The 240,896-nt window shown below is 50.4% G+C and overlaps 1 protein-coding gene and 2 long non-coding RNA genes across 9 annotated transcripts; 2 read left to right on the plus strand and 1 right to left on the minus strand.

Annotated features, from left to right (window-relative positions):
* Positions 1–39,795: 39,795 nt before the first annotated feature.
* Positions 39,796–57,061, plus strand: LOC147368766 (uncharacterized). Its single transcript, XR_015166808.1, has 4 exons — positions 39,796–39,872; positions 51,988–52,114; positions 55,955–56,014; positions 56,845–57,061. It is a non-coding gene; the product is annotated as an uncharacterized LOC147368766 (long non-coding RNA).
* A 27,348-nt stretch (positions 57,062–84,409) lies between these two features.
* PTPRS (protein tyrosine phosphatase receptor type S) lies at positions 84,410–195,288 on the plus strand. Of its 6 annotated transcripts, XM_086410009.1 has the most exons (35): positions 121,180–121,340; positions 128,492–128,600; positions 129,200–129,401; positions 136,622–136,767; positions 137,312–137,453; positions 143,404–143,592; positions 150,205–150,315; positions 161,109–161,378; positions 162,245–162,826; positions 163,836–163,969; positions 164,245–164,389; positions 169,883–170,188; positions 171,443–171,636; positions 174,636–174,753; positions 176,492–177,100; positions 177,560–177,657; positions 178,226–178,479; positions 179,344–179,437; positions 179,528–179,743; positions 180,219–180,376; positions 180,844–180,855; positions 181,030–181,142; positions 182,691–182,738; positions 183,800–183,897; positions 183,979–184,102; positions 184,691–184,866; positions 184,946–185,065; positions 187,645–187,799; positions 187,902–188,187; positions 188,431–188,609; positions 189,508–189,634; positions 189,730–189,855; positions 192,493–192,647; positions 192,826–192,961; positions 193,959–195,288. In XM_086410009.1, exons 3-35 carry the CDS (start codon positions 129,311–129,313, stop codon positions 194,025–194,027), a joined length of 5,781 nt encoding a protein of 1,926 aa, XP_086266135.1. In that variant the 5' UTR covers positions 121,180–121,340; positions 128,492–128,600; positions 129,200–129,310; the 3' UTR covers positions 194,028–195,288. The 6 variants fall into 6 exon arrangements, with proteins under 6 accessions (XP_086266134.1, XP_086266135.1, XP_086266133.1 ...); XM_086410008.1 differs by lacking the exons at positions 121,180–121,340; positions 128,492–128,600 and adding an exon at positions 84,410–84,586; XM_086410007.1 differs by lacking the exon at positions 128,492–128,600 and having other exon boundaries at positions 121,198–121,340.
* Positions 189,784–228,909, minus strand: LOC147368768 (uncharacterized). 2 transcript variants are annotated; one of them, XR_015166810.1, is made up of 3 exons: positions 228,771–228,909; positions 192,806–192,925; positions 189,784–189,916 (listed from the first exon to the last, which is right to left on the minus strand). It is a non-coding gene; the product is annotated as an uncharacterized LOC147368768 (long non-coding RNA). The 2 variants fall into 2 exon arrangements; XR_015166809.1 differs by lacking the exon at positions 189,784–189,916 and adding an exon at positions 192,516–192,652.
* Between the last annotated feature and the right edge of the window lie 11,987 nt (positions 228,910–240,896).

The raw sequence follows: 240,896 nt of genomic DNA on the forward strand, positions 1-240,896 counted from the left end.
CTTGGGTTGGATCCCTGGATTGGAATCCCAACTCCAGTATTCATGCCTGGAGAATCCCATGGACAGGGGAGCCTGGCAGGCTGCAGTCCACGGGGTTGCAAAGAGTCAGACATGACTGAAGGGACTTAGCATGCACCAGTGTTTAAGAATCCACTTGCCAATGCAGGGGACATGGGTTCAATCTCTGGCCTGGGAAGATTCCACGCGCCTTGAGGCAACTAATCCCCTGCACCACAACTATTGAACCTGTGCTCTGGAGTCTGCAGGCCACAACAATTGAGTCCTCATGCCACAACTACTGAAACCCATGTGCCCTAGGGCCTGTGCTCTGCAACAAGAGAAGCCACCGCAATGAGAAGACTGCACACAGCAGCAAGAGAGTAGCCCCTGTGTGTAACAATGAAGGACCAGCACAGCCCAAAATTAATAGACAATTAAAAAAAAAAAAGAACGCTTGCCTAAGGAGGTGCTGTTTAGATAGAATAGAAAGAAGCTATCAGAAGATTGGGGGAAAGAGTTCCCTGGTGCTCCAGTGGTTAGGACTCGGTGCTTTCACTGCCGTGGCCTGGGTTCAATCCCTGGTCAGGGCAACTAATCCTGTAGGCCACATGATGCAGCAAAAAAAGAAAAAAAGATGGGGGAATAGCATTTCTGGCAGAGGGAATAGCCAGTGCAAAGGTCCTGGGGCAACAACCATGCATGACATATGGGAGGAATAGTGAAGAGGCTCAGGTGACTGGGCAGAGCGAGCAAAGGAGAGAGGGAGAAGGGGAGGGGGAGGTTGTACAGGCCCTTGAGGGCCACCAGAGGACTTGGGCTTTTACCCTAAGGAAGGTGGGAGCCCTCGAGTGTTGTGGGCAGAGAAGTGAGACCTGACTCAGGTGCTCACAGGTGCCCTCTGGCTGCTTTGGGAAGAACAGGCTGTGGGGGACCACGGCGGGAGCTGTGGGGCCAGGAAGGAGGAAATTGTGCTGATCCCGGTGAGTGATAATGGAGACAAACTAGGGAGAGAGTGAGAAGTGGATGAGTTTGAGGTATATTTTGAAGCCCGCAGATTTCATTCCAGAAGCGCTGAGTTTGGGGGAGGTGGAGTTTTGGTTCCTGCATACAGCTTGGCCTCCCACAGGCACTCAGTGAGCGGGAGTGGTGACTTGAAGCAGGGTGACTGAGTGGCCTTATCCTCCTCCACTCCCGTCAGACCTCCACGCTTCAGGCCAACTGAATGAGTGAGTCACCCTGGCTAAGCGTAGCAAGGCAGGGTGGGGTGGGGAGAGGAGCTATGTACTGGGTGCTGACTCAAGCCTCCCAGCCAGGCGTTTTTGACTCATCCACCGCCCCCACCACTGCATGTCCACGTGTGGCCCCAAGTGAGATTAGTTCCAAATCGAACCCCTCTCTGCAGGGCCCTCCTACTGAGGCAGGAGGTAGACGGGCCTCCCCAGGGTAAAGCAACTGGAGATTGAATCCGATGGACTGAAACGAGAATAACCCATATGGTCAACCCATTGACCAAGATGACAATAGCAGGACAATTAAGGCAAGCAGTCTGGGCCCTGCCCAGACCTCATACTGCTCATTCTCGAAGTCAGGAGAACTCCCTGACCACACATGCACAGAAAGGCTCCTTGGAGGCCAAAGGGGAGTTATGTCGAAAGTCCTTTGACACTCCAAGCCTTTGTGGTAGAATCCATCTTGGCTAAGAGATGAGTGTGCACAGATGGGAGGATCCTGAGATACATCAAATATGGACTGTGAACCAGGCAAATCAAAATGATTGGCCAAATGAAACCCAGAAGAAATGCCCCATAAAAGTAATTCAAACCACTATGAGGGCGCGACTCAATGACTCTCTCCCTGAGTTCGCCCGTATGTCTATGCACACGTACTGTACTCTTTTTGCTCTTCAGTTCAGTTCAGTTGCTGAGTCATGTTCAACTCTTTGCAACCCCATGGACTGCAGGCATTCCAGGCTTCCCTGTCCATCACCAACTCCTGGAGCCTACTCAAACTCATGTCCATTGAGTCAGTGATGTCATCCAACCATCTCATCCTCTATCATCCCCTTCTCCTCCCGCCTTCAATCTTTCCCAGCATCAGGGTCTTTTCCAATGAGTCAGTTCTTCACATCGGGTGGCCAAAGTATTGGAGTTTCAGCTTCAGCATCAGTCCTTCCAATGAATATTCAGGACTGGTTTCCTTTAGGATTGACTGGTTTGATCTCCTTACTGTCTAAGGGAGTCTCAAGAGTCTTCTCCAACATCACAGTTCAAAAGCATCAATTCTTCGGCGTTCAGCTTTCTTTATAGTCCAACTTTCACATTTATACATGACTACTGGAAAAACCATAGCTTTGACTAGATGGACCTTTGTTGGCAAAGTAATGTCTCTGCTCTTTAATATGCTGTCTAGGTTGGTCATAGTTTTTCTTCTAAGGAGCAAGCATATTCTTTTAAATTCATTTTTCCTCTTAATAAGTATTTAACTTGCTGCACTACTTTCTGTCTGTGTAGAGATTCTTTTCTGCAAAGCCAAAGGGGCAGGGCCCTTGTTACTGACCACTGATCTAGTGGCTAGGATTCAGTGCTTTTACCTCCTTGACCCAGCCCAATCTCCGGCTGGGAGCCCAAGCCCTACTCCAAGCCATTGCAGGTTGAGGCCACCTGAGATCACCACCCTCAGAGCTGAGGCCCCCAATTCTGAGATCCCAGCCTCGGCCTGATGCCAACATCCCGGTGCCACTAGTGGGGGCTTATCTTGCATACCTCGGGGTCAGGAAGCTCACTTTCTTTGTGCGAGTAAAAGATGTTATGAAAGTGAAAGCGTTAGTTTCTCAGTTGTTTCCAACTCTTTGTGACTCCCATGGACTGTAGCCCACCAGGCTCCTTGTCCATGGGACAGGCAAGAATACTGTCCATTCTCCAGGCAAGTAACTGCAATGGGTTGCCATTCCCTTCCCCAGGGAAATCTGCCTGACCCAGGGATCGAAGCTGAGCTGTTTGCATTGCAGACGGATTCTTTACCATCTGAGCCAGCAGGGAGACCCAAAGATGTTATGATTGATGCCCAAATTTGCCTCCATAGACAAGGATATCTTTTTAAAATTATAAATCTGGGGAATTCCCTGGTGGTCCGGTGGTTAGGACTCAGCACTTTAACTGCCATGAGCTCTTGTTTGTTCCCTGGGTCAGGGAACTAAGATCCCTCAAACAGTGCAGTGTGGCCAGAAAAAAATATAAGTAAATATATATAGTATAGTTTATATATACAAATGAATATATAGTATAATTTATATATATAATAGAAATCTGAACTTGTGTCCATCTACCACAAGCCCTCAGTGGCTCCCCATTACCCTCCGAACCACAAAATCTCAGTATTTTTATTTTTAACATTTTTTTCTTGTGACTGGAGCATGCTATGAATTTTATTACCACATTATCAGCAAGCCTTCTAGATAAATCAGTTGCTTTTGTCCAGTTAAAATCTTAGCTAATATTGATATTTTCATTGTACGATATTTCATCGTGCAGAACTCTGAACCAGGAGTTTTCAAACTGCAGGTAAATTTGTTTGGAAAAGAAATAGAATAAGGTAGAAAAGAAATCAGTATTTAAAAAAATTTTTTTCGAGGTACAGTTGATGTATGATATTATATGTTACAGGTGTACCATACAGTGATTCACAAAGGTTGTACTCCATTTAGTTATGGCTATATTCCAAGTGTTGTACAATATGTCCTTGTAGTTTATTTTGTTAAATTTTTTTTTAATTTAAGTAATTAACTGTGACCTCACTGGATCTTCAGTGCTGAGTGCCAGCGTTCTCTGAGGCGAGCAGGGCTTCTCTCTAGTTTCGGTATGCAAGCTTCTCATCGTGGCGGCTTCTCTCGTTGCAGAGTGTGGGCTCTAGGGTGCATTGGCTTCAGTATTTGTGACGCAGGGGTTTAGTTGCTCTGAGGCACGTGGGATCTTCCCAAAGCAGAGGTCAAATCCATGTCCCCTACGTTGGCAGGTAGATTCTTAACCCCTGGATCATCCAGGAAGCTCTCCTCGTGGTTTATTTTATACGTGACAGTTTTTATGCCTTCAACCCCGCCCCTATGCCATCCCTCCCCGCTCTCCTCTCCCTCAGCATGTTTTATAAGGTCCTGTTGTGGCCTGGTCTCTGCCGCCTCTCCAGCTCACCCCTCCAGTCACACTCAACGTTGCCCACATATTTCCTTCTTAACCTTTGCACAAGCTGTTCTCTCTACTTGGAAGGACCTTCTCCCTTTCTTTTTTTGCTTGCTGGGCTCATTATACACACTTAAGCCCTGTTTTAGAGAAGGAAATGGCAACCCACTCCTGTATTCTTGCAGATTAGAATTCCTGCTCACCAGCCAGTCCCTGACAGCCAGTCCCTGACTCCAGGCGAGCTGATAGCTGCTTGCAAGGCTCTGAACTTCACTAGCCAAGACATTTGCCGAAGTTTTGTTCTCCCCAGAACCACCCATCAGGCTCTCTCTAAGGGCATCATTAGTTTAAAGCCTTCTTCTCGGATCTGCTCCTGACAGGCCACCTCCTAGCAGTCAGAGTGAGTCCCTTTGAAGAGTGACTGACTAACAACCATTAGATTAATGGGAGGGGTGCAGCGCTTCCATTTCAGCATCTACAAACTAAATGTTCCCATGTAATTACAATTAAGGACATGTTCGTGTGTGACAGCTCCTGGCTTCCTGGCCTCCCTCCCCCTCTTGGGTCGTTTGCCTGTTTCCACACCCTTTTTTCTCCCTCTGCTTTGGCTTCCTTTCATTTTTCCCCCCTTCTCCCTTTCTCTCTCTTTTTTTTTTCTTGACGTCTGTCTCTCTCCATCTCTCCCCTCTGTCTATCTCTGTCTCAGTTTCTGTTTCCATCTCTTTCTGTCTTCATTTATCTTTCTGTCTTTGCCAATCTCTCAATCTTTCTCCCTGTGTCCAATGAACCTTCTGTAGTGTAATTGTCTTTTTATTTATTTATTTATTTTTGGCCTTACTGCACAATGTAGGGGATCTTAGTTCCCTGACCAGGGTTCGAACCTGTGCCCCCTACTGTGGAAGCACGGATTCTCAATCACTGGACCACCAGGGAAGTCCCACAGTATACTAACTAGTCTTAGGTGTGTGGTCTGTGGCATCGATACATGGGTATAAACTTACGTAGCCACCATAAGATCAAATTTAGAATAGTCTAATCCTCAGAAGCCCACATTTTTGCCCCCTCAACGGTAATTGTATTTTATCTTTTTCTTTCAATTTTCCTCCTCTGATCCTGAGATCAGTGTACCCTTTACATCTCCCACCCTCTTCAACAGCCCTTCCAGCACAGGGCCAGGCCAGGGGCCTTGTCTGAAATTCCAAGAGACCTCCCAGGGTTGAAGTGGCCTTTCCAAGGAGCCAAGTACAAGGCCCCCAATGGACAGGCCAGAACCCAAGAGGGGAGGTCCCTATGTAGCCAGGACACACGGTCCAAAAACTCTGGATTCTAATTCAAAGATCAGATTACTGCTGAGTAGGCTCTTAGGAAGACAAAGGTCCTCCCGGGGGGCAGTGGCGGGGGGTGGGGGGGTGTCCCAGCACCCTTTGACTAAACCTGCATGTTATCCTTTTAGCACAGCAGACCTTGAATGACCCAGAGGGGTCTCCCCTTCTTCCTCCTCCTGGACAGATGGCAAGACTGAGACTCCATGTGGATGCTTCTCCAAGGTCTGAAGGTGAGTCTGGACCCAACTGGGTTAGGACCCAGGCCTCCTGGGGACAGCTCTTGGTTCTGAGGATTCAGGATGGCCCTTCTCTTTGCTGAGCCTCTGTTTTCCCATCTGTGAAATGGGAAGCTGAAGGTTAAGCTAGGGGGTGTTGGTCTCATGGCTGTGAATTTGGGGGCATCTGCCCTACTCAGGTGGGCCACAGTGTGGGGAAAGGAGGTGTCTGTGAAGGCCAAGGCCAAATGTGGGCTTCTCGCGAGGCAACAGTGGTTTCTGCAGCTATGTCATCATAATCTAGAGCATCTTGGACTTGTCAGAGCTTTCCCTGATGAAGTGGGACACAGGACGGATACTTTAAAAATTTTTTATTATTGGCCTCACTGTGTCTTCATTGCTGTACATGGGCTCTCTTAGCTGTGGCAGGCAGGGGCTACTCATCCTGATGCACAGGCTTCTCATGCGGTGGCTTCTCCTGTGGTAGACACGGGCTCGAGGGCACAGAGCACGTGAACTTCAGTAGTTGCGGCAGACGGGCTTAGTTGCCTCATGGCGTGTGATATCTTCCTGGACCAAGGATCGAACTCATGTCCCCTGCATTGGCAGGCAAATTCCTAACCACTGGACCATGAGGGAAGTTCCAGAAGGATAAGTTTTGCTAGAGGGAAGGGTGGGGCTTCCAAAAACAAATCTAGTCATGTGTTCAGTTCAGTCGCTCAGTCGTGTCCGACTCTTTGTGACCCCATGAATCACAGCACGCCAGGCCTCCCTGTCCATCACCAACTCCCGGAGTTCACTCAGACTCATGTGCATGGAGTCGGTGATGCCATCTAGCCATCTCATCCTCTGTCGTCCCCTTCTCTTCCTGCCCCCAATCCCTCCCAGCATGAGGGTCTTTTCCAATGAGTCAACTTTTTGCATGAGGTAGCCAAAGTACTGGAGTTTCAGCCTCAGCATCAGTCCTTCCAATGAACACCCAGCACTGGTCTCCTTTAGGATGGACTGGTTGGATCTCCTTGCAGTCCAAGGGACTCACAAGAGTCTTCTCCAGCACCACAGTTCAAAAGCATCAATTCTTCGGTGCTCAGCTTTATTCACAGTCCAACTCTCACATCCATACATGACACTGGAAAAAACACAGCCTTGACTAGACAGACCTTTGTTGGCAAAGTAATATCTCTGCTTTTGAATATGCTATCTAGGTTGGTCATAACTTTCCTTCCAAGGAGTAAGCGGCTTTTAATTTCATGGCTGCAGTCACCATCTGCAGTGATTTTGGCGTCCAAAAAAATAGAGTCTGACACTGTTTCCACTGTTTCCCCATCTATTTCCCATGAAGTGGTGGGACCGGATGCCATGATCTTAGTTTTCTGAATGTTGAGCTTTAAGCCAACTTTTTCACTCTCCTCTCACTTTCATCAAGGGGCTTTTTAGTTCCTCTTCACTTTCTGCCATAAGGGTGGTGTCATCTGCATATCTGAGGCTATTGATATTTCTCCCGGCAATCTTGATTCCAGCTTGTGCTTCTTCCAGCCCAGCATTTCTCATGATGTACTCTGCATATAAGTTAAATAGGCAGGGTGACAATATACAGCCTTGACGTACTCCTTTTCCTATTTGGAACCAGTCTGTTGTTCCACGTCCAGTTCTAACTGTTGCTTCCTGACCTGCATATAGGTTTCTCAAGAGGCAGGTCAGGTGGTCTGGTATTCCCATCTCTTTCAGAATTTTCCACAGCTTATTGTGATCCACACAGTCAAAGGCTTTGGCATAGTCAATAAAGCAGAAATAGATGTTTTCCTGGAACTCTCTTGCTTTTTCCACGATCCAGCAGATGTTGGCAATTTGATCTCTGGTTCCTCTGCCTTTTCTAAAACCAGCTTGAACATCAGGAAGTTCACGGTTCACGTATTGCTGAAGCCTGGCTTGGAGAATTTTGAGTATTACTTTACTAGCATGTGAGATGAGTGCAATTGTGTGGTAGTTTGAGCATTCTTTGGCATTGCCTTTCTTTGGGATTGGAATGAAAACTGACGTTTTCCACTCCTGTGGCCACTGCTGAGTTTTCCAAATTTGCTGGCATATTGAGTGCAGCACTTTAATAGCATCATCTTCCAGGATTTGAAATAGCTCAACTGGAATTCCATCACCTCCACCAGCTTTGTTCGTAGTGATGCTTTCTAAGGCCCACTTGACTTCACATTCCAGGATGTCTGGCTCTAGGTCAGTGATCACACCATCGTGATTATCTGGGTCATGAATATCTTTTTTGTGCAGTTCTTCTGTGTATTCTTGCCACCCCTTCTTAGTATCTTCTGCTTCTGTTAGGTCCATGCCATCTCTGTCCTTTATCGAGCCCCTCTTTGCATGAAATGTTCCCTTCCTATCTCTAATTTTCTTGAAGAGATCTCTAGTCTTTCCCATTCTGTTGTTTTCCTCTATTTCCACGTTCAAGGTCAGGAGGGGCGGCAGTGGGGAGATACCCCTCGTCCAAGGTAAGGAGCAGCGGCTGCACTTTGCTGGAGCAGCTGTGAAGAGAGACCCCACGTCCAAGGTAAGAGAAACCCAAGTTAGACGGTAGGTGTTGCGAGAGGCATCAGAGGGCAGACACGCAAACCATAATCACAGAAAACTAGTCAATCTAATCACACGGACCACAGCCTTGTCTAACTCAATGAAACTAAGCCATGCCGTGTGGGGCCACCCAAGACGGGTGGATCATGGTGGAGAGATCTGACAGAATGTGGTCCACTGGAGAAGGGAATGGCAAACCACTTCAGTGTTCTTGCCTTGAGAACCCCATGAACAGTATGAAAAGGCAAAATGATAGGATACTGAAAGGGGAACTCCCCAGGTCGGCAGGTGCCCAATATGCTACAAGAGATCAGTGGAGAAAGAACTCCAGAAAGAATGAAGGGATGGAGCCAAAGCAAAAACAATACCCAGCTGTGGATGTGACTGGTGATAGAAGCAAGGTCCGATGCTGTAAAGAGCAATATTGCATAGGAACCTGGAATGTCAGGTCCATGCATCAAGGCAAATTGGAAGTGGTCAAACAAGAGATGGCAAGCGTGAACGTCAACATTCTAGGAATCAGCAAACTAAAATGGACTGGGATGGGTGAATTTAACTCAGATGACCATTATATCTACTATTGTGGGCAGGAATCCCTTAGAAGAAATGGAGTAGCCATCATGGTCAACAAAAGAGTCTGAAATGCAGTACTTGGATGCAATCTCAAAAACGACAGAATGATCTCTATTCATTTCCAAGGCAAACCATTCAGTATCACAGTGATCTAAGCCTATGCCCCAACCAGTAACGCTGAAGAAGCTGAAGTTGAACGGTTCTATGAAGACCTACAAGACCTTTTAGAACTAACACCCAAAAAAGATGTCCTTTTCATTATAGGGGACTGGAATGCAAAAGTAGGAAAGACTAGAGATCTCTTCAAGAAAATTAGAGATACCAAGGGAACATTTCATGCAAAGATGGGCTTGATAAAGGACAGAAATGGTATGGACCTAACAGAAGCAGAAGATATTAAGAAGAGGTGGCAAGAATACACAGAAGAACTGTACAAAAAAGATCTTCATGACCCAGATAATCACGATGGTGTGATCACTGACCTAGAGCCAGACATCCTGGAATGTGAAGTCAAATGGGCCTTAGAGAGCATCACTACGAACAAAGCTGGTGGAGGTGATGGAATTCCAGTTGAGCCATTTCAAATCCTGAAAGATAATGCTGTGAAAGTGCTGCACTCAATATGCCAGCAAATTTGGAAAACTCAGCAGTGGCCACAGGAGTGGAAAACGTCAGTTTTCATTCCAATCCCAAAGAAAGGCAATGCCAAAGAATGCTCAAACTACCACACAATTGCACTCATCTCACATGCTAGTAAAGTAATACTCAAAATTCTCCAAGCCAGGCTTCAGCAATACGTGAACCGTGAACTTCCTGATGTTCAAGCTGGTTTTAGAAAAGGCAGAGGAACCAGAGATCAAATTGCCAACATCTGCTGGATCGTGGAAAAAGCAAGAGAGTTCCAGGAAAACATCTATTTCTGCTTTATTGACTATGCCAAAGCCTTTGACTGTGTGGATCACAATAAGCTGTGGAAAATTCTGAAAGAGATGGGAATACCAGACCACCTGACCTGCCTCTTGAGAAACCTATATGCAGGTCAGGAAGCAACAGTTAGAACTGGACGTGGAACAACAGACTGGTTGCATATAGGAAAAGGAGTACGTCAAGGCTGTATATATTGTCACCCTGTTTATTTAACTTATATGCAGAGTACATCATGAGAAACGCTGGGCTGGAAGAAATACAAGCTGGAATCAAGATTGCCGGGAGAAATATCAATAACCTCAGATATGCAGATGACACCACCCTTATGGCAGAAAGTGAAGGGGAACTAAAAAGCCTCTTGATGAAAGTGAAAGTGGATAGTGAAAAAGTTGGCTTAAAGCTCAACATTCAGAAAACGAAGATCATGGCATCTGGTCCCATCACTTCATGGGAAATAGATGGGGAAACAGTGTCAGACTTTATTTTTTTGGGCTCCAAAATCACTGCAGATGGTGATTGCAGCCATGAAATTAAAAGCCGCTTACTCCTTGGAAGGAAAGTTATGACCAACCTAGATAGCAGAGACATTACTTTGCCAACAAAGGTCCGTCTAGTCAAGGCTATGGTTTTTCCTGTGGTCATGTATGGATGTGAGAGTTGGACTGTGAAGAAGGCTGAGTGCCGAAGAATTGATGGTTTTGAACTATGGTGTTGGAGAAGACTCTTGAGAGTCCCTTAGACTGCAAGGAGATCCAACCAGTCCATTCTGAAGGAGATCAGCCCTGGGATTTCTTTGGAATGAATGATGCTAAAGCTGAAACTCCAGTACTTTGGGCACCTCATGGGAAGAGTTGACTCATTGGAAAAGACTCTGATGCTGGGAGGGATTGGGGGCAGGAGGAGAAGGGGACGACAGAGGATGAGATGGCTGGATGGCATCACTGACTCAATGGACGTGAGTCTGGGCGAACTCCGGGAGTTGGTGATGGACAGGGAGGCCTGGCGTGCTGTGATTCATGGGGTCACAAAGAGTCGGACACGACTGAGCGACTGAACTGAACTGAACTGAACTGAACAGGCAAATTTGGCCTTGGAATACAGAATTGTGCAGGGCAAAAGCTAATAGAGTTTTGCCAAGAGAATGCACTGGTCATAGCAAATACCCTCTTCCAACAACACAAGAGAAGACTCTACACGTGGACATCACCAGATGGTCAACACTGAAATCAGACTGATTATATTCTTTGCAGCTAAAGATGGAGAAGCTCTATACAGTCAGCAAAAACAAGAGCAGGAGCTGACTGTGGCTCAGATCATGAACTCCTTATTGCTAAATTCAGACTGAAATTGAACAAAGTAGGGAAAACCACTAGACCATTCAGGTATGACCTAAATCAAATCCCTTATGATTATACAGTGGAAATGAGAAATAGATTTAAGGGACTAGATCTGATAGACAGAGTACCTGATGAACTATGGGCGGAGGTTCATGACATTGTACAGGAGACAGGGATCAAGACCATCCCCATGGAAAAGCAAAAAAGCAAAATGGCTGTCTGGGGAGGCCTTACAAATAGCTGTGAAAAGAAGAGAAGCGAAAAGCAAAGGAGAAAAGGAAAGATATTCCCATTTAGTCCTGTGTGGCAATGGCACCCCACTCCAGTACTCTTGCCTGGAAAATCCCATGGATGGAGGAGCCTGGTAGGCTCCAGTCCATGGGGTCACTAAGAGTCAGGCACGACTGAGCGACTTCACTTTCAGTTTTCACTTTCATGCATTGGAGAAGGAAATGGCAACCCATTCCAGTATTCTTGCCTGGAGAATCCCAGGAACAGAGGAGCCTAGTGGGCTGCCGTCTATGGGGTCGCACAGAGTTGGACACGACTGAAACGACTTAGCAGCAGTAGCAGCAGCAGATCCTGTCTATATCCAGGATTCTTGCCTCACCCGAATCCTCTCAGCTAATCATTGTTCCCCCATCTTTGGAGACAAGCACAGTCCCTGTCCCCATTTTACAGATGAGTACACTTGGACAGAAAGGAGATCAAACCAGTCAGTTGTAAAGGAAACCAACCCTGAATAGTCATTGGAAGGACTGATGCTGAAGCTGAAGCTCTAATACTTTGGCCACCTGATGTGAAGAGCTGACTCATTGGAAAAGATCCTGATGCTGGAAAGACTGAGGGCAGGAGGAGAAGGGGGCAGCAGGGGATGAGATGATTTTGGATGGCATTACCAACTCAGTGGACATGAATTTGAGCAAACTCTGGGAGATGGTGAAGGACACAGGAGCCTCTATCGTGCTGCAGTCCATGTGGTCGCAGAGAGTGGGACATGACTTAGCAACTGAACAGCAACACTAAGGCCCAGGGAGGATGCCATACTTGGTTCCAGGGCATATGGCCACCAGTGAGTGGCAAATCAGGGATTGGAACCTGGGTCTGGTTGACCCCAGATGCTCCACCACCCGCCCCGCCAGCTCCTCCCCACTGGGAGCAGATATCAGACCAGAAGCTGAGCCTCTCCTCATCCGTCCTCCTGGCTGAAACTGGGTTCCCAGACGCTGAACAAACGCCGGCTGTCAGCAGCTCCTCTGGCCTCTGATAAATCGAGAGAATTAAAATCCATTTAGAGGGAAATCTCTAAATAGGTCTGTGTTGTGTTTTGTGTGTGTTTTTTTTCTGTCTTTTTTTCTGCCCCCCTGCTGTCTCTGGCTGGGTAATGTATTCCAGGCGCAGAACTGAATCTGGCTTAATTGAATTTAAATGCAGGTATTACATCTGTACCTTGTAAGCGAAGGCGGGTGGAGGAATCGCCGAGGAGATGGAGTATTTTTACCCAGCTTTGCACCGAGGAGGTAGTGTTCATTCCCATCTGGGACTCCTTGCCTGGGGACTCTCCAGACTGGGCCATGAAAGGTGGAATTTGGAGGGAGAGAGGTCAGGAGTTTTGCAGGTAAAGTGGAGTACCTGGGCCTCTGGAGAATGGGTTTAATAAGCCCAGTTGCCTGCAAGGGCCATCCTTGGAGATGGGGCCAAAAGAAGCTGACATCTCCCCTCTCCCTAGCATCCTGTTAGTTCTGCCTCCAAACCACGCCCCCATCCTTCTCACATTCTCTTCTGCCTCCACCCTGGCCTGGACCCTTATCATTGTCTACCCAGACTCATTGCTTCATCCTACGTTTCCCACAGTGGCCCCAGTGATTTTTGTCTTCTTATATTGTTAACTGTTTATTTATTTATTTGACTGTGCTGGGTCTTAGTTATGACATCCGGAATCTAGTTCCCTGACGAGGGATGGAACCTGGGTTCCCTGCACTGGGGGCATGGAGTCTTAGCCACTGGACCACCAGGGAAGTCCTTATGTTGTTAACTTTTTAAAAATTGTGATCAAGTAGATGTAACATAAAATTGTTCATTTTCACTACTGTCCAATTCAGTGGCATTAAATATATTCACCATGTTGTATAATCATCACAAACATTTTATTATTTCCCCCAATTTTGTCACCCCAAGCAGAAACTGTATCCACTAAGTAATAACTCTCCATCCTTCCTTCCATAGCCCCTGGAAACATTTGTTTTTTGTTTTTAAATATTTATTTTTATTTCTTTGTTTTGACTGCACCAGGTCTAAGTTGCAGCAGGCAGGATCTTCAGTCTTCGTTGTGGCGTGTGAGTTCTTGACTTGCGGCATACAGGGTCTCTAGCTGTGACATCTGGGATCCTGTTCCCTAACCAGGGATGGAACCTGGGCTCCCTGCATTGGGAGCATGCAGTCTTAGCCACTGGGCCACCAGGGGAGTCCACGGTAACATTTAATCCACCTACTTATTGTTCAGTCATCAGGTCGTGTCCAAATCTTCATGAGCTTCTGTGGTGGCTCAGATGGTAAAGAATCTACCTACTGTCTGTATGAATTTGCCTGTTCTAAGTACCCAGAAGTAGAATCAGATAGTATTTGTCCTTTTGTGCAAAAAGGCCTATTTAACTGAGCGTACTGTTTTCAAGGTTCATCCACATTGAACCATGTATCAGGACTTCATACTTTTCTCAAGCCAAGTCATACTCCATCGTATGGACAGACCACATTTTGTTTTTCTGTCCATCTGCCAATGGAGACTTGGGTTGCTTTCACCTTTTGGCTGCTATGAACCATGTTGCTGTGAACATGGATGTGCAAATATTTATCTGAGGCCCTGCTTTCAAGTCCTTTGGGGATATGCCTAAGACCAGGATTGCTGGGTCATATGATAACTCTGTGCTAAAATAACTTATCAAATGTCACTCACTCCCTTGTTGTAAATTCGTCCATGGCTCCCTATTGTTCACAGGAAAGTTGAAACACTTTCCCATCATTCTCCAAGTACTGCTGTCTTTCTCGTCCTTTCCTCCTCCTCTCTCACTACTTTTCCATCCTTCTATGTCCAAAGCTTTCTCTATCTCTTTATGTTTTGATAAAACTTTGCTACACAAAAGCTCTGAGTGATCAAGCCTTGTCTCTGGCCCTGGATTGAATTCCTCTCCTCCGGAGGCCATGAATCCTGGCGTTGTTTACAGCTCGCAGCAGCAACCTTTTACTTTGGCCACACCAAATTACCTTCGCCTGCCCCCGGACCTTTGCATGTGCTGTTCCTCACTCCTGGTGCGCTCGTGCCTATTTTTATTCTGATTTGACATCTAACCCCTCCTCAGCCTTCAGCTCTCAGTTTTTTTGTGACTCCAGGAAGCCCTCCCTGATCCCAGGCTGGACCAGGCATCAACTCTGTGCACCCAGAGCTGCCTGAGCATCCATCCCTCTCATCGTGGGGCCACGAGCAGCCTATCTGGATCTGTCTTGGTCACTGCTGTGTCCTCAGCACCCAGCCTGGGATGCTGCACACAGCAGGTGCTCCATAAATGCTTGCTGACAGCTGCCATGATTCACTCTGTTCTCCCATAGACCTCTGCCCTTGGGAAACAAGGCAAAGCCACTTCCAGCTTCTCCCAGCTACTGGCAGATTTCAAGCAGTATCTTAGGCTGTCAATTAGAAATAGATCCAATCAATGTGGTTGTTTTTCATTCTGCGGTGCGTCCGTGATGGATGGGCGGGCGGGTGGGAGTGCTATTAAGCCAAGAGAATTTTCTATATGTTCCACGATCTGGGCAGACTTTCTTCAAAAAGCTATCTGGCCTGATCTCAAAATGAGAAAGTCATTAAACACGCACACACACATTGCAGGAGAGCATCTTGTTCTCAGGGAAAAAAAAAAACCACACACACAATTAATACACAACTGAAAATGTCGCAGTCTGTGCGTGGAGACAGCAAGCCTACGGCTGACAGAGCGCAAGAAGCGATGCATTTTTGTTGTTTTTTTTTTTCCTTCCTCCAAAGCACGTCAAAGTTCTCCTGGAAGTGTTGGCAACCGGGTTAGAGGGTTGAGAGATTTTTATTGCACTGTTTCAGGCTGGGCTGTCTGGAAGCAGCCTCTGAAATGAGAGTTTGGGGACAGGTAGTTTATGTAGGAGGTGATCCCAGGAAGCCCCTGGAGACACTTGGGGATATAAAGGAGGAAAGGGAAGGGGGCAGTGCTCAGAAACAGGTGACTGTCCAGGGTGACCAAGGCTCAGTCCCTCTGGGGACCCACTGGAAAGAGCATAGAGCTGTCCAAGGGGCAAGGAGCTGGGGTTATTTATGCATCAGCCCCTGTCCATCACTGGCCAAATGCTGCTTCTGGAAGCACCAACTCCCTGGCATTTCCCACCCGCCCCTCGCTTAGGTTGAGGAAGCTTCGACTAGGGAGACGTAGGTGACTGCTGAAGGATGGTGTTGGCTGGTACCAAAATGTGGATGGTGGGGGCATGTGGGTGGGGTACCCGCAGCATCTACTTTGCCGACTGGCATTCACAGTGTCTCTGTTTCCTCCTTCCATTCGGTCATTAAAAAAACTGTATTAAGCCCCTGCCAGATGCCGGGTTTTGTGTTAGGTGCTGGGGACAGTGACGGACAAGGCAGACTCAGCCCTTGTCCTCCTGGAATTTAAGGACAGATTAATCAGCAGTTACAGCACTGGGTGGTTAGACCTGTGATTGGGTAAGCTCAGACATTGGTTAAAACACAGAGGAGACTTCTCTCTCACTCCTGTGTAGGGATCAAGGGACGCTTTCTGGAGGGTTGACATCTAAAGACGAATAGGTGTTAGACGAATGGAGGAGGAGGAGGAGGAGTTAGGTGAGGAGAAGTAGGGATGAGGCAGGGAAGAATGGAGTGGCTAGACTAGGAGGAATTTTGAAAAATAATTTAGAATTTTTCCAGAGGGCACTGGGGAGCCATGGAGTGCTATGGAGGGAGAGAGGGGAAGGGTCAGATTTATACTTATGATCGATCTTTCTGGTTGCTGTGTGGATGTTAAGAGGCCATCAAGGAGGCTATTGCAGGAGTTGGAGTTTGTCTGAACAAGGTATGCGGGGATAGAGACAGGGTGAGCTGGAGACAATAATGGTAAAACCAATAAGACTTGGTGAGTGTGGAACTGGGGGCAGGGACAGGAAATTGAGGTGGTGAGTCTTGTTTCCAGCTTACCAGAAAAATACTGGGGCCTCTGGTGAGACGGGGCACAGAAAGAGGAACGGGTGAAGGGGGAGGAGTGATGTATTGGGTGTTGGGTAGGTTGTGCTCAGTGGACATCCAAACGGAGGCTTCAGAGGAACTGGCTAGAGCCCTGAAGGCAAATCTGGTTGGAGATGGAGGTCTGGGAATCATCAAAGTGGTTAAATCTGGGGAAACAAGTTTCTGAATTTGAACCATCCAGGAGAAAGGCCAGGACATTAAAAAAGAAAAACAATTATTTTTTTCTCTCCCAGGAGCAAATGTTAGAAGCTCAGCTCTCTGGTTTGGTTCACTGGGCCCAGTGGCCTCAGCAACTCCCAGTATGGTGGTCCCTAGAAACCCATCGGATCGCTCTATCTGCATCCTTTGACCATGTGACCATGGCTGATCCAATCAGGAGATTAGTCGGAAAAGGATTCAGCGATTGGCTGAAGTCACCTAAGCCCTACCCAGAGCTGGGTGGGGCCAATTAAACCACAGTATTGGGAAGTGGGAAAGGTGTGGGTTGGTCAAGATAATACTCCTTGCTGTAATAAACTGGTAAATCTCAGTGACTTGATGCAACAGGAATCGGTTGCTCGTGTAAAGTGCAAACAGGTGTTCCTGATTGGCAGGCAGCTTTTGTCCATCCGGTGACCATCAGGGACCAGCCAACCCTTTTTGTCTTGTGGCTCCTCCATCATCAGTGTGGAAAGAGCATGGCTAGGACTGAAAGTGAGGGGCACATCACTTTTGCCGACACTCCATTGACTAAATGCAATCATATGGCTATTGGCTAAATTCAATCACGTGGCTACCCCCAACTGCAAGGGATCCTGGGAAATGTAGTCTTGCTGTGTGCCCAGAATAAAGAGGACATGGGTTGGCAAAGGGTCTAACAGTTTCTAAATATGTGGTAGAGAGGCAACAGAGGATGAGATGGTTAGATAGCATCACTGACTCAGTGGACATCAATTTGAGCGAACTCCAAGAGATAGTGGAGGACAGAGGAGCTGCAGTCCACAGGGTCGCAAAGAGTCAGACATGACTTAGCAACTGAACAATGACCTCCCACTCCAGGCAGCAGCAAAGCCAGGGTACTGCTGCCTCATAAAAGTGGGAGTTGCGGGATGAATGCAGATTGAGAAAATCCACAAATGTCCATCCACCAGAATGACCCTAACCACTTTAAAAAAAGGGGGGGGGGCAGAGAAATTCTCCACTCTACTTCATGATGTTGCTCAAGAGATGGTTGAGAAGCTCCAAGAGGGTGGGGACCAGATGTGTCTTGGTCAAAACTGTGTCCCCATATCCTGGAATAGTGCGTGGCACATAGTAGGTGCTGGATATGTATTTACTGAATGGGTGAATGGATGGCTAGGTGGGATAAGGGGGTGAATGAATGGGTGGATAGATGATGGATGGATTGATGGATAGATAAGTGGATGATGGACTGATGAAGTGGAAAGTGGATATGGGGTGGGTAGTTATGGGGGGATGGATAGATGGATGGATGGATGGATGGGTGGTGGGTGGATGAGTGATTGAGTGATGGGTGGTGGGTGGATGGTAAATAGGTGAGAGGGTGGATGGGAGTGGGTGGATAGATGGATGAGTGGGTGGGTGGTTGGATGGATGGATAGATGAATAGGCGGGTGGGTATGGGGTGAGTAGGTGGTGGCTAGATGATGGATGGGTGGATGAATGGATCAGGAGACCTGGGTTCGATCCCTGGTTTGGGAAGATCTCCTGGAGAAGGGAATGGCAACTCACTCGAGTATTCATGCCTGGAGAATCCCACAGACAGGAGGCTGGCAGGCTACAGTCCATGGGGTCACAAAAAGTCGGATATGACTGAGTGACTTTCACTTTGGATGTATGAATGAGTGAGTGGATGTGGGGTAGGTGGATGGATAGATGGGTGAATGGATGGGGAGGTCATGGGTGGATGGGTGGCCCTATATATGAGTGAAACCATCCCTTCTCCATCTCTCTGTTACGCCAATATGACTGTGGATGCTGACAGTATGAATCCCCAAATGGATCCCTGGCCATAAATAAAGCCCTAGTGTACTGGGACAGTGTTCTTGCCTTTCAAGTAGGTGGACACCACTCTGGTGGCCAGGAGATGGTTTTAGGTGACACATAAAAACCTCAATAAGTACCACAGAATCTCATAATGAGAGAGCTCTTGTTTTCAGTTCTTTTTGAAGAAAAAAATCTTCATTGGATGCTAATCAGTCTTTAACACTTCTCTCACACCTGAGAATCTCCCTTCTGGATAAAGGGAGAAAGCTGGCCAGCTCGGAGCCTCAGAGACAATTGTCTCTGGTCAGAAATTAATAATATGATTTGGTTTTCATTGAGTTAGTTTCTACTTACAGTCAGTGATGCTGGCTTTTCATTTACGGTCATGACAAACAATTTCCTTTAAAGAGATCTCAGATTTTAAGAAGTTGAGTCCATTTAAAGGAAAATATCCAGGAAATAACAGCAGGTGTGGTAGGAAGGTGGTATTGGACGGACCTTGAGATTTGAGAAACCGAGGCTCCGGCAGCCTGACAGTTGCTATGTGACCCAGAACAAGTTACCTCGGCTCTCTGATGCTCGGTTTTCTCCCTCTGAAAATCCTGTAAATAGTTTTGGTGATTAGGTGAGAAGACACAGTTGCTTGACCCTGGGACTGGGTCTCTCCCTTGCCTCGCTCGTGTTTTGTCTTCCTGACTCAGAAAACAAGCTGGGGATGGAAACTGACTCCTAAAGTGAGGTAAGCTACACGTTGATTTGTTATGGGCAGCAAACATCTTTTGGGAGATCTGGGGGTGTTTTGTTGTGGAAGAGACTATTTGTTACCTATCCTCAGCAAAGATTCTGGGATCCATCACCTAGGCAGTGTCCTTCTCCTAGGGAGTCCTAAGCCTGAGCTCATTCGTGGGATGAAAGTCACTGTCACCCTAAGTTTTTCAAGCACTTGGCGGACAGACTTCGAGGGGATTCATAGAAAGCTCTGAGGGTCTTCTCAGGACAAGACGTGATCCACCCTGAAATAACGCATGTGTGTGGAGCCCCTTAAGAGTGGGGCTGAGCACCCTGACCTTCCCCCAGAGTCCGGGCTACGTCCTCTTCTCCCATCCCCCACCCTCCCAGCCCCAGACCGGTGTGTTTTCCCTCGATGACATTTGGAATCTTTTAATAGTTGTCACATTAGCATACATTTGCATACCTTATGCTAATCAGGCTATTTATTTTTGAAAAAGCACTTTGACTTGTGGGGCCCTTTCTTGGGGGGGATCTCGCATGCCGTCTTTGGGGTGGGGGGGGCACTGCGGCAGTCAAGATCCCAGGCTGGGGGCAACCAGTTCCCAGATGCAGCCCAGGGGAGAGAGGCTTGCAGCCAGCCCAGACCTCAGCTGGGCACCTTGACCACGCTGGGGCCAGCAACCCCAGAGGTGGCCTCTGTTCTGGTGCCCATTTTGCAGATGAGGCTGCTGAGGCTGCATGAGCCCCATGTGCGGTGGGCAGGGGTCCTCACTCCAGGACACGGCTCCAGAAATGGTCACTACCTCTTCCATCACATCATCTCATCCTACAGGAAAAATTCAACCCCCAACCCCTCTGGCTGCCTCTCATGTCTTTGCCTTTTCTTTCTTTCTAAGTGTGGACCATTTTTAAAGTATTGAATTTGTTACAATATTAGTTCTGTTTAATGAACTTTTTTTTTTTTTTTTTTTTGGCCTCGTGGCATGTGGAATCTTAGCTCCCTGTGTGTGCGAGCAACCGTGCTTAGTCACTCAGTCATGTTTGACTCTTTGTGACCCCATGGACTGTAGCCCACCTGGCTCCTCTGTCCGTGGGATTCTCCAGGCAAGAATACTGGAGTGGGAAGCCATTTCCTTCTCCAGGGAATCTTTCTGACCTAGGGATTGAACTCAGGTCTCCTGCATTGCCGGTGGAATCTTTACCATCTGAGTCACCAAGGAAGCCCCCTCAGCTCCCTGACTGGGGATCAAATTCTCACCTCCTGTATTGGAAGCTGAAGTCTTACCTACTGGATCACCAGAAAAGTCCAATCTTTGCCTCTTTGGACAGCAAAATCCCTTGAGAGAGTTGTCTACGCTGGCTGTCTCCACTTTTGTCTCTGTCTCCCCAGCCTTTTCCAATCAGTTTCTCACACTTTCCCTGTCCTCCACCACTGAGGCCACTGTCCTTATGGTCAGTGACAAGCTGCTTCATCCTCTTCATACCCATTCAGGCAGAGTCTGACCCTGGGACTTCTCAGGGACCACCCTCCAATTCCTCGGTCTCCCCTTCCCCAAATCACACTGCCTCCCCTGGAAGTCTTGTCCACTCTCAGGACTGGAAGCCTGACTATGCCTGCCCTGATGGTCCCCTGTCTTTAGCCCAGGTCTCCCCAGAGTGCCAGACACTGGGTTCAGCTGCCCCTCGAAGTCTCTACATGGGAGGCTCCTGGGGAGTCTTGCTCAACTGGACCATCCTGTATCCCCACCATCTCCCAAACCTGCTCCTCCCCCATCCCCCATCTTGGAAGAAGGTGGCCTCATCCTTGGAGCTGCTTAGCCAGGATTTTGGAGTCACCCTCTCACCCCACATCCTCAGCAAACCTTGGCTTTTCACCTTTAAGAATTACATAAAGTTCTTAGGACTTCCCAGGTGGTCGAATGGTTAAGACTCCATGCTCCCAAAGCAGGGGGAGCAGGTTTGATCCCTGGTTGGGAACTGAGATCCCACATGCCATGTGACATGGCCAAAAAATAAATATAAAAAAAATAAGAATAGTAAAGTAATTTTTTAAAAAAGAAATACTTAAAAAAAGAATTACATTGTTTTCCCTTTTCCCCTGAGCCTACTCTGCACGCTCTCTGCTGACCTTCTTGCCCTCATTTCTCACCCCCGCACCCCCGTGCCTGTGGCAGGAAGGGGATCCCCTTCCAGGGCCCAAGAGTGGGTTCTTGTCTAACACTCAGAAATGAATTGTCCAAGGAGACACACATGCTGACAAAGCAAGGGACTTTGTTGGGAAGCGGGCACCCTGGGCGGAGAGCAGAAGGGTAAGGGAGCCCAGGAGAACTTCTCTGCCACGTGGCTTGCAGCCTCGGGTTTTACGGTGATGGGATTAGTTTCAGCACTGTCTCTGGCCAGTCATCTTTCTTGGCCCATATTTGGTCTGACTCAGGGTCTGGGTGGTGCACGCGTCTCAGCCAGGATGGATTCCAGCACAAAGGATTTGGAGAGAATTGGTAGGGTATATTATGGGCTGGCATCTCCTCCCTCCTTTTGACCTCTCTGGAATTCTTCTGATTAGTTTTCAGGGGCAGCACCAAGTTTCTTATCGGGACCTCCTGTTGTGAGACGACTCAGGCAAGTGGTTACCATTGTGCCTGGCCAAGGTGGGCCGTTTCAGTCAATGGATCCCTAAACTTACTAGCTCCAGCCTCGCTGTTCCTCCAACATTCCAGGCATGGACCAGCCTCATGGCCTTTGCACGGATTGTTCCCTCTGCCCAGAATGGTCTTCATGGAAGTCTCTTTTGTTTCTTGTTGTATTCTCAGACCCCCAAACAGGGCCCAGCACACAATAAGAGTTCAAAAAACATTTGGTGTATGAGTGAATATTTGTGCATGAGTGAATATTAAGCATAGAAAATCATTCTGGAGGGACCTACCCTCTCAGCATTGGTGGTGGTTGTCCCTGAGATGACAGATCATCTCAGTGTTTCCTGGAGACTTACTTGTGTTCTAATTTTACCTCAAAGAATATAACTCCATTGAGCACTAGAAGAAGAAGAAAACCTCAGAGCACCTCCACTTTCTCATCTGGAAAATGGGGATGATCCCAGTCCTACTCCCAGAAGGTCCCCCGAGAGCCAAGCCACCAAGTCTTAAAGAAAGGGTTAAACTAAATCTAGAGCAGTGACATTTACAATGCATGAAGTTTAAACATTTTCAATAAAGAAAAACAAACCCAGGCCGTTGCGCTTTCTGATTTATAGTAGTTGCAAACCAGCAGCGGTTAATATAATTGTCCATCGGAGGGGGCGGTGGCGGGGGCTCCACACGGGGTCCAATCAGCCCCAGGTGGGATGCGGCCTCAGTCAGGTTAAGCAAACCCATTACTTTAATAACCTGGGGAGGCGGCTGGAGCCATTAATGAGAGGGGAGAATAAATATTATCCCAAGAAGCTCCAGAATCGGCGGTTTTATCACCGAGAATTGTCCCCGTGCTATTTACTTTCAATTTAGATTTTCGGGAAAGTGGCTCTTGGCACATTTTATGTATGAAGGAGAATGACTGGAATTGAAAAATGACCTGATTTTGCCATCCCGGCAGAAAGGAGCCACGGTCGTCTGGAATTCTGCCCCACTGAGTCACTTTCCCTTCAGGTGACTAACAATCTGAGCTCTGAGACCCATTTTCAGGCACACTCTGGAGGCCTGGGAAGTATAAGTCACATATCCAGCGATGTGGCCTCATTTAAATGACCACTGCCTTAGAGATGCTCGGGTTTGGTCCATTTGTTTACTGATGGGGGAAACCGATGCTCAGAGCAGGGCTGTCATGAGCTAAACGACTCTACTTGTCTAAGCTCTTTTTCCATCTATATCTCCTCTGACTCAAAACCCCTCACTGGTTTTTTAAGGTCCCCAGGATGTACAAAAACCCTTTCAGGCTATATATCACATGCATAACAGAATTCAAAATGGATTGTAGATCTACATGTAAAATGTAAACGTTGACACAAAAACAGGAGGAAATCGAGACCTGGCTTTAGGAAAAGACTACACATGACAGCAGAGGATGATCCATAAAAGAAAATACAGATAAACTGGACTTCATCAAAATTAATAACTTTTGCTCTGTAAAAGGCACTGTGGAAAAGACAAGCCACAGACCAGGAGAAGGCGCTTGCACATGTCACACAAAGGATGTGTGTCTAAAATGTATAAAGGACTCTGACAGCTCAGCAGTAAGGAAATAAACAACCAAGTTTTAAAAAATGGACAGAGACAGAAACAAACATTTCACTGAAGAGGATGTACAGATGGCAAAATAAGAACATGGAAAGATGTTCAGCATCAATTAGCCTCTGGGGAAATGCAAATTAAAAACACAGTTGGCATATCACTACACACCTGTCAAAATGGATAAAATAAAAAATAGTGATAACTCCAAATGCTGATGAAGATGCAGAGAAACTGAATCGTTCATACATTCTTGGTAGCAGTGTAAAATGATAATCACCCTGGAAAAGAGTTTGACAGAGTTTTGTGTGCTGAATTTTGTTTTTTAACAAAGCTAACGAGCAAAGCTAGTGGAGGTGATGGAATTCCAGTTGAGCTATTTCAAATTCTGAAAGATGATGCTGTGAAAGTGCTGCACTCAATATGTCAGCAAATTTGGAAAACTCAGCAGTGGCCACAGGACTAGAAAAGGTCAGTTTTCATTCCAATCCCAAAGAATGCTCAAACTACCGGACAATTGCACTCATCTCACATGCTAGTAAAGTAATGCTCAAAATTCTCCAAGCCAGGCTTCAGCAATATGTGAACCGTGAACTTCCAGATGTTCAAGCTGGTTTTAGAAGAGGCAGAGGAACCAGAGATCAAATTGCTAACATCTGCTGGATCATGGAAAAAGCAAGAGAGTTCCAGGAAAACATCTATTTCTGCTTTATTGACTATGCCAAAGCCTTTGACTGTGTGGATCACAATAAGCTGTGGAAAATTCTGAAAGAGATGGGAATACCAGACCACCTGACCTGCCTCTTGAGAAATCTGTATGCCGGTCAGGAAGCAACAGTTAGAACTGGACATGAAACAACAGACTGGTTCCAAATAGGTAAAGGTATATTGTCACCCTGCTTATTTAACTTATATGCAGAGTACATCATGAGAAACGCTGGGCTGGAAGAAATACAAGCTGGAATCAAGATTGCCAGGAGAAATATCAATAACCTCAGATATGCAGGTGACACCACCCTTATGGCAGAAAGTGAAGAGGAACTAAAAAGCCCCTTGATGAAAGTGAAAGAGGAGAGTGAAAAAGTTGGCTTAAAGCTCAACATTCAGAAAACTAAGATCATGGCATCTGGTCTCATCACTTCATGGGAAATAGATGGAGAAACAGTGGAAACAGTGTCAGACTATTTTTTTGGGCTCCAAAATCACTGCAGATGGTGACTACAGCCATGAAATTAAAAGATACTTACTCCTTGGAAGTAAAGTTATGACCAACCTAAATAACATATTAAAAAGCAGAGGTATTACTTTGCCAACAAAGGTCCGTCTAGTCAAGGCTATGGTTTTTCCAGTGGTCATGTATGGATGTGAGATTTGGACTGTGAAGAAAGCTGAGCGCCTAAGAATTGATGCTTTTGAACTGTGGTGCTGGAGAAGACTCTTGTGAGTCCCTTGGACTGCAAGGAGATCCAACCAGTCCATCCTAAAGGAGATCAGTCCTGGGTGTTCATTGGAAGGACTGATGCTGAGGCTGAAACTCCAATACTTTGGCTACCTCATGTGAAGAGTTGACTCATTGGAAAAGACTCTGATGCTGGGAGGGATTCGGGGCAGGAGGAGAAGGGGATGACAGAGGATGAGATGGCTGGATGGCATCACTAACTCAATGGACATGAGTTTGGGTAAACTCCAGGAGTTGGTGATGGACAGGGAGGCCTGGCATGCTGCGGTTCATGGGGTCACAAAGAGTCGGACACAACTGAGCGACTGAACTGAACTGAACAAAGCTAAACAGACACTTACTTTATGACCCAACAATTGAATATTTGGGGCATTTATCCCAGAGGAATGAAAATTTATGTTCATATAAGCACCTGTAGAGAAGGAAATGGCAACCCACTCCAGTATTCTTGCCTGGAGAATCCCGTGGACAGAGGAGCCTGATGGGTCCATAGAGTCCATAGAGTCACACAGAGGTGGACAGAACTGAAGCAACTTAGCATGCATGCAAGCACCTGTAGAGGTATCACATGCCCTGATATCAAACTATATTACAAAACTATAGTAATCAAAACAGTGTGGTATTGGCATAAAAACAGACACATAGCTCAATGGAGCAAATAAAACCCAGACATAAACCCATGCATATATGGTTAATTAAATTACAACAAAGGACCCAAGAATATACAATAAAGGAAGGATGGTCTCTTCAATAAATGGTGTTGAGAAAACTGGACAGCCACCTGTAAAAGAATGAAACTAGACCAATATTTTATACCATACAGAAAAATTAACTCAAAGTGGGTTAAGGGCTGGAACATAAAACCTGGAACCATAAAACTCCTAGAAGAAAACAGATGGTATGCTCCTTAACCTCGGTCATTGCGAAGACTTTTTGGATTTGACAACAAAAGCAAAAATCAACAAGTAGTACTACATCAAACTAAAATGTTTTTGCACAATAAAGGCAAGAAATAAAATGAAAAGGCAACCTCCTGAATGGGAGAAAATACTTACAAATCATATGTCATCCCTCAGTACTCATGAGGGATTGGCTCAGCCACTCTGGAAAACCACTTGACAGTTTCTTGTAAAGTTGAACAAACATTTACCACATGACCCAAAGATGACATTCCAAGTGAAACAAATTACCTACATGACATGAAAACTTATGTTCATACAAAAACCTGTGTGTGAATGCTTATAGCAGCTTTACTCAAAATCATACTGTTCATGGGGCTCTCTTGGCAAGAATATTGGAGTAGTTTGCCATTCCTTCCTCCAGTGGAGAAGATTCTTGAGAATCCCATGGATTACAAGATCAAACCAGTCAATCCTAAAGGAAATCAACCCTGAATATTCATTGGAAGGACTGATGCTGAAGCTCTGATACTTTGGCCACCTGATGCAAAGAGCTGACTTCTTTGGAAAAGACCCTGGATGTTGGGAAATATGGAAGGCAAAAGGAGAAGAGGGTGGAAAAGGATGAGATGGTTAGATAGCATCACTGACTCAATGGATATGAACTTGAGCAAACTCTGGGAGATGGTGAAGGACAGGGAAGCCTGGTGTCCTGCAGCTCATGGGGTCACAAAGAGTCAGACACAACTTAGTGACAGAGAAACAACTCAAAATTGCTTAAAAGTAGATACAACAAGAATGCCATTCAGATAATGAACAGATCAACAGACAGTGGTCCATCCATACAGTGGTATACCAGTCAGTGTTGCATTGACGTACTCAACAACTTGGATGGTTCCCAAAGGCGTTATGCTGAGTGCAAGAAGCCCGACATGGAAGACTGCATACTGTTTTATTCCATTTATATGACTGTGGGAGGATGAATAATGGTCCCCCCAAAAGACCCAGGTCCTAATCTCTGGAATCTGTGAATGTTGCCTACTCTGGTGCACCTGTACACATACACATGCACACAAATGCATATACACACACACACAAGTGGTCTTTGCAGGTGTGATTAAATTTAGGGTCCTGTGTTGAGATTATCCTGGACCATCCAGGTAGGCACTAAATGCAATCATGTCTGCCTTTGTAAGAGAGAAGTAGAGAGAGATTTGACCACCTATGGAAGAAGAGAAGGCAATGTGACCAGCAAGGCAGAGATTGGAGTGATGTAGCCACAAGTCAGGGAATGCTGGCAGCCACCAGATGCTGGAAGAGATAAAGAAACTGTGAGTTCGTTCAGCTGCTATAACAAAATGCCAGAGACCCCAGGGGCTCAAGCAACAGAAATGTATCTTCCCACACTCCTGGAGGCTGTAAGTCTAAGATCAAAGCGTCAGCAGGGTTGGTTCCCTCTGAGCCCTCTCTCCTTGGCTTGCAGATGGTCACCCCCTCCCTGTGTCCTCACATGGCCTTTACTCAGCGTGTGTCTGTGTCCCAATTTCCTCTTAAAAGGATACCAGTCATATTGGACTAGAGCCCACCTACGTGACCTCATTTGGCCTTAATTACCTCTTTAAAGACCCTGTCTCTAAGCATAGTCCCATTCTTTCTAGAATCAAAAAGACAGGCCAAAGAAAGTGTTGGAGAGCATGTAGAGAACTTGTGGTTCTCATGCTTTGCTGATGGGATTGTAACCTTCTTCTGTCCTGGGTCTCTGCCCTCTCCCAGGACTTCCGTGGCCACCTCTTCCAGCTCATAGATGGGAATGAGAGTATAGGCAAGAAATCCCTGCTTTAAAAAAAAAATTTATGGAGTATGGTTGATTTACAGTGTTAATTTCTGCTGTACAGCAATGTGATTCAGTTATATATATATTTTTCATATATATATAAAGAATATATATATATTCTTTTTCATATTCTTTTCCATTGTGGCTTATCACAGGATTTTAAATATAGGTCCCTTTGCTGTACAGTAACATCTTGTTTATCCATCCTGTTCACACTAGTTTGCATCTGTTTAATCCCAAACTGCCAATCATTCCCTCCCCACCCTCTTTCTACCCCCTTCCCACCCCTCTCCACCCCTTCAACCTTGTCAACAACAGATCTGTTATCTATGTCTGTGGATCTGTTTCTGTTTCATATATGCATTCATTTGTGCTGTATTTTATCTACTTCCAGCAGGATCTTAGTTCCCCTACCAGGGATTGAACCTTTGCCCCCTGCAATGGAAGTGCGGAGACTTAACCACTGGGTCACCAGGGAAGTGCTTTTTATTGTACTTTAGATTCCACATATATGTGCTAATAATCATACAGCCTTTGTCTTTGTCTTTCTGGCTTACTTAGCTTAATATAATAATCTCTACGTACATCCATGTTGCTGCAAATGGCATTAAGTAATACTTGCTTCTTAAAGACCCTATTGTAGGCTGAATAATGGGCCTTCAAAGGCCATGTCCTAATCCCTAGAACCTGTGAACATATTACTGGCAAAATGATCTTGTAGATGTAATTAAAGATCTTGAGATGAGGCGATGATCCTGGATTACCTGGGTGGGGCTACTGTAATCCCAAGGGTCCTTCTAAGAGTGAAACTGGAGGGTCAGAAAGCAAAGTCAGAAGAAGAGGTCAGAGTGGTGGAGGACCATGAGCACAGAATTGGAAGCAGCCCCCCGAAGCTGGAAAAAGGCAAGGAAACCTGTTGTTCCCTGGAGCTTCCAGAAAGAACACAGCCCTTCCGAAGCTTGTTACACTTCTAACTCCAGAATCCTGAAATAATAACTTTGTGTTATTTTAAGCCACTGGGTTTGTAATAATTTGCTACAGCAGCAATAGAAAACCAAGACTGACTGCCACTCAGGATCAATGCTCATCACTTCCACTAATGGTTCTTTGGTCAGATCACATGGCCACACCTACTGCAAGGGTGTTTGGGAATGATGTCCCCAGCTGGGCTGCCCTTTCCAGTGTGGGTAGGGGGTGGGAACAGAACTCCACACTATGGGAGGTGGGGGCATGGCTTTTTAGATGTATGCCAGCCCCTCTGTATCATGCTGTCCATTACCTGAGGTTGTTGTCATTCAGTTGCTCAGTTGTGTCTGACTCTTTGTGACCCCATAGTCTGCAGCACGCCAGGCTCCTCTGTCTTCCATGAGCAAACTTCCAGAGTTCGCTCAAATTCGTGTCCATTGAGTCAATGATGCTACAAGAACTATCTCATCCTCTGCCTGAGGATGTCATGGTAAAAAGTCTTCCAGAATTCCTTCCTTCTGGGGGCTCATTGTCCTGGATTTCTGTGGTTTAGTGTCCAGGCTATTAACCACACTGGAAATACCACCGCTTACGATTCTGTGGGACTGTCCCAAGGTTCCAGTTGTACCAGGGGCTTGTTGTTTGATAATGTTACCGAATGAAAACTTGGGTCTGCTTGCCCACATGCAGTAAAGCCAATCTACTGACACCGGGTAGCAGTGACAGAAAGTGCAGCATTTACTGCAGGGCGCCAAGCAAGGAGTCCAGGTGGCTAGTGCTTAAAAGACTCAAATTCCTCAAAGACTGTCAGGGAAAGGTTTTTAAAGACAGAGGGAAGGAAGGGGATTGTGGGGTGTATGATCAGCTGGTGGCCATTCTTCTGATTGGTTGCTGGTGAGCTAATCTGGAGTCAATATCATCAATCTCCTGGTTCCAACCAGTCTGGGGTCTACATGCTTGTGAGCAGCATGCAGTTAACTTCTTCCACCTGGTGGGGGTTTCAGTATCTGCAAAACAGCTCAAAAGACTTGACTAAGAATATTATCTATAGCCCTTGAGGGGGAACTAAAGGTTCTTGACTTTAATGGCTGAACCATTCATATTTCTGTCTTGTCTAACTATGTTCCCTTATTTCTGCATTTTCTCTGATTAAATGTATGCTTTGGAACTTGGGGAAGACCTAGGAGGCTAAGGCCCAAGTGGTGCTAATGGTAAAGAACCTGCTTGCCAATGCAGGAGACATAAGAGATGTGGGTTTGATCCCTGGGTCAGGAAGATCCCCTGGAGGAGGGCACGGCAGCCCATTCCAGTATTCTTGCCTGGAGAATCCCCATGGACAGATGAGCCTGGAGGGCTATAGTCCATAGGCTCATACAGAGTTTGACACGGCTGAAACGACTTAGCACTCACATCCTCATTTCTGTTTTGTTTAACTGTTTTCCTTTCTTTCTACATTTTCTCTTTTCTCATTAAATTTACGCTTTGGAACTTGGGGAAGGCCTAGGAAGCTAAAGTTTCTCTGCAGACAAGGGGCAGGTGGAGGACATGGTGTAGGAAGGATCTCTTCTAGGAAGGCCCATGGGGTCCTGCTTGTTTACAGTAACTTTATGGCTTGCCATATAAGGCTCTGCTGCTGCTGCTGCTGCTGCTGCTAAGTCGCTTCAGTCATGTCCGACTCTGTGCAACCCCATAGATGGCAGCCCAACAGGCTCTCCCAGAATCCCATCCCTGGGATTCTCCAGGCAAGAACACTGGAGTGGGTTGCCATTTCCTTCTCCAATGCATGAAAGTGAAAAGTGAAAGTGAAGTCGCTCAGTTGTGTCCGACTCTTTGCCACCCCATGGACTGCAGCCTACCAGGCTCCTCTGTCCATGGGATTTTCCAGGCAAGAGTACTGGAGAGGGATGCCATCGTCTTTGCTGATACAAGGCTCTAACCCTATAGAAAAGGACTCAGATGCTTAATGTCCCATAACTGAATCATTCACAGTCCTGGAGAAAATGGACAGACACTCAGTGTTGTTAAAGGAACAGTTAATAAAGGATTGTTTACAGAGGTGTAAGCAGGATGATGGGAAACCCTCAGGGCATAGTGCAGCATGGGGGCTGCAACCACAGAGAGCTGTTCTCACATCTAGGTCTGAGTACGTGAAGAAAAAATGTGATTCCTGGGATCCAGTGGGAGATAGGCTTGCAAGGAGCTCAGGTGCTCAGCAATAGTATAGCAAAACAGGAGCTGGGAGAACAAACACCCCAGTCTCTTTCTCTGATCACCTACATCTGCTTCCCATTGCTTAAACCCTACAGGATCTGGCCAATGGGAGATCATTGATTATGTCATGCAGATGAGCCTCTCCAGAGGCATGGGCAAGGATGAGAAAGAATTAAGAATGACTCTGGAGAGGAGGATGGGCAAACAGAATTTTTAGTGCAAACCCCAGGCTCCAGCCTTTATTTATTTGGTTGTGTTGGGTCTTAGTTACAATACATGGGTTCTAGAGTGAGAGGGCTCAGTAGTTGCAGCTCACAGGTTTAGTTGCCCAGCCAGGGATTGAACCTGTGTCCCCTGCACTGGAAGGCAGATTCTTAACCACTAGACTGCCAGGGAAGTCCCTAGTCTCCTCTTCTTAAAAGGGCACTAATCCTGTTATGCGGGCCCCACCCTTGGTACCTCATGTAACCCTAATTACTTCCCAGAGTCTCCACCTCCCAGTGCCATCCCATTGGAGGTCAGAGCTTCAACATATGAATTGGGGATGGGAAAAGATATAAATATTCAGTTCTGGCAGAGTTTGAATAAATGAGTGTTTGAGGGGATGAATGAATGAATGGAAAAAGCAGATGAGGCAGATCTGTAGCTGCAGTCTCAATACAGCTGAGCCCAGTAACCACTGGTGACACCTGATCTGCCTCAATATTCCTCAAGACTGCCTCCTTCCCCTAGCTTGGCTCCCCCACTATTTGCCCCACCATGGAGACAGGTCACCTTGGCTGATTTAGAGATGCTGCAGTGGCAGTGCCCATCACTGGCTCTGTCTTAATGACACCCAAACACATCCACAAAGCCAAACGGCTCATCACAATTATTATAAAATATTAAAATGACTCACAAAATAAATTATTCACACACCTCATGTTCTGCTTCCAGGTGTTTGGGGACTAATGAGATTTTTTTTTATGTGGGGATCAGGGAGTGGCCCTTGAGAGGTGCTGAGAGATCATCTACCAATCACATCACTGTATGGATGGATACTGAGGCACAAGGGTAACTGGAGGTGGTGTTGGGACTGGGACAGGATGGTGACTGTTCATGCCCCCATGCTCTGCAGCATATGTTGGCTGATACGCAGACAAGGAGAGAGGTGGGAGTCTTCACTTTGTTTCTTCCACATCCCCTCCCCAGGTAGCTGGAGAAAGTTGAGCCCATTGCAGGTAGCATGAAGGTCTTGGGGCTTCAAGAATGTGGGGATTTGTGGAGGAAGAGATAGAGCCAAAAAGAGACATGGGTAGACAGAGGAGATAGAGATAGAGAGACACAGCAACACAGAAAGAGACATAGAGACAGACATACAGAGAGACAGAAATGCATAGAGTCAGAAAGAGACTGAGAAGTTGAAGTTACTGCTATCAACTCAGGATCCCCTGGATTGTCACTTAGGTTGATAGAACCAAGGCTGGGGCCAGATGGGGCTTAGGAGATCGGGGTCCCCAGTGGGAGAGGCTCCTCACACAAAAGGTCACTGAGATAGCAGCTGGGGTGGGAGTTCCGTGAAAGAACCATGTGGTTCCTGACACCCCAGATTCTACACCCTGGACTATGTGCTGTGTAGACTCCTTTTCAAAGAGCTACACTAGGAGATGCCCACACCTGCACTGTTCAGCACCATGGATAGCGACATGCCTCTGTGACCCGGAGAGGACAGCTCTGGGGGTCTGTGACCCCACTGGGCATTCTCACTCACCTGTTCCCAGTGTCAGCAGTCATCTCTGTGGGGGAGGATGGTTGCCCGCTTTCATTGATAGGCAATTTGAATCTCAGACCTGTGAAGGCATGTACGCAAGGTCCCAGACCAGCCACCTGGTGGCTTACTCTAGCATTTACTGTGTGCTTGACCCTGTGCTGGGCATTGGGGGCACACCAGTGACTAAAGCAGACCAAAATTCCTGCCATGTGAAGCAGACAGCTGATAAACAGCAAAAACAATTACTTTTTTCTGAAATACTTTCTCATGAGAATTCTGTGGAAAAATAAAAGGAGCTAATATGCTAGAGAAAGATGAACAGGTGACTTTAGTTAGGGCAGGGGGGAATTGGGGAGGCTCTCTCTGAGGAGGTGACATTTGAGCTGTGACCTAAAGCTAGTCAGGGAGCAAGGCAAAGGGAGGAAGCTGTAGCAGAGGTCACAGCCAGTACACAGGCCCTGGGGTCAGAGAACACTTGGGTGAATTCAAGGAACAGAAAGAAAGCAAAAGAAGCAAGGGAATTTTCAAACAAATTGATCCTGAAACCATGCATTTTGGGGGGTGGGGGAGTCCAAAGTACAACTCACACAGCAAATCTAGGGGCCAGTTGGTCATTGTTGAGAGCAGGGGACTGGACATGTCTCTGTGCAGTCCTGGGTTCAAATTCTGCTGCTATTTCCTACTGTGTGACCTAAATAAAGGATTGTCTGTATTTGTTAGCTGTTGCTGCATAACAAATTATTCTCCAAAGCTTTGTGGCTTATAAAGACATTTACTATCTCAATTTCTGTGGATCAGAAATCTGGTCATGGCTGAACAGAGTTCTGTGCTTCAGGCTGTAACAAAGTATCACTTAGGGATAATGTCTCATCTGAATGTTCGACCGGGGCAGGATCCATTTCCAAGCTCCCATGGTTATTAGCATTATTCGGTTCCTTATACGTTGTTAGGAGGAGAGCCTCAGTTCCTTACTGGCTGTTGGCTGGAGGCCACTCTCAGTTACTTGCCACTGGTGTCTCCCTACCATGGCAGGTTGCTTCTTCAAAACAGAAAGAGTCAGTAGAGAGAGTCCAGGAAGATGGATGCCACAGTTTTTTTTTATAACCCAACCCTGAAAATGACATCCATTGTTTTTGTGATATTCTTGGCAGAAAGTGAAGAGGAACTAAAAAGCCTCTTGGTGAAAGTGAAAGTGGAGAGTGAAAAAGTTGGCTTAAAGCTCAACATTCAGAAAATGAAGATCATGGCATCCGGTCCCATCACTTCATGGGAAATAGATGGGGAAACAGTGGAAACAGTGTCAGACTTTATTTTTTGGGGCTCCAAAATCACTGCAGATGGTGACTGTGGCCATTAAATTAAAAGCCGCTTACTCCTTGGAAGGAAAGTTATGACCAACCTAGATAGCATATTCAAAAGCAGAGACATTACTTTGACAACAAAGGTTTGTCTAGTCAAGGCTATGGTTTTTCCTGTGGTCATGTATGGATGTGAGAGTTGGACTGTGAAGAAGGCTGAGCGCCGAAGAATTGACGCTTTTGAACTGTGGTGTTGGAGAAGACTCTTGAGAGTCCCTTGGACTGCAAGGAGATCCAACCAGTCCATTCTGAAGGAGATCAGCCCTGGGATTTCTTTGGAAGGAATGATGCTAAAGCTGAAACTCCAGTACTTTGGGCACCTCATGTGAAGAGTTGACTCGTTGGAAAAGACTCTGATGCTGGGAGGGATTGGGGGCAAGAGGAGAAGGGGACGACAGAGGATGAGATGGCTGGATGGCATCACTGACTCGATGGACGTGAGTCTCAGTGAACTCCGGGAGTTGGTGATGAACAGGGAGGCCTGGCGTGCTGCGATTCATGGAGTTGCAAAGAGTCGGACATGACTGAGCAACTGATCTGATGTGATCTGATTCATTCGAAGCAAGGGGAGAGAATTACACCAGGAGAGGAGTGAATGAGTGAGTGAAGTCGGTCAGTCATGGCCAATTCTTTGCAAGCCCATGGACGGTAGCTACCAGGCTCCTCCGTCCATGGGATTTTCCAGGCAAGAGTACCAGATTGGATTGCCATTTCCTTCTCCAGGGGATCTTTCCAACCCACGGAGAAGCAAAGGATACATTTTTTTTTAAAAGATCCCATCATTGTATTATCAAAAATATCAAATAGCAGAAGCAATGCAAAATCCCTACACAGAAAACAATTTTTTCAATAATGTTTTAAAGACTACTTAAAGGAATGAAGGGGTATGCCAGGAGAGGAGGACCAAGGCAAAAGTTCCTGGGAGCATATTTGTATTAATAAGTTGCCTACCACAGTGCCCTCTCTGAGCCTCAGTTTCCTCTTCTGTTAAAAAAGAAAAAAAGAGTTCCTACTTTGGGAAGGGGGTCCACGGGGAGGATGCTGTGCAATGAATCATAGAAAGGTTCTGAACAGGGACTTCCCTGGTGGTCCAGTGATTAGGAGTCAACCCTGCAATGCAGGGAATACTGGTTTGATCCCTGACCGGAGAACTAGGATCCCATATGCTGCAGAAAAACTAGTCCTGCGCACCACAACTAGAGAGTCTGTGTGTTGTGATGAAAGATCCCCCATGATGCAGCAAAGATCCTGCATGTTGCAACTAAGACCTGAACCAGCCACAAAAGTAAAGTTTTTTTTTTTTCTAAAAAAAAGAAAGGTTCTGGGCATAATAGGTCATCTTTAGACCTATCAACTCCTGGGGAAACAAGCTTGAGATTTGAACTCCTGAACTGGAAATTCCCTCCAATCTGAGTGAAGTTGACCAAGGCAGAATCAAGCTTTGCAGAACAGTCCCTGATTTTCCAAATGCAGTCATTTGTTAACTCACTGGCTCACCCAGAATACTAGTTTCCAGTGGCTGCTGTAACAAATTATCACAGACTGGGGGCTTAAACAGATGACAGGTCTTGTCACATTTCTGGGCACTTTAAGTCTGAGATTAAGGTGTTGGCTTGCCTGGTCCCTTGTGAGGGCCCTGAGGAAAGGATGTGTTCCATGCCTCTCTCCTTGGCTTGTAGGTGACTGTCTTCATCTTCACAAAGCTTTCTCCTTGTATGCATGACTGTCCAAACATCCCTCTTTTATAAGGACACCAATCATACTGACTTAGGGACCCACTCTTCACCAGTACGTTGTTATTGTTCCGTCACTAAGTCGTGTCCGACTCTTTGTGACCCCATGGACGCCAAACTTCCCTGTCCTTCACTATCACCTGGAGTTTGTTCAAATGCATCGCATTTAGTCAGTAATGTTATCTAACCACCTCACCCTCTGTCACCCTCTTCTCCTTTTACCTTCAATCATTTCCAGAATTAGGGTCTTTTCCAATAAGCTGACTCTTTGCATCAGGTGGCCAAAGGATTGGAGTTTCAGCTTCAGCATCAGTCCTTCCAATGAATCTTCAGGGTTGATTTCCTTTAGGATTGACTGGTTTGATCTTCTTGCTGCCCAAGGAATGCTCAAGAGTCTTCTCCAGCACCACAGTTTGAAAGCATCAGTTCTTCCATGCTCAGCCTTGTTTGTGGTCCAACTCTCACATCCATTCATGACTACTGGAAAAACCATTGCTTTGACTGTGTGGACCTTTGTCGGTAAAATGATGTCTTTGCTTTTTAATAGGGTGTCTAGATTTGTCATAGCTTTTAATTTCATGGTTGCAGTTACCATCCACAATGATTTTGGAGCCCAAGAAAATAAAATCTGCCATTGCTTCCACCTTTTCCCCATCTATTTGCCAGGAAGAGACAGGACCAGATGCCATGATCTTAGTTTTTTGAATGTTGAGTTTTAAACCAGCTTTTTCACTCTCCTCTTTCACTGTCATCAAGAGGCTTTTTAGTTCTCTTCACTTTTTACCATTAGAGTGGTATCATCTGCATATCTGATGCTGTTGATATTTCTCACGGCAATCCAATTCACCAGCGTAATCCTGAATATTCACTAGATTCACCAGATTCACCTTAATCTATTTTCAAATAAGATTACATTGTGAGGTCTTGGGGTTATGGGCTTCAACATATGAACTTTTGAAGAATGAAATCCAACCCAACACCTATCAACGGAAGACCCCACTGCCTGTCTCTGTCTCAGTTTCTCCATCTGTCTTTCTGTTTCACAGTCTCTCTGTCTCTGCTTATAAGTGTTTGTGTGTCCTTTTCTTTCTCTCTCTCTCTTTGAGCTCATTCACTTCCCAGGACCCTTGCATATGCTGTCCTCTGTATTTGGAAAGCCCCTGTTTTTTTTTTTTTTTTCTGTAGCTATAAAACTGCTTTCTGTTGAGTGGTACATGATCTTCATTATAACTCAGTGAGGTAAGTCTTCCCATCCCACTAAAGAGATGGAAACTGAGGCTTAGAGACCCATACACCAAGGGTCTGCAGCCAGGAGGTGACAGGGCTAGGGTTGGGAGTTTGGTCTTTCTGACTCCAAAAAGTCCTAGTTTTTTTTTTTTTTTTTGCAGACTATTTTAGGATTGACCATGGATGGTATCTACATATTTTAGGCACAAATATTATAAATCATATATCTAATAAGGGATTTTTTTTTTTTTTAGATGAGCTCACACTTTATTGGTTGCATCAACAATAAATCCAATAGTATGTCTAGAAGTGGGAAACCATGCTTATTTCCATTCTCAGAAAATGCACAACATGTCTAAGGATTTAAGGGTTCTTTGCAACAATTCCATGCCCTATTCCTCCCACACTGGGTCCTCAAGCTGAAAGTACAAGTTCGGGAAATGGTACCCATAGAGTTTCTCCTCTCTTATTTTCATTTTTTTTTTTTTTTTTATGTCTATCACAGGGCTACCATTAGGATTAAATAAGACAAAGTATGTGAAATTGCCCTGCATATCACCTGCTCAATATGGGATTTCAGTGGTGATTTTTTTTTTTTTTTTATTGCCATACCTCATTTTACTGTGCTTTGCTTTGTGAGCTTTATAGATACATGTTGTTTTTTTTTTTTTCCTTGTTAATTTTCTGTTTAGTTGATCTATCCATAAGTGTGAGTGGGGTATTAAAGTCTCCCACTATTATTGTGTTATTGTTAATTTCTCCTTTCATACTTGTTAGGATTTGTCTTACATACTGCGGTGCTCCCATGTTGGGTGGATATATATTTATAATTGTTATATCTTCTACTTGGATTGATCCTTTGATCATTATGTAGTGACCTTCTTTGTCTCTTTTCACAGCCTTTGTTTTAAAGTCTAATTTATCTGATACGAGTATTGTGACTCCTGCTTTCTTTTGGTCCCAATTTGCATGGAAAATCTTTTTCCAGCCCTTCACTTTCAGTCTGTATGTGTCCCCTGTTTTGAGGTGGGTCTCTTGTAGACAACATATGTAGGGGTCTTGTTTTTGTATCCATTCAGCCAGTCTTTGTCTTTTGGTTGGGGCATTCAACCCATTTACGTTTAAGGTAATTACTAATAAGTATGATCCCGTTGCCATTTACTTTATTGTTTTGGATTCGAGTTTATACACCATTTTTGTGTTTCCTGTCTAGAGAATATCCTTTAGTATTTGTTGGAGAGCTGGTTTGGTGGTGCAAAATTCTCTCAGCTTTTGCTTGTCTGAAAAGCTTTTGATTTCTCCTTCATACTTGAATGAGATCCTTGCTGGGTACAATAATCTGGGCTGTAGGTTATTTTCTTTCATCATTTTAAGTATGTCTTGCCATTCCCTCCTGGCTTGAAGAGTTTCTATTGAAAGATCAGCTGTTATCCTTATGGGAATTCCCTTGTGTGTTATTTGTTGTTTTTCCCTTGCTACTTTTAATATTTGTTCTTTGTGTTTGATCTTTGTTAATTTGATTAATATGTGTCTTGGGGTGTTTCTCCTTGGGTTTATCCTGTTTGGGACTCTCTGGGTTTCTTGGACTTGGGTGATTATTTCCTTCCCCATTTTAGGGAAATTTTCAACTATTATCTCCTCAAGTATTTTCTCATGGTCTTTCTTTTTGTCTTCTTCTTCTGGAACCCCTATGATTCGAATGTTGTAGCGTTTAATATTGTCCTGGAGGTCTCTGAGATTGTCCTCATTTCTTTTAATTCGTTTTTCTTTTATCCTCTCTGATTCATTTATTTCTACCATTCTATCTTCTAATTCACTAATCCTATCTTCTGCCTCTGTTATTCTACTATTTGTTGGCTCCAGAGTGTTTTTAATTTCATTTATTGCATTATTCATTATATATTGACTCTTTTTTATTTCTTCTAGGTCCTTGTTAAACTTTTCTTGCATCTTCTCAATCCTTGTCTCCAGGCTATTTATCTGTGATTCCATTTTAATTTCAAGATTTTGGATCAATTTCACTATCATTATTTGGAATTCTTTATCAGATAGATTCCCTATCTCTTCCTCTTTTGTTTGGTTTGGTGGGCATTTATCCTGTTCCTTTATCTGCTGGGTATTCCTCTGTCTCTTCATCTTGTTTAAATTGCTGAGTTTGGGAGTCCTTTCTGTATTCTGGCAGTTTGTGGAGTTCCCTTTATTGTGGCGTTTCCTCGCTGTGTGTGGGTATGTAGAGGTGGCTTGTCAAGGTTTCCTGGTTAGGGAAGCTTGTGTCGGTGTTCTGGTGGGTGGAGCTGTATTTCTTCTCTTTGTTCAGTCGCGCTATGGGGAGGGAGGGAGGGATGCTGCAAACAAATGACACTGGCGTGCGCTCGCAGTGCCTCAGCCACACTGGGTCTGCCCCCGCTCACGGCGCGTGTAGCCTCCCTGCCCACACTGCTCAGGCTCTAGGTTGTTCCGCCGGGAACAATCCGAGGCTGGCCCTGGGTTGCATGCACCTCCCAGGTCCAAGCCGCTCAGGTTCAGGCACTCAGGTAGTCCTCAGAGGCGCAGACTCAGTTGGGGCTGCGTTTTGTGCTCTTCCCAGGTCCGAGCAGCTCAGGTGATGAGGTGTTTGGCGAGCGCCAATGCTGCGACTTATCGCCTCCCCGCCACTTGGTTATCTGGGTGTAAAACCGGCGCACCTTCTCAGGCAGATGTTAACCGTCCAGACCCCCAATAAGTTTTAGTTAGCAAAGAAGCCAGTTTTATAGATAATGTCTCTCTGGGGCTGCAATTGCCCCCTTCCGGCTCTGGCTGCCTGTCACCGGAGGGGGAAGGTTTGCAGCCGGCTACCTCTGTTTAGTCCTTTGTTCCGTGCGTGGGCTGGCGGTGTCTTAGGTTAGGGCTGGCTTTTCGCATGGTAGATATCCCACAGTCTGGTTTGCTAGCCCAAATTATTTCGCTCAGATAGTGCTCAAGGTATTCAGGCCAGATTCTTACTCTCAGCGATGCAGCCCGCGCCGCGCCTCCCTGCCCAACCCCCGCTTGCTAATGGCGGATGCAGGCGTCTGCGCTGCTTCTCCGCTGGAGGAGTTACCGTAGGGCTCGCAATCTGTGAGTTTTAATTGTTTATTTATTTTTTCTCCCTGTTATGTTGTCCTCTGTGCTTCCAAAGCTCGGCACGGATTCGGCAGTGAGAAAGTTTCCTGGTGTTTGGAAACTTCTCTCTTTTTAAGACTCCCTTCCCGGGACGGAACTCCGTCCCTCCCTCTTTTGTCTCTTTTATTGTCTTTAATATTTTTTCCTACCTCCTTTCGAGGAGTTGGGTTGCTTTTCTGGGTGCCTGATGTCCTCTGCCGGCATTCAGAAGTTGTTTTGTGGAATTTACTCGACGTTTAAATGCTCTTTTGATGAATTTGTGGGGGAGAAAGTGTTTTCCCCATCCTACTCCTCCGCCATCTTGGCGCCTTCCCCCAGCCCCTGGTTTTTGGAGGCATAGCTTCTTTTCAGCTCAGATGGCACCTCCTCAGGTGTGTTTACCTCACTTCCAACTCTCCTCCATCATTTCCTTGTTGTTTTTCAAACACGCTGAGCATGTTCGTGCCTCAGGTTCTTTGTCCCGGCTGTTTCTTCTGTTTGGAACACCCTTTGTTCACATGAAGGCTCTTTCCTTCATTTTTTTCAGGTCTCAGCTCAAGTGTCACCATCACCGTATTAGCTAGTATTTCCCTCCACCGGTTACTTCCAGAGCCCCTCCTCCCTGATCTATTTTTCTCCCACTGAGAATTTATTGGCTAGATAGATTATAATCCATTGGTTTAACTGTTTCTTGCCTGTCTGCACCCAAGACTGTCAGGTATTGACTGTTTTTGGTCCCTGCTCTGTCCCCAGCTCCTAGAACAAGGCCTGGCTCACAGCATGTGGCCAGTTGTTTGTGGAATCAATGAATTGTATGGTGAATCAGAAGATTCCAGAATGACCGCTCAGACCTCTATCATTGTGGAAACTTGGGGTTTGCTGCTGAATCTTAGGCACAGAATCTTAGAACTGTCACCAAATCTTAGAATAAAAAACAGCATTCTTGGAATCTTCTGCCTCTGATTCCCTCTGTTTCTTCCTAAGCATGGTTCTCTAGCCCACCTTCATTACCTCCTGTGATGGGGACCTCATTACTGCTTAAGGCAACCCATCCAGGTTTTGGATAGTTCCACTGGTATGAAAATCCTTCCTTAAGAACTAAGCCCACATTTTTCACCTTATGATACCTTTTGTTGTTTGATTTTTCTTCCAATTGTAAAGACAGTGGTGGTGTTTGGTCATTAAGTCATGTCCAACTCTTTGCAGCCCCATGGACTGTAGTCCACCAGGCTACTCTGTATATGGGATTTCCCAGACAAGAATACTGGAATAGAAGCTTTGGTTTCAGAACTTCCCTTCCCCAGCTTCCTTCAAAACCAGTCAACTCTCTCTCCCTGCTGGGAATTGGTGGGGAGGGGTGGAAGGGATTTGAGGGAAAAAACAAACAAACCTGTTTTCTGAGGCTCAGTTGCCCATTCTTTAGCCTTCCCTGAATATTTCTGACACAGATAATACCTGAGGTGTTAGCTGATAACTAAGGCGTGAGCTGATAACTAAAAGGTTAACTGATAAGAGAAGTGCTGGCTGATAGGAAAAAATCCTGGAAGAAATCTAGACTGTTAGGTAAGAACTTAAGAGCTCTGGCCAACAATCCCCTTCCTCTGTTTCTCCTTCCTTTCCTTCTCAAGCATTTCTTGAGCACCTACTGTGTGCCAGGCTCAGTGCCAGGAGTAGGAGTTACAAAGATGGATCAGATGCAATCTCCCCAGGGTGCTCGACCCTGCACACCTGAGATCTGAGCTCTCTCTGAAGCCCCAGGGCCACCAAAGTGTTTAAGACACCAAGGCACGGATCTGTGATGGTGGAATGGTGGGCTGCGGACAGGTTTGTTCCCCCAGCTGCAGTCTGCTGGTAGGTGAAGTGGACCTCTGAGTCCGTCCCTGCTCTTGGCACTTCTGGGCCAGCTCCTATCTCTCCTGTGTGGGTGGCGAGTGACTTCATCTGGCCCAATGCTGTCATTCAGCCCCAGTCAGATGGGAGACAACACGGTTGCCATGGAGACGAATATGCTTCCCCCTGGGGGTGGGACGGGTGAGCCAAAGGAGCCAGAAACGTGTGTGGATGTGTGAATTCGGCACAAAGTGACCCAGGCCTGGTGACTGAAGTTGGGGGGATGGGTGGTGGTGGAGGTTTAACTCCTTCACTGTCGCTCTCCCCTCCTCTCAACTCATGGTCTGGGGTCCTTGGGGAACACCAGGGTTTCAGCATCAGAGCTGAGAGTTGTTAGTTCGAAGTGTCTCAAGTCTGATTCTACCTCCAGGCAAACTCACCTCTCCATGCCTCAGCTTCCTCATCCAGAGAATGGGCATGAGATGATGGACTCATTTAAACATTCACTGAATGAATTCATTTATTGAAGACTGCGTGTGCTATTGTAGGGCTCCTGGGATTACACAACAAAGAATTAACAGAATTAAAGAAAAATCAGAAAGCCTTATCAGATTTATCAGAAAGCCTAATCAGAAAGAGAAGATAAGCAAAGTGAGGGATGTGATAGGGAGTGAAAGAGGGAGGCTGGGGAGCATTTAACTGAAGGTCAAGGAGGTGGTGAAAAAAAGTGACGTTTGAGCTGAGACTTCAGGGGTGAGGAGAAATCAGACATATGAATGTCTGGGAGAAAAGCTGGCCAGGTTGATGGCACAGCCTGTGCAAAGGCCCTGGGGCAGGACTGGGCCTGGTGTGTTGGTGGGACAATGAGGAAGCCCACATGGCTGGAGCAGAGTGAGCGAGGCGGGGAGAGGGAGGAGGGCAGAGCAGGGAGGTGACAGGGCAGAGCCACAGTTTTGGAAGTTCAGAGGAGGCCTTGGGCTTTTACCCCAAGGAAGGTGGGAGCCCTGGAGGGCTGTAGGCAGAGGAGATGGGGAGGTGCCTGACTCAGGTGCTCACAGGGCTCCTCTGGTGGCCACAGGGAAGACTGTGGGGAGCCAAGGAGGGAGCCTGGGGACCAAGGTGGAGGTAACTGCCCTGGTGCAGAGAAGCAATGATGGGGGCCCATCAGGTGGAGGCTTCTGCTGGCTTTGTTGAATCTTTTATCATGGTTGTGCTGGAACATTTACATATTGAAATACACAGAATTTTATGGAAAAGAACTTTCTTTTTATTTCTCCTTTATATTATAACCAGCAAGTTATGATTTTTGAAATTACATGTGTTGGTCAGTTATGTTGTCTATGAATTTTACTCTTGGATGGGCTGAGACTGGGGGGGCCCTTGCTGTGGATCCATGTTATCAGGCCTGGCTTATAGGAAGGATTCAGCAATCCTTGGAGTCCCAGGAGAGAGGTGGGAGGGAGGGAGAGTCCTCTCCAGGCTCCTGGGTATTCCAGACACCTTGCAGCCCCACAACTCAAGGACTCAATCATGGCTTCCCCATAGGTTTCTTTTTATGGATGGGAAACAGATCAGAGAGACACAGCCTATTATAGTGAAAGTAATTTATTTATTAAGATTAATTTTTGGCTGCACTGGGTTTTTGTGGCGGCACGCAGGCTTTCTCTAGTTGTGGTAACCGGGGGCTGGTTTTTGTTGCCGTGCACAGGCTTCTCAGCACAGTGGCTTCTCTTGTGGAGCACAGGCTCTAGGGCTCTCAGGCCCTAGTAGTTGTGGCTTCTCGGGCTCAGCAGTCATGGTGCACAGGCTTAGTTGTCCCATGGCATGTGGAATCTTCCCAAACCAGGGATCGAACCCATATCCCCTGCATTGGCTAGTGACAAATTCTGGCTCTGCTTTGGGAGTGGGGGAGCCTGCTCCTCACTCCCAGTCTGAACCCACCCCAACATATTTCCTGGTCTACGGTGACCCTGAGCTGGTTAGTGGGACTGTCACATCCTTCAGCTACAGTGATTGGTTCAGAGGTGGCCATGTGACCTGAGTCAAGCCAGTCAGAATTAGCCATGGTCTTCACTGGAACCCCTAGGCAGGACGGTTTTCATTTCTGCTTGCCAGGCTGCCTGGGAAGAGAAATAAGCCTGGAGTTTGGGGAATCTTTTGACTCTATGAATGGGGGCCTGTGAATGAAGCTCACCCAGAGGAAAGTCAAACTGAGACACTGAAATAGACCTCCAATAACATCAGCTCAACTCCTGGATCCAGCTATGCCTGAAGCTGCACCCTGGAATTTTTCAGTTGCTGCAATCTGTTTATATGGTCTTCCCCTCACCTCCCTCCTGCCAAAAGTGAAAGTGAAAATTGCTGTCATGTCCAACTCTTTGCAACCCCATGGACTATACATGCCATGGAATTCTCTAGGCCAGAATACTGGAGTGGGCAGCCTTTCCCCTTCTCCTGGGGATCTTCCCAACCCAGTGAATGAACCCAGGTCTCCAGCATTGAGTGTGGATTCTTTACCAACTGAGCCACAAGGGAAGCCCAAGAATACTGGAGTGGGTAGCCTATCCCCTGTCCAGCAGATCTTTCTGACCCAGGAATTGAACCAGGGTCTCCTGCATTGCAGATTCTTTACCAACTGAACCATCAGGAAAGCCCTGTTTTTCCCCCAGAACTGTTTAATTTCCATTGCTCACAACCAAAACAGAGCCAAGGCAACAGGTTTCATCTCTGAAACTCCATGCCCTATCCCAGTGCCAGCCTTTCCTCTTGTGTTGGGCCAACATTATAAAAGGATACAAGGAAACTTTGGGGGATGAAATTTATTATTTTGATTGTGGTAATCATTTCATGAACATATACATATGTTATAACCCATCACAAATGTGTTTGTGTTGGCCAAATTGCATGTCAATTATGCCTCAAAGGAGTATGTTTTAAAAATAGCATCAGTATCATTGTCTCAGTGCCTGGATCTAGCCATACCTGAAAGAAGAGAACTTTGGACTTTTCAGATACAGAAGGCAGTACATGTTCTCTTGGGGAAAGAATAATAATTGTATTGATTTTATTTTATTGTCTGTCTTACATCACAACCTAGATATAAGAGTAGGCCAAGAGAGACTTCCCTGGTGGTCCAGTAGTTAACAATCTGTCTTCCAGTGCAGAGGACATGGGTTCGATCCCTGACTGGAGAATAAAGATCCCAGGGGCAGTGGGGCAACTAAAACTGCATGCCACAACTAGAGAGCTGGCACACCGCACCTACTGAGCCTGCATGCTCTGGAGCCCATGTGCTGTAACTGGAGAAGCCTGTGCATGCCACAACTGTGGAAAGTCAGTGCACTTCAAGGAAGAGTTCATGCGGCCAAAAAAAAAAAGAGAGAGAGAGAGGCCAGAGAAGGCAGAGGTATGATTGATGCCTCGAAAAATGTGTCCAGAAAACTGCTGTGGATAAAAAGTTGATATCCAGGCTCAACTGGGAAACCGTTCAACAGGTGTCTCTTTTGCAGGCCTTGTCAGAGCCTTTAATGTACAAATGGAACCACTCTGAGGATTTCTCTATGCGATATTCCAGCTGTCCCAGCAAGATTGGGTCCCAGATGCTCACAGTAGTCACTGCTCATCGATGCCCCCATATTGCCCCTTCTCTTACCGGTCTCCCTCTCCCCTCCCTTTCTGCTGCTTCCAGGAATCATCACCCACATGACACTTCCTCCTCCCAGACAGCCCCTTGCAGTGCTCTCTCAGAACCCAGAGCCCCAAGCCCCCTCCCTCTTGGACCAAAGATTCATTTGCTCTCCTACCCACCTCCATTGGAAAACACTAGAAAGGCCAGAAGACACTGTTCCTTCGAGCCCAGGGAGAAATTCTCTCACAATGGCACCCTCTCAAGAATCCTTCCTCCGAGCCTTTGCCTATGCTGCGCACCCCTGCCTCGGATGCCCTTCCTTTCTACCTAACCAAATCCTCAGTCAGCACGGCAGGATTCCCCTCAGTGACACAGCCCAGAGCAATTCTGGATCATTCCATCAATATCATTAATTTGCATGGGGAAAAATGAGTTGTTTCCCTATCTTTCATTACCTCTGATGATGCAAAGGAGAGAGTGCTGAGAGCCCTGGGGTTTTCTTGGTTGGTTGTTTTTAACCCTTTTCTCTCATACACCCTCTTGTAAACAAAGTGAGAGCAGGCTGCGGGCTCCCAGCCTCGAGCAGGCAGCGACTCCTCCTCACTAGACGGAATGACTGTGTTTTGTTTCCATCCAGTGTGTTCTGCCACCCACCTTGTATTTGGGCAGGTGCAATCAGCTTTCCATTTGCAGGAGGGAAGCAGAGACTGTTTTTAAGTACACTTACTTGAGAAGATGTGAGTCAGTGGAAGGCAGATATCAAGTCAATTGTGGAATAGGTGTGTGCTGATGTGGCAACAACCATTACCAGTAATGCTTGGGAAATGCTCACCTCTTTCAGAAAGCCTTCCCAGATTGCCCCTGGCCAAGCTGGCAGGGTCTCTGCTCTGCCTCCCAAAGCCCCGCCCCCCCCCCAACTTTGCTATGAGGCCCCTCATGGTGATACAGGCAGGGTGCAATTTCCATCCCCAAAAGGCACCCTAAAGTGGGCGACAGGTGTCTCTGGGCCTCAGTGTCCCTGCTCGTGCCAGGAGGAGGGCCCTGGGGGCGGTGGCAGCACTGGGATCCAGCGGGCAGGCGCCTCCGTGCCAGCTGGGCCTGCCTCCCGCAGCTGCTGGCGTTGCCATGGTTATCTGCAAGCATTCCTCCCCCCGCCTTGCACCCCTACCCGGCAGCCCCTCACCCTCGGACCAGGCCCTTCCAGGGACCGCGGCTCCTGGGTGTCATGGAAACGGTTTCCAGGCACCCGTAGCGGGCTTTCTCATTGGTTGGATGAGCCTGCAGGCAAAGGTCACCCCCAGGGTCACTGCCAGGGCCTGGAGCTGCATTTCTTCGAGGTCCCCAGGCTCGCAAAGCGGCTGTCCCCTGTGAGATGTTGATTTATAACTCACTCATCCCTGGGGCTGCTCAGAATATCAGGAGCCACCTGGGTGGGGCAGGGACCTTTAGCCCCTCCCTGCTAAACCCCCAAAGTCCCCAAGAAAAACCTCTGTTCAAAGTCAGCACGCACTGAGCTCGCTCTGCAAACGTGAGAGGAGAAGAGCCACCAGGCAGCCCCTCCCCCTTCTTCTAGAATCTTCTCTCGGCACAGGTGGCTGCTCTGCACAGAGTAGGGGCTGAGAGCCAGGACCCTGTACTCAGGAGCAGAGGAGAGCGTGGCTGGCACTGGGCCCTGGGGGATTTGAGAAATAAATTTTTTTAAAAAAGAAATAAAACAACACTAATAACAACAGCAACTAGCACTTCTTAGGACAATTCCCATGTGCCCAGCTCTGTCTTAGAATAAACAGCACAGAGACTTCGCTGGGGGTCCAGTGGTTAAGACTCCATGCTTCCACTGCAGGGGGCTCAGATTCAGTCCCTGGTTGGGGAACTAAGACCCGAGAAATAAACAGCATAGAAACTCAGTTAATCCTTCTAACAGATTAAGTGGTAGATGTCATTACCCCCATTTTAGAGATGGGGAAACTGAGGCTCAGAGAGGGCAAATACTTTTCCCAATGTCACACAGAATGAGTACAAGTGGAAATCTGGGTTTTGAACTCAGGCCACCTGGCTCCAGAGTCAAGTTTTCACCACTAGGCTCTTTAGTGCCTCTGATAATGTGATTGGATGTCCCGAGGTGCCATCTACCATTGATGATGGGGCAGGGGTCTAAGACTAAGAGAGAGATGCCAAGAGAGGTTTGGGACATTGGGTAGCCAGAGGGGAAGATGGGCACTGCCAAAGGGTGGTTTGTGGGGCTTCAGACCCTTCTAAAATCTCCATCAGGGACCATGGAGCCACCCCCAAGGAAACTGAAAACCCACATTTAAGAAGTGGATATGCTGGGCAAACCCACACTCAAGACAGTCCCCGACCCCCAGCCATTGCATCCCTTTCAAACAGACTCTGTAGCTGGACTCCTGATCCATGGAAATTCTAGAAGGACACCCAGGCCAAGAGGGGTCTGAGGAAGAAAAGCAACAGGGCAGCAGATGCTTTATGATAGCTCCTGTGTGTCCAGCCCTGTGCTGAGATGTCCCCAAGGGACCCCAGGACGGCAGGGATGCAGAGCTGGACACAGACTCACCCAGCCCCTCAGGGTCAAGGTCAGGGAACCCAGGGGGCTGGGAGACTGGAAGGAACTAGGGCTCAGAGCATTAGCAGAAGTTTGCCAAGCAAAGAGAGGCGAGTACTGGGTGGAAGGCAGGCAAACCCATGGGATGAGAGGAGCGTGGAAGAGATAGGGGTCAGGGAGGATGGGCAGATTGCTATAGGCTGTATGTTTGTGTCCTGTCCAAACTCATATGTTGAAACCTAATCCCTAATGTGATGGTACGAGGAGGTGGGGCCTCTGGGAGGTGCTTAGGTCATAAGGGTGGAGTCCTTATTAATGAGATTAGTGCCCTTATACTGGGCTTCCCAGGTGGCAAAGAACCTGCCTGCCAGTGCAGGAGACATAGGAGACAAGAGTTCGATCCCTGGGTCAGGAAGATCCCCTGGAGAAGGAAATGGCAACCCACTCCAGTATTCTTGCCTGGAGAATCCCATGAGCAGAGGAGCCTGGTGGGCTGCAGTCCATAAGGTCACAAAGAGTCGGACACCGCTGAAGCGACTTAACATGCACGCACGCCCTTATACATGAGACCCCAGCGTGCCCCCTTACCCTTTCTGCCATGTGAGGACACAGTGAGAAGATGACTGTTTTTATGGAACAGGAAGCACATCCTCAGCAGGCACCAAATCTGCCAGTGTCTTTTTCTAAAAAAAATATTTATTTATTTGGCTGCACCGGGTCTTGGTTGTGGCACAGCGTATCTTCAATCCTCATTGTGGCATGCAGATTCCTTGGTTGCAGCACACAGAAGCTTTAGTTGTGGCATGCGAACTCTTAGTTGCAGCATGTGCGATCTAGTTCCCTGACCAGGGATTGAACCCGGACCCCCTACATTGGCAGCACAGGGTCTTAGCCACTGGACCACCAGTGAAGTCTCTCTTCCTGCATCTTGATCTTGGACTGCCAGCTTCCAGAACTATGAGAAGTAAATGTCTTGTTTATGAGCACCCAGTCTATGGCATTCTGTTGTAGCAGCCTAACCTTAGATTGACTAGGCAAGGGAAATCGGGAGGGCTTCTTGGAGGAGGTGATATTTGAGCAGAGACTTGGAGGATGAGGAGGAGCTGGCCATGGGGAGATCTGAGAAGACTGTTCCAGGCAGAGGGAACAGCATGGGCAAAGACTTTGAGGCCAGACCATGCCTGGTGTGTTCTGAGTCCAGCAGGGAGGTCGGTGTGGCTGGCACAGTAAGAGGGGACAGGGGCAGGGAGATAGCTGGGACTAAACCACAGGGATGCTACTGCACTGGTCCCAACAAGCGATGATGGTGGCTGGGCCTTGGCAGAGGCAGGAGTGGGATGGAGTCATGTGCGTGGATTCAGGTTATCATTTGGAGATAATGCCCCAGACTTAAGATTCCCTGGTAGCTCAGATGGTAAAGAATCTGCCTGCAATGCAGGAGACCCGGGTTCAATCCCTGAGTCAGAAAGATCCCCTGGAGAAGGGAATGGCTCCCCGCTCCAGTATTCTTGGTTGGAGAATTCCATGGACAGAAGAGCCTGGGAGGCTACAGTCCATGGGGTCGCAAAGAGTTGGACGTGACTGAGCGACTATCATTCACTGATGGAAGGAAATGAGGAGGGAGGGGATGAAAGAATTAGGGAAGGCAGTCAGCTCTGGGACCCTTTCCTCCCTAGCCCAGAGAAATCATCAGACAGGTTTTGGCTGCAGACAGATGGTGAGACCCGGAGGCGACTCAGGGCCACCTAGCCTCCCAGAGATGTCATTGTGCCTGGTGGTGTCCCAGCTCCTGCCAGCTGCTGCAATATGCGGCCCAGATGTTCCATCCTGGGGACATCTGTGCTGGGCCTTCCCCGGCATCAAGCGGGTTTCATCTGCAGCAGTGACGACATCTAGGATGCCTCAGATGGGGGAGGACGTGTGTTAGTGTTAGTTGCTCAGTTGTATCTGGCTCTTTGTGACCCCATGGACTGTAGCCCACCAGGCTCTTCTGTCCATGGGATTCTCCAGCCAAGAATACTGGATTGGGTTGCCATTCCCTCCTCCAGGGGATCTTCCTGACCCAGGGATTGAACCTATGTCTGCTGAATTGCGGGCAGAGGTTTTATCACCCGAGTCACCAGGGGAGGTGGTGGGGGGGAGCCCAAGAGGAGGACCCTTGTTTGACCAGGATGGTGTCGCCAGCACTCATGGTGGGGGGTTGTGAGCAGCAGAACCCAGAGTGGTTGGCATGGTGCTGGGTTTGGGGTTTTGGGGCTGCACCAGGTCTTAGTTGTGGCACACGAGATCTTTGATCTTCCTTGCAGCATGCAAGATCTAGTTTTCCTGACTAGGGATGAAAACCAGGCCCCCTGCATTAGAAGCTTGGAGTTTTAGCCACTGGACTACCAGGGAAGTCCCTGGACTTGCGGTCTTAAACTGTCAGATATGAACCACTTCCCAGAAGAAGGGAAGGCTGGGGTCCCATTCCAGGTGCTTGGGGCTCACAACCTCCGATGGCAAATTCTACCTCCAAGGCGTTGCTGCACCATTCCCAACCCAGAGTGGTCTATTCACTCCCCGCTTCACTCAATCCCTCAACAAGTGTGTATTGAGCACCTACTGTATACCAAGCCCTGTTCCAAGCACCAGGAAGATATCAGTAGCTGAAACAGACCAACAAAATAAACCAAACAACCAACCGATTGACCCCTGACCTCAAGGAGTTCAGTCTGGTGTAGGAGACAGGCAATAAACTAATGAATGAGCAAATAAATTATTTTCAAGGAATGTAAGTCCTAGGAGGAGACAGAACATGATCTGATGTGAAAGAAAGGACGAGGAAGCTCCTTTAGCTGGGGGTAGTCAGGGAGAGCTGCTGGGAGGAGGTGGCATTAAACCAAAGCAGGAAGAAGAGCCAGCCATGGGAAGAATGAGGAGAGGTCCTTCAGGATGGAGGGAACAAGTGCAAAGGCTGTGGGGCAGGATCGTGCCTGGCAGGTAGGCAAAAGAGCAAGGGGACCTTTGTAATAGGTACTAGTGAACCGGGGGAGAGAAGGAGATGAGAGATAGGAGGTGAGTAGCAACTGTAGTGGTGGAGGTGATGGTGATGGTAAGTGTGGATTTATCCAGGTGTGGGGAGGAGGAGCAGGTATGTGCAGGATCTTTGCCAACAGACCTCAGAGAAGGTAAGGCATTTGCCTGCAGACACACAGCAACAAAGGCACCAGCTTGGCCTTTCCCCACAACCCTGAAACTCTGAGGCCCTAGAATCCTCGATAGGAACTTTTCTCCAAGTAAAAAAAAAAGTTTTGTTTTTTTTTTTTCAATTTGAAAAAGCTCTGCTAGCCCAGCTCTGTCAGATCTCTCAGCTGTTCCAGGAGGCGGTGGAGGAAGAAGAGGGGAAGGAAGAAAGGAGAAAAAAAAAAGCGCAATATTTCTATTGTCCTTATCTAAATAAATTGAGATGTATTTGTGAAAGTGTCAAGGAAACCTCCAGGAGCGAAACTATAAAATCACACAGCTGCTCAGAGGGCCCGTGACAGACAGCTCAGATTAATGTAGCTGTATTTTTATGGTCTGTTAACAGTTGATATGGGTTTTAAATATATTATCTTCCATTGTATTGTCTGTCATTTTAAAAACTGCTCATGTCTCCTGTGTTTGCTTTTAAAAGGTTCTTATAGAACATTCCACCACTGAGCTCCCAAATCTTTTTTTTTCTCCTCCTGTAGATATATCATCACAGATCTTCTTCTCGCCCTCCACCCCCCCGAGTGAGGTTTTCCCTGGTACTTTCATGGGTAATTTACCACAGAACCTATTGGAACCCCTTGAGTTTCTTAATTCAGGGAGCAGCTGCAGGAGGCTGGATTCTTGTCTGGCTGGGGATTTCTGAGATACATACATGGAGCGGCTCCAGATGGGCTATGTTTCCACATCTAACAAAAGGGGCCTGACCTTGGAGGGCTCCAGAATCTGTTTCTGGAGACTTGTAGCAGTTGGCTAATGCTGTGAGAGTGCCACATAACAAACATTCCCCACCCTGCAGTCTCAGGGGCTTATAACAGCAATCGCTGATTTCTGGCTTCCAGATCTCCACTCTCCCTCTTGGTGAACTCATCCGCTGCCACAGCTTTGGAGGTTCCTGCCAAATCAGATCCCAAACCCTGAACAGCTTTCTGTGCTCCAGTCCAGGATGGCCAGTACGTCCGTCCTCAGGTAGGACTCAAATGGAGCTTAGAATCTTCATTACAGACCTTCTTATTCTCTACTTGGGAATGGCCCCATCAACCTCCCTTGCATACCCTTTGATCAAAGACCTGGGCATCCACTGCCCTTCCTCCCACATCCTCACCCATCACCTGTCAGTTTCCACATCTGGCTCATCCTGTCCTGTAAATCTCTCTCTTATCCATCCACTCCCTTCCATCCCCATAACCTCTGATCCACTCAATTCCACCTTAATTTTATCTCTGGACAACAGAAAGGCTTCCCTGGTAGCTCAGATGGTAAAGCATCTGCCTACAATGCGGGAGACCCAGGTTCAATCCCTGGGTTGGGAAGATCCCTTGGAGAAGGAAATGGCAACCCACTCCAGTATTCATACATGGAAAATCCCATGGACTGAGGAGCCAGGTGGGCAACAGTCCATGCCACCTGTTTCCTGGTCTCATGGCCTCCATTTCTCTTCCCTTCCAATTTATTCTCCCTACAGTAACTAGAACACTTAAAAAAATTAAACCTGACCAAACCTCTCTTCAGCCCAAACCCTTTCATAGATCCCCAGGGGATAAAATCTAAGTCCTCAACCTGCTCTTTAATATCTCCATATAGGACCCCTGTTAAGTCTTTCTTGTTCTTTCTAAATTCTCTCCTGCCATAATTCCACAATCAAGCCAGCCTGTTTTACTAATTCTCACCGGCTCCCTCCCCTAATTCCCAGCTCTTTCAACATCTAAACCTTTGCACATGCTGTTCCTTCTGCTTGGAATTCCCTTCCATCTCACAAACTCCTATGCATCCTGCATGACCCAATCTCCATTGCCCTTCCTCCATCAGAGGGAACCTTTGATCTATTTACCACTCTACAACCAGGATTTGTAGCTCCCACAAGCGGAAAGCAAATTCTGCATTTGCTTGTTGCCTTTCCAAATAGACAATGACTTTCCTGTGGGCAGGGGCTGCATTTTTCTCTTATGAGCACTACCAACCCTCACCCCAGAAATGAGAATGGCTCTAACTACACAGAGAAGAGAAGACGGTCTAGAATAGGGCATTAATTACAGAGTTCAGATGATTAGCAGCAAGGCTGGTAGACTGCAGAAATGCAGGCGACCACAGAACCATATATAACGAGGTACTAATTGTGCAGGAAAGACAATTAGGGAGGGAGGTTTTGAGTCACTGGTTCCATGGCCTGGACAATTAGACATTGGGCCATATATAAAAGATGTGGTAATCGCTTTGTTCAGACGATTAACGGGGCACTCGGGAAATCATAAAGCAAAATGCCACCACGCAGCCAGGAACAAAGCCAGGTGGTACAGTCTTGGGGACCAGAGTCTGACTGTCCAGACTCAAATCTTCCTGCAGGACCTGGAGCAAGAGACTTCCCCTTGCTAAGCCTCATTCTTCTCATCTGTAAAATGGGGATATCCATGATGCCTGCCCCAGTGGGTTGACTGAGTCCATGTGGATGATGTCACACAAAAGCATCATTGTTACAAACAGCAGCAAGGCATCCTGCTAGGAGATGCTCTTTACCAAGTCCTGGATGGAGCAAGATATTAACCACCCGGGGACTTCCCTGGTCGTCCGAGTGGCTACAACTCCACACTTTCAATGCAGGGGGCCCAAGTTCAATCCCTGGTCAGGGAACTAGATCCCACATATCACAACTAAGAGTTCGTATGCTGCAACTAAAAATTCCACATGTGGACTTCCCTGGTGGCTCAGTGGTAAGGAATCTACCTGCCAATGCAGAAGACACGGGTTCAACCCCTGGTCCAGGAAGATCCCACATGCCCTGGAGCAACTATACCCATGTGCACACTATTCAACCTGCTCTTTAGAGCCCGCTAGCTGCAACTACTGAAGTCCATCTGCCTAGAGCCCATGCTCCGCAAGAAAAGCCACTGCAACGAGAAGCCCGTGCAAGGCAACTGGAAAGTAGCCCACACTCATCGGAACTAGAGAAAAATCCCCAGTCAAAAGATCCCATATGCCACAACTAACACCCAGCACAGCCAAATAAATAAGTAAAAAATTTTTAAAGATATTAACCACCCAGCCCAGACAGTTCAATGGCACTGTGATGAAGAGAAAAATCAAATGATGGATACAGAAGCTGGGAGATCTAATGGGGTGAAAGTTACTCACTGAAGACGATACAGAGGTGGCCAGAGTGACTGTCACCCTCTCCCAGGCCTTATAACCCACCACATGTGGATCTGCCCTGAATTTTATGTTCCTTGGGGACCATGAAGCTGGGCTCAATGGAGCAAACAGACCTGAGTTTGGGTCCTGGTAATGTCATTTTGGGCAAGTGTTTTCCCCTGGCTGAGTCTCAGTTTCCTCATCTGTAAAATGGGTGCAATTACTATATCCATCTCTCCAGATTCAATAAGATGTCACACACAAAGCTCTTAGCCACCTGCCCAGCACAAAGTAGAATGTGATACCCAACGACTGTTCTATAATTGTTAATTAACATCGTGTATTATTGTTCTCATGACTGTCATCCACTGAAATGTTTCTCATGTTTTCCCCATGACTGTGTCTGGGCTCCAAAGCAGAGATGTGGTAGGATTCAAACATGTACACAGAGAAGCTTGATAAAATAGGAGTCGTTCCATTCAGAGCAAGATTTCTCTGGGTGGAGAGCAGTGGAGGTTTCTCTGAGCAGCCAGGTTGCCAGTGTCCTCATGGTGAGTGATGGCTGGGTCAGCCTGAGGCTGCCAGAGTTAGATGAGAAGGAGTCAGACATGGAAAGATCTGGGAGAGGTCACTCCAGGCAGAGGGCACAGCCAGTGCAAAGGTCCTGAGGTAGGATTGTTCCTGGTATGTTCAAAAAACAGTGAGGGGCTTCCCTGGTGGCTCAGTTGAATCCTCCTGCCAATGCAGGAGACGCAGGTTCAATCCCTGATTCAGGAAGATCCCACACGCCGTGGAGCGACTAAGCCTGTGCGTCACAGCTGTTGAGCCTGTGCTCTAGAGCCCACGAGCTGCAACTGCTGAAGTCCGCGCACCCCAGAGCCCATGCTCCACATTAAGAGAAACCACCGCAATGAGGAGTCCAAGCACAGCTAGAAGGTAGCCCATACTTGCTGCAACTAGAGAAAAGCACACACAGCAACCAAGACCCAGCACAGCCAAAAAAATAAGTAAAATTTTATATAAAGAAAAAAAAAAGGAACAGTGAGGATATATACCCCAAATAATTGAAAGCAGGAACTCAAACAAATACTTTTCCACCCATGTTTATAGCATGATTCACAGTAGCCAAAAGGTGGGGACAACCCAAGTGTCCCCAGACAGATGATGAATAAATGAATTATGGTCTATCCATCCAGTGAAATATTTTCAGCCTTAAAAAGGAAGGAGATTCTGACACCTGCTACAGCATGGATGAACCTTGAGAACATTATATTCAATAAAATAAGCCGGACACAGAAGGACACACAGTGTCTGATTTCACTCACAGGAGGTCCCTACAGGACTCAGATCCACAGAGACAGGAAGTAGATGGTGGAGCCAGGGGCCGTGGCAGAGGGGTGGGGAGTGCGTGTTTCATGGGGACAGAGTTCTGTTTGGGAAGATGAGAAAGTTCTGGAGATGATGGTGGGGATGGTTGCCCAACAATGTGAATGTGCTTAATGCCACTGAAAGTGGTTACAATGGTAAATTTTATGTTATGTATATTTTACCACAATAAAATAAATAGATGAGTTTTTAACAATGACAATGATAATAAACATTGAGGAGGCTGGGTGGCTGGAGGGGAAGTGAGGGCAGGGAGGGGCCATTATTAAATACCATCTCTCCCTCCCTCTCTCCCAGCCCCAAGCCTCCACCATCTACTTCCGGTCTCTGTGGATCTGACTCCTCCAGGGACCTCCTGTGAGTAGAACCAGTGTTTGTCCTTCTGTGTCCGGCTGATTTCACCAAGCATCATGTCCTAAGGCTTCATGCGTGTTGCAGTGGGTGTCAGAATCGCCTTCCTTTTTAAAGATTGAATAACATTCCATTGTATGGATGGACCCTAATTTGTTTATCTGTCAACTGTGGACAGATACCTGATTTGTCTCCTGTGAATAATGCTGCTGTGAGCACAGGTGTGCAACTAGGTCTCTGAGTCCCTGCTTTCAAATATTTGTTTGTTTGTTTGTTTGTTTTGGCCATGCCACCTGGCATATGGGATGTGGGATCTTAGTACCCCAACCAGGGATCAAAGCCACGGCCCCTGCAGTGAAAGCACAGTCTTAACCACTGCACCTCCAGCTTCTTGTTCAGTCACTAAGTCATGTCTATCTCTTTGCAACCCCATGGACTGCAGCACGCCAGGCTTCCCTGTCCTTCACTATCTCCCAGAGCTTGTTCAAACTCGTGTCCATTGAGTCGGTGATGCCATCCAACCATCTCATCCTCTGTCACCCTATTCTCCTCCTGCCCTCAATCTTTCCCAGCATCAGGGTCTTTTCCAATGAGCTGGCTCTTTGCATCAAGTGACCAGAGTACTGGAGCTTCAGCTTCAGCATCAGTCCTTCCAGGGAAGTCCCTCAAATTTTTTGTTTCTACCCACAGGTGGAATTGCTAAATCAAATGGTAATTCTGTGTTTAATTTTTGACAGACCACTGTACTGTTTTGTCACTTCCTTTTAATTTGGTTTTGGTGTCTTTTTATGTATAGAAGTTTCCAGTTATAATCCTGTATATCACTCTGAATCCAGGCAGGCTGGGAAGGACGGTGAGGTCGATTGTGTAGGCTGATGAACAGCTAAGGACTGCATTGGGTGTGCCCCTCCCTGGCCCTGGAGAAGACCCAGGGAGGGAGTATGGCTTCAGCGATTGCACACCCCAAAGAAGAACTGATACTAGAAGAAGCAGGAGGGGGTTCCTAAATCAGAAATTAAAATGAATTATGGAAAATAAAGCATGTGGACATGTGTTTTGTGTCCACCTGATTTGTGTGAAGGAGATCAGCCCTGGTTTTTCTTTGGAAGGAATGATGCTAAAGCTGAAACTCCAGTACTTTGGCCACCTCATGGGAAGAGTTGACTCATTGGAAAAGACTCTGATGCTGGGAGGGATTGGGGGCAAGAGGAGAAGGGGACGACAGAGGATGAGATGGCTGGATGGCATCACTGATTCGATGGACCTCAGTCTGAGTGAACTCCGGGAGTTGGTGATGGACAGGGAGGCCTGGCATGCTGCGATTCATGGGGTCACAAAGAGTCGGGCATGACTGAGCGACTGAACTGAACTGAACTGATTTGTGGATTAACTTCAGAATCTGCGATTTTTATTTGTCATCAGGCAGGAATCAGATCCATAGAGACAAGAAGTAGATGGTGGGGCCATATAGTTTAGAAGGAGCTGACATATCCTCTCCCCCAAATAGGTTCCCTTAGGAGAAACCCTGATTCCTTCACCAGCCCTTTAAGAGCCAGAGTTTTATTGAGTGTTTGCTATGTACTAGGACTTTTTTTTTTAAGGAAAAAAAATTGTTTCTGGGGAATTCTCTGATAGTCCAAGGGTTAGGATTTCACACTTTCACTACTGGGACCCGGGTTCGATCCCTGATTGGGGAGCGAAGGTCCTGCAAGCTATACAATATGCTCCCCCCACAAAAAAATTATGTTTCTCCTTTCCCTTTTGCCATTAGGAAGCTCAGATCCAAGTGGAAGATTCAATTGTAACTACAGGACAATGCCTTATTACAGAGCCCCAAACAAAACCAGGATGCTTATTGTCAAACCACCCCTCACAAAAGCTAATGAGACAGGAACCGTCATCAACCCCATTTGAGGAGCCCCCACCCCAGCTAACCATAACGTGTGTGTGTTTCAAATGCTTTTCCGATCAGACTAAGATGATTGATCATCCTGGTTTCAGTGTTAAAACCAGGGAAGTTTTGGGCAAATCAGGACAAGCTGGTCACCCTGTATGACAGCTTAGGAAAAAAAAAATTGAAAAAGATCAAACTGCAAGCTTTTAGCACCCAGTGGCCCGCACAACTAGGATCGCTTAAATGAATCATTTAGATATCATGGAAGCAGCCGAGCCAAGTGTGTCTTTTTTGCTGAGCACTTGTTTAAAAATCAATAAAAAATAATACCGGTAAACAAACTCCTAATCTTTGCCCCTGGAAGAGGCAGGCAGAGCACAGCTGAGCCAGCAGAGAGGTGGCACTGGGGGCCTGAGGTCTGGCCCTGCATCTCGCCTGTGGTATGGCCTGGGGAGTATGCTGTGTGTCTCTGGTCCCCAGAGGGCACTGCTGGCTGGGAGGGTCTGGCAGCTGCAGCTGATCATGGGCGTTCTCTAAAGCGGATGGTAATGGGGAGAAGGCTCTCAGGGGTAAACAATGTGCCTGCCAATGCAGGAGACACGGATTCAATCCTTGGGTTGGGAAGAAATGGTAACCACGCCAATATTCTTGCTTAAAGAATCCCGTGGACAGGGGAGCTGGTGGGCTACAGTCCATGGGGCTGCAAAAGAGTTGAACACAACTGAACAACTAAACAGTCAAATCGATGGGGAGAAACGTGCCATCTGTCCTTGAGGATAAACCACTCAAGGTAGTGGTGGGTGACGCTGGAATGTTATTAACTAATTTTGCATCTTCTGCATCCACTTGGGTCCAGCCCCTGCATCACCCACCTGAACCAGTAAGTCTGGCTCCTGCTCACCATGCCCCCTATGGTCTCTCCTCCCTGCAGCAACCAGAGGGCACCCGTGAGCACCTGAATCAGCTCCTCTCTACCCTACCCACAGCCCTCCAGGGCTCCCACCTCCCTGGGGTAAAAGCCCAAGTCCTTCCCAAGGCCCACAAGACCCTGCATGACCTGTCCTGTTCCCTCCTTTCCCTCTCCTCCTCCCTTTCTCCCCCTCACTCACTCCACAGGGACCTCTTCACTGTTCCTGCAACATATCAGGCACCATCCTGCCTCAGGACCTTTGCACAGGCTATATATACCCTCTGTTTGGGACCCCCTTCTTTCACATGTCCCCATAGTTTTCTCTCTCTCATCATTCAGGTCTCAACTCAAATTTCACCTTCTCAGAGGGACTCCCCTTGATCATCCCAGCTAAAGTTGCATCCCCTTACGTCATCACTTTTTCCCCATATCACCCTGTTTCAGTACTGCCTGTCATTTACCGCTATTTGAAATGATCACTTTTTGTTCACTGGCTTGCATATTCTCTCTCCAGCTTCCAGCAGCTCCAAGAAAGTGGGAGATATTGTCACTCCTGTTCTCTGCTGGGTCTCTGGTGTTTAGAACAGGGCCAGGCACACAGTGATCATCAGTGTTTGTGGAATGAATGAATGACGCAAGGAGCAGGGTAAGGACACAGAGGTGGGCATCACAGAACTCGTGTTTAATTCCCAGCTCTCCTATGCACTGGCTGTGCGACCTTGGATCAGTTGCTTAATCTCTCTGGCCCTCTGTTTCCCATCTGTAAAATGGGAGTGACTAATGAAATAATTCAGAGACTGTGGCTTGCACAGTGCCAGACAGCTAATTAGCACTCTCTAAATGAATCACTATTCCCAGGACAGACAGTATCCCAATAGTAGGACCAAATGACCTTCATCTCAGAGACCTCACCAGATCAGGACACATGGATCAGCCTCTCTCTTTTTTAATGGCTGCATGCATTTCCATAAGATGCATGTTTCATGGTTTATCTACCACATCCCCACCTGCTAGACATATGTCACCAACTCCACAGGGCATGCTTTTGTTTTTAATTTTTGGCTGTGCTGGCTGGGTCTTCGTTACTGAGTGCAGGCTTTCTCTAGTTGCGGCAAGCAGGGGCTACTCTCTAGTTGCAGCGCGCAGGCTTCTCGTTGCGGTGGCTTCTCTTGTGGTGGAGCTTGGGCTCCAGTTCTGCAGGCTTCAATGGTTGTAGCACTTGGGCTCCGTAGTTGCAGTGCATGGGCTTAGTTGCTCCACAGCATGTGGGATCTTGCCAGACCAGGGATCCAGCCCATGTCCCCCGCATTGGTAACTGGACTGCCCAGGAAGCCCCAGGGCACACCTTTGAACACGAGTCTTTGCACACACGTGCAGCTGGTTCTCTGGGTTAATGGCCGAGGGCTGGAGCTGCTGCTCTGGGGTTTTCCTTAATACAGTCAGGCTGCACATCTGCGGTATATGAGTCCTGTTCTCCTCACCCCCATCAATACTTGATTTCATCCAATATTTTCCAACTCTCTCCCAATCCGATCAGTGCAAAGTAGAATCTCATTCTGGTTTGATTTTCCTGAGGCAGGACAGGATGTGCCATGTTGGGGAAATGGTGGCCTGTGTGGCTGGAGTAGAGTGAGCGAGGGGGAGAGGGGAGGAGGGGAGGGCAGGAAGGGGATGAAGACAAGTTGTGTGGTGCAGTGGTTAGGCACATAGCCTTGAGAGCTAGACCATCCTGGGTTCAAGTCCTGGATATGCTTCTCAACAGTTGGGTGGCCTTGGGATCAGAGAGCCCAGAAAGGAGCATAGCATCCTCAAGCCTCGGTTTCCTCATTTGCCAGATGGAATTGATGATACTGTATCTGCTTCATAGAATAGAGGAGGGTCTCTGAACAGGGAAGGGAAGAGGTTTCATCTATGACTTCTTTTAAAAAAAAACTCTCTTGGGCTGCCAGGGGCCAGAGAGGGAAGCCAGGAAGCCAGAGGGGGCTGGGGTGGTCTGAAGACAAGAGATGACAGTTTCTGATGAGGGTCAATAATGCCATCCTTGGCTGGGCTTGTCAGGTCCTCGTCCTGAAACCCCTGTGGTCGTGTAGACCTCATTATTTCCATTCTACAGGCAAGAAAACCAAGATCATGGCGTATTAGTGATACAGCAGATAATGATGGAGTCAGGACCATCCCCCACTCCCCAGCTTTACCCAGGCTTCCTTTCTCCCTCTACTTTCTTTAAGAACAAGGATGTACTGATGTTGTTTATCCTCGCTCTGACCACAGAAGGAACATCATTCACTGTAGGAAATTTAGAAAATCTCAATACACTAAAAAGAAGATATAAAGCCTGGCTGTTATCTTGCCCAGGGTGCCAACTTCTAAGTGTGCTTCCTTTTAGTCTTTTTTTCTATGCAATTATACAATTGTAATTTGTTTCATGGCAACATAGTGTTTTTTTTTTTCAAATTCATCCTCTATTGTTAAGCATTTAGGTTGTATCTAATGTGTTGCTATTATAGACTAGGAAATAACACCCTGGTAGCTACTTGTAAGTTCCCATCCACAACTATTTTCTTGGGAAAATTGTCCTGGAACAACTAATAAGAGCTCGGATATATAAATTCTTTCTTTTCTTCCTCTCTCGCTCCCTCTTTTTCTTTTCCCTTCCTTCTTTTTATTTTCCTTCTCTTTTACAAATTAAAAACAACTTTATTGGAAATATTGGTATAAGCCTCTTTATATAAGTACATTTTTACATGCAAAAAGAAAAACGGAAAGAAATGGACACATCCTTTTAGCAAAATGTCATGGTGGAGATTCTTGATACAAAATGCTGGGTGATTAAATCCTTCCTGGTAGTGACTCCACTGAATGAGATGACCCTATTTCTTTCCTGTCCTTAGAAATGTATTGTTCACTTGTTGATTATGGATCCTCAGATGTACCCAGGATTTCCTTCTGTGAAGTTCCTAGTCTGAGATTTTTATCTAGACAATTTCACATCATCCGTTAACTCCAGGGCTGCGCTCTCTTTGCTTTTCTTCTTTCAATTTTTATTAAGGTGAAATTCACATAAGCGTCCTGAGATTTGGGAAGTACCCTTTCGATGCAGATTACCCCGTCCTTAGATATCCTAGCCCTCCTCCCCCCATAACCACTGTTACTATTTTGATGGTTTTCCTGTCAGTCTTTTTTCCCCCATGCACATGGGCACATGGTCTGGCTACACCTGGTTTGCTTCGGCCCTCATTACAAAATCAATTGGTTAATTGCTGAAGCCAGGGCAGGGTATTTCGTCTGTGATGTCTGTGTCTCTGCAGTGTCTCTGGTGCCCTGGACAGCCCGCCACACAGTAGGGGCTTGGTAAATACTTATTGGATTATTTTCAACCCAGCATGCTGCCATTTATGGTACCTTCTCTATGTGACTGAATATACGTGTGAAATAACCAGTCCAGGTGAGGAAACTGAGGTTTGGTCTGGGAAATTGACCGAACCAAGTGGAGAACTTGAGGCCTGGAGAGGGGAGCAAAGGGAGAGTTTCCAGGGGAGGAGGCCCATGACACCCCTCTGCCTGGCCAGGAGGAAGGTTCTGTGACTCAGTGTTAACTCTGCAGAAAGGCGAGAGGAGATAATGGTAAATCTTCCTGTGCTGAAAATTAATAGGGAGGAACTTTATTTCAGTGGCCCGTACCTCTCCCCATACTCCCCCTCCCCCAGACCACAAACAGGATGGAGTGGGAGGAGGGAATTTGAAGACAGCATCGGAGGTGGGGACAGAATGTGGGGTCCAGACTCAACGGTATCAGGGATGTTCTCCCTAGAGGGGCAGCGAGAAAACAGAGTCCCATACCTGTGTGGAGGGAGGAGAAACCCAGGCTCAGAGCAGAGGGCACAAGACGCCCCCACCCCCGCCGCCAGCCCCATATCAACCACTAGGGTCCTCCATGTGGGGGCCACTCATTTGGGTGAAACCTCTGATCCCAGCCCCCCATCTCCAGGCAGAGTGCCTGACCTCAGTTTAGCACTCGGTCATCATCAACTGGAGCTGCCTGGGATCAGGTGTGCGTGTGTGTGTGTGTGTGTGTGTGTGCACGCGCACACACATTCATGCACCAGGTTATGAGCAAAGACACTCACTCAGTGATGGGTAGTTGGTGCTCAGGTGGACTTGAGACCAGAGCCTGTAATTTTTCAACTTGCAGGTATTTCTCCCTTTCTCTCTCTCTCTTTCCTTCCCTCAGAACCATTTAAACGATTACAAAGATGCTATTTTTATCTGGGGGGGAAAATTCAATTATAGACATTGACCTTTACATATTCTTTCCAGGCTCACATGCTGCTGGCCCAGAGTGCGAGAGGCTTCCGTGAATGTACTCATAAAAGAAAACGTCCTCCAAGTCAGAAACTCAAGATGTGAGGGGAAGCGCAGAGGCCAAAGGTGGAGGGCCAAGCTCGTGGGATGGCAGGCTCAGCATCACAGCCCCCAGGGAGACCTGGGAGGAAGGTATTCCCTTTTATTTTGCTGTTGCCACACTTTGGGGCTGAGTCAGAAAAGTCTGGCCTGCACTGCTTATGGACGCGGTCTTTTCATGGGTTACCTGGTCGCTCAATCATGTCCTACTCTTTGTGACCCCATGGACTGTAGCTTGCCAGGCTGCTCTGTCCATGCAAGAATACTGGAGTGGGTTGCCATTTCCTCCTCCAGGGGATCTTCGTGATCCAGGGATTAAGCCCATGTCTCCTGAATCTCTTGCATTGGCAGGCAGATTCTTTACCACTGAGCCACCTGGGAACCCCCACGGGTTACCCACCTGTCCTTAACAGGCAAGAGTACTGGAGTGGGTTGCCATCGCCTTCTCCGCCAAGAGCTGATACTGTACATTAAAAAACAAACTGGTAAAATGTATGGTGGGTGAGCAAAGGAAAACAAAATCAACCCACAAAAGGATGAAGATGTGTGGGAAAGTCAATCTTAAACAAGGTGTTCATGGCAGGGCTCAGGCAGAGGTTGGCATCTGAGTAGAGACCAAAGGCATTTGAAGCAGTCACAGAGGGCACAGCCTATGAAAATGTCCTGGGGCAGCTCCATGCCCTGACCTGGAGGAACAGCGAGGAGGCCTGTGTGGCTGGAGCAGGGGGAGAGAGGGACGAAGCAAGGGTAGGGACGGGACTGGAGCAGGTCATGCAGGACAGATTTGGGGCTATTACCCCAAGGGAGGTGGGAGCTGGAGGGCTGTGGGCAGACAAGGGGCGGGGCCCGACTCGGGCACTCACGGGCGCTCTCTCGTGGCTGATGTGGGGAGGACTGGGCAGCAAGGATGGAAAGGAGAGGAACTAGGGTGGAGGCAGCCGCACTGGTCCAAGGTGCCAGTGACGGAGCTGGACCGGAGGATATAGGAGATGGAGAAGTGGACACTCTCTGGGTAGATTGTGGATACAGAACCAAGGCAGTTTGCTAACGGATGGGCTGTGAGGGGTGGGGGAAAGAGGAAAGCTGAGGATGATGCTAGCGTGTCTGAATTGAGCACCTGTATGGTTGGAGCTGCCATCAGCTGAGATGGAAGGATGAGGGAGGAACAAGTTTGTGTGTGGGGGGGTGAGCATCAAGATTTGACTTTGATGTGTTATTAGGTTCCCACATGGAGATGTAGGAGTTAGGGGCAGAGATGCCTTTTGAAGATGTAAATCTGGTGGTCAGTGACTGGAAGACCATATCTGAGTCCATGGGGTAGAACGTGGGATTGGGGAGAGAGAAGAATGCATGTCGTTGTTCATTCGCTAAGTTGTGTCTGACTCTTTGCAACCCTGTGGACTGCAGCACGCCAAGCCTTCCCTGTCCTTCACTATCTCCCAGAGTTTGCTCAGATTCATGTCCAGTGAGTCAGTGATGCCATCCAACCATCTTATCCTGCACCCCCTCTTCTCCTTTCACCCTCAATCTTTCCCAGCATCAGGGTCTTTTCCAATGAGTTGGCTCTTCGCATCAGGTGGCCAATGCATTGGAACAGGTTGGGGACCCCTGGCTAAAGCACTTAGCATATGCTTAATAAGTACCAGCTATTATTATTTATATTACAGTCCCCACACATAACCACTGCTGACATTTTTCTATGCATAGAAACGGTCTGGGGATCCTAAGTGGGATCATATTGAAAATCATTTTCTCCCAAGGATATAAGAATAATCGTGAGATCTCCTAACCCGGAGCTGGGCATTTTGCATCCTGTTAAATTCCCCCAACAGCCCAAGACTGGAGTTTTGTTTTTTTAGTAGTCTTAATTCACAGAAGAGGAACAGGTCACAGGGTGTGAAGAAAGGCTGGATGCAGATCCACACCGGCCTGAGTCTAGAGCCTGAGGGTGAGCCAGGTCAGCCCCTGGGGAAGGAATGAGGTCCCTCCTGGGGCACCTGGCCAGGCTCCACCCCAGCCAGAGACTTCCTCCCGAAGTCATGGCAACTGGCTCCTTCGAGATGCTATTTAAGTCAAATAGGAGCCCGTTCTCACCCTCCACCCTCCCCTGAGAACTAAATGCCAGGAGGGTCCTCCCTCCCCACACCCCCCCACCCCCTGCCTTCATGCAAGCAAGGTGTTGTGGGAATACCTGTGGCCCAAGGGACTCAGTTTCCCCAGGTTGCGTCACTTGCTATGAGGCTGAGTCCATGGGGGATGTGGATGGGGGAGGGGAGGAGAAGGAAAGGGTGAGCTCACCAGCTCATGGATTGCAGATGCCAAGCACGGGCTGGGTGCCAGGTGCTCAGCACTCTCCACGCACCATCCATTCAATGTTTTAAAAATTTAGTCTTAGATATTTGTTTGTTTAGATAAAGATGAAATAGGGTATAGAAGTCAAGATGTGCTGCTAAGTTGCTTCAGTCATGTCTGACTCTTTGCCACCCCATGGACTGTAGCCTGCCATGCTCCTCTGTCCATGGGATTCTCCAGGCAAGAATACTGGAGCAGGTTGCCATTTCTTCCTCCACGGGATCTTCCCAATCCATGGGTTGAACCCGTGGTTTTTAGTCTCCTGTATTGGCAGGCAGATTCTTTACCATTAGTGCCACCTAGGAAGCCCTCAAGAAGTCGAGAGCATTGCTTAAATGGCACCTGCCTCATGCGAAGGCCTATTTTCAGCACCTGATGGGTTTTAATTTGTCATGAAAAAGTGAAAGTGTTAGTTGCTCAGTCGTGTCCGACTCTGTGACTCTACGGACTGTAGCCTGCCAGGCTTCTCTGTCTGTGGGATTTTCCTGGCACAAATACTGAAGTGGGTTGCCATTCCCTTCTCCAGGGGATCTTCCCGACCCAGGGATCGAACCCAGGTCTCCCACATTGCAGGCAGATCCTTTACCATTTGAGCCACCACGGAAACACGTCTTTGCCCAAACAGCCCTCTAAGGTTGATGTCATCTTTCCTGTTTTGTAGATAAGGCCACTGAGGCACAGAGAGTTTAAGTGATTTGCCCAAGGTCACACAGCCGGACTGAGATAGAGCTGGGTTTTTAGCCATCATGCTTTTCTGCCTTTCGAAGTACAAAAGAGTTCACAGAGGGAAAAATCTCCCTCCAGGATAGGTCATCCAGGGTCCATCCTGAGGCAGCCAGCTTTGTGCCTGTATTCCTTCCAGGGATGTTATGTGTACACAAAAGCACCTGTGGGTATATTTTTCTTCCCTTCTCGATTTTTTTTCACACACAAGTGTATGTACTCAAACGATATCCTGCACTTTCTTTGCTAATGCTTAGCCATATACCTTTGAGATCATTTCTTATGGGCACATGGATTCTCACTATTTATACACCTGCCGACCACTCCACTGAGAGAATAAACCAGGCTGGATTTTTTTTTTTTCTTTCTTTTATTGGGGTAAAATAGACGTAGTATAAAATTTACCATTTTAAACACTTAAGTGTGCATTTTAAAATGCACAGTTCAGTGATAGTGAGTATATTCATAAGGTTGTACAACCATCTCCCATGCTTACTTCCAGAACCTTCCTATCACCCCAAAAAGCAACCCCATCCCCATTAGTGATCACTCTCGCTTCCCCTCCCCCAGCCCCTGGCAACCACAAATCCATTCTCTGACTCTCTGGATTTGCCTGGATTCATATAAATGGAATCCTACAACATGTGGTCTTTTATGTCTGGCTTCTTTCAATGAACATAAGGTTTTCAAGGTTTATCCACATTGTACAATGTATCCATGCTTCATTTCTTCTGAAATTAAAAAATATACATTACAAAATATGTATAACAAAATTTATAGTTTTAACCATTTTTAAGTGTGTAATTCAGTGGCATTAAGTACATTCACACTGCCATGCAACCATGCCCACCATCCATCTCCAGAACCTTCTCATCTTTCCCAAACTGAAACTGTCCCCATTAAGCACTGACTCACCATCCCTTCCCCCAGCCCTTGGCCTGCACCATCTACTTCCCATCTCTATGGATCAGAAACTCTTTTAGGGACCTCCTGCAAGTGGAAACAGACAGTATTTATCTTTTTGCGTCTGGCTTATTTTATTTATAGTATTTTCGTGGTTCATCCGTATCGTAGCATGTGTCAGAATCTCCTTTTTTTTTTTTAAAGATGAATAATATTCCACTGTATGGATGGACCACATTTTGTTTATCCTTCACCTGTCGACGGACAATTGGGTTGTTTCTGCCTTTTGGCTTACCATGAATCATACTGCTATGAATACACGTGTACAAGTTTTTGTTGGAACGCCTGTTTGCAATTCTTTGGAATATGAAACAGACTGTTGTAACTGGTCCCTGTGGAGAGACACATAGGATGCTTTCCATGTTCTTTCTGCTCCTGGAGACACTGATGCGATCAAACATGCTTCCCAGCTCTGTGCCTTTGGCCAGTCACATTGTGTCTTGGTGTATCGGTTTTCCCACCTATAATTTGGGGCTAATAATACAGACTTTCTACTTCATAGGATTGTGAACAAATTAGATGTGCAAACTTCAACAAAGACCTTGGAACAGGGCCAAGGACATAGTAACTGCTCAATTAACATGAGTCCTCCTGGGATGTTCCGAGGCACCTCACTCTCCTTCCTCCCTACCTCCAATGTGTCAGCTTTTGAAACTCACAGTAAAGCGGTGGCTGGCTGATTGGATGTAGAGTGGCAGGAGGAGAAATGTGGCAAGGCGGGTGAGGGTTGGTATTTTGCAGGGGTGACGCCAGGCCAGGTGGCCACGCGGTCCTGGCCACACACAAGGGAGCTGTGCACACACTCCCACGCAGGTCCTCTGATGAGTGGGCGGGGCACGCGTCCAGATGGAGATGTCATGGCTGAGAATCAGTAGACGTTATGAGCCCATCTGCCTGCCTTTACAGGCAGGAGCAGGGACACACATAGGGGACACGAAGGCCCCCGTAATATCTGTACCCTGCACCCTTTCACTTAAACCCAGTTCGTTGGCCTCACAGAGGCAGCCAGAGAGGGACCGAGCAGGATGAAACTGGGCCCTGAGAGAGTGAATGAATGTGTGCATTGTTTGTTCATCCATCCATTCATTTTTTTGGCACTGTTCTAGGTGCTGGCACACATCAGGGAACAAGATCACCAACTCTGGGCTTACCACCTGGGTGGCTCATACACCGGTTTCACAGATGAACAAACTGAGGCTCAGAGGAAAACAGGGACTTGCCCAGGGTGACACGGCTGTAGCAGGAGAGGTGGACGTTGAACAGGTAAGTCATCCCTGACAAGTGCAGGAATTTTTCCATATGAGGATTGGAGCCAGGAAGAGAATGAATAGAGGTGAAGAATGTGCTCAAAAAGGGTGATCAGGGAAGGCTTCTAGTGGGGAGGTGACACTTAGGTTGAGGGCTCAGTAATGACAAGAGTTTGGGGAATAGTGTGTCAGGCAATACGCACAGCATGTACAAAGGCCCTGGGGCAGGACTGCACCTGGTGTGTTGGAGGACCAGTGAGGAGGCCTGAGTGCCTGGATCAGATTGAGGGAGAGGGAGAGAGGCAGGAGGCAGGGGAGGAATGTGGACTTTATTGAGAAGGCACTGGACCTGCCGAAGGGTTTGGTACAGGGGTGATCAAATCTGCTGATTGAGGTTTGTTTGTTTCTTTGCTTTGGGCTGCACTGGGTCTTCGCTGTGATGCACGGGCTTCTCGTTGCAGTGGCTTCTCTCACTGTGGAGCACAGCTCAGTAGTTGTGGTGCATGCATGTGGGATCTTAGTTCCCCGAGCAGGGATCAAACCTGTTGTCATGGTCTGTCCATGGGTTGCAAAAGAATTTCCAGATGTGAGGCAGAATGAGAAGAGAGTAAAATTTACTAAAGTGGGAGATGCTGTTAGAACCATGGGCTGGCTCAAGGGAGAGCTGAACCCTTTTGCAGGCTAGTAGCCAATTTTTATAGCCTCAAGACAGAGAATATTCCTACTGGAATGGTGATCATTTAGGATGCATAGGGTGGGTGAGTATTTTACCTAATATGGGGTCAGAGGACTGGCCAGTTTGGATCTGGAAGCTCATGGCAACAGTTGCGATGGGGCTTGGTCAGTTCCAGAGATCTTTGCCCTGTGACCTTGCTACAGGGCTCCACACCCATGTGCCCTGGCAAGTGGGATTCTTAACCACTGGACCACCAGGGAAGTTCCTGATTCAGATTTTAAAGGGACTCCTTTGACTGCTGTGTGTGTGAAATAGGCTGACAGGTGCAATTCACTCATTCATTCATTCTTGAGTCTCTCACTGAACAAGCACCATCTGCAGCCATGATCTGCAGACGAGTGAGCAGGATCCAAGACAAGCGGGGTCACTGATCCAAAGTCACACCGTACATGGGTGGCGCAGATGTGTTTTGAGCCTAAGCTAGGCGGGCAGGCCGGTGTTCTGGTACGTGAGTGACTGGAATGCTCATGGAGGTCACTCCCTGGACAGGTGGGAATTTCATTATGATGCATGGAAGGAGCCACAGGTGGCTCCAACAGGTGACTGGAGCTTCGATGGTAGATGCACAGGGAGGGGCGTATAAGTCAGCCTAGGTGAGGGGATGTCATCAAAGGGGGCTTCCTTGAAGGGATGACTTTGAAGCTGAGACTTGAAGGTGAACGAGTCCACCAGGTGAAGGGAGGGGAAACGCATCTGGGGCAAAAGAAACAGCATGTGCAAAGACCTGGAGGTGAGACCAAGGATGGTCTGTGTTGAGACATGAAGCAGGTCCAGGGGCTCTGAGTTTAGCCTAGACAGCGGGTCAGACGGGGAGGGGAATGAAGAGGAAGAGAATAGCTCAGGCGCTCCTGGGTGGTGCAGTTGGATTTAATCTGAGGGCAAAAGCAGCCACAGAAGGATATAAGCAGAGGAGGGAGAGGAGCGGGTGTGTTTTGTGTGTGTGTGTGTGTCTTTATAATTAATTAGCTAATCTATCTGGGGCGGTGCTGGGTCTTTGTTGCTGCACTTTCTCTAGCTGCAGTGCTTGGGCTTCTCCTTGCAGTGACTTCTCTTGTTGTGGAGCACGGGCCCTAAGGCACCTGGGCTTCAGTGGTTGTGGCGCACGGGCTTAGTTGCCTCAAGGCATGTGGGATCTTCCTGGACCAGGGATTGAACCTGTGTCCCCTACATTGACAGGAGGATTCTCAACCACTGACCACCAAGGAAGCGTGAGGGTTTGTGTTTTTAAATGTCCCTCTGCCTGCTGAGTGGGGGACGGAGTGCTGGGGTGGGAGTCAAGGGGCCAGGATGGGAGTGGGGAGGGAGCCAGGAGGGGCTGCGTCCTGGTCCCTAGGTTGGTGGAACTGTCTCCCTCACAGTTATCACCTTCCACAGCCACCCCTGGGCCAGGCCCCAGCATATGCATTTGTGATGCCCCTCCCCCGCACCGCATCACAGTATCCCAAGATCCCTCCAGTCTGTGCCAAGTAACAGAGCAGGCAGTCCCAGCCACCTGCAGACATAAATGCTGATGGCAGGACACCAGGCCAAGAGCTGGGAGGCAGCCAGACATAGGGATGGACCCCCCTCCAGTTGGCAAGAAGCACCCTCCCTGGTGGGCCCAGGTTGGGGGGAAGCCAGTGAAGACCAGGTGTGGGAACCTCTCTCCCCACTCCCCCAGCCCTGCCTCCATGAGAGTCCCGGGCCATCTGTCCTTGTGCCCACTTTGTCTCATGCGCGCCATCACCAGGTGGGGGCATGTCTGTGGGTGGTGGATGCCAAGGCTTTGGTAGTTCTGGGGACAGAACCCAGGTGCAAGACACAGCTGAGGGTATCCGCCAAGGTCTGGAGGATAGAGTTGGAACCCACCCTGGGGCCGAGACTGGAAATAAAACGGATTTGGCTTCAGAACCTGAGCAACAGCAAGGGGGTCCTGGAGAGGCCGACGTCCACCACGGCCAAGTCCTACTGCACAGCAGGCATGTCACACGTGGCCCCTCATACAATCCACAGAATAAATCCATAGGGCAAGACTTCTGTTCCTTCTTTGCAGAGGATCAATGAAGCTCAGTAAGAAAGAAACTTGCCCAAAGTCACACTGGGAGGAAGTAGTCTGGCCAAAATTTGAATCCTGTCTGTCTTGGTTCAGGATCTTCCCTACTGTCCTTTCCAGGAGGGTGTGGAGAATTTTCTTTGAGCAGAAACAGCCTCTTAACCCTGGACAGCAAATATGTAACATACAAACCACCATAGCCTATTCAGTTGCCTATGACAGACATCCCTAACCAATAACAGAACTCTATCACAAGGGGAGGCAAGACCCAGGCATCACCAACAGATTGCAGTACTCCTTTCCCTGCAGAACTGGGACTCGGGCTCAGAATCCTTCTTAACACAGACCCCAGGCAGAAACCCCCCACCCATGAGCAGATATGCAGTCGGGGTTGTGGGATAAACACAGGTTGGCTTTTTTCAGGAAATGTTGCTTCTTCATCTGCCAGATTGACATTCTTAAGCCACAAGTGGAATCCCTTTCCAGCTAAAAATCCCTTCAGTTTCTTCTCAGTGCCCCAAGGATGAAATCCAAACTCCTTGCCCTGCCTTTCCCCTTGCTATTCCTGCTTTTATGTCTTTGTAGCAACTGTCAGATCTGCAATGATCATCTTTATTCCGCAGTTTGCTTGTCCCTCCCCTAAGGCAGAGGTATGTTCTATGTGCTTTGGGACTCTCACTCCAAACTCCCAGAGGAAAGAATCTGATAGATTCAGCCTACCTCCATGGTCCAATCTTTTAAAACAGGAGGGTGGGGTAACACTGTGAATGAGGCAGAATGTGTGAGTGGGATGAGCTTGCCTACATGCAATGCTATGGATTGTAGCCCACCAGGCTCCTCTGTCCAGGGGATTTCCCCAGGCAAGAATACTGGGTTGCCATTTCCTCCTCCAGGGCATCTTCCTGACCCAGGGAATGAACCTGGGTCTCTTGCATTGACAGGCAGATTTTTTACTGCTGAGCTACCAGGGAAGCCTCAAGTGGTAAGAATGGGTAGGAGCAATTCTCAGGAAAAGCCCGTGGGCTGGGCAGATTCCTCAGATAGGTATTACAAAACAACAACAAAAACAGTAAGAAGAGCTACTGATAGCAGCAAATAATCACAGCCAATATTAAATGTTTAACAGTAAAATATGACCTGTACTTGGCAGAGAGGGTAACTGAGGCACAAAGAGGGTGAGCAATGTACCCAAGGTCACATAGTGGGCACTTGGGTGTGCACTACAAACCTCCCTCCCCAGGAGGGTTAACATCTGTGCAAGACCCCACATGTAACAGGCAACAGGGCGTGAGAATCCCTTCTCCTGAGGGCTGAGCCCCTCTCCTTCTTATGTCCTGGGAGGGTTCCAAGGACAGTTCCTTCCCCACAGCATCTCACATCCTCTGTGACCTTCACTCAATCTTGGCATGGCTCCGGGAACACGTAGGGCTTCAACTCCGGAGCAATTACAGTCTCTTTGTGGCCGCCCTGCCCCAGCAGTTCTGGAGGGCCCGGCACCCACAGCTGTGGGTAAAGTTTGTGTGTTGAGGACAGGAAGTGTCTATCTTTACATTCCAGCATTAACAAGCCTTGATCTTATTGAAATGGCATTTTCTTTCTCCTCCTAATACGCAAGAATGTATTTTTTTTAGCTCTTCCGCCATCACTTGATTCTCAAGTCTGAATTGTCTGAAGGCTTAAAACACTTCTGACTGCATCAACACATTTTAACATTTTCCACTCCTGAATGAGAAAAGCTGAAAAAGGAAGGGGAAAAAAAAAGGGTGCAAACATTTTTTATTGTATTAAGAGGAGTACGAAGTGTAAAAGCAGGGAGGTGATGGTGCTGTTTATCTGTTTGCAGCCTCACTAACAGGAATGTATTCAATTAAAAAAAACCCAACCCTCTGGTAAACTGGAACATAGGGAAGAAACAGGCGAAATGGTGTATAACACAAGTCCTTCATTGTTTTCATTCACAAGCATTTATCAAGCACTTAGTATGTGTCAGGTGCTGTCCAAGGTGCTGTGGCTACAAGTATGAAAAAGCAGTTGAAAAGTCCTGCTGTCGTGGCAGGATGTGTGGGAAGACAGATGTTAAGCAGTTAATTACATAATTAACCATCACAGTTAATGATTTAAATGCAAACTGAGAAGGGAGGGAGTTGAGCGGAGGACTTCTCAGCTGCCATAGAGAGGATGATAAACCAAGCACAGGGAAGGGCATGCTTGACAGAGGGAACAACATATGCAAAGGCCATGAGTCAGGAAGGATCTCCTTGTGGTGGAGAGGGAGTGGACAGAGCAGACAGAGGTTGGCTGGGTCCTGGGGAGGGGCTTACTCTGGGGAGTCCAGGGATGTTCTTAAGGAGGGTCAGATTTGGAGCATGCAAGTAGTAAGTAGTGGACCAACAGTTGAAAAGAACAGCATTTATTTGACAAATGTTTATTGAACATACGCTCTTTGCCACACTCTGAGCTGGGCATGGGGACCATAGGGTTAACCAGGATAGGGTATGTTGCCTTCTTTTTTTTTTTACAAATGAGGAAACAGAGGCTCCAAGGTATATCATGACTTGCCCAGGGCCACAGAACTGCCAAGAGGCAGGTGTGTCTGACTCCAAACCCTGGGACCCACCTATTCTCCAATTCTGCTCCTTAGAGTGAAAGTTGAAAGGCTACCTGGAGGTGGAGGAGAGGAAGTGGGGAAGGTGGGAGGACGGAGGAGAAGGAGGGGGAAGAGGGACACATATTCTGAGCAGTCCCCAGAGAGCAGGACCAGGGCCAAAGGAGGGAGGTTAAAGGCAGAGGACGGAGACCAGACGGATTAAAGGGAAAAACTCACTCTTGGCCACCCCAAGAGTGCTTGGCGCCACCCCAAAGCAAGGCAGCTCTCTCATACAGGAAGTGAGGGTCCCATCGCTGAGAGTATGCAAGGCTGGCCTGTGTCAGGGGGAGTTTCTGCTCTGGGAAATCTACTGACCTTCCAAGCTACTCAAGAGGCTGAATGCAAGGGCAGAGGGGACCCTTAACCCAAGACATCAGGGCAGCCTTGGTTCAACTTGACTCAGTGAAGCCTGGCTGTGTTCAGCCTCTGTATGCTTCAGCCATAAACTGGGAGCAGTATCAGCACACTCCTTCCAGGGCTTCAAAGGATCACCAGAAAGGGTAGGGAATGGAGTCTGGAACAGAATGTACACAGGAAATGCCATTTCTGGTGAGATCTCCAGCCCCGGTCACTGGGGGCACTGTGTTATCACCGGGCGCTCCGCATGCACCGAGAGTGGCTGGGAGCAGGCGGTGGGCCTCTAGGAGTGATGTCGTTGATGTCTCTGGTTTAGCCCTCTGGGGATTCTTGTTCGAGAGCTCATGGTGGAGCAGGTGCTTGGTTACTGAGGCTGCCCTGCCTGGGGCCGGGCACACCTCCACAGCACCTGGGGCAGCAGCCACAGGAGCCTTACCCTAACCCTAGTCCTCTATTATCTGGGTTGATAATACAAATGTGTCCCCATCCAGTCCCTGCAGGTTCCCTAGGCCCCAGAAAGACTGCAAGGGAAACATGGCCAAGGGTCACTCTGTTTCCTAAGTCTGTCCTCTATCTGGTTATTTCTCCTCCTAAGCTGCCTGCACCCTGACCTGCCCCCACTTCCGCCCCCCACCCCGACCCCTACCCCCAGCATCATCACTCACCTGGACTGGCACAATCACCTTCCCTTTCCTTGGTCCCCCAGCTCCCTCCCACCCTCACCCTTTACAGTCTTTTCTCCCTACAACAGCCAGAGGGAGCCCGTGAGCACATGAGTCAGGCCCCGCCCCTTTCTCTGCTAACAGCCCTCCTGGCCCCCGCCTCGCTTCAGGTAAAGCCTGAGTCCTCCACGACCCCTTCCCTGGACCTGCCCCTTCCCCTCCCTGCCCTCCTCCTCCTTCTCTCCCCCTCACTCCAGGCCCAGTCCTGCCCCAGGGCCTTTGCACTGACTGTTCCCTTTGCTCAGGATGTTCTTCATCCGAGGCCTTCAGACCTTTGTTCATCACAGCATGGCCTTCCTTCAGCACCTGATTTAAAATTGCACCCCAGCCCTTCTCCTCTCCTGCTTACTTTTCCATCCTTACTGCTTCCCACCATGCATTTATTTATCTGGTTTTACGTTCATCTCCTGTTAAAAAGTCAGCCCAAGATTGTCACTTATTTTGTTCCCTCTCTGGCACAGTAGGTGCCCAATACGTACGTTTCAGATGCATGAATAAACTATGACCCTGAGTCAAATCTGGGGCCTTGGGACTTCCCTGGTTGTCCAGTGGTTAAGATTCCATGTTTCCACTGCAGGGGGTGAGGGTTCGATCCCTGGTCAGGGAACTAAGATCCTTCATGCCATCCAGTGTGGCCCAAAATTTAATCATACACTTGGGACCCTTAACCCAGCCCTTCCTGTCTCAAGTTATGTGAATGCTAGGACATCCCTTCCCTCTCTGAGCCTCAATATGCTCCCCTGTGAAATGGGCAGAAGTCATTCATCTTACTCCAGGATGATAATGATTCCTGGTACTTGGTGACACAGGAAGCTCTCAGCAACAGCCTAGCACATAGTAGGTGCTCATCAGATGGACTCTCATCCTGTGTCAGCGACTCTCCCCTATCCCTCAGCAGGCAGCCTGCTTCCAGCTCAGAAATGCCCCCGTCTTTCAGTTTCTTTCAGTTCAGCAAAGTCACAACAGTATTGGAGGGCAAGGGCGGTGACCATATCCTGGGGACCTGTGAGCAGTGTCTGAAATGCTATAGCCCCCCTGAGTTTCATGAGCACAGGAAAAGCGCCCCTCCCCTCCAGAGTCCCAGAGTGCCAGGCACCAGGAGAGGCGCTCCACGGGTAAGTGGGACGCCAGGCAAGAGGATTTATTTAGCACTTCCCATTTTATCCTGCGCCACATCTCTGCTGCCAGGACGATCCCACTCGTGGTCGGGTGGGAGCCAGCGAGGGTGGGGTGAGAGGGCTAGGCTCCAGCCCTGCCGGGACATCTATGTCCCCTGTGTGTCCTCCCCGCTGTGTGTCCTGGCTAAGCCACGTACCCTCTCCAAGGCCTGGTTTCCTTGAGAGGTGTGAACAGCCAACACTATGACATCTGTTAAGTGCCTACTATGCACAGGATTAAAGTTACATGGTGGTTAACCCAGGCTGGGTTGAATTTCTGCACCACTTCAATTTTTGGAAGACGGTACCATATGCCCAACCTGCAGTTCGGTAAACTGAGGACAGCTCCTGTGGTTGCAGGGGTGGGTGGGGGAGCGGAATCCCATCTCCGGTTGCCTGCACCTCTCTGGTTAGTTCATTATGGGAAGAAGGAATGTCCCTCTGACTGCCTGTCCCCAGCAGTTAGGGTGATCTGTGCCTCACTCCCGCCCATATACCCCCTCCCCGCCCCCTCCCCTGCTCAGACCCTGCTAGCTCTGCCCAGAAGAAGCCTTTCATTCACCTCACCCCCTCCCCACCCTCCCCCCATCAAGCCCAGGCAGCAAGGCTGTAGTCTGTTCCCGAAATGCATCTGGGCATGGTATGCAAATGAAGTAAGTTAACCCTTTTCACACACAGGGATGGTCCCACACAGTCCACAGGTATTCAGCAAGCCCCAGAGTGTATGTGGCATCATGACATGGCTTAATGAGCACTCAGCTTTCAGAGTGATTTGGGGCTGTAAGAATCAGGAGGGCCTCCTGCAGGTGGAGGGCAGAAGTTGGCAAAACTGCGGGGTGCCAGGAAGGCACGCCAGGAGGTGGGATCAGCCTGGGAAACATCCGGAGGGAGGATCATTGGGAAAAGGAAAGAACATAGCCTTTGCAGTCAGGCTGATCTTGGTTCCATACTTGCCCCTAAGCTGGTGATATCACCTCCTGGAGCCTCAGTTTCCTCATTTGTAAAATAGGTGTCAGGGAGGCACATGCTGCTTGGGCATCACTGAATTTCATGGAGATAATCCAATCTGCACTGGACTTTACTGTTGTTTGTTTTAGTTACTAAGTCGTGTCTGTCTCTTTTGCAACCCCGTGGACTGTTGCTTGCCAGGCTCCTCTGTCCATGGGATTTTCCAGGCAAGAATACTGGAGCAGGTTGCCATTTCCTTCTCTAGGGGATCTTCCCAACCCAGGGATCAAACCTGCATCTCCTGCATTGACAGGTAGGTTCTTTACCACTGAGCCACTTGGGAAGCCCTGGACTTCAATCCTCTTCAAACATCGCTAGTGAGTAGTGCTTGACCTTTGATTACTTCATGTTTTCTTTCTTCCTTCCTTCCTTTCTTTTGTTTTGCCCTGTGGCATGTGGGATCTTAGTTCCCTGACTGGGGACCAAAACCATGCAGTGAAGATTCTTTACGGCCACTTGTTTGCTTCTAGGTAACCAAACTTTAGGCCTTCTCTGGTGGCTCAGTGGTAAAGAACCCACCTGCCAAGCCGGAGACGTGCATTCAATCCCTGGGTCAGGAAGATCCCGTGGAGAAGGAAATGGCAACCCACTCCAGTATTCTTGCCTGGGAAATCCATGGACTGAGGAGGCTGGCGGGCTACAGTCCATGGTGTCTCAAAGAGTTGAGCACGACTTAGCAACTAAAACAACAAAACCAAATTTCTTTTTAAAAAAGAAACATTAGACCACACCTCTCAAACATTAGACCTGGATGCAAGTGAAATGTATACACAAAGGCAAATCAAAGTAATAAGTCCAGTGAATAAGTAAGGCCAGAATACACAAAGAAAAAAGATGAAGACCCAGCCATGAAATTAACAAAATCCAGAGCAATGATCCGATCTGAACTGTGACCACCATTCTCAGACCCCCAGTTGGGCCAACTCTTTCCTTTTTGGAAAAAGTGTTGAGAGGATGTGAGCAGGCAGGCGTTTATGACTCAACTAGCACCACCCAAGACTTTCTCCTGGAAAAGAAAACCGAGATGTGAACAGCTTTGACCGGCCGGATTCCGTGGTGTTTCATGCTGTGAGTGTAGAACTTAAAATCCCCCTGGGGCCTCCCAGACGTCTGGATGCCACACCTGGGGACCCATGGTGATGGTGGTAGGAAGCCCCTGGCTTGGGGAGCTGAGGCAGGGGGTCTGGATGGCGAATCTATGTGTGTCCCAAGGTCCCTGACTCAGCAGAGCCCCCATCTGGTGGAACATCCTCTGTCCCTTAAAATCAGTAAGTCAAGAGGCCCCATCTGTATCAGGTAGGAGGTAACAGATGCCAGATTTGCAGACCGTCATTGAGTCCCCAGGTGTGTGCATGCGTGTGTGCTGAGTGTAGCCCTACCAGACTCCTCTGTCCATGGCGTTTTCCAGGAAAGAATACTGGAGTGGGTTGCCATGCCCTCCTCCAGGGGATCTTCCTGACCCAGGGACCAAACCCGAGTCTCCTGCTTGGCAGGCAGCTTCTTTACCATCAAGCCACCTGAGAAGCCCATCTATAAGAGCTTAAATAGAGAATGGCTGGGTTTGCAGAGTTAGGGAAAGCAGCTTGTGTGGATAGATGACAGTCGAACTCTAGCATAGCATTGTCTGTGGGCACCCAAAATAAAAAGCAACGTCCACATCCAGCCAGGGGGAACAGACAGGACAGACATACCACACCTCAGCCTCCCAACATGCTCCTTGAAAAGAATTTTATTTTGAAATGGTTATATATTCCCAGGGAGTTGCAAAGAGTACAAATAGGTCCATGTACCCTTTCCCCAGCTTCCCTAAGTGATCACATCTTCCATAATTATAGAATGTTTTCAGAATCAGGAAACGGAAATTCTACAATCCACTGATCTCTTCCATACTTTTCAGGTTTATATGTGTGTGTGTGTATGTGGTGTGTGCATAGTCTTTACCATTTTATCACACGTTCAGTTTTGTATAACCACAACCACCATCAATATTCAGAACTTGTCACCACAAAGAGAAAAATGCCATTTTAAGAGAATTATCTGAATAGCCCATCCATCCCACCGCTTGTTTCTTTTGGATGGTTGTGGTGACCTGGGTTTATAGATGTGCAAATATATGCATTTGCTCGTTTTAAATGAGCTCATTTCAGTTTATTTCCTTATAAGCTGAAAACATAGAAGGTGGAACATGATAATCAAACCTCTCCACAGGCATTTATCAAGAACAAATTATCCTATAGAGCCTCCCTCATGGGTCCATGCTACCTATCCTTTTTCATTGCTGTATACTACTCCCAGTTGGGTCGTACCTGGTTAGTTCATGCTTGTTCCCTTCTCTTGGATACTTGGATTCATTTCTTTATACTTCCCAAAATAATTACCTGTGACATGGCTTATTTGACCCTCACAGAAAGCCTGAGAGGGGTTGGTCTAATTATACCTGATTTCAGAGCAAAGAAACTGAGAATAACAAAGAGACCCATGGTTTGCTTAGAGTCGTGTAAGGCAGGGGTAGCATAGCCAAGAGTTTGTTTAATGTCTTTTAAATTTTATTTTAATTAATTATTTATTTTGGTTGTGCCCGGTGGCATGTGGGATCTTAGTTCCCCGACCTGGAATCAAGCCTACGTCCCCTGAAGTTGAACTGCAGAGTCTTAACCACTGGACCACCAGGGAAGTCCCTAATGTTTTATTATTTTTATTTTTTAATATTTTTAAATTGTCATTTATTCCATCTATGGTGAGTCTTGATTGTGGCACATGGGATCTTCAGTCTTTGTTGTAGCACGTGGGCTCTTCGGCTATGGTACATGGGACCTTTACTTGCAGCATGTGAACTCTTAGCTGTGGCATGTGGGATCTAGTTCCCAGATCTGGGATCAAACGCATGCCCCCTGCATTGGAAGTGCAGAGTCTTAACCCCAAGACCACACTGTCTTGATGCCTATAACTTGGCAATAAGTTTTGAAACTGGGAAGTGTAAGCCCCTCAACTTTGTTCTTTTTCAGGATTGTTTTGGCTATCCTGGGTCCCTCTAACTCCCATAAGAATTTTAGAATCTGCTTGTCAATTTCTGCAAAGAAGTCAAATGGGATTTTGATAAGGATTGGGTTGAACCTATAGGACAATTTGGGGAATATTGCCATCTTAGCAGTATCAAGTCTTCCAATCCATGAACATGGGATGTCTTTTCATTTGTTTGGGTCGTATGTAATTTCTTCCAGCACCACCTTGCTGTTTTCATAGTGTAAGTTTTGCATTTCTCAGTCAATGTATCTCTAAGTATTTTATTCTTTTTGATATGTTGCAAATGGAATTGGTTTCTTGATTTCATTTTTCTTGTTTATTGCCACTGCTTAGGAAATACAATGGATTTAGTGTATTGATCATGTATACGGCAGCCTTGCTGAACTTGTTTACTAGTTTTAATAGTTTTTTTTTTAAAGTGGATTCCTTAGGATTTTCTATCTACAAAATAATGTGCAAATAGAGATTGTTTTAAATCTTCATTTCCCATCTGGATGCCTGTCCTCTTGCCTAACTATCTGGCTATAACCTCTGGTACAGTGTTGAATAGGACTCGTGAGCAGGGACATCACTATCTCGTTCTTGATCTTAGAGGGATTAGAGAGACATCATTCAGTCTTTCATCATTAAGTATGATATTGCCGGTTGACATCCTTTATCAGGTCAAAGAAGTACCCTCTACACCTAGTTTGCTGAGTATTTTATCATGAAGGGATGTTGAATTTTAAATGTCGCAGCCAGGATTTGAAGCCATGTCTCTCTGACTCCAGACTCCTAATGATTACCTGATAAGCTAACTCAGAGGGACCCCCAAGGGAGCCCCACATTGAATGCAGAAAAGTGCAAGCTGTCAGCCAATGAGGTGTTTCCATCTGCCCCTTTTCTCTTTGGCATTTGAAGTGAACTTGGGTAGAGACAGAGAGGGAAATGTTTAACTTGAAGGAATGTACAAAGACAGTGGACTCTGGCACAGGGCAGAGTTGTGGGGGAGATGTTTTGGAAGTGGCTTTCAAGAATTCAAGGCTGGATTCTGCGAACTTGGCAGGAGGAGTCCTATACATGCTGTGATGGGCAGTTGATGGTTCCTCTGGAGTTGTCTCAATAAAAACAAAACAAAGCTAATTATCAGGTTCTGGGAGGTGCTGGATTGGAGACTGTGTTGGCAGAGTGGGAGGAGGAGGGAAAAATGGAGGAAGCCCACCACTCCCCTGCACAAGGTGGCAATGCCCAATGACTGAACGATTCACCCCACAAACCATGAGTCACCTCCACAGCTTGCCATTCCCTGTGGTTGGCAGACACAAGAGACTCAGAACCTACCACGCCCTACCTCCCAATTCTAGTATTTTCCACCTTGTGGAGCTTTGAGGCTTAAGCTATGCCCCAAGGGAGAATATTCTCTCCTATTTTCTCTTCAAGCTTTGGCTTGCAGGAAGTCTTGGTTACTGGATCTTTAATGCCCTCTGACACTTGTCTATATTCCAGGGCTGGCAATAATATCAGACTAGAATGTTCTGTTCCCCTTGTATGGATTTTTATGATCACCTGGCTAGTCATCCTGGCTTTCCCATTTACAGTAGTCACATTTATCAAGCAATCCCTTCTAGAATCTAGATGAAGTAACTCATTTCACCCTCCCACAACCCAAGGAGATAAGAGATTCTTACTATCCTGCATTGGCAGATGGGCAAACTGAGGCACAGATAAAGTGGGGAGACAGAAAACAAACTGCCCCCAAATAGTAATCACTCCAAATCATAATAATCTGGTACCGAGATGAAGATAAACTCTGGGAGGATGGTCAGGGAGGGTGTCTCAAGAGTTTTGAAGGATGAGGAGCCAGCCTTGGGAACAGCATTCTAGGAAAAGGGAACAGCCAGTGCAAAGGCCCTGAGGCTGGACTGTGCCTGATGTTTGCAAGGAACAGTGAGGCGGCTGGCACGGGTGGACTGGAGTGAGCAAGGGTGGGGGGAGCAGATGGAGGAGGAGGTGAGAGCAGGCAGGTGATGGGGGGTAGGCAGTGGAGTACCTTGTGGGCTGCAAGGAAGGCTTGTGTTTTCACCCCAACTGAGATATTGTCTATTTCCTCCCCTGGAATCAACTCCTAGAGGACAGGAATTTTTTAGCCTATTTTGTTTCTTTCTGTGCCCCAGCCCTAGAAACAGCCTGGCACACAGATTGATGGCTTGAATGGTTTGGTGTCCTGAGCATGCACTGTACCACGTTTTGCAACTGTTTTCCTTGCCTGCTCACAAGAACTCCCAGAAGTAGATGAGGTTGTACCCTTTCCGAAGATGGTAGCAGTGAGGCTCAGAGGGGCATTTTCAGTCCTTCACCTAATAGGTGGCAGGGCTAAGTGTGGCTCATGCCATGTCCAGCCCCTCCAGAGCCAGAAGTCTACCTCCATCGAGTATACAGGGCTTGAGCACCTACTGTGTATTTCAGATCAGCTAAGCATTTGTGCACAGACCATCCCATTTGATTCTTTAAGATGCAGTTGTGTCTCCATTGCTTGGATGAGAAAACCAAGGTCAGATTGTCAATGGCTAGGTCAGGGTCACACTGGCAGGAAGGAGGACAAATAAGTTCTGCAAACCTGCACTGGCCGCTGGGAAACTCCAGGCTTAATTTAGGTTCCTTGTTTAATTATTCATCCTCTCCTCTCTTGTCTCCTATTTATGACTTCCGCCTTCTTGTTTTGTTCCCTGGGTTAATGCCTTTTGTTTATATCTGCATCTTTGGCCAGGAATGAATGAATCAATGATTTGGGAGGAAAAAAAACCCAAATTCTAAACTGGAGTCCTTTTATGGGCACGAGGCCCTCTTCAAACACATACCTTGATGAAATAAAATGCTTCCAACGGGTTCAGAACACAGTCATTTGATGTGCAATCTTGTTTGGCGTCTTTGAGCCCTCCAGCCCTCCATGGTAATCTTTCCCTTTTTTCTTTCTGTCTTTTTCCCCTCACTGTCCCATTTTCAAGTTTCAACTGTGGACCAGGTAGGCACCCTATCACACTTCATCTTTACAGTCTCTTGTGAGCAATGGCCACCTTGCTCCATTTCATAGATGGGAAACTGAGACCCAGGGAGATGGGGCAAACACATTTTGCAGGTGGAAAAGCTGAGATAGGGTCCCACACAGCAAGCCAGTGTTTGAGCTGGGGTTCCGATTGTGGTTTGCCCTGCCTCAAGGCCAGCAGGTGATGGTAATTAGGTGAGAGGTTTGGAAAGTGCTTACTCTGCAGGAAATGTTCCCTCATTCATGCAATCAATAAGCTAGGATCTCCAGGCCCCACGGACGCACACCCTAGCATGATCAGAATAAAATCAGGATGATGGCATAGATAATGGAGCTTAGGGTGGCGGATGGCCATAGTCAAGGAGGGCTTCTTCCAGGTGCTGCCGGTTGAACAGAGACAGGAGAGAAGAAAGGGGAAGATGTGCTAAGTTGCTTCAGTCCTGTCTGATGCTTTGCCACCTTATGCAGTGTAGCCCACCAGACTCCTTTATCCAAGGGATTCTCCAGGCAAGAATACTGGAGTGGGTTGCCATGTCCTCCTCCAGGGAATCTTCCCAACCCAGGAATCTAACCCTCATCCGTTTACATCTCCTGCATTGGCAGGCGGCTTTTTTTTTTTTTTTTTTACCACTAGCGCCACCTTGGAACCCCCAGAAAGATCCCCGGGCGGGGGTCGGAGGTGGGGCGTTGGGGCGGGGTGTGCCGCCGGGAAGACTGTGCCAGGTGAAGGAACAGCAGGAGCAAGATCTTGTCAGGAGTGAGTAGACTGGAAGAACTGTAAGATGCTGGTTTGGCTTAAGCATGTACACCTGGAATAAGATGGTGGGTGCCGGGGCGGTGAAGTGAGTCTCACAGAAGAGGTTGGAATTTATACAGAAGGCACTGGGAAGCCAGGGCAGAGTCTAGAGCAGGGGATGGCAAGCACCGTGACCTCTGTGCCAAGTGCCCTGGGACTAACGAGGGGACCAGCGGCCAGAGGGGTCCCTGGTGCTGACGCCGCCACCCACGTGTCCCTCGAAGCCCCACACCCCCACGTGCTCCTGCAGCCCTTTAAACGCCCCGGGCCACGTGCCCCCGCCAAGCCGCCTCATTGGCCGAGGGGCGTGGCGGCTGCGCGGCTGCGCAGTGACGCGCCATAGCGGGCCCCGCCTCCGGCCGGCGGCGGCGGTGGCGGAAGGGATGACGTCACCGGCTGGGGGGGCGCGCGAGCCGGCGCGAGGGGAGCGCGAGCCGCAGTGAGTGTCCTCGCGCCGCCCGCCCGGCAGCCCGGCCGGCGCGCGCACGCCGCGAGCCGCTGGCGCTCGAGCTCCGCTCGAATCCCATGCAACAGCCAGGATGTGAAGCGGGGCAGAGCCGGGGGAGCCCAGCCCAGCCAGCCTCCAGGTAAAGGGGGAAAAATAATCATGAATTCGATTCAAAGAAATGCAGGCGCTCCAGTGGGGGTCTTGGAGACGGCAGAGTGGGCAGCGCGCCGGCTTTGTGCCGGGGAAGACTGTACGGCCATTGTGCTCGGAGGATGCTCCGCTGCAGCCGGCTGCACGCCTAGCCGCTGCGCCGGGCAGGCTGCGTCCGAACAATGCCCCTGAGGGGCTGGGCCGGGGTGGGAAGGGGCTGCGGGGTAGGGGGCTCGGCGGGCGGGGCTGGGGGGTTCGCGGCGGGGAGGGGGCTGGGCTGGACTCGCCCGGAGCGCGGCGTTGGAAGCTGCCCAGCGCCGCCGGCTGCACCACCCCGGGCTGCGGGCGGGGCAAAGGCGCGGAGGGAGGACGCGCGTGTGTGCGGAGGGGGTGCTGGCCCCGGCGGCGCCCAGCCAGGCTCCCCGGGCGGGTCCCGGAGGCAGGGGGCGCTGTTCTGGGGCTGGGGGGCGCGCGGGCACCCCGGAGTGGAGACAAGCCCGGGACAGGTGCCTCCAGGTGAGAGCAAGGAGGGCACCGACTGGACGGTGCGCCCAGGGCGGCTGCTGTGCCCGCCGCCTTCGCTCTTTGATCCCCCTCCCCTAGAGACCCCCTACTCAATGCTGTCTCCCCCTAGCGCCCTCTCGGTCTCATCTATCCTTTGGTGGGGGGTGGCCCTCCGCTACCTTGTCTTGCCCCACCCTTTTGCGGACCCAGCGCCCCCTCTCAGATCTCCCAAGTGGGGCAAGACTCAGCCCCCAGCCCCAGGGACCCTGGCGGACAGGCGGGCGCGCGTGCCGGGCGCCCGACCTCCCCTAGGAGCTGGGGGCCCCGTGGGGATCCCGGGAGAGGGGAAGCCGCCCCTTCAGTTGCCAGCCTCGCGGGTTCTGCACGCCCTGGGAGCCCCCTTGGGGGCTGGGAGGAGGGGCGGTGACGTCATCCCTGGGGGCGGAGCCGTCGGAACCTGGTTGAGGGGGGCGCGGGGGGTCCCTTACCCAGAGGGAAGCCCTCCCCCACGAGTTAGAGCGCCGGTACTCTGGGCGCGAGGGTTTCAACCGAGTTACGGCCAAGTTCACCGCTCCTTATGGAAACACTGCCACATTTAGGATTCCACCTGTCCACAAATCCTGGATACTTACCCCACGAAACTCCCCGTAAATCAGAGAACCCCCCCCTTCAACTGCTTTCTCTCTGAAATTCTCAGAGAATCCCCCCCAACCCCAAGTGGAATCTTTTTTTTTTTTTTTTGTCAGCCACACTCCCCCCCGCCCCGACCCTGAGTCTGGAATCTCCTCTTATGTGATCCTTCCCCCGATTTCAGACCTTCCTCTAGTAGCTTCGTGAATATACAGCTTTTCGGAATGTCCTTTCTTCTGCAGTCCTTCCTTAAATTTAGTCACCCCCTTGGGTCCTCATCCCCCAAACGTACGAACCACCCCAGCGCTTCCATCTGGGGGGTGGTGCCTCCCTTCCCCTTCTCGGGCTCAGCTGGGATTCCCCTGTTCCCCCCATCTCCATCTGCTGGAGTCCTCATTCTGAGCCTGGGGCCCTTCTGTCTCCCGCCAGACCCCTGAAAAACCAGCCTGGGCAACAGCTTGTGAATTGGGGAGGAAGGTGTCTGAGGCGTCCAGGCTGGGCATGAGGACTCTGAGAAACAGGGACAAAGCCGAAGGGTCCTCGAGGGTGTTGAGGTCGGGGTCCCACCCGCTCTGGGCCCCCGGTGGTTTCCCCCGCTGGACTTTGGCGGTTGGGGTTCTGGTCTTCCATCAGTGTTCCCCACTGTTGCTGTTCCGGGGTGCAGGGGGGCGAGGGTCCCTTTTGTTTGGGGCGCCCTGCTTCCCCCTCTTCCACCGGTGAGAAGAGCCAGCCAGCCTGCGACTCTACTCCTGCCGATAGCAGCTGCTGCTGCTGCTGCTGGAGCTTTTATTAATGGCCGAGGGATTGGGTCGATTCTGCCATTTGCATAACGCCCCTCCCCCACCCAGGGTCCCCTTCCTTTGTGCCCCCCTCCCCCTGCCAATCTCGCTTGCCTTCTGTCCCTCAGCTCTCTTCTTCCTTTGCCAGCTGATACTTTGGCTACGGAAGGAAGGCAGCTGGGGCTGGGGGCGGCTGCTTTCCGCCCCCCGTCAATCCCAGAGCCCACCAACTTGGGCCTGGGTCTCCAGCTGGATCCCCATCCCCACTCCCCTGCAATGCCCTCCGAGGGGACATCGCCGGATGCCTGCTGTCCTGTCTCCCTTCTTCCTCCTGCTCCAGAAAGCTTCCTCTTGCCCCATTCCCTGGGCCCGGGGTGACACCTTCAACATGACGGTGCACTTCTGCGTGGGGCCCTGGCCCCCCCAGCCCCCTGGGGGCAGCCACCCGCGATTGTCCTGAGAGTTGGTATAATTGGGCTCAGGCAAACAAAACGTCGAGGGAGACCCGGCCTGCCTGGTGAGCTCATGCGCTTTTCTATTCCTGCCACCCAGTCGATGACATCGGCCCCCCAGGGGGTGAAGAGGGCTGGTGCTGTCATGTCAGTACCCGTCCTGCCAGGAGAGGCCAGGCCTGGCCCACTCCCCATTCTCTGCAGAGGTGGGGAGAGGGGCGGAGACATGGGTCATTCTGATGTGGCCAGGGTATGGCATTGGAGGGTGCTGCTGGGGTGCAGGCCAGCATCCTTGGGGTGAACCCTCTTCCCCCATGGTCCCATGCCTTGAGGTGGGCACAGAGGGAGGGCACTGCCAGCCAGGTGCCCGCTTGCCGCCCGCACAGGAATGGTCACCCACTGATGGTGCCTCTGTTTCTAGCTCCTTGGATCATTACTAGCGCCTTTCTTTTTCCCCTGTTTCCCTGGGGGATCCCGGGCATCTTTGCCTGTCTGGAGGCCCCATTCAGAGACCTGAGGCATTTTTGTCCCAGCACCGGAGCGGTGGCTCTGGGCTGAGTTGTCAGAGCAGGTGGAAGGGGAGAAGCTCCTGGATGTCAGGAGTTTAGCAGTGGCATCTGCGGGGGACAGTTCTGGAACCATGACTGTGTGTCCATTTTCTTTGGGCCACTGAGAGTGTGGGGGTCTGCCTGGCCTCCCCTAGATCGGGATCGGTCTAGGGGACAGCTCCACCTCTCCTCAGCAGACGGCTTTCCATGGATGACTCAGTTTCCCCTTCTACCGTCTGGGTGGGCAAGGAACAGCCCGTCACAGGTGTTGGAGCACCATGCATCTCCAACTGCCGCTCCCAGGAGCCAGGAGCCAGGCACCAGGAGACCTGTGGCTGTGCTGATTACTCCAGCCTGAAGGATGGTCAGAGAGGTGGCCGGGCAGGGAAGTATTGGGTAGGGCCTATATGGCTCCGAGACACAGCCCCCCACAGCCCCAAGTTTCGCCTGCTTCCTGTGACTTCAGTGCAGCCGCTGCTTGGAGGGGGCGGGCAGGGGGCGCACCACCGATAGAGTTCAGGATGGAGAGGAAAACCCTAAAAATAAAGACGGATATTTATAAACCTGGCGGGTTTGGGGGATAATTGACAAAGCTTAACGTTTTCAGCTGAAAGCAATTCCCACCCCCCACCCCCCTTTACAACCCTGACTGCATTAGATTCCATTTGTTAGAGGCATCCGGAGCCAGAGGAAGGTTCTTGGGAAGTGCAGCGGCCTGGCAGGCTCCTTGTGGGCCGTGGCGTCCTCTCTGGGGGCGGTGGGGGCTTGCGCTTCTGGAGAGACGCAGGGGGCCTGGCCAGGGGCTCTGAGACGCCACCCCGCTTTCCTCTGCACCCAGAACAGCCTTCTGGCACACCCTCCGTGGGCGGGCGTCCCGTTTCCCAGAATTTACAAGGAGGAGGTGCCCCTGTCTTGCCCTTGCTCTGTCCTTCCCCGCCGCAAAAGATGCCCTGCGGGCAGCGGTGGGGGGGATGTGGAGAGACCCCAGCTGCCCACCAGGCAGGGGGCTCACAGTGGGGACAGGTGACAAGGTCCAGGTGCCAAGCCAACAAAACCCTCTGTGGGGCTGTGGACAGAAGAAAAGTCACACCACTGCGCTGGGGAGAACAAGGGCTTTTTAGATGGTTTTAAAAATTTGGTCTGACTTCTGTCTGGAACCAGAAAGCTCCTGGCTTGTGGCTGGAGAAGATGGAGTGCTGGTTGGGGCAGGGCATGATTTTAAGTGCGTGTCACCCCATCACAAGGACAAATAGCCTGGACCCAGGCAGATCATAGCTTGAGATGTACAGGAAATGATGACACGTGGGTCTTTGAACCCTGTGGTCCAATTTGCCATCCCCTCTGGGCTTCTCAGAGAAGGCAATGGCCCCCCACTCCAGTGCTCTTGCCTGGAAAATCCCATGGATGGAGGAGCCTGGTGGGCTGCAGTCCATGGGGTCGCTAAGAGTCAGACACGACTGAGCAACTTCACTTTCACTTTTCACTTTCCTGCATTGGAGAAGGAAATGGCAACCCACTCCAGTGTTCTTGCCTGGAGAATCCCAGGGACGGGGGAGCCTGGTGAGCTGCCGTCTATGGGGTCGCACAGAGTCGGACACGACTGAAGTGACTTAGCAGCTGGGCTTCTAGACGCTTACGGGTTTTGGGTTTTGAGTATAGTATTTGGATACCCCCCCACCCCCCACCCCCACCCCACTCCCTTCTCTCCTTTTTCTTTAAGGAAAGAAAAGGCACACACACACACAAAGGAAGAAAAAACAAAGAACCCCGCCGTACCATTTCTGTCTTGTTGCTGGCTGATATTTCAGAAGTGTTGGGGTGGGGGGTTGTGCGTGGGGAACATGAAAAAACCAATTGGCTTACACTTCTGCAAAGGCGAAAATTAAGGAGTGGTGGGAGTGACTCACGGACAGGCCCTGACTTTCTATGTTGCTTTATTTTTGTCTCTTCCCTGCTCTGGGGAACTACCCTACCTCTCCCCCCACCCCTCCCCCGGGTCTGGCCGGGGTGGACCTAGGGATTGGTGCTATTCTGGGCTGGCTATGGAATCCCATTTTGGTTCCCCTGGTCCTGTGGAGGCCCAAAGGATTCTATACCTGAAAACACACCCAGGTCTTTTTTTTTTTTTTTTTAGGATCCCTGCACTCTCATGTTCCCATGGATTCTCCCCTGATCCAGGGGCTTGGAACTCAGGTTTCTGGGTCACACTGACCCTGCTCCCATAAATATCCTGATTTTGAAGGAGCAGATTTTGTCCAGAACTCCCTGGATGGTCCCTGTTTTTGAGGTTTTTTCATTTTTGATTTTTTTTTTTTTAATCTTGACTGTTACATTAGTCCCTCGTTGGAAGGCCAGGCCCTAACCCTCCTAGGAAAACTGAAAAATCTCAATTTTTGGTTTCCCAGTCGTCCCCTTTCTCCCTCTTCCTCTCTGTGTGGCATCACCTCTGTTCCTTAACGTCTCCGTAGGAGCCTCATCTCTTGCAAAAGGAGGAAATGCCTCTGGCTTAGGGGGTCCTGGGGCTTCCCTGGTGGCTCACATGGTAAAGAATCTGCCTGCAATACAGGAGACCCAGGTTTGATCCCTGAGTTGGGAAGATCCCCTGGAGAAGGGAATGGCAACCCACTCCAGCATTCTTGCGTGGAGAATTTCATGGAGAGAGGAGCCTGGCGGGCTACAGTCCTTGGAGTCGCAAAGTTGGACACGTCTGAGCGACTAACACTTTCAGGGGACCCTGACTTCCAGCACCCACCCTGCTGTGCGTACTTGGGCTGGTTGGTTGACTTCTCTGTGCTCCTTTGTCCCTAAGATCAGAGAGCAATCACAGCCTGCCTTACGGCGAGCCCCGACAGGAGATACTGTAGGTCAACAGCCTGCCTCGGCTCTTGGACATGGCCGTTGCTGGCTGCATTCGTCTTACGATGGCCCAGCCCCCGAGTGGTGTCTTGGCCTCTGTCACAGAGGGCTGGGACCCTCCGATGGAGGTGGGCCAGGTGGAGAGAAGCCAGGAAGATGCGCTATTGCCATGCTGTTGCGTGGGTAATTAATTGAGTGTTGGTGAAAATTCAGGGGTTCTGGGAAAGGGAGGTCGATGCGTCTGTGTGTGTATAATTTAACGCCACTTATAATTAACCCCATGATCAGCAAATGAGGGGATGTCGGGGAATAATAATAGCTAATCCGACTTATTTGGAGCTGGCACCCATTCCAGGTCCCTTGCTGAGTAAGCACCTTAGGAGTGTGCTGGGAACCCCATTTCTCAGACAGGAAAACTGAGGCACACAGAGAGGTCTTCACTGGCCTCGGGTCACACAGCCCACATGTGAGAGAACCTGAAATCTTACCCAGGACCAGCAGCTGCCAGAACCTGAAGTCTTAACTCCTGGGAAGGAGTGAGGGGGCCTCTAACTGCCCCATTGTCAGAGAAATAGCTTTGATGACCATTCCCCTGCGGGGTACACTGGAGAGTCACTGTGGAGACCCCAGGGCCCCCAGCTGCCTTCCTCAGAGTATGGACTCTGTTCTGAGGTAGTTTGAGTTCAAATTATGCTTCTGCCACTCGCTGGCTGTGTGACCTGGGGCAATTTGCTCAACCTCTCTGTGCTTCCTTTTTCACATCTGTAAAGTGGAGAGGCGATGCTCTCCACCTTGTAGGGTTGTTGGGAGAATCAAACGAGTCAATGTGTGTTAAGTGATGTGTCAATATGTAGCCAGACCTGCCTGGTGGGGGTTCCCCAGCAGCATCCTCCCCCACCCCTGGAACCCTCAGCCCCTCATGGGGTCCAGCATGGGAACAATGTCAGGATGACTCAGCCACTGCAAACTGGGGCGTTCCCCGTCACTGGCTGCCTAATCAAGGCCGCCCCATATCTGCGGCAGGACTGGGCCAGGCGCCTGGCAGGATCTGAGCCATAGGAGGCCAGGTGAGGCAGGCAGGGAGGGCAGGTGGCTGCCTCGGGGATCTGGGCGCTCCTGAGACCCCAGGCAGTGGTCCCCCAACTTCCAGAGTCTGTGGTGAATCTAGGTGAGTGCCTAGGGGGAGGTCCCTGAGGATTCAGGGCTGTGCAGGCTCAGCTTTGGCTTCAGATCTGCTGAGAGGTGCTCAAGTTTATCAGCTTGGTGTACCAGCCTTCATTCATTCACTTGCCAATTCATTCAATCGTTCATTCATTCAGTCAGTATTTGTTGAATACTGGTGGCCAAAGAACTTGAGAGCCAGACCCTAGGTTCAAATCCCAACTCTGCTGCTCACCAACTGTGGGACCTCAGACTATAGACGTAGACCTGTTGGGGAGCCTTGGACTGGGTGTGAAGCCACCGTGTGCCTCAGTGTCCTCATCTGTAAAATGGGATCTTTGCTTCGCTTACGGACGAATATGTGCGGGTAGACTGAAAGCACTCGGTGTGTTCTTTCACTTGCTTTCTTTTTGTAAATAAAAGCAAATGAAAATAGAATTCAGGAGATACAGCAGTAGACAAGGCGGGCTCGGCCCTCCATCCCTTGGACCCTGTAGTTTCTCAGGAGAGACAGTAAGTACATAAATAAGCTAGTACATAAATAAATAACCCTAAATAAGTAGGGTTCTGCGGAGATTAGAAATTCAGTGGCCCCCAGCAGGTCACGGGGCCACTATTTTGTCTGGGAGTGGAGGGGGGCTTTCTGAGTTGAACAGGTATTAGGAACACCAGGTGCAAAGCTGAGAAGGCAGGCATGTGACGCTGAGTGGCAGGGGATGAGGGAAGCGGAAGAGAGGGGTAGGTGACCTCATGGGGTCCTGACCCTGAGACGTTCGCATGGCATTTTCCACACATGGAGCTAGAGTTTGCTGAAAGCCCCCCAGAACTTGGGTGCAAAGATCATTGCTAGTGGAGACCTGGGAACTCTGCAAACACCTCCAGGAACAGCTCTCAGGCTGAGGCCCAGAGAGGCAGGGGGACTTGCCCAAAGCCACACAGCCGCACCGACCTTGCTTGTGTGCCTGCTGGGCTGAGCCTCCCCCTAGAAGGTGGGCTGGGTCTCTTCACACTGGTCTAGAGAAGAAGACCGAGGCAGGAAGACTTGGCAGAAACTTCATTGTCGTCTTTTTTTTTTTTGGCTGCGCCGCATGGCGTGTGGAATCTTCCCTAAGCAGTGATTGAACCCGTGCCCCCTGCAGTGAAAGCTCGGAGTCTTAACCCCTGGACTACCAGGAAAGTCCAGAAACGTCATTCTTAACCCCCACGGCCCATCAGGGCTGGAGAGGTCATGCCAAGGGGACACTGGACAGAATTCCCCCAACCCTGGTCTTCCTGGTTCTCCAAGAAAAACCAGAAATCTGGATTTTTTTTTTTTTACATGAAATTGCCCTATTTTTCCATTCTCAGATCATTCTTTTCCTTACAACACCTTCATTTGCCGCTTGCATGGGCTCAACCCCTCACTTGCCGTCCCCAGGGCTCAGTCTCCTGGGCTGTGAAATGGGCTGAAGGCTCGCAGCCACCTGGAGGGGTTATTTGAAGGTAGCGATGCTGTTCCTCCTGGGGAGGGCTGAAAACAGGGCCTGGCCAGCGGGCCACGCTCGGTAAACGTTGGCTCTGATTATATTAATATTGGTCATAATGATAAACTTGACTGAAATTAAATGCTGTGCCGGCTGGTCTCACGGGGCAGTGCCGTGAATTACCTGCTGGCCGCAGGACCTGTTCCTCTCCTCTTGTCTTTTCTGGAACGTACCTATTTGCTCTCGGGGCTGGGGCACTGGGTCGCCTGTATTATCTGTGGAGTTCGCTGCGGTGGTTCTCAGCCTGGGGTGATTTTGCTCCCCAACCTCGGGGGGACACAGGGTGAAGTCTGGTGACATCTGTGGTCATCACAACTAGGGGATGCTCCTGGCATCCAGTGGGCGGGGCAGGGATGCTGCTCCACACGCCACAGCATCTGGGATGCCCCCGACCCCCAGCCCCTGCAACAGAGAATGACTGGGTTCTAGATGTCAGTCATGCTGAGCTGTGGAAAAGCTGCTACGTGCTCCACAGCCCAGGCGGTGAGAGAAATCAGGCAGCTGGGGTATTATGGGCTTATCTGTGAATGTCCGCCTCCCGCGCCCTGCACTGCCTTCCTGGACTTGAACGTTGAGATCCCAAACGGGTTCCCGCAGCCCACCTGTCCCGGCCCCATGGCCCAGTTGATCATCGCAATCGGGAAACTGCCCCTGATGCATGGGTTCCTGGGGTTTTCTGGAGATAGTGGTGGATCTGGGACTCCAAGGGGCTGCCATGGCCAGGTCTTTCCTCTTTTCCCTACCTGGTCTTTGGAGGCCAGAGTGCTAAGTTCGAATCCTGATACAGGCCCTCCCCGGCCGTGTGAGGTCACCCCTTCTTCCTTCCCCCAGCCTCACTTTTCTCATCCAGGAAATGGGGACACGTCCTGCTTGCTGCATCAGGAATTAAACACCGTCATGTGGATGTGGGGTCTGGCGCCCAGGGTACATTGTGTGTGTGTGTGTGTGTGTGTGTGTGTGTGTGTGTGCGTGCTTCAGTTATGTCTGACTCTTTCCAACTCCATGGACTGTAGCCCACCAGGCTCCACTGTCCATGGGATTTTTCCAGGCATGAATACTGGAGTAGGCTGCTATTTCCTCCTCCAGGGCTTCTTCCCGACCAGAGATCAAACCCAAGTCTCTTGCGCGTCCTGCATAGGCGAGTGGATTCTTCTTTACCACTAGCGCCACCTGGGAACACAAGCAGGGACTAAATGACTGTGGCTTCACCTCCCCTCCCCGCCTCCCTCCACCTGTCTTCACAAACCACCGGGGGGAGATGGGGATGGAACCCCGCATCCACAATTTCCCAAACAGTTACAACAGAGGGGAAATAAACCAGTATTACACGCGGTCCCTGGTTGTAGAGTCTACACTGCGTGTCTGATCCAGGGCTCAAGCTTCGCTGAACTTCCTCCTTTCATCCTTAGAACAGCTCCGAGAGGCGGCAGATGGAGGCAGCTGAGGCACAGAATAAGGACGAGGAACTGGCTCACTGGAGCCTTTTCCCAGGGTTGCCTGTGTGCATTTTTGTGCTCACAGAGGGTCTGTACTTAGTTGAATGCTCTGCTGTTGCTTTCTTGAAATGGTTAATAATTTTTGCAGAAGAAGGCTCTGCGGTTTCATTTCGCAGGTAGCAGTTATGTAGCCAGAAGGTTGGTCGCAGATGAAGGGGCGTCATTGTCAGCCAGTCTGGGTTCAAGGCCCGTCGTTGCCTCTTACGAGCTGTGTGACTTCAGGCAAGTTGCTTTGCCTCTCTGGATGTTGCGCCCAAACCCTTCTTGCCATCCAGTCCCCTGCCGGCTTCTCTGCCCTCTCCCTTCTCACTCATTGTGCATCAGCCACGCTGACCTTTCTTTCCTTTCCACCTCCAGGCCTTTGTCTTTGCTATTTCCTCTGCTGGGCATTCCATTTCTGGCTGGGCCAACCCTATCCGGCCAGTGTTCCCCAGTAGCCTTTTTATTGGCCTGGCCAAAAAAGGTTCATTCAGGTTTTTCTGTAATACCTTACGGAAAAAACCCGAACAAATTTTTTGGTCAATATTTCACTTCCTTAGCTGCTGTTTTACAGCCCGTCTGACCCCCTTTTCAGGATGGGAGCTCCACCAGGCTGCATCCCCCAAGACCATCCTGCAAGACTCTTGAAAGCTGCCCTCCTGTGCTAGAACCAGCGTGTCTAATTGTCCAGATTAGATGGGTCATGGCTGGGAAAACCCCACATCAGCAGCTCAAACGCCCTGTCTCAGCTCCCTCTGCCCTGGGCAGGGCTGCTAGAAGACCCACGACCTCAGTGGAGGTGCTGTGTGACTTCAGCCACTCGCTTGCCCTCTCTGAATCGCCTCATGCCTGAGCTGTCTGGTGCAAAAGCTATGGTGAATGGCTATTGAGAGCCAGGGCCCCTGGAGACAAGTGTCATGGGGTCAGGGAACCCTGAAACAGTCCAGGAGGTTTCCTATCTCTTGAGAAGATGAGAAACCCAGAGGAATACAGGGGATCCCCAGAGGGCATAGTAGCTGGGCCAGGAAATTTTGAGACTCCACTAACCCTGCTGTTCATTGATACCTTGTACATTTAGCCAGAGCAAACTCTGGGAGATGGTGAAGGACAGGGAAGCCTGTCGTGTTCATGGGGTTTCAAAGAGTCGGATACGACTAAGCGACTGAACAACAACAACATTCAGCCAGATAGGTAGAGAAGTCACCGAGATGCCCCTAGGAATGGGCCCAGCTTTCCATGGGGGATCACATTTGGCATTTGAAGAATCTGCATTCGCGCCTTGGCCTTCTGCAAAGCATGACTCTGGGCCCCTGGAGTCTCCTGACTGAACCTCAGTCTCCTTGTCTGTAAAAGGGAAACAAGACTGTTTTGAATGATCAGAATGGTCTGTACCAAGTCTGCTTGGAATGTGCTGGCATGGTGAAGATGTAACAGGCTAAACATCGTAAGATACAGTATAGTAATGAATGCCTTCTCCAGGCACATCAGGGGGCCTGCAGATGGAGCTTTGGAGGGGGGCAAAAGGTTTGGGAGTCCTGAGAACAATTGGGCTCAAGTCTGGCTTCTCCCAGCAGGGTTGAGTCTCCTGTTGCAGTGCCGCCAGGAGCTGGGGACCAGCCCCAGGCAGACAGAACCACAGGCCATGCCGGTGCTATGATCCATGGTGGCAGGAGGCCCACCTCAGGACCACTGAGCCACGGTGGGGAAACCAAGTCACACCTCTGTGGCCAGAGCCCCAGGCAGGTCTTGGGGGGCGGGGGTAAGTTCTGTGCCACAGTCACCCAATGAGATGCAGTGACCTCTCTAGATTCCCCATCCAGAGCTCTGTGAAACACCACCCAGACGTGTGCCTTTTGCCCTCACCTCCCTGGTCCTCCTAGAGACTTGCTGTGTGTATGTATTAGTTGCTCAGTCATGTCCGGCTCTTTGCGACCCTATGGACTGTAGCCTCCCAGGCTCTTCTGTCGATGGGATTTCCCAGGCAAGAATACTGGAGTGGGTTGCCATTTCCTTTTGCAGGGGATCTTCCCGACCCAGGGATCGAACCCAGGTCTCCTGCATTGCAGACAGATTCTTTACTGTCTTAGCCACCTGGGAAGCCCCATCAGGGAAGACTTGGTAGTTTTCTTGAAAACCCATTCTCTCTGAAAAGTTAAAAAAAACACTTTATTTGTTTAGCTTCACCAGGTCTTGGTTATGGCACGTGGGATCTTTGTTAAAGCATGTGGAATCTAGTTCCCTGACCAGGGATCGAACCTGGCTTACCCCCTGCATTGGGAGCATAGAGTCTCACCCACTGGACCACCAGGGAAGTCCTTTGAAAACTCAGAGAAGAAAAATTTGTCTTACTCTCGTCAATGGGCAACCTGGTATGTCCTTGACATAAGAAGGCAGAACCTTTAAAATAAATGTAATGAGAGCAAAAAAAAGAGAGAGAGAGAAAATGACATTAAATCATCCTGCTGCCGCCACAGGCTTAGAGCAGAGGCCAAGGGCTACTGAGGCGTTAAAGCCCAGTTAGCACCCGCTGGAGACTTCCAGCCTTGAGGAGGCTGGAAAAAGCCCGGGAGGGGAAGGGCCCCCTTACTGGTGGAGTCCATGTGGCTGCACACAGCTATGACTGTTTGGGGGTCTCTACCTTCACACCAGGGTCCTGGGACTCTCATATGTGTGTCTGAGTGTTCCTTCTCAACAGCCTCGGGAGAAGGTTATTTCTCCCTGAATTCAATTAATGAGCCTATTAAAAACTATTTATTTTCCCTGACAGTTGTTTACTGAGAAGAAGGAGATAAATTGGCTGGGCAGCCTCACCAGGCAGGCACGAGATGGGACGGGAAATGCCTGGCGCCTTGGGCCCGGGTGCTTAGCCAGCTGGACCTGGCTAAGGGTGGACCACAGGTGGGGCCCTGCCTTCCGGACGGCCCCTGAAACACAGAGCCTGAACTTAAGCTGCAGCTGCAGTTTGCAACCTTGGGGTCTTTGGGGAGGCGGAGCCTGGGATGAGTGAAAAGCATCCTGGAGTGGAGGGTTTCATGTTTGTGGTGGGGGAGAGTCTTTCAAAACCCCTTGTTTCTCCTGCACAGCAGTTGAAACCTTTGACTTTGGGGGGGTACATAGCTACCTGGTGGGGAAAAAAAAATCCAAACATTTCTGAGTATACCTTGCAGCTGTCTGTGCTATATGATTCAGTTCTGACCAGTGGGATAAATGAACAGAATTTCCTGGAAATGCCTTCAAAGAGAGGTAGCACATGCTTCCTTCTACCCTACTTCCTGCCCTAACTGGAATACGGAGGTGATGGTAGGCAACCAGGCAGCCATTTTGAACTGTGAGGCAGGTTCATGGCTAAGAATGGGAGATCAGAGATGGAAGGAGCCTGGACCCTGATGATTAGGGGTGGGCAAAATAGCCCTGAGAGGTCCACCTGGGAGCTTCCTGTATGTGAAGATAGAAATTATGCCTCTTCAGTGAGTTTTGTTTTGTTTTTTTGGACATCTACAGCCCAACTCGATCCTAATAGCATCAGTAGGTGAGCCTCCGGACACAGCACTTTCCTTCTTTCTCTCCTTATGTCTCTGCTCATTTTTAAGTGAGGCTTCCTCCCAATCTCTATTGAGGTTTGCAAAGTTATTATTTGTGAAGTAACGTAAGGTTGTTAATTGCAAAATTCGCCTCCCCACCTGGCTCCGCATCCTTCCTGCTCTGGCTCTGCTTTTACTGGAAGCACTGTTGCATCTCTACTTCACATTCCTCTTACTCACCGTCTACCTCCTTTCTTGCTGTCTGCTCTACTGTGTCCACAGCAGCACCTGTGCACAGTAGGGCCCCCTGAGAGATTTGCTTACCCAGGTCTCCATTCACAAGGCAAGAAACGGGGCTCTGAGACGCCTCAGGTCTTCCAGCTGGCTGGTGGCAGTGCCTGCATTGGTAGCAACCGAGCAGGTGGCTCCCGAGTCCTCCCTTTTCACTTGTTTGTGTCCCCCCGCCCCACAGTCGGCCAGTTCGGGCTGCTCAGCGGCTGCTCCTGATCCTTCCTCTCGCCCCCGCGTTCTCACCTCGGCCTCCAGAAATAGCCCCTTTAAAATAGCCGCGTCCTTGCGTTCTGGGCTTCTGCATGCCCACGGATGTGACGCCGTGCTGACGGGCCAGCCTCCTTATCGCTGTGGGATTTTTAAAAATACAGTTGGTGTTAGGTATCCTCCCCCCGCTCATTTTTACGCCTGAAACAGCCGAGCCACGCACGAGGCTGTTTCCATCCCAACACTTGTCATTTGGGGTTTCGCAGTGTTTGTCCCCGTGGATACTCCATCACGGCCACTGGGTGTCTGGTTTGCAGAGCTGAGAGCTTCCACGGCAGGCTCATGCCAGCCCACAGTTCCAAGTCTGGTTGGGAAGCTCTGAGTTTGAGTCCTGGTGCCGCCTCTTGCTGGCCATGTGGCCTTGGGCACAGGGAGGAACGTCTCTGAGCCTCAATTCACCAGTCAGTGAACATCTCAAGACCTCAGGTACATGGCTGAAATTCTTGAAGCCTCAGTTTACCCACCTAGAAATGATACCCCTGAGGGTTTTCCACTTGGGGCACGGATCACACAGTGGGTATTCTTGAGGTATGAGCCAGCCTCATTATAGCAGGTGAGTTATCTCTGAAACAGCCTCTGTGACCCATCCCAGGGAAGGATCGAGTGAATTTAGCACCCGCTTTGGGCACTGCCACTTCTGGGAACCTTCAGGAAATCACTTCCTCCTCTGCGGACTCAGTTTTCCTCATCCATAGAATGGGCCCATATCGACAGATCGTGGGCAGGTGACCAGGAGATGAGGCACCCACGCTGTTCTCCCCCTTCCACCTTGGGCTGCTGCTGCTAAGTCGCTTCAGTTGTGTCTGACTCTGTGCGACCCCATAGACGGCAGCCCACAGGCTCCCCCGTCCCTGGGATTCTCCAGGCAAGAACACTGGAGTGGGTCCACCTTGGGCTGAGGACACAGCAAATGCTCTGTAGATGTTGCCGATGTTTTCCTGCCATGTTTTATACTTTGAGACCATGTCAATTAGTGGTTCACAACCAGATGGGCCTGGGTTTGAGTCCCAGCTCTGTTGCTCACCTGCTCTGATGTCACCTCCTGGCCTCAGTGTCCTTATTTGTACAGTAGGGGAAATGATGACCCTCATCTTCCCAGGATCCTTGGGAGGATCTGATGAGTTAGTAAGAGCGAAGCCTTACTGTCGGGCTCAGAGTAAGGGTGACACGGTGGCCGTCATTAATATATCTAGGACTTTCCTGGTGGTCCAGTGGTTAAAACGGGTTCTAATGCAGGGGGTGCGGGTTTGATCCCTGGTCGGGGAACTAAGATCCCACTTGCGGTGTGGCCGAAATAATAATAACAACAACAATAATAATAATATATCTACTCCCTAAATAGTTATCAGGCACCTTCCAGCATAGCACTTCTTCCTGGGAGCAGGAGTGGGGAGATGGTCTGTTTCTTTGGCTGGAAGATCCTGGCTCCGCCTCTGGGGCCTCCCTCCCACCCAGGCAGGGATTAAGCTGTCCGGAGGAACATGCCTGGCCCAGGCCACAGGCACCACGGAGGCCGCCCCTGCTTCCTGCGTTTCCTCAGCAGGTGTTGGCTGGAGACTCAGGAAAGGGGGTAGAGGGCAGAGTCCAGGGATGGCTCAGAAATGGGGACAGGAGGGGCCCTGGAGGAGGCGTGGAGGCTTCCGCTCCCAGCCAGCCCCAGAGGCCCGACGGATGGCTGGTTCAGCTGTGGCTACAGCCACCCCCACATCTGTGCCGTGTCATCCGGGCACCTACTGTGTGCCGGGCTCTCTGCTGGAGCCCTGCCGGGAGGAAGTGTGTGCTTCTGTGGCGCTCAGGTTGTGATCAGGAAGAGATAATAAGCAAACGATGTGTCATGTCAGGTGGTGATAAGAGAACAGAATAAAAGAGGAAAAGGGATATGTGAGTGAAGGGATGAAGGCTGTCGTTATTTTATTTACTTATTTTTGGCTGCCCTGTGTGGCAAGCAGGATCTTAATATCCCAACCACAGATCGAACCTATGCCCCCTGCAGTGGAAGGGGCACTTAACCAGCAAGGGTCTTAACCACTGGACCACTAGGGAAGTCCCAGGGCCGTCATTTTAAATGAACTCATTGGGATGGCTTTTTACTGAGGAGCTGACAACTTGAGTAAAGCCCTGATGGAGGTAAGGGAGGGAGGGAGCCAAGTGGATATGTGGGAGAGAGAATGTTCTGGGGAGAGAGAATGTTCTGGGGAGCGGCAGCCTGTGCAAAGTGCCTGGGGCAGGATCGTGCCTGGGGTTTTGGAGGAGCAGTGAGGAGGCCCGTGTGTCTGGAGCAGAGTGAGCCAGGGGGCCAGAGAGAGGAGCAGCGGGAAGGGAGGGACAGGTGGGGGCAGGGTGTGCAGACCTTGGGGCAGGGCAGACTTGGGCTTTCACCCAGAGGAGGGAGGTGGGTACCTGACTTAGATGCTCATGGGAGCCTTCTGGGTTTCTGAGTGCTGCGGGGAGACTACGTCATGGGGGTGGGGTCGGGGGAGCAGGGCAGAGGAGACTGTACTGGTGGTCCAGGCAGGGTAATGGGGTGAACCATGTGGAGACCGAGGATAGGGGAGAAGCGGGGAGATCTGGGATAGAGTTTGAAGGCAGACTTCTCATGAGCAACTGTGATACCCATTTGGCAGGCAGAGAAGCTGAGGCCCAGGGAAGCTGGGTCATCTGCTCAGGGTCACACAGCTAGATGTTGCACAGTGGCTGGGTGGCCTGGCTGGGGTGCAGCTTGGTTCCTAAGCACTTCATAGCTGTCACTTCTTCCTAATTTATGTGTGTGCTGTGCTTAGTCACTCAGTCGTGTCTGACTCTTTGCGACTCCATGGACTATAGCCCTCCAGGCTCCTCTGTCCATGGGGATTCTCCAGGCAAGAATATTGAAGTGGGTTGCCGTTCCCTTCTCCAGGGGATCTTCCCAACCCAGGGATTGAACCCAGATCTTCCACATTGCAGGCGGATTCTTTACTGTCTGAACCACCAGGGAAACCCATATACAAATTGACCGAACTTATTATAATTTAAAAAACAGAGACATTACTTTGCTGACAAAAGTCCATCTAGTCAAAGCTATGGTTTTTCCAGTAGTCATGTATGGATGTGAGAGTTGGACCATAAAGAAAGCTGAGTGCCGAAGAATTGATGCTTTTGAAGTGTGTGGTGTTGGAGAAGACTCTTGGAAGTCCCTTGGACTGCAAGGAGATCCAACCAGTCAATTCTAAAGGAAATCAGTCCTGAATATTCATTGGAGGGACTGATGCTGAAGCTCTAATACTTTGGCCACCTGATGAGAACTGACTTATTGGAAAAGACCCTGATGCTGGGAAAGATTGAGGGCAGAAGGAGAAGGGGACGACAGAGGATGAGATAGTTGGATGGCATCACTGACTCGATGGACATGAGTATGAGCAAGCTCCTGGAGTTGGTAATGGACAGAGAAGCCTAGCGTGCTGCAGTCCATGGAGTTGCAAAGAGTTGGACACAACTGAGTGACTGAACTGTATAATTTATATTTTCACATGTATATTTAAATTATAATTAATTTTATTGGAGTATAGTGTTAGTTTCAAGTGTACAGTAAAGTGGTTCAGTTATACATATTGTTGTTCAGTCACTAAGTCACGTCTGACTCTTTGCGACCCCATGAACTGCAGCATGCCAGGCTTCCTTGTCCTTCACCATCTCTCAGAGTTTGTTCAAATTCATGTCCCTTGAGTCAGAGATGCCATCCAACCATCTCATCCTCTGCAACCCTCTTCTCCTGCCTTTAGTCTTTTCCAGCATCAGGGTCTTTTCCAATGAGTTGGCTGTTATCACGGGGCAAAAGTATTGGAGCTTCAGCATCAGTCCTTCCAATGAATATTCAGGGTTGATTTCCTTTAGGATTGACTGGTTTGATACATATACATATATTCATTCTTTCTCAGATTCTTTTTTCATATAGGGCATTAAAGAACATAGAGTATAGTGCCCTGTGCTATACAGTTGGTTGTCTGTCTCATGTATAATAGTGTCTGTTATGTTCTTTCTAAGCTCTTGCTTTATCCCTCTGTGCCCTGTTTCCCCTTTGGTAACCATAAATTTCTTTTCAATATCATAAGTCTGTTTCTCTTTTATGAATAAGTTCATTTGTATCTTTTTTCCCCCCATGCATATAAAGGCTTGGGTGAGTTTGCCCTCTCTTAGTCAAGAAGTTGGTTGGAATCCCCACTCTACCCCATTTTAGGGAAGTACGTTGTCAATACTGTCAGCAGATATACCAGGACAAAACCAAGGATCCTGGGTTTGAATTTGCCCTTGCACCTTACTTAGCTGTGTGACGTTATGGCTTTTGCCCAGCCTCTCTGAACTCCCCATTTCCAGTGAAATCAGACTCAGCTCTTAGCTTGTCATCCCAATAATATTTGTTTAGCTCCTGCTGTGCGCCAGACCATCTTAGGCAGACTGCTTATCCCTGTCTTGACCACTATGGCCCCCAAAGTGTTAGTTGACAAACTACAGTGCTCAGGCCATGTGAGAGTGGACGGGAGCCTTCCGTGGACTGTCAGCGCCTTCCGTGGATCCCTTAGTATGGGTGTCAGAAGCTTGGAGGGAAGTCTTGAGGCAGCCAACCGTGGGCAATGCTAGTTGTCTGGAGCCTGGCCGCTTGGGACAGGTGCCATGTGCAAAACCCTGAATCAGCAGCACTGGGGTAAAAAGCAATTCAGAAGACCTGGGCTTGGAACCAGAGGTGTTTTAAGAAAACTTGTACATATATTTTACTTACACTTTCCACTTATGTTCAAGAGAGAAAGGTGATCAAAGTCTGTGTCCAAAGAAGTCTAAAAAAACCTGTTCAGTTGCTGTCAAATGATAATTCTGTGTGATGAGAAAGTTGTGTCTAGGGACTGCCCTAGTGGCCCAGTGGTTAAGACTGTGCTTCCACTGCAGGGGACGTAAGTTCGATTCCTCGTTGGGGAAATAAGATCCTGCATGCTGCCTGGTGTGGCAAAAAAAAAAAAAAAAAAAAAAGGCAAGCAGTCATGTTCAGTTTAATTGGCAGCATTTTTTTCTTTCTTACTGACAAATAATGATGCAGCTTAAACTCAGTGCAGTACAGAAATTGTCAGATCTGGAATTTGGATGAGGAAGAGAGAGAGAAGATAAAAGTCTCCAAGAACGAACAATGGGAGGGGAGGTCAGGAAAGGCTTCCTGGAGGGGGTGGCAGCTAATCTCAGATGTGGTGGTTGAGTAGGAGTTACCTGGGCAGAGACAGGAGGGAATGATGTTCCAGGCAGAGAGAACAGCATGGGCGCAGACTCCCCATGTGAAGTCACTGTGAGCCCTCAAGGTGGAGCGGTTAAATCCTGTGCCTTGCCTGAGGCCCAGCACATTGTAGGTGCTCACTAAATGGCTCGTGGTAGATGTTAGACCAGTGGATCCATAATAGGCAGCCAGTTAGCGGACACGAGGTAGGGACTCAGTAAACAGGCACTGCCCTCAGTCTCAGATCTGGAAGATGCCTGTGGGTATTGCACTCCAGCATCTGCATTCCGAGAGACCTGAGACCCAGAGGTTTCGGTCTGTCTGAAGTCCATCAGCAGGTTGACTGTTGAGCAGGGATAACCTTGAGGTTATCCTCAGCTCCCTGTCCTGCTCCTAAGGAGGCTTCATCCTCAGATACACAGTGAGCAGGCAGCTTGAAAAGAGGAGAAACCCAAATCAAACTGACTTCAGGTTAAAAAAAAAAAAAAAAAGGCAGATGAATTTATTTAGAATACCTCAGCTTCAGGCACGGCTTGATCCAGGAGCTCAGACAAGGACTCTTTAATTTCTTGTTAAAGATGAAGAAAAGCAGACTGGTGGTAGTTTAGTTGCTAAGTTGTATCTGACTCTTGCAATCCCGTGGACTATAACTTGCCAGGCTCCTCTGTTCATGAGATTTCCTAGACAAGAATGCTGGACTGGGTTGCCATTACATTCTCCAGGGGATCTTCCCAACCCAGGGATCAAACCCGCATCTCCTGCATTGCAGGTGGAATCTTTACTGACTGAGCCACCAGGGAAGCTGAAAAGCAGACTGGCGTGGATTGCCATTTTCCTAGTCTAGGAGAGATAAAAGCAAACCCAGATTGCTTAAACTGCTTGCCCAAGGCCACCCAACAAAGAGGTTAAACCATGATTCAGACTTGGGTTGCTCTTACTCTAAAGCTCATGGCTTAGGATGGTTGTGCCAAGCTGGGTGGTGATGACTCCACTTTATAGACAGGGAAACGGAGATTCAGAGAAGGGAAATGACTTACTCAAGGTCACAGAGTAAGCAAGGAGCAGAGCCTGGGACCAAACTCATGTCAGACTCGTGGTCTTGGATCTCATGCCGTATGGTTCTCTGCAAGCATGGGTTGGATGGTGAGTTGGTCCAGCTGAGACAGAGAGGAGGAAAGGTTTGCCAGGAGCCACATTGACTCTGGGCCAGGCTCTCCTCTCCCCACCCAAAAGGGGCCCTCACACCAGCCCTCCAGCCTCCCACCCTGGATGGTTATGAGTTTCCCCTTGCTTTTGATGAACACATCATGGGTGACAGGTGGGGAGGTCCCCACTGGGACTGGCTTTGTGCCAGCCGTGAGTCCTGGCCAGGCCTGCCCATCTCTGTCACAGGAGGAAATGAGATTGGCAGCCAATTGTTCTCTTCAGAGCCAGCCATCTCACTCCCCGACGCCCAGCTCCCAGCATCAAAGGAATTGATTGCTCAAGCCCTTGTCCCTTCTCCCTAGCAAACACCTGATCCCACTGCTTGGAAATTCACTGGTCTGCCTGAGCATGGTCTCTGCCTGTGTTCCCTTTGCCCTTGGGCATCTCCATGGCATTTATGGGACGCTTACTGTATACTCGGTGTTGAGCTGAGCCGCAAGCCAGCTTTTTCACCTCAATCTAGGCCAGGCTCTGGGGCTACCAGGTGACTCGCACTCATCTCCTCCCTCTGCCACCTCCAAGCTGTGTGACTTTGAGTAAGTGGCCTGATCTCTCTGAGTCTCAGTTTCCTCCTCTGTAAAAGGGAGAGAATTAGGTGAGTTGTGTGTCTTAAAATGTAACAAGTGTTTTTCGTTCGTTCCTTACGGCTGTTCTGGGTCTCTGCTGCACGTGGGCTTTCTCTAGTTGTGGCAGGCAAGGACTACTCTTCCTCGCAGTGCACAGTTTCTCTTCGTGGTGGCTTCTCCTGTGCAGCCTGAGCTCTAGGGCATGTGGGCTCAGTAGTTGTGGTGCATGGACGTAGTTGCCCTGCAGCATGTGGGACCTTCTTGGACCAGGGGCAGAACTCATGTCCCCTGCATTGGCAGGCGGACTCAACCCCTGGACCACCAGGGAAGTCCTGTTATTTCAACATTAGCAAATCTAGGTCTCTTGGTCTCTTCCACCCTTATTCACACATCCTATGCCCACTGTTCCGTGCTCTTCTTTTTCACACAGATGCAGTATGTATGAAGCCTTCCCCTGCTTTTTTCTGGGCTGTGCACCATGCTGTTGGCATGCCCACTCCCCTCCTGATGGCTGTGCCCATTCATCCTTCTCTTCCACTTTCCCATGAGACAAGCCGCAGTGCTTTCACGCACAGGTTTCAAGCACAAGTAAGAGATTCTATAGGGAATTCACATTTTAAAAACTAATTATTTACATTTATTTATTTGGCTGCATCGGGTTTTCCTTAGTTGTGGCACGTGGGCTCCCTGATTGTGGCACATGGACTCAGTACTTGCAGAATGCAGACTTAGTTGCCCACATGGTATGTGGGATCTTAGTTCCCTGACCAGGAATCGAACCTGTGTCTCCTGCATTGGAATGTGTGTGCACACGCTCAGTTGCATCCAACTCTGCGATGCCACAGACTGTATTCCACCAGGCTCCTATGTCCATGGAACTTCCCAGGCAAGAATACTGGAGTGGTTTGCCATTTGCTTCACCAAGAGACTTTCCCACCCCCAGGGGTTAACCCCCCGGCTCTTGCATCTCCTGCACTGGCAGGCAGATCTTTACCACTGCTCCACCTGGGAAGCCCCCTGTATTGGAAGGTGGATTCTTAACCACTGGGCCACCAGGGAAGTCCTATGGCGTGCACACCTTAGCATTCGCTGGATCTCACCTGGTCACCCAACAGAGTGTCTATAATCTCTTCCTCAGCCAGTAGCGAGTGCGTGCAGGCTTCTGAATGGTTTAGTGGGATGGATGTTTTTATTCTTTAACTGTTGCCACTGGACTAGTTGAAGCCCCCCATAGTTTCAGATCTAAAATTTTCTTTCAGACCCCCCAAAAAGCTTCTGAGTGTTGAGGAAAACAATCATAGTTTTCTATGATTGAACCCAGCCTCCTCTGGGTTCAGAATCCTACTGGGTGGGGGTGGGGGGCGGTCCAGAGATTCATCTATTTATTGAGCATCTAGTATGTGCTGGGCCCTGCCAAGATGCTGGGAATAGAGTGGTGAGGAACACAGAAGACAAAGGCCTGCCTCTGTCAAGTGTAGCAGAGAGGAGAGCAGTACACAAATGAATAGATTATTTACTAAAGGGCTACGTTGCTGTTGAGAAACACAGAGCCAGGGAAAGGGGTGGGTGATAAGGAAGGAACTATTTTAGCTATGGGATCAAGGCAGGGCCTCTCTGAGGAGGTGATCTTTCAGTGAAGACCAGCAGGAAATGAGAGTGAATTATGTGAAGATCTGGGGTAAAGTTGTTCCATGGAGGAGAGGGAGAGAATTGCTGTGCAAAGGCCGTGCGGCAGGACCATGCCTGGTGTGTTGAAGGAACAGTGAGGGGGCCCAAGTGGCTGGAGCAGAGGGAGGGAGGAGGAGAGGACAGGGAGGGGACAGGGCTGGTTGTGCCAGGCTTTGTGAGCCCTGGCAGGACTTGGGCTTTTACCCCTAGGGAGGTGGGAACCCTGGAGGGCTGTGAGCAGAGGAGAGGACAGAGCCTGACTCAGGTGCTCATGGGTGCCCTTTTGCCAGTGTGGTCACTGGGGACCAGGTGAGCGATGATGGGGCTGGACCAGATGGAGGCAGGAAAGCGGGGAGAAAAATTCTGGAAAGTGTTTTTTTTTTTTTGTAAGAGCTGGTAGATTGGCCAAGCAGTGGGTGCAGGGTGGGGTTGAGAGGAATTGAGGGTAACTCTCAGATCTCTGGCCTGAGTGTCTGCAAGAACGGGGAGGGACAGGCATGGGGACCCCTGTGTTAACAGAACATCCACTAAGGTTTCCAGAAGCAAAGGAAGTGCTTCTCTGCAGGTGTTGGAGGGGGCCTCCTGGAGCTGGTGGGTCCGAAGTCAGCCTGTGGGTGTCATGTGGGGCTGGTGTCCCCTGCCACCAATAAGCCAGTGGCACATCCTTTTCTCAGCCTCAGTTTCCCCATCTGTATAATGGGGATGGTGACAGAAGGCAGCAGTGAAATGAGTTAATATGTACAAAGCATTTAGAGCACAGCCAGGTATACATTTGGGCTTAGATGGGGCTGGGGTTTTGCCCAGCTCCAAGCTCCACTGGGGCTCTTGGGGCAGAAATACAGATATTCACTAGAAGCCAAGATACAAAGGAAGCCTGGTTCACACACCAGGAGGCTGAAGCCCAGAGTGGTCAGAGTGGTTAGGGCACTTGATTCAGGCTGCACAGCCTACGGCTCAGCATTTCTGGGCCCACACGTCCTCCCCACCTTGCTCCTCTCTCTTCTTCTCTGGGTATTTTCCGCCCGCCCCCAGGGCTGCCAGCTTTGGTTCTTGGTGGTTTCCAGACTCCCCTTGGCTCCAGCTTGGCACTCATCTCCCACCTCCACAGGCGCTGAGTCCAGGGCCTCGTGCCAGGCAAGCCCCGGGAGGGGAGGGGGCTCTTGATGAGCACCCTCTGCTTTTACACCCAGAGTTCCCTCTGCTCCCTCCCCTCACCCCTCCCCCGATGCTTCCACTAATGATGGAAGTGGGACTGGAGGGAGTGAGCGAAATTATATACACACGAACATATAAAAATTAGTTTAGGATCTGGGCCAAGAACCACTTGCGCTTGGCCAGGCATTGTGGGTAATTCATCGCCGATTACCATAAAAGCCAGAGCCTGCTGACAGGCGGCCGCGGGGCTTTTGTTTAAGATTCTGATGAATATATAATCTCTCCTGCCTGGAGCCCGAGATTGCCCCCCACCATCCCCAGGAAGGGTGTCCCCAGGCTCCTGCCCATGGGGCTGCCAGCTCTGGCCTGCTTGGGAGCCAGGCCTGCCCTGGGTCCATTGGTGAGCCTGCCTTGGAAGAGCTAGGCTTGGTGTTCAATGCCCACTGCTGTCCGCAGTGATCCCTGGCCTGTAATACAGCCCCAGCCCTGGGCCCTGTTCCCTCAGGCCCTCATACATCCACTTGGTACACATTTATCGGGCTCCAGCTGTTTGGCTGGCCCCGTGCGGGTGCTGGGATGCTGAGATCAATGGGATCCCTGGCTTTTTAGAGTTGGGGGTCTGATGGATGAGCAGATAAGCATGTATTCATATTTAAAGATTCCTCATCTCTTGCCCAGGAGATGCAGATTAAAACAACAAGATCCATTTCTTGCCCATCCGCTTGGCAAAAATGTATGAAGCTTGATGATTTCCAGATTGGAAATGGGAGGGGGACCCCTGGGCGTCATCAGCGGGAGAATAAATCAGCATGGCTACTTCTCACCATCTTTTATTTTTATTTTCTGGCCAGCTAACACATACATGTGAGCTATTATGGAGGATGTACAGAAGAATACACAGGGGAGAGTCTCTCTACCACCACTCCCCTCCTATCCGCAGCTCTCCTCCCCTTCCTTCGCCAGAAGCAGCCACCAGTCTTCTGCTAGGCCAGCGGTTGGTAGACTTTTTCTGTAAAGGACCAGATAGTAAATCTTTCCAGCAGTCTCTATCAATACTGTTCAGTGCCACTATTGTAGCATGAAAGCAGCCAGAGACAATATGTGAATGAATGGCGGTGGCTGGATGCCAATAAAGCTTTATTGACACAAACAGCCAGGGGGCCAGATTGGTCCTTGGGTTGTAGCATGTTGGCCCCTGCTCTGTATAGCACTGTCTAGCAGAACTTTTGTACAATTTTAGAAACACTTTCTGGTGATAGCTTTCTGATAAAATAGCCTCTGGCTACATGTGCTGTTGAGCATTGGAAATGTGGCTAGTGCAAATGAAGACTCAACTTTTACATTTTATTCCATTTTATTGCATTTAAATGTAAACAGCCACATGTGGCCCGTGGCCACAGTTTTGGACAGAGCAGTTATCTAGACATCTTCAGTGAACATTCAGTAGGCGGGTAGATTTATGGTCCCTGGTTTAACCAAATGGTAGCATCTTTTAAAAGCTGTTCCATACTTTGGGGTTGTTTTTCCTCTCTCTTAAAAAAATGTATCTTAAAAGTGATTTCATAATTATACATCTGGCTCTATCTTCCTTTTCACAGCTGTGATACTAGTCTCATAATACTAAAAGATGGTAATCTTTTGTGGCATTATTTGGTCCCTTGCACCAGTATCTATTTAACCAATCCCCTATTGTTGGGCACTTAGGTTGTTTCAAGTCTTGCCATGAGGATTTTCTACACATGCCATTTCACGGGGATGTCTTTCAGAAAAACTCCTAGAAGTGATGTTAGCAGGTTCAAAGGGAAGGTGCAGACCCTCCAACTGCCCATCTCTCTGAACTAAGATGTGGAAGATGTGGATGCAAAGATTCACAGGCATTGGTCGAGACTGAGGAAAAAATAAAAAGTGGAGCCAACCTAGGTGTCCATCAACAGGGGATTGTAATAACCTCGTAATGGAAGATTATACACAGCAGGGGAAGTGTCTAGGGATGAGTGTGCTCAGTAGATACAGTGTCTTTTGAAAGAAGGAGGAATGCTGGGAAATGATACAGACAAGATGATACAATTTCATGGGAAGAAGAAAACCTCTCTGTATTCTGGTGTTACTTTTGGTCTGTAACTGCTTGGGAGAGATATGCAGAGATTGACACAATCCAGCAACGGAGGTTGCTTCTAGGAGCAGATAAGAGGGGCTCTCCCGTCCACAAAGCTTTGCATCTGCCACACACCAGCTGCTTCCTGTCCTCAGCCGGAGGAATTTGAAAGAACAAATCTCCTGCCCTCTTGCAGCTAGCACTCCAGTTGGGGAGCCGGAGAATAAACAAAGCACAGATAAAACCCACATAATATGTCAGAGAGAGTGGTAGTTTGCTCTGAAGTGAAGTCGCTTAGTCGTGTCTGACTCTTTGCAACCCCATGGACTGTAGCCTACCAGGCTCCTCAGTCCGTGGGATTTTCCAGGCAAGAGTACTGGAGTGGGTTGCCATTTCCTTCTCCAGAGGATCTTCCCCACCCAGGGCTCGAACCCGGGTCTCCCGCAGTGTAGGTAGACGTTTTGCCATCTGAGCCACCAGGGAAGTCTTCTCTAGGGGAGAGAAATTCCAAGGGACTGGGGAAGGCCCAGAGTGGGAGGCAGAATTTTCAAGAGGATGTCCCAGAAGACCTCATTGAAAAAGTGACATTTGAGGGGGACTTCCCTGGTGGTCCAGTGGTTAAGGCTCTGCGTTTCTAACGTAGGGGGCAGGTTCAATCCCTGGCCCGGGAACTAAGAGCCCATGTGCCTGCCAAAAAAAAAAAAAAAGTGAGATTTGAACAGAGGTGGTGAGGGAGGAAAACAGGTGGATTTTATGGGCGAGAGTGTTCCCAGCAGGCGAATGGAGAGTGCAAAGGCCCAGAGGTGAGATCTCCTAGGACAATTGCTGAGTCCAAACCCCTGCCCTCACCCAAACCTATACTCCCTCCATCATGGCTCCCAGATGAGCACTGCTTGCTGGGGAATAATTAATAATTTTTTAAAAATATTCATTTCTTTGGCTGCATAGAAATCTTAGTTGTCACACTTTAGGATTTTTAGTTGTGGTATGTGGGGTCTATTTCCCTAACTGGGGATTGAACCTGGGCCCCCTCCATTGGGAGTACAGATTCTTAGCCACTGGACCCCCAGGGAAGTCCTGGAATAATTAATTATTAATCGTAATACCTGATATATCTGGGAGCCAGAGGTCCATCTTTATGCTTCCACGAAGCCACCAGTCCCCACCCACATGTCAGCTACAAAGTCACAGATGGGCTAGGTTCAGGATGCTACAAATTCCTCGACTGGGTGACCTCCAGTCAGGCAGGAAGAAGGGAAGCCAAGGCCTGGATTCGGGGAAAGGGAGGAGGTGAGAACCAGCCTGTGTTCAAGCCCTAGCTCTGCCACTTCCTAGTGGTGAGAATATGAGCCCAGACTCTAGGCCTTAGTTTCTCCAACTGAAAAATGGGGAGAATAGTAACCCCAGGCTTTGAGGTGATTCAGTGAGCTGCTTCATGGATGCCTGGCCTACAGGAAGAGCCAGGAATAAGAGCCAGAGTGCTCATTGAGTGCCTGCTCTGCACCTGGCTTGGTTTAGAGCGCTTCCCCCATTGTTGTTTGTTGTTCAGTCACTCAGTCATGTCTGACTCCTTGTTACCCCATGAACTGCAGCATGCCAGGCTTCCCTGTGTTTCCCATCTCCCAGAGTTTGCTCAGACTCATGTCCATTGAGTCAGTGATGCCATCCAACCATCTCATCCTCTTGCCTTCAATCTTGCCCAGCATAAGGGTCTTTTCCAATGATTCAGCTCTTTGCATCAGGTAGCCAAATTATCTGAACTTCAGCTTCGCCCTTGTATTAAGCCTTAAAGAGCATTCAGAAGGCTTGGAGGAGGATGGGGTTGGGACCTGGACCCAACCTCTGTCTAAAGATGTCACCTTGCCCCACCTCCCAGTCACCCAGGAACTGAGAACATGGGGAGCTGCCCAGAGAGGTCATGCCCACACCTGAGCTCATAGCTGGGTCAAGCAGGGACGACAGCTCTGCTGTCCCATCCCCCCCATCAGTCCCCTGGCTCCTCAGGCTTCTCACCTGTGAGGTGAGACTTAGCCTGAGGTTCCTATTCCCACTTCTTCCCATTCAGTCTGGCACCACTTAGATTTCTTCTCCCAGTTCCCCTCTTCCTTCACATCTTAGATATCACCTCCTCCCAGAAGCCCTCCCCACCGCCATGCCAGATGCATTCCTCATCACACCTCTGCTCGCTTAACTGCCAGAGCCCCCCATCTGCCTCCCCTGCAGCCTGTGAACTTCCTGACGCTGGGCCAGGACTGCCTGGGTCATCTTATGTCTCTAGTGCTAAGCCTGGAGCCTGGTATACAGCAGGTGCTCTTTAAATGCATGTGTGAAAGAATTGTTACGGAAGTATGGTAATTGTTCATGCCTCAATATGTTCATTCTTCACATCACATCCCCCCACCTTACTCCTCTAACCCCATCTCCCTCTCTTTCCCCAGAGCTTAGTGTATTCATTCCTACCACAGGACCTTTGTATATGCTGTGTCCTCCACCCAGAATTCCCTCCCCACCCACATCTTTGCATGGCTTCCTCCATCTGTCTCCCTCCCTAGAAGAGAAACCCTGGGCGGTTGTCTGCCCTGGTTCCTGCTGCATCCCCAAAACTCAGAATAGGGTCTTGTACAGGATAGATGGCTAAGATTTCAGTAGAGACCAAGGCTGGGTCCCACCCTCATGAGGCAAGTCAGTCAAATGCTGCATGAAGCCCTGTCTTGGGCATCTCTCTGGCCAGTGCCTCAGTTTCTCTGATCATCAAAGGCCTTGACCCCACCAAAATCAGTCCCAGGCACCAAAAACCCAGTTGTCCTCTGCACAGGTGGGGACACAGAGACCCAGACAGCGACAAGAACTTGATAAAGGCCACACAGCTCCCTGGGGACCTTGATGGGACAAGAACCTAGGGCTCCTGCCTTCTCTGGGCCGTGAGTCCTAAAGTAAGGGACCTGCCACCAGGATGAGGCTTTTTGGGGGTGACCCAATGGAGGAAGCATCTGGTAGCATAGAGCTACATGGACCAGCAGCGACTCCGCTTTCCATCAGTAACAGGTCAAGACGAAAGTCTCAGTCCGGTACAGGGTGATCTTTAAAACCAACACCTGCCAATCTCTCCATAACCAAATCCCATTGTGCTGCTGGGTTTAGCAACAGTATCCAGGGAAAATGGAAGAACTCGACTCATAGTTTCATTGTAATAATTTTTCTGGTGACTTTCAAGGCTAGGCAGTTAGAGCTGTGCATTAGAGATTTAGTTTCTAAAGTAAATTAGTTTAAGAGAACTGCGTGAGCCAGTTGAATGAAAGATTTAATGACGGTTATTGGGATGTGGCAGAAGTCGGGAACAAGACAGGGAGGATTTGAGGGGGAGGTGCCACACACGTCCCCACTGGGGACCTGGCGGGTACAGAGGCATCTTACGGAGAGGATGTGGCCAGATACATTAAAGCGGCCACAGCAGGTTCAAGGTGGGCGGTGGGGTCCCTGGCAGAGGCGCTACCCCTGCCACCCCCACCTCTGACTGAGTCAGCACATTGGCACCTGGCTGCAGAGTGGAGTCTGGCTGTCATTGGAGCAGCTTTTCACAAATTTCTGCCCTTGGGGCCAGAGCAGCAGCCCTCAGAGGGTACCTGGGGTGGAAGCCAAGTAGACCCAAGTTCAAATCAAGCTGTGTGGATTTGTGGCTGCAGATGGTACCTGCTGACCTCTGCCAGTGTTGTACATCAGCCCCTCCAGACTTTGCAAGGCCTCTTAGCTGTTAGTTTATTCTTTCATTCAGAAACCTTTTATTGAGTGCCTACTGCATGCCAGGCGCTAGGACCCAGCAGTGGCTGAAACTGACCTGGCCTCACCCTCCCAGTTCCCACCACTTCCAGCAGAGCTGTCCACAGAACTTTTTGTGCTGAGAGAAATATGTGATGTCTGTGCCAGTCCTGTGGCCACGAACCACACTGGAAACACGGTGTGACCGAGGAACTGGTTTTTGCATTTTAATTTTTTTTTAATTTTAAGTTAGTCACAGATGACTGGTGGTTCCTTATCAGACAGCACGAATCTAGACAGTAAATGAGAAGTAGATAATTTCAGATGAAAATAAGTGACCCTCCTCCAAGAAAAAAAAGCTAGAGAATGAATATTTGATGAAGGCTGACAGAGGTAGTGCCTGAGTAGCAGTGATCAACCATGGTGATCAATTCTTCTCTGAGGATGCAATGTTTGAGGGAGACCTGAGTTGACAGAAGGAAATAGCTGTGAAAATGTGGGGGAAGGGTGTTTCTTACGGAGGAAACCAGTATGTGCAAAAGCCCTGGGGCAGGACTGTGCCCGGGGAGTTGGAGGAACTGTGAGGAGGCCCGTGGCTGGAGAAGAGTGAGCAAGGGGGGAGGGCAGGGAGGGGGCGGGGCAGGTCCTGAAGGGCCTTGTAGGCAGCAGGCAGGACTTTGCTGGAGGGAGGTGGGAGCCTAGAGGGTTGGGGGCAGAGGAAGAATGGGAGCTGATTCAGGTACTTACTGGCACCCTGTTGCTACTGTGGAGGGGAACAGATTGTGTGGAGCAAAGGGCAGAGCTGGGGAACCAGGAAAGGGGTGACTGATCCAGGTGGGTACTAATGGGGGCTAGACAGGATGGGAGGGGCATCTGGAGAGAGACTTGAGAGCGTTTCCAGACCAGCAGCATGTGGGGGGGGTGAGGGAAGGAGAGGAGTCAGGATGATCCCCAGGTTCTAGCCCGAGCCTCTGGAAGGACAGAGCTTCTATTTGCTGAGCAGGGGAGGACACAGGGAAGAGCAGGTTTGCTGGATCCAGCTCCACCTGAAAGCACCCCGGCTTTTTCCAGGAGAGGCAGTAGCTAGGCCTGAGGGAACCAGAAGATGAAAAAGGCAGATGAGGAGGTGCTGTGCGCCTGTGGCAGGTAGCGTGCTCATTGCGGTGTGACTGGCAGGCAGCCACGGCCAGGGCCATGATGCCAGTGTGGGCGAGGCAGACACCGGGCTGGTCGACACACGCTTGCTGCCCCAGGGCATGAATGCTGAGCTGGGTGGGGAGGGGCCCATTGGGCAACCTGGCGCCCAGGAGCCCCAGAGCCTGAGAAAGCAGGAAGCTGCCCAACCAGTTTCCCTCTTGCTCCCAAAGCCAAGTGCGTGGAGTTTGGTGGTTGCCCTTAAATGAAATTTTCAGAAATTGTGGTCCCAAATGTGAAGTCAGGGAAATGATTGGGAGTGAGGGGATCCTGCTTGAGAATGTCCAGGGTATAGTTTTGTTTTTTTTTTAATATTTATTTATATCGCTACATTGCATTTGGCAACCCACTCCAGTATTCTTGCCTGGAGAATCCCATGGACAGAGGAGCCTGGGTGGGCTACAGTCCAGGGGATCACAAAGAGTCAGACACGACTGAGGTGACTTAGCACAGCACGTTGGGTTTTAGTTGCATCATGTAGGATCTTTAGGTGCGGCTCATGGACTCCTCTAGTGTCTCGAGGGCTCAATAGTTGAAGTGAGTGGACTTAGTTGCTCCCAGCATATGTGGGATCATCCCATGCCAGGGGTCGAACCTGCATCCTCTGCATTGCAATGCAGATTCTTAACCACTGGACCACCAGGGAAGTCCCCAGGGTGCAGCTTTACCTCGGTGGGCACATCAGGGCAGGTCTCAAAGGTTTTTGACTGTCCTGAGGGAATCACCCTCTTCTTGGAAATGAGGGGTGTCACAGCTCAGTCTGACGATGTCCTTTTCTGTTGTTCATACTGGAGAGCGAGTGAAGACCCGTTAAACTCTGTGGACTGGACCCTGGCAGATGGTTTCATAATGGTGATCTCTGGGTACCTATCTGAGAAAGACCAGAAAGAGGCAATTAGCCTCAGGCCCTTTGTACTTGCTGCTCCTCTTGCCTGAAACTCTTCCCCTGGGAGTTTGTCTGTCAAGGTCTTTCTGAGAGGTTCCCCCAGACCCCTCCATCCTTCTAGAGCCTTACAGTTCGTTTTGTTTTCTTTTTGCAGCCTCTCAGTACTTCTGGCCTTATGTTAGTGATGATGTTTGTTTTTCGGTGTATACCCATCTCTCCCTCTTATCTGCGAGCTGCAGGGTGGGGGCAGGATAAAGGGATGGGGGGGGGTTGCTTTTCATCCCACTGCTGTGTCCTCAGTGACGAGGCACACAGTAGGTGCTCAGTAAGTGTTTCTGGAAAGAATGAATGAAAATGACCACATGCTAACCGTTCTTCTCCAGGAGAGGGGTGGATTGTGGGCAATTTTTATTTTCTTCTTCATGCTGATTTCCCCTAATTTTCTGCTGCACGAGCCTATTTTATAATTAGAAGAAAAGTTATTTTGAAAAAAAATTATCCCCCAAATATCCCAGCTGCAGGAGCTGACGTGATTTAGCCCCAGGCTGCATTCCAAGGACAGCGGCCTCCTGTGTGTATAGAGAGGATGTAGCAACTGATTTGTGGGCTCCCGCCTGGGGTCAGCCCTCAGGGGCACTGGGTGGGCCGAGCAGTCAGGGAGGGCTTCCTGGAGGTGGCAGCTCTAATCTTCAGCGTGTTCAGGTCAGCGTGCTCAAGGTAATCATCCTGAGTCCCCTCATTAACTTGCACCCCACAACCAATCCTTTAGAAAACTTCCTTGGCTCTGCCTTCCTAATCTATCCAAAATGTGCCCACGCCCCTCCCCGCCCCACCCTGCCACCCCACTTCTCTGTCTCCACCTGATCAGTTCCCTCATCACTTGCCTGAACCAGTGCAGTCACCTCTGCCCTGGTTCTCCAGCTCCCCCCACCCACAGTCTGTCTTCCATGCAGTAAGCCATGGGGTATCTGGGAATACCTGAGTCACATCCCACCTTTCCTCTGCCTACAGCCCTCCAGCATGCCCACCTCCTTCAGGGTAGCCTGAGGGCCTGCATCGACCTGCCCTGTTCCCCTCACTACTTCCTTCTCTCCTCCTCACTCATTCTGCTCCAGCCACATGGGTCTCTTTGCTGTCCCTCCACCATACCAGAGACTGTTCTGCTCCAGGGCCTTCGCACGTGCAACACCTCCTTCAGGTCTTACTCAGATGTCACCTTCCCACTCCCTTCCTTGTCATTCCCTCCCTCAATCCTGTCCAACTTCTTTGCAACCCCATGGACTGTAGCACACCAGGCTTCCCTGTCCTTCACTGTCTCCCCAAGTTTGCTCAGATTCATGTCCTTTGAGTCGGTGATGCTATCTAACCATGTCATCCTCTGTTGCCTCCTTCTTCTGCCCTCAGTCTTTCACAGCATCAGGGTCTTTTCCAGTGAGTTGGCCCTTCACATCAAGTGGCCAAAGTATTGGAGCGTCAGCATCAGTCCTTCCAGTGAATATTCAGGGTTGATTTCTTTAGACTTTTGAATGTTGATTTCCCACTCCCTGACCCTCCTATTTAATACTGCATCCCACCCCACATGTCCCCTCTTCCCTCACTTCGTCCATCTTTTTTTTTTTTTCACTTGGCCACACCATGAGGCAAATGTAGGATCCTAGTTCCCAGAACAGGGGACTAGACCCAGGCCCCCTGCATTGGAAGCACAGAGTCTTAACCACTGGACCACCAGGAAAGTCCCTAGCACTTAGCACCAATTACCCTGGTGTATTTTCTTTCTTTCCTTTCTCATCCACTGCCTGTCCTGGAGCATCAGGATCATGAGGGCAGAGATCCTGCTCAGTCTTGGTCACTGCTGCATCTCCAGTGCCTCCAGCCAGGCCTGGCACATCGTAGGAACTTCCCTGGTGGTCCAGTGGCTAAGACTCCATGCTCCCAATACAGGGGGCCTGGGTTCGATTCCTGGTCAGGGAACTGAGTGAGATTCCATGTGCTGCAACTAAGACCTGGTGCAAATAAATTCATTAAATAAATAAAAAGAAACATTTTTAAAAAGAGGGCAGATAGGGACTTCCCTGATGATTCAGTGGCTCAGACACCACGCTCCCAATGCAAGGGGCCCAGGTTCCATCACTGGTCAGGGAACTGGATCCCACATGTTGCAACTAAAGGTTCCACATGATGCAACTAAGACTTGACACAGCCAAATAAATTTTTTAAATGGATAAATAAAAAAAGGGTGGATGAAGACCCTTGTTTTGGGACGCACAGTGTAGCATCTTGGGGAGAATGTAGAACTTGGAGGCGGGGGTTGGGGGGGCTCTTCTGGGTAAGAACCCAGCCTGGCTGTTACGGAAATGTTTGCTGAGAACCTGCTGGGTGCTGGGGACCCGACTCAGGGCACACACTCTGATCGAGACAAACCCAGCCCTGTCCTCTGAGGTCACAGTCTGGTGGGAAAGACAGACCCGTGTCCAGACAGTTAACATATGGGATGATCAGAACTGTGATGGTTGGGGGGTGGGGATTGTTCAGGGCATTGAGCAGACAGGGCCTCCCAGCTGAGGGAGGCCAGACGCAGGGCTTGTCTGGCTCCACCTCTACCTAGGGGGTGGCTGTGTTCCCACCCCACTGTGGTCACCTCCTTCACCTGGAAGCAAGAGGTCATCTCCAGGGAGACATGTGCAAGGGCGCAGACAGGGTAGGGCCTGCCTTCGAGGGGATGGCACGTCCCCAGCCACCATCCCCTGGGGCTTGGGCAGCCCAGAGACAGGCATTTCTGCCCCAGGTCACCCAGCCTGATGAGGTGGGTTCATCGGGTGCCTGTTGTGTGCCTGCTTTGTATTTCGGATGGGGAAACCAAGGCCCCAGATGGCGCAGATTCTTGCTTGAAGTCTCGTGGGATGTACCTGGATTCAAACCAGGGTCTGCACGAGCCCTTGGCCTGGACCATCAGCCTGTAGATGCGAGCAAAGCATGCTCCTGGGGGCATTCTCTGAGGGCCCACTGCGTGTCCTACCACACTGGGGTAGGGGGGAGGTTCTGCCGCTTGATTCCACACTCATGTTGACCCACAGCACCTCCTGTGTGCTTCCCACAAGGTGCTGGGTTTCCAGGTGTCTGTCCCACCTCTATGAAGCATCAGCTATGGGCCCCCCAGGGTTATCGGGAAAGGAGGTGTCAGAGTATTTCTCAGTTAGCAGCACCTACTATGTGTCCCATGTAGAAGGGGCAGGTGGAGAGTTTGCCTGTAGATGTAGAGTACTTACCATGTGCCCTGTGTTTTGAAGACTCTGGTGTATGGCTCTCCAATGCATGGCTCCCCAGTGCCAGGGGAAGTGGAATTATATGCTCTGTTTTGCAAAAGCAGGGCCCCAAAACGGGCAGATCACCCAGGGAGGGTGCATTCGGTGCTGGGGAGAGATGGGGGTAGACCTAGCAGGGCATGGATGGGCAACCTTGGGAAGTGAGTAGTCCAAGTCCCTAGCAGAAGAGCCCACAGTGGGGCTCAGGGGCTCCCACTGCTGCCTGTGCACCGCCCCCCTCCCCCCCCCATCACAGCCCATGTTCTTTGTCCCGCTGGGCGGTGAGCTTCTAGAGGCTGGGACCTGTCTCAGCTCTGCTGTTTACCCTTGGGCTTTACCTTTCTAGTGATTTGTCATTTTCTGGCTCCAGGCCTTCTGTAGCATCGTGGGTAAGGGTGCTTAGTCGCTGGACCCAAACTTTGGTTCGAATCCCTGCTCTTCCTGACTTTGGTCATTTCTCTCTGTTCCTCCCTAACCCTTTCAGAAAATGGGGGTGATTGACGGTGGGGTGATGTGAGCCATCACAAGGCCTGAAGTATACTTAGATCTCAATACACGCTGGCTGTGGGAGTCGTCCTGAGCCATCGGGATCCGTGGTGGAATTCGCCTGGAATGGGATCAGCCGGGGGAACCGGCCCCCCGCAGCGGCCCATGGTCTCTGTCAGGCTTCTTTTCCCTCCCTGACCACTTCCCCAAGCTCCCAGGACCTACCGGGCCTCCGAATTCCCGGCCTCTCCCTCGGAGTTTTCAAACCCGCACCGGGGCAGCAGCGCCGGCCGGGATTGGCTGCCTGGGTGGGGCCACCCCTCCTTCCCCACCCCGCTGCCCTGTCTTCCCCTCCCCCTCCGGATCGGGTGTCTCGGGCTTGGCACGGTGGCCCCATCTGTTTCCAATCTGGCCCTGTGCTCTCCGCCCCCTCCCCAGGGTTGTGGCTCGGGTGGGGGGCCTGTGCCACAGTGTTCCCGTTCGCCTCCCCACCCCCAAATACCCCCAGCCCCCTACTGGACTCCCAGAAGAAGGAAAGCCTCTTTGTGCCTGCGCCCCTCCCCCACCCTATGGGCTTCTGTGTTCGTAGGGGGCGCGGCCTCTGCCATCCAACCCAGACTGGGAGGGGATTTTCTGCCCCTTCTTCGACCTCCTGTATTTGGGTCTATTTGGGGTGCCCCCTCTGATGCCCTGTCCAGCATCCAGTCTCTCTATCCGTTGCCATGGCCACGATCAGCGCCTGGAAGGGAGAGAGGAGCAGGGTAGGGGGCGCCCTCTGGCATCTGGCCTTCAAAAGAGAGGTTCTTGGGCTATGTCCCTTGGGGCGCCCCCTCGGGTATGTGCACACTGCGGGAGGAGGGCACACAGTGCCCTCCTTGGGGGCCTCCCGGGCACAGGACCCCTATCCACGTAGGCTTCCAGTGCCCACAGATCTGGTTCCCAACTGGTCCCCCCGCCCTACTTCCGGCCAGGCCCCGCCCGAGGTTTGCTCTGGAGCCCCCTCCCGGGGTCCACCCCCTGCCGGCTCCGCCCGTGGCCCCGCCCCGCCCCGCCTCCAGGCCGAGCTCGCTGGGCCTCGGCCTCTCTGAGTACTCGCAGCGCGCGGCGCTCCGGGCGGACCCAGGGAAGGGCTGCAGCCGGCCCGGCCGAGGCAGCGCGGGGCCCCAGGCCCCGATCTCTGAGCCTCAGGGTGAGTGCGTTGGGACCCCCTTCCACCTCGAGGCTCAGTCTGCGCTGGGCTTTGTCTCTTTCTTCACCCCTACTCAGGCTCCCGAGAAGGAGGCGGGGGGGTACCCTCCGGGTTCCCTCCACACCCCCGCTGCGTGTGGTCTGGCCTGGCTACCCACCAGGGACATCTCGAGCCCACCGCTGCCTGGTGCGCCTCCCCCATTCAGACCGGTCGGTCTATTACTTTGGAAAACTCCAGACCGTTATGCTCCGTGGGGTCCCCTCCCCCGCCTGGCCCCCAGCCCGACCTCCTCTCCCACCTCCTGGGGGTGGAGCCAGGCCCCGGCAGCCTTCGCTCCCAGCCCGGGCGGAGGGGGTGCTCTGATAGCGGGCTTCTGATAGGGGGCTTTGGCATCCTTCCCGCTGGGGACCCGCTCTGCAGAGGAGGTGACGGAACTCCGGGGGTGGGATGGGGGTAGGGGCGTAAGTGGCTCAGATCCTTGCTCTTAGCCGCTCCCCAAAACTCCCAGAAAGTTTTCCTCTGTCTGTCTGTCTCTGCGCCCCTCAGGCCTATGGACTCCAGATTTATTCTCTGCGTCTTGGTGTCTTTAATAAACTGAGGGGTCAGGCAAGTATATCAGCTCCCACCGACCCTCTCTCCATGCCTAGCCCCTTGTCCCTAAGTTCCCATGTCTCTGGATCCTCCACTCCCCACCCCCCCGTTTTGTTTTAATTTTTAAATTTTATTATTGAAGTATAGTTGCTTTATAGGGGCTTCTCAGGTGGCTCGGTGGTAAAGAATCCACCTCCCAAACAGGAGACTTGGGTTTGGTCCCTGGGTTGGGAAGATCCCCGGGAGATGGAAATGGCTACCCACTCAAGTATTCTTACCCGAGAATTTTCATGGACAGAGACGCCTGGTGAGCTGTATCCATGGGTCGCCGAGTTGGACATGACTGACTGACTAAAACAACAAACATACTTGCTTTGCACTGCTGTGTTGGACACCACCCCACCCCCCACCTCTTATTGCCTAGAGAGTCCTGCTTCCCCGATTCCTACTCCAGAGGGGCTTCCTGGAGGAGGGGGAAACCCCTGAGGGGGGCTGGCCCAGCCCTCCAAGCTCTGCCTGCCCCTGGATGAGCCTCCCCTCCATCTCTTAATGCTTGAGCAGTTTCCCTACACCCAAGAGCCATGTCGGCTGACATGGTGGCTTCTTCTGGCCTCAGTTTCCCTCTCTGAAAAGGCCATGAACACAGAAATGGCGTGGATCAAATGGGGCCAGGCATGAAGTAGGTGTCTAATAAACGCACATTCCTAGAGTAGGGAAAAGACTCCCATCCTGGAGGTTGATAGGTCTGTGAGGAGTAGAGCTATGATGGGAGACACTGGCACTGGGACAGTCCAGAGGGGGCCGTGATCCTGCCTGGGGTATGCAAGAGGGCTTCCTGGAGGCGGTGACAGCTCCACTGGGACCCGAGTATGAGTGTGCAGGCTGAGGTTGGACGGAGAGTGAGGAAAAGGTGTGCTGGGCGGAGGGAACATCGTGCACAGATATCCCTGTGTGAGCCAGGTGATGAATAGGGACACCCATGGGGCAAACAACGCTTGCAGTGCGATGTGATGGAGTTGGCTGTTCTGGGTGGCTGAGGTTAGGAGTCTAGATTTGAATGGACTTTGATGGAAACCATGGAAGGTTTTAGAGCAGAGGAGGGGCAGAGTCCAACACAGCTACTTCCAGCCCCAGGGTCGAGGGTCAGGACTTGGGCTGAGGACGGGTCCCTGGACGAGTCCACCCTCAGCCTGGGATGAGGAGGTCTTTGGCTACGGCTTGAAGGATGAGTTGACAAATGGGCCCCCTGGAAGGAAGACCTGTATTAGGAAAGGCCCAGAGGCCCGAGGCAGAGCAGTGCGTTCTGAGAACCATGCAAAGAGGGAACAGGGCAGGCCCAGGACATCGAGTAGAGGTGCTAGGGAGCCCGGCAGGTATGAGCAGGGCAGGGGTGCACCCAGATCTTGGTGTTCCAGGCTCCCGCATGAAGCCAGTGTGGGGGACATGCTGGCAGGAGCCACGCTGGCAATGAGGCCCTGCAGGGAGTGTGGACTCTGAGCTTGATTGAGAGCTGGTCTCTGGCCTCAAATCTTAACCCAGCCCTTAACCTTGGTGTGTGACCCTCAACGTGCAGCTAGCACTTTCTGAGCCTCAATTTCCTCCTCTGTCAAACAGAAGGAAGCACGGGGAGCACTTGAAAGGGCTGGGCATGTGGAAGGGACACTCCTTACTTCCTCTGGGACTGGGCCTGGCTCCCCAGGCGCCCTGCCCATCCATTCCTGGCTGTGGGGACCCTTGGGGACAGCTTTCAATACAAACCGATGGTCAATTAAAGGCAGAACCCTGGGCCTTGGTCCTGGCTCATTCCTGGAAGGTAGCAGGGCCAGCCTCACCTGGCCTCACCCTGAGCCCATTTCCCCGTGGGAGGACATTGAGGTCCCAAGAGGGAGGGGGCCTCAGCCAGAGCTATGTGGAGTCCACCAGGGGCTGCAGAGGCAGAGCTTGGACTCTGTGTCAACCTTTGGGGACACAGCAACCCAGGGAGGCCGGAGGCAGGAATGCCCACCCTCAAGGGGATCTGAGGCCCTGGGAAAGGGGGTCCAGGCTGCAGGAAAATCCCTGGGCCCAGAAAAGAGGCAACGGAGCCAGAGAGGTATAGGGGGGTGGGGTGGGTGTGATGACCATGAGACTGTGCATCCCTGAGGGACTTTTCCTTTAATAGGGACATGCTACCCAGCCTTCCTTCTGCCTGGCCTTCGGAAATCCCTGAGAGTCAGAGTTGCACAGATGAGCCCCCTGGTCCCCAGGATGGCCCAGACCCAGAGGCGGGGCAGGGAGAGGCAGCAGGGAGTCCTCAGACCCCCAGGAGACCTTGCCTCGTGAGGGCAACACAAAGCCTATTTGCTGCCCAGTCTTGGTCATAATCACCCTTTTATGCTCCCTGCTGTGCGTGGGTACACAAAACTGGCTCCAGGATCGCATGACCTGCGCCCCGGCGCCTGACTGGAATGGGTGCCCACTCACCTGCTCTGAGCAAAGCCTGGGAGCCCCTAGAGGCTGTCCAGCAGCACCAGGCCCAGAGAAGGTCATTCATTTTCCTGAGATCACACAGCAGCTAGGGAAGAACACAGTCCTGTGTCGACATGGCCTGTGGAACCAAGGCTCCGCCCAGCTGAGGGGCTTTGGCAGAGTCTCCATTCCTCTGTGAGCCTCAGTTTCCCCATCTGTGCAGGTTGAGCACCCACCGGTGCCCAGCTGCTGGGCGTGGATGGTGGACAGCTCGGCACCTGGCACAGAAGCAGGCAGGGATCCACCCTGGGTCCTGGGTTCCTTGTCCAAAGGCTGCTCCCTCCCCTCCTCCTCTCCTCCACACGCTGTGCCCAGCCTCATTGGCCACACAGGTTATTTCCTGTGACTCTCATGGGTGGCTGTTCCCTTCTTAATGGCCACGCCATCCTCCAAGACCTTGGGGATCTCACTGCGTCACGCTGCCCCAAAGCTTCCACCTCAGTTTCTCTTTCTCAGCCGTGATGGGGCTGGTGACCCAGGCTGCTTTATGTGTGATGGCCATAGAGGAGGCTTGGCGTGATGCCAGTCTGGCCACATCCCCTCCCCCCTACTCAGAGGCCTCCCCCTGAGGCCTCCTTGCCACTACTCTGCCCTAATCTCTCCCCATCTGCTCCTTGCCCTTCCTCATGCTGTTCCCTTCTGTGGAGACACCCACCCCCATTCTGCTTCCCCCTTTAATTCTCAGCCAAGTAATCACGTGTGTGTGCATAAGTCACTTGAGTCATATCCGAGTCTTTGCAACTCCATGGACTGTAGCCCTCCAGACTTCTCTGTCCATGGGATTCTCTAGGCAAGAATACTGGAGTGGGTTGCCATGCCCTCCTCTGGAGGATCTTCCCAACCCAGGGATTGAACCCACATCGCTTAACATCTCTTGCATTGGAAGGCGGGTTCATATTAACATTAAATCTGGAGGTGGTAAGGTCCAGGCAGTGGGCATAGCACATGCAAAGGTCCTGGGACAGATGTGATGGAGGAACAGGGAGCCCCTGTGGCATGAGCAGAGTGAGTGGGGCGGGTGGGTGGAGGAGGTCCTGCAGGGCCTTTTGAGTGGTGGGGAGGACTTGGACTTTTACCCCCAAAGGAAGGGGCATGGGACCTGACTTGGATGCTCACTGGCACCCTCTGGCTTTGAGGCGGGGACAGACAGGGCAGGAGACATGGAAGGTAATGACAGCATTGGTCCAGATGAGCAATGATGGGACTGGACCAAATAGAGACAGAAAAAAGGGTAAGAAGTAGACAGACTCAGACTAGACTTGGAAGGCAGAGCTGATAGGATTTGTTTATCTTCTCCCCTGACCCCTTGTAGAAGACTCCCACACCCGGGTCTTGGAGGAAGCCAGAGGAGGGGGAGAGGCAGGGGCTTTGCTATAGCAAGATCCTTTAGGAAGGGTGGGGGCCTGAGAGACCCTGGAAATTGGAACCTCTGTGTTCTGTCTGATCCTCTCCTACCCCTATTCCTGCCCCAGGCCTTGAAAGCCCCCAGTGCTCTGTCCTCCCCGCCCCCCCACCCCACCCCCCCACCCACCACCCCCCCGCCCAGCCCAGCAGGCTGGACTGGCCTCTTCGGGGGAGTCAGGAGCTGATGGCCGGGCCCTGCCTGTGCCTGGATCAGCCCCATCCTGCCCAGTCATTGAGAAGGCGTGGGCCCAGTGGGTAATTAGGGGCCTCCCAGTTTAGAAGGCAGCTGCCCTTGGCTCCCATGGGGCATGGGGAGCGGGGGAACATCGTGGCCGGGGCCCTTCATGCAGGTGACCCCTGCCCATGCCAACTTTTATTGGAGGTGAGTAGACAGGAACTAGGAGGTCACTCCCACCTTACCCCCATGCCAGGGAGACCTGGCAACCCTGGGTTTGGCAGCCTGTGTTGCTATGCTGCCTCAGTTTCCCTGAGGCTCTGTGCAGGCCTGACCTGCCGATCCAAGTGGTCTGGGCCAGAGCCCCACCCTGTTCCCCAGATGGGGCTGAGCCTATGTGCATCTGTGGGCAGCGTCAGCTGCTGTGGTCACCCTGGCCGCAGCTGGCCATGGGCCATTTCTCCAGCTAGGGCCCTCACCGTCCCCGTCAGCCACTTTTGCTCTTAAAGGGCCTGTAGAGGGATTGCCAGGGGAGGTGGCTGGCTCCAGGCTTCCGTTTCCCCATCTGCACATCCTGGACCAGTTGGGTCCCAGTGTGTGTCTGTGGTCTGACTGTGCACGTGCCTGTCTGTGTGTGTACACGTGGATGAGGAGGGGGTCTGACTATGCGTTTCTGGGTGTATATTGTCTGGATGGGTGCAAGCTCAGTCTGCTGACTGCCTATCTCTGTCGCCCCACTCTGTGCCCATATCTGAGTCTGGGGGCTGTGTGTTTTCACCTCCCGTCCCCCATGGAGCTCACATCTGCCTCCGTATTCATGTTTGCCCACAACCCAGCTGTGTGTGTATGTTGCTTACGTGACCGTGACCCTGTGTGTACATGTCTCACCCGGCTGTGGATCTGTGGTCTTGGCGTGGACTGGTGTCTGCCTCTGATCTGACTGTTTACATATGCTGTCAGCCCCATTGCAACCCTTTGTCTGGAGCTTGATTTTGTGCCTGTCCGTGTGCCTGTGGTGAGTGTTATTGGCCTGACTACGAAGAATTGATGCTTTTGAACTGTGGTGTTGGAGAAGACCCTTGAGGGTCCTTTGGACTGCAAGGAGATCAAACCAGTCAATCCTGAAGGAAATCAATCCTGAACGTTCATTGGAAGGACCGATGCTAAAGCTCCAATACTTTGGCCACCTGATGCAAAGAACTGACTTATTAGAAAAGACCCTGATGCTGGGAAAGATTGAGGGCAGGAGGAGAAGGGAACGACAGAAGATGAGATGGTTGGATGGCATCACCAACTCGATGGAGATGAGTTTGAGCAAACTCTGGGAGTTGGTGATGGACAGGAAGAGTTGGACATGACTGAGCGACTGAACTGAACTGATGCGTGTGGACCCATCTCTGTCACCTGACTGTACATCTGTGATGGTGTCTGGTCTCCCTGACTGTGACCTGACTGTGTGCAAGCAGCCTCCATCTCTGTCTGGTCTCACTGTGGTCTAACTGTGTGCCTCTTGAGCCCCCCAGCCCCCACTCTTCTCATCGTGATTTCTCCACTCTCCACCCTGGACCATGACCCGGCCACCACCAGCCCAGCCTTCCCCTGGGGCTGCTCTGGGGCTGGGCGAGGTGACCGCAGCTGGGTATTTTGGGATCCAGAATCACGGGGGCTGCCCCATCATTACGTGGCACCCATCCTTGTGGCCATGGCCTGGACCCACCCAGGGCATGGCCTCTCCCTGTCCCTCCCTTGTGCCCTGGCTAGGGAGGGCACCGGGGAGGGGGCTGTCCCAGGGTTTGGGTCCCGAGAAGGACCCTTCTGCCTTAGCCGAGGTTGAATTCCCGTGGGAGAAACAGACACTGGTGATACACATTTGCATTTGACTTGCAAACTGGGATAAATGCCGTGGAGGATGAGCTCAGTCGTTTCTGAAGCCGTGGGATGTGGCATGGGGGTGGGGGCTGACCTATGAGAGGCAGGGAGGGCTTCCGGAGGAAGCGACAGTGGAACTGAGACCTGTCACGCAGCAGTTGGGGTCGGGGGGAATGGCATTCCTGGCAAGGAACATAGTGGGTTCAAAGGCTTGGAGGTGGGGTTGAGCTGGGGCTGTGTGGCCATACCTCCCAAGGGAGGGGGCAGGAGATCAGCAGGAACGGCTTCCTCTGGGGGTCACAGGAGCCATAGGTGTTAGAGCAGGGCAGGAACCAGCAGGGGTGTTTGGGAGGGAGGATCCATCTGGTGGTCAAAGGGTCCTGGTTGTAGGGACAGTCGGCAGTGTCACCTGGAGCCTTGGCCTTCAACAGGCTCAGCCTGGGAGGGGAAGGACTTCGATGTTCAGAGTGATTTCTGGTGGGCGGGGGGGAGCTCAGCCTGGGTGGGGTTGGGGGGCTCAGCCAAGGTCTGGGGTCTGGGCTCCATTAGAGCTGAGGCTTAAATGGGATCAGGACCCAGCCAGGGGGTGTCTCTGTCCATTCAGGCTGACATAAAAAATATCACAGAGTGAGCAGGATTATAAACAACACTCATTTCTCACGGTTCTGGAGGCCGAAAGCCGAAGATCAAGATGCTGGCAGATCTAGTGTCTGGTGAGAACCCGCCTCCTGATTTGCAGATGACCCTCTTCTAGCTGTGTCCTCATGGTGGGGGTAGTGGGGGAGCTCTCTGGGTCCCTGTGAAAGTGTTAGCCACTCAGTCATGGCTGACTCTTTGCAACCCCATGGACTGTAGCCCACCAGGCTCCTCTATCCATGGGATTCTCCAGGCAAGAATACTGGAGTGGGTAACCATTCCCTTCTCCAGGGGATCTTCCCGACCCAGAGATCGAACCTGGGTCTCCCACATTGCAGGCAGATTTCTTACCGTCTGAACCACCCAGGGAAGCCCCATTATAAGGGCACTAATCCCATTCATGAGGGCTCCACCACATGACCTGATGGCCTCCCAAAAACCTTTAATACCATCCACATGAAGGGTTAGATTTAAGCATCATGATTTTGTTGGGGGTGGAACACAGACATTCAGTTCATCATAGGGGCTCAGTGCTTTTTTTCTGCTCCTTCATCGCCCCATGACCCTCGAACCCCATGATTCTCCTCTGCCCCTTTGTGATCCTCTAGCTGCCTCCCCCACGAAGGCACCCTGGATTCCTGCTCCCCTCTCACAGCCCCTTTGTTTATCTCTGCAGACGCTGCCCCGTCTGACGCTTGGCTCGAGGCCTCTCTGTGAGGGACCTGGGGGGCTATCCCCCGCTCCAGGGTGGAGGTCAGAGGTCGAAGTTTGCAGGTCACGGCTGAGCATGGCGCCTGCCTGGGGCCATGGTGTAGCGTCTGTGATCAGACCTGTGGGCCTCCTTGTGGTCCTGCTGGTCGGAGGCTGTGCTGCAGAAGGTAAGTGCGGGCATCTGAGTTTGCATGTGCGCATGTGAACACATCTCCCCACCTCTCCCTGGGGGCCCGTGGTTTTGCCAAGCAGAGCCTTTGTGCTCCGTGAACGAGGCCAAGTAGAATGCTTGCTTTGTGCTGGGTCCTGTGAGATGCAGAGGCAGATCTTAAGGATGGTATTAAAAAGCAGTCATAGTAACAGGGGTGACCATGTGGGTTTCCGAAGCATCGACTCTGCACCCAGACCAGTGGTAAATGCAGACTTTATCTGCCTCCTCTCCCTCCACCTCACAGAACCCAGCTAGTCTCATTACCATCCCCATTTTTGGATCAGAGAAACCAAGGCTTAGAGGAGGAGGCAGGGACTTACTTGAAGTCACTCCTGAAGAAGCCGCAGAGTTCACTTTCCCTTGCCACAAGTAGAAACTCCAGTGACCAGTTGGTTGACACACAGGCAATCAAATCTTCACAGGAGGAGCCAGGGGAGGCTTCTTGGGAGAGAGGGCATTGGATCTGGGGTTTTGTGGGTATGTAGGAGTTTGCCTGTAGAAAGGGCATTACTGGTCAAGGTGTTATCACATGGAAAGGTCTGGAGTTAAAAAAAAAAAAGTTTCCTGTATTTTGGGGATGGGCAAGGCTGTGTTTGTGGAAGTAATGTGGGAAGGATGAGGGTTGGTCCTGGGCCCAATGCCAAGGTCTGTCTCACAACTAAGGGCCTGCTGCTACTGCTGCTAAGTCGCTTCAGTCGTGTCCAACTCTGTGCAACCCCATAGATGGCAGCCCACCAGGCTCCCCCGTCCCTGGGATTCTCCAGGCAAGAACACTGGAGTGGGTTGCCATTTCCCTCTCCAATGCATGAAAGTGAAAAGTGAAAGTGAAGCCGCTCAGTGGTGTCCGACTCTGAGCGACCCCATAGGCTGCAGCCTACCAGGCTCTTCCGTCCATGGGATTTTCCAGGCAAGAGTACTGGAGTGGGGTGCCATTGCCTTCTCCGAACTAAGGGCCTAGAGGAGTGTTATTCAGGCCTATAGGGACATTAAGTGTCAAGTCAGCAGAAAAACTGGGAATCCAGTATTAGGCTGGATTTGAATCCTGACTTTGCTGTCAACCTGCTATGTGACTTTGTGCCAATGAGTCAGCCTCTCTCGGTGGCTGTTTCCACCATGATTGAATGAGACTCAGCATCATCCACCTCCCAGCATTCCTAGGACATGGACATGCCATAACCCCTGCATGCTGCCTACACATAGTAGGCCTGCAATCCAGGGTTATCACGAGCATGAGAATTATTGCCCCTGGGTGAGAACACCAGAGACATACACACCTGCTTCATACATTTGTGCTTTTTCTTGTTTTCATAATATTTTACAGTAAATGCCTAACCCACTCAGATCAACTACCACCGTCTGATGAGATGGATGCTGTTCTCCCCATCCCCATTGTACAGATGAGGAAGCTGAGGCACAGTGAGGTTACATTACAGCCAGGAAGCAGCCTGACTGCCTGGTGCCAGAGCCCAGGTTCCTACCCATCACCCCACATTGCCTCTGGGTCAGCGGCCAGACATAACTGGGCCATGATCTGGCCAGTCACCTTCTAGGGCCTGTATCTTCTGGGCTATATTCCTCATAGTGGGAATGGCAGGCTGAGGGTGGCTGAGCATTTTTAGTTAACTCAGGGTGCCCCCTGCCCTTGGTACTGCTTATACCGGGGCCAGAGCATTCTCTGGGGGGAGGGTGTCCTGGGCACTGTGGGATGTGGAGCACCCCTGGCCCCATCATCTTGATGGCACCCCACATGAGAACCACTAATTTAACACACACTAGTGGAATAAGTCATAAATCTGTGACCGACAGTTACCAGCCTCAGGCAGAACGGAGCTGAGATTGTCCCCATTTATAGATGAGGAAACTGAGGCCACAGAATGTCTGTGGTGAGGAGTAGGGTGGAAATCACAGTCTGGAGACTCTCCTGACCCGGGTTCAAATCCTGTGTCTGTCATTGGACTATGGCTGCTTCTGTGCTCTCATTCATTCAGTGGGTTTTTAATAAGCACCTACTATTGGTTTAGACCTAGGGGACAAACCAGATATCCCAGCCTCTTTTGGAGCTGATCATCTCATGAAGGACCAACGCCAAGTGTGCAGGATGGTAGACACGCCCAGGAGCAAGACAAACAGAAAGGGAGATGAGCTTGTGAGTGGAGGGTTGGGGGCTGCATTTTAAATGGGTGAGAGGGTGTTACACTGCACCAAGAAGATGGTATCTGAACAGAGTCTTAAAGGAGCTGAGGAGAGTGCCCCATTCATGTTGGGAGAGTGTGAAAAGTGTCCTGGGCAGAGGGCATAGCCTGTGCAAAGGCCCTGGGGTAAGAGGAAGGCCTGGCATCTTGGAAGAAGTGAGAAGCCTGTGTGTCTGGAGCAGAGTGAGTGAAGGGGAGAGCAAGGAAGGGGCAGGGCAGGTTTTGCAGGGTCTTATGTGGAGAAGGCAGTGGCACCCCACTCCAGTACTTTTGCCTAGAAAATCCCATGGACGGAGGAGCCTGGTAGGCTGCAGTCCATGGGGTTGCGAAGAGTCGGACATGACTGAGTGACTTCCTTTTCACTTTTCACTTTCATGCATTGGAGAAGGAAATGGCAACCCACTCCAGTGTTCTTGCCTGGAGAATCCCAGGGATGGGGAAGCCTGGTGGGCTGCCATCTATGGGGTCGCACAGAGTCGGACACGACTGAATCGACTTAGCAGCAGCAGCAGCAGCATGCGGCAACCCACTCCAGTATTCATGCCTGGAAAATCCCATGGACTGAGGAACCTGGTGGGCTACAATCCATGGGGTTGCAAAGAGTCGGACTCGACTGAGCAACTTGTGTGTGTGTATGTGTGTGTGTATGAGCTACTGAAAGACATGGGGTTTTGCTCCCTGGGAGATGGGAGACCCAGAGGGCCATGGGCAGAATGAGTGGGCAAGACCTGACTCAGATACTCACAGGTCCCCTCTGGCTGCCAAGGGAGGACTGGCGGAGGTGGGGTGAGGGAACCAGAGCAGAGGGTGAACCACTGCAGGGAGAGTGACCCAGGGCATTAGCGCCAGGCATGTAGCCACGCTACTTCAGTGGGTGCTCCCTCAGGGAGTCCTGTACTTACTGATTATATATATTTATTTATTTGGCCATGCAGCATGTGGGATCTTAGTTCTCCGACTGAGGATCCGACCCTTAATCCCCTGCACTGAAAGTGTGGAGTCTTAACCACTGGACCCCCAGAGAAGTCCCTGCAGTTGTTACTACTGTATCCCTATAGGTATTGGTAGTGGCCTAGACTCAAACCCAGGTCTCCATCTCCAAAGCTGGGGCATCTTGATCCCAAGAGGTGGTCTGCTTAGCAGGAGCCCTGACACCTGGGTGGTCAGCGGAAGGGCTGTGGGCACCGTGATTGGCATTGCCAGCTTCAAGGAGAGTAGCCCAGGTCCTCAGGGAGCCGCTTGGGTGGGGGCTGTCAGCGGGAGAAAGCCCAGGCAGGCAGCTGGGATGTCCACCGCCCAGCACCAAAAGGAGCGGTTTCTGCCCCAGAACCAGCTCTCGGTCCTGGGGGACCTTCCCAGGACGCGGTGTGGCTGGCCCAGCCTGGATTGGAAGGGACGGGAGGGTGGGTGGGGCTCTACCTCCGGCACCAGATTTTCCTCTGCAGAATCTGAAATGGAAAAACAGAAATCGAGCCAAGCCCTTCCCAACCTCCCAGTGCTGTTGGCATCACCACTCTGAACCTCAGTCTCTTCATCTAAGAAATGGAAACACCCAGGGTGCTCTCTGTCACCAGAAACCCACAACCCTGTGTATCAAGTGTACAGTGTGCAAAGCTTTGGGAACCAAGTGGGACCAAGTTGGAATAGCTCTTGCCCATCACAAGCTGGGTGAGCAGGGGCCAGTCAATCACCCTCTCTGAGCCTCGGAATAGAGCTGGTGTGAGAACAGGCCCAGCACAAAAGGAACGCTTGCTTGCCTAAGCTGCAGCCATACCCCAGTGTCTTTCTTGTGTCTGGAGCCCCTTTGCCAAGAAGAGGAGGGGAGGGTTGTCCAAATAAGAGACTTTAAGCATCCACAAGAATTAGTCTAATGGGAGATGCAGCGGGTGGAGAAAGCTTTTCTGGGCTGGCTGGGCTCCCAGAGCTGCCTGGATGTAGGCTGAGAGGCGTCTGCCCTGAAGAGAGGGGGAGCCAGGGAGCGAGTGGGCAGCTTCATTTCTCAGTATTTGGCAAACATCAGGGTTCAAGTGCCTCCCAGGTGGCGCTAGTGGTAAAGAACCCAACTGTCAACGCAGAAGACGTAGGAGATGTGGGTTTGATCCCTGACTGGGGAAGGTCCCCTGGAGGAGGGCATCGCAACCCACTCTAGTATTCTTGCCTGGGAAATCTCATGGACAGAAGAGCCTGGTGGGCTACAGTCCATAGGGTTGCAAGGAGTCAGACATGACTGAAGCGACTTAGCACGCACACATGCACAGGGTTCAAAGCCCCAGTTTTTCAAGGGTCACCGAGCTCAGAGAGGTAGTATGAAGGAGTCCCCGGGAGTGGGGTCCATTTCACACCCACCCTGCCAGGTGGCACGGGACCAAGTATTTCAGCCCAGTGTGATCAGGGCTGTGGTGGAGGGGGGCACCCAGGGAAGGATGGGGACAGAGGCGGTCCTGACCCAGCCAGTGGTAATCCAAGAAGGCTCCCTAGGGGAGGTGCTGGCTGAGCAGAGGTTGAAGCTGCCAGATGCAAGGAGGAGAAAGGACAGTGCAGGCTCTCGTCGAATCTCCTTCCCTGGATTGGAGGGTCCTCGGGGTGTGTCCCCGGCCCCGCGTGGTAAACAGGCAGCTGGATGCTTTTCCCTCCCTGCAGCTGGCTTCTGCCCTTCCTTCCAGCAGCTCCCGAGGGAGGGTTTTTCCCAGAAGCAAGATTCCTGACCCAACTGCAGTGACTTTCCCCCCTGACCTTGGCTGGGGACGCTTATGGCCCCAGTCACCGTTCCAGGAGGAGGGGCGGGCCCAGCCCGGGGCTGCTTAGCATGGAGCAGCAAAACCATGTCAGTCAGGCTCTGGGCCTGGTGGGTGAGAGGAGCAGAAGATGCGGGCTTAGGGTCAGAGAGACCCAGGTTCAAACCCCAACTCGCACAAGCTCGTTAACCTCTCTCAAGCTGCACAGTCCTCTCTGTATAATGGGATGAACAGTCACCTCCTCGGTAGACAACACAGGAGTTGAAGGAGGCCACACATGTCTGCACGCAGTGGGTCTACTGATTTTCCAAAGAGATGGCCAGTGTAGACTCACAGGGTCATATCAATGGGAGCACAGCCTGAAATGAGGGAGGTGAGGCCAGTCAAGCCATGGGATTAGGGACTCTGTATTTTGTTCAAGACCCATCCTGAGTCACAGATGGTAGAAATTGGGGTTTGTGGAACCTGAGGTCTTCTTGAACTTCTCACTGAGTAGCCAAAACTTTCTAGATGAACCTCTGAGGCCCAATTGTTGCTCAAACTGGAGTTATTGATCCTCTATGCCTCAGATCCCAAACTTTTACTTAATATATTTCTTCAATCTACTCACCTTTCTAGTCAAACCTTACAGAAATAATAATTGCAATTTATCTGCAAATACTTCTCAGTCTAAAAAAGGCACCAGGGTGTGAAGCCTCCCTCCCCCTAAGTCTGGCTACCTGCTTTCTCCTCTCAGAGGCAGGTGTTGTTTCTACACACACACACACACACACACACACACACACACACTTTACCCATTTTCAGTTTTCTCATCACACAAATAACACTCACTACACATTTTACTCCTCATTTTTTGTCCATTTTGTAGGGTGTCTTACATTCCTTCCCGAGTAGCTCATTACAGAAGTATCCTTGTCCCTTTTTACAGCTGCATAATATTCCACTTCGTGGGTGGCCGTATTCATTTAATAATCCCCTTTTGTTGGATAGATGGGTTGTTTCCTTCAGGACCTTCTAAGCATGTTGCAGCCCTTAAATCTGTTGGCAAAACTCTGAGAAACAACTGAATTCATTTTATGGGATATCTTATATCTTTACTATGGCTGGAAATCCAGGATCCCTTTGGGCAATTTAAAGGTTACTGTGAAAAGTCCATAAAAAAAAAGAGAACAATGTTAATGAGCTCTCACCAGGTGCTATAGCCTGAGTGAGGTCCAGACTTGAAGCTGTCTAGGTATAAAAGACATCCTAACTCCCACGGGAGACTTACCTGGGGAGATTTTAGCACATCACATCATCATGAGGGACAGAGGATGTGGGCACAGGACCAGCCCCATTCAAATCCCTGCTCAGCCCCTGGCTGGCTGTGTGTCCAAGCAGATGGCTTGCTTCACCTTTCCTGTGTGTGAAATAAGGATTATGGTGGCTCTGCTCACCCAGCACTGTCAGAAGAATTTTTTTTTGAGGGGGGCTACACTGCACAGCGTGTGGGATACTAGTTCCCCAACCAGGGATCAAACCCACACCCCCTGCATTGGAAGCTTAGAGTCTTAACCACTAGACCACCAGGGAAATCCCTGCCAGAAGAACTGGATGTTTCTGAGTGTACACCATCTGCATACAGTAGGTGCTCAATAAGCATTTGCTCTAGTGGCTGGCAGCATCCAATCACCTGTTCTGAGCTTTGGCCTCCTTCTCTGACCCTTCGTGTTTGGACACCTCCCACAGATGAAGAGGCTGGTGCCTTGGGTTCGAGCGCTGGTTCTGACCTCGGGTCCCTTGGTCACCCCCCGCCTCCCTGTTCAGTGCCTCAGTTTCCCCACCTGTACCATCGGGGGATTAGGCCAAGCTATCTCTTCCCAAGCCATGTTAGGACCAAGGACCCTCCAGGGTTTGGCTGGTCACTACTGAGGGCTGAATTTGGGGACCCTAGATTCTCAGGGGTCTCCCCTCCCACTTTCCTTTGTGGCACTACATCTGAGTGGGTGTGCCCACAATGAGGCTGTGTCCATGTGTGTGTGTGTGTGGCTCTTGTATCCATAGCGGGGAGGTGGGGTGCTGGGCAGGCCCGGGGTACCCATGGAGGGTGAGCAGTGCCACCATTTCTCCTTCGTCCTCTCCAGCCCTCCTGTCGGGCCCACGTGGTACCTCTGTGGCCAGGCGCACTGGAGGGCACGTTTACCTGGCCCCATGGGGTCCTGGTCACATGCCCAGGCCCACCAGAGCCCCTTTTCCTCTTCTCTCCCCAGAGCCCCCCAGGTTCATCAAAGAACCCAAGGACCAGATCGGTGTGTCAGGGGGCGTGGCCTCCTTTGTGTGTCAGGCCACGGGCGACCCCAAGCCTCGGGTGACCTGGAACAAGAAGGGCAAGAAGGTCAATTCACAGCGCTTTGAGGTGAGTGGCCAGGGAAGGGAGGGGAGACAGCCCAGGGCCAGCCCCCCGACCCCACCCCACCCCCGCCATGGGGCCATGGCCGCTCAGCCATGGAAGCCGTCCCAGGAACATTGCTACGTGGAGCTGGCTCCCTCTCCATCTGGGACCCTTCTCTTCGTCCACCACCTCCCTGGCAGGTACAGGGAGACACGTGCTCCGTGAGGGCTCTGCCAGGCTCGCTTGTTCTGCCACCTGTGTGCTGTGTGTCCTCAAGCAGTGCCCTGCCTCTCTGAACCTTTATCTCACAGAAGGGAATTTGCAACCCTGTGCCCATGTCCACGGTCAGACATACACGTTTCCACATTTTGCATGCCTGTCCCCAGACTTACGTGTGTGTGTCACGAACCCATGTACACACAATACCCTTTACTCGTACAGACCCAGTTTTCTGCCTTCAGTATCTATACAGGGCCTGTACACACACCTGTGTATAGCCCCCAGCTCCTCTCCTGATCACCCCTGGGACTCCAGCCTCACCCTGACCTCTCTCCCCTCCCCACGACAGACGATCGAGTTCGATGGGAGTGCAGGGGCCGTACTGAGGATCCAGCCACTCCGGACACCCCGAGACGAGAATGTGTATGAGTGTGTGGCCCAGAACTCAGTCGGGGAGATCACCGTCCACGCCAAGCTCACTGTCCTCCGAGGTATCGGGCTCCCCAGGGTGTGTGGAGGAGGCCCTGGGGCCTGGTTTTGGGGACAGATACCAAAGGGATCCGTGAAAGTCTTGCTTTGGATTTTCACTTGTGGGGGACTTTGATCTCCTTTTTTTAGCCCATAATACCACTGGGTCTTAGAGCCTTCTGGTAGGAATTTATTGAGCCTTTGCAGAAAAGAAGAGCAGCCTGTTAAGAGACTGGCACAAAAGGTGCATCCAACTGAAACGGAGAATTCATTTGTTCATGTAATTAAAATGTTTGTGGATTATAACAGCTTCAGGTTCAGCTGGATCCAGGAACTCATACCATGTTCCAGGGTTTATCTTCAGACTCTGGGTGTTCTCTTCCCTATCAGCTGTATTCTCAGTGATATCTCCCCATTAGCTCCAGACTCTGGGGCCTGTACACGGAAGAGAGGACTAAGTGACTCAGGACTGTTCATTGACCCACCTTGGGTCAGATGACCATCCCTGAGCTTGTCACTGTGGTTGGAAGAAGAAATACTCTGATTGGCAGAGTTTTCCCTGAAGTCAAGGGTGGGTCAGCCCATGTAGACAGAGTGAATAAGGGGTGGTCTCCCCAAAGAAACAAAGGAGAAATAGCTGGCTAGGCAGAAGCAGCTAACCACACCTTCCCACACATTCCCATGGATCCTTCCTGTGGACTGCCTGCTGGCCTCCATAGGCTGGGGCACCAGGAAATGGCTTCCTTATTGTAATACAGCATCATTCAGACAGTCTTACTGCAAACCCGCCTCCCATCTGCCCACCAGCTGCTCCCAACTGCCTTCTCCCTTGCAAGGTGATTAATTTAACCTAGGGGCCTGCAACTTGAGTTCACATCCTGGCACTGCCATTCTGTAGCTTTGTGACCTTGGGCAAGTTAATGAACCTCTCTGAGCTGCAGTTCCCTCACCTCCAAAGTGGAATAATAATGATGTTCACCACAAGGGATTGTTACACAAACCACGGAAGTGGACAAAACAAGTCCGGCACTAACGGTGCTGTGTGGGGAACAAGCATTTGGTTGGTGCTACCTATCTGATATTATTGCCATCATTGTTGTTCTTCTGATTGTGACAGGACAGCTGCCATCAGCCATTGTGCAGCTGTGGGGTGGGTTCTGCCTGTCAGCTGCAGCGCCACTCTGACCCTCTCTGATCTCTAAGAAAAAGCCACCCGGGACTTCCCTGGCAGTCTAGTGGTTAAGACTTTGCACTTCAGCTGTAGGGGACACAGGTTCGATTCCTGGTCAGGGAACTAAGATCCTGGTATGCCACGTGGCCCAAAGAAAAAAAAGTACAAGTCACTGCCAGCCATTAGGGGGCAGGTGGTCCCCCCATGTGGCTCCCAGGTTGGGAGTCACCCAGTGTCCTCTCTGGCAGCTTGGAGCCCTGGGAGGAGCCGTCATATTGGCCACAGGGCCACTTGATCCCAGACCCTGATGTGTGCCCGCCCTCGTCTGTTACCGCCTGGAAATTCCTAGTAATTTTCGAACAAGGGGCCCCATAGTTTCATTGTGTGTGGGGCCTGGAGCTGGTCCTGCTAGGGGATGGAGGAAGGGGGAGGGGAGGGGAGGAGTCCGCCTGCCCCAGTCCGCCCCGCCTCTTCCCAGCAGATATTTTTGCCCTGACCTTTCCCCGGGCACAGCCTGGCTCCCGCTGTACACACACCACCCGCCCCCCGTCCCCCACCCCTCCGCCCCCCGCCCCGCGTGCCAGCCTCCATTGTAAGCGCTCAGAGAGTTAAAAGGACACGCTGTGAATCTATTAACTGCCCAGTCTCTGGGAGTCTGGGAAAGACACATCTCCGCTCCCTGCCCCCCATCTCGGCCCTCAGCATCTCTCTGTTCTCAGGCCGCCTCAACAGACGTGGTGCTTGGGCTGGGCGCTCAGCCCAGAGCGTTTGACCCGGAGCGCCTGTCCCCCTGTCTCCTTTGAGCCCCAGGGACCCGCCAGCTGAGCGGGAAGGTCCAGGCTGCTGGGCCCAGCCCTCCCCCCCACCTCTCTTCCCTCGCTGCCATCTGATTGTGGACGCTGCGCACGCCTCTCACGCTGTTGTTTTAATTAAACTCCGAGGAATCCAGCACAATGTGGTACTCGATGAACATTTTTGTTTAATTAGGAGCTCTTGGTAACGTCAGGCGGCCGCAGCCTACCCCCCCACCCTGGCTGGCTGCCGCCCACAACGCACGCCCCTCCCCCGCGGGGCTGCACGCACCCAGGAAGTGCTCACATGTGGACACACGTGGGGTGTGGGTGAGCACACATGCACACCCTTGTGCACACACACAGGAAACGTCAGCACAGAGGGACCCTGGCAGCCCCAGCCTCCAGCATGTCTAGGCCAGCTTTGAGCACCTAGACTTGAGGCCTGGTTATCTTGGCCCGACCCTCCAGTGACGTCATCAGTAGCCAATCAGGATCATGCAGTGAGGTGGTCCAGGCCTCCGGGCCCAGGAAGAACGAACTGGGTGTGAAACAGCTCAGCCAGGATCCAGCCGCTTTGACCCGACAAGTCCAGGCCCGGCTTGGGGGTTCTGCAGTCATTGGCTCCATCCAGCTTCCTCCAGATTTAGCCCAGCTTGGGTTCGAATTCCAGTCTTGCTGAAACTGGACTGTATGACTCAGGGCAGGTGTGCCCAGTGTTTGAACCTCAGCTTTCCCCTCTGTGAAATGGATCCCTTCTCAGAGGCGGATACAGGAAATTACCTAACATTGCCTGGTACATACTTAGTGCTCAGGTTTTGGGACTCACGCTGTTTTCCTCTATGAAGTGACTCCTGCCTGGACGGGAACCACAGCTCTGTTGTTTAACTGCGGACATGGGGTGATAGTGTCCCTGCCCACCTCTCCCTCACCCGGTCCTGGCTTCCTGCACCCTCCAAGTACTTGGGTCTCTATTCTCTCCCCACATGGTGTCTTCTTGCCTACCTCTTCCCCAGTCCTCTGTCCATCCCCCAATAGCCCCGCCATACCTTGTTTCCCTCTTGGGCATCTGTAATCAAATAAATGAGTGTTATTTCCTTTTTACGCAAATAGCAGCTTTGTCTATACCAGGAAGTGGCAAGCTTCTCCTGTAAAATGCCAGAGAGTAAATATTTTTTACCCTGCAGGCCAGAAAGTCTTTGTTGCAACTTCTCAGTTCGGGCCAGCTGCTGGGGATGATGAGGAAACCAGTGGGTGTGGCTGTGTGCCAATAAAACTTTATCAACAAAAATAAGCAGGGGGCCAGACTTGGCTCAAGGGTCGTAGTTTTCAATCCTTGGTCTACACATCTTTCACTTTGTCCAGTTAGCAGTGCATCTTGGACTTTGTTCTGAATCTGTAAGGTGATTCCTTCTGCTGTTTGGGGGACCTGCCCTGTGGATGGCCTGGCCTGTGTATAATGAGGGTCTGTTGACAGACATTTAGATTGTCGCCAGCCTTTTGCTGTTAGTATTGGCACCTTGGGAATACCTCTGCCTTCCTCCTTGGTGTACAGGCTTAGGGGTCTCAGGTGGGTGATGCCAAGTCACCCCCACCCCTGGTTCCACGGGACCAACACACATTTCTTCCTGCCCCAGACAAGCAGGCCTGTGTCTTCTGTCTCATCAGCCCTGTATGCAGTCACTTTCTTGTCACTTGTCACTGTATCACTTGTTCATTGGGGTGGGATGGGGACTGTGTTAGTTTGCTAGGGCTGCTCTAACGAAGTACCACCATCTGGGTGGCTTACTTCACATGTTTTTGTTCACAGTCCTGGAGGCTGGAGGTCCAAGATCAAGGTGTCGGCAGGGTTGGTTCCTTCTGAGGCCTCTTTCCTTGGCTCAAAGACAGCCATCTTCTCCTCCATCTGTGTATGATCTCTGCTCTGTGTGTGCCTGGTTTAATCTCCTCTTCTTAGGGGGACACCAATCCTGTTGGATTAGGGTCGCACTAGTACTGCCTTTGACTTAATGATCTCTGTAAACTCCTTATCTCTAAATATAGTCTAATTCTGAGGTCCCGGGGGTTAGGGTTTCAACCTATGAATTGTTGTTCAGTCGCTAAGTGGTATCTGACTGTTGGCAGCCCCGTGGACTGCAGCATGCCAGGCTTCCCTGTCCTTCACCAACTCCTGGAGCTTGCTCAAACTCATGTCCCTTGAGTCGGTGATGCCATCCAGCCTATTCATAGGGTTTCAACGTGTGAATGCGGGTGGGGTGCATTTCAGCCCATAACAAGGGGATGGTGGGTGTTTTAACTGTTGCTGAGGCGGTATGCCCCACCCCAGGGAACCCTTTGTCTATTGTGGATGTGAGGCCAGACTGGAGCTGCGGTATTAGGGGTCAGAACAAAAGGAACCAGAAGTCCAGGTGCTGAAAGGGGGAAGGCAAAGTGTACAGGAGGGGGCAGGACCTGCCAGGAGGCCCTGAAGCCGCATCCCCCCTCCCTGGTGCCAACTCCAGCTGAGTCAGGCCGCGGAGCCCATGGCGCGACATGCAGGTTACACGAACGGAGGCCACCCGGCTTGTCACCTTGGTTGTGTTAGTTTCAGGTGGCACAGCAGTAAAGAATTCTCCTGCCAACACAGAAGGCACAGGTTCAATCCCTGGGTCAGGAAGATCCCTGGAGGAGGGCATGGCAACCCATTCCAGTGTTCTTGGCTGGAGAATCCCATGAATGGAAGAGCCTGGTGGGCTACAGTCCATAGGGTTGCAGAGAGTCAGACATGACTAAATACGCACGCATGCCAGAAACCAGCAAAGTGAATCTGTTATACAAATACGCGTATCTACTCTTCTTCAGATTCTTTCCCCATATAGGCCATTATAGAGTACTGAGTAGAGTTCCCTGTACGATCCAGTAGGTCCTTATTCGTTACCTGTTTTATATGTAGTGGTGTGTATGTACCAAGAGAACCACATTCTTACCCATCACTAGAACACGGGGACCAAGTCTCCAGGGAGAGGTATTTCCCCCCCCACCACCACCTCCATCTGGAGGCTAACCAGTGAATAGGGAGACCGAGGCCAGGAGGCATGCCTCTCACAGATTGGGAGTAACTGAGGCTGAGTCATTCGCTCATTTATTGAGCACTTACTGTGTGCCAGGACCTACATGGGGTGGTAAGGACACGGCAGAGACACAGATGCGTTGTGATCTATGGAATTCGATGTTTGGATTTTCTAGAGTACGGGAGGGTTTTACTTTTTATTATTAGTTTTTGACCACACCATGAGCACGTGGGATCTTAGTTCCCCGATCAGTGATGGAACCCATACCCCTTGCAGTGGAAGTGCAGAGCCTTAACCTCTGGTCCATCGGGGGATTTCCCAGGGTGTTTATAACTTGTGACTGCGAGTTTTGCCCAAGGTGATGCTGGAGGGGGCCTGATGACTTTGGGGGACCAAGGTCACTGGTGTGGCTGGATGGAGAGAGTGAGAAGAGTGAGGCTGGCCCGAGATGGGGCTGCCAAGGCCACTGGGGGCCAGTGCCAGGCAAGGAGCCTGGGTTCTTCTGGAGGGTGGAGGAGACTACAGCAGGGCGGGCGACACAGGGTGGTGTGGCCCTGTTTCCATTTCGAAAAGCTCCCTCGGGCTGCTGTGATGTAACCCAAGGGCTCTGTAACTTCAGCACTGTTGACATCAGGGCCGTTCTGGGCACTGTGAGGGGTGGAGCAGCATCCCTGGCCCCCACCCACTTGATGCCGAGAGTGACAACCATGGACATCCCCAGACGTGGCCCAGTGTCCCCTGGGGGCAGGATTGGCCCCGATCAGAGACACTGGTCTAGCCTGATGCCCTCCCAGCAGTTACCACAGTTGCCCACAGACAGAGGAGGAAACAGGCTACAGGAGATTACCCATCCAGGCAAGGGCTGTCTCCAGGGCCCATCCCCAAGCCCCACCCTGGAGGGACAGCTGTGCAATAATTGTATCTCTGCTGTTTTCCCCATCACCCACCCCCGCCGCCCCAGAGGACCAGCTGCCCCCCGGTTTCCCCAACATCGACATGGGTCCCCAGCTGAAGGTGGTGGAGCGGACGCGGACGGCCACGATGCTCTGTGCTGCCAGTGGTAACCCGGACCCTGAGATCACCTGGTTCAAGGACTTCCTGCCCGTGGACCCCAGTGCCAGCAATGGGCGCATCAAGCAGCTGCGATCGGGTGAGCGCAGGGGGCCAGGAGGATGGCAGGGGGAGGGCAGCATCTCAGGGCCCGCGCCCCGGGATCTGAAGGAATACAGAAAGGCAGCGCTCATCTGCAGCCTCGGAGGGGAGAGAGGGTGTCTTTGGAGCCGAATCAGTGGGGATGTAATAAGGTGGAGACTGACGGGGTGATGGGGAGCTATGGCAAGTTCTTCAGTGCCTGAGTGGAGCCATAGCTGACTCAGATATGCACAGTGATGGGGGCTGCTGAGACCGTGGGGGCAGAGTGTCCCCAGTACCCAGGCAATGGGGTCCTAATGGGGTACAGAGAGTTGCAGGTGGTGGAAAGCCAGAGGAGGATAGGTATCTCCTGTGCCCCTGCACTGGGGACACAGTGGGGGACAGACAGGCAGAGGTGATGGGGAGCTGTGGAGGGTGTTGAAGGAAGGCCATCTTCAGCATCTGAGCACTGGCTGTATAACGGCACGGTCGAGGTACTGGGGAGCCATGGAAGCCGGCAGGGGAAGAGTGTGTTCTGAGCTGAAACAGTGGACGTGTCCTGTGAGGATATAGTGAGGTCCAGACAGGTAGGAGCAGAGGCGAGCATAAAGCAAAGGCTAGAGAGTGTTTCCAGTGCTGAAGCAGTGAGCATCTGCAGAGGAGATAAGGGCATAGACAGGGAGTGTAATGGGGAGCCACAGAGGGCTGCAGAGAGACAGCATCTCTAAGACAGGCAGTAAGGATGTGATGGGGCACTAGTTGGTCCACCCAGGCTAAGGGGGCCTTGGGACGGAGCACAGGGCCTGGGCCACCTTGGGGCTAGGCACTTCCACATTTGTGTCTCAGCACAGCAGCCCCACGCCCCGCCTGTGAGCCCACCTGTCTGGGGAGCTCTGTGTGCGTTGTGTCTGTTGTCACACTGCTTCACGAACCTCTGTGTGTGTGTGTCCAGGCTCCCCACATGTCCCGACTTAACATGTAGGCCATACCATCGGCACACAGGTTGCCCTCCCCCTGCCAGAGCAAAATTTGTCCGCGTGCATCTCAGCCACACGTGTGTCTGCGTGACAGCCCCTCTCACGTGCATGTCTCAGGCTGGTCCTTGTGTATGCACACATGTGCACGGGCACTCCTGCGTGCTTTGGTCCATTCTGAAGACATGTGTGGGTGTACCCCCTTTTTCCCTTTCCCTCTTCTCTGAGGGCCCCCACCCTGCAGCCAGTCTTGCCTGAAAGCCTCTCCATCATTCTCAGCGAACCTCCCCCGCCACTCACTGCCCAGCCTCGTCTTCCGAGGAGTCCCGCTTGCCCATTTCCTACTTTCTGCTCCCCCCAGCAAAGACCCAAAACCTCAAAAGGGGCAGATGTTAAGCCCAAAATTTCTTCCCTCGAGAGACGTGGACCTCACCCTGGGAGAGATGTAGCTTTCCCGGTGCCAACCTGTCTGAGGATATTTGCAGCTTGCGGGGTTCAGCTGGAGGAGTGGTGGCAGCCTTGGGAACCCAGTTGCTTCTCTGCTGGTTTCCACCATTGTCACACCAATATAATGACATGATTGAGTGTGGACCCAGGTGCCCGGTCACCTGGGCAGGTCCTCCTCTCCGGGTCTCAGTGTCCTCATGAAATGTGCCTACTCCCTAGCGTCACTGTCTGGGGCCCCTGACAGGCTGCTTGGCCCTACCAGGAGCTCAGTGAACATCAGCTGCTTTAAAAATCATCATCAAGGGGCTTGCCCGGTGGTCCAGTGGTTAAGACTCTGAGCTTCTACTGCAGGGGATGCAAGTTTGATCCCCGGTCGGGAAACTGAGATCCCACAAGCCACGTGGCGCAGCCAAAAAAAAAACACATTGTAATCAATCTAATTATTATTACAACATCCCCTCCCATCCCCAGAGGATACAGGCTTCTGTATAACCACCCGTTAACGTTCCTGTTCTCTTTTCTTGTCCCTCTGTTGTAAACGTTCAGAAACCTTTGGTAAGTTTAATTTCTTCACCATGTCAACAACTAACGCCCCCCTCTGTGTCCCCTACCCCACCTCCTCCCCTCAGACTAACGGCCACCGTGACGGTAACTGACCCACTCCACGTGGCATGTCTACTAACGTCTCCCCACCCCCACCCCCACCCCCCGGCCACTGGCCCTCCCCATCTGGGCACCAGGGGGCTGCAGAGAGAAGAGCCTAAAAGGAAAAGAGGAAAGAAGGACAAGACCACAGGGGACTCACTGGAGCTTCATACGTAACATACCCACCCCCATCCCCCTTGCCAGCCTGGGCCTTGACACTGCTAGAAAATATGAAGGTACAGAAATTTAGGGGCTAGATGGAGGGGGAATGTTCCGTCTGGGCTACTACTGGGTGCATCTTGTTCTCTTTTCCAAGCATCCAACCTGAAGCCCCTGAATCCAACTGCTGGGCTAATTCTTACTAAGGTGAGAATGACCAATACTGACCCACAGTAGTAACTTCTCATCCTCCTCGGAGCAGAAGGCAAAACAGCCTTTAATACCCTTTCTCCGTGTGTGGTCTTCCTCTCAATATAGTGACCATGGGCTATTATGGCCATCTTGGGAAGTTCTGTCCTTCCCTCTCTGGGTTCTGTCACCATAGTCTTAGTGAAACAGCCCGAGCAGGAGCTGACCTAGATTCCCACTGACCCGAATTTCTCCTCTCCACAGTACAGCCTCTGGCAAATTCCCCTTCCCCCTCCTCTCGCCTCCTTCCTCTGTATGAAGAGGGGGAGTGGCCCCATTAGACTGGGGATTTTCTAAGAGATAATATAGGACCCTCCTAAAAGTTCTAGAAGGGCCCCAGCCTGGGAGGCCGAAGAGCTGGGTTCAAGGCCCGCCCCTGCCTCTGACTCATGGCGGGACAATTCTTGGAACTTGTGGGCCTCAGTTTGCCCCTCTGCAAAATAGACTGGGGCCAGATGGAGAGAGGTGTGTTTTCTCTGCTGTGGCATTGGGGGTTATCAGCTGTCATCAGCACAGAGAGAGGGGGAGGGGCCCATATCACTCCTGAGGATGCAGAATTCTAACCAGGGGCTACCATGTCTGGTTTCCTGAGCGGTCCCAGCCCCCAGAATCCATAGAGACGCACAGTCCTTTTCCTCTTTTCCTTTTGGAAATTAGAGATGCTGCAAGGCCCTCCTCCTTCCCTCCATCCCCTTTCACCACCCTCCCCTGCCCCTCCTACTTGGCCTGTCTGTAACATCTTCCCTTTGCTTAATTAATGCCCAGTCCTGGGGCACTAACCCTTCTCTCCACCCTATCTCTAACAAGATTCCCAAGACCCGCCCCCCCCACCCCACCCCGTTGTTCCTTGTCCCTCCCGAGAAGGAATCTAGGAGGGGAGGTCATGGACCTTCCGCCCTCGGCCCAGAAGGAAGGCAGCCGACAGTGCCAGGCCAGGCCAGGCCAGGTACCTCCCTGAGGCAGAGCCACGCCCCTCTGGCCAGTCCACAGGGGCTTCTAGACTCAGCCCCTCCTTCCCCAAGAGATTCCCGCCTTCTGTGGGAAGCCCTCCTGATTGGCAAGCCTTCAGTGCCCATCCTCCTCCTGGGAGCCTTGCCTCGTCTTCCTGGACAGGGCCTGCAGGGTCCATAGACCCAGGGCTGCCTACCTTAGCCCCCTCCCAGCCCTGGGGGCCAAGTGGACAGGCCTGGCTGGTGGCCCGGCCCCGCCTCCCTGGGGCCCCGCGGCCCCCCAGGACTGCCTTCTGACATTCACCTGACTCTCTCTGCTTCCCTTACAGAAAGCACTCCGATCCGAGGTAAGAGGCTCTTTCCTCCCCACCCACCCACTCACGGTCTCTCTCACTGCCCGCCCAGCCCCCAGGCTCCACAGGGGGCTGCCCCAGGCCCCCCTCCACATGTCTCCTCCTCACCCTGCCCAGTGTCCATACAGTCTCTGTGTCTGTGTCACCGTCTGTGGCTGGGGGCTGAGTGTGGCCATGTTGGCCCCTCAGGTCACCTGGCCACAGGGTGTTATGTCCTCCGGAAGGTGCAGTGCCTCCCATGCCCACCCAGAGCGCTGAAGACTGCTCTGGATGCAGCCCTCATCCATCTCTAGCCTTGGTTTTCACATCTGTACAATGGGTGTGCAGAGGAGGGCCTTCCAGCTGTGGAGCTTAGATCTGGGTGATGTGGTATGGGTGTGGGGGTCCAACTCTCTGAGGGAGCAGAGAGTCTCAAAGGCAGCCCCACGGAGCTGCCCCAAAGTTAGACTAGAACAGGCCTGGGTGGGAGCCCTAGGGAAGGGTCTGAGTCTGGTCCTGACTTTGCCATGAGTTGCTGTGTGACCTGGAGCAGGTTCCATGCCCTCTCTGGGTCCCCATAGTGGTATCTGCCTGCCTGCTTCCCTGGAGCCTTGAGATTGGTAGGAAGTGTTACATAGGGACAGAACCCTAATCCACAGCCCCTAGAGAGAACTTCCCCATCTGTGGGTTCCCCCCACTTGTGTGGGACAACCACAAACAAAGCTGAGAAGGGGTGTTTATTTGGGACCACGCACTGGATTTTTGGATTCCTGGTGCCAGGGACTCTAATCAAAACCTGTGATCAGAAAAAGAAAAGAAAAAAGTTTAAAAAACCAAAAACAACCAGCTGTGATTGATATTGAAGGTATTCCCTCATCTTCATGTTACTCATAAGCAACAAGTTACAGGGTCCAGGCCTGTGATTCTAACAAACTTACAGATAGTCAGTTTAATTAACTTATGAAAATGAAAACTTGGGTCCAGGCCTTTGGTTTCAAACATACTGTGGAAATCTCTGCCTCATTTTTATTGGTTCATGGGTGATGAAGTATTTGATCAAGGCCCATGATTTCAAACATACTTAGAGATGTTTGCTGGACTTCACTTACTTGCGAAAATGAAGATTTCTCCCAGACCTGTGGTTTCAGATAACTTCAGGGAAATCTTGGCCACATTTTCATTTACTTGTGAACACTGTAGTGTCCATGGCCTTGTGCTTTCAAACACTGTTAAGAAGATTCATTCATTTTTCACATGTTCATGGGAAGTGAAGTCTTCCATCTGGACCTGTGACTTCAGACATATTGAAAGAGGTAGTCTGCCCTGGTTTCATTTACTTGTGGGCACCAAGCCCCTTTATTTGGGCCTGTGATTTTAAATATGCTTAAGATGGAGCTTCTCTGTTGGTCCAGTGGTTAAGACTTCACCTTCCAGTGCAAGGGGTACAGGTCTGATCCCTGGTTGGGGAGCTATGATCCCACATGCCTCATGGCCAAAAAACTAAAACAGAAACAATATTGTAACAAATTCAATAAAGACTTTAAAAATGGTCCACATTTTTTAAAAAAAACTTTAAAAAATCTGCTTAAGAAAATTGACCACTTCTTCAAATTCTTTATTGACTCATGACCAACAAATTCTTTAATCTTGTTTTATGATTTCAAACACATTGGAGGCATTTCAGCCTCAACTTTATTTGTGCAGATTAGAGGTTTTCCTTTAGACTTCCGATTTCAAACACTTGAAAATTCTCCCCATTAACCTCTGAGCACCGTGGACTTGGGTCTCCGTCTATGATTGCAAATACACTTAGAAAACTCATTCACTTGTGGATCCTGAATCTAGACCCATGGTTTTGAAACAGGTCCATGAATTCAGACTGATTGATGTAGATGACTGTAAGTCTGGGGAAATTCATTCTTCAATTCGTTTCAAGTACAGAAAGCTTGGATCCAGCTCTTTGATTTCAAACTTACTTGATGTATTGCATTGGCCAAAAAGTTCGCTCCGGTTTTTCTGTTACATTGTATGGAAAAAGTCCAATCGAACTTTTTGGCCAGCTCAGTATACCACTCTCAGCATCCTTTGCTTTTGCTCTCATGGAGAGGGTAACCCAGTTCTGAAATCTAAGCACCCTTGAAGAAATACAACCCTGTCTCCATTTACAAGCACCGTGGGCTTCGAGGCCTGTGATTCCAAACATACTTGAAGAACCCAGACCGCATTCACTTACACACTGGTTGAAACGAACAAGCGACCACCAGCTCCCTGAATTGGCACCTTGGTTTTTTTTGTTTTTGTTTTTTTTAATTTTATTTTGTACTGGAGTATAGCAGATTAACAGTGTTGTGATGGTTCCAGGTGGACAGCAAAGGGACTCACCCATATACATATACATGTATCCATTCTCCCCCAAACTTCCTCCCAGGCTTGGTACATCACTGGAGGTGACCCCTTCAGTGTCAGGGGCTTTGGAGCAGCTGCTGTGGATTGGGACCGCCAACCTGCCCTCCACCTCCCCCTGGCAAGCATCATTTGGCACTTTCCTAAATGCACCTCAGTTGGCACATATTCCCCCCATGCCCCAGCTTTGTCCTTCAACGTGGCAGTCATTCACAAGGTCCCAGCTGAGGGTGGAGGATTGGCCAGGCATGCGGTGTGTTCAGGATGGGCCAGAATTGGGGTGGGGAAAGGCAGGCAGCCAGGGAGGCCCTGACCCAGTGGGGGCTTCTAGGGTGACTCAACTTTTCTGTCTGCCTCTCTGGCCCAGCCCAACCAAGAGACAGGCTGGACGGAACTCTGGGACAGCCCTCCCGCCATTCCCCCAAGCCAGGGACCCCCCTGATGGGCCAGGCCTTGTCCCCTTTTCCCACAGGAGCCCTGCAGATTGAGAGCAGCGAGGAGACCGACCAGGGCAAGTATGAGTGCGTGGCCACCAACAGCGCCGGCGTGCGTTACTCCTCACCCGCCAACCTCTACGTGCGAGGTAGGGCCCCCCGCCCCCACCGGTCCCCTTCCTTCTCGGGCTCACAGCCTCCGGGCTCCCCTGCCCCCTGCAGACCCCAGCAGGCAGGCCCACCCCGGGTGGTGGCTGCGGGACCTTGGGCGAGGCGGTGTCCCTCTCTGGACCTCAGTTTCCTTGCCTGTAAAATAGGGGCAGCTTCAATTCCCCCACCCCCGTGCCTGGTGACTGCTGTCCCTCGAGCTGCAGGACGTTGGGGTGGGGGCAACAGGAGGGGATGGGGCGGGGCCGGAAGGAGGGGGTCTCTGGTGGGCCTACAGGGCCGGGGGAGCCTGCAGGCCTCTGCCCCACCCTGCCCACCCGCCCGCCCATTCGAGTCAGCTTCTGTGGTGTGTCGTGCGGTGCTTCCCTTGCTGTGTGCTCGCTTCGCTTCTCCAGACTCGTGGCCTCGTACCCGCTTCACCGCCCCGCCCTCCAGCGCCCTCAGTCTGAGAGTTGGGGAGGAGTCTTCAAGGCTGCCCCTGCCGGCCCCACAGCCTCAGTTGTCCCCAGAGCCTGGTGCTCTCCCAGTCACCCTCAGAGGAGGATTCCTGTAGGCAGGTGTCCCAGGGTTTGGGCTGAGGCTTGTCGGTTTCCCACTTGGTCACACCTGGAAGCGCGGGGGTCCTTGCCCCGGCACCACCACCCCCAATCCAAGGAGGGCCTGGGAGTAGCCCCTTGGTGTCTCCTCGAAGGTGCCAAGTGGGGGTGCTACCCCTGCTCCTAGATGCCTCTGTGGGACCCCATCTCATCTCTGGGTTGGTTCTCTTCCGTCCTTTCGGAAATATTCATTTGCCGCCTCCTCCATCTCCTATGTCCCCGTGGCTGTTTCTGGTCAGATCTGTGGTGGAAACAGCTTCCACCTGCCAGGAAATGGGGTCCAGTTCATCCCCCGGGGCTGCCCCCGAGTGGCTCCATATCCTTGATCCCAAACCACCCTTCTTTGGACCTCCCTTCCCCGATTTGACACACCAGGCCCCTGACCGTTCTCCACCTGGGAGGTCATGCAGCTCCTCCCTTAGTGGGAGACCCTCAGGTCCTCAGTTCCCCCCCTACCAGACACAGCCCCCACCAGCCCTGAAGCAGCACCTTGGCCGCCCTTGGGTTCTGCAGCTCGCCTCTGAGGAGGAGGAGGCGTGGGGGGCGGGGCTGGGGACCTGGGGGCGTGGGTGGGCAGGGGCCACACCTCCGGTCTGCTGCCATGGCACCTCTGGTGAGTTATAGCGCGTCCATGACTCCAGTTGACTGGTCTTCGTCTAACCTGCTTTATTTCTCTGCAAACACCTGGGAATGGGGTTTGTAAGTCTGGCAGGGCTCAAGGAGGACAGTGTGGGGCAGGGTGGGGGCGGGCCCTCTAAGCAGGGTGCACCCAGGGAGGGGGGCCAGCCTTCTGTGTCCTCAGTGCCCCGCCCCCTGGAGGGATGGTCCTTTCTTTAGGGGGTCCGGCCTCCCATCCTTTGCCTGGGCCTCAGACGCTCCAAAATTGAATTAAAAAAAAATCGTGGAAGGCAAATGTAGATCGTGTATGTCAAGGAAAGACGAAAAGGTCGTTGCTGTTCTTTTTGTTTTTTAATTTTAATTTTTTTTTTTGGTTTAAAGAAAAAATTCAACAAACTATTGCAGCTTTTAGCCTTGGGAAGTCCTCTTTTTACTCTCTGTATCTCCCCTATTTTTTCTCTTCTCCCCATGTCATTGTGTTCTGCATCAAACCCCCTTTACATCCCTCAGAGCTTCGAGAAGGTTGGTGTGTTTTTTTCTTTTTTACTTTCTTTACCCACATTTTTACATTCTGAAAGTCACACACACACACACACACACACACACACGAAACACACACAGACAGGAACACGGACACACGCAGACATGCACACAGAAAATGATAGAAAAATGAACTTAAAAAAAATGACAGAATGCGAATAATGAGCTGAAAGCCAACAAAACAAAACAAAAAACTGCCAAGCGAGAGCAAAAAAAAAAAAACCCAGAAAGACACGAAAATCTCAGCCGCGCCCAGCCCGGCCTAGGGCCGGCCGCACACATGCGATGCTTGCATTGTGGTCGCCTATATGCATCCTTTGGTAATGTTGTTGCTAAGTTTTTTGCACTCCTCGTCGTCATGGTAACTTGGGCCTGATGCATGCTGGGAGAATGTAAAAATTTCTCTGCATGCCACTCTTGTCGATTCGGTTTGGTGAATTCCCAACGCCTTCTGTTGGAGTGTTTCTCGTCTTCCGTTCTGTTTTTCTCCTTTGGTTTCCTTCGTTTGTTTTTTTTTTCTTTCTTTCTTCTTTTTATTTAGTTATTAATTTTTGGTTTCGTTTTGGGGGAAAAAACCGATCAGTTCGTTTTTTTTTCCCCCTCCCAGCCCCTTTACCCTGCTCCTTCCCCCATCAAAGCGTTTGGTCTTTGGGTCTGTCTTGTGTTTCCGTGCTCTTGGGTTTCGATTTCTTGGGCTGAGCTGTTGTGTGGTTGTTCTCCAAACGCATTGTGATTTAAAAGCCAGTGTTCCTGTCCCAACTACCATCCAGGAGGGCGGACGGGGTCCCACAGCTGGGATGCTGGGGCAGAAAGTGACCACCTGGGCTCAAGAGCACAAAGGAGGTGGCTTAGACAGATGGTGGGAGGTCAGAGCTTGGGTGAGATGTGTGAGGAGAGAAGCCCAGTTTGTCTGACCTGACTGGCCAGCTACCTCTCTTATCCAGAGCTGATGCCTCTGTTCTTCAGGATGGCCATGTTTGAAGGGAGCTTAAGCAGGCACATTCCCTTCCTTCTGCCTCAGCATGAGACCACCTCCCACCTTCCCAGACAACCCAGAAACAGGCATTGGAAGCACAGCTGAATGGACAGCTGGCATGTTGAGTTCTTGTTCAGTAGAGCAACATGTCTAAATATGAGAAGTAGCCACCTATAAATGGACCATCCTCCCAAAATGATGCATGCTTGGCACATAGTCAGTGCTCAGAATGATAGCTGTTGTGATGACTTTCTGTGTCCTGACTGGGTACCGATATGGATCCACCCATCGGAAAATGCAGTATGATAGACTTTGGCCAACTACTTGTCCAGTCGTTCTGCCCTAGTGCTATGCCTCCGCCTCATAGGTGATGCTGGCTGCTTCCCCCACCACCTCCCAGACTCCCAGCCTAGTCACAGGCATCTTTTGTCCAGCAATGCAGCATGGTCACTTTCTGAGTACCTACGCATCAGAACTGTGGAATTCTGGAGAAAACCCTGGGGAACTTTGGGCACAGCCCCTCCCTCCCTCTCTCTGCCTCCCCAGCTCTCCCTCTGCCTCTCTCTCTCTCTCTCAGCTCTCCTTCTGTCTGTCTGTTTCTCTCACTTTTAAAACCTTTGGAGACGCTCGCTCCCGTCTCCTCTTCCCTCCCTGAGGACAGGCAAGCCTTTGAGAGCCCCATTCTAACCCCAAATAGAAAACCTGCCCCCTATAAAATATCTATTTAGATTTATAGCCACTGGCTCCCAGCTGACTACCCAACATAAATGACATTTGAGAGCTGAGACTAGCCTGTTTGGGGTAACCTTTTCCTCTCACTTGCCCCTCACCTGCCTTCTCTAAACTCCCAGTGATTAAGTTCAGGGCCGAGTTGGCAAGAAGATTTTAGATACAATAATAGGGGATTTATTTTTCCTGTCTCCTTTTGAATCCAGAGTAAGAGCTGCCAGGCAGAACTCTCCAAAAGATGTAGGAAAGAGGTCTCTCAGCTCCTTTATGAAAGCTGGGTCCCAGTGAATTGAAACTGAGAGGTGGCTGAGAGTCCCTGAAGACCACCTGGACTTTGGGGGCAGTATAGACTGGTGGTGAGAGCACAGACTTTCGACTTGAGGAGACCCAGATTCAAGTCCTGCCTCTGCGCCTTCTTGGCTGTATGACCTTGGGCCGGTCACTTGGTTGCTTGGAGTCCCTATTTCCTCATCTGAACAATAGGAAGAAGCATCAGTATGCCAAGCTCACAGGATAGTTGGGAGGAGTCCATGAGAAAATTACTATTCGTCTATCCGGTGCCCTGTATCGTGTGTGGCATGTAAGAAATCACAAGGGAGATTGTTGTGAAAATAGGAAAATAGAGTTCAAATAAATGGTCTGAGCAAGTCATTTCCCTTTGGGAGCCTCAGTTTCCCCATCATTATTTCACAGATACGTCTTTTGAATAAGATGCCTTATGGGAAACTGCTTTGGGAAGAATTGGAGGGCAAAAATTAATTCATTTGCTCAGAGCTCAAGTTTTGCTAATGCTTTTCGGAGCTCAGCCCATGGTCTCATTTTTTCCTGGCTGCAACCTCAATCCCATGAGATCAGTGGTCTCCCCAGATCCACATCTTTCCTCTTACTCCCTGTCACTCCCACAGGAAGTTCCGTGGCCAGAGTGTCAGAATGGGACAAAAAAAAAAAAAATGGAGGGAGTGCCAGTGACCCAGTTTGGGTGTTAGGCTACCGTTGCAGATACATACCAGCTCAGCAGAAGAGAAGAGCCACCTAGCATGTTCTGCCCTGAGAGCTATAAGCGTTTACACTGTTGCCAAAGCAACCAGTCCTGGGAATTAGTTGCAAGGAATCCCCACCTTCAACCTAGCTCTTCCTTCAGTTCACAATCTCCAGCTTCTACTGACCCTGGGTGATCCAGGGGGTGGAGTATTCAGATTTACCCTTCTCCTGAAGTCAGTTGCTAACATTCAAAGGACCCAAAGTCAGAGCTAGGTCCATTTTTTAAAATGCAGCTGGCAGCTGTAATCACAGAACCTCCCTAAGGAAAATGTAGCTCAGAATTACATTCTCCCTGGCTGTTGATTTTCTTTAAAATCATCAGCCTTTAAGGTGTGAATGAGTGGCTGAAGATGGTGTCTTTACCGTTTGGTCTAGTAACATAGCATAATTGAACCCTGGTGCACAGGACCCAGTGAAACGGTGTGCCACCCGCCTGATGACACGGGAAGATGCTAGAGCTGGAGACGCGGGAGAGAACCTTCTACCTGCAAGGGACTTAGGATGTTGTCAGGATTTTAGAAGGAGCCTGATGGGGCTAATTTAATGCTGGTTCTCAAATGCTGAACTAAAAGATGGGGACTCAGTATCTGATGCCAGAGGGAGCTCTAGATTGCCCCAGTTTTCAGGTGTTCTTCAGAACCCTTTATCTGCAGCCCATCCCCAGGCCCCTTCAGATCAATTCACAGCACGGCATTTTGTGGGGCAAATTGTTTTTAAAATTAAATCTCCAGCACCCAAGCCATATAATTGGTAGATATGATCTCCAGGTGTTCCCCTTTCCCCCCTGGCAGCCCCCAGACAGGAGTAGATAGATATTGGGCCTGGAATCACCCATCCCCATGACCTCCTGTATCTCCACAAAGACTACCACTGGGGAATGTTGGCAAGCTCCCCTAGTTCCTGCTGGTCACACCTGGCCTTGCCCACCCACCTCATCCTCCACCCCCCAAAGTCCCTGACATGACCTTGGTGGTAGGCAGTGGCAGATCAGAACCCAGCCCTTCTCCTCATCCCACTGTCACCCTGAGGGGAGAGGGGCTCCAGGGGTGGGGAGGCAGGCTGCTTCTCTGTTTGGGCATGGTGGATGGGGGCGGGGGCGGGGCCGTTCCACAGGAACACTGAGCTCTAGACACCTCTCGCCTGCTGCCTGCCTCACACCCTTTGCATTGCTGTTTCCTCTGTTTTTTGGGGGTGAGGGGGTACATTAGATTACACCTCGTCATTCAGAGAGCCCTGTGTCTCCGGTGGCCGCAGCAAGGGGGCAAGGGGAGTCAGTCAATTGGCAAGACACCGTGCCCCTTTTTGCTAGAACTGGAAAAAAAAAAATTGGGAGACAGAGAGTACCAAAAAAAAAAAAAAAAAAACCCAATAAAAAAGTATCTGTAGGGCAGTACAATGTCCAGCTCAAAAGGCCGCTGGTCAGCCTGTGGGCCGGGAGTCCAGCCAGGTCCCTCCAGGCCTTGCACTATCTGAGCAGCAGAGGGAGCTGGCAGTGGGAGAGGGGAGGCAGGATGGCACGGGAAGGGGAGAAAGACCACAGGGCAGGCCATGGAGTGGTACCTACCCTCCCTGGGCCATGGGCTGGGGTTCAGTGGAGGGGCTTTGGAGTTAGGCCTTGGACGCCCCTCCCCCTCCCCTGACAGGTGTAATCTAAGCCTGAGTAAACCCCATGGAGGCTGCAGAACTTCTTGGCACCTTCCCCTCCCTTCCCCGTCCTCATTTTGGAGTCTGGAGGAGCACCCAGCAGCTTCTCCCACCCCAAAATGCCCAGCAGATACCCCCGCCCCCACCCCACCCCCTCGGAGCTGCGGCTTGCTGACTCGTTGAGATGTCTGACACTGTTGAGTTCCCTACCTAGTGCTTCAATCAGATCACCTCACTTTTGAGTTTTCCCCCTCCTCCCCCTTCCCATCCCCTTCTCCCCTGAACCACGCCTCCCGCCCCCTCCCCACTTTTTTTGGTTTTTGAGTTTCTGCCTCTTCCTGCCTGGGGGAGGGGTCGTCTCCCGGTTGCTTTGATGGTTTTTGAGTTGTTTTTCCATGTGAATCGGGGTTTGAAGCGACCCATCCCCCCAACCCGCCACCCCCCCACCACCGCCCACCCTCCTGATCCCCGCACCCACACGGGTCCCCCCCACTGGGACCCCCCCGGCTACTCGGTGACGAGAAGAGCTGGAAACAAGAACCAGCTGGAGCGTGCTGAGGACCAAGGCTGGTGTGGTCCCCTTATAACCTGCCTGGACCCTCCACTCAGGTCGGTAATTGGGGGCGGGGGTCCCGCGGGGCCACTCCGTCCCGTGGGTTCCGCGCCCACCTTACTCTCTAACCTGCACCTCAAGCTTGCAGCCAGGGGTGGAAAAATGATGTGGGTGGGAGTCAGCACCAAACTGGGCAGAACACAGCGTCAGCCACCCGCCCTTGCCGACTGGGAGGATACCCAGAGGCCTTGTGAGGACCCCCCACAGGGGGAGGTTTAAGCCACCTAGTGCTCATGGGCACAGTCCTCCCCTAAGTCATGGCACACCAGCCCTCTTCTTGCAGCACACCCTTAGAAACCAACGGGGTGGGCGAGAAAGCAAGTGGGCAAAGTGTCTTAGGCGTCAGCCTTTACAGCGTATTGGCAGATCCGTTTAATTGATGGCTGCCGGCCATGCTGGGGATTTGTGAGCACCAAAATTACATTTGTTGATAAATGCCCTCCCACACTTAACTGACTTATAATTAACAACCCTGTATGGCAAGTCTTTTACATGTTCAAGATGTTTGCCTTGTGTCTACTTCTGAAAAGTGTTAGAGGTACCTTCCAAATTATGACACTCCTAAAGGAAGGTATTTTAAGATAAGATCAGATGTGAGCAGGGTCTTTGGGGTGTGATGTTGAGTTTTACACAGGGATAAATCTGGCTCCTATTTAATCTTTAAATCCTAAAGCTAGCTTTCACTCCTTTTAATGTTCCAGTAATCCCTTTCGGTATAAACCTTTTACTGATGGCTTCTGGACATTTATTATGATGGCTGCTGGATATTATTCAACTGGTGATTATTTAGTTGACAGATGTATATAGGTGAGGTACTTTTGCCCTCTTTGGTATCCCCAGAGGGTAAGGACACAAGTGTGAAAGAACCAAGAATGGACATGTGGCTATATAATTCTTGCTAATTACCATGGTAAGAGAAGGCTCACTTTATCTGGGAGGTAGGGGGTCAGGCATACTGGGTTTTGAGCTCTGGCCCTACCACTTCCTTTCTTTGTGTCTTCCAGCTAGCCCTAGTTCCTCTCTGGGCCTCCACTGCCTCATCCACAAAATGGGTACAAGGTCATTGGTCTCTCAGTTGGGAGGGATTCAACAGATATTCTTCCTATTGCTTTTTTTAAAAAACAAAAAACAACTCTGATTCATCCTGAAACCTCCTTAATGTTAAACATCTCATTGATCTTTCCAGCACCCTGGAAGACCAGAGGGAACTTCACTGGCCCCATGCCCAGGCTGAGCACCTACTATGGTGCTGGGCACTGCCCCAGTCGGCTTAATGACTTCAGCATATCACTGATGGCCTCCATTTCACAGAGGAGGAAACTGAGGCTCCCAGAGGATGAGGGCCCCTTCCCAAGGCCACAGGGCTATGCAACCTCATCAGCCCCCCACCCCAGCCTGGGCAGGTTTTCCTGAGGTCTTGAGGGGAGCACCTTGAACTGTGTGATTAGACTGATGTGGTCTCTGTTCAGCTCTAAACAAGCAGCAGGGAGAGTGTCACTGAGAAGTGGGGCTCCCTGTGGCTGGGTTGTTTTGCTCTGAAGGTTCTTTTGCCTATGAGGCTCTCACCTCTGAGGCCACCTCGAGCCTCTACCAGGGCCCTTGGGTGCTGGGTGGGGAGGCCAGATGCTGTGTTCTGCCAGGGTTGGGGGGTACCTTCCCGGGGAAGCCACAGCCCTCCTCCTTTCAGACCCCGATTTTCAGCCCCACACCCATTCCATGTTTTTTTTTTTTTTTCTTCTTGCTTTTTGGGTATTTTGTTTTAGAGGGTTTTTTTGTTTTGTGTTTTGAATTATGCCCCCACCCCACTTTGGTTTTTCATTTGTTTCTCCTGGTTTTGTTTTGGACGTCAGTGCCGTTTTCTGTCCTTGATTAATTAGCTCCCCCACGCTCATCCCCCATCGTGTTCTGTTTCCATGACAACGCAGCGTTTGGGCATCCCACTCGTGCCTCGCTGTGGATGCCGGCGGCTGGCCTGGACCGCGTCCGCTGGCTGGCCGGACCCCCCCATTCTCCCAACTCCTCCCGCCCTCCTCCCAGCCCTGCCAGAAAGCTGCCCCCCATCTCAGCGCCCTAGCCCCGCCGCCCCTCATTCCCTAGTCTGTCTGCATGGTCCCCTCTGTCTCCCCTCCCCCCATTCTGCTCCTCTGCTGACACCTTCCAGCTCCTCCATCCTGTCTCCAACGTGACTCTGGACTTTTCGTGGGGCTTCTTTTTCTGAAGGGCTGCCAGCTTTCTTGGTCCTCCCTCCCGCCCCCACAGAGCTCCCCTTCTTCTTCACCTCCTGCTGGAATTCAGGGAACAAGGCTTGAGATTTTTCAGCTCAGAACCATGCCAAGAGAGAGGAAACAGCGCTGCCTCCCTTTGCCCCTGGAGCCCCCTCCTCTGTAGGACAGGCCAGACCCCTCCACCACGAGCCCCAGTTTCATGTGAAAGTTACTTTGTGGTCCTGTTTAGCCTTGCTGAGCCTCCAGGCAGTCATCCCTACAGTTTGAGACAAGATTCGTTGACCTGCCCGAAGCTGGGGGCATATCCATGTGGTTTCCTGAAGCCAGGGATAACTTTGATCCAGCTAGAAGGGTTTACCAGTTGACCCAAGTCCTTTCCCCTACAGGGCTACATTTCCCATGGGGCAGCTGTGCCCTTTGGCAGTTTAGATGCCCATTCGTGCCCACCTCTTCCCCCCCTACACACCCAACCCAGAAACCCATCCAGCTTCCGAAAATGGAGCCCCCCGAAATGAATCCTGCTGCCTTCATGGTCTGCGAGATTGGGACAGAAGGCTGCATTCGCTTTCCCACTAAGAAATGCACAGGACCTGTCCCTGTTTCTCAGCGTTCAAGTTCATTCCCTCGTTTATGATTCTGATTATTATTAATATCCTACTTATTATTCTGCCAGGGCTGTGATGTGACAATGTGACGTGTCACATTGGGTCACATCCGCTAGAATTAATATGCAGCATTGAAGTGGGCCCCTTCCCCCTCCTTTCTCTCTCTACCCCTCCCTGTCTGTCCTGTTTTCTCTCTTTTTCTCTTCTCTCTGATTCCCCCCATGACTGTGCACTAAAGGCCCCTGAGATCCAGGCCTCTTCGCATTACCCTTCTCTCTCTTCCACTTTCTGCCTCTTCCTCTCTCTCTCTCTCTTTCTCTTTAAACCTCTCTCAACCAACCAACCTATTTTGCATGCTGTTTGTGATTCTGAGAGCTGCATCTATCAATGGAAACTTGTCAGATTCGACAGAAGCTTTTAGAAGGGTTTCTATACCCCCAAAACCACAAAAATTTCATTAGAGTTTCTCATCTTTTCCTGGAGGGCCCCCCTGGGGAAGTGGGCGGGGACCCCGGGTCACCAGGGCGAGTGGAGATGGGAGGGCCCCACATCCTGGTCCCCTCTGCCTGCTGCCCCAGCTCTTCCCATGACCTCCTGTGCCCTCGCCCCTCCCATGTGACCTTCCCAGAGCATCCCCCCTCCCCGGCCCCCACAGCCCCAGTCTTCTGAAGTTCCTCTGAGCCGGCAGAGGGGCTGCTCCCTGAAGCCACGTCTGTCAGCAAAGATGAGAAACCACTGATAAATTTTTGTGTTCTAACTGTGCTGTGGACCAGCCACTTTGGTCTCTGAAACCCTGTTGCTATGGAATAATGCTTCATGTCTCTTTTATTATATATCGATACCTCTCTCTATATATTGTTTGTGAAATTACCTTCCTTTGAAGTTTTGGTTTCTTTGTGTTGGAATTTGTTTTTTTAATTTGTTTCTTTTTTTGTTGTTATTTTCTTTCATTTGGAAGAAAAAAAATTTTTTGACTGGGGGGAAAGAAACAGCCCTGTTTATATTTAAATTGTTTTCCACTTTTTTTTTCCTTTTTTTCTTTCTTTCCTTCTTCCTTTCTTTCTTTCCTCCTGCTTTTCTTTCTTTTCTCCTCTGCATTCCGTCTACCCATCCCCCCCAACCCTGTGCATTTCCCTCCCACCACCACCCCCCTCCCCCCGCATCTCCCACCCACCCCACTCCCCCAGTCCGCCGCGTGGCACCACGGTTCTCCATCTTGCCCATGAGCCACGAGATCATGCCAGGTGGCAACGTGAACATCACCTGCGTGGCCGTGGGCTCACCCATGCCATACGTCAAGTGGATGCAGGGGACCGAGGACCTGACGCCCGAGGATGACATGCCCGTGGGCCGGAACGTGCTGGAACTCACAGACGTGAAGGACTCTGCCAACTACACATGCGTGGCCATGTCCAGCCTGGGCGTCATCGAGGCCGTGGCCCAGATCACAGTGAAATGTAAGCAGGGGCCGTGGGAGAGGCAAATCATCCCTGTACCTCAGGTGTAGGTGGGGCATAATGGTCGAAAAACTTCTGAGTTACTCTTCTGGCTTCAGTCATTCCTGGCTGTGAATAGGACAGTCAACAAATATTTACTGATGACAAATTATTGTGGGCCTGGCCCCATGGAATGAGACCCAATCTTGTTCTACTGAGCTCACAGTCCAAAGTGGGTGATACCATGTAGCCTGGCAATTATGATGCATGCTGATTAGGGCAGTGATAGGGGCCATGGAGCACCACTCAGACCACCAGAATAAAGGTGCCAGTTCCCAGGAAAGCTTAATCAGGGGAAGACTAAAAGTTGAACAGGAATGAGCCAAAACAGATGGAGAACATATCTAAGAAAAGGAAATAGCCTGTGTAAAACTCAGAGAGATGGAGCACTGGGGAGTAGGGAGGGATTACTGACTCGATGTCTCAAGTTTGTGGTGAAACTCAGAGGAGGGTGCCCCCAGATATTTTTTCTAGCTTTGGAACAGGGGCCAGCAGACTACAGTCCATGGACTGAATCTGGCCCTCCACTTGTTTTTATAAATAAAGTTTTATTGACACCTGCCCATTTGCTCACAGCTGGCTTGTGGCAGCTTTGGGGCTACCATGACAGAGCTGAGTAATTCTTAGCACAGAAGCAGCCACCAGCAATGCATAAGCCATATGCTTTGCCAATACCTGCTATAGATGGTAGGCTAGGGGTCATTAAGACAGGGATTACCACCAAAGAAATGATGGCTCTGAGAGGGCAGTCATGTGACTAAAAGTTACACAGCCTTGAAGGTTCACAGCCAGTATGCCTGACATGTGACCTTGCCTCCCACCCACAGCTCTCCCCAAAGCCCCCGGGACTCCCGTGGTGACAGAGAACACAGCCACCAGCATCACCATCACATGGGACTCAGGCAACCCAGACCCCGTGTCCTACTACGTCATCGAATATAAATCCAAGAGCCAGGATGGGCCGTACCAGATCAAAGAGGACATCACCACCACACGTTACAGCATTGGTGGTCTGAGCCCCAACTCAGAGTATGAGATCTGGGTGTCGGCCGTCAACTCTATCGGCCAGGGTCCGCCCAGCGAGTCGGTGGTCACCCGCACCGGCGAGCAGGCCCCTGCCAGCGCGCCGAGGAACGTGCAGGCCCGCATGCTTAGTGCCACCACCATGATCATCCAGTGGGAGGAGCCGGTGGAACCCAATGGCCTGATCCGGGGCTACCGGATCTATTACACCATGGAGCCGGAGCACCCCGTGGGCAACTGGCAGAAGCACAACGTGGACGACAGCCTGCTGACCACCGTGGGCAGCCTTCTGGAGGACGAAACATACACGGTGCGCGTGCTGGCCTTCACCTCCGTGGGCGACGGGCCCCTCTCGGACCCCATCCAGGTCAAGACTCAGCAGGGAGGTGAGTTGCCTGCGTGATGCACGACTTCTGGGGGATGGGAGGACGGAAGGATGTGGGACCCACGCCCCACGAGGCAGTAGGAGGCAGCCATACGGTGATGTGCCTCTGAGCACACAGAGGAGGCCATCTTACCTGGAAGCCACCACGAGTTTATTTGGCCTTTTTCAAGTATTTTCACGCTGGTGTTGCAATGCAGGAGGGTGTCCTTGAAAACCCAGATTTCTGGCTACCCTTGGAAAAGCCGATCTGGCAAGCCCACACACAGGGCTACAGTTGGTAGGGATGTATCTGAGAAAAGGGGTGTGGCCTCCGCTGGCCTCCCTCTCCTTTGTTATGCCCCTCCCTCATCCATCTCTGAGTTTGAGAACCTGGGTTTGCTGCTCTCACTAGAGCGATCCCTGCCCACTGGATCACTGAAATAACAAAGTATGTTAACCCAAAGTCCTGAAGGCAGGTCTCTCACAGTGCGGGCGAGGGACGGGGGGTAGGGGTGTGCAACATGTAGGTGCCTGGGCCCCAGCTCTCCATGGGTTTCTGGGCTTGGGAACCTCGAGTCCAGGAAGAGTCAGACCACTGCTCAAGCGAAGGGACAGGAGGTTTGGAATTCTGCAGCCATAGAACAGACACAGGGTGGATCTATATTTTCAGTTACGGGCCCCACCAATTTTCTGTTGAATTGAGGGCAGAGGGTGGATGCTGGGGTGCATTGAAAAGGGGATTTTTTTTTAATGTTTTCCCATTGGCAGCAGAGAGGATGGGGGAGTTGGGGTGGGCGGCTGACAACAACAGGCCACAGGGGGCTGTCCTGGGAAAAGAAGAGAAATGAGAACAGTGGAGAACATTCCAGGAGCATCCAGAACCTCATAACCCTTCTTGTTAGGGCAGTGCTAAGCTTTAGGGAGCTCTTTTGGGGGAGTGTGGGAACCTTGAAGGTTGGGTACCCTATGCTGGTGGACCCCCTCCCCAGCCTCTCCTCGATGATACCAGCCCTCTCGCCTCTCACCCACAGTGCCCGGCCAGCCCATGAACTTCCGGGCTGAGGCCAAGTCAGAGACGAGCATCGGGCTCTCCTGGAGCCCCCCGCGGCAGGAGAGCATCATCAAATACGAGCTCCTCTACCGGGAAGGCGACCACGGCAGAGAGGTGCGTGGGTGGCGTTGGGGAGCGGATGGCACTCGTCCCATCTCCCCTCCCCAAGCACCCGCTCTGGGCGGCTCTCCTGTCTTGCCGACTCGGTGCCTGAATCTCTCTCTTCCTCCTTCTCTTTGCCCTGTCCCTTGCTACATTTTCCACCTCTCTTTTCTCCATCTCCATCACTCTCGGTCTGTGTCTGTCTCTCTCCCTGATGTGTCTGTCTGCCTGTCTGTCTCTGTCTGTCTCTCTCCCCATCCGGGTCTCTCTCCTCGCCCCTCCCCCAGGTCGCGAGGACCTTCGACCCGGCCACGGCCTTCGTGGTGGATGACCTGAAACCCAACACGGAGTACGCCTTTCGCCTGGCGGCGCGCTCCCCACAGGGCCTGGGCGCCTTCACCTCGGTGGTGCGGCAGCGCACGCTGCAGTCCAGTAGGTGTCTCTTGGACCCCGCCCTGACCTGCGGGGGGGACCTGGCCGGCGCCTGTGCACTGACCCGGGCGGGGCCTGCCCAAGGGTGGGAGGCGCTTTGGCCCATCCCACCTCGCTCCTCCGCCTCGGGCGCACGAGAATCCTCGCTGAGCCCCACTTCGCCCGCCGCTGCAGTGAGGGGCTCACTCGTGGACCCCGCAGGCCTCAGTTTCTCCATCTCCCCTGGGGACAGCCATGGCCAGTTTGACTGATGGCACCTTCTCTCTCCCCTGCCTCTCCTGGGTTTGGGGCTTGTGGAATAATGGCCACGTTGCACCCATTTCACAGGCGTTTGGAGGGGTCCATGAGACAGTCGCAGCATGCACCCCATCCTTGCCAGAGAGCAGAGGATGCAGAGAAGACCCCACCTCCCCAAATTGCCCTTCTTGGCCCCCGAACAGGGGTCCCCATTGGCGGGGGCTGGGGTGGGGGCAGTCAGAACTGATGCCTGGTCCTGGGGGGAGTGCAAGGCTATCCAAAATATAGGGTTCTCGAATTCCTGGAGTTCTTTGCTGTGCCCGCCCGGCCTCCCTGTCACAGAAAGTCACCTTTTGGACAGAACACTGCAGCTGGCTCTGGGCCACACCGTGGCCCCTGCCACACTCCGCACCCCCTCCCCACCTGCTGAGCTCAGGGCCGAGTCCGGCCCCTCCTCCCGCCGCCTCCCTGCCTCCCCCTCCTCCCTCTGCTCCCTCCTCTCTGCTCAGTCTGGCCCAGGTGGCCCCCGCCATGGCCCCCTCCTTCTCCTCCCCCTGTTCAGTCAGTCATGGGGGTAGCTACCCCAAGCCTATGTTCCGGAAGCCGCCTTGGTGTTCAAACCTTCAGGCAACCCCTAGGCGTGTGCGCACAGGGGGTCACGGGTCAGTCGAGAGACGGCAACTCCGGCCAGAGAGTCTGAGCCGCTGGAATCAGGGGCTTCCTCGGAGACAGCACCCCGCCCCTCCTCCGCCCCCTACCCTCCTCCCTGCCCTTCTGGGGCCCAGCCGAGCGCTCCGCAACTCACAGGCGTGTTTGTGCGTGAGGCGATCAGTGAGGGTGTCCTGTGGCTTGGGCAGCCACGTGAGAGACCGGCACAGGTGCCGCGAAGGTGAGTACACGCTGGTCTCCAGCGAGTTCACAAAAACGGCCCACCCTGCGTGCACCCGCTAGCCTGTGCCAGTGTGCTGGGCTGTGCAGACAGTCCAGAGCCCAAATTCAGCCCCTAAACTCTTCACCTCGCTGCCACTGCTGAGAGGCACGCCTGTCAAGGAACCGGGGACCCGGAACCATGCCCCTCCCCAATGTGCGCGTCCACGCCACTCCGCCCCCTCCCGAGAAGTCACGCAGGTTGGGCCGGATTGTGAAGGAGGCGGCCGCCAAGGTCGTCAAGAAAGCGGTTTGGCCCATCCACACAAACCTCCGGGGCGGCCCAGGGCAGGGAGTGGGGGAGAAGGGACTCCCCACTTTGCACCCCAAGACGGTTGGGGCGCAAGAGAACTGGCAGCCAAGACGCAGGGCCAGGCGTATGCCCCCCCCTCCGCGGGGAGTGCGGGCTTCTTAGGCTGAACTCAAGGGTAGGTGGAGGCCAGACCACTCAGCCGTGGGTCTCCCCAGACACCGTCCCACCTTCCCGCCTTGTCAGCACCAGCCTGGAAATGCAGCGTGCCCACACTGGGGCCAGAGCAGGGCTGCACGCCCCACTTGCGGCCGGAGACCCACCCAGAGCTCGGTCTGGCCTTGTAGGTCAGCACTCCGCCATTCCCTCCCTCGTAAGAAAGTCTTGTAAGTTAGCAGTTGAAGAGTGGAAGGTAGGTAACCAGACTGGGAGTTTTCTGGAAGGCGTCTTTCTTTCTTTTATTATGGTTTTTCTCATCACCACCACCATCATGGTTGTTTCTTCTTTCGTTACGGTTTTGGTTTTGTTTTTCCTCCCTCTTTCTCAGCGAATCCATTCCTTCCAGCACATTTCTCAGTTGTTTTTTCTGCTCCTGCCTGACTCCCTGCTCCCCTGGGCACTTTTGGTTGGGGTGGCTGGTCAAGAAATTGGGGGGAGGGGCCCCCAAGGGTCTAGCTCTGCAAGAAGGAACTCCAGTGTTTCTCTTTAAGTGAGTCCAGAGAGTCATTCTGGCTGCAATAAGTCATTTGAGTGGCCTCTGGGGTCTCAGGTGGCCTGATTGATGGCTTTGAGGACAGAGGCCTCTGATTCATCTCTGTGTCCCAGATCTTGGCAGGGGGTATGCACAGAGTAAGTGGTCTATAAACACACATGATGAATAGTTGGGGCTGGTGAAGGTTCTATGACCTCAAGCCAGTGACCTCTCTGAGCTGCCCAGGATGGGAGGCAGACTCGAGTCATGGGCATTTGAGGGGGTGTGACTCCAGGCATCCTTAACTGGCCTGAGCTGATAAACACACTGGCTGAGTTCTGAATTCCCAGCTGCAACCAAAACAGCCTGTGGACAGCTGCTGAGCCTGTTTTCAAGTCCTGGCTCTTACCACATGCCCTAAGGGCAGGCCACTTGCCTTTTCTGGCCCTCAGTTTCCTCACCTGTAAAATAGGGCCTGGCACCCAGTGGGTACACAATCAACAATAATACCAGGCAGCCCAGTGGGCTTTGAAACCCATTTCCCAGGAACGTAGGGTGGGAGTGGAGGGGGGCTACTTCTGGCCGCCTAAGGAGTTGTGAGAATTAAATGAGGCACAATCAGTGGGCCACATTTTGAGTCTGTAAAAGGCCTAGACTGCTGGGCGTGCAGAAGATGCTTAGAATGTGAGGTTTATTATTAGTAATGGTTTTAACACAGGGCCTGGCCCCTAGTGGGTGCTCAGCACGTGGAGACTATTACTGATATTCTATAAAGCCCTGAACACACACAGTTGGTGCTTAATGCATGAGAAGTATCTCTGTTGTTTATCAAAGCCCTTAACAAGCTGCCTGGCACACAGTAGGTGCTCCATAAATGCAGCAGCTGTTTTCAGTCTAAATATGGATTGACAAGGTGCTGGGCCCAGAGTTGGCACTCCATGAATGGAGACTATTAATAGTTTGTTACAGGCTCAACCTGGTCCCAGGCACACAGTAGGTCCTCGAAACATGGGGGCTAGGATGATCACTTTGCAAAACCCTTGGCCCAATGGCTGGCATCCATATGTGCTCGATAAATGGCCTGGTGCTGGGCACATAGTAGGTGGTCAGATGGAAGCTACTGTCAGTCTGGAAAGACCTAGCATGGTGTCGGGCAGTTTTTGTCACACACGTGAAGAGCTCTGCAAGGTTCTTGGCTCTGTGTGTGTAAACAGTAGGTCTTCAATAAATTAGAACTATACCATCTTTATATAGGGCCATCAACACAGTGCTTGACACATAGTAGGTGTTTAAATTGTGGAGATTATACTGTTATCCAGTAGTAACAGGGCCTGACACATAGTAGGTGCCTAAGAGATGAGAACTATGAATGTTCTACAAGGCCCTTCATACAGTACCTAGCACATAGTAGGTACTAATACGTGGAAACTTTTTCTTTTTCCGTAAAGGCCTTAGCACAGGGCCTGGCATGCAGTAGGCACTGCCTAAATGGCAACGGCTACATTTATCATCAGAGGGCTGTTAAAAGACCAGCCTACAGTAGGTGCTCAATAAATGAGACATACTGTTGATCAGTAATGGGCTTAGGGTAGCATCGGGTGCACAGTAGGGGCTCAGAAGAACCATGAGTTATTAAAAATTTGGCATACAGTAGGTGCTAAATATGGCACACAGTAAATGCTAAATATGAGCTGTGTTACCTATAAAGCTCTAGCCCCCGGGCCATCAGAGTAGGCATCTAATACACAGGGACTTTTATTATTACTCTGTATATCCCCTGGCATGCTACCTGGCACACAGTAGGTACTGAAGATTCAGGCATTGTTTTCTTTGCAAGTGAGGCCAAGGAGTAACCATTGGGGTGCCCTCCAGGGTTTCTGGCAGTACAGGTTTTCAGTAAATGGATCCTCCTATTATTAACCTATGAAGCTTTTAGAGACACTCCTAGCACATAGTAGGTGCCCAGTAAGTGGGGCTTTTACTGCTGTTCCCTGGGCACGTAGTAGGTGTTCAGTAAACTATTGTTAACTGTTATTCCATCATTGGTGCTGTGCCCAGCATATAAGTAAGTGGAGCTTTTGCTCTTCATCAGGCACGGTACCTGGTACACAGCAGGTGTGCAATAAACATTTTACTTTTATTCTGTAAAGCCCTTGGTGTGGTGCTTGGCACATAGTAGGAGTTCAATAAGTACATGTTTTAACTGTTGTTTGGTGAAACCCTTGGCACTGTACCTGGAATGTACTGTGAGCGTGCTAAGTCTCAGTCAGGTTCGACTCTTTGCGACCCCCTGGACTGTAGCCCATCAGGGTCCTCTTGCCGGATTTTCCCAGCAAGAATCCTGGAGTGGGTTGCCATGCCATCCCCCAGGGGATGTGCCCGACCCAGGGAGAGAACCCGCGTCTCATGTCTCCTGTATTGGCAGGCAGGTTCTCTACCACTAGCACCACCTGGGAAGCCCTGACATATAGTGACTGAATTAACAGGGCTATAAAGCTTTGGTACCTGGCATGGCAGCTGGCACATAGTGCCCAGTAGATGAAGCTTTTATTGCTATTCCTTTGTCACAGTGCTCAGCACACAGTGGGTGCTAAGTAGATACATACATTTACTGTTATTCTATCCCTGTGCTATGCCTGGCATACAGTAGGTGTTGAGTAAATAAGAACACTTACTTTTAACTCTGCAAAGCCCTTGACATTGTACCTAGCGTGTAGCAGGGGCTCAGTAAATAGATGTTCTTACTGTTACTCTGCAAAGCCCTTGGCACTGTGCCTGGCACATAGTAAGTGCCCACTTAATGAAGCTTTTATTGTTTTTCCACTGGCACAGTCCTCAGCACACAGTAGGCCTTCAATAGATAAGTACCTTAACTGTCATTCCATCCCTGGTGCTTTCCCTGGCACACAGTAGGTGTTGAATGAATAAGTACAGAGTTGCTGTTATTTTGTGACCGGCAGATAGTTGGTGCCCAATAAATGGCGCAAACTGCTGTGTCAGTTGTCACCACGCCTGGCACATAGTAGGTGCCCAGTAAATAGGACTTTCCCTGCTGTTCCCCTTGGCCTACTGCACTGCACATGTGTGTGCTCTGTGGGGACTGTGGTTCCCCTGTCCCTAAGACCTACTGTGTGCCAGGCACAGCCCTGTATGCTGGACGCAGCCTTCTTGGCCAGCCCTCCCCGCGCCCGGCCCCGCCCACCCGCCCATCTCACCTTTGGTTGACACCCACTTCTTTTGGGTTCGACTTTTTTCTTTGGTTTGGTTCTGTTTTGTTTGTTATCATCTTCTTTTTTATTTTCTCTTTCCCATCTTTTGTTTCCCCACCCCCTCCCCGCCCATCCCGCCTCCCTTCCCCGCCCCCCACGTTCTCCCCCCCCCCCAATAGAACCGTCAGCCCCCCCTCAAGATGTTAAGTGTGTCAGCACGCGCTCCACGGCCATTTTGGTAAGTTGGCGCCCGCCGCCGCCGGACACGCACAACGGGGCCCTGGTGAGCTATAGCGTCCGCTACCGACCGCTGGGCTCGGAGGACCCGCAACCCAAGGAGGTGAACGGCATCCCCCCGACCACCACCCAGATCCTGCTGGAGGCGTTGGACAAGTGGACGGAGTACCGCATCACGGCCGTCGCTCACACAGAGGTGGGACCAGGGCCTGAGAGCTCGCCCGTGGTCGTCCGCACCGACGAGGACGGTAAGCACCGACCCCGGCCCGCGACCCCCAGGCCCCAGCCCGGCCCCCCGCTGCAGAGCCTTCCGCCCCTGGAGAACTGGGCTGGCTGGTGGTCAGAAGGTACAAAACAGGCAGGAGAGGGCTCCATAAGAAGTCGTCCCAGGCTGCTTGAGCTTGGAATTCTCCGTACTGGGCCTTCTGGGCTGCATTTTCTTTGAGCCTTGGGCCTGGAACATGAAGCGGGCAGTGTCCTGTATTTTGGTCTGGTGGTGGAAACCATGGCAGTGGAGTGTAAGAAACAGCAAGCAACGCTGGTGGGAAAATTAAGAGGTCCGTGGGACCCCAGAAACCCTGTTTTTAGACTCTTGAGATAACCCAGGATGTGGAGCTCCTTGGGTCTGAGCCATCCGACCTAGAAAGTCAGGAGATGGCATGCTGAGAATGATTAACCACCAGCTCCCTAGGCTTGGAGACAGATTTGCAGTGCTGGCCAGTTTCTGTGGTGTAAATATCCCCACTGCTGCCACACTAGAAAGTTGTAAGGTGCTAGTCACATAGTAGACGCTGAGGTTCATGGGGGGAAATGAAGCAGGCAGCTCCCCCAGTAAAACTGCAGGAAACCAAGACCAGTTGCTTTCTGGGCCATTGGCCTGGAAGGTTTGGTTGGCAGCCCCACATTTTGTCCTAAGCATGGGGAAGAGATGAAGCCATTCTTCATGCCAGATCTTGGGGTCAGGGGCAAGGTGAATGGCGAGAGCTCTGAGCTTGGGGGCTGGCTGAGAGGGTGCCCCAGTGTGGAGTGGGCTGGCTGCACCCTGGAGTGTAAGGGAGCCTGCAGCTGAACTGCCTGGGCTCCCACCCGGGCATCCTCTCTTAACAACCCTGCTATCCTGGAGTCAACTCTGTGCCTCAGTTTCCCCATCTGTAAAGTGAGCACAAGAGCCCTGATCTGGCAGGAGTGATCCGAGGGTGGAGTCAGTGTGGGTAAAGCTCTTAGGACGGGGCATGCAGGACCCGGTCATGGTGGCCCTAGGCACGTGGTCTAGACTCTGGGAGCCGCAGTTGCCAATCTGTAAAGGGGGTGCACCATCAGGGCTCGCTCCCCGGGCTGTGGGAGGTGTGCGGGAGGTATTCCCTCGCCAGTGGGGAGCGCTCAGAGCGCCCGATTAACCGGCAGTCACTCGTCACCCTGGCATCGGGCAGTGGTGCTGCCCGGGGCGGGGCTGGGCACCCCAGTAACGGCCCCGCCCGCCCCCCCTCCCCTCCTCCCGCCAGTGCCCAGCGCGCCGCCGCGGAAGGTGGAGGCGGAGGCGCTCAACGCCACGGCCATTCGCGTGCTGTGGCGCTCGCCAGCGCCCGGCCGCCAGCACGGCCAGATCCGCGGCTACCAGGTCCACTACGTGCGCATGGAGGGCGCAGAGGCCCGAGGGCCGCCGCGCATCAAGGACATCATGCTGGCCGACGCCCAGGTGGGCGGGGCTCCGGGCGGGGCCTGGGGGCGGGGCGGGGCCGGGCAGGGTCCTTGCGCTCCTGCCCTCTCGCTGCTTCTCTCTTTCTCAATCTGGCTACCTCGCTCACCTCCTCCTCTCTCTCCTGCCGCCTCCTCCCCGCTCAGTGGGAGATGGACGACACGGCTGAATATGTAAGTAGTGCACCCCCAGCCACTGTCAGTGCTGTGAGTCCACACCTCCCTGCACGCCCCTTGTAAAAGGGTCTCCTCCCCTGGGCCCCCGATGCACACCGTTTACCCCTTGGAGCGTACAGCCTCGGTTTTGCATCAGATAAATGGACACCTGCTGGGGACCCCGAGGTATCTGTTAGCCTTCTTACCTGAGTGACCACTGGACTCCGCTGGCCTTTGGCCTCCCCACCCCCGTCCCCTAGGCTAGCTCCCCGCTGTGGTCTCCCACACATCTTCCTTGCAACTGTTTCCACAGCGTTGCCCACCCTCCTCCACCTTACAGCCTCCCTTAATGGACCCAGGCCTGGGAAGTTGGAACAGTTACTTTCCCGCCTAGCCTGACTTTTATCACTTGGCTCAGCCTTCCCTGACCTTGAAATTTCTCTCAGACCAAAGTGCCCCTCCCCATCATTTTGGCTCTGGAGTGTTGGGGGAGTGGTCCTTGGGCCCCAGGTGGGACAAGAGGCCTGTAGAACAACTGTTTCTACCCTTTCAAGCTTTCTCCGGAGGCCCTGAACCAGAGTCAGGATGACTCTGTGGCTCTAGGCGAATCACTGCCTCTTTCTGGGCTGTCTTTCTGCTCCTAAGATGGGGGCTACAGGCTCTTCTTAGAGCCCCAAGCCCAATGTTAGATTGACACAGCTTCACCCATTCCAGTGGCTCTGCCTTGTACTCCCCACCCCCCATCCCAGTTTTGGGGGGACGTTCCCACGTGGCTCCAGGTTAGCCCCTCCAATCCGTGAAGACCCTGGGAAGGACAATGTCTGAGGCTCAGGGGCAGGAGACCCCCTGTTCGTGCTTCCCGGCCCCTCTCCTTGTGCTCCTGGGGCCACTCCACAGCTCCCAGGCATGCCTGACGTGTTGGTGGGTGTGCATGTATGGAAATATGGGCATACGTGTGCCTGTGGGGGAGGTCAGGGTGCTCTGTCAGTCACTAAAGGAGCAGTGATTAACTGAACACTTACTCTAATGTAGATCTGTGCTAGGTGCCATGGACACAGCGGTGACCAGGACAGCCCTGAGCCCACCTTCCTGGGGGGTCATGGTCCAGGGGAGAGGGATATTACTTGGAACACGCACAAATGCACGTCTAGTTACAGCTCTGGTGGGGACAGGGTGTAGACAGTGGTGTAAAGGCTTGAACGGTCAGCTGTCCAGGCAGGTGGGCAGGTGGACACAGTCCTGACTGGTGTGGCATTTGCCCTTCTCCATGGTGTAAACACTCGCACCACGTCAATTTCAAGCTACCAGCCAGGTTTGCAGTAGCTCATCATTGTATAGTATTTCTGTTACACAGGTATGAGAGATGGAATGTGGGTGAACAACAGGGTCATAATGTGTAGCACAGGCAACTATTAAGTATCCTGTGGTATCATTACCTCTTGGAGCTTGTAGCCTCAGTTTTGCATCAGGTAAATCGGCACCTGCTGAGGACCCGGAGAAGGCAATGGCACCCCACTCCAGTACTCTTGCCTGGAGAATCCTAGGGACGGGGGAGCCTGGTGGGCTGCCCTCTATGGGGTCGTACAGAGTTGGACACGACTGAAGTGACTTAGCAGCAGCAGCAGCTGAGGACCCTGGAGGTCTCCTCTGGCCCTCTTACCTGAGTGGCTCCTGGACCATAGTAGAAAAGAAAATGGAAAAAAAAAATGTATAAAAATATGTATACTACTGCAAACTTGTTACAATTTCAGATATAATTTAAAAAAAGAATAACCTTGAATCAGGCATAAGTATTAGTTATCACAATAAAATAATTAAGGAGGAATGGGTTTTGAGTATTTACTCTCTTTGTTTTTACTATTTATTTGATCGTACATTTATATAACTTCATGTTTTATAGATTTTTAAAAAATTTGTTGTTTCTGGGTCTTCGTTGCCGTGCAGGCTTTTCTCCTGTTGCAGTGAGCTTGGGCTTCTGGTTACAGTGGCTTTTCCTGTTGCAGAGCGTAGGCTCTGGGGCGCTCAGGCTTCAGTAGCTGCGGCACGTGGGCTCAGTGGTTGTAGTTCCTAGGCTCTAGAGCACAGGCTTTTAGTAGCTGTGGTGCATGGGCTTAGTTGCTCCACCGTATGTAGGATCTTCCCTGACCAGGGATTGAACCTGTGTCTCCTGCATTGGCAGGCAGATTCTTTACCACTGAGCCAACAGGGAAGCCTCTATAATTCATTTTCCATCATCACTGTGTTTTAAGAACTGGCCTGCAGATTTTCTGAAGGTCTGACTGTTGGCTTTTGAGAGCTGTTGTAAGGAATCTCCAGCACTCCAAGGGACATAGTGGAGGCAGGGGGGACAGCCAGTGCAAAGGCCTCGGGGCAGGGCCGTGTCAGGTGTGTAGGAGGAATAGCCAGGGAGCCCGTATGACTAGAGCAGAGTGAGCAAGGGAGAGGACAGGGCAGCTCAGTCAGGGCTTTGTGGGCAGCAAGCAGTGGGAGGGACTTGGGCTTTTGCCCCTAGGGAACTGGGAGTCCTGGAGGTCTGTGGTCAGGTGCTCACACACACCCTCTGGAGGCCACTGCGGGGAGGACAGATTGGGTGGGAAAGCGTGGTAGCTGGGGACCAGGGCAGAAGGGTGGGCATTGCACTGGTCCCGGTGGGCCATGACAGGTGTCATGAGGCCACGTGTGCCCATCTCAGCATGAACATGCTACGTGTTGAGGTCTGTGGCATGAGCTCGGGTGCACGTCTCTGCCCACAGACTGGGCCCTGCGTCCGCCTGGCTTGTCTCTAGCACGGGGAGGAGGGTGGGCAGCCTAGGTTGCATCACTGATCGCCATCCCTGCCCGCAGGAGATGGTCATCACAAACCTGCAGCCTGAGACTGCCTATTCCATCACGGTAGCCGCCTACACCATGAAAGGCGATGGCGCTCGCAGCAAACCCAAGGTGGTAGTGACCAAAGGAGCAGGTACAAGCCTGTCACTGACCCCTTTGCCCTCAGAGCATCCTTTCAGAGTTCTTGAGCCCGTGGTTCGGGGGAGGGCGGGAGGGTGCGCCAGGAGGGAGGAACAGAGTGAAGTGTGGGGGTTGTTCAAGAGGACACCCAGACTCGGTGCGGTCCAGCCCCATTCAGCTCCAGCTAGATGGAACCTTCAACACCCTACTCTTTTTGTTTTTTCTGATGTATTTATTTGGCTGTGCTGGATCTTTGTTGTGGCATGTAAACTCTTAGTTGCAGCTCGTGAACTCTTACATGCTGCATGTGGGATGTAGTTCCCCCATCAGGGATCACACCCGGGCCCCCTGCATTGGGAGCACAGAATCTTAGCCCCTGGATCACCAGGAACATCCCTAAACAAGCAATTCCTAACTTCTCACCCTCTGCCTCTTGTCCCCCCTGTGCTGATAACCCTTTAGGTTATCAGCTGGCTGTCTGCTCCACATCCTTTAGGTCTTTGATTAGTCTCCCTCCTTGGGAAGCCTCCAGCCACCTGCCCCACCCCACTTCCAGCCAACAGTCATGACCAGCTCTGCTATCTGCACCCTGTGCCTCCCCCATCCCAGCTCTGATCCCCACAAGCAGGTTGTCATTTCAGGGTCGTGTCTCCATCTCCCCCATGGTACCATGAAGCCTCCTCTCCTGGCAGCCCTGCCTTAGTTTCCCCTCTGGCTCCTCCTATCAGTCCTGAGCGGCTGGTTTTTCACCAGCCAGGATTAGCTGAGTGAGGAGAGAGGCAGCTGTGAAAACCTAAGGGGAGGGTATTGCAGGCAGAGAGCATAACCCAGGCAAAGACTCAGAGAGGAGAACAAGCTTGGTGTGTTCCAAAACAGAGAAGGGCCCCCATGGCCTCCATCTTTCTTCTCACCACAGACCCTGATATTCAAGGGCTCCCAGCTGGATGCAGCATGCCTTCACACTGTTGCTGGCCCATGCCCCCTACTGTGCTTTTCCCCTGCCTAGTATCTTTGGCATCCAGCATCCAGCTCCCATGTTACCACCTCCAGGAAGCTTCCCATATCTCTCCTGCCTCTCTCAGGGATGTTGTGTTAGAGTCATGCTTGCTAAGCAGACCCTGCTGCATACACTGTGACTGTTCATACCACCTTCCATTAAAGGCCCTGATAAGTCCTACAGCAGAGATGCCTGGTTTCACGTGTAGCGCTTCAGCACTGCAGGACTTCTCCAGACTTTGATGCGTTGATTACTACCCAAACTGTGAAAACCATGGGGGCAGAGACAGGGTTTTAGACACTCCTCCTCCATTCTGTTGATGCTAATGAGGTGCTGGCAGGAAGCAAGAGATGAGTGACTTGTTAACTTGAGATGCATAGATGAGGGCCTGCCGTGGCCTCTGCGGATGTTTTCCTTTCTCGGGTCCTCTGCGTCCTCACTGTTCCTCAGTGGCTGTTCCCTCTGCCTGAAGCACTGTTCCCCCAAGACCTCCTTGTGGCTCCCTCTTTCACCTCCAAGTCTTTGCTTTTGAGCATGGCCTTCCCAAGATGGCTTTTAAAAACTGCAGTTCCTTGGGACTTCTCTGGTGGTTCGGTGGTTAGGACTCTGTGCTTTCGCTGCTGAGGGCCCAAGTTCAATACCTGGTTGGGGAACTGAGATCCCACAAGTGGCCAAAAAATTGCAGCCCCACGCTGTGCTCCAGACCTGGGGGTTGATCGCGTGGCCCTGATGCCTGCCCTGTGTCCCCCCACAGTGCTGGGCCGCCCCACCCTGTCGGTGCAGCAGACCCCTGAGGGCAGCCTGCTGGCACGCTGGGAGCCCCCGGCCGGCGCCACTGAGGACGAGGTGCTGGGCTATCGCCTGCAGTTCGGCCGCGAGGACTCGTCCCCCCTGGCCACGCTGGAGTTCCCGCCCACCGAGGACCACTACACCGCATCGGGCGTGCACAAGGGGGCCACGTATGTGTTCCGGCTGGCGGCCCGGAGCCGAGGCGGCCTGGGCGAGGAGGCGGCCGAGGTCTTGAGCATCCCTGAGGACACACCCCGTGGCCACCCGCAGATCCTGGAGGCAGCCGGCAATGCCACGGCGGGCACCGTCCTGCTTCGCTGGCTGCCGCCCGTGCCTGCCGAGCGCAACGGGGCCATTATCAAGTACACAGTGGCCGTGCGGGAGGCTGGCGCCCTGGGCCCCGCCCGAGAGACTGAGCTGCCGGCGGCGGCCGAGCCGGGTGCCGAGAACGTGCTCACGCTGCAGGGCCTCAAGCCCGACACGGCCTATGACCTCCAAGTGCGGGCCCACACGCGCCGGGGCCCCGGCCCCTACAGCCCCCCTGTCCGCTACCGGACGTTCCTGCGGGACCAAGGTAGGCGCGCGGTGACCCCCGCACCAGAGCCGGACCGGGCCTCGTGCCCACCCCCACCCCAGCCCCCTCCCTCTCCCCTGCCCAGGTAAGTGGTCACTTTTCTGCTTCCACGTGGACGCTCAAGGCGAGTCCGGACCCCGAGGCTCCGGCGTTTGGCAAAGGTGGGACATGCCTAGGTGGCACCGCCGCCCCCACCACCGTCCCCCACCCACCCACCCAACCCGTCCCCCCTCCGCTCCTCTGCCTCCGCCTTCTCTCTGCAGCTGCGCCGTCTCCCGCAGCAGGGACATGGGACAGGGCCAGGCAGGGCCGGGCCAGGGCCAGGCAGTAAGGCCACGGGCACAGCGGACGACAGGGAGCGCCTGGGCCGCCCCACCCCACCCCGTACCTGTGCCCAGCCCCCCAGCACTCATGGGAATCTCTCCTTTGCTCTCTCCCACCTGCTGCTGTGTGGCACAGTCTCACCCAAGAACTTCAAGGTGAAGATGATCATGAAGACATCGGTCCTGCTCAGCTGGGAGTTCCCAGACAACTACAACTCACCCACCCCATATAAGGTGCGCAGCCTCCTGTTGGATCTAAGACGGGGGGTTAGGGTGTGTGTGGGGCAGGGCTCAGCCGGGGTTAGAGTATATGTGGGGCGGGGCTTGACCAGGGTGAGGGTGCCATCTGGAGTCAGGGTAGGGGGTCAACTGGACTGGTGACTGGGTGGGATATTGAGGTTCAATCTGGGTTCGGGGCTTAGTCAGGATTGGGATGCACAGTTGGGACTCAGCAGGGGTCGTGGTTCAGTGGAGGAATTAGGGTTCGGTCAGAACTGGGGCTTAGCTGGGGATCAGCTAGGATTTGAGGCTCAGTCTCTCGTCAAGCCTAAGTGTGGAATCAGGACTTTTTAAGGACTGGAACTTTGAGTTGAGATTCGGCTGAATTGAGAATCAACTGGGTTTGGAGCTCAGTCTGGGGTTGAGATTGAGTCTTGGGGTCAAGGCTTGGAATTAGGGCTACAGCTGTGATCGAGGTTCAGTCTGGGGTCACAGATCATAGGGTCCAGGCTAAGTCTGGGATCCAGGCTCGGTGAGGACCAGGGCTCAACCCAGAGCTCTGCTGAGCCGGCCCGCCCCACAGATCCAATACAATGGGCTCACATTGGACGTGGATGGTCGCACCACCAAGAAGCTCATCACTCACCTCAAGCCCAACACCTTCTACAACTTCGTGCTGACCAACCGCGGCAGCAGCTTGGGCGGCCTCCAGCAGACAGTCACGGCCTGGACCGCCTTCAACCTGCTCAGCTCGAAGCCCAGCGTGACCCCCAAGCCCGACTCCGATGGCTTCATCGTGGTGTATCTGCCAGACGGCCAGAGCCCCGTGCCTGTCCAGTAAGCTCAACCCACCCACTCCAGGGTTTTACATCTCTCCCCCAGTCAGCTGTGTGACTGCCACTTGACCTCTCAGTACCCCACTTCCCTTGCTCGTCTGTAAAACAGAGACTACATGGGTGCCTTTTCATGTGGTTGCCCTGAAGGTCCGGTGCCTCTCATAGATGTCCCCACTGAACGTGGCCTCAGCATTCTCTCATGCCCCGGCAGGCCTGACCTGCTGCTAGTTTTGGTTCTCAGACTGATGGGGAGACAGAGCTGGACACAGACAAGCTCAGTCCCATGGTGTGGCAGTGAGAAGCACAAAGGCTAAGTCCCACGCAAGGAGAGGAGTCCTCTGAGAAGCAGGGGGAAATGGAGAGTTACGAGACTGCGTGGGTATGGAAGCTGGGGTTTTGAAGGATGTATGGGAATTTGAGAAGTATACAGTTAGCTCTTGAATAGCACAGGTTTGAATTGCAGGGGCCCACCTATATGCATATTTTTTTTATTCAACAAGTCCACACTACAGTACTACACAATCCACAGTTGGTTGAATTCATAGATGGAAAACCATGGATACAGAAGGCCAACTGTACTTACATGTGGATTTTCTACTGTGCAGCCGGGGTTGGCACCCCCTAACCTCCATGTTGTTGAAGGGTCAACTGTCATTGCCCAGGGTAGGCTTTCTAGGCAAAAGGTACAACATGATCAAAATCCTGGAGGCTTGAATCAGAAACTGTAGTCCTACGTGACTTGGGCCATACACCCATGGTGTGAACGGAAGGGAAGATTCAGAGAGGGGTGGTGCCCTCACTCAGCCCAGTAGCATCCCTTGCTCGTGACTGTAGACAGCCCTCTGTGACTCTCGTCTCTTGCCAGGAACTACTTCATTGTGATGGTGCCACTGCGCAAATCTCGTGGTGGTCAGTTCCTGACCCCACTGGGCAGCCCAGAGGATATGGACCTGGAGGAGGTAAGGGGCTGGGCCCAGACACGTGCCAGCTTTCAGGAGCCCAGTGGCTCCCAGCTGGGTTCTGAGCAGCCCACATCTCTGTTCCCACAGCTGATCCAGGACATCGCACGGCTGCAGAGGCGCAGCCTGAGGCACTCGCGTCAGCTGGAGGTCCCCCGGCCCTACATCGCGGCTCGCTTCTCAGTGCTGCCACACACCTTCCATCCTGGGGACCAGAAGCAGTACGGAGGCTTTGACAACAGGGGCCTGGAGCCCGGCCACCGATACGTCCTCTTTGTGCTTGCTGTGCTGCAGAAGAGTGAGCCCGTAAGTCCCGAATGGCGTCTGCCCACATCCAGAGTGCCCGGAGCGGCCTCAGTCCCCAGAGCCCTGGCCTCAGAGCCAGACGCAGATCCTCCCAGCTCCCTGAGGTCAGAGCTGAGCAGAGGGGAGGATTTGAGGTTGAGGAAATCCAAGCAGGAGGATTTTTAGAGGAAAGGACTTTGGAACAAGGGCTTTGATGGATGTATGGGAGTTCAGTAAAGAAAAGGCATCCCGGAGTTTGCACGTGCAAAGGTCTGCGGTGCAAGAAGAAAAAGAGGACCTAAGAGTGTCTGAAACAGAGTGGAGGAGGGGAAGAGTGAAGATTGGCCAGGGCCAGACCACTGTGGTCAGTGTTCTTGGAAGCCATAGGAGGGTTTAGAGTAGGGGATGGACACAGATTTGTGTTTGAGGAAGATCCATTTGGCCACCGTGAGGGCGGTGGGCACTGATGGAAGTCTCCCCCACCCCATTTCTGTAGACATTTGCGGCCAGCCCCTTCTCAGACCCCTTCCAGCTGGACAACCCAGACCCACAGCCCATCGTGGACGGCGAGGAGGGGCTCATCTGGGTGATCGGGCCCGTGCTGGCTGTGGTCTTCATTATCTGCATAGTGATTGCCATCTTGCTCTACAAGAAGTGAGCACCTTGCGTGTCCCCACTTGACAGGAGGGAGGCCTTCCTAAGGGTGGGAGGTTTGGAAAGATCCAGGGAAAGGTTGTCTCTGAGAATGATCACAGAAGCCATCTGTGGTCCAGACAGGGAAAACAGGGCTCAGAGAGATTAAGCCACTTGATCAAAGTCACACAGCCTGGGAAATGGCAGGGCTGGCATTCCAACCTGGTCAGTGGTTTGACTCCTGTTAAGTCCCGTGCAAGATTGGCGGGGGGGCACTCCCTTTGTCCTATTAAACGAAGTCACGTGGGACATGTCCCAGCTTAGAAGGCTGAGACCCAAGTTGGAAAGGATTAGCCCCAATTTCTGGAGACCAAGGTTCAGAGGGGGAAAGAAAGCCATCCACAGTCATTGAACAGACTCTTGATGGCCAGCCTGCCCTCACCTGTCTTCTTTCCCTCCTTCTCACCTGTGTCTGCTTGCGGGAGCAGCAAGCCTGATAGGTAAGAACTGGTCCTGCCCTTTGGAGGCTGAGGACAGGGGCTGGGGTGGCACCTCGCCCACGGGATGAGCGGGAACCTAGTTGTTCCAACCGTTGCACGTGTCTGTGCCTGGTTGTGGGAACCCGAGTCACATACAGCTGGGTCACACGTCTCTGTCTGTTTGCTCGCACAAAGCAAACGAAAGGACTCTGAGCCCCGCACTAAATGCCTACTGAACAACGCCGACCTCGCCCCCCATCACCCCAAGGACCCCGTGGAAATGAGACGCATTAACTTCCAGACGCCAGGTATGTGCTTATCCCGGGCGCCGGGGACCGCACTGATGGGAGGGAGGCAGCACAGTGGGAGATGAAGCGGCCCCCTTGGTGGATCCTTGCCAGCCCCCACTGAACTGTGCCTGATGCAGTTCTTCAGTCCCAATTCCTACGAGGCTCTGGGCTTGGGGGTGTCCTGGGGTTGATGGTGCTTACAATCTAGGGAGATTTTTGAGAAGCTGCATTCAACTGGTGGCTGCTGTCTTCTCCAGGAGCTTAAAGGACATCTTCAAAGACAGAAGCAAACATTTTCTGAGTCCTCAATTCCTTCTGGCAGAAAAAGCTCTGCTTCTGTTCACACCTCTAGTCTTAAGGCCACTCAGTGGTGGGTGTTTGGGTTTTTTCCACCCTCCCCGGGGAAGCGCCCCTAGCAAGGAGCAAAAATTCCACTTCCACCACACTCTCTCTCTCCCCGCTTTTGTGGTCACATATGGTCATGCTCTCCCAGTTTCATTATAGTCCCCCGTAGATGAAAGAGGATTCTGCTGAGTCCCCTGCCACACGTGGTGGGAGAACTGAATCAGGACCCTGCCCTTGATCGTCTTCATGTGCAATGCCCCCTTCATGCCCCCCCCCCTCCTCCTCCTCAATGGGCTCATGCCAGCTGCTTCTAACCAAATTAAGGGATTTGCAGTTTAACTGAGGGCTGCTGTTCTCTCCTTATGAGCTCATCGCATGGCGACATCTGCTGTTCTCTACCTACACCCTGATCTTCACTCTCTGTCTCTGAACTGCTTCCTGTTAACTTTTGTTTCCAATCAAATGGAGATTTTTAAACATTTAACTGATGGCTGCAGTCCTCCATGAGAAGAGAGCACGGGGGCTTTGACAGGCTCGTGTATTGTCTTGCACGCTTCTCCTAACATTTCTTTCTCTCTCCTATTTCTGGACTGTGTCACGTTAGTCCCACGTTTCTCCAAATGAGGGTTTTGATCATTTATATTTACCTGATGGCTGCAGCCCTCCACAGGCGATCATGAAAAGTCTCATGGCATCCCTTGTAGTCTCTTCTTCTCTCTTCTGTCTCTGGACTAGCTTATGTCAATTCTGTTTCCATCCAGATAAGAATTTTAAATGTGTGTGTTCAACTGATGGCCTCTGTCCTTACAGCTCATGGCATGGGCCCATATGTTCTTCTCCTGCCCCTAAGTTTCTCCTTCACCATCCCGCTTCTCCTCTAAAATCCCCTCTGCTGACCCCCAACAAGGGACCCAAGGCCAGGTTGGTCGGGGGTGGCCGGATGCGGGGATGACAGGTTGATAGAAGAACCTAAAAGCTTTGAGATCTTGCCAAAGTCATGGCTGAAAATCAGGACTCGCCAGTGTCCAGTTGAGGCGATGCCCAGCCGCTGCCATGGGTTCTCTGATTGGGGCGGCCGTGTGTCCCTCACTCGTTGAAGTTGCTCCGCCCTTTGCATCTATCTGTCCGTCGACCGCTGTGCGCGCACCCGGCGAGGGATGGGGGGAGGTGGGCCGCCTCCCCCGCGTGTTTTCATTTATTTATTGTTTGCTGTTTCTGCAGATTCAGGCCTCAGCAGCCCCCTCAGGGAGCCGGGGTTTCACTTTGAAAGTTAGTTCCGGTGTCTCTCTGTTCTTGGCTTCCTTTCGCTCCTGTTTGTTTTCATCCTTGGTTTCTCCATCCGGCTTCCTCTCTCTCCGCCCACCTGTCCTGCGCTGGCTTCTCGAAGGGGGCAGGGGTCTGGTCCCCTGGGCTCTAAGGTGGCAGGTTGTGACTGCGTGTGTGTGTGAGAGAGAGAGAGAGAGGCAGGAGGAGAGGGAACGGGGCTGGGAGCAGGGATGTAGGGCACAGGTGTGTGTCAAAATACATGCGAGAGGCAGGGGGACCCACCAGTCAAATAGACACCAGCCTCAGCCCTCTTAGACGTGGGCCCTGGGGCAGCACCCAGGGACTCGGGACAACAGCTCTTCAGTAGTCAACTTGGCAAGTCCCCATAGGTTTAACACCGGTGCTTGGGTGCTGGCGCACAGCTGTCAGTTTCCCTCCCGGTAGCTGCTGAGTGTGTGTGTGTGTGTGTGCGTGTGTGTGTGTGTGCGTGCATGCGTGGCCGCTGGGCCCCCAGGAGAGAGGAGTCTGGCAGGCCTGAAGATGGGGAAGAAGCACCCACACCCACTCCATCATCCCACAAACACATAGCCCGTGCATCCCCTCCCCAGCCCCTCAGCTCCACCTGGCAGAGGACTTTTTGGTCCCTCCGACCCCCAAGGGGGCAGACGGGGTGTGGGCCTCCCGCCCTCACCAGGGGGACAACATTCCAGAAGGTTCAGCCAGCCACATCTGCTTCTTCATCTCTGTGTCACTTGCCTGCTTCTTGCCACGAGGCACTAGGAGCTTAAAGTCCTGCGGGGCAACCCTCCCCCAGCACCTGCCTCCCCAGCTGGTTGTCGGGGGGGCCTGGGGAGGGTGGGGGAGACTCCACCTAGTGCTCCCTCCAGGCCTGGGTTCCTCGCCCCCATGGGGCCCACCCCAAACCTTCCTCTTCCCCGCCACCCCCTCTAACCCGCAGCTCGTCCATCGCAGACTCACTCCGTAGAGCACCCCCAGTCCCCTCCCCTCCCCGGCCTGGCCCCCCCGAGTGACTGGCCACATGGGCGGGTCTGCTCTCCCTGCAGGCATGCTCAGCCACCCGCCCATCCCCATCGGGGACATGGCAGAGCACACGGAACGACTCAAGGCCAACGACAGCCTCAAGCTGTCCCAGGAGTATGAGGTGAGCCAGCCCCCCCACCTCCCACCCTCCTGGGGCCCACAGATGCCTACCCTAACATCTCCCACGTCCTGCTTCTCATAGTCCATTGACCCGGGCCAGCAGTTCACGTGGGAGCACTCCAACCTGGAAGTGAACAAGCCCAAGAACCGCTATGCCAACGTCATCGCCTACGACCACTCCCGCGTAATCCTTCAGCCCATCGAAGGTAGCGTGCGGGGTCCCAGGCTCCTCCCCAGCAGCCTTGGCCTGTCCTCATTCCATGGAGAACACATAGACCCCATGTCTCCTCTTGGCCAGGGGGGCCAGGCCAGAGTGGACTAGCTAGGAGATAGGTAGGGAAACTGAGGCCTGGTCCAGCCCTACCCAGAAGCCATTGAGAAGTTTAGGATCTGTATTTAACTGGTGGCTGCTGTCCACTACAGATTTCCATCCATTCTTTACATCTGTAGCTCTTATCAGGGCAGCTTCGCCACAGAGGACATTTGGCAATGTCTGGGGACATTTTTGTTGTCACAGCTTGGGGTGGGGTGTTGTTGGCATCTTGAGGGTGGAGGCCAGGGATGCTGCTCAGTACCTTGCGATGCAAAGGACCGTTCCCGACATAGAACAGTCTATCTCCAAATGGCAGTAATGTTGAGGCAGAGAAAGCGTGGAGTATATGCGCCATGATTTCCTTGGGGATAGACTGGGGCAGTCTCGGAGGGCTTCCTTTAAGCGGTGGACCAGGTGGAGCCAGCCTAGAAGGATAGAGCACCCCCACTGATCTCTAGTTTCTCCGCCACCCCCGGCCTAGGCATCGTGGGCAGCGATTACATCAATGCCAACTACGTGGACGGCTACCGGCGGCAGAACGCGTACATCGCCACGCAGGGGCCGCTGCCGGAGACCTTCGGCGACTTCTGGCGCATGGTGTGGGAGCAGCGCTCGGCCACCATTGTTATGATGACGCGGCTAGAGGAGAAATCACGGGTGAGGCCTGGGCCCTGCGGCCCCCAGGCCCTGCGCCGGCCCCGGCCCATGCTCACCTGTGTTCTCTCACCTGGTGCAGATCAAATGCGACCAGTACTGGCCCAACAGGGGCACAGAGACCTACGGCTTCATCCAGGTCACGCTGCTGGACACCATCGAGCTGGCCACGTTCTGCGTGAGGACGTTCTCCCTGCACAAGGTAGGGCCCGGATGGGACCGGGGGGCTGTGGGAGGGGGCAATGGTGGGTGGAGAAGGGAGATGAGCTTCTGCCCTGGGAACTCCCCATTGGACGGAAGAGAAACCACATTGACCCAGGCTGGGTGCATTCTCAAGCGGTCACTTTACGGATGGGGACACTGAGCCTCAGGGGAACGGCTCTTGTCTGCAGCCACAGCAGGACAAACCAGCAGAATCCAGCTTAGCAATGAACCTCTCCTCCCCTCACTGGCAGTCACCAGCCCCCAGCCCGAGATCAGTCTTGACCCCTTCCCTCACCCAGGCTGGGTTTATGGCAGGGTCTTGGCCATGCAGTAGGGGGGCCTCCAGCCTTAGATGGAGGACAGAGCGGGCAGTTGGGGCTGAGGTAGAGGGAATCTTCATCTATGTATTTAACTGATGACTGCTGTCCATCACGTGATTCCATGTGTCTCACTCAGTGATTCTCGGTTGCTGCATTTTGCCATTCAGAGGACATTTGGCAATGTCTGGGGGCACTTTGAATATTTTTATTGATGTATAGTTGATTCACAATGTTAACTTCTGCTGTACAGTAAAGTGATTCAGTTATATGTATACACAATTTTTTTGATATTCTTTTCCATCATAGTTTATCACAGGATATTGAATGTAGTTCCCTGTGCTGTAGAGTAGGACCCTGATGTTTATCCATTCTGTATATATAATAGCTTCCGTCTGCTAACCCGTCTCCTGCTCCAGCCCTGCCTCGACCCCCTCCCCCTTGGCAACAAGTCTGGTTTCTGTATCCACGAGTCTCTGTTTCATAGATAAGTTCATTTGTGCCGTATGTTAGATTCTGCATATATTACCATATGTTAAATGTTATATGTGATAGCATATGTGATATATAAGTGTTATTATATGATAGTTTGACTTTTTATCATGTGATACCATGGTATTTTTTATCGTATGCGTCTTTGACTTTTTTCATTTAGTATGATAATCTCTAGGCCTGTCCGTATTGCTTCAAACGGCATTAGATCATTCTTCCCTGTGGCTGAGTAGTACATTGTACTTAAGTGCCACGTCTTCATCCATTCATCTGTCAGCAGACATTTAGATTGTCTCTCTGTCCTGGCGGTTGTAAACAGTGCTGCTATGGACATAGGGGTGCCTGTATCTTATTGGAGTTTTGTTTGCAGATATATGGCGAGGAGTGGGATTGTTGGATCATACGTAGGTCTATTTTTAGTTTTTTGAAGAACCTCTCCTGTTCTCCGCGGTGGCTGCACCAATTAGTATTCCTACCGCCAGTGTTGGAGGGTTCCCTTTTCTCTGCATCCTCTCCATCCCTTGGAATTTGTAGAGTTTTGATGTATTTCTTTGGAGAAATGTCTACATCTTCTGACCATTATTCAATTAGGTTGTTGGCTTTTTGTTGAGCTGAATGAGTTCTTTATCTGTTTTGGAGATTAAGCCCCTTGGTTGCATGGTTGGCACGTATGTTCTCCCGTGCTGTGGGCTGTCTTTCCGTTGTGTTTATGGTCTCCTTCGCTATGCAAAGGCTTGTAAGTTTCATTAGGGTGCCATTTGTGTGTTCTCACTTCTAGTGCCTTGGAAGACTGGGGACACTTTTTATTGTCATGTAGGGAGAGAGAGGTGCTCTGGCACCACTGTGTTTCCCTGGCAGCCAGCCACGTGCCCTTACATAGAGCCTGTGCCTGGCACAGGTGCCAGAAACCTGAGTAAAAAGACAAGAGTAAGGGTTTTCAGTTGATTCACACATTAAGCAGACACTTGTGTGTCAAATACCACTCTTGTGGGGCTTACAGTCTAGTGGACAACAAATATGAAAAAAACCCCAGGAATCTTACACATTAGAGTATGTAGTGGAAGACCTGGAGTTGGTGAGGAAAGGAGTTTTGCAGAGATCTGGGGGTGGCATTCCTGGCAAAGGCCCTGCGTGTTTTGGGAATAGTGAGGAGTCCTGTGGCTGGAGCAGAGAGTGGGAGGAGGTGAGGGCAGGGAGGGGATGGGAGGAGGTGCAGAACCTTGTGGGTTGCAAAGGCAGGGGCAACTCTGGCTTTTAGCCCAGGGAGGGCTGTGGGCAGAGGAGCCGGGGGACCAAACCCGGGTGCTCACCAGCGCCCTCTGGCTGCTGTGGAGGGAATAGATTGTGGGGACATCCAGGGGGAACAGGTGATTGCTCTGGTCTGGATGGATGACGGTGAGCTGGACTAAGGTGATCACCATGGAGGGGGTGAGTGAGAAGTGGGCGGGCTTGGGAAAGACTTTGAAAGCTGTGCTGACTGATGCTGCATGTGGACAGGCAGGGGAAGGGAGTCAAGAGCGACTCCGCCTACATTTTGGCCAGAGTGCGTGGAAGGACAGCGCCACCATCAGCTGAGATGGGGGAGCAGGTTTAGGGAGAAATGGGGAGCAGTGCACGAAGATGCTGGGGACACTCTGCAGTGGAGACACCCCCACACCCTGGAGCAGCTGGGCACCCAAATCAGGGACACGGTGGTCTGAGGCGTGAACTTGGGCTCGGCACGTGGGTGCTGGGCTGTATTGACCAACAGTGTCCCCGGAACCCCTAGAGCGGCTCCAGCGAGAAACGGGAGGTCCGGCAGTTCCAGTTCACGGCATGGCCGGACCACGGGGTGCCTGAGTACCCGACGCCGTTCCTGGCTTTCCTGCGGAGAGTCAAGACTTGCAACCCGCCGGACGCGGGCCCTATCGTGGTCCACTGCAGGTACCTGGCCCCCGCCCCTTCACTCCCGGCTCCCTCTGCACCCTGTCCCCCATTTTCCCCTGGCCCTCGGGTGCCCCCTGACGGCCCCCTCCGTCTCCACAGTGCGGGTGTGGGCCGCACAGGCTGCTTTATCGTCATTGATGCCATGCTGGAGCGGATCAAGCCAGAGAAGACGGTGGACGTGTACGGCCACGTGACGCTCATGCGGTCCCAGCGCAACTACATGGTGCAGACGGAGGACCAGTACAGCTTCATCCACGAGGCCCTGCTGGAGGCCGTGGGCTGCGGCAATACGGAGGTGCCTGCCCGCAGCCTCTACGCCTACATCCAGAAGCTGACGCAGGTGGAGCCAGGCGAGCACGTCACTGGCATGGAACTCGAGTTCAAGGTGGGTGGGGAGGAACGAGTAGAGGATGCTGTGCTTGGGTGGGGGAAAGGGGGCTAAGCAGGAGACCGGAGTTCTTTCTCTCCACCCCCCCATTAAGGGGACCAGAGGGTAGAAGGGCTGGTGTTGCCCTGCCCGCCATGGCCCTGCTAGCCTTCTGGCTGAGAACACACAGCCTGCCCCCCACCCAGGGAAATTGGGTCCCCAGATGGAGGCTGTCCTGATGTCATCCCCTCGTCTCCACAGCGGCTGGCCAACTCCAAAGCCCACACATCCCGCTTCATCAGTGCCAATCTGCCTTGTAACAAGTTCAAGAACCGCCTGGTTAACATCATGCCCTACGAGAGCACCCGGGTCTGCCTACAACCCATCCGGGGCGTGGAGGGCTCCGACTACATTAACGCCAGCTTCATTGATGGTTACAGGTAAACCTGGCCCTGGCCGCTACCGGGGCTCCGGTCCTGCATGGGAGAGAGCTCGAGAGACCCTGCCAGCCCCATGCAGTCACAGCTGAGGTGGAGAGACTCTTTAGATATGCATTTAACCGATGGCTGCTGGCTGGAACATGATCACATCTGTCCATCTTTCTCAGAGAAAAGCATCGATCTGGGCAGTTCTGCCCCCCAGGGGAAACTTGATAGCATCTGGGGATGTTTTTGATGGTTAAAATGGGACTTGAGAGAGGAGGGTTACCACTGGCATAGGGCTTCCCCGGTGGCTCAGATGGTAACGAATCTGCCTGCAGTGCAGAAGACTCAGGGTCAGTCCTTGGATCAAGAAGATCCCCTGGAGGAGGAGATGGCAGTCCACTCCAGTATTCCTGTCTGAGGAATCCCCATGAACAGAGGAGCCTGGTGGGCTACAGTGCATGGGGTCACAAAGAGACATGACTGAGCACTAACACTTTCTAGTGGGCAGAGGCCAGGGATGCTGCTGGACACCCCACTGGGTACAGAACAGCGGCCCATCACAATCATCCAGTCCCGAGCGTCAGTAGTGCCAAGATTGCTCAGGGCTTCTCAAAGGAGGGTGTTCTGGGAATGGGCAGCTATATGTAGCCCTAGAGGGGAGCCTGGCCTGAGCAGACAATAGATATTAACTTAATGCCCCTGGAGGGGGCGGAGAATGAAAGCAGAGATGCCTGCAGACAGTCCCACAGCTTCCTCTCGAAGTTGGAGTGAGTCCGAGGCTGGTGGTCTCTCCAGGTGCAGAACAGGATTCTTTGGGGGGTTGAACCAGATCGGGAGGGAGATGATGCTTGGGCCTGGGCCTCCCTGGGGCCCTAGACTCACCACTGCCACCGCCTCACCTCCCCGCTCACAGGCAGCAGAAGGCCTACATTGCCACACAGGGCCCGCTGGCGGAAACCACAGAAGACTTCTGGCGCATGCTCTGGGAGAACAACTCGACCATCGTGGTGATGCTGACCAAGCTGAGGGAGATGGGCCGGGTGAGCCAGGGACCATACAGGGCGGGGCAGGGCAGGGAGGGGCCGTGGAGGTGGGGTGGGGGCGGGGCTGACCACAGCACCCGCCTCCCCGACAGGAGAAGTGTCACCAGTACTGGCCGGCTGAGCGCTCCGCCCGCTACCAGTACTTCGTGGTGGATCCTATGGCGGAATACAACATGCCTCAGTACATCCTTCGGGAGTTCAAGGTCACAGACGCCCGGGTAAGTACAGGGACAGACCCTCCAGGCAGCTCACCGTTCCCCTGGTCTGGAGAGGGCTTTCCTGGTTGGGGAGTGGAAGCAAACGCCCAGGAGTGAGTGGGCCAGCTGGACAGTCACTCCCACCACCGAGTAGGTGGGAGAGAGGACCATGACCCCGTGGTGTCCCCATCAGAGCACATGTCACACTGTTCACCGGGGGACATAGTCCAAGGCGATCATGTAAAAGGGAGTAAGTGGGGCCTTAGCTGGGAAGCAGCAACCATGGAGGGCAGCATTAGAGGGCTAAACACAGGCTGGGGGAAAGGTGATGGGTTGATGGTGTCAAGTAGTGGCCGCTGTAGATGGGAAAAGAGTGGTAGACAGTGGGGGGTGGGGGGCAGGTGCTAGGAATTGGAACCATTGTATGGAGAGAGAGGAGAATGGAGAGAATAGATGGTGTTGGCTGGAGAAGACCCAGCGGAGGCACGTGGTGATGGGAGAGGGCAGGTATTAGATGGGGTCCGATGAAGACTGTTAGGTGACAGAGGATAGAAGTTAGTGCCAGAATTGGAGAATCCATGGGTAGAATGATGGGGCATGGGAATGTCAGTCCAGATGTTACCACTGGACAGTGAACCCTGGTGGGCAAAGCACTGCTGGTCACGGTGCTTGGGTAGTTCAGGATGGCACCACTGGGTGGGCTGAACGGGGGATTGGAGACTCAGTGAACATCACTGCTGGGTGATAGAGGAGGGTGGTAAACAGGATGGTCTTAGATGAGAGGAGGTGGGATTGGAGACTAGAATGTCCAGATAGAAGCGGATGGAGAATGCCAGTAGAGCGCGGAACCATGGCTTGGTGATGGGTTACCAGCGGTGGATGGAGAAAGGTGAGATTGGAAAGGGCAGGTGTTTGGCCAGTGGCAGATGGAATAAAATGAAGAGGAAACGATTTGAAGAGTAAAAGGAATGATGAACGTTCAGTGATAGACAGTCCTGTTGATGGCCCGAGAGAGAGGAAGGCGGGATCAGAGAAAGCGTTAGGTGGTAGAGGACGGAGACCATCAAAATCACGTGGCATCGCTGGGCTGCAGCGTTTAATGCAGAGACTGTGAGGGGGAGGTAAGTGGTGAGGGAGGGAGGGCGGAGAGCGTCAGTGGTCCTCACAGTGGAATGTCTCATGGTGCTTAGAGGGGAAGAAGGGTGGATTGCTAAGGATGAATTGTGGAAAGTGGTGCCGTTGGGTCATGATAAATGAAAGGCGGAAGAGAGCCATGAGGAGGGACCGCATGGCTTGGTAGTGGGAAGCGAGTATTGGCAAGATAGGTGGTTGAGTGGTGGGGATGAGGGTTACAGAGATGGACAGTTGAGTGGTGGATATGAGGATCCAAGAGGTTCAGTGGTGGGAGTAAGGATTAGACAGATGGATGGTTGAGTGGTGGGTTGAGGATTGGAGAGATGAGTGGTTTACTGCTGGGGATGAGGATTGGACAGATGGATAGATGAGTGGTGGTGATGAATGGACGGATAGATGGTTGAGTAGTGGAGATGAGTACTGGATAGATGGAAGGCTGAGTTTTGGGGATGAAGATTGGAGAAATGGATGGTTGAGTATTGGGGATTAAGATCGAAGAGGTTGAGTAGTGGCGATAAGGATTAGAGAGATGGGTGTTTAATGGTAGGGATAAGGATTAGATACATGGAGCATTGAGTGATGAGTGGTTTAGTGGTGGGAATGAGGATAGGAGAGATGGAAGGTGATTGTTGGGGCTGAGGATTAGAGAAATGGATAGCTGAGTGGTGGGGATGAGGATCCAAGGGGTTGAGTGGTGCAATAAGGATTAGAGAGATGGATGGTTGAGTGGTGGGAATAAGGATTAGAGAGACGGATGGTTGAATGCTTGGGATGAGGATTGGAGAGGTGAGTGGTTGAGATTTAGATTGTACAGATGGATGGTTGTGTCATGGGGATGAGGACTGGAGAGACAGATGGTTGAGCGGTGGAGATGGAGAAAGCATCACCAGATGTTCAAGGATTATGAACTACCGTAAGTGGATGATGAAAGTTAGGAGGCAAAGGTATTGAGTACACAGGTAGAAGACGATGAATTTCCAATCGTGGCTGGTGGAAGATGGCACCCTTGAGTGGTGAGGGATAGGAGATTATAGGGCTGGTGAGTGGCCAAAGATGATGTCCATGGTGGAAGGTGGTGCTGTTGGGAGGTGACAGTATGGGGACAGTGCTCTTTTACTCTAAGACTATGAGAGAGGAGGTTGCCAGGGAGATGGAGAATGGGTCAAGAAGGGCAGATGTTGGGTGTACCATGGGACAGTGCAGAATGGAGGATAAGAGACAGCAATGGTGTTGGTGTCACTTGGGTCGTGGTGGATGGGTTTGGAGCTGTGCAGAGAGTAGCAGTCGGGGGATGGGGGTGAACGATTGCCATGTGAGATGGTGTTGCTGGATGAAGTTAAATGGTGAGGAGCCTTGGGTGGTACAGACGAAGTCGGAGCATCTCAACGAAAGATGGTGTGGGACAAGGAGGGTGGGTGGCAGAGGGTGAGGAAGGGTGGAGAGTGGCATTGGTGCAGCTTGTGGTTGGCGAGGGTGATGCCACTGACCTTGATAACAGGACCCGGCGCTCTCTCTCCGTTCCAGGACGGCCAGTCCCGGACTGTCCGGCAGTTCCAGTTCACGGACTGGCCGGAGCAGGGCGTGCCAAAGTCGGGGGAGGGCTTCATTGACTTCATCGGCCAAGTGCACAAGACCAAGGAACAGTTTGGCCAGGATGGCCCCATCTCTGTCCACTGCAGGTGAACTGCCCGTAGCGGGAAGCTGAGTCTTTACGAGCACAGCCTTGGGCACTCCCGCTGGGGCTCTTTCCATCCCTGGGGCAGAGGGCTTCAGAGCAGGCAGGATGGAAATTGGGCAGCTGAGCCAGGCTCCCCACACGCCCACCCCCTGAACTCACCTGCGCATTCGCCCTGACAGCGCCGGCGTGGGCAGGACGGGCGTCTTCATCACGCTCAGCATCGTGCTGGAGCGGATGCGGTACGAGGGTGTGGTGGACATCTTCCAGACAGTGAAGATGCTGCGGACCCAGAGGCCAGCCATGGTGCAGATGGAGGTGAGGAGGGGGAGTTGCGGGGGAGGGGAGGGCAGCCCGGCCTCATGCTGATGCCACCACCAGCCTCTGTTCTCTCCTCTGTGCAGTGGGCACAGCCACCCCCCACTCCCGGGGTTGTCAAGGGTAAAAGGTCCTCAGCCCCTCCTGCTTTGGGCTGACCCAAGAGTAAGCCGAAGGCCAGAGCTGAGAAGCGTCACTCGGAATGAACACAGAGGGGTCCCCTCTCCTGGCCCCAGGGACTCAGTGAAGTCCAGCTCAGCCAGGACCCTGGCAGGGGTCATGGATCCTGAAGCCAGGCCCAGAGTCCCACCATCATGTTGACAGTGGGCACCTTTGCTTGGACCACACCGTGTCTCCAAGTCACACAGCGGTTTGAAGTGGAGCTGGGATTCGTACCCCAGTCAGTCTCATCCACAGCTGTCAGAAGGGTCAGCAGTAGAGCTGAGTCCATGGAGGGAACAACTGGGTTGGGAGCACTGTACTTCCCTGTGCTCTCGATCACCTCATAAGCAGACCCTACTCTAAGCCAGAGTCAGAGCCCCGGCCGGTGGAGGGGGAGCCAGTCTGTGTCTGCACCCATTGCTGGGTCCGTTCCGCGTCTGGCTTGAGACCCAGAAGTGGGTGGAAGAGCCCCCTCTGTTCTCACAGAGATACTCCAGGGATGAGAAGAGGGTGTGAGGGCGGGGGCCCAGCCTAGGAAAGAGTGGGGTCACTGCTTTTAGAAACCACCAGATCCAGAAGCTAGGTTAAATGCATCCATGAGCTCCCCGTCTCCAGGCAGTCAGAGCTGGAGTGGCAACCTCCCAGCCCCCAGGGGAGTGTCACAAGAGGCCGGGATGGCCAAGTGGCACCCTGCAGGCCAGCTGAGGACAGGGAGAGCCCAGCACAGGCACAGGATCAAGGGGCGCAGCTGCTCTGCAGTGTGATGGGGAGCCCTGGGTCTGCAGAGGCGCTGACAGGGGCCCTGCCCTGACCCCCTCGCCCCCTCTCCACACAGGATGAATATCAGTTCTGCTACCAGGCGGCACTGGAGTATCTCGGCAGCTTTGACCACTATGCAACCTAAGCCAGGTTGGCCTGGCCCGACTCCACCGGCCCCTGCGCCTCCAGTGCCGGGTGGGCCCCCCGAGGCCTGGACCCCCTCCGGCGGCCAGGGCAGGAGGCGGCAACCGCGTTTCCACAGCCGAGGGGTCTCCGGGGATGATGACGCAGCCCCTCAAGCCCCCCTGCACGGCCTCAGCCCCCTCCCTGGGCCGGGCCGCCGCCTTCAATACTTGGCACATTCCTCATTCCCTTCTAAAACAAGATTCCACAAGGAGAGGTTATGGGGTGGGGGGAGGGGGGCGGCAAGCAATCCAGGGGCTGTTCCCAAGAACCAGAGGGGGGCGGGGGCTGGGAGCTCGGCCCCTTGTCCTCCCTACCAGGCAGTCTTCCCGCCCCGCAGCCTGGGGGTCGCCGGGCTGGGGGGGCGGGAGTGGGGTGGGGACAGGAGTCAGCTTTCTTTCAGAACTCAGTGTAACTGTATCCGGTGACATTTCGTTTTGTTTTTGTTTTTTTTAATAGTGTATTTTTTTCATTTTTTTTTTTTTTTAAAGAAGAAACAAATGGGGGGGAAACAAAAACGATTTGACAGTCAACGGATTTAAAAAGAAAAACTTGGCTTATTCCTATTCTGTTCACAGACAGTCTGTTTTTTTTCACCGTAACAGACGTTCTTGCGTGCCGGTCGTGTTCATGGGCCTGCGCGGGCTCAGGCTGCCCCTTGGCTTGCTTTTTTTTTTTCCCTTTACCTACTCCAAAGGTGTGCCTCGCTCAAGAATAAGGCCTTTGCCTCCTGATTTTTTTTTTTTTAATTTTTTGCTTTTTCTTTTTTAATTCTCAAGACATATCAAGGAGGGTGAGGGTGGGGCAGTGGGGGAACTCGGGCCCACCAGCGTCGGTTGTCGAGCCCACAGGGTGGGCACTACCACGGAGGAGGTCGCAGCGACCCCTGCCCCCAGCAGCCCGAGCACCCCTCGCCATCTCCCACCTTGAGGAGAAGGACTGAACACAGTCAGAGGTTCCCACTTCTCCGGGGGGAGAAAGAGGCCATAAGCTGCCCCAATCAGGGGCCCCTCCCCACCCCCCCGGGACCATGGGGCCGTTCTGGGGCAGAAGGATGGGGTTCTGCCCCACCCCCACCCCTGAGCAAGTGAGTTTTTCTCTTTGTACAAGAGCAGAGCTGCTGTTGCTTTCAACACTGTTTATTCAAACGGAAGCAGCTGGGTGGTTTTCCCACCTCTGTGTATGTAGATATATCGACTTTGTATTAAAGGAAGATCGTCTGACCCCGGCCGCTGGTGGAGTCTTTGTCACCCCAGCCCCTGTCCATCCAGTCTCCTTGGGGAAGCTGGGAGCCTGGAGAACTTGAACACAGAATCCAAGCTCCCTGCAGGGGCTGCCCCATTGATAATAGTTACTCCTGTTGATAATCGTGACCCTCTCTGAGTATCTACCATGGGCCAGCCCGCTGAAGTGGGAATCTACCCAATTGATAGATGAGGTTCAGAGAGGGGCAGGCACCAAGGAAAAGTCACACAGAGGTTTGAAGTGGAGCTGGAATTCGTACCCCAGTCCGTCTCATCCACAGCCCTCAGAAGGGTCAGCAGTAGAGCTGAGTCCATGGAGGGAACAACTGGGTTGGGAGCACTGTACTTCCCCGTGCTCTAGGCCACCTCATGAGCAGACCCTACTCTAAGCCAGAGTCAGACCCCCGGCTGGTTTGAGACCCAGAAGTGGGTGGAAGATTTCCCCTGGTGAAAGCATCCCCCCACAGAGATGCTCCAGGGATAAGAAGAGGGTGTGAGGGCAGGGGCCCAGCCTAGGAAAGAGTGGGGTCGCTGCTTTTAGAAGCCATCAGATCCAATGAATACACTTAGTCAGATAGATTTACCAAACCCTAAATTCTCCATCCTTAAAATTCTCAAACATACATGAAACATTTATGAAAATCAGCACTTATTTTAAAAAAAAATCCAGCAGTGGAGATCATAAATCTTCAAGAAACGAATGTTAGATAACCTGATCTTGACCGCAGCAGTAGATTCTGCAATACTTAGCCTCCCCTGAAAAGGCCTTCAATGAGAAATTTTAAAATATGTTTTTAAATGAGGCATGAGTTAAGGAATCAACATAGAAGTGACACATTTTTGAAACTGAACAACTCAAATAGTACAAAATGTAACAAAACCCATGGGATGCAGCCAAAGGGGTGCATGGAGGAAATTTTATAGCCTTGAACATGTTGATAAAACAGATTCTGAAAACAAGTCAACCTTTAAAATATGTGAACCAAGTTTTCAATTCAGGTAACACTAATTGGGCATTATTGAGGTGGTTCTTGCATTGACAAAACTTTTCTTTAAAAACACCAATATAGACAAATCGTTGGCAAGTACAATCAAGAAAACATCCAAATCCAGGAATATGGGGGATGCACATTAACTACAGATTGAGGCATTTTTTAAAATTGTGACATGAGTATCAGGGGAGAAAAAACAGGAAAGAGACAGCAAACAGAGGAATAGTGGGAGCTGTAGCACAGCTGGCATGGGGGAAATAAACCCTTCACTCCCTGGGCTGAGGTGGTGGGAAGACAGAAAGATGAAGAAACAGCAAAGGCCTATATTTAGTAGCTCTTGAGTTATGAGTTCAAGAAGTAGTGGGAAGATGTCTTAGAAATAGAGGTGGGACCCAAGGGATAGAAGTCAGACTGTAACCCATCTGGTCCTACCTAAATTATCTAAGACTTCATCACAGGCTACTCTGCCCACAGAACTTCTACTCAATCCTCAAAGCCCAGTTCTAAAAGCTCCTCTAAGAAATCTGTTTCCTTTCTGTTTACCCAAGCCCACTGAGTCTAAAGTGTCTGAATAGGATCTACCTTTCCCTCCTTGGAAACCAGAAAGAACATCTTCAGGGAAAGTCAATGTGACCTTCAGCTCTGATTCCACCCTTGGGATGGTCATGGCTCTAGTTGGAGGGTAGGTGGTGGCAGACAGAGATTTATCTGAAGACTTCCCGGAAGAGGGCCACAAGGAATTGCCTCAACTCACAGGAGCACCAAGACTCTAGGCATCTCCAGTTGTCTTGGCCCTGCTATAGGATTCCATAACATCCACCCCCATTTATTGAGCACTGACTGTATGCTTGGCTCATGCTGTCTCATTTAATCCTTCTGACAATGCACCAGTGGACAGATGAGAAAACAGAGGCTCAAATAGGTCAGGTTTCTTACCCAACATCTCACAGGTGGTAAGTAGTGTCACCCAGACGTGGGCCCAGTTCTAGCCTGTCCCCATTGTGATAATGCGAAAGTTCAAGGCGTCTATGGGCTCCTGACCACAGCATCAGCCCCAAGCTGGGAGGGACAGGGCCCCACAGTAGAGTCCCACTTTCCACCAAGGGTCGGTCCCTCAGGGACCAAAGCATCTGAGTGCTCCGTGGTGGTGGTGGTGCAGTCGCTCAGTCATGTCCAACTCTGCGGCCCACCAGGCTCCTCTGTCCATGGGATTCTCCCAGCAAGAATACTGGAATGGGTTGCCATTTTCTTCTCCAGGGAAACTTCCCAACCCAAGGATTGAACCTGGGTCTCCTGCATTGCATGTGGGATTTTTTTTTTTTTTTAATCAACTGAGCCACCAGGGAAACCCATTCTAGTGCTCTAGAAAGTGTAAATACCCTGAACACACACTTTGTCCCTAATAACATCACTTTGAAACATTTAAAGCTAAAACACCCATGAACAGAACTACAGTGATGCTGGATGCTAAACATAACTCGGGAACGGAAAGACCAAGCCGACACGAAGGATCTTGAGATGACAATGCAGTGGCAAACTTGAGCAAATAGATGTGTCCAGGGCCTTATACCCAGCTATGAAAAATGTACGTTCTGTCTGAATACCCAGAGCTCATCACCAAAAAGGGGCCACAAATTAGACCAGAGAAAAGCTCAACGCTCAGATTTTACTCCCTAGCCACCTGTAATAAAATTATAAATCAGTGATGATATCTAACTTCAAATCCATGTAGGTGGAAGGGTTCAAACAAATGAGTTAAAGATAAATCACACATGAACTACAAAGTACTTAGAACTGAATGATAAGACTACTGCAAATGAAAGCCTTTGGGATGCAACCAAAAATGTACTCAGAGGTAAATTCAAAGTCTGTTTAATTTACTCAGAGGTAAATTCAAGTGTGTTTATGGAGGGAGGGAGAACACTCGTTATAAGTGAAATAAGTAGCCCAAGAAAGTACTCAAGGGTATATGTAGCCTTATATGAATTTATGGGAAAAATAACTGAAAACAAACTAAAGCTTTCAACTCAGGCACCCACAAAAGGACAAACAGATCCAAGGAGCATCAAGGGGAAACATCTTTAGGACAATCAGGTATTAGTCAAATGGTAAACTACAGCAGTAACAACAAAATAATATAAAAATCTGGATTTTTTAAAAACACCCATAAAAGAAAACCTTTGGCACAAAGACAGCACAAATAAACATTACAGATGACAGAGGAACTAACAGCACTCACAAAGAAGTTATCTTAAAGGCTGAGCATATACTGCATATATGTAACTTCATACCACTAAATGTTGGACTTCGTAGGTGGCACAGTGGTAAAACAATCCACCTGCCAATGCAGAGGATGCAAGAGACGTGGGTTCAATCCCTGGGTCAGGAAGATTCCCCCTGGAGAAGGAAATGGCAACCCACTCCAATATTCTTGCCTGGGGAATCCCATGGACAGAGGAGCCTGGCGGGCTACAGTCCATGGGGTCGCAAAGAGTCGGACACGACTTCAGCACACCACTAACTTTCAAATGATAAAATATGGGGGAAAAAAATCTAAGAAAGCAAAACCAAACCAAGTCATTAAAAAGTGAGTCATGTTCAGAAACACTGAAATGATGGTCAAAGATCTATCCCCCATACAAGGCACTTTCTCAGATGGTTTTTCAAGTGAGTTTTGCCAAATCTTCAAGAGAAAGATAATTGGCATCTTATAAGCTATGTCAGCTTGCAGAGGGAAAAAAGATAGTACTCAAAGTATAAAGGACAACTCAAGGTGGGCAGGGGGGAAATACATTTCGCTCATGTGCCTAGATTCAAAAAGGCTAAAAAATACTAGTAATGCAAATCTTGTTATTTAGTTGTCCAGTCATGTCTGATTTCTTTTGTGACCCTATGGACTGTAGCCCGCCAGGCTCCTCTGTCCTTGGGATTCTCCAGGCAAGAATACTGGAGTGGGTTGCCATTGCCCTCTTCCAGGGGATCTTCCTGACCCAGGAATTGAACCTGTGTCTCCTGCATCACAGGTGGATTCTTTACCACTGAGCCACCAGGGAAGTTCAATGCAAATCTAGCATCTCCTTAGAAGAAGAGGATGTTATGACTCAACAGGGAAGGATTTATGGAATGCCAGGATGCTTTAACATTAGAAAATCCACTCAAATAGAAGTTAGAATAAGTTGCTACCTCAGAGAGCAGATCTGCAGTATCTAATAAATTGAAGGTACTGAGTCAAGATACCTTGACTCAATAATTTCAGTCTTAACACATCTTACAGACACTTGTCTTGAGCAGATGTGCCAAGGAGACATGCAGAGGTTTGTCTGTCATAGAATTATTTGTAAAAACTGAAAAAAAAATGTACACTGTATAATATTTTTATTATAAACAAGAAATAACAAAGCCTGGAAACTATTTTATAAAAGATTGGCATCGACTTACATATCCACCAACAGGAAGTGGGTGTGAAGATGGAGAGAAAGAAACCCTCCTACACCATTGGTGGGAATGTAAGCTGGTGCAGCCACTATGGAGAACAGTAGAGAGGTTTCTTTAAAAACTAAAACTAGAGTTTGCATATGATCCAGTAATCCCACTTTGGGGCATATACCCAAACAAAACTATAACTCAAAAAGATACATGCACACCTACGGTCACAGCAGAACTATTTACAACAGCCAAGACATGGAACCACTTAAATGTCCATCAGCAGATGAAAGGATAAAAAAGATGTTATATACAGTAGAATGGGGGCTTCCCTGGTAGCTCAGCTGGTGAAGAATCCGCCTGCAATGCAGGAGGCCCCGGTTCGATTCCTGGGTCGGGAAGATCCCCAGGAGCCTGGCATGGGAACCCACTCCAGCATTCTTGGCTGGAGAATCCCCGTGGACAGAGGAGCCTGGCAGACTACAGTCCTTGGGGCTGCAGAGTCGGACACAACTGAGCGACTGAGCACACAGCACATACGATAGAATATTAGTCATAAAAAAGAACGAAATAACATCACTTGCTGCAATAGGGATGGACCTAGAGATGATCGTATTAAGTGAAGCAAGTTCAGAAAGAGAAAGACAAACACCATATGATATCACTTACCTGTAGAATCTAAATTATGGCACAAATGAACATACCTAGGAAACAGACTCGCAGAACAAATGTGTAGTTGCCAATGGGGAGGGGTGGTTTGGGAGTCTGGGATTAGCAATTACAAACTATGATGCATAGCGTGGATCAACAGCAAGGTCCTACTGCATAGCACAGGGAATTACATTCAATATCCTGTGACAAACCATAGTGGAAAAGAGTATGAAAAGGAATACATATATGTATAACTGAACCATTTTGTTGTACAGCAGAAATTAATTCAATACTGTGAATCAACTGTACTTCAATAACATTTTAAAAAATAGCCACCAGCAGTAGAAGTGCATGTGTGCTCAGTCGCTCAGTTGTGCCTGACTCTTTGTGACTCCATGGAGCCCACTCAGCTCCTCTGTCCATGGAATTTTCCAGGCAAGTATACTGGAGCAGGTTGCCATTTCCTCCCCCAGTGGATCTTCCTGACCCCAGGCTTGAACCCATGTCTCCTGCCCTGGCAGGCAGATTTTCTACCACTATGCTACCTGGGAAGCCCAACCACCAGCAGAAGAATGTCTAAAGAACTCTGTATGGTCACACAATGAAATACTACACAACAATGAATACAAAACAATTGGAAATATACCACAATATAAACAAATCTCTAATACACTCATCAAAAGCAAGCAAATCACAGGAAGAAAAGTTAGTGTAACTCTATCACAGAATACTTTAAAACACATTAAGCAAATACATATTAGAGATAAATGCAAGTGGCAAATATATACAAACTCATCTATATGGATACTACTCAAAGCAATCTACAGATTCAATGCATTGCCTGTGAAAATCCCAGGGATTTTTTTCCTGCAGAAATGGCAATGCTAATCCTCAATACTAATCCTATACAGAACTGCAAAGGACTCTGAATAGTCAAAATAATCTGGAAAAGGAACAATAAAGTTGGAAGACTAACATTTCCCAATCTCAAAACTTACTACAAAACAACAGTCATCAAAACACTGTGATCATAGCATAAGAGCAAACATATAGATGAATGGAATAGAAATGAGAATCCAGAAATAAACCCATACATCTTTGATCTATAGATTGACAAAGGTACCAATGCCATTCAGTGAAACAAGAACAGTCTCTTCAACAAACAGCACTGGGACTGGATTTTCACATGCCAAAGAATGAAATTGGCCCCCGTGTGCAGGCACGCTCAGTCATGTCTGACTCTGCAACTCCACGGACGCAGCCCGCCAGGGATTCAAACCCACGTCTCCCGTGTCTCCTGCACTGGCAGGCAGGTTCTTGACCACTAGCGCCACCTGGGGAGTCAGACTGGACCACACCTCACACCATGTATGAAAATTAACTCAAAACGCATCAAAGAGGGCTTCCCTGGTGGTCTAGCTTCCTGCCAACGTAGGGAACGTGGGTTTGATCCCTGGTCCAGGAAGATTTCACATACTGCGAGTCAACCAAGCCCGTGTGCCACAACTACTGAGCCCACATACTGCAACTACCGGAGCCCAAGCACCCAGAGCCCATGCTCTGCAACAAGAGAAGTCATGGCAATAAGTTCGCTAATTGCAATTAGAGAGTAGCCCCCGCTCTCCACAACTAAACAAAGCCCACACTCAGCAACGAAGACTCAGTGCAGCCAAAAACAAATCAATAAGTCTTAAAAAAATTAATTATTAAAGAGTTAAAACTATAAAACTCTTAGAAAAACTCATCTCTAAACAAATTCTGGATAACTGTTCCCTCTGGGCAGGAGTAAGGGGAATGCATTCAGCACCTCATCTCTAAACAAATTCTGGATAACTGTTCCCTCTGGGCAGGAGTAAGGGGAATGCATTCAGCAACAGGCACACATGTAAATCCAGCTCGATATGTGTTTTAATTTTTAACTTGGGTGTTAAGGCTATGGTGTTCATTATATCACGTTTATATATCTGAAATGAGAAAATAAGAAATCAATCCATGGGGGGAAAAAGAGAGATAAAACCCCAAAGCTTTTGATTAAAAAAAAAATAAGCAAATATTCCATAATTTGATAAAGTAACTTGACAATGCTGAAATTTTAGAACAAAAGTTGGCAAACATATTTTAGGCTTTGCAGGCCAGAAGGTCTCTGTTGCAACTACTCAGCTAACCCACTACAGCACCTAAGCAACCACAGACAAAACACGGGGGCATGGCTGTGTTTCAATAAAACTTTATTTACAAAAACAGGTAGTGAACTGGATTTGGCCCACAGGCTATAGTGAGCCAGTCTCTGCTCTAGAAACACATCCAGTGAATTCAGAAATGACACAAGGAATGTCCATGATGATAACAATCATTTCATGTAATACTAGGGACCCCAGCCAATGCAATAAGAAATGACATACAAGTATGAAAAGAAGCAGACAAATATTTCATTATCATAAGAGAGAGGACTGCCTACCAGACAACTTGAACAAATCATCTTAAACTGTCCTGTAAGTAAGAGGAAAACCCAACAAAGTGCCAGTTACAAAGCCACCATGAAAAGTCATTGGCCTATTTCTGAAGTTGGTGCGGTTCAACTAAAAACATTTTCAGCCATGCAAAGCTCTGATCCAATTTCTTATCAACTGCTCAACCCTCTCATATTTAAACCTTTGTGACTAGAGACTCACAAGCCAGAAGATATGCAATTTTCCACACAAAAGAGAGGTCTGCCAGTCTCTAGCACTTTGCACTTGAACCTGACTCTCTCTCCCCCGACAAAGTCAGGCAGAGTTCATTTTCTTTCCTCTACCCTTTGTGAAGCCAGAGTTAGTTAGATTTCTCTCCCTGGGTTACAAATATTTGTTTGAGGGATGGGATTTTAAAAGTCTATTTTTGTATCACTAAGATATGCACAAGTATTATCTGGCATAAGTTAGCTTTAAAATACATATTTCAGAAAACAAGCAAAAAGAAGGAAATACTAAATAATGAAGTTAATGGATGAAAAAAAAAAACCCAGGATATTTGCATAGTCTCTAAGTATCTCCATACAAGATCCTTTTTAATTACAAAGGGGAAAACAGTAACTTTACCATAGACAAACCTGGCTGCTGCTGCTGCTGCAAAGTTGCTTCAGTCGTGTCCGACTCTGTGCGACCCCACAGACGGCAGCCCACCAGGCTTCCCCGTTCCTGGGATTCTCCAGGCAAGAACACTGGAGTGGGTTGCCATTTCCTTCTCCAGTGCATGAAAGTGGAAAGTGAAAGTAAGTCCCTCAGTCATGTCCGACTAGCGACCCCATGGACTGCAGCCTACCAGGCTCCTCTGTCCATGGGATTTTCTAGGCAAAAGTACTGGAGTGGGGTGCCATTGCCTTCTCTGGACAAACCTGGCTAATAGGACATTAACCAAGTGATCAAGGTCAAAACCCCCACAGATGAGACATACCAACATCATTTGTCTCCTGATATATTGACTCAGAAGGACGCAACACCACTTTTGTGACATTCTTGCCCCAAAATGCACCACCTCTGTATAATCATGAGTAAACAGAAAAACTCAGCTTGAGGGACTTGCTACACAATAACTGACCCATACTCTTTAAGGTACCCAAGAACATAAAAGACAAACAATAAGAATCTAATCTATAGGGACTTCCCTGGTGGTCCAGTGGTTAAGAAATCCTCCTGCCGATGCCAGGGGTTTGATCCCTGGTCCTGGAAGATCCCGCTTGCTGAGAGGCAACCAAGCCTGCATGCCACAGCTGGAACACGTGCTCCGCAACCAGAGAAGCCATCGCAACGCGAAGCCTGCATACAACGAAGCGTAGCCTCTGCTCACCGCAACTAGACAAAGCCTACGTGCAGCAATGAAGACTCAGCACAGCCAAAAAAAATTTAAAAAGAAACTATCACTTAGGAGATGTGATGATGAAATGCAACAAAGGGTCCTAGCTTGATTCTGCACCAGAAAAAGGACTTGAGAGGCAAAACTGCTCACATGTATTTGAATAAGTTATGTAGTTAGTTGCTAGTATTGTATCAGTGTTCATTTCTGGCTTCAGTAAATGTACCACAGTTGTGTAGGTGAAGCTGGATGAAGGATACACAGGAACTCTGTACTATTTTTGCAACATCTCTGTGGGTCTAAAATTATTTCAAAATAAAAAGTTATAATGATGTTTCTAAAAGTCATCAGCAAGTTGTACTGTCACCAATAACGAATTAGAAATTGTAAACAAGGACTTCCCTGGTGCTACAGTGGGTAAGAATCAGCCTGCCCATGCAGGGGACACAGGTTCTATTTCTGATCCGGGAAGATTCCACATGCCTCAGAGCAGCTAAGCCTGTGAGCCACAACTACTGAGGCTGCTCTCTAGAACCCGTGAGTCACAACTGCTGAGCCTGAGTGCCGCAGCTACTAAAGCCTGCATGCCCTGGAGTTTGTGCTCTGCTGCAAGAGAAGCCACCACAATGAGAAGCCCGTGCACAGAACTAGAGAGTAGCCCCTGCTAACCACATCCAGAGAAGGCCTGTGCAAAGCAATGAAGACCCAGCACAATGAAAACAAGTTAAACTAAAAGAGGAAATTATAAATAAAAAATCCATCCTATCATAATGGTGCTTCCCAGGCTTGGGAGGCAGAGAGGATGGAGAGTTAGTATTGAATTAGGTCAGAACTTCAGATTTCCAAGATGAACAGAGGCATGGGGATGGATGGTGGGGATTGTACAATAATGTGAATCAACACCACGGAGCTGCACACTCTTTTTGAGCCATACACTTAAAAATTGTTACAATAGTGGGACTTTCCTGGAGGCCAGTGGTTAAGACTCCAGGCTTCTGGGTACAGGTTCAACCCTTGGTTGGAGAACTAAGATCCCATGTGCCACACAGCATGGTCAAAACATTTTTTTAGTTAAATACAATCATTACAGTGGTAAGTTTTATGTTATTTTAACACAATCAAAAGAGATTATAAATGTATCCACTTCAGAAAAAAAAGACACTAGATCTTTTCTTGGGGACCCATACATGATTATAAATACATAGGAAAGGGAGGTTGGAAAGCTATACATCTAAACTGACAACATGCCTCTGGTGAAGTACAGCTGCTTTAAAACGTGACCACTGAGGTTTTGACGTGGAGAGGTGGGGTCAATGTCCCCTCCCCCTGAAGCTGGTTGTCACTGAGTCTGTAGCATATAGGGGAAGTGGTTCTGGCGGTCCTCAAGGTTAGGGCATATGGGACTGTCAGCTCCCACCTGGTTCCCTAGAGACATTCACTTGTTAGAAACATCTTCTCAGGACATGTTCTTGGATCCCTGCCACGTTGTGAGGAGCTCAAGCCACACAGAGAGGCCACATATAGGTGCCCTGGTCTGTGGTCCCGGCCTCCAAGTTCAGGCCCCAGACATCATGTCATGGAAGGAAGTCATCTCCACCACATTTGGTCCAAGTGACTGACCCACAATCACGACACAAAGACGTGCTTACTGCAGGAGGTCTGGGGTAGAGATGCTCACTCGTGTCCGACTCTTGCGACCCAGTGGACTGTAGCCTGCCAGGCTCCTCTGTCCACGAGATTTTCCAGGCAAGAAGACTGGAGTGGGTTGCCATTTCCTACTCCAGGGGAATCTTCCCGACCCAGGGATCAAACCCACATCTCCTGGCAGGCAGATTCTTTACCACCCCAGCAATGTAAAGTAGAACAGCAGGCAAAGACCAGACCAGGATGAAAGATGAGCAAAAGACAGCTTTAGTTCTTGTAGTCATATTTCTGTTCGTGTGATGGAAAATCCATTTATCTTATAGTCATATTTCTGTTCTTATGCTAGAAAATGCATTTATACAATAATTGTGATTAAAGTGAATTATAAAAAATAGAGCCCTTCCAGGGACTTTCCTGGTGGTCCAGAGGTTAAGACTGTGCTTCCTATGCAGGGGACACAGGTTTAATCCCCGGTTAGGGAACTAAGATCCCACATGCCTCTCATTAGTGCAGTCAAAAAATTTTTTAAATAAAAAAAAGAGTTTAAAAATTATTTAAATAAATGAAGTCCTTCCATTCACTATCAGGTATTAGAGACCTGGCTCATTTTGAGCAGATAGCAGCATCCTGCAAGCACAAGAACACCGCTAAATCTTGTTAACTATGCCATCTTCCCCAGGGAAGCCCTGTCACAATCATAAAAAAACAGCTCCTGTTTACTGGTGGTAACCGTGGTGTTTTTATACCACTGTGATAAAGTAGCACTGTCACCTCCATTGTGCAGATGAAAAAATTGAGGCACAGGGAGGTTAAGTAAGTTGCCCAAGCTCACACAGTCTGAAAACGGCAGAGCCGAAAATTGAACGCTTGTATGGGGAACTGGATATTTAACAGTGCACAAGACGTAGCCCCTGCCTTGGTGGGCTTGTCGGTGAGTGGGGGACACAGACTCACAAATGGGAGATTTCTTTTCTCTTCTGCTGAGTGAAATACATGGGGCCAAAAGGTTCATAGATGGGAGGGTCATCAAGAATGGCTTCCCAGGGGACCTCCTTGGTGATCCAGTGGCTAAGACTCTGTACTCCCAATACAGGGGGCCTGGGTTCAATCCCTGGTCAGGGAACCAGATCCCATAAGCCACAACTAAAGAGTCTGCATGCCATGACAGCAACTTGGCACTGCCAAACAAATACTTGGAAAAAAAAAAAGACTACAATACAGACACACACAGGGGGGTGACCATATGAGGCCACAGGGGGAAGATGGCCGCCTGGAAGCCACTGAGAGAAGCCTCAGAAGGAACCAGTCATGCCCACACGATCTTGGACTTCCAGCCTCCACGCTGTGAGATGATAAATGTCTATTGTTTAAGCTGCCCCAACTAGTGGGGCTTTGTCACAGCAGACCAAGCAAACATGCTTTCCCAAGTTTGGGAATCAAAGCATAGAAGAGAAGTTAGAATCTACAGGAAAAGGGATGACTTTAGATGGCCCAGGGAATGGAACTAAATAACTCTGAACTGAAAATAAGGATGTTCTAACACTCACTTAATTCTTCTGTTCAGCTCCAGGCGAAAAGATCTGGTTGAGTGTTATTTGTCAGCCACCACCCACCCCGTGTTAACTTCCTCCTTCCTGTTCATTTTTACTTATTTATTTTTGGCCTTGCTACACAGTGTGTGGAATCTTATTTCCCTGACCATGCCTCCTGTAGTGGAAGGCGGATCCCATTTCTTTTTAATTTCTTTCTTTTTTATATATATATAATTTATTTATTTTGGCTATGCTGGGTCTTCGCTGCTGTGCAAGCTTTTCTCCAGTTGTGGAGAGCAGGGGCCACTCTCCACTTGCTGTGTGAGGGCTTCTCACCACGATGGCCTCTTGTCGTGGAGCACTGGCTCTAGGGCTCTCAGGCTTCAGTAGTTGTAACACGTGGGCTCAGTAGCTGCCATTCCCGGGCTCTGGAGCACAGGCTTAATAGTTGTGGCACACAGGCTCAGTTGCCCGATGGCATGTGGGATTTTTCCAGATTAGAGATCAAACCCACATCCCCTGCATTGGCAGGCAGATTCTTTAGCACTGAGCCACCAGGGAAGCTCTGGGAAGGCAGATTCTTAACCACTGGACCACCAGGGAAGTCCCTCTCCTACCTTTTTAAAAAACTGAGGTTTAATTTACATGTCATCAGAGTCCAAATATGAAATGTAGAGATGGATGATTTTTTTACATCTACCTACCCACCCAGATCAAGATAATAGAATGTTTCTGGCTTGCTGTCTATATGCGTCATCCCCTTTTTATGTTAAGCTCTACCCCAGTGTGGTGCTACGTGGAGGTGGAGCCTTTGGGAGGATCTTGGGTCATGAGGGTGGAGCCCTCATGAATGGGATCAGTGCCCTTATAAAGGAGCCCCCAGAGAGCTCCTCACCCCTTCCCCCATGTGAGGACACAGTGAGAGGATGGCCTTCTATGAATCAGAAAGTAAGTTCTCACCAGACGCCTGTTCGGTCAATGCCTTGATCTTGGACTTCTAGTCTTTTCTCTGGGCCATGACCATGGAATCCCACCTCTCTTGTCACCCCCATATCTAGTCCCTTACCACGTCCTTCATGCCATGATTCTTCATCTCCACTCCTCCCTGGGAACTGCTCTGATTCCTGCACCCGGCCTCCACCTCCTCCCATATTTTCTACATGCCAAAAACGGAATGATCTTTTACGCACTGATCATATTTCTTTCTAGGTGGCTCAGTGGTAAAGAATCCACCTGCCAATGCAGGAGATATGGGTTTGATCACTGCTCTGAGAAGATCCCACATGCCTGTGGAGCAACGAAACCCGTGTACCACAACTACTGAGCCTGCACTCTAGAGCCTCAGCTACTGAGCCCACACACCTAGAACCCGTCTCCACAACGAGAAGCCACTGCAGTGAGAAATCCACACACCACAGTCAGAGAGGAGCCCCCACTCACTGCAACTAGAAAAAAGCCAGCACAGCAGTGAAGACTCAGCACAGCCAAAAACAAATAGTAATTAAATTAATTAATTAAAAAAACCTGATCATATTTCTCTGGAATGTCAGTTTCAGGAGGGGTAAGGATCTTGCTCTGATTTGATCACTGCTGGATATCAAGTGCCTGGTATATTAGTAAGTGCCTTGATCTTAGACTTCCAAACTCTAGAACTTTAAGGAATAAATGTCTGTTGTTTATAAGCCACCCAGCCTCTGGCTTTCTGCTGCAGCAGCTCAACCAGTATGGCACCAGCCCCAAGAAAGCTCCCTCGTAACCTCTCCGAGGCAATGCTCACACCCCAGGGAGAATGGCTGTTCTGATTTATATCACCATAAATTAGTCTTGCCTGTATTTTGAGATTCATAGAAATGAAATCATGCAGCACGTTCTTCTTGGGGTCTGGTTTCTGTCTCCATGTTTTTTTTTATATATATAATTTTTATTCATTTATTTGGCTGTACTAGGTCTTAGTTGGCAGCATGCAAGATCTTCGAACTTTGCTGCAGCATGCAAACTCTTAGTTGTGACATTTGAGTTCTAGTTCTCTGACCAGGGATCAAACCCGGGCCCCCTTGTTTTGGGACCTCAGAGTATGAGCCACTGGACGACCAGAGAAGTTGTTGGTGGACATTTTAACAATATTAACTTTGTGTCTTCTTCAGTTTTTTTCATCAGTGGTTTAGTCTTCAGTGCACAGATCTTTCACCTCCTTGGTTCAACTTATTCCTCAGTATTTTATTCTTTTTGATGATCTTGTAGATGGGATGTTCTCTTAATTTTTAGAAACAGTTCATTGCTGGTGTACAAAAGCCAAAGTGATTTCTGTGTATTGATTCTGGATCCTGCAAGTGTACTGAGTTCACTTATGAACTAGTTCTAACAGTTTTGGGTAGAATCTTTGGAATTTTCTATATATATGACCATGTTCTCTGCAACAGATAATTCTACTTCTTCCTCTCCAATTTAGAAGCCTTTTATTTCTTTTTCTTGCCTGACTGCTCTGGCTAGGACTTCCAGGATCATGTTGAACAGAGATGGCGAGAGTGGGCACCCTTGTCTTGTTCCTCAACTTTGAGGAGAAGCTTTCAGCCTGTCACCACTGAGTCTGAAGTGACCTTACTGTTGAATTTTAAACATTCTTTGCATATTGGGTATAACAGCACGTGACCGACCATGCCTTTCACCAATGCACCCTCCCATGTATTTATTTTCCTGATGGTCTGTCTCATAAACAGGTGATTCTTTAAGCATGGCTTGTGAATCAGAAGGAGAAGTGAGTCAGTGGATCGAAAGAGCTGCCCAGACCCCTCAACTTTGGGAGAACACTGTGCCAAGTGAAGCTGAACGCGAGGACCAGCCTGGCAACAGAGAAAATCGTTCTTTTGAAAAAACATCTCAAAAGCCCATTTTCTTCACCTGCTCTGCCCATAACTGCCGAATTCATTAAAATCCAGAAGAAAGAAGGGCGAAGAAGCTGGTGAATTCTAATTTTCTCTTTGCATTTCAATCAGGGCAAACAATGGGCGTCCATAGCCCAAGGGCTTCAGGCGAGGGTGCCTCCCCACCCCCTCAGGCCCCCAAACCGAGAGCAGAGCTGGACCCTACAAAGGAGGGACTTAGGCTGCTCCCGCTCCGAGCTTTGTTTGTGAGCCTCAGCCTGGCCTCCTCCCTCTCTGACCCTTTTAGAAAGGGGCTCCAGCTGAATGAGCCTCCTGAATAGTGAACCTTGCTGTCTCGGGGCCCTGCTGATGGTTCCCGGCCCTGGGAGGACTTGGTTGGCTTAGCCCCCTCCCTCTCACCCTCACAATGGGCACTCGGCAGGAAAGCACCAGGGAGCTGGGGGCAGTTGTAAGTTTCATCCTTTTCCAGAATCTCGCTGGCTTTATGTATTCATTCATTCATTCATTCATTCACTTACTTATCTATTTATCTAATTGTGGCATGTGGGATCTTTAGCTGCAGCACTAGAATCCTTATTTGCAACATGCGGCATTCTAGTTCCCTGACCAGGGATCAAACCCAGGCCCCCTGTGTTGGGAGCTCGGAGTCTTAGCCACTGGACCACCAGGGAAGTCCCTTAAATCCCACTGGCCTCATTAACTAGATCTGAGCTCTCTCTCTGCAGTAACTTCCTATCACCAGTGTCCCTCCAGCTTATAACTCATGAGAAAAGCAATGGTTTTTCTAGTAGTCAGGCACAGATGTGAGAGGTGGACTACAAAGAAGGCTGGGCACCGAAGAACTGATGCTTTGGAACTGTGGTGCTGGAGAAGACTCTTGTGAGTCTTCTTGAGATCAAACCAGTCAATCCTAAGGGAAATCAACGCTGAACATTCATTGGAAAGGCCAATGCTGAAGCTGAAGCTCCAATACACTGGCCACCTGATGTGAAGAGCTGACTCATTGGGAAAGACCCTGATGCTGGGAAAGACTGAAGACAGGAGAAGGGTGACAGAAGATGAGATGATTTTGGATGGCATCACCAACTCAATGGACATGAGTTTGGGCAAACTTCAGGAGATAGTGAAGGACAGGGAAGCCTGGCATGCTGCAGTCCATGGGGTTGCAAAGAATTGGACACAACAGTGATTGAACAACAAAAACCATAGTGAGTTGACCCCACACTGCCTACATTAGAATGACTAATCTAAAAAATAAATACAATAACAAGCACTGACAAGGATGGGGAGAAACTGGAAACTTCAAACACTACTGGTGGGATATTTAAAAGGTGTGGCCACTTAGGAAGAGAGTTTAGAAGTTCCTCCAAAAGTTAAACATAGAATTATCATAGAATCCAACAATTTCATGCCTATGTATCTACGCAGGAGAACAGAAAATGTATGTTTGCACAAAAACTTGTATGGAAATGTGTATAGCAGCATGATTCACAATAGCCAAAGGGTGGAAATAACCCAATGTCCATCAATGCCAAACAGATAAAATGAGGATAACCATAGAGATGCCCTGGAGGAGCTTACAGCAACCCACGCCAGTATTCTTGCCTGAAGAATCCCATGGACAGAGGAGCCTGGTGGGCTTCAGTCCATAGTGTCGCCAAGAGTCGGACATGACTGAAGCGACTTAGCATGCATACAATGTGACTTTATTCAGCTACAAAAAGGAGAGGCACAGACACTCGCTACAACGTAGATGAACCTTGAAAACATGATGCTCAGTGAGAGAAGCCAGACACACAGGGTGTGATTCCATCAACCGGAAGTGTCCAGAACAGTAAAGTCCAGAGCCACAGACAGTGGAGGAGAGGTCGCTTGGGGCTGGGGAGGGGGAATGGGGACAGGGTTTCCTTTCGGGGAGATGAGAATGCTCTGAAATTAGACTAGTGATTGCTGCACAACTCTGACTATACCAAAAACCACTGAATTGTACACTTAAAAGTAGCGAGTTTTAGGTTATATAATTAACTCAATTTAAAAAGCTAAAAAAGACGTACCATATGATATCACTTACATGTGAAATCTAAAGTATGACCCAAATGAACTTTCCTATGAAACAGAAACAGACGCATAGAGAACAGACGTGGTTGCCAAGGATGCAAGGGGGTGGCGGAGGGAAGGACTGGGAGTTTGGGATTAGCAGACGCAAGCTATTATATATAGGATGGATAAACACAAAGGTCCTACTGTATAGCACAGGGAACTATATTCCACGTCCTGTGATAAACTATAATGGGAAAGAATATGGAAAAGAATCTGCATGTGTCTAACTGAGTCATTTTGCTGTACAGCAGAAATTAACACAACACTGTACACCAACTATATTTCGATAAAACTAAAACAAGAAGAAAAGGAAAAGAAGGACTTTGCTGGTGGTCCAGCGGTTAAGACGCTGAGCTTCCAAAGAAAGGGGTGAGGATTTGATCCCTGGTCAGGGAACTAAGATCCTACGTGTTATGCAGTGTGGCCAAAACAATAATTAAAAAATTTTTTTGCCTGCAGGGCCTTCTGAGGCAAACTCCTCATACTCAGCGTACCTCCAGCCCCTCTACCTGTCCCACCTCAGTGCCTTTGCCCAGGCTGTTCCCTCTGCCTGGCACACTTTTCTCTGCCCTGTTCCCTCCCCCACCCATATCTCCCCTGCATCCTTCAGCTCCCAGCTCAAACTTCTTCCAGAAGTCTTCACAGATCCCCCAGACCAGGTCCATCCCCCTTCAAGCATCCTCCTAGCCCCCTGCTTCTTCCTGGAGGTGACTACAGTTGTGATTTCCTATTTCAGTTTGGGGTTATGCATTGAACATTGGTCTCCCCTCACTAGACTGTGAGGTCTCTAATGGGCGGGATCTTGTCTCTCTTGGTCACTGCAGGGTCCCCAGCACCCAGCAGAGGCCTGGCACCTTATAGTTGCACATGAAGTATGAGTTCATAAACCTAGACTGTGTATTAAAAAGCAGAGATATCACTTCACCAACAAAGGTCCGTCTAGTCAAAGCTATGGTTTTTCCAGTAGTCATGTACGGATGTGAGAGTTGGACCATAAAGAAGGCTGAGTGCCAAAGAATTGCTTTCAAATTGTGGTGTTGGAGAAGATTCTGGAGAGTCCCTATGGACAGCAAGGAGATCAAACCAGTCAATCCTAAACAAAATCAACTCTGAATATTCATTGGAAGGACTGACGCTGAGGTTGAGGCTTCAATACTTTGGGCACCTGATGCAAAGGGCCAAATCACTGGGAAAGACCCTGATGCTGGGAAGACTGGAGGCAGGAGAAGGGGACAATGGAGGATGAAATGGTTGGATGGCATCACTGACTCAATGGGCATGAATTTGAGCAAACTCTGAGACCTAGTGGAGGACAGGGAGCCTGGCATGCTGTAGTCCATGGGGTTGCAAAGAATCGGACACAACTTAGTGACTGAAGGACAATAAGTACACTTTAAATAGGTAAATGAACTGTCACCAAAATGACTTTGGGTCTGCTCACCCACACGCAGAAAAGCCAGTCTACTGGGTTTTGGGTGAAATTGAGCAGGACTCTGCAGGGCCCTCCTGAGTACAAAAGCCCCCGTGTCCTCTTTTTCTTTGTAGATTAATTTTTCTTGGAGTGTAGTAGCTTTGTGTTAGTTTCTGCTGTACCGCAAAGTGAACCAGCTGTATGTACACATATATCCCCTCTTTAGGGGATTTCCTTCCCAGTTAGGCCACCACAGAGCATTGAGTGGAGTTCCCTGAGCTATACAGTAGGTTCTCATTAGTTATCTATTTTATATGTAGTATCAGTACTGTTTATGTCTCAAGCCCAATCTCCCAACTCATTACACATCCCCCGCATTCACCCTTGGTGTCCATATGTTTGATCTCTACGTCTGTGTCTCTCTGCTTTGCAAATAAGATCATCTATACCATTTTTCTAGATTCCAGTCATATGCATTAATACATGGTATTTTTCTCTTTCCAGCTTACTTCAGTCTTTATAACAGACCCTAGGTCCATCCTCCCCTGCTTTTTGTTTGTAGAGAAAGCTCTGGTCTCATTAATTAGGGAAGTGAGGGGGGTGCAGAAACAAAGCAGAAACAATCAAGTAAGAAAAGTCGTAACAGGATGTCCCTGGTGGTCCTGTGGATAAGAATCCACCTGCTGATGCAGGGGACTCGGGTTCCATCCCTGGTGTGGGAAGATTCCACATGCTGAGCCCGTGTGCCACAACTACTGAAGCTCACGGACCCCAGAGCCCAGGAGCCACAACAAGAGAAGCCCCCGCAATGCAAAGCCCAAGCTCTAGAGAGTAGCCAACACTTGCAGAACTAGAGAAAGCCCCTGCACAGCAACAAAGACCCAGCACAGCCAAAAATAAGTAAATTTTAAAAAACTGTTAGTGGTTTTGATTTCACCTGTCATCGTGGCCATGAGCCCACTTCTAAGGAACAGATGTGCTGACTGGGGATTGCACACACACACCCGCCTTGCCACAACACTGTTTTCAAATGGGCTGTGGGAAGTCCCGCAGCAGAGTCATCACTGGGGACCTGAGCAGTCATGTTTAATTGCACCTGGCTTCTGTTTCAGGGAGGCTCTCATTGCACGTAGTTTTGGGGTGTCATGATGTCCTCCTTCGATGGACGACCTAGTCCTCCCATGACCCCACGCGAAGGTGTGTGAGAGGCCGTCCTGGTTTGAGGCCAGGCCACCCTCTCCTGGGGCTTTGAAATGGTGGCAGGAGGGGAGGGAGTTAGCATGAGGCCATGGGGCAAACCTGACTGCCCTCCTGTCTCCATTCTGTGAATCCCCTTTGGTATCCCACTGCTCAGACCCAACTCCTCCAAGCCAGCAGAAGTGGTTTCTACCACTCGCCACCAAACAACTCTGCGAGATACAAGTCCATCCTGACCCCAGGGCTCAGTGACAAGGAGACAGAGGCCAAGTGAACCCCAAATATTCCCGCATGTGGGGCTGCAAGAGGCTCTGAGGGAGACGTGCATGCGTGCTCAGTTATGTCAAACTCTTGGTGACCCCATGGACTGTAGCCCACCAGGCTCCTCTGTCCATAGGATTTTCCAGACAAGAATACTGGAGTGGGTTGCCATTTCCTTCTCCAGGGGATCTTCCTGACCCAGGGATTGAACCTGCCTCTCCTGCATTGGCAGGTGGGTTCTTTACCACTGAGCCACCATGGAAGCCCCTGAGAGAGATGGCAGTAGTCCTAAATGACCCCAGAAATGCAAGGCCATCTCTGGGGGCAGCACCATCAGTCCTAGTCCAGCAGGCTGGCCCAGGAGAGAACTGGACACAGTCTCCTGCTCTTCCGCTACAGTTTCTCATCTCGCACCCTCCTCCTTCACCCTCCTGCATTTATTTTTTTCTAAATTGACACTACTACTGCACCAGGATAAAAACAACCCCCAATGGCAGCCAGTTGTTTTTTTTTTTTAATAATCTAAATAATGTTTAGGATTTTTTAAGTGGGAAGCAAAAACTAATTACATCTTTGAGGGAGGAAAATCGTAAATCACAGAGTTACAGTGAGAACACGGGCGACTCAGGCCAGGCCCACAAGACGGCGACAACTCCTTATCTCATTACCGTTTAATTAAGAATTATGTTGGAGCATCTTCTGTTTCATTATCATCGGGCCCAGCTGACTTCTAATCTTTTTTTTTACCCGGCATAGAGGAGGGTCTGGTCCAAGATGCGTGCTAATGAATTTACAATTCCCTCTTTGGGGAACTTTAATAAAATTAGCCCGTGCAGAAGATGAACACAGATAGGGTAAACTTCTGGAGGGAACATTTGCTTTCAATTACAGGAGTTCTGGAATAAAGGGCCAGGGGGGTCCCCAGGGGGACCATGGAAGCAGCAGCAAAGATGCCAGTGGGCTCTGCTCTGTGATCCGAGCCACGCTTCAGTCTCCTGGCAGGGGAAGGTCTGCCCTCATGAATTCCCCTATAGATTGAGCATCTGCTGCATACCAGGCCCCAGGATGGATGCCCCAGATATGGGGGGCACCTTTGGGGGAGCAGGCAGATGAGACAAACCCTAAATTGTGTACAAACAATTGTCTAAATATGGCCATGAGAATTTCTCCAAAGGTGAGCACACAGGAAGGTGTGGGAAGCTGGAACTAGGGGCTTGAATTGGATGGGGGCATCAGGGAAGGCTTCCTGGAGGAGACGGTGTTAAAGGTGTAAATGATGAATAGGCGTTGGCCAGGAGAAGGGAGGGGTGAAGGATGCTCCAGAGAACAGCCTGGGGAAAGGCCTGCAAGGAGGTGCAAGGGGCTTGGTGCCTTTGAGGAGTTTGGGGTGCCTTTGAGAGTATAAGGTGGAACGAGATTCAAGAGGTGAAGGCAAGGGAGGCTGGACCTTGCAACTCATACTGAGGAGTCTGTCCTAAGAAGAATGGGGGAAGACTTCCCTGGTGGTCCAGTGGTTAAGAATCTGCCTGCCAATGCAGGGGACAGCAGTTCGACCACTGGTCCAGGAAGATTCTACATGCCTCAGAGCATCTAAGCCCATATGCCGTAAATACTGAGCCTGTGCTCCACAACAAGAGAAGCCGCTGCAGTAAGAAAACTAAGTACCACAACTAGTGAGGAGCCCAGGCTCCCCACAACTAGATAAGGCCTGCATACAGTAATGACGATCCAGTGTAGCCAAAAATACATAAATACATATTAAAAAAAAAAAAGGAAAATGGGGGCCCCTGGAAAATTCCCATGCCCTTGTGCTCATCTCAACACACCAAAGGCTCCTGAATGCAAAACCCTGACTCTGCTGTGGGATTTTCCTCCGTGCAGGGTGAGCCTGGGGCTTCCCTGGTGGCCCAGTGGTAAAGAACCCACCTGCCAATGCAGGTTCAACCCCTGGGTTGGGAAGATCCCCTGGAGAAGGAAATTGCAACTCACTCCAATATTCTTGCCTGGGAAATCCCATGGACAGAGGAGCTTGACGGGTTACAGTCCATGGAGTCTCAAAGAGTCAGACAAGACTTAGGGACTAAACAACAAGAGGGCCCAACCTGAAGCTTGCCTCTCACTCACCCCTCACTCACAAGGATAGCAGAATTTGGGAGATCAATTCCCCAGCTCCCTCATCCTTCAGGTAGGACAACTAAGGTTGTGCTCTGGACTGTCAGCAAGGGTCCCAGTGGACTGAGCCCCAGTTATCCATAGCTGTCACATAACTTGGGCATGCATTCTGTATTAACTCCATTCCTTCCCATCTAATTTCTCCACCCCCACCCAGGGCTTCCTGGCATCATCTCCCACATAAACTACTTGCTCCCAAAACCCTATTTCAGGGTCTCCTTCTAGGGAACCCAAACTAAGTATTAGTAAATACTGGACTAATAATGGCTCAAACAAGATAAAGATGATGTCTGCAGGTGAGTAATTCTGGGCTGGTTGGCACATCCATGGTCCTCAGCATCCCAGGCTTCCTCTTTCTCCTCTCTCTACTCTTCTCAGAGTCAACTCAGGATCCAAAGTGGCTGCCAAAGTCCAGCCATCAGTCTTACATTCCAAACAGCAGGAAGGAGAAAAGGGGAGGAGGATAAAATGATGTAGTTTCCATCTAAATCATCTTCTTTTAAAGGAGCCTCCCTAGAAATCCCAAGCAAACTTCTGCTGGGATCTCACCAGCTAGAATGTTGTCACAAAAGTACATCTGGCGGTAAAGGAGGCTGATGTTTTTAGTTGATGCTTTGGTGCCCTAAATAATACCAAGATGCTGTGACCAAAGAAGATGGGAATAAGGATGGCTATTGGGTGGCCACCCACCCATGATCTCTGTTGTAATGGTCCTAAGTCATTCCTTCATTAAACAAGCATTTATGGAGCACCTACTGTATACCAGGGACTTGACATCCAGTAGTGAGCAAATCAAAGGAAGATCATCACCCTCCTGAAGCTGACATTCTAGCAATGGACAAACATGATCAGATTTATGTTTTGAAAAGATCATGCTGGCTTTTGCATGGAGGAAATATGGGAGGAGGTAGAAACTTGAAGCAGGAAGTGGGGGGCAGTTCCCAGGGACGGGTGGGGATGGAGAGGAAGAGTAACGGGATGAAGGATGTGGTGAGAGACTAGATATGGGGGCAACAAGAGAGATGGGGGTCCTGATTATGGTCCAAAGGAAAGTGGGGGCATGCCCATGAATTTGTCCCCTTCCCCCTACACTGCAGCCAAGCACAGCAGGCTAATGGAGAGTCACCGACTCTGGTCCCTCCTATGGAAAAGGCTGTCATCCAGGGTTTTGGAATCCAGCACTGGAGGGGACTTCCTTGGCAGTCCAGTGGCTGAAACTCCATGCTGTAATGCAGGGGTGCAGGGTTTAATTCCTGCTAGGGGAACTAGGTCCTACATGCTACAACTAAGAGTTCACATGGCACAACTAAGACCCAGCACAAACAAACAAAATTTAAAAACAACACCAGATGCTTAACAAAAAAGAGGGGTTTACAAAACAATACTGAGAAATAAAAATTAAAGCTATATAAACAAAAGGAAAAGACAACCCTCAGAATGGAAAAAAAAAAACATTGGCAAACGATGCAACCGACAAGGGTTTAATTTCCAAAACACACAACAGTTCATACAGCTCAATATAAAAAAAGAAAAACCAACTGAAAAATGAACCTAAATAGACATTTCTCTGAAGATGACATTCAGATGGCCAACAGGCACATAAAAAGGTGCTCAACATCACTAATCATTAGAGAAACGCAAATCAAAACTATAATGATGTACTGCCTCACGCAAGTCAGAACGTCCATCATCAAGAAGTCTACAAACAAATGCTGGAGAGGGTGTGGGGATTTACCATCAATGCTTTTGGTGAGAATGTAAACTGTTACAGCCGCTGCAGAAAACCTTATGGAGGTTCCTTAATAAACTAAACTCTGATTTACCATGTGACCCAGCAGGCCCACGCCTGGGCATATATTCTGAGAAAGTGAAAATGAATTTGAAAAGATACACGTACCCCAATGTTCACAGCAGCACTATTTATAATAGCCAAGATACAGAAATAGCCTAAATGTTTATCAACAGAGGAATGCATTAAGAATATGTGGTATATACATACAGTGGAATATTAGCCATAATACAGAATAAAATGTCATTTGCAGCAACATGGATGGACGTAGAGATTTTTATACTAAGTCAGAGAAAGACAAATATATGATAGCACATATATGCGGAATCCAAAAGAATGAAACAAACATTTACAAAACAGGAATAGACTCACAGACACGGAAAACTTCTGTTTAACAAAGGGGAAAGGGGTGCATGAAGAGATAAATTAGAAGTTTGGGATTAACAGACACACACTATTGTATATAAAATAGATCAGCAACAAGGACTTACTGTATAGAACAAGGAACTATATTAAAAATCCTGTAATAACTTATAATGGAAGAGATATATATATATATGGTAAAATATATGTATATATTCTGAATATATACATACTGAAAGAGTAAATATATATAATATATATAACTGAATCATTTTGTTCTACACCAGAAACTAACAGCACTGTCAATCAACTATACTTCAATTAAAACAAATTAAAGCCAATGAGATACCTCCGCATACTCACTAGAAAAAGCAGTATTTATTAGAAGTTTCTATGGTGATGGAAATGGTCTCTATCTGTCCTGTTCAATACAGTAGCTTCTAGCTACATGTGGCTACTGAACACATGAAAGGTGACCAGCATAAACAAAGAGCTGGATTTTCCATTTTGTTTCATTTAAATTAATTTGAATTTAAATAGTCACGTGAGCACAGAAAATAAAGTCAGTAGTTTCATAAAAACTTTGCATGGAATCACTTGGCTGACAAAGGTCCATACACTCAAAGCTATGGTTTTTCCAGTAGTCATGTTCAGATGTGAGAGTTGGACAATAAAGAAGGCTGAGCACCGAAAAATCGATGCTTTCGAATTGTGGTGCCGGAGAAGACTCTTAAGAGTCCTTTGTACTGCAAGGAGATCAAACCAGTCAATCCTAAAGGAAATGAACCCTGAATATTCATTGGAAGGACTGATGTTGAAGCTCCAACACATTGGCCACCTGAGGCAAAGAGACAACTCACTGGAAAAGACCCTGATGCTGGGAAAGACCGAATGCAAAAGGAAAAAGGGGCGGCAGACGATGACATTTAAATAGCATCACTGATCCAGTGAACATGAGTTTGAGCAAACTCTGGGAGATGGTGGAGGACAGAGGAGCCTGGTGTGCTGCCGTCTGTGAGGTCGCAAAGAATTTAGACATGACTTAGCGACTGAACAACAACGGAATATACTCTATGAAGATATAAAATTACTATGTTGGACACCTGAAACCAATATAATCTTGTAACTCAACCATATTTCAATTAAAAGTAAATAAAGAGGGACGTCCCTGGCAGATCCATGATTATTAGCACTGTGCTTCTGTTGCAAGGGGCACAGGTTCAATCCCTGGTCAGAGATCTGAGATCCCACATGCCAAAAAAAACAAAAACAAAAACAAGGTAATCAAATAAACAATCACACGTGGGTAACAGCTACTGCATTGGACACTGTGGCTCTGGAGTGTCTAAAATTTTAAAAGCCTGACAATGTCAAGCACTGGTGAGGCTAATGGGGCAGTTGAAATACTCAGACATCACTGGTGGGGATGCAAGATGTGGTAAAACCACTTTGGAAAATGGCTCGGTGGATATTTACAAAGTTGATTTGCTTAGTTAGGACACATACATGCTAACCCTAGGTATTTACCCAAGAGAAAGGAAAACATATGTTCATACAAGAACCAATATATAAGACTTCCTTGGTGGTTCAATGGTTACGAATCTGCCTGCCAATGCAGGGGATATGGGTTTGATCCCTGGTCTGGGAAGATCCCACATGTTTCAAAGCAACAAAGCCCATGTGCTGCAACTACTGAGCCCACCCGCTAGAGCTCATGTTCTGCAACAAGAAAAGACACTTCAAAGAGAAAGCTGCATACTGCAACTAGAGAGAGCCCATTCCCAGCGACGAAGATCTGCCACAGCCAGAAAATATAAATAAATCTTTATAAAAACTAACCTTTAAAAAATCTTCTCTCTCCTCCTCTTTCTTTTCCACTCTTCAGAACCTTGATTACCTTGAGCTGACCTATAAATCCATGAGCATCTCTATTTTAAAGTCGGCTGACTAGCCAACTTCATTTCACCTGCAAACTTCAGGTAACCCTTTGCCATGTAACCTAACATTCTTACAGATTTGGGGACTAGGATGTAGGTATCTTTGGGGGGCTTTATTTTGCATACCACTGTCACCCAGATCAGATCACTGGATGCTGCCAGGAGGGAGAAATAGCTGAGAGAGGGAACGTGGAGGAACCTTCTATGATCTGTTCTGGCCATGATTTTTATCTTGATCTGGGTGGCAGTTACAATACTCTACACTATTGTAAAAATTCATTAAGATATACCCTGAAGATATGTACTGTTTGCTGTGTGGAAAGCCTCATTTTTTTTTTTTTTTTGAAAAAGAGAATAATCTGATGCCAAAAAAAAAAACACATGAAAAGATGTTTGGCATCACTAGCCATTAGGGAAACGCAAAGTAAAACCACAATGAGATACTATCATACCTATAGGAAGAGCTAAAAACAAAAAATGGTGAAGATACCAGATGTTGGAGAGGCTGTGCGAAAACCTGGATCTCTCGCATGTTGCCAGAGGAGAGAAAAAATGGTAGAGTCACTGTGGATCACAGATTGGCAGTTTCTTTAAAGACCAAACATGTAACTGCCATAGAACTCAATGAAGGCATTCCTGGGCATTTATCCCAGAGAAATGAAAACATATGTTCATGCAAAAAAGTGTACACAAATATTCATAACAGCTCCATTCATAAGAGCAAAATACTGGAGACCAAACATCCTTCAGTGAATGAGTGGGCTGAACAAACGTTAGCCAACCAGTACCTGGAATATTACTCAGTCACAAAAAGGAAAAACTGATTGATCCACATAGCAACCTGCACAGACCTCAGGGGCAGCCATGCAGAATTAAGACAGTAGATTTCAGAAGGTTGTGTGCTATCTGATTTTACCTGTACAACATTCTCAGAATGAAAAGACTAAGGAGATGGAGAATGGATCAGTGGTTTCCTGGGGCAGGGGTTAAGATTAAGAAATAGCATGAGAGTCTGATCCAGTGACCCCACTCCTGGACATATACCCAGACAAAATTATAATTTGAAAAGATTCATGCACCCCTAAGTTCATAGCAACACTATTCACAGCAGCCAAGACATGGAAACAACCTGTGTCCATCGACTGATGAATGGATAGAGAAGACGGGGAGCAAATATATCATGGAATACTACTCACATAAACAAGAAGGAAATGACGCCTTTTGCTGCAACATGGATGAACCCAAAGACTGTCATAATAAGTCAGTCAGAAAGAGAAAGACAAATATGATATGATATCACTTTTATATGGAATCTAAAATATGGCACAAACGAACTTATCTATGAAAGAGAAACTAACTCACAGACACAGAGAATTAGATGTGAGGTTGCCAAGAGGGAGGGGGAGGGATAGAGCAGGAGGTTGGAGTTGGCAGATGTAAACAATTGTACACAGAACGGATATACAACAAGGTTCTACCGTGTAGCACAGAGAACTATATTCAATATCCTGGGGTAAACCATAATGGAAAAAAATATGAAAAAGAGTGTATATATATGTATAACGGAGTCATTTTGCTGTACAGCAGAAATTAACGCAACATTGTAAATCAACTATACTTCAATAAAATCAAACAAAAGACAAATAGCACAAGAGAACTGCTTTATGAAGGTGGAGGAGTGAAGTCCTGGATCCTGAGAGTGCTGGTGGACACACACATCTATCCAAGGAACAAACCTACATAGAAACAAATACACACACACATGCAGGTTAAAAAATAATGCCATCTGAATACTGTCCTCTAATTAACAGTATGAGCCCAACGTCGATTTCTTGGCTTTGATACTGCCCTATAGTCATAAAGAAAATGTCAGCACTGGGGACTTCCCTGGAGGTCCAGTGGTTAAGAGTCCACACTTCCAGTGCGGGGGGGACAGGGGTTCCATCCCTGGTTGGGGAACAAAGACCCTGCACACCAAGCGGCCAAAAATGTCAGCACTGGGGGAAGCGTACTTAGGACTCTATGTACTATTTTTGTAACTTCCTGTTTTTTTAAAAAAGGTTAAAAAGCAAAAAAGACAGACCTGATTCAGGTCAGTTCAGTTCAGTCACTCAGTCGTGTCTGACTCTTTGCGACCCCATGAATCGCAGCACGCAAGGCCTCCCTGTCCACCACCAACTCCCGGAGCTGATTAGCAATGGGTTAAGGGCCAGTGGGTTAAGGCGCTTGGCAAAAGTCAAGGAACCTCAGGGGGGAGGGGTGCCCGTGCATAAAGCCCCCATGATTATTTGCACGATAAAATCTAAGAGGCATAGAGAGGTGTGTGTCATTCCAGGGTGCAATTTGTTGGAAGAAAAAGTATGCCCAAATTGTCCCCAACACCTGATGGTTTCTTTTTTTTTAATTTGAGGATCCGCATATAGTGGCAAGACTAAATTCTATGGACCACAGGACAAAACCAATTGCATATTTTGCTTTTACAGATAAAGTCCTCAGTGAATGCCTCTGACTCTATGCTTCAAAGTCTGGCATCTGCCTTGTGTGGGTGTTCTGTCTGACGGTTGGTAGCATCTTGGATCCTATAAGCTTAGGAAGCCCCAGAGCTCCAGGGGCTGGGAGCTTTCCAACTTGTCCTAGTCGGCTTGAGCTGCCATAACAAAATACCATCGACTGGGTGGCTTAAACAACAAGAATGTATTCCTTACACTTTGGGAGGCTGGAAGTCCGAGATCAGGGTGCCAGCATGGTTGGGTTCTAGCAAGAGCCCTCTCCCTGGCTTGCAGATGGTTGCTTTCTTGCTGTGTCCTCATATGGCCCGGAGAGAGAGAGAGACAGTGTCTGGTCCCTTCATCCCTTTGCACGCATGCATGCTAAGTCACTTCAATTGTGTCTGACTCTGCGCAACCCTTGGAGAAGGCACTGGTAACCCACTCCAGTACTCTTGCCTGGAAAATCCCATGGACAGAGGAGCCTGGTAGGCTGCAGTCCATGGGGTCATTAAGAGTCAGACACGACTGAGTGACTTCACTTTCACTTTTCACTTTCGTGTATTGGAGAAGGAAATGGCAACCCACTCCAGTGTTCTTGCCTGGAAAATCCCAGGGACAGGGGAGCCTGGTGGGCTGCCGTCTATGGGGTCGCACAGAGTCAGACACGACTGACTTGACTTAGCAGCAGCGGCAGCAGCTGTGCGACCCTATGGACTGTAGCCTGCCACCTGTCCATGGGATTCTTCAGGCAAGAATACTGGAGTGGGTTGCCATTTCCTTCTTCCCAACCCAGGGACTGAACCCTCATCTCTTACACCTCCTGCATTGGCAGGTGGGTTCCTTACCACTAGCATCACTTGGGAACCCCTTATAAAGGCGCTAATCCCATCACAAGGTGCCACCCTCATAACCTATACCAAACCCAATTACTTCCAAAAGGCTCCATCTCCAAACACCATCACTCTGAGTATTAGAGCTTTAAAATTGGGATTCTTGGAGACACACAAACATTTAGTCTATGGCAGAATTCTCCCTGAAATAGAATCACAAGCTTACAACCCACACCCCCCACTTCCAAGGGCTGTCCCCAGGGCCCAGGAAACTCTCCTCCCCTAAAAATAAAACTTGGGATGTGGGGTTTTCAGGACAAGCCTGAATGGAGATCAGAGCTGCTCTGAGTACGGAGAAACTGGATCACACGCTCTGCTGGTGAGAATGTGAAATGGTACAGTCCCCCTGGGACACAGCTTGGCAGTTTCTTAAAACACTAAACACTTACCGTAAGATTCAGCAATTGTACTCCTGGGCATGTATCCCAGAGAAATGAAAACTTATGTTGTTGCAAAAACCTGGACATGAGTGTTTGTCGCTGCTTTATTCGTAATAGACAAAAACCTGGAAACAACCTTGATGTCCTGTGATGAGTACACCAGGGCCCATCCACACCAGGGAATACCACTCAGTCACGAAAAGGAACAGACCACCCAGCACTTAACCATTAGGTGAATCTCAAGGGCATTCCTTCAAAAGAAAAAAGCCATCTCAAAGCACGGCTGTACTGTACCATTTCCTTTCTACAACATACAGAGATGCAGGAGAGATCTTTGTGCGGGTGACGGAACAGATATGCATCAAGATGGTGGTTACAAGAGTCAACACACCTGTATGATACAATTGCATAGAATGAGATACAGTGTATCCATGTTAGTTTCCTGCTTTGGATATTATACTAATGGTGGGTTATTGAGGTGGGTTATATAAGATACAGGCTTCCCTGGTGGCTCAGCTGGTAAAGTGTCTGCCTGCAATGTGGGAGACTTGGGTTCAATCCCTGGGTCGGGAAGATCCCCTGGAGAAGGAAATGGCAACCCATTCCAGTATTCTTATGGAGAATTCCACGGACAGAGGAGCCTGATGGACTACCGTCCATGGGGTCACATATATTCGGAGACGACTGAATGACTAACACTTCACTTTCACATGTAAGATACATACACTCATATACATATATTCTCTCTGTGCTATCTTGGCAATTTTCTATAGATCTAGAAATCATTCCAAAATAAAAAGTTGGGTTTTTCTTTTTTCCTTTTTTTTTTTTTTTTTTTTACAGTTTTTTGTTTGTTTTGGCTGCACTTATTGTGAGGCATATGTAATCTTACTTCCCCGATCAGAGATGGAACCTGTGGCCCGTGCAGGGGAAGCACAGATTCTCAACAACTGGACCACTAGAGAAAGCCCACAGAATAAAAAGTTAAAAAAAAAAGAATGGACTGAGGTCTGTGGTCTTATAAATGACCAATCTTCCCAGCAGCAAAGATGCAAGCTGAAATCACATGACTCCCTGGGAAACCCCAGCATAAAGAGTGAGCTAGCTCTGGGACTTCTACAGAAGGTACTATACCACCTGCCCAAAAGCGGGGTGCACAAGAGTCTGAGATATTTAGCACCCAAGCTCTAGCACCAATTTGGAGGCCTGGGCACCCCCAACCAGGTCGCAGATCAATTGTTGCCTGCCCAAGGGCACCATGAACATGTATGTGAACATGCCCACGATCTTCTCCATGCTTAACTGCCAGCAGGCCATCCAGCTTGTGCTCCATCAGGGCAGTGCCTGCACCCCCGCTTTGTGGGGTACACCGTGCAGCCAGACTCGGTGCCCATGACCCCAGTGCCCCCATTCTGGGATGGGCTGCAGACAAATCCAGGCCTCCCTCCCTCATACTAACAGCGAACAGAGGATGTACCCAGCAGTGATCATGTAGCACAGTGTGTGGCTGGCGTCCTGGACCAGACAGAGGGGAGTGGAAGCTGTGGACTTCGGAAGGATGCTAGCGTGGAAGTCTGCACCTGTTGGTGGTGTTTATGGCACAGTTCTGTTGAATGGCTTCATTTGCCCCCAAACTGTATAAAAACATCTTTCTCCAAATGAGCATTTCTAGATATGTTTTAAGCTTTCCTTGTGGTTCAGCTGGTAAAGAATCCACCTGCAATGCAGGAGACCCCAGTTTGATTCCTGGGTTGGGAAGATCCCCTGAAGAAGGGATAGGCTACCCACTCCAGTATTCTTAGGCTTCCCTGGTGGCTCAGACGGTAAAGAATCTACCGGCAATGTGGGAGACCTGGGTTGATCCCTGGGTTGGGAAGATCCCCTGGAGGAGGACATGGTGACCCACTCCAGTGTTCCAGCCTGGAGAATCCCCAGGGACAGAGGAGACTGACAGGCTACAGTCCTTGGGGTCACAAAGAGTCAGACACGACTGAGTGACCAAGGACAGCACACCTGCCATTGCCCATGACCCTGGCCGAAGCTGTACGGGAGCAATCAGCATTACCAACCACAGGGTGAGCAGAAGCACGATCTATATCACCTGCTGATTGTTTTTTACCGCGCTCCGGGCGACAGCAAGCGACCATGAGGCATGTGTGCGTAGTATGATGGCAGTGCTGCTCTGGGCCTAGATGCATGGGGGGCGGGGGTGGGGACAACTCCCTGCAAAGTCCATTCTGGCAAGTCCTACCTCCAGGCCTTTGCTCAGGCTGGTCCTTCCACCTGGTAGCTGTTCTCCTGTCCTGCCAAGCCTTTTCTGGCTTCCATCCTGGGCTGCAGGTTCATCTTCCTCTAAGGATTTCATTCTACCCCGACATAGTCCATCAACATACCCACAGATTGAGATCTAAGCAGTGAACACAGCTGTCCCTGGCAACCAGGGCTCACAGAGAGAAAGGTACACACAATCCGGCAAAATCATGGGGGCAGGGAGGGCTTCCCGGAGGAGGTGACCTCCAACTGAGAGTCAAAGGATAAATAGGAGAGAGGAGATAGGTAAAGACTGTGGAGTCCTGCCCCAAAGCCACAGAAGTGAAGCCCTTGGAGCCACAGAAGTCAGAGACAAGGTCATCTCCAGAATTGACTGAGCCCCTCTGTGACCGTTGCCCAAAGCCCCTGATCATCACCAGCAGGCTTCCTGACCCCAAATTAGGCAAAAACGCCCAACTGGCTACTCACCCTCTAGTGCCCTAACCCATTACCTAATGCCACCCTTCCAGCAGGAAGTTTCTGTCTTGAGGCTATAAAAAATTGGCTATTAACCCACAGAAAGCGTCAGCTCTCCCGGACCCACCGCACTGGCAGTGCCTTCATTATTTCTACTCCTTGCTTTTAATAAACTCTCTCCCTTCTGAAATGCTCTGTGCCTGGAAATTTCTTTTCCAACCCACGCTTGGACTGCCATGACAAAGAGAGAGGCTCAGCATCCCAGGCAGAGGGAACAGCAAGTTCAAAGGTCCAGAGGAGGTGAGTCTGGGGCCTGCGAGTCTTGCCTGGAGTATAAAAGCAGAGGCGCAGGGAGGTGTTGCCAACCAGATGGGTAACCACATCTCACTCCTAACTTCACTCCACCGTCACAGGAACAACAACAAAAAACTATTTATGGAAAAGGCAGCGCAGAGAACATCCTAGAACGTGCGCTTAAGGCCAAGCCTCCCTTGTGCCACGAAGACCAAGACAGGCCGCATGGGAGGGTTGACGTACTGACCACATGGCCCCTCACCGAGGTGGTGCCCTCCGAACCTCTGGTTCCCCCAGTGGGGAGAGAGAGCCCAGGGTAGACATTTAGATTCCCCAGGGTTGTGGGTCCATTCCTGGGAACCCCCACTTTGGTCTCAGCCTATGGGAAGTGCAGGAAGATCTCAGGAGCTTGACCACTAGGAATAGGACCAAGATGGCAGAGTGGAGAGGCCCTTGCAATAACCAGCCCTGGGATCCTGGCAGACTGAGTTCCTACCTTCAGCGTCCTAGGAATTGTCATCTCAGCCAGCAGCTTTACTCATCTGCAGAGCCAGGATACCAACAATATGACCAGGGAACTCGGAGGGGTGCAGATCTGCCTGAAGGAGGCCCTCAAAAAGAGGAGCCCTGCTGGGGCCCTGGAACCGAGTCTGGCCCTCTCCTGCTCAAGCTGGGAGGCTAATTCACAGTCCCACCCACTTTCGAGAGGAGCTCTGGGGCCCAGTGGATCAGAAAGCCTGAGTGGTAACAGCTGTGGGACTGTGTGGCTCAGCAAGGCTGGAGGCCAGGGTCTGGCAGGAGGAGTTGATGGTCTGCAGAACAAAGCCAGTAGCCTCCGCACATACTTAAAAAGGAACCCTATAACACTATAAGTGGATATTTCAACAAAACCTTTTCAAGTCAGGAGAGAATAGGATGATAGATTCAAAATATTGGAAGAAAAAGAAATTGTCAACCAAGAATTCTGTATCTGGCAAAGCTGTCTTTCAGAAATGGAGAGACAGACTGCCCCAAATGCACAACAGCTGAGGGAGTTATTACCAGGCCACCTGCCTTACAAGAAATGTTACAAGGAGTTCTTTAATGGCAGCAAAAGGACTCTAGTTAACATTATTAAAACATAAGAAGGTAGCATGAGACTCACTGGGAATGGTTAATATATGGTCAGAGAGTCTGTGATACAGTAAAGCTGTGTGTAATTCACATACCACTCGAATTTAAAAGTTAAAAAGCAAAGGTAGTGAAAAAAATCACAACTATAATAATCTGTTATTGGATACACAATATAAAAATATTTAAGCTGTAACTTGAAAGGTGAATGAGAGGAGAAGTAAAAGTGTAACTTAGGAATGCTATCCAGTTTCAGTTATTAGCAGTTTAAAAACAGGTGCTACAATTTGAAGATGTTTTATGTAAGCCTTGTAGTAATGAAAAGGGAAAAAACCTGTAGTAAGAATGCAAAAGACCCAGATACAGAAATCAAAGCACATTCATACCAAGGCATCAAAACACACAAAAAGGCAGCAGGGATCAAAGTGAGACCTAAATAAAGAGTTAGAGGGCTTCCCTGGGGATCTGGGGGATGAGAATCCACATGTCAAGGCAGGGAGCATGGGTTCAATCAGATATTAGGAACTAAAATCCCACATACCACGCATCATGGCCAGAAGATTTTTTTTTTAAATTTTTTTAAAGAACTGGAAAACAAAGAACAGAATGTCAACAGTTAAGTCCTTATCTGTCAATGATGATTTTAAATGGAAACACTGAAAACAGAGCCAGGGCAGGGGTAGTGGGAAGGTCAGGAGGGACCAGACGCCGAAGGCCCTCGAAAGCCACAGTCATGATAGTTCGGACTTTATCCTGGGAGCAATGGGGAGCCATGGAAGATTACGGAGTGATGGAGGGGCACTGCCATCTTTGTGATTTAGATGGATCTCTGTCGCTCTTGGTTGTGGTAAATCCTCTTGACAAGGGGTTTGAGATATACTTGCATCTCTGGTTGCTTCAAGCTCTGATCGCCTCACCCCACCTGACGTGGTGGGGTCTCTTATCTTTCCTCCCTTCTCCCCAAAGAACTCCTGTCCTCCAAAGCCTGGCTCCATCAGCAACTCCCCAAGCAGCCCTCTGGGGTCCCCACTCCAGCCTGTTCTGGCCTCCCCAAGCTCTGACCCCAAAGGACTACAGATGTCTGGTTCTAGCTCAATCTGCCCCCATCTGGGGCTCCAGTTCCAACCTGCACAGGAAGGACACAGGGGGACACGGTTACATATCTGTTGCCTATTATCAAACGTGAGCCAAGGAAGAGAACATTAGCTGTGTGATCCTGGGCTCAGCTCTTGACCTCTCTGACCTCAGAGCATGAAGGAGGCCTGCCCATCAGGCATTTATAGGGCAGGGGTCAGCAAACTTTTTTTTGTAAAAAGCCAGAAAATAAATACATGAGGCTTGACGCACCAGAGGGACAACTTCTCAGAAATGTCTAAGGCAGCCACAGGCAATATGCAAATGAATGGGCATGGCTGTGTCCCAATAAAACTTTATTCATGGTACAGAAATGGGAATTTTATACAATTGTTATGTGTGGTGAGATATTAGTCTTCTTTTGGTTTTTAAAGATTTTTTTTTTTTGATATGGACCAATTCTCAAGTTTTTATTGAATTTGTTGCAATATCGCTTCTGTTTTTTATGTTTTGGTCGCAAAGAATGTGAGATCCCTGACCACAGACTGAACTCATACCCCAAGCATTGGAAGCTGAAGCCTTAACCACTGGCCCACCAGGGAAGTTAGTACTCTTGGCTTTTAAAAATTCACTTAAAAATATAAAAACATTCTTAACCCATAAACCATACAAAAATAGGCAGGGGGTCGGACCTGGCCTGTGGGTCAGGGTTTGCTAACCCCCATTCTATTTTTAGGGCTCCCCCAGTGGCTCAGCTGGTAAAGAACCCGCCTGTCAATGCAGGAGATGCAAGAGATGTGGGTTTGATCCCTGGGTGGGGAAGATCCCCTGGAGAAGGAAATGCCAACCCACTCCAGTATTCTTGCCTGGAGAATCCCATGGACAGAGGAGCCTGGAGGGCTACAGTCCATGGGGTCACAAAGAGTTGGACACGACTGAGCGCCTCTGCATGCATTCTACTTTTTTGGGTAGCATGTCTCTCTCTATGCAAAACTGTCAAGCTGTACTCTTAAGGTTGGAGCATCATTTTGTAGTTAAGTTCTAACTTGATTTGTAAGAGCAAAAGGGAAAAATAAATGCAGGTAATTCCATGCGGATTTTCTAGAAAAACAAACAAGGAACACAGCCAAACTTCATTAGAGTTGAGATTTCATCTTTGTGAAAATAGTCGCTAGATAGTGAATGTACCTCCCTGGAGACACGTGGACATATGTCAACACACAGAGAATGGTATGCTGGAGGTGTCCCCAGATGCAGTGGGGTCTTACTCCAGAGAGGAGGGGTCTGGGCTGAGCAAAGAGGAAGGAGGTGGAGAAAGATTAAGCTTTATTTCCAGTTTTCAGTGGCAGATTTGCATCTGATGTGTGCAATTAAAACAAACAAACCCACAGGACTTCCCTGGTGGTCCAGTGGTTAAGAACTGGCCTTGGAATGCAGGAGACACTGGTTCAATCCCTTGTTTGGGAAGATCCCACATGCCGTGGAGCAACTAAGCCCACATGCCCAACTAGAGAGCCCAAGTGTCGCAAGACCCGACCCAACACAGCCAAATCAATCAGTCAATATTGAAAAAAAAAAACACCTACATTAAAAATGAATACAGGACTTCCCTGGTGGGCCAGTGGTTAAGACTCTGGGCTTTCAATGCAGGTGGCAAGGGTTTGATCCCTGGCTGGGGAACGAAGGTCCCACATGCCGTGTGGTGTGGCCAAAAAAAAATTAAGAAAAAATGAATACAGAGCTTCCCTGGTGGCTCAGTGGTATAGAATCCGCCTGCCAATGCAGGAGACACAGGTTCAATCCCTGATCCGGGAATATTCCACGTGCTGCAGAGCAACCGAGCCCGTGCACCACAGCTACTGAGCCTGTACTCTAGAGCCCGGGAGCCACAATTACTGAAGCCAGAGCACCGCAGAGCCCCTGTTCATCAATAGGAGAAGCCACCGCAATGAGAAGCCTGTGCACCTCAACTAGAGAGTAGCCCCAGTTCACTGCAGCTAGAGAAAAGCCTGTACAACAACAAAGACCCAGCACAACCGAAAATAAAAAATAAATAAAATTTTAAAAAAAATGAATACAGACCAAGAGAATTGAAAACATACATCCACTCACAAACTTGTCCAGAAAAAGGAGAGAAGCCCTGACACTCACTACCATGTGGACAGACCCTGAGGACACGGTGCTCAGTGAGAGAAGCAGACACAGAGGACACTCAGGGTGTGATTCCACTGACGGGAACGTGCAGAGCAGGCCGACCCACAGACACAGACTCCTGGTTGTCAGGGGCTGGGGAGGGGGTGGCAGTGACTGCTCATGGGGATAGGGTTTCTTTTTTTTGGGGGGATGACGTTTCTTTCTGGGGTGATGAGAATGTTCTGGAATTAGAGCAACAGTTGCACAACCTTGAAAATACAATAAAAGCCACTGAACTGTACAATTTAAATGGCTGAACTTGCTGATATGTGACATATCCCCACATAAACTCTAAAAGGAAGACAGTGAAATCAGAGTAAGGCTTGTGCCTGAGTTAACTGTATGATGCCAATTTGGTTTGGATAAGGTAGAATGACTGTGTAAAATAGGATTAAAGGGGAGCTTGGGTGAAGGGGATGGGGGACTTCTCTGTATTATTTTTTGGTAAAACTTCTTGTGTCTTCAGCTATTTCAAAAGAAAAAGGTAACAATAACAATTATTATTATGGATATGGGCTTCCCCCGTGGTTCGGGGGTAAAGAATCCCCCTGCAATGCAGGATTGAACTTGGGTTCAGTCCCTGGGACAGGAAGATCCCCTGCAGGAGGAAAATGGCAGCCCACTCCAGAATTCTTGCCTGGAGAATCCCATGGACTGAGGAGCCTGGTGGGCTACAGTCCAAAGGGTCGCAAAGAGTCAGACACAGCTGAAGCAACTGAGCATGCACCTCATGGAAGTAGATCTGAGATTTGACTGTGGACCAGATTTGGCCCTGGGCAGCAAAGCGGGAACCAGAATTAAGAGGGCAAATGACTCCCCAACCACCACCTGCTCCCTCCAGCCCCATCACCTCGCCAACCACGCCCTTTGCAAGGAACAGAGGACCCAGGATCTTACAATGGAAACACCCAGGCACGCAGCAAACACCTTTAAATTCAACAGCCCAAATGGCATGAGGAGATTATTAGTTTTCTGTAAGATTTGATTCAATTAATTAGTTTCCAAATATCAGCCTATCCAGGCAAGCAAAAGCAAACAGAGATAAATCCCAGCCTGGTCTTGCTTCATCTTTTAAAGGCAATTAACTCTTCCTTATTAGCTTTTAATTAGGGAGTAATAATGGCCTCATTAATACACTTTATTATACTTGTCACCAGGCAGCTGTTCTGAACAGATTCTGTGATCAGATGGCCATGGCCCTGGTGTCAATGCATTGAATCCAGCAGAGGCAGGGGTTCGAGGGCTGTGCTCAGCCCTTCTCCAGGGGATACAGGGCTGGTCCATTGGCTCCACCTAGTTCTCTCCTTGCGGAGAAGGCGATGGCACCCCACTCCAGTACTCTCGCCTGGAAAATCCCATGGACGGAGGAGCCTGGTAGGCTGCAGTCCATGGGGTCGTGAAGAGTCAGACATGACTGAGTGACTTCACTTTCACCTTTCACTTTCTTGCATTGGAGAAGGAAATGGCAACCCACTCCAGTGTTCTTGCCTGGAGAATCCCAGGGATGGGGGAGCCTGGTGGGCTGCCGTCTATGGAGTCACACAGAGTCGGACACAACTGAAGCGACTTAGCAGCAGCAGCAGCAGTTCTCTCCTTGTGCCCCTTTCAGGGGATTCACAGGGTCTCCTGACTCCTGCTCTGGGCCGATTCCCCACTCAGAATCCTCCCAGAGACCCCAGTTCTCTCCGAGCAAAGTGAACAAAGGCCAAGCTCCTCCCTGAGGCCACCTCCCACTCGTCCATCACTCAACCTGGTGGCCATGACAGCCCTGACCCACCTGTGCATTGTCCCTCATTCACTCTAGAATCAGATATAAGCGAATCATTGCAAACTTCGTTGGAAGAGCTCCATGCTGGAAACCCCAGCTGGAGAAGATTCAGGAAGAAGCAGTGAAAAGCTGAGATTGAAAGCCTCATGAAATACCCACAAGTGGCTGAGGGCACGAATGAATTCACCTGGTTTCACCTGCAATCACAAATGTCCATTTACTGGGGAGCCACAAACTGTGGTCCAGCCACGCCATGGAGCACTCTACAGCTGTGGAAAAGGGACTCTGTGCTGCAACACCCAAGAAGGGTGAGTCTCGAGTGCATCGTGCTGAGGGAAGGAACCCAAATACAGATGGTACATTCCTCAGGATTCATCTGCAGAAAGTTCTAGAACAGTTTACATTAATCTAGAGGAATGGAAAACAGAATAATGGTTTGGAGTTAGGAGGGAGACGAAGAAATACTGTGGAGGGAAGGAGATGCTCCATATCACGTTTTGCTTGGTGGTTTTTCATGAGGATGCATTTGCCAAACTTACAACCGCATGACTCAAGATATATTTATGGACTGTAAATTACAGTTCAGTCAAAAAATGTTAGATGGGTGTTAAAATGTAGACCGAGTATATTTAATGATATGAAAATGTCCACAGTGTAAGGCTAATTGAGAAATGCAGTTCAAACAGGCACAACCATACAATCCTCATTTTATGGGGGAAATATACTTTTCTGTTTGTGTGCTATACTTTCACAGAAAGTTTTATAAAAATTGGATCAGTGGCTTGGAAGTGATTCATTAAAGTGTAAAAGCCATGCTAATACAAGGTAAATACCTAGAAATATGCTGGAAGCATGAGTGGGAGCTACAGATCAGCCCAAATAGGAAACAAAGAATCTGTGTGTTCCGGGACTAGTCAAGTTGTGAGCGTGAGGAATTCTCACGACCACTGGAAGGAGTGTGAATGGAAAGTACAGCGATCGATTGGTATTTATCAGCTCTGTGGTCACTTGAGCCCTGTTCCTGGGAAGCTAATGATTAAGAAATACTTTTGAAAGATGACGTGGGGCCCCCAGCAATCTGAGCTGCAAAAAAAAATCACAGAACGTGAGGATATACTTTTCAAACAAAATACACTGGCTTCTACCAAATGTTTTTATCCCACTCCCAAACCTGAGCAAAATCATGCAGTTATTGTTGTGAACTGGTTGTTAAACACAGCCATTAAGAAAAATAAAATTATATAAATTTCCAATGAAATTATATTAAAACCAAAGCAATAAATATTCAAAACTTATCACTTGCTACTTATGTTTACTAATATTTTTCTATTATCTATACTCTTGAGGTATTTTACAATATTTATTGTATTAATATTTGTTTGATGGAAACATTATATAATGGTGGGCTACTGTGCTTCTTTTTCCAATTCTGCATTTAGTGACATCATGCTGATGGTTTGAAATCAGCCATGGTAAGAGTATTTACATCCTGGAAATAAGCAAAAACTACCTACCCAATAAATGAATGAATGATGTAAAAGAGATCTCAGCTTCTCTCTTGTGATAGTAAAATGGCTGCCATGGCTCCGGCCATCATGTCCACATCCTATATGTCAGGAAGAGATAAGAGGAATGGGGAAAAAACAGCACCAGCCTTGACTGTCCCTTTCATGGGGAAATAAAAAACTTCTCCAGAATTCCTAACTCTGAGGACAAATTGGGGTTTCTTAAGAACATGGAGCTTTTGCACATATGGCTCCATTACCAGAGGTCTGAGCCTTCAGTGATGATTCTTTTCCTGCTGGAGAACAAGATGGATGATTCATCATGGGGGTATATTTTAAAACTATATCCAAATGCTTCAGCAGACACAAATGTGGGATTCTTTGCAGCATTAACACAATCAGAGTTGGGGTGTGGAATGTGTGGTCCTTCCCCAAGTGGCAAGGACCAGTTTTCCAGCCCACAGTGATGGTCAGGGGTTTTTGGCGAGAGATGCCTGCGTTTTCCCAGTCCTAGTTTGAGCTAATGTCCTGCCGCCAGCCACTTGCTCTACAGTTATTTATGAGCTTGCTGTTTCTAATTTCACAGAATCAAATAAGAGAAGGGTAAGCCTAGGTGCGGGGCTTCCCAGAAGAACCTGCCCACCACTAGGTTAGATTCCTGGGTCTGAAAGATGCCCTGGAGGAGGAAATGGCAAGCCGCTCCAGCATTCTTGCCTGGAGAATCCCATGGACAGAGGAGCCTGACGGACTACAGTCATAGGTTGCAAAGAGTCAGACACGACTGAAGTGACTCAGTATGCACACACACAAGCCTAGGTGTGGCACCGATCCACAGCTCTGCCAGCGACCTGGAACTGGATGGATACAGCATGGCGAAACAGGAAACATCAAATCAGCCCTATTGCTGGCAGGAAATGGTCCTAGGGGAATTTTAAACACTTTGTTTCAAGACTGTCCTGACAAAAAGCTTTTAATCATCGGAAAGAATGCTCAACCTGACTCTTTATAAGAGAAATAAATGTTGAGGTCATGATCAGTTGTAGCTTTTCACTAATCCAGTAGGTGGGGATCACAGGTTAGGTGGGAGCATTTACCCTAGAAGTTCTGGGGAAGAGGCAACCTCTCCCATCACACCTCAGGGCGCACAAGGAGTTTGGGGGTCACCTGGCTGCAGGAATTACAAGTAAAATGACAGAAGCTTCCACCCAGCAATCCTCCCCACCCCATCCCCATTCTTAGGAATTTATTCTAGAGGAACATGCACACATGAGTACAAGGAAAACTGCCCTGGTGCAACATGGTTCATAGCTGGGAAAAACTGGAAATAACCTCCAGGTCCATAAATTGATTAAACAAATTACAGTCTATCTGTACTAAGGAATATTACTTTTTACCAGAGAACAGGGCAATTCTTTGTAAAAATGTGGACGCTTCTCTAACCCGGCATTCATGCCCCTGCTCTAACTGTCCCCTTTCAGCGTCTGCAGGGACCTCTACACTGCTCAACCCAGAGAATGGTCACTGATTCCACCTGGTCCAGCCCCAACATCACCCATCTGGACAAGCTCAGCTGCCTTTACTGGGGTTCCAGGCTCCTGTCCAGGTCACATACTGTCTGTCCTCCCCACCACAACCATCAGGGTATGCCCGTGAACACGTGAGTCAGGCCCCGGTCCTCCTCTGCCCACAGCCCTCCAGGCTCCCACCTACTCGGGGTAAAAGCCCAAGTCCTCCCCCTGGCCCACAAGGTCCTACAGAATCTGCCCCATCCCCTCCCTGCCCTCCCTTCCACTCTCTCTCCTCCTTGCTCACTCTGCTTCAGACACAAGGGGCCATCAGGAGCTCTTTTCTAAGTGTACACCTGATTTGTTCCCTAACTTCCTTCAGGTCTTTGCTCAAAGGGCACCTTCTCGATGAGACTCTGAACATCCTATATAATAAAACAGTATCAACTCTCTGCCCTCATCTCTCCTCCCTTTTTTTCCAGGTAGTATCTACAGCCTTCTAATCTGTTCCATAGTTCGGTTATTCATCCTGTCTGCCTCCCCTGAGAGACTGTGAGCTACCATGGACAGAAATGTTTTGGTTTTTTGGCCTGTTTTCTTCCCCTGTGTACCCTAAGCTCCTGAAATGGAACCAGAAGCAGTGGCCCCCTGCCAGAGTTCACATTCAGAGTGACTGAATGTAGACAGTTCGAATGCAAACTTTCACCCCTACATTAATGAATCAGGATTCATCTGTAAGGAAGATGAATCCCTTCTCCCTCGGTCCATTTATGTATCAAGTCAATTACTTATAGCAGTTTGGATATTTCACTCTATTACATTATAACCTAATACTATCACTTTTATTATTCAAATTCTTCTAGTGTTGGTTCTTGGGAGTGGCTTTGGTTTGGGCTCTGTTTGTATATACAAATATATATTCACACACACATATATCTCCTTACTTTCTGGCAACACAAGATGCTCCAGATTTACCTTGTGTTTCCCCTGCTCCATGCAGCATAAAGTTAATGATTTCTCCAAGAAGTTCTCGCTCCTTTTATTGGAGAATGGTACTTAGAAACCAAATTGCAGGTGCCAGGGATGCTCATTGCTGCAAGAGAATCAGGCTATCCATGCATACAGACGTCTATATTTACTTCCACGTCTACCTCTACTGTTACTATATCTATCTATCTAATCTTTCTCCATGTATCGAGGACCATGAATTAATACTGGGACTTCTGGTTCCAGCCCAGCACATGGTTTGTTCTACCTTCCCGCCTTCTTGACTTATCTATAATTTCTTTCTCTGACTGAGAGGAACACAGCTCTCATAGTCTACAATTTATTGACTTATTTGTCCAGCTCCAGGATTCACATAGGTCTTCCCTGGTAGCTCAGCTGGTAAAGAATCGCCTGCAATGCAGGAGACCCTCGTTCGATTCCTGGGTTGGAAAGAAAGGCTGAGAAGGGATAGGCTGCCCACTCCAGTATTCTTGGGCTTCCCTGGTGGCTCGGCTGGTAAAGAACCCACCTGCAATGTGGGAGACCTGGGTTTGATCTTTGGGTTGGGAAGATCCCCTGGAGGAGGGAATAGCTACCCACTCCCATATTCTGGCCTGGAAAGTTCCATGGACTGTATAGTCCATGGGATTGCAGAGTCAGATACAACTGAGCGACTTTCACTATAAGGGAGCTACAGCTCGGCCTACTTGGGAAAACCAGGGTTTCTACTGGAGAACAGAATTGGTGTATAGGTATTTTTGTTTCTAGCCTAACAGTAGCCACTCAAGACACCATCTCAAAAGTTACTTCGATCAGCTCCTTTCTCTCTCCCTCCTTTTCATTTACAGCTCAGTTGGGTTCATGCGTTACTGTTTTCCATTTTGGGGTTCCCACCACATTCTGGATGATTTTAACTAGTTATTGTTTGGGGCATGTGAAATAAAGACTGTAAGAGTCAGAGCTATTTCAGAAAGTATACTCAGAGTGGGTCATCCCCTCTTTACTCCAGCTACTGTGTTCCCCCCTCCCCTAATTATTTTATACCCCATCCCACCAGCCGTTGTAGGTCACCAACGTCCTTAAGCTCTTTAAGACCCATCGGCCTGTCAGGCTCTAGGCTGAGCGTGGGGGTTGCCGATAGGGCAAAGACTGTGTCTTTATGCTCATGGGGTTCACAATCATGTAGGGGGTCACTGGGGCTGCAGTGAGGGGAGGAACCTGGAGTGGCTTGCCTGGGGGCTCCCCCCAAAACACGATCATGCCCTACTTCCCCTAACTTGTGACTGTGACCCTATTTGGGAAAAGTGTCTCTGCAGCTGTGACTAAGTCAAGGATTTTGGGATGACAAGCAGGTCCTGGATGATCCAGGTGGCCCTAAATCCAGTCACTGGTGTCCCTGTACCAGAGAGAGGCTGAGGGGCACTGGAGACAGAGGAAAGACACAGTCACACAGATGGTGTGTGAAGACAGAGGCAGAGGGTGGAGCGACACCTGGGGCCACCAGAAGCTGGAAGAGACAGGAAGCATTCTCCCCTGGAGAGAGTACAGCCTTGTGACACCTGGGTCTCAAGCTTCTGGCCTCCAGGATAGGCGAGGAATGAATGTCTGGTGTTCTAAGCCACTGGTTAATGGTGATTTGAAGCTAATATGGGGTCAACAGAGCAGTAAGTGTCCTGGGGCCAGTGGAGGTCACCTGGAAGAGCAGGGAGGGAGGCTGGCCTGTCCTGGAAGGACCCCTGCCCCCTCCCCCAGGAAGCTGCTGGGAAAAGAGCCATCTGTCCGTCGCCCAGCAGGATGGATGCTACACCAGAGAGACGCCAGGCACCCAGACACTCATCCCTCCTGGCCTCGCCTCTGCCGGCTGCCGGGTGTCACCCCTTGCGCCGCCTATGGCAGCAAGTAATTCTTATTTTCTCCATTAAGGGAGCAAAAGTGCTCTGGAAATCTAATCCATAAATAACACTCCCTGGCAATGGTCCCCCAGCCCGGCTGAGAGCTGCAGGGCTCTCTGAGCCTGGCCTCTGGGCCTTTTAGGGTCTGTCTTGGGGAATATTTCTCCCTGTGGTGATCTTGGGACCGTGGTTCTATGTCCCTGAGCTGTCTCTCTGGGGTGTGGAGCGGGGCAGCCTGGATGGGTGGCCAGTCGAGGAGGCGGGACAGTTGGTGCTGGGGAGAGGGAGGAGCAGGCACACCAAGATTTAAGCACCAGCATAAAAGCTGTGGCTTCCCTGGTAGCTCAGCTGGTAAAGAATCTGCCTGCAATGCAGGAGACTCTGGTTCGATTCCTGGGTCAGGAAGATCTGCTGGAGAAGAGAGAGACTACCCACTCCAGTATTCTTGGGCTTCCCTGGTAGCTCAGCTGGTAAAGAATCTGCCTGCAATGCAGGAGACCTGGGTTCAATCCCTGGGTTGGGAAGATCCCCTGGAGAAGGGAATGGCTACCCACTCCAGTATTCCAGCCTGGAGAATTCCATGGACTG

This window comes from Bos grunniens, chromosome 7 (assembly GCF_055505025.1).
Source record: "Bos grunniens cultivar Pamir isolate PY7600 chromosome 7, Bosgru_T2T1.0, whole genome shotgun sequence".
In the NCBI taxonomy this organism is placed as follows: Eukaryota; Metazoa; Chordata; class Mammalia; order Artiodactyla; family Bovidae; genus Bos; species Bos grunniens.

What these genes read in the sequence shown, in the direction of transcription:
- PTPRS (XM_086410008.1), top strand. Translation starts at nt 129,311, where the DNA reads ATGGCGCCTGCCTGGGGCCATGGTGTAGCGTCTGTGATCAGACCTGTG. An exon ending in CGGAGGCTGTGCTGCAGAAG is followed by an intron (nt 129,402 to 136,621) that starts GTAAGTGCGGGC and finishes TTCTCTCCCCAG; the next exon opens with AGCCCCCCAGGTTCATCAAA. An exon ending in GACGTTCCTGCGGGACCAAG is followed by an intron (nt 177,101 to 177,559) that starts GTAGGCGCGCGG and finishes TGTGTGGCACAG; the next exon opens with TCTCACCCAAGAACTTCAAG.